Source organism: Pteronotus mesoamericanus, unplaced genomic scaffold, assembly GCF_021234165.1.
Source record: "Pteronotus mesoamericanus isolate MK-2021 breed Mesoamerican mustached bat unplaced genomic scaffold, CSHL_Meso_final scaffold_651, whole genome shotgun sequence".
Classification (NCBI taxonomy): Eukaryota; Metazoa; Chordata; class Mammalia; order Chiroptera; family Mormoopidae; genus Pteronotus; species Pteronotus mesoamericanus.
This window is the reverse complement of record NW_026555325.1, coordinates 13,235,210-13,504,986: the sequence shown is the minus strand read 5'-3', so window position 1 is coordinate 13,504,986 and position 269,777 is coordinate 13,235,210. Positions and strand designations below refer to the sequence as shown.

Sequence of the window (269,777 nt, the reverse complement as noted above, 5' to 3'; positions counted from 1 at the left end):
AAAAGCTTTCCATCCACCCACTCCCCCCACCCCCAACCTCATTGCTGTGAATTTCAAACCTGGTACCTGGCTGGCCAGGCCTGTCCCTCCCAGCCCGACCTCAGCCTTCCATGTTGGCCTCATCTCCTGCCTTCATACTTCCCTATACAGGGTGATCCTGCCCCACTGCAAATTTTTGTCCTTTGCACACATATTATGTGACTTCACATGTCCACTGCTAAGACTGGAGAGTATTGGGATGCCACCCTTCTCTTCCTCACCAGCCTTACCCCCACCATCAATTCCTATGTCTGCTTAAGACTCACTTAAAATATCACCTTTTTAATGAAGTCTTCAAAACTGACAGGGCCAGAATTAGCATCTCCTGTTCTCTGTACTCCAATAGCAAGCACTTTATTTATTCAACAACTATTAACCCGATGCCTATTATGCCACAATGTGTGGCACTAATCACAATGACTAAAACACATATTTATACTCCTGGAGCACACCATGGAAGAAACAAATATTAAATCAAGTCACACAAACAAATAATTGTAAACAGACATAAGTGTGATGAAATCACTACATATGTAAAAAGTAGCATGGTTTACTTTAAACATATGCCAACCATAGTTCTTACCATATTATGTTATAATACATTGATTTACTTGCCCAAATTTCTGTATCCCATCATATTATCTATATATCCCTGCTAGAACATAGTGCCTGGTTCATAGTAAGTGCTCAATAAATTTTTTTTTATTCCTCATCTGCGGACACTTTTTACTGATTTGAGAGAGAGAGAGAGAGAGAGAGAAACATCAACTGGTTTTCTCCTGACCAGAGATTAAACCCACAACTCAGGTACGTGTCCTGACCAGAAATCGAACCCACAATCTTTTGGTGCACAGGGCAACTCCAGCCAGCTGAGCCATACCTGCCAGGGCACTCAATAAAATTTTAAAAATAAATAAATAGGTGAATAAATGAATGGGTATTTGAAATGCACATAAAGCATTTTGTTTCATGTATTGACATGCTACTGTTGTACAAAATCTAAAACACTTTAGTGCTATGTTTTAAAAATTAATATCATTAGATCCTTATCATAACACTAATTTGGTTCTTCTGGCATAAATGATCTAATTTCTTCTTGCTTGATGTCACATTTAGGAAATATAGGTAATATACTATTTGTGGATATTCTATTGTTGCTAGGAGGAATTTATTGTTTTGTTATTAATTTTTTAAATTGTTATATATTAATTTAGAGGGGAACGGGGAGAGAGAGTGAAACATCAATTTGTTTTTCCACTTATCCATGCATTCATTGGTCGATTTCTGCATGTTCCCTGACCGGAGGTGGAACCTGCAACCTTAGCACATTGAGACCACACTCCAACCAACTGAGCTACTCAGCCAGGGCCAAATTTATTCTTTTTTAAAATAAATTTGATTTTTAATATATAAAAAACCAATGTTAAGACACAAAGCACAATCCATAAAAGACTACACAAAATGGACTTTATTAAAACTAAAAATGTTTGCTCTGCCAACAACACTGTTGAATCAATGAAAAGACAAACATAGACTGGGAGAAAATATTTGCAAATCATATATCTGACACAGGATTTGTAGCGTAGCCAATATATATTTTTAAAAAAACTCTCAAAACTCTACAATAAGAAAACAACCAAAATTTTTCAATGAACAAAAGATTTGAACATTCTACCAAAGAAGATATACAATTGGGGGGGAAAAAAGTTCATTATCGTTAGTAATTAATGAACTACCGATTAAACCACAATGATATTACTATACTTCTAATAAAATATCAAATGCTGTGAATGCAGAGCAATCAGAACTCTCACACATTGCTTGTGGGAAAGCAAAATGGATCGGCCACTCTAAATATAATTTCGTAGCTTCTATAAAGTTCAATATAAACTTAACCATATGACCTAATATTCCCACTCTTAGATATCTACTCAAGTAAAATAAAAGGCCTATGTTTACTCAAAAACCTGTTAAGTACATATAGCTATTTTATAGCTAAAATCTTGAAACAACCCAAAATCCCTTTACTGGGGAATAAATAAACAAACTGATTACATCCATAATATAAAATGTTACTCAAAGATAAAAGGAATGAACTGTTGATACAAACATTACATATTTCAATGAGTTATGCTAAGTGAAAGGAAACAGACTCAAAAGCTAAATGCATACACTAGTTAAAAACATTAGAGTAGCAAGATCAAAGAACGTAAGGTTTTTCATGATGCTAGAGCCACAGTTTGAGGTCTGGATGATGTATATTTACATGAAGCAATTATTTAAACCCTTGCTACTTCAAGTTTCCTGTCACACAGAGCTAAACTTCATCTTACCTAATATAATGAGTGCATGAATTAATCAATTAATGAAAATTCAATTAAATGTAGTCTTCATGAAGAAGAAACTGTAACTATTTTACTTGCTGACATATTATCAATGCCTCACATAATGCAGTAGACAGAGTGGGTACTCAATAAACAATAGTTAAATTTAAGAAACAGATAAGAATAAAGATAAAGTTGGGATTTTACAGAAATGTAACACAATTTTCCATTCAGATGAGTATTTTCCCCTTCGAAGTAGCTACTTTGGCATATTACATTTTTCATTCCAGTGATGCTGCTCCTACTTCAAAATATATTCGCTCTCCCTTTTTTGTTTATTAAAATATTGCCTTTTCTTTAAGTAAAATTGTTTCCCTTAAATAAATTATTCACTTTCTTTCTTTCTCTCGATGAGCAAACAATAAATTTAATGTCTTAACGTTTTACTCATTTTTCAATATCTCAAGTAGTATCTAATTTATCTTCTTTTCTTCTTTCACAAATATGAGAAGTTTATATAATAGGCACATGGCAAAAATAAAAATGCAGATTTTATGCAAAGCTTAAGAGATTTTGGCTCAAAAAACCATCATATTTCCAGATGTATCACTAAAAGTAATTTTCATTTATTGGACACTGATGGTTGACATTAAGCTCTTGAAATATCATTAAAATATTTCTGCTCTAACCAGTTTGCACAGTCAAGTGACTTTAAAAAAAAATCATTTACAGCTAAGCTGCTGTGATGGAATTTATTATAGGAACTCAATTTTCTCCACCAGTTTTTCTACTAGGAAACAGTAATCCTGATTTCTGGTCAAGACGGAGGTGTAGGTAGACACACTTCACTGCCTTACACAACCACAAAAATGAATTACAACTGAATCTCAAAAAAAAAAAAACCAACAGAAAAAAAACTACCCAGAACTGTCAGAAAATCAAAATGTATGAAGTCCAACAACTACAGATTTAAAGAAACCATATTTACCCTGGCTGGTGTGGCTCAGTGGATTGAGCACCAGCCTATGAACCAAAGGGTCGCTGGTGGGATTCCCAGTCAGGGCCACATGCCTGGGTCACAGGCCAGGTCCCCAGTTGGGGGCACATGAGAGGCATCCACACATTGATGTGTCTCTTCCTCTCTTTCTCCCTCACTTCCCCTCTCCCTAAAAATAAATAAAATCTTTAAAAAAAAAATAAAGAAGCCATATTCATCCAGACAGGTAGAAGGGGTGGAGAGGAAAGGAGATGCAAGTGATATGGAAAGGCAGCAGCAGTAGTGGAGTGGGCAGGGACAGCCCCACATTCACATGTGATTGATAAATATCAGGAGAGATATCTTGGAAGCAAATGATCCCAGCCCCAAGTCAGACCACACAGCCCAAGGTTCCAGCTACAGGAAGCTAAATCTTCATAACTTCTGGCTGTAAAAATCAGTGGGGGTTGGAGCAGCTGGAGAAACTGCTGGATTTTCAGGAAACTTTGTTTAAAGGGTCCAATGGTCTTAAAATGTATGTAAACCCACCTACTCTGGGATCCAACACCAGGGCAACAACTGGAAGGGTGCCTATAGCATACGGGAAATAGGTGAAGTGACTGGAAACAGGGCGACTGCCAGGTGAATCCCCAGAGGCCAGGCAGCAGCACAGTCTACTCTCTGAGCCCTCCCCGCAACACAAAGTGGCAAAGCAGGTCGCACCACCCTGGCAATAGCCTAAGGCTTCGACCCACACAATTTACAGGTACCTTTTATAGGGAGTCAAAGCAACTCTACCTACTACACAGAAACAAAAACAGGGAGGTTGCCAAAGTGAAGAGACAGATAAATATGGCCCAAATGAAAGAACAGAACAAAATCCCAGAAAAAGAACTAAACAAAAGTGAGAGAGCCAACCTATCAGATGCAGAGTTCAAAACACTGGTGATCAAGATGCTCAGAGAAGTCATTGAGCATGGCGACAACATAAAGGAAGAAAAGAAGGTTACACTAAGTAAAAAAGAGAAATCTACAGCGATCCAACAGTGAAGGGAAGGAAGCTGGGATTCAAATCAACAATTTGGACCGTAAGGAAGAGATAAACATTCAACTAGAGCAGAAAAAAAAAAAATTCAAAAAAAAATGAAGGTAGTATAAGAACATTCGGGGACATCTCCAAACGTGCCAACATCTGAATCATAGGAATGACAGAAGGAGAAGAAGAAGGACAAGAAATTGAAAACTTATTTGAAAAAATAATGAAAGAAAACTTCCCAAAATTGGCAAAGGAAATAGACATACAAGTCCAGGAAGCACAGAGAGTTCCAAATAAGTTGGACCCAAAGAGACCACACCAAGACACATCATAATTAGAATGCCAAAGGTAAAAGATAAAGAGACTCTTAAAAGCAGCAAAAGAAAAACAGAGAGTTACCTACAAAGGAGTACCCATAAGACTATCAACTGATTTCTCAAAAGAAACCTTGCAGACAAGAAGGGATGGACAAGGAGTATTCAAAGTGATAAAAACCAAAGACCTTCAACCTAGATTACTCTATCCAGCAAAGCTATCCTTTAGAATGGAAGGACAGATAAAGTGCTTCCCAAACAAGGTAAAGCTAAAGGAGTCCATCATCACCAAGCCATTATTATATGAAATGTTAAAGGGACTCTTTTAAGAAAAGAAGAAGATCAAAACTATGAACATTAAAAAGGCAATGAATTCACAACTATTAACTGAATCAAATAAAAAACTAAGCAAACAACCAGAACAGGAACAGAATCATAGGTATGGAGATCATATGGAGGGTTATTAATTGGGAGGGGAAAGGAAGGGAATGGTGGAAAAGGTGCAGGGATTAAAAAGCATAATTGGTAGGTACAAAATAGACAAGGGAATGTTAAGAATAGTATAGGAAATGGAGAAGCCAAAGAACTTATTTGCACAACCCGTGGACATAAACTAACGTGGGGGATTGCTGGAGAGAAGGGGGGTACCAGATGCAGAGGGGCAAAGGAGGAAAACTGGGACAACTGTAATAACATAATCAATAAAATGTACTTAAAAAAAAAGAAATAGTAATCCTCCCTCAGTCTTGTTAAGACATCAGTCAACTTTGTACCTTGTTTCTATAAGGGAGCATTTTTTGCATAAACTCAGATACCATCCTACATGGAACTGACACTGTAATTCTTCACATACGTAAGGCTCTCTCCTAATAACCATTTGATAATGAAAATACTGGAAGTCAAAGAAAGGAAGTCAAGGGAAATGGGCAGATATATGTAAGCTAAATAGGACATTGTAAAGAATAAATCCGAAAGTTTTAAATGTTTCATTACCTTCTATTACTGTACCTGATATCATCACATACCAGTTAAATTTTTGCCTCTGACCTAACTTCTGTACTCGGCCAAGAAAGAAGAAACAAGTAAGATTTTAGGATGTTGGAGTTCCATCATCTTAACTTCTTCCCTCATCCCCATGGCTGATTCCTATAATTCCACAATCAGAACAAATTTCTTTTGCCAGATTGCAAAGAGGGTTTATCTTGAATTGAATGCTAATCAGAACCATGGTAATGCTGCCTAGAACACTGCTGACAAGAATCATGAGGCCAATCTGATGGATCGATTAGCAAACTTTAGTGAGGGAGAGCAATTATAATTTTAAGTGTAGAGAGGCACAGATTGAGGTGGTTGTAGAACATCCATATAAGGTTAGCCAGTGGGTAGTTGGATATGCAGATCCAAAGCTCAATAGTTATATAAATGTTTAAGACTTAAGTATAAAAATGAAACTCTCACTACTTTTCACTTGTGCCCATAGCAGACATTATGAAAGATCATGTACTTGTTTCTTCTGAGCCTTAACTTGATCTCAGCACCCTTCCAAGTTCATCTATTCTCATAGCTCCCAAACAACTGGTAGTCTTTGGAAGAAAAGATGAAAAACAATTTCATCACAAACTGTGGGATTAACCCAGGTTTAGCACTCTGCAGTCTGGTACAACAGGACAGTAGCTAAGGAAGGTTTTATGCTAGCAAGGGTGTGACTGACTACGTTAGCTAGGTTGAGTAAAGAATAAAAAAGCAAGGATGGACTTCAAAATAAACCTATTTTTCCTAATCAATCCCAAGGATTAAAACAAACATAATTCCCTGTCCTCATGGTTACCAATTCTGGTATCAGGCATACTTTTCCCTCCTTATGTTAAGTATTACTGAGACTAAAAAACAAAACAAAACAACAACAACAACAACAACAAAAACCCCACAACCTAGCCTAGCTCTTTGCTCTCAGGAATATGTGCCCCTGGAAAATAAGACCATGAACCTATTAAACTGCTTGCATTTCAAGGCGAACCTCTCACCAAGTGAGCACTTCAAGTCTCTCACTTTACTGTGCCTTCCAAGAGTATTACGTCATAAACTCTGCCCATTCCAACCAGTCCCTGCTGTTCAAGACTTGCCTTGAAACCCAAGCCTTGGCTCTAAAAACCTCAGAAATACCTGTGGAAATAAGTGAAGGGAACGCAGATGAGAACAGGGGATATTTATTCAAAGCTTGCTATAGCAAGAGAGTCAGCCACCATCAGTTGCATTTGGCAGAGACTAAGCAAAGCACAGGCAAGAGCAATGATAAAGCTTTATAGTTAACCAAATAACAACTTAAAAAAGAAGGCTTCAGCTGTGCTCTAACTGGAAGTTGTCATGGAGAAGCTGGAGGTGGGTTAACTAGAAGCAGGACATCCTCTGTGACAGATTTGAGGAGCATCTTTGGCTCTCTCTGTCTGGTCCAGAGTTGTCGGGGACAGGGCACAATTAGAGGAGCTAGCAGTCATTGACCAGTCCTGACCATTCTGGGCCAATTGCTGCAGAGCTTGTGGTTTGGCTTCCTGGGTTGGTTGCTACAGAGATTGTGGGTTAGGATTCTAAATATGGTCTGGCCATTTGTATGTTCGATATCTCCTGACATTCCCTAATTTTCAAGTTTTGATTCTCTACTAAGATTCTCTCCAGAAGGTGTTGTTGGTATTGCTGTAGAGCTAATGAGTTTAGATTTGCTTGATATACAGGTTTTTCTAATGGTCTTTTGAAGAGTCAGCTGTGAATAGTCCATACCTAGTACTACATGCTGGATGTTGTCATAACTATCTGTCTTCCCCAGAAAAAGTTATTACTTTTTCCCAATAAGTAATAACATTCAACAAGGAAACATGATTCCCCAATAAGGTTGTACAATTCTTCAGCAATACATCTCTGCTCAGTGCCCTCTGTGCAGCATCTGGCTGTCCCATCTTGGGAGATCCTTGATTGTCACAGGCTCCTGGAGCCTAAATGCCAGGATCCCGGCAGCCAATCCTTCCTCTTCAGTGGAAGGCAAAAGTCACAGCCTTGCAATTCTAACATAAACGTGCCCCTTTATCAACATTCCCCATGCCTGACAGATTTGGCAAATGTAGAGGTGTTACACGATTGATACTGTAAAGGTACAGAGAATAACCAAATATGGAAGTATGAAAGTTCCCTGGAATTCTATGTTAAAAGAAGAGCAATGAATTTTGCTGATGGAACAAACTCATTCATTTACTAAATACCTGTTGAACAAAAAGTAATACTAGAGGTTGAAAGACAATGATGTACAAAACAAAGACATAGCCAATGCTGTGTCTCACTGAGCTTTCAATGTAGTGGGGGACAAAGTCATTAATCTAACAAGTAAATATGAAATATGAGAGTGTTAACAGAGGAAACTGGGAGGACACAGGAGGTACGCTTGTGGGATTAAACACCAAACTCATTTTATGGTATTGTATGCCCATGCAGAAGGTATTCATAAGAAGACATTGAAATATTCATCAAAGTATTAGTAGCGCTCTGCTTCTGGCTAAATAGGAAAAGGGAATGAATTTACCCCCCCCCCACACACACACACTGAAAACAACAAAAAGAAAAGGACAATAGCTATATGAAATGATGATTTTCAACATACTGAACATCAGACAGCAACGGGCAGTGATCCTTGAGGGACAGGAAACATTAACCACAACATATTGACTCTTTGCCAGGTTCCCCACTGTTGGAGATGGGAGTTAAAAATACAGAAAGAAGGAAGAGCAGAATGGACTCTGAGGTAATTAATACTACAAATTAGCATTTGTAGTATCGATATGAACTCATTTTTAAATTTATATATATGTATATAAAGTATATGTATATGGCTGTATGTTTGTTTTTCTATATAGATACAGGTACAGAGACTTTTTCCCTTTAGTTCTGTTCACTGAGAGGGCCTGGAAGCAATCACATCCAAACACAGTGGGCACACCTAGCACCAGATCTTGGTTTCTAAATTCCGTCCTGCACAAAAATGCCCAGAGCGCCTTAGAAAAATGGCTGGTTCCTGGGATGGAGCAAGGAAAGGTCAAGATGAGCCTGGAGCATCGTGTTGTGACAGAAAGTACAGAAAAGCTGAAAGAATAAAAGGGACATGTCAAAAGGACACAAGAGCAGCTTAAAGGGGCTGCCACTGGCCAAATTTGGGACAATTTTAACATTAAAATAAATAATAATAGCAGCAAAAGATGATGAGTTGAATAAAATAAGAATATATAATAAATAATATATAATGAGAATATTTATACATAAGTAATAAATAAAAATAAATAAGGAAGTTTTAGTTCAAGCCTCCAACTCTCCTGCCTTGAACCTGAGGAAGTAATTGAACTTCCCTGAACTTTAATTTCTTCCTCTATAAAATAGTGCTTAAAAAAAGTGCCTACGCCAAAGCGTGGTTTTAAGAATTAAATGAGATAATAGAGGTTAGAAGTGCTTTGGAAGCCAAACACCTAATTTGACCTTTATGTTATTCCCAGGACCTGTGTGCAAGAACAGTTTATGGCAGTGTGCTATGAACACTGAGCTGCGAGTTGCTACTAGAATATTTATTCACCATAGCCCTGGAGAGAGGGGCCCTACTGTGTGTGTCTGTGTCGGGGGAGGGGGGAACGGGAAGGAATTAGGAATGCCATGCTCCAAAAACAACAGTCATAATGGAGAAGTGAAGGTGGTGGCTCTGAAAGCTAAGAGTTAAAGCAAATTAAGAACATGCTCATTCAGTAATTAACATGCAAGTGTTGTTAACTGTGGCGAATTTATAATCCACATTTCCAACCTGCAGATCTCATTTCCAACCTACCTAATGGTACTTTAGGAGAGTAAGCTAAATCGTCCTAAATAGATAGCAGCTATGGGCCCTTTCCCTGCAAAGGCCAAACAAGGTAAATAGATGTGAAGTGTGTCATCTTCAAAGTAACAGCTTCTGTCACCTTTCTCTCCTTCCAATCAGTTTAGGATGACTTCTGCAGCTAACATCGTTTTCTTTTGATATTAAGAAACATAAAGAAAATGTACAAGCAAGATCTTTTTACTCACAACCCCTTTACTAACATTTATTTTAAAATTTAAAAAGAAGAAAGTAAAGGAGGAAAAACTACATAGAATCTTCACATTAAAATCCCCCAGTGGAAAAATTAACTATAGATATTTCTGTTCCCTGGAGGAATAATAGTAAGAGCTCCCTAGACTTTCTGTAGGGAGGGCTGGGCCACGCTGCAGGCTTTGGTGCTTGGTGTGCCCCTCAAAGGTGCACAGGTGGCCCCAGGGACTGGAAAATGCTCCTCAATGCCTGACGCTCCTAACTGGGGGGCAGGGAGCCTTCTCCCTCCCACGTTCTCTGATTCCTATATCCCAGCAATCCTCTTCTTGGCTTCACTGGCCAAAGTCACTCCTTCCCCATCTTGCTTCTTACTCTTCCATTCGAATGCAATAAACCTTCTACCTCAACTCCATGGAACTTCATAAGGTTCGATGAAATGAAGAAAATGTTATTTGCTACATTTTTGTGAGGATCTCCTGGGTATTGTTGCTACTCTGAGGAACATTCTGTGGAACGAAGGGGCGAGACCCTCTTTTCCAGGAAGTATGCCAGGAAGGGTTATGTGTGAGGCTTTCATAAGTAGGAGAGGGGGAAGAGCAGGGTTTATGAGATAAATAATAAAAGACTGGCCTTGTTATATCAGCTCTCCTTGTGCCACTTTCAAAATCTCTAAGAATCCCAGGTATGACAGGTTATCTCATCCTTGTGAACTTTGATGAACCAAGAAACTTAGTGCAAAGATTTTGGTTTGTGGGTTTCTACACTGCTTGATGATAGCCGGATGCATCTCTAGCTATCAATATGGGGTGGCTGTGGGGTTGTCCCTCTAGCCTTGTCACACCTAGAGCCTCCACAATGTGTGTATTTGTTGAGGGGAGCAGATATGGTTAGAGCCACTATATAACCAGTAACTCCCAGAAGAAAAACCGCAGGGCTTTACCCAGGCTGGTATGGCTCAGTGATTAGACACTGGCCTGCAAACCAAAAGGTTGCCAGTTTAATTCCTGGTCACACCTCTCCCTGGGCCGTGTGCTGGCAACTTGTTGATGTTTTTCTCCCTTTTCCCTTCTCTCTAAAATAAACAAAGTTTTTTGGTTTTGGTTTTGTTTTTTTTTAAATCACAGGGCTTTGATAGTTGTGTATAAAATTTCCTACTAAAGGATCAGGTAGCTCACAAGTGAATTCATATGGGAAGTTGAAAATTTCACTTAAGAAGTCCCTGATCCCACAGATGGAAGTACTGTAAAACTCGGCCTTTGAAATGACAGTGGCCCTATGGATGTCTTCTTTATCTCTCTCTTCAATACACTCTCTCCTTAAAGCCCTTAGGAGGAGGAGGTTCAGGTCATAAAATCCTTGTTGTACCCAGCATTGGAGGTCTTGACCTTCTGAAAGTAGCTCATTGAGGTTCTCTTTGATTCAGGCATTGAAGATACTTGCTAAACTATAATTCTCAAGAGGTTAAAAAATGATGTTGATATACAAACATAAAATGAATATGTCAAATATCTTATTTAACATACTAGTTAATAAGAAAGAAATAAGTTAGTAAAAGTAACCCAGAGAGCATTTGCAAAGTGGAAGTGGGAGTGTGTGTGTGTTCCTGTGCACAACATAATAAATATTACCGTAAGGTAGCTGGATATGAAACTGGTTCATAAACCATTAACTGTAAATTAAGGGTTATCTTTTTTCAATTTTTTATGTGTTTATTTTAGAGAGAGAGAAGAAAAGAAATAGAGAGAGAGAAACATCAATTTGTTATTTCACTTATGTATGCATTTTTTGGTTGATTCTTGTATGTGCCCTGATCAGGGATCAAACCCATAACTCTGATGCTCTAACCAACTGAGCTACCTGGCCAGAAATAATTTTTCCCTAGACAGAAATTATTCATATTTCTACCAGACAAAAATCCAGAAGTCATCATGAGACCTTTAATCAATAATAAACACTAAGTGCAGCCTAAGTACATTTCCTCACATAATCTTTGGGTGGCTTTATCCCCATGGGGCCCTGAAAGAATGCACTGCCAAAATTTTCCCCTTATTCTCAGTTTTAGGTAATTTTTGTGATTATTTCTTAGTGGAAGGAGGTGTGCAGCCATCCTGCAAATAGCGGGAAATGGGTGTCTGATGCAGTGCAGCCTTCCTACCAGAGAGTAGCAACTGGCTTCACCCAAGAAGTACTACAGCTCACAAAGGTGTGATTACCTTTTCTCAGAAATAGTACATCCTTAGAATCTGAATTTAGACCAAGTTTTACCTAAATCCAAGGAGCAGGTAGAAGCCAGGAAACGTGTAGTTGGTATGTTTTAAAAACTGTAATTTGGGAGGAATATACAGAAAAACAAACTGAAACTGTCTTTACTTCATCAATTTGCCTAAGTCCCCCAAAGGATTAAACTAATTATTTTTACAAACCCAAATGAAAACTCTAATGACCTCGAAATGAAGCAACTTAAAGAAAAGAAAGAAGATAATTCACATTCCAAAGGAGATACTTAAAGAATATTGAAGTGGCAAATGGAAAGATTGAAAGAACCATGCCAAGGCCTAGCAAAACCCAGAAACTAAACATAAATTCCTGGGAAAATGTCAGTTAACAATGCTATCTTAAAAGCTCTTCAGATAAATCATTGCACAGGCACCCAAGACTAGGTACAGCGGCCAGTGGAGGAAAGTAGCAGATATTAAGATATCCCAGGTTTTCCTATGAGATCGTCCATTCTATTTTCCTGAATAGATGAAAACCCTTTCACAGGGCCTTCTATTCCCCTCCCATTTCCCTTGCAATATATGCAAAAATGAATTGAAAATAGAGCAGGGCACACAGTGACAGCTTGTGTCTGCACCTCTTGGCATCAGCAGGGGCAGCCGGCAGGAGAGCTGGCACCTGGAATCATCTGAAGGCCTGCTCACTCACGTGTCCACTCAGTGGCTGCCCTCTGTGACCTCAGCTGGGTCTGCAACACCTGCACCTGAGGGGCTGCTTGGCTTCCTCACAGCATGGTGGCTGGCTATCAAGGTGAGTGTCCCAAGAGAGAGCCAGGTAGAAGCCCTTTGTGACCTATTGCCTTTTGTGACTTAGCTTCAGGAGTCATTGCAGCATCACTTTTGCCAAAATTTACTGCTTCAAGGCATGTTACTAGATTCCATTATTTGGTGAGGGAAGCGTCAAAGGATCTGAGAACATGTTTTAAAATCACAACAATGATGCCTTGTTATTAATTTTCTTTTCATTCACCATGCTGTTTCCTAACAATGAAAGTAGTCGTGAGACCTCAAGGTAAGCACTCATGTTTTTCAGTTTGGGGAAATTTGATTGATTTGAGATTTTCCCATACTCTATCTTTTATGTTATTTCTTATGGTATGCCTAATAGATTTTGGACCGCCTAAATCTGTCCCCTAATTTTCGTACCTCTTCTCCCCTATTTTCAATCTCTCATTTCAGAGCTATTTCTTGAACTTCATCTTCCAATTTTTTTATCATATTTTAAGATTTCTGCTAACTTATTTTTCATTTCTAAGAGCTCTTTTTAGTTCTGTCTTCTGATTTTATGGTAGCCTGTTCTTATCACACAAATACAGTATCTCTCATTTTTCTAAGGACATCTATTAATTTCAGTTTTGTTATTAAAAAATTCATTCATATACAAACTTAAAATAGTATCATAAACCCCCCTCCTGCCATCACCTCACTTCTTTGAAGCACTAAAAAGTAAGCAAAATCAAAAACTGGCATGCTGAAACAAGGGGTTCAGTGAAAAAAATCTATATTCTGAAGCTAAGATCTCAACCTTTCCGTACTCACACATCAGAAGCCTAGTGAGCATGTTGCCTCATATTGGTTTCCTCAGGCTTCCATAACAAAGCACCCAAAATTGGTTGGCTTAAAAAAACAGAAACTATTCTTTCACAGAAGGTAGAAATCCAAAATTAAGGTACGCTTCTGGAGGGCGCTGAAGAGGAATCTGTTCCATGTGTCTCTCCCAGCTCCCGGTGGTGGCCAGCAAACCTTGCTCTTCCTTGGCTTGTCGATGTCTGTCCAGTTTCTGCCTCCATCGTACCACGGCTTTCTCCTTGTCTGTCTTCTGTCTCCTCTGTTTTCTCTTCTTAGACAGGACACCAGTCACTGAATTAAGGCTCATCCTAATCCAGCATGGCCTCATTATAACTAATCACAAAGACCTTATTTCCCTGGTGTAGGGGACTGGATGGTGGACTTCACTGAATTCTCCCAAGCCCGTTCTTAGTCCAGCAGTCCTGGCCCCCTGCCTTTCAAGTTTTCCACTTTTAGAATCTAAATCTTTTGGCAAACATATTCAATTAGATCTTTTTCTATGACCACTCTCACACCATGAATATATTTCACCTTTGAGCATGTACTTGAAAAACAAACATTAAAGCACTTCCTAGCGTTCCACCCCCAACTCATACAAGTCTTTAAAATCTGCCAATCAGCTTTTAAGTCCATTTTACGGGGATTTAGGAATGTAGTAACTTCCTAGTTTGTATTTATAAGCCTAAGCTCGAACTTGAAAGGAAACCTAGAGGATAAAGATAACATTTCAATTACTTAGAAAATTACCTTTTTTGTTAAGTACCCTTCATTTTCTAACACAGGTACATGGACACATGTCTTATCATGGATTTCTGTCATGATGGTCTTTGCCGCTCCAGGCCAGGAATCCCATGTGTGTGCCTGAATCCGTGGTGGCAGCGGTGGCCTCACACAGATTCCACATCTCTCTCTCCATTTTATAATTAGTACCATTGGGGGGCCTTTCAGACATACCCAAGTTTCTACTATTGTTCTGTGAGTGAGTCCTGTGTCTATTGGGAAGCACTGGGTGGCTAAAGCGCTTCACTATATTTCTTCTGCAGATGTCACATCTTGTCACCAGCCACCTCCACCTGGTGAGAAGACCCTGCAGGCATTTGTTCCCTTTGAGCAAATGCCACTCGCCAAAGAGCCTTTCTGCAGGATAAAACATGTTTCTCACAAAGTTCATTTCTGATTCAGTGAGGGGGCATGAAGAACATTCTTCTCAGAGGTAAAAGAAATGATCTAAAGTATAAAGGATATAAAGTTTTGCATTTTTTCCCACTAACTGGCTTTTATCAAAGCACAGATTCTTATTGCTGAATCATTAACAACTGATGGTGTGCATTAGCTAATTTGCTGAAGTGAAAAGAAAAAAGGGAGAAATAATAAGTGTTTTGGTGACAGACACAGGAGCCTTTCCATGCGACAAAGTAAAAAAGCCTGGAGAAAGATGTAATTTTCTGTATTTCTGCACTCTCTGCCTGGGGCAGTGCAACCCCTGTCTTTGAACAAGGTCAGGTGCATTGTTCATGCCCACTGTTTGAAGAGCATTGAAAGATTCCTGGAGGGCGTGTATCCCCAGTAACAAATGGGTTTGTGGGGAAGGAAAGGGACCCCACACAGGCTGCCACTTTAACTCCCCAAAGTAGAGACCCTGCAGGCTCTTAACTAGCTGGGCTGGGTTAACACCTGTTGGGAGAAAGAATGCACTCCTCTCTGGTCACAGATAGCTGACTTCCTGATGGGCAGGGCCGGAGGCCCTTCTGTGGGGAGTGTCCCTCTCTCCACATCACTGAGAAATGGGCAGTAGACACATGTGCACTATTTTTCAAGTTGAAAGGTCAGTAGGCACTCACACTCAAAGCACATAACAGGAAAAGAAAAAAAGCCTGAAAATGTCCAATATGTACATATTTGTAAATTGTATATAGCTGTCCATTTTTATATTTCAACATTACATTTGGATATACACATATCTTATATATTTATATATAATTCCATTTGATGGTGGAATTAAGGAAATTTGAGATAAGTGGAGTAAATGAATCTAATAATTTATATTTATTGAGGCTTTCAGTGTTTGGCTACCAGAGAATGTGCCACTTGAGGAATTCTTCATTAATACGTCATGGTCCATGCTCTTAAGCAGTTAGCTGATTATCTTAGAGAACAGGACATATACACATAACATTTTCAGCAAATCAATAAATGCCAACTTGTATAATACCACAGTCTTGATAGAAGGAGGAAATTCTCAGGCTCTGTCAAGTGGAGGAATAATAGGAGTCAATCATGGTAGAGGATGTAGATCATACTCCTGAGACCTGGGGTTGCAAGAAATGTCATTTATTTATCATTTCAAATAAATTAATTCAGACTTTTATAATGATCAAAAGGCAGTAAGTTCACCTTTCTGCTCTGAATACATAGCAATGACAGATGAAATATTTAAAAGGCAGGAAGGGAGACAGAGAGAGGGAAGGAGAGCGAGATGGAGGGAGGGCGGGATGAAGGAAGGAAGGAACAAAAGAAGGAACGAAAACCAGGAAGACGCAACAAGGCTCTAGTACAAGATAAGAATCCCCATGGACCAAACACAAAAAGAAGACATAAATTGTGGGTTGTCTGGTGTCTGAAAATAGGCACCAGCGCCTGGGAGCTTGGTCCCTGTGGGACAAGGAGTTCTAAATGTGAATGAGCTCAGAGCAGAGACAGGCTTCCGGTTTGATGCCAGCAGCAGACAGGGCTCTCCCCTCTACTGGGACCATGGGCTTCAGGTGAAGCTGAGAATCCAGGCAGACAAAGGGAAAAGACTGTTAATTCACAGAACAGAGCCAACCGCCTACACTCTGTAAACAGGACTGCCATATCCCTCAATAGCCCCTAGGGGCACTACATCCACATCTGAATTGGAAAACTTGGCTCCGGTTTAAGAGGGGAAGGGCGAGAGTAGGTAGAGAGAACCGCCAAAACTGTGAGGGAGGGAAAGGTTTGGAGGGGATACTCGAAAAGAGCCTGGAAATCAAAATTCCAAAGCATAGGAAGGACTAATTTCAGGTAGGACAGCCAAGAAACAAAAGACTCAGAAGAATAATTCACTCCAAATGAAATTCATTTCGGAGAACAGTCTGAAAAGAGAAGCCAGCATAAATTTGATGAAGTTGTTCAAAGAGATACATGAAGACATGTATGATTAAAGAAGTAAGTTATGGAGCAGAAATGAAATGAAAATGAAACAAATTAAATCACTTCCTGAGTTCCCACCCTGCTAGAATAGCTGAGAATCCAGCCTCAGTCATAGCCAACTCCTTCACCTATTGAGGAAGCAACCAAAAATCTGTGAGGCTTCTATAACAATATAAGATGATATGTTTCATTAGTCCACCCTGGTCATTGCTAATACCCTCGGTTTCCAGGTCCTACATCCTTCCATGACGTCTTGGTTGCTTAAGTTCCAGGGGCAGGGGTCACACTGAAGGCTGAGAGCCTTCCTGTCTAAGGCTGAGCCTTCCTAGCTTGCGTCCTCTCGGAAGTCATGTCACTGAACAGCATGACAGTGAGGAGGACGTCGGTCCTGCGACTCCCAGAACAGTTCTATCACTTCCGTGTTTAAAATGCACAGGTTCTCAAACTCTACCCAGAAATTTAGATTCCCTAGATCTGAGTCAGGACTCAGAAATTAGTGTTTTAAAAAGCTTCCTTGGGATTCCTGTGCTGCAGACTCAATATTTGGTAAACTCTGATATTGTTTCCAGAGAGAACAATGTTTCCCGAGGTCACACAGCTCACTGTTGCTGAAATAAAACCCAATCCTTTCTTTTGCTTATTTAGTGTTTAAATCTTTCTTCTTCTTTTAGTTTCTTAGGTAGAAGCTGACATCATTGATTTGAGATCTTCTGTTCTAACGCAAGGGTTAAAGGTTACAAAAGTCCTCCCAACTACTGTTTTAATGGAATTCTAAAAATTCTAACATGTTGTGTTTTCATTTTAATTTGGGTCAAAACACTTTTGTAATTTCTCTTTGGAATTCTTCTTTGGCCCATTAACAATGCATAAGTGTGTTATTTATTTTCCAAATATTTGGAGATTGTCCAGATACCACCCTGTTATTGATTTTTATTTTAATTCTTTTGTGGTCATAGAAGACACTGTATGACTTGAATCCTTTTTAATTTATTGAGACTTGTTTTATAGCCCAGAATATGGTCTCTCCTGGCAACCATTCTGTGTGCCCTTGAGAAGAATATATATTTTTCTATAGATGGATGAAATGGTCTTTAAGTGTCAACCCTGACAAGTGGGTTTGTAGTGGCGGTAAAGTTTTCTTGCTCACTTTATCTGCGATTTTCTGCACACTTCATCTATTAGTTATTGAGAGAAGGGCGGTGAAATCTGCAACCATCATTGTGGGTTTGTCTATTTCTTCCTGTAGTCTCTCAGTTTTGGTTTCATATATTTTGAAGGGAGCTCTGTTATTAGGTGTATAAACGTTTAGGATTGATATATTCTCTTGTTGAAGTGACTCTTTTATCATTATGAAATGGATTTTCCTCTTTTCTGCCTCCTCTTGAATTATGTTTTGTGATCCCACTTTACCTCTTCTGTTCATTTATTTAGATACATCTCTTTGTTTCATTTTCAAAGAAATTCCTTTGGGATTTATAGTATACATCTTTATCTTATCAAAGTCTACCTTGAATTGATATAATACCATTTCACATTTAAGAACCTTAAAAAGAGCAGTTTTATTTTTCCCCTTCCAGGTTTTGTGTGCTTGTTCTTGTAGTTTGTACCGCTATCTGTATTTAGAACTCCACATGATATTATAATTTTTTGTTTAAGTAGTCATTTATTTAAAATATATAAGTAATTTAAAAATATTACATATTGACCCATGTAGTTACCAATGCTGGGGCTCATCATTCCTTTGTGTAATGCGTATTTATACTTAGTATCATTTTCCTTTTATCAAAGACTTCCTTTAATATTTTTTTGTACTGGAGCTGTACTGATAGTCTACAACTAAATGCTTTCTACCTTTCTATGTCTGGGTGGGAAAGCCTTTATTTTTGAAAGATATTTTTTATCATGTATAGAATTCTAGGTATGCAATTTTTCTTTTAGTACTTTAAGGATATTTCTCAACTGTCTTTTCACTTGCACTGTTTCCTATGGGAAATATGTTGTCATTCTTCTCCTTGTACTTCTGCCTGTAATGTGTCTTTATTCCTAAAGATTTTATCTTTATCATTGGTTTTTGAGCAGTTTGATTATATGCTTTAGTGTAGTTCTGTATCTGTTTCTTGTGATTCTGAGTTTTTGAGCTCTTTGCATCTGTGGCTTTATAATTTTTACACAATTTGAAATTTTTTCAGCTATTACTGTTTCAATATTTGTTCTGTCTCCTCCCCTGCCGTTTCAGGGACTACAACTTCACATTTATTAAACTGTTTGAAGTTTTTTCATAACCCACTGAAAGTCTCTTCATTACTCTTTTTCTCCTCCTGTATGTTTCATTTAGAATAGTTTCTATTCCTATGTCTTCAGGTTCATTAATCTTTTCTTCAATAATGTCCAATCAGACATTAGTTCCACCCACTGTATTTTTCACCTCAAACATTCTAGTTTTCATCTCTAGTAGTTCAATTTGCATCTTTTTCATATCTTTCATTTCTCTGCTAACAATTTTTAGTCTTTCCTCTAGCATTTTGAACATACGTATTATAATTATAATAATTGATTTAATGCCTTTTGCCCTTGTCTGTAAATTCTAAAATCTGTCTCAGATTGTTTTGATTAATTTTTTCTTCTTCTCTATTGCTCTTTGCATGCCTGGTAATTTTTGAATGGGTACCAGATATTGGAATTTCATTTTTCGGAGTGCTGGACATTTGGTTTTGTTTTTTTAATTCTTGAACTTCACTCTGGGGCACAATTAAGTTACCTAGGAACAGCTTGGTCCTTCCAGGTTTTGCTTTTAAGTTTTTATAGGTGAGACCAGAGTAGAGTTTAAGCTCAGGCTAACTTTTCCCATGACTAGGGCAACACCCTTCTGAATGCCTGATTCTCCATGAATTATGAGGTCTGACTACTGTGAATAGTTCCTGTTCCCAGCTCTTTGTTATTCTTACTGATTATCCCCTCTGGTTGGTTCTCTCCGCAGCCTCCAGTAGTTTTCTCTCATGCAGGCACTGATCAGTACTAAGCTGAATACTGGAAAGAAAAATTTTCAGATCTCTAGCTTACTCTCTGTGCTACTATTTCCTCCCAGTACGCTGGCCTCCCCTGACTCAACTCAGGGAGACTGCCAGGCTCTGCCAGGGTTCTCCCTCCCTGCACCACATCTGAGAACACTTTCTAGGAAATAAGCTGGGGCGATTGTAGGGTTGACCTCATTTGTATCCTCTCTCTCAGATATCACTGGCTTTAATTGTTTGATGTTCAATGTTTGAAAATGCCTGTTTCCTATCATTTATTTATGTATTCAGATGTTTCTGGTGGTGGGGGGGAGGCAAATCTGCTCCTTGTCATTCCATCTTGACCAGAAGCAGAGGTCTCTTCAAAATACATTTTTAAAGTAAAGAATGGAATTTATATAAACAAAGGCATCACAAAAGTATTGGCTTAATATCATGTAAATATGGAAAAATCATGAAAGTACCTTGGAAATGACTGAAGTTTAGAAAATAGTTGTCTACCACAAATAATTCACTACACAACAGAAGTAACAGAGGCCTGCCTTGGGCAGCAGGTGCAGTGAGGTTCACACAATGCCTCAGTGAAAGAAATAAAACAAAACTCAATTTTCCTGTGATGATGTCCAGTATTCTTGCCAATATTTTGCTGTTTCAAGCTACTTCAAACCTACCAATTAAAAAGGAGAAATTTCATATTCTTATAAAATACACCTGATCAAATAATAATGCCTTTGTATTTGAAGCCATAAAAAACAGTCACTGGTTTGATTTATTTGTATCAGTATTAAATTTTTTTAAAGCTTTTTATAGACACTTGAGGGACAAGATTGCTTACATTGTTTCCACTGAAATGAAATGTGTTTGTAGTTCATCTGGTTTTTATTAGAAGCAGGAGGACAAGTCAGTTGCCATGCGAAGCATACACATGATCATCAGTTCTTCATCTGGGGGGGTCCTTGAATCCATTAGGTACCATGTACAATCACTTTGTATCTTTAAGATTTCCAGGGGCCTGTGGAAATATGTGAGATATGGAGAAATAAATTGATTGGTTCCAAATATAAAAAAGATAATCACAAAATTAACACTAACATTTTTAAATCCTGGCCAGGTGACTAAATTGGTTAGAGTGTCATCATGTACACCAAAAAGGTTGTAGGTTCAATCCCCACAAGCCCCTATCAATATCTCTCTCTCCCCCCAACTCAAACTTTCTCTCCAGAAGCAATAAACATATCCTTGGGTGATGATTTTAAAAATAATAATAATAATAATAGTTTTTAAAATGCAACATGGGAACCTGTGACTACAATTCAACTCTCATATTTCTTCATGCCTTTGGTTAAATGTGGGTTGTCAGTTCATTTTAGTATGCTGGATATGATGGAAACTGAAAGCCCACAAGAGTGCTCAGGTGCACTAAGAGTCTTTGAAATGCCCCGTATTCAGTTACTGAGAATCCAAAATATTCAGTGTTGCTGGTCACCTCTGCTTAGAAATAGTGATGAATTCCACTAAATACACATTTAGTTAAGATTTTCTTTTTCCATTTTACCAAACGAGGCTGTGGCTTAGGTAACTCCTAATTGGCTTGCACTTTTGTTTGTTAAATTTGCTTTGCTTGTTAAGCCAGTTCTCAAACAAAATCAGAGGAATCTACATCACAGCAGAAGTAGGCCTTCCTACAGTGATCTTCTGTTGAAGACTCGTTAAGAGATCTGAATTACCCATGACTTCTGGATTGCAATAGCGTTTATATTTCCTAATTTTTCTAAATAAAATTCAATTTTCAACACTCCTTCCACAAGGCTGATGAGGAGTTTGATTATTGGGGCTCCATCTGCACTCTCAGATCTTACCAGTATCCCAAGCTTACATCATCCAAGAAAGTGAGAAGTTTCTTCCTTGTTTCACAGATCTTTAAGGATTAAAAAAAAACAGTACTGTTTATAGTCCCCTAAACTATCCTTTACATCCTCATTAAGCTCAGCTAAGGGAAATTTACTGGGGCCCCCAAGTCTACACTGCTTGGTTCCTAGTTCCACAGCACCGCCATTCCCATCTGAGGTTCTGCCATCTCTAGAATGTTGTATTGCTGCCATCCCACTCCTTCTCCCAGTTTCAAGAGAACTAACTACACCCCTTGGCCAGGCTTCCTTCTTCTATCCAGAGATGCAGTCCCCCATCTTGTTCTCTTTCAGACAAGGTAGCCCATTCCTTTGATGGACCCCTAGAGCAGTGTCTCTCGTAGTGAGATCCAAAAAACATGGGTGGTCCCTGGTAGCCCATCAAATACTCTGCATGTGCTCTAGCAGTTTCTGATGGAAAAAAAGCAACCAAGTGACTTTGTTCCCACCCAGTTCAAAAGTTGGAAATGTAAGATTAATTAAGACTTTTACAGAAATCTCATAGATCCTTTACAACAAACCCAAGCTTACTAAGAAGGCCCTGATCATAGACGACAAAGGAATGAGTTGAGACATAGTCTAAGAAATGACTAGTATAAGAGAGAGGTCCTTGGTGGTCTTGTTGGTAGCAGTGAGCATTAACCAGTGAGAACTCTTCCAGAGGTCTGGAAGATCTCCTGGAGCGATAGCACTCAGACTGTTATCTTTGTTTTCTTCAACTTCCTCAATAATAGAGTGCAAAACACTCTAGAGTGAAGAAGAATCTTTGTTACTCAAAAGGAAATGTTAACACACCTCTGGGCTTTGAGTGTGTGAGAGGAAGAGCCCAAGCTTTATGCCACTTAAAGTAGAAACACAGTTGATGGTGAAGGAAATCCTGTGCTAAAATCTACTCTTTTTAAAAGCTCCCCATCACTAGTCTTCATGAACATTGTTAGACATTTTAGGAAAACCAGAAACATTTTTTTAGGAGAAAAGAATGAGCTTAGTTAATGGGATAAAATCTATCTTGTAAAAACTTAAATTAGCACCTCTTTTCCCATGGTAAACCTACCCACTGTCACTCAAATTCAGCCTAACACATAGAAATATTAGTATACTCTTTTACTTCCAGACATCAAGGTAACTAATAGGATCTTAAATTAAGAATCATAAACTACTCTCAGAGCCATGCAATACAACCAAGAAAAAGATTTTTTTAAACATTGCATGAGCTGCCTCTTCAGTAGTTTCCTAACAAAGCCACACTGTAGTCAACTCTCTGTAACTGCTTTTGCTTTTTAATCTATACTATGCAATTAACACCTCATTCTACCCAACTCTGTTCTCTATAGTACTTGACTCTTCAGCACTTTATTTTGACAGTATAAAATATAGTTAATTATCACATTGTCTTCTCACTAATTGCTATTGGAGATTATTCTGTTTCCCCAAATAAATTTTAAACTACTTATGAACAAAATATTGAAACTCTTTGGCATACCATAAAAACTAAACTAGGCCTAAGTACCTTGTAACTACACAATTATATAATCAATAAGTAACTGACTATTAGGTTTAAACAACACAATAAAAAATAAACAAAACTGAGCTATTTTTCAGTCCCTTCCCCTCATGCAATTAGATATAGCCTCAGATGTCCTACACAATAGATTATGTATTTGTTATGAAATCTTTTCTTTTTTCTTTTAATAGTCTTTTTCAGAAAACATTGCTTAGGAAGGTACAATACCCAAGAAAGATGGTAACATCATTGAAGAGCAATGTTAAAATGGACTTCCTCATAGAAATGGAATGTTTTAGCTCTAGTTTGAGTTCTTAAATTGGACTGATTAGATTAAAAAGAATGTACTCATTTCTCAGGCCTGTCAGGAAGAATTAAATTTGGGGCAGGTGGGAGGCTGAAGATACAAAGAACATGGCCCAGGTCAAAGGTCTTCCCAAGAAAGAGGCATCGTCACTCTGCCTGACGAAACCTTAGTATCTGTCACGACCTTCAAAGCACAGAGTGCACCAGCGCATGCAGACCCCTGGTTCTATCTGCTCTGTGATTAGAGACAAGATCATTGAATGGCAGGCAGATGACTCTAGTCGTTGACTGAATCTGTCGGGCTCCCTTTTCATTGTCTTAGAATCCTTTTGTGAATAACCAGAATTCCCTTCCTTCCCCTCCTGTCTGGTTTGCATTACTGACAAATTCCACTTTTCCTCTCTTGAGAAAGACATTCTTCCTGGGCCCTGCTCATGTGGAAGAGCACATTCCATTTCAAGATGAGCTGGAATGCGGCTTTCATCATAAAACAACTGTAAGTGATTGAGATAAAGCACCCAATAAAGCAGCCAGAAGTAGAAAAAAGCAGAAAAAAATCTGTGCCTTCTTATGGAGCAATAGTCCCAATCCAGCAGCTGAGAAGGAAAATCTGGGACATGGTTTAAAGTTTTCATTAAAATGCAATAGGGCATCAGGAAGTCAGATTTGGATCAACAATGAGATATTTTTCTTACATATATCTAAGCAGCCTTGCTGTGAGCTTCAAAGTTTCTCTCTGACCAAATTCAGTGAAGTTGCTTTTTCCTCTCCTCTTTGATTGAACCTGGAGCTTTGGAAAGGACAGCAAAGTTAAGCCGAAATGAAATTGCCAAACTTATGGTTTTCAAGTAAATGAGATTTTCTCTAATGCTTACCAACTGTCACCAGGTCAGATGGATTTTTCTGCTTGAGGTCCTTTGATGCATTAATTTCTTTGCTCTTATGGTATTCCTCTGAAAGCAACCCCAGCAGCCATAAAAACACAAAAAGAAAATGCATAGCATAACTGGTGCACAAAAGACACTAAGGAATAAAAAGTGAGGAGAGGGCAGGAAGAAAGGTCGTTACCCAAGCTTGTGGCTTGCTTGGTTTTCAACTCATAGCTCAGGTCTACCAGGAAATGGCATGACGTGCCAGGTCTGAGTGGGCCGAACTAGAAATCCTGAGATATTGCTGCATATTCTCTTTTCTTGACTCATCTAGTGCAGTCATTAAAAAAATATATATATATATATATATATATGATATTTATAATATATAAAGCAGCTGAGAGTGAAGCTGACCTTACTGAGTTTGGGCCCCAACAGCAAGGCTCCCCCTCCCCACAGTAGCCGCCCACACAGCCTCCAAGCAGGGACAGGGTTAAAGGCATGGAAGTCATTACTCTAGAGCGGTTTAGTGATCCAGCAAGTGCTAACAAGAGGATTTAATTTCTCTGAATACAGAAACCCATCATCTAAGTTAGAGGGCAAAAAGACATTCTCTCTAATGAATGTAGTTATGTTTCTTATCCAATCTTATTTCTTGGGGTAAAAATCACTATCATTTTTTTAATGGACACCACAAGCCTTATCACTTACCATCTAACTGCCTTGTCTCTTTCCTTCAAAAACCATTTCAACAGATATTTATTGAATGCTCCTCATGTCTAAGGCACTGTCTAGTCATTTAGGGGGTATAAATAAGAGCAGCAGTAATAGTAATAATAATAATAATAGCAAACATATATAGAATCTACTAAGGGACACACACTGCTCTAATCTCTTTATGTATATTAATATGTATTAAGTCATTCAATTATCTAAACAGTACTCTAGGAAAGATATAATTATTATTTCCAACTTACAGATGTGGAAACTGAGGTACAGAGAGGTTAAGTAATTTGATCAAAGTCACATATCTATTAAGTGGCAGACCTGAAATTTGAACTCAGGCAGCCTGACTCCTGAATCTAAGCTTTTAGCATATTTGCTTTATGTGTGCTGCCTTTGGGGTTTATCAGTGTACTTCCATTCATCCTATTATCTACACTGCAAAAGAGAATTTTCTGCTTCTACAGATTTCAAAGTCCTTCACCCTTTTGGAACTTAATAAAAGACTGTGAACAATGAATATGTGAGAAATGCTAACAACTGCATTTTTTTCTTCCAAATCGTTCACTGAATACCACTTATTTGTTAGATATTTTATGTCACCAGTATCATTAATTAAAAATGAATCTTTCTATGTAGATTTTTAAAAATTAAGATTTTAATTTTTTAGAGTCACTTTTAAAACATGTTCTTTTTTCATTACTGATTTATTTTTTTAAAATCACTGCACTGGAGCAGTTTTAGGTTCCCAGCAAAATTGAGGGTTCAAATACAAAGATTTCTCATATATCCCATTTCCATATATGTTTAGCCTCTTGAGGAGATATTTTGAATCAGTGAAAAAACTGAGGATTAGAAGAATTAATTAATCTCTTCACAGACCTATACCTGATAAGGATTAGTTATGACCCACACCTATCTCATTGAAGGAGTTCAGTCTATGTTTCTAACACTTCCCCTATGTTGTCCATTTTGGTTGAGATTAGGAAGTGGTCAAAGTTGCTCATCAATGTCTATAATTAGTATTAGTAGTGCCACAGATCCCTTCCTCCAACTTCCTCCTGTTGTACTCTTAATGTTTCCAGAGGATCCTTACACCAGTGTATATATTTTGCAAAGCATATCTATAGCCTTTCACTCATTGACCATTAGTCATCTAAAGCCTGAAAAGTCAATGCAGAGCAAATGCTGCTCTCGCTATTTCCTATGTCATTAAATGATACAAGGTGGGTTAGGCACTTGTGCACTCCAAGCTCTGTGGTTCTCACTGCTTCATCCTGAACCCTGAGCTCTGGCCTACTTGGAAACAGCCAACTGTCTGAAACTTCTTTTATCTCTTCCATTCATCAAAATGCACCATGGAGCTTTGGTGACTTGACTGAAACCAACAGAAAATGGCAAAGGCAGGCCACACCAGAAGGCCTGAGCCAGTTATGAAGCTGGACAAGAATAATGAATCTACCTCAGTTAAGTTAGTTTTCACTTCTCTTTCCAACCAAACCAGCAAAAGGAAAAAGTGCAAATAACATACACAAGTATAAGAGCAGAGTGGGTGTTTCCTTCTGTGAAAACCAGTGGTCCAACTGGCATTAGGACTCTGTGGTATTGGCGGCCCAGGACCCCCAAGCTTGCAGACTTACTTACAGCAGTGCCCTGGGCCAGGCCAGCTATGTACGCACGGTTCCCCTTGTCACCATAACACCAGTCTTGCAGCACCAGTCTTACTTCTGAGTTCTATCACTGGGCCTGCAGCAGGCCTGGCCATGTCTAATAAAATCATGTCATATATGCAGAATTAAAAAATGTTATCCCTTCCAGATGTCAGTTACTGTCTTATCTGGTCTGGACGTAAAACTATTTGGGTAGACTGTGGAGTGAAACAACACCACTCACTAAAAAAATCTTTCGGATCTTCTGGACAGAAAGCCTCCTGCCACAGACATTCAGTGACTTTCTTAATTCTTCTAGAGTTCTTGAAGATGTTTAAAACAAATGTCCACTAATGTCTCCTTGACTTTGATGGAGCCCTGTAGACCCACATCAAAAACTTGAATCCTAGGTACTGTTAGGGCTCAGACATTACAGCCTCACTGGATGGATTAGACACCCTCAAAAAAGAAACAAGCTACAGAAAATGGATATTGAATCTTTGGAGAAAAATCACCTTGAGGGAAGAAGCTTGTCAAGAGTGGCCAACTGAGCAAGAGGGGCTGACACTTTGGTTCTGGGTGAGGGGCTAAGGTCCCCTCACATGCCCACCCAGATACAACCCATCTGGGCCCCAGAACGCCTGGGAGGTCTGTGAGGGAGAGGGATGGGGAATAGAGAGACCTTTGTCCTTGGAGGCCCCGCAGCTCTGGTATAGGGAGCCCTTCTGAAAGATCTGGCCAGGCAAAGCAGAAACTATTTCCCCCATGAATGGCAGGGAAGAGAAGCAATGGTGATTGGTGAGTTAGAGGAAGTTGGGAGCTGTGTGAAGAGGAACCTGCGGGCAGTGTGGGGGTCAGTGGTCTCTGTGGCAGGTGGGGCACAGTCAGTAGTATAGCCCCAGCTCCCAGGGGTGTTGTAGATACAATCCGTCCAAAAAAGAACCGGCAGAATATGGGCAGCAGCTAGGGCAATGCCCAGGGGGTGGCCAGGTGACAGCGGCAAGATGAAAGTGGTCAAAGCAGAAGTGGTGGGACTGCAAAGCAGCAAGCCGTGACCCTGGTCATCTGTGAGACAAATCCCAGCCTGGAGCTTCTGGAGGGGTGACTCCATCGTGGATCTTTAAACCCCAGAGAAGGAGTAAGGAGCAAACTGGGGACATTCATGTGACACTCGTACGCACACTTGGAGATTCTTTACTACTAAGGGAGAAAGGGTTACTGGAGGAAATCATGCATTTTGTTAGTTAGGCAGGCAGGGGCTTTGGAGCATGGAGATTTGAACTAGTACTACAAATGTGGCACATACAGTCATCACTGTGGGAAGCCTGGGACTTATATATGGAACACGTGAATCTTAGTCCAAATGAATGTACAATCTCCATTATTTGGAAAGAATAAGGTGATGTTTCAGTGGGTAGACCTTTGGGGGTTAGTTTAATTCATATTCGTCCATTTTTTAAGATTTGGCAAACATTTATTAAAGATCAGTTGTGTGTCAGACAGTAGGATGGGTTGAGAAAACAAAAAACTATATACAAATATATATGGCTGAGTCTCTGACCTCAATAATCTCACAGTTCAGTGGGGAGATGACCTATTAAATAATGGGTGTGATGATCAGCAGTCTCACAGGGGCTATGTGTGGGTAGGTACATGCAAAGGAAGGGCCTGGGGGAAGTTAAAAAAGGCAGCATAGTGAACATGATACACAGGTCAAAATAGGTGACAATGAGTTCATTCAAACTACAAATGGGAGGAGAGCCATTGGATCTGTAGGGGCAAATGGAGAATGCCCAGCCCAATCTCTAAGGTCCTTCTGTCTGCTCTGTAGCCTGGAAGTTTGACTTCTGTGGAATGTATCCCACCTAGTTCTCTACCTTTCTGTTTTGAATTGCTAATAGGAAGCCCCCACAGGACAGGAGGAGAGAGAACTGTTTGTTTCTCCAGCTCCCCCTCTCTGCCAAGCTAGGGTTCAGCAATAGCCGTGTTCCTCCAACCAAGGCTACAAAGCCACAAGAATTCCAGTGAGAGGAGGGAACAGGTAAGAAGGGGCAAGTTTTTCAGCTTCCTGCTGATTCTGGCCCCAGGGCAGTCAACTTCTTTTAGTGCCCACACCTCTATAAAAGAGTCCCTTGAACTGTCTTCTATGACCTTCCCCACTGGGACCCTACATGGTGTTGTATTCTAGGCATAGGGGATGGTGCATGCAAAGGAGATGTGAAATGACACAGCTCACATCAGGAAAGGCCCCTACTTCCAGTGGCCAGAGGAGGAGCCCAGGAGGCAGAGCCAGGAGTGGCAGCTGGGAGGCTGTCGGGGGGCCTCGTGCCCTGGGAGTCAGAGACCTATCCCGAAGGCGCTGATGATTCCACAGGGCCTCAGGTATGTGGCTTTCCTGCTGCTCTCCTCATAATTCCTCAGAATCCCATATTATTATGGCCTTCGATTAACGGCATTGCCCTCTGACTAAATTACAAGATAAAACTTTCAGATAACCCGGTTAAGAGGTAGCAGATCCCTCTATGTTCTGCTGAAAACCCCATGAATCACTCTTTGGATTGGAAACACGGGACGTAGTTGAAGGAAGTAATTTTTCCCTCTCAATGTGGAAAAATCCTTAAACAAATCATCTGCTGTTAGGTGATCCAGAACTGACTGTTCCCCTAGAATTAAACATAGCTGATACTCTTGACTTTATCTTTTCTTTAAACCACTGCTGAGTTAGCTGGGGAACACAAGCCAGGTAAGAGTGGTTGCAAGCCCAGAGAAAAACAGGTTTCAGTATGTTCCATATTCTTTCTCAAGCTGTTTCATGCTAGCTGTGACTAAAAGGAGAGAACAAAATCAAAAAGAAGACCGTTGTTATTGAACACGATACATTTAATATGATAAGATATCGTTGGTGGACTGATTACTCTAAAAGAGAGATACTTAACTTCTATGGCCAGCCCGGAATGAGATAGATATTGCAAATTGGCTGAGCCAACACTCAATCCCAACCCCTGTGGCCCTTCTCAAACTCTTTCATGGAGAGTAAGAAACTTAAGTTCACTTTACTCCCTTCCCTTGCCAAACGGGTATGTGATGAGATTCTGGCCAAAACAATGTGTATGGAAGTCTGCTAAGGGGATTCTGAGGAAGCTTTTGCATTTCTGATTAAAAAGGGAGAGTTGCCATGGGTGTCATCCCCTCTGCCTTCCTTCTTGACTGGAACATGGGAGGACTATCTGGAGTAGTGGCAGCTATCTTGTAAGCAGGAGGCAATAACTTTGAAGACAAAAAGGATACATAGAGCTTGGGTTCAAGACGGCATTAGTGAGCAATTGAAAGAACATGTCTGGATTTCTTGTTACATTAAATGCTGTTTAGTAGTTGAATAATCTGTTCTTACAGCTACATACATTCTTAACTGACACACAGGAATGCCAGAAAACCCACAGCCATTCCATACCTCTCATTTCTCTCTCATAATCATGCTTTTTAAAGATAATAGTATGTGCTCATATAATGAACCAGTATTTTTTCCTGGAATGACCTTGACATGTCTCTTTACAGAAATGAATGTTGCTATCTCAGCTGACACACATTTGGCAGTAAGTCCGCCATTCTTGTCCTGCTTAGATTTCATGGTCATCATTACAATCAGTTTTGAAAAGACCTTTCCCTCTCTAAGCCCTAGCCCCTCTGTCATATTCAATTACCCTTATGACTGAAAACACAGGGCTTAGTTGAAAGAAGTAATTTTTCCCTCTCAGTGTGGAAAATCTTTAAACAAATCATCTATTGCTAGATGAGAAACAAGGAAATCCAAACATTCCCCCCGCTCTTTTTCCTTGTGGGCACTGAAGCTGCTAAATATTGTAGACTGATTTCACACTAAATTTAAACTTGCAAATCTCAAATGAGCCCTCAGTCCTGCCCCCCAAAATCTAAACTGCATCTTCTTAGGGCTTACTTTTCTACTCTTGGAGATGACTTTTATGCTCTATTTTCTCTTCTGAAATTTCCTATTCAAACTTCTTTTTTCATTCTTATAATTTACTAAGAAACTAAAAACTATCAGATAGTAATTCCTTCCTGTCCCTGCAGCTGCTCATCTTCTCTAGGCTTAAATTGAGGAAAAAAAAAAGTTAAAATTGAAAAAAAAAAAAAAGCTATTGCTTTCATTAAAAGCATAGCCGTTTTTGCTCTAGCCTTGCTATCCAAAGGGGTCTTTGGACCAGCAGCACCAACATCACCTGGGAAACTGTTAGAAATGCAGACTCTCAAGCTCCACGCCAGATGTGCTGACTCAGAATCTGCCATTTAACAGGCTCCCCTGGGTTTTCATGTGCACTTGTACACTAATGTTTGAAAAGCAGTCCTCTTTATCCCTCTTTAGGAAGTCTGTTCCCTTTGTCCTTCTCATTCTCCTGAGTCATCATTTGCTTTTCCCCTATGATACAACAGGGAAGAGAGGTGCCTTCTTTATTCCCGAGCATAAATCCAGTACCTGACACAGTGCTGGAAAGAGTAGATCCATAATAAACAAGCTCACCCATCAAACGATCTCCATTCTCCCCCAAAAAAGAACTGCTTATCATTGTGTGTCACAACAATAACAACACTAGAAAATGCTTTTAAAACTGGAACAAGAAGTTGGAGAAAATGTCTTAACGGTTGCAAGAAATTTTGTTTCCCAAGAGGTAGAAGACTGCTTTGAATCTCTGGGGAAGGTGGTTTGATTTGGGAAAACTATCAGAAGGGGCCTCTTACTTTTTGACATTCCGAAAAGCAATTTCCATCCAAGGTTTCTTTCGGTAAACTCTGAAGTCATACTTGACCCAAAGGCAGATGTTTCAGTCTGGATACTAAGTGCCCCATGTGATCTGAACCACTGAGTATAATCGCAGCACAGTGATGCCTTTGCCAACTTTATTGCTCTCTCCTTTCTGTGGGTTAGGAAACAGCGCTGCATCACGCAGACTCCATATTGCACTTCGCCTGCTGTTGTCTCCTACCCTTTCAAAGGTGTGGTATGTTCTTTTGTATGTAAAAGCTAACTGAGGCGAGGAAAGCAGAGGCTGCCATAACCAAGCACTACCAGTCAGGCCCTTGCCTAAGAACTGATCTATTAACATATATCAGTTAATCTTTCCACCCGTGAGGTAAGTACTACTATCTTTGTCTCCATTTTACATTTGAAGAAAATAGAGGCTCATTGTGGTTGCTTTTGAAATGCGATACAGCTACATAGCAGCAGAGTCAGAATTCAAACTTAATTCTAGGCAGTGTTAAGGGGTGTGTCTGAACTGGGCACAGAATGGTATATATTAAGGAGTGACCCTCACCTCTTGCTGGGAAAAAGGCACTAGAGGAAGCAATTCCACAGGGGTGGCCTGGATTGGCGCCCTCCCACACAAGGTGTCACTACAGGCTGCAAGGGCCAATGTTGGGCAATACGTGCTGAGTCATTGTGCCACTGGGACCAGTGAGTAACACCATACTCTTGTGGGTGGGGCGGCCCTTTCCTATAAGGAGAAGGCATTTCCCCTGTCAAGTATCTGAGAAATAAATTGCTTTTGGAATAGGAAATAAGGTTTGGACAGGAGGGCCTTAGGCCAGATGAACTAAAAACTTCATCCCTTCCCTGGGCCTTGGCTCTAAGGGACGGACCCACCTGGAGAACTTGGAGTGGCCTGGCTCCTGCCTCTGTGGTCAGACTGAGAGCTAAGTAAGGAGCATCTGGGCCTGTGGACTGTGAGGACAGCTGATCTCAACACGGTTGCTAAGTTGTGCTCTGCTCCCAGTTGTAGTGTCCAGATCAAGAGAAGGCTCTTCTCTTAGGTTTGAGAAAGAATGCGAAAGGAAAGGGCAGCCCCCCACCTCACAAGGCCAGATTGGTTTTTGATGCTGGCCTGTGGGAGACAGAGTCCTGGGCTTTAAAGAAGGGTCAGAAGCAGTGGTGAGGCAGCATGACAAGGAACAAAGAATGCTGGGGACCTCTCTGAGGGACCTGTATCTGAGCACTGGTTAGACAGCACACTGAAGGACCCAGTATAACCAGGGACACTTTGAATTCTTGTCCCTCCCCTCTGTATGACAAGGATGTAGCCCCCTCTCATTTGTAACACCTTACTTAATACATGTGAAAGTATATTTCTAGCCATAGGCTAGTGAGACCTTTTCTTCTTTAAGGCGATATTTCTTGACTGGTATTTTCTATTTGTATTTTAGTCAAATCTTTCAGGAGCTGTGACAGAAAATCCAACTCAAATTAGCGTATGCAGAAATGGAAACTTACTGGCCCATGTACCTGAAAAGTACTGGCTAGAAGCTTGGGGTTCAGCCATGTCTTAAGGGCTCAGCGCGGCCCTCTCTATCTTCTGGCTTTGCTTCTCTCTATCCTGGCTTCATTCTTCGGTAGACTCTCCCATGTTGTGGCAAAGACAGTCCTTATCAGTCCTAGGTTGTACTCTCCTTATAGCTGGTAATCACAAAGAAAACATAAGAAAACTTGACTTTCCTGAAAGCTGTCACAAAAATTCTAGAGAGGACTGTGATTGTCTTGGCTTAGGTCATATGCTCATACCTGAACCAATCAGGATTCGGGCTAAAGGGATGGGGTATTGTGGCCAGAGCTGGGTACCAGAGGAAGTGAGACCATATGATAAGACAGCCCCATCATTAGGGGAAGGGCAGCTAGTTCCTGAAGGGAAAAGATGCCAAAATGGTAAAGACACAAAGAAAAAAATCTACATGTCGGTGATGATCTTGACATATAGTCTGGTGAACTCTTACCAAAAGTTTTCAATCAGGTACAGAACTGCTATCTCAGCAGTCAGTCTCTGGAATCACAGCTGGACTGTGGAATCCTTTTACAGATAAATATCTAAAATTAAGGAAGATTTCAGAGACCAGAAACTATCCAGTAGCAAGCATGTAAGTGTCTTCATTTTGGAATCCCTTAAAAAATAAAAAAGGGCATACAAATAAGGAGGGGCATACAGAGAATGAAAAAAAGATTTTACAATATAGTGCAACAAGCACTTTATTTTTGCAAACAAAGAACATAATGTGTGTTGAATTCCTTAAGGCTCATGGTAGCCAAGGGACTCTGCTAGCACATAATCACGTGACAGAAGGGGACTCACCATGGCTGTAGCTGAAGGTGTATAGTAGTTGCAACATTTCCATTCGTCATCTTTCCTCCACAACCCCCCTGTCGCTTCTCATCTATAGCATCTGCAGTGCTGGATTCTCCCTGGTCAGCCACTGTTAGCCGGCACAACATCCAGCCATGTGAAAAAGAGCAAAACATCAAATAGGTGAGGGGCAGCCATGGGGCTGTTTGAGTAACAGAAAGGAAAAAAGGAGAATAAAGGTCTCTCTCTCTCTCTCTCTCTCTCTCTCTCTCTCTCTCTCTCTCTCCCCCGCCCCCGGCCAGGCCCTCAGGGGACTAATCAGTTCCATAAGAAATCATCAAAACAACTATTTCATTGAAACTTAAACACCAGCTGTCATCGCTGTTATATCATTTCCTCGGCGCCACTCATCTTTTAACTTCAAGAGCGAGGACACTATATCACTTGGTCGTGAAAACAAAATACTAATAAATACCCCACCTTGCAGATTCATTTTAATCAGCCCTGTCTTGAAATAGCTGTTTACTCATTTCGCATAATATAATTAAATGTCCAAACACTATATTTAAGAAACATTGAAAGTATCACTTATCCTGATGGGAGCTGGGAAATTCCAAATTTAGAAAGTCTCCAGCCCCTGGTGTTGTGAAAATAAGATTCTCCGTAAGGGCGGCAAATTGGAATGGGAATTAGAAAGTACAATTCCCCTTCTACTAAATATTATGATACATGAAGAATACAAAAGAAAGGAGCTCAGGGAGGCTTAGAATCAGGTTCAACACTTCCGCCCTTTGTGAATCCAGCCTGCAAAAACTGAATTTGGTATTAGGTTTCAGAAGCTTCCAGTGGCAAGGTTTTGCAGGAAAAGAAAGAGAGGTGTGGTAAAGCAAGTTAATCATTTCTTTCACTTTCCAGACTACCCATTCCTTCTTTGTGATTTGATATCTCCCACCCCTTCCACCATCACGTAGGAAACCTTGGGGTTGTCCTTGATCTCTCCTTCTTCCCTAACATGTACATTTGGCGGTCTCCTGTCAGAAGATTCCTATCCATTCCACGTGGCCTTTAGCCTAGTGAGATTCATGTTATGTCACACCTTATCTGGCCTATGGCAAGGGTCTCTCAACAGTCTTTTTTTCTCCAATATTACTTTAATCCAGTCTTTGCTATTTATACCACCTAATTATCTTCTAAAATATTGTATGTTTCATTCTCTAATCCCGCCAATATAACTTAAACCCTTGTTGCTAGAATCCAAATTTTCAGGCCTATTCTTAATGCATTTTGAATGCTCCTCTACACTGTCTCAGTCAAATCCATCTATTTCTTCCCTAATAGAGTAGGTAATTAACCTATCACAGTGCTTGGTACATATAAGGATGAGAAATATTAGCTTAACCTACTTGGAATAAAATAAAGCTATTACACTCCTAGACCTAAGACCTTCCATCCACTTTGCCACTTGTCAAAATATGATCTCTCTTTTAGGAGGTCAAGTTCCACCTCCTTCATGAAACCTTTTATATCCCATTGTGGTAATTCTTTCTCTAAACTTACATAGCAATTGCCTGTCAAAAGCAACATCTAGTTCCCTCTCAAGGGAGAAGAAGCTGGGGTATTTATCCACCAACTGATGCTCTGGCATTTTGTCCTGCCCCATGCATGGGCTAATCATGTTTTCAGCCAGGGAAAACCCTCATACAGAAAGCAGCTGGTATTATTTAGTACAGATACTGCATCCAGCATAATTGCTGCAGTTGAGGCTACTACTTGAGTAAGTTTATGGTGTCCTCCATAATTTGCCATATTCTACCTGAATTTTTCAAGGACTACATTGGTAAATGAAATGCAGAAACCTGTGTGTGAAACACAGGGACTACTCTGGGTTTATGCTCTGTCTGAAATTCACCTACATAATCTTTGAAATCTTAATGGAGGTAGTAGGAATGAAAAACAAAGTTTCTTTCAACTGCCAAGAGTTGGAGACTTGGGTCCACTCTGCAGCAGTCTATTGTTTTGCTTTGGGAAAACCGCCCGAATTGACTATTGATTCATGCAAATGATAAATACCATTATTAAAAACAAGGGTTTTGAGAATCTTTGGCTATATGTTGCTAAACTGTTAAACAGTTACCTATGTCAGAAGCAGAGAACACTGAAGGTCTGTGAGGCTGGGACCTCAGAGTGTGAAGCAACAGTGGGAAAAGCCTGGATCCTGATCTCACTCAGGTGGAGTAATGGCGGTCGCCTCAGGCACAGGCTAGATAAGGCTTAATCTCGACTGCTGTTGTCCTACACTTGGTGTTAAGACCGAATAGCTCAGAGTTTGGGGGATATACTTGTGGGTTCTGATATCATTTTTCTGGTGAAGATAAAAAGGCAGGGTCAGGGTTCTCCCCTGGGGGGGGACACGTCATTTCTACCTTTCAGTCTTCCTGGGAAGAGTCAACTCCTAGGACAAGATAAAGACTAAAGAGGCAGGCTTTCAAAGAACTAATACTTTGAGAAGGAGATAAGCATGTACACAAATGGTTATTAAAATAAATAATTATAAGCAAGAACAGGAGAACTGGGTTGTCATTATTTTCATCGCAAGTTTAGCTGTCCAAACAGCTTTAGCCTGAAATCCTATGAACCAGTTTTATGAAAGGGAAACATACAACCAATATCAAAGACCCACACAACTAGAAAGAAATTATTTTATCCTGCAAAATAATCTCCAAGGTAATGAAAACTATACCGAAAGAAATGAGCTACGGTCTAGGATAAGGAAAGTGCAAAAGAGATCAAAACAAAAGCAGTGGTTATGTTGGGTTTACTCCTCCAAAAATTTTTGATGGAAAAGACCAACTCTAATTGATGTTCACATATTTATATTAATGCTGTAGGAGGCTTCCTGAGATGCTTAATAAATACCTAGGGTATTCTCTGTGTTTCCTATACTGGTTTATGCATTTAATGCATCAATGTAGTCCTTGAAAAATCCGGGTAAATCATAGCAAATTATGGAGGGCCATCATAAACTTAATCAAATAGTAGCCTCAGTCACAGCAACTATACTGCATGCAGTATCTTTACTAAATAATACCAGCTCCAGGCACTTGTTTGGAGGGAAAAGTCCATGGTTGGTGCTTCCTTAGTCATGAGCCCCTCTTTCTGCTCATGGGATCTGGTGCGGGCCTTCTTATGGCATTGGATTTCTGTAGCCCCATCATCAGAATGAAAACTTTTCTCTCCACACATTTTAGGGAACTTTAGTTGCAACATTTTTTGATTTGCTCTATTCTATATCCATTGACTTCGGAGGCAAATATACCTACTAAAGCTAGTTAGGAAACCAAGAGTTCATGCAGTGACACAATCACCCCCACCTGCAGAGCATATGTTTTAGGCCCAAAGGACACTTGTTATTCTACTGTCACTGGACAGACCCTAATTATTGTCAAGTCTGTTATAATAAAAAGCAAATATATGAGTCTTATGTTTATAGCACATAAAAAGATGCTAAACATTACACCTGGGGATTTGGTACCTTCTTTTCACAAATGTGTCCCTCTTTCCCTTTGTTCACAGTGCTGCCAAGTGTTATCCTTTAGTCTCAAGCTAATGGTTAATGCCTCCACTTCATCTACTCTCAGCAGCTGTGACCATCATCTAAATGAATCTATGAATTAAATTAATGTGCAATGAGTGTCTACAGTGTCCTGAACTATATTAAAAATGAGGAGTGATGGCCCCAAGGAATAAGTTCCTATTTTCTTTGAAGTTCAGAATCTGCGTAAGGAATAGATTAAAACCATCTAGTACATAGTTCATTTCCCAACTGCGAACTAGAAAAATGGACAACTCTACGAGTACTTCACCTTGGTTCTGGGATTTATTTTTGTACTACCCTCTACAGGTGTGAATGAAATTTTGGGAATTCATAAAACTTTAGTCAAAATAACTAAACCACAATGTGAAGCTCTGACTCTTCCAGGAAAGTCTTTGATTCCCTCTTGGCAGTTTGTGCCAGGCTGAAGAGGCCATCGCTGCAGGAGTCGGGGGCTCACAGAAAACAAAAGGCGTGCTCTGAAGGGATTCTGGAGAGACTGTAATGAAAGGCCTCTTTAGAAAGCCTTGGGGCGATTCAGGAAACCTATTGGCAAAGTTGAGGATCCCGAGGATAGCACCAAGGAAAGCCATCACCACCCTGAGGACTGACAGGAGGAGGGAGGGAACATGGAATTGAAGGCTGGATGAGCTGAAAGAATCAGTGGGAGTCCACTGGGGAGAAGCAACTGGAGGGATGCAGCCTCAAACAGAACAGAACAGCAGTGCTGATGCAGAGGGTGTGGGGGAAAAATGCACTCAATCTCTTTCCTCCTGCCCTTTGACCTCGTATAGCCTTACATAGGCCCAGTCCAACCATAAACCAGAGACCAATGGAGCCCAGATGATGTAGCCTGTAAGGTCAGAATAGAGGGAGGTGGAGAATGGATTTGGGGCAGGGCAAAAGGTGAATGGTCAACCCAGTCCCCATCTAGACCAAGACCAAATGCCAACCTCTATTGAATTGTCTTTTCTTGGTTTCAGATAGTATCTCCCAAAATCATTTCCAGATGAGGACTGTGTGTGTGTTTATAAGGGGGGAAGCTCTTGGTATAAATTCATTTGGGGAACACTGGATTAACACATTTAACGGGCTTCACTACTCCGGGAATTTTCAAAGCTGCAATCAGTTAAGATTCATAATTTTTTTTCAACAAATAATTGTTGAGAGCTCTGACGAGCCAGGCACTGGGCTGGGTGCTGGGGTACAGTGGTGAACAGGACAGACACCTACCCTTGTACTTGGAATCAGCGGAAAGCAGCAATAAACAGAAGACCAGTAAAATCAACTCATTACAAAGTGTTTATAATGAAGTTCTCAGATGAGGATAAAACATGAAGCATGTCCCAAACAAAAATTATTTAGCTTAGGAAGTTTTTGTTTCTGAAAATTTTTTAGGGAGGAAAGGGCTTTTTTAGAGAGACCACTCTATGTTTGTTTGTTTTTTAACTACTGGTTACAAAATCTTGGTTACAAAATTATGAAATTTACATAATTAAATACCTAATACCTAGTTTTGGATGACAGTTTTTCTTCCTGCTGGCCGTCCACAGTCAATCAAAGGGTAAATCATCAGATTTATGGAAAATGGATAATCGGAAGAAAACATGAAAAAGGAAAAGCAATATCTTAGTTGTCAAGGCCACTTAAATCAACTTAACATTTTTCTTGCAGGGTAGACTTTTTCTTGGAATCTCCCGTGTAAGGCAAGACAACATTGTTACTGAAATGGCCATGTGGCAGATGTGTACGAGGAAGATAAACATAGAAAGGCAAAGTCTACAGTAGTTTGACAAAGATGAGACAAAAAGAAGAAGTAACTTTCAGGGAGAATTTGTTCACAATGCACATTTACCTGACTGTTACATAAAGAGCTTTTTCTAAGAGTGTGTGGCCAGTTGTGATAGATGCTGCCTGGTGCCCCACCTTGATGCCCTTTGCTACACCGGTGCCTGCCACCCCGGTGCTATGAGTGTGGCCTGCTAAAAGCTCTCAGCTGCCCGTCTTACACCTCCCTAATCCCGTGCACCAAGGAGCAGTGGTTTACGCCACAGACATAGGCCCTGAGGCTCAACTTTACCAGAGGCCACATCTGGCTGACATTGCCCCCTTTGCTGCCTCCCTAATAAGTTTTTCCTAAGGAGCACTTTCATAGCTACGGTCCTGTCTTTATCGAGATTCCCAGGAAGCTGGGAATCAGAAAGGATTTAGAAGAAATCACACAACAAGTTAATGACAGAGCAGCAAAGACGACCTTAGCCTCTTTACTACTCTGCATTGGTCTTTCCATGTGCCCTATTGAGATTTAGCTACATTAGCTAATTTAATAGTTTTTCATTTTGATTTGTTTTCAAAAAGAATATATGGATAGAAAACCTTATTGATTTAACTCTTTCTGCAATCCACATCTATAAGAAGCTAAGCTATTTAGATGATCATTCACCACTATCTTACTAAAACAATTGATCCAAATTATGGACATAAATCTGTGAAGATAATTAAAAATGAAAGCTTCCAAGACCAGCACTCTAGTGAGCTCTTTAAAGAAACACAAAGGTTACCATTCTTAAAGAGCTTTTGCCGTGTGATGTTAACTGTTGTTAGAATAACATTGCATTGCACATTATGGCTTATAATTCACTGTCATAAATACTTTATTTATCTTCACAGTGACCTATGACCTGAGTAAAACAATGGGATCCCTGTCTTAAAAGTGAAGAAACTGAAGTTAAGAGCTATTAAGGGATTTCCTCAATGTCTAATGAGTTGCACAATGAAGATTTTAAGTTGCATAGTAAAGATTTGACAGAGAGTTGTGGGTTTTTCATTAGCAAATTTGGAGCCATTCTACTTTATTGCCTGTTTTATCCACTTTCTCATGTTTCATCATTTCTTACATTATTAGAGATTATGACATCATCTATGGTTTAGCCATCATCAAACTCTGTAGTGCTATTTGTATTTTAGAACATAAGACCTTCTAGAAATTCACAAAGTAACAAAATAAGCTGCATAACTAAATATTTACCCCAGTTTCTATGAAGTGGATGTGTCAAGAGTTTTATTTCTCTCCACTTGTTATAAATTTGACTTGTGGTCAGGTAAAATTAATGTCCATTGATTTCTCAGAAAAGTGTGCACATTCACTACACAGAGAGTTTAATTTTCAGAAAAACCAAACAATATATCATTATTGATTATGTATTGCCTTTCCTTAAGAGCTGTTCAGAATATGAATACTCTTCTAAATGGGTACTCAGACATAACATTTATTTAATTCATTTCCCAAAACCCAGCTGTCACCTATTCAACTACAGCTAAGTTTACTTTAAAATATCAATATATTTTTTCAGCCAAAAAAAGTCAAACAAGAAAAATTGCCCCAAGCACTAGCTTTTATACTTGGAGCAAATATATGGTTTCAGCTTAGTAGAAGAGAATAGAAATTATCTCTTCTCTGTGACTTAAAAGAACATACTCTCCATTTGCCTTATCTCCGTCAGTTTATGCAGTTAAAAAGTGACAATGGTATATTGATGAGCCAGAGAGAGAACACAGAGCTATTGAGGGGCTCAGGCATATCTTCGAAATTATCATTCCAAATGCCTTATGCATTTACTTCTAACTCTGGGCATGCATGAAGGAGCCAAGCAAATTCCATGTAATTGCCATACTCTAAGGGTTCACTCTAAGGGTTTCAGAGGGAAATTACTGATGACAATTATTTGCTAAACACAAATAGGAAACTCAAGTAACCCGAGGGTCACACTGAAACAGCTCTGGACTTAGGTTACAACTTCAAAATTAATGGGAAAGAGCAAGCAGTAAGGCCATTGGGGTGCACTGAACAGTCTCATCAAAATTAAAAGACCCACTTGCAGCCAAATGACATCACCCACCACTCGGGGAAGGAAGCAGGGTTTATTCATTCTAGCAAACTTCTAAACATCAGGTGGTTACGAGTTCTTGCCACACAGTGCTACACCTTTAAGAATGCAGGTAGGTCATCCTGATAAGCCAAGGTTGTGGGTTCAATTCCCTCTCAGGGCACCTACCTACAAGAAGCAAGCAGTGAATACATAAATGAGTAGAACAACAAATCGGTTTCTCTCTCTCTCTCATCCATCCTCTCTCACTCTCTTTCCCTACTTCTCACTCTCTTTCCCTACTTCTCTCTCTAAAATCAACAAATAAAAATTTTTAAAAAAGAAGGCAGGCAAGCTTCTGTCAGGATTGTTGATGAAAGTGATTGTCATGGGTAGTCATTTAAATTGCTTTTTAATACTCAATAATCACATTATCAGAGGATTTAAACACCATGCTATGCCTGGCATGAGGATTCAGGCAGCACACACATAAGTTATCAGTACACAGTTAGCTCTGATGGACATGAAGAACTCAACTCCTCAAGCTGCAAACAAATATAACTTGCAAGTTGATCAAGTCACTCGGAGTTGCAGATGTGTTAGATTCTCAGAAGGTACAACTCTCTTTGGAACATTATTATAATAACAAGATGAAGAAAGATTTGAAATAGAACATGAGACATGTGGAGCCCCAACTAACAAAACTTTACTGCTTTACTACCATGCAATGCTTTCAAGGAATGATTTTTTTAAATAATTTTATTTATTTTATTGTTCAAATACATTTGTCTCCACCTTCCCACCATCACTTTCCCCTGCCCCTTCCCCCACCTCCCTCCCTCAATTTTTCCCCACGTTAGCTTTGTCCATGGGTCCTTTATACATGTTTCTTGACTTGACCATTCCCTTCCCTTCCCTTTCCCCACCCACCCTCCCTTGATTCTGTTGGTTTCTTTTTTCTTTCAATGTTGCTGGTTATATTTTCCTTGCTTGTTTGTTTTGTTGGTTAGGTTCCGCTTACAGGTGAGATCATATGGTATTTGTCTTTCGCCCCCTGGCTTATTTCGCTTAGCATAATGCTCTCTAGTTCCATCCATGCTGTCCCAAAAGGTAGTAGTTCTTTCTTTCTTTCTGCTGCGTAGTATTCCATTGTGTAAATGTACCATAGTTTTTTGATCCACTCATTTACTGATGGGCATTTAGGGAGCTTCCAACACTTGGCTATTGTAAATTGTGCTGCTATGAACATTGGGGTGCCTAGGTTCTTTTGAATTGGGGTTTTGAGATTCTTAGGATATAATCTAAGCAGTGGAATCGCTGGGTCAAAAGGCAGTTCCATTTTTAGCTTCTTGAGGAAATTTCAAACTGTTTTCCATAGTGACTGTACCAATCTGCATCCCTACCAACAGTGTACTAGGGTTCCCTTTTCTCCACAGTCTCGCCAGCACTTGTTGTTTATTGATTGTTTATGAAGGCCATTCTGACTGGTGTGAAGTGGTATCTTATCGTGGTTTTAATTTGCATTTCTCTGATGGCTAGTGATGCTGAGCATCCTTTCATATGTCTCTTGGCCCTGCGTATCTCTTCCTTGGAGAAGTGTCTGTCCAGGTTCTTTGCCCATTTTTTAATTAGATTGTTTGTCTTCCTGGAGTGGAGTCGTGTGAGTTCTTTATATATTTTGGAGATCAAACCCTTCTCTGAGATATCACTGGCAAATATATTTTCTCATACGGTTGGTTCCCTTTTCATTTTGCTGATGTTTTCGTTAGCCATGCAGAAGCTTCTTATTTTGATGAAGTCCCACTTGTTTATTCTTACCTTTATGTCCTTTGCTTTAGAGGACATATCGGTGGAAATATTGCTGCGTGGGATATCTGAGAGTTTCCTGCCTATGTTCTCCTCTAGGACTTTTATGGTGTCTCACTTATATTTAAAGTCTTTTACCCATCTTGAGTTTATTTTTGTGTATGGTGTCAGCTGGTGATCAAATTTCAATTTTTTGCACGTAGCTGTCCAGCTTTCCCAACACCATTTGTTGAAGAGGCTATTTTTACTCTAATTTATGCTTCTGCCACCTTTGTCAAATATTAATTGACCATAGAAACATGGGTTTATTTCTGGGAGTTCTATTTTGTTCCACTGATCTATGGATTTGTTCTTGTGCCAGTACCAGACTGTTTTGATTACAGGGGCCTTGTTAATACCGGTATTATATGTCAATAAACATATGGTTTTATGTCCAGTATTATGATCCCTCCTGCTTTGGTTTTTTTTCCTCAAAATCACTGCAGCTATTTGGGATCATTTATGGTACCATATAAATTTTTGAAATGCCTGTTCTATGTCTGTGAAATACGTCATTGGTATTTCAATAGGAATTGCTTTTAATCTAGAAATTGCTTTGGGTAGTAAGGACATTTTGATGATTTTAATTCTTCCAATCCATGAACATGGTATACACATGCCCCCAACTGGGGACCTGGCCTGTGACCCAGGCATGTGCCCTGACTGGGAATCGAACCAGCAACCCTTTGGTTTGCAAGCCAGCGCTTAATCCACTGAGCCATGCCAGCCAGGGCTCAAGGAATGATTTAAGCCTATGGATGAACTGAGATCATTGTCATCGTCTGACTCTTTCATTACAGCTGGGTTTGGGTCACTGTACTGGCCGTGTCTTTCCCCAGAGATAGGTTTTCACACAAGCAAATAGGCAGCTCTCTCTGTGGCCTCCAAAAAACTCAACTTTAACTAACTACTCAAGCTTCCGATTGCATCTGCTAGGTTGTAATGGTGGCAGACCAGACATCGGGGCCCCTCTCCAGGGCCCACGGGGTTCTCATCAGAACCCAAGGCTGATGTAGCTAGCTGCAGCCATTTGACCATGACCAAGGCCACACATTCCCTCAGCTATTCTGGCTTAGAAGGAGCAATAGCAGCACCATAGAGAACTGTGACAAGAGATTTCATTTTCACTCTACTTTTCCACATGACACTTGAAAGGCATAACTGCTCTGAGAAGTCCAACAATGGGGAAACAGAGGCAGAGTTGAAGAATTATTTGCCCCAAATCAGACAACTGATAGAGTCAACTGTCCCAGATGCAGTGGCACATCCTTGTCAGCAGAAGTGTTTAGGATTCACATCCACAAAGATGCTCACTGTTCAATTCAAATGATTCTCAGCAAACACCTGAAAATAACATCCAACGTTTGCAAATCTATGAATTACCGGTGCTTTTCTTTGTTATGGCTTTCCACTTCATACTTTTCATTTATACATTATCAAATTGATTGCAAATACTTAGAGAATTAGGAATAACTGAAATATTTGAACTGGTAAAGTTTTCCATTCTCAAGCTTTAATGCTAGATCTATCTTCCCCATATAACTCAATTCAACTAATAGATATGACTAAGGTCCAAATACCCATACTATTGGCAGACCAGAAAAACAATTTTCTGATATAACAAAACACTTTATATTTTGTTCTCTGGTTATCAGACATTGTATTAATTTTTTGAAAAACTGAACAATTTAAAATGTAGTGGATCGTTAAACATGCCATGCAAGCCCTCTTGCTGCTGAGGTGGGGAGCAATTTTAAGGGACCACCACGGTCGGTGATGCCATGTACACATAAGACAGCACATGACATGCATTTTGGATACATTATCTGAAGCTCAGGGTCAGCAACTACCTCCTTAGACAGTAGGATAAGAAGCCTCTAACTCCTTCCAAAATCCTGTGTCTCTTTATATCAAAGCTTTAAAGAGTATACAAATTAAGCTAGATGCAGAGAGACACATTTAAAGAAAAGAAGTTGAGGATCTACCCTAATATTATGTAACCAGTCTTATTGTGAAGAAGCCTATCATATCCTTTTATAGTTAAAAAAGGAAATTACTCGCTTTAGAAAAGTTAAGTTAAATCATTTGTATTTGTCTTCATGTGTTCAATGACTAATAGATTTTTAAAAAATGAATGTCCTTTTTGTTTTCCAAAATGAATTTATCTATTTGAAATGTACTGCTTTATTTTCAATTACTCCAAGACCTGAGAGCAGTAATTATCCGAGCAGCAGGTCAAACAAAAACGTGGGTTACAGACTTTAAACTTTGACCCAAGTAGTAGTTGCCCTTCATGATGATTCATTTTATTTTTTTTCCCTCTCAAAGTCTAATCTTTCAACCTTTCCCAGACAACCCATAATTCGGCTCCTTTGCCCTCTCCAAAATTACCCAAGTGCTGTCTGCCTTCAAAGGAGATTTACTGTTCGAATGGCAGGAGCAGTGAAGGTCAGCTGAAAACTTCAGGTCTATCTGCCCGGGCACAGGGGATTCCTAAATAATTTCAGCAGTCCCTGAAACTAATGATTGGTTTCAGTAACCTGATGACAGACAAAACTACTACCTCATTACAGCGAGGAAGTTTGTTTCTTCACTGGGAAGAATCCACTTGCTGAGTTTCTGAATATGATGATAACTAACCTTGGGACAGAGTGAACATGACTGGCTCTGTGACCCCATTAACAAGCCAGTGAAAACAGCAAAGACGGCAGAGTCTGTGGGGTGACGGTCATTGTTGCCCTTTAAGTGCACACAGGCTTTGGTTCTCATTCCCCGTCTCTCACTTGCTTGTCTCAGGGGCATGCATTCGGTGCAGGTGCCTATGTTTCATCATTCATCATGAAACCTCTTCAGACTTCCTAACTTATCTTAAAAGGTTTATGAGATGATTTCAGTTACGTTCTTTTGAGGATTGGGCCTCAAACTAGGTTAATATCCATAAACTTTATGAGCTACAAATTGACTCTTATTGTTAAAATCAGCTCTTCATCACCTGAGAGGGGTTTATCTGTGGCTGCCCACTGCTTGCTACTTGCCTTGGGTCAGCCCCTCAGCTGTCAGAAGGAAGCGAGGTTGGGGGTGGGGGTGCGAGTGTGAATATACTAGAAGTTGGTATGTGTGCCTGTGACTCAATGTCCCTCCCTATGGAATTCCTAAGGCAGATACTGATGATCATTTCTTCAAAACCCACAAAGTCCATTTATGGTTAACCCTTTAGTATTTTCTAGCTCTTTTCCCTTACTAATTTAAATCCTAAAAATAAAACGTCACGGATATGACACCATAATTGTGGACAAATCCATAGGAATTTGACTACATAGTGGTCCTCTTAATCAGTTTTTAGTCTCAAGTGGACAATATAGAAAGAAGAACATACCAACAGTAAGGGGCAAATCTCTGGAATATCAAAAGTTGAGTTTCTAAGACTTGGCTTAATTTTGTATTTGGCATCATAAAGAGCATTATGCAAATAATAGAGAACTGGAATTTCTTCAAACCAGGATCATCTCCTTTTAGACTTCAATTTCGGGAATTAGGATCATTCAGAAAACACCAAATGAGCACCCCAAACACATGACTGATACATACATATTAAAGAGACTTGATCTTCCCTCTCAAGGAGCACACAATTGAACAATTTTTCAGAAAACTCTTTAAAAACCAGTCTCTTGCATTTGTTGATCCTCATTTGCCATTCTCAAAGGGTGATACTGGCTTTCTCCCTTGATCTATAAAAGGGCAAAATTCTCATCTTAGTATTAAAATGTCTTCAAAAAACTGTTTTCTTTTCAATCTCCACAGTCTTCACTTTTATATGCTTCTTCTTTATCTTTTCACAAACTTCCCATGGTCATTTAGTATTGTTCCTTTCTTTGTCTCAAGCTGAATTTATGAAGAAATTAAATGATACACTGTCAAATAGATATTTGGATTTTTTGCTTGTATTTGTCCGCATTTTAATGTAAAACTCATTCCATTTAACAACTAATAGTTTTATATCATTGTGTTGGTGGTAAGTCTATACCCACAACACACACAGAAGAAAAGTTATTTGTTTCCTAAATACTAGGTCATTACTTCACTAATTGCTATTCTTGTTTGGAGCTACTTATGCAGGCTTGAAGGACATAATAAATAAGTCCCCTTAAATAAGTTTCTGACTCATTTTACTTCCTTTATTCAAACTTGCTTTGACCCTTTTTCATTCTTCAGTTTGATTATTAATCACTCATTCTTGTTTTCCACCAAACTTAGATTAAATTTCTTAATAAAAATCTCCCAAATACTAAATCAGCATTTCCTATGCAGCAAGAGACACAATCATTCACATTGTGCCAAGGATTTGCCATCTATCCACAATAACATCTACCTCCAGAAACAAAGTCAGACATTACTTTTGTTGAATTTTATATTTTTGTTTTTGGCTTCCTCAGAAGCACTCGATTTATTGCCCCATTACTATGATTTGGTCTCTTCTTCATCTTTGTGTTATTGACCCCTCCATCTATTCCACTGATACAATTACTTTGCTTCAAAAATGGAAACAAATCTGCCCAAACCTGAGATGGAATTATAATTTATTCCTTTGGTTAACTTCTTTGATTAGTTTCTCACTTTTCTTTAAGAGTAGAGGATGACTTTATACACCATCTCTTTGTTCTTGTTTGTCTACTGGAGTCAACACCCTAGAGCAATTTCCTAAGAGTCAGGTAGCATTGGTGACACAAACATGTTTCCAGCCCCCAGTAAATTCTGCACTAGTTCTCTAAGGTTTAATCAAGATAACCTGTCTAGTACTTGGCTAAGCAAAGGAGCCTTTTCTGAAGTTTTTCAAAGACGGGAAATAGTATTTCCTATGTGCTTTCCCCGCAGCTGTCATTAATGCTACGTTACCTTATTTAAGTTTTGCAAACAGCTTCATGAATTACATATTGTCATCCCTATTTTGCAATAATAAACCAACCACCTCACAGGTGAAGTGAGTTTACCCAAATTATATAGGTGCTAAATGGCAGATGTTGAATTAGTGCCCAAGTCTGCCAGACTTTCACAGTAGTTATTTTGTCTACAATAGGCTATATTATTTTGTCTCTAAACAAATTCTATCCTTTCACAAAACAGAAGAATAAGATCAACCAACCCTTCTCTCTGTAAGCCAGAATAGTAAACAAAATTCTCATTCTGTGTTCATGGCCCACCATATATTATGCCCAAGAGAGTAGGGGCAAGCAAGTCATTCCAAGAATAATCATGATAATAAGACTTTATAACATCATTTTCTATCTTTAATTCCTAAAGTTTATTTAGACCTTTATCCAAACTATCCTTACAACTTATCATCACTAACTGGCTCCTGAATCTAGCTATAATGTATTAGCTTGTTCTTGAACATTGTTGACCCTGAGTATACGTAGCATGTTTGCTTCTATCAAATAGCCATCAACCATCTGAAGAAAAAAAAACATTTTAAAAATTTGGATGTATGACTCATCTAACATTAAAGAATTGAAGTGTATTTGAGAATATCTGGATCTTCAACTCCATGTCTCCATTTTCTCCCAGCTGTTTAGCATTGTGAATATAAATGCTGTCTGTCGCTATCTCATATTTGTTCTTCTGTCAAAGAATTCTTTGGTTTTGCCTCTTTCTGTCCATTCTCATAAATGTGATCCATGGATTTTCATTCTTTTGTTGCCCTAAAACCTTCCTAAATGCAGTCTCTCTGCCTCCAATTCATCTGACATACCATAATAGCCAGACTAATCTTTTAAAGCTTTGCTTTCATCCTTTTACCCCCTTGCACGAGCATTGCCAATAGTTCTGCCTATCTCATCAAATATAACATTCCTCAGTCTAACTGCAGAGGCTTCTAAAGTCAAGCCCTACCCCCATTTGTTTGTTCTTACTATTCCCCAACACATAGCCACCCTCTGATCAGGCCAGTGATTTCTCTCGGCTCTACATGCGCCTGTGCTGTGTGGCTTTAGTCCTATCTCTGCGCTATGGCTGTGTGGCAGCCCTGATCTGGAACCTGCTCCACATCCTACTCATGCTTCCTGAGTTGAAAATATTTCTAAAATGTGTTCCATATGTTTCTGCTTTCTTCTTAATTCCATAAACTGAGATAAATTCTACTCTAGGAACAAAGCACAGGGGGCTCTTGAGGAAGGATGTTGTACTTTCAATCTAATCCCTGGGTTTTCTGTTGCTGTTATTTTAAAAGTACAGTTTAAAGAGACTCTGACAAGAACTAAGAGTCTCAAGATTAATACTAAATTTATTTTAATCCGAGTCTTTATTTCCATACCTCCAAAACACCTTGCAAGCCCAGGAGGGAAGGGATTAATTCATCCTTTTAACGAGTACCTCTTGGGTGTCTGCTAGGTTCCAGGAATTTTTCTAGATGCTGAATAAACAGCAAGACACAAAATGGACAAAAATCTCCATTTTCACGGGGTTTATATTCTTGTTGGAGCTACATTCAGACAATAAACAAACAAAAAAATAAATTTTACATAAGATATTAAAAGGTGATAAGTACTGGGGGTATTATACTTCAAAATAAATAGTGAGGTGAAATCTCACTGATAAGGTGCCATTTGGTCAAACTCATGAAGGAAATGAGGGAGGGAACCACATGGAATTATGGATAAAGAGCATTCCAGGCAGAGGGAACAGCAGCTGTAAAGGCTTCAAGATGGAACCTCACCTGCCACCAGGGAACAGCAGTAGAGCAAGGGAGGCTGTTGATGACTAAGAGCAACAGGAAGCAGTAGGAGATAAGGCCAGAAGAGGTTTGGAGTATCCAAAGATCATTTTCAGGACCTTGGCTTTTCTCCTGTGAAAAGAGAAAGTCCTTGGAGTGTTTTGAGCAGAGGAATAATTTGACTTAAGTTTTCAAAAGTCCTTGAAACTCCAGCTGTTTGAAAGTAGACTCTATGGGACAAGGGTGGAAGCAGAGATCAGTACTGTTGTGATGGCAACTACAGAAGTGGTGTGTTCTGGATGTTTTGAAAGTAGACACACACTTTGGAAGTTACAAGGTGCAAGAGAGAGAACAGCCATGATAACTCCAAGATTTTTGGCCTGAATGATTAGAAGACTGGAATTATGATAAACTGACATGGGGAAGGCTACACATAGAACACGGGTGAAGGGGAAGAAGGCAGTTCATTTGGGCTTGAGATGTGTATTAGACATCCAAGTGGTAATGTCAAGTAAGGCATTTGGATGTCTGAGTCTGGAGCTCTGGAGAAAGATTCAGAAATGGTCCTTCACATTAAAAATCAATTTTCACAAGGGCACAAAAATAATTCAATAGAGAAATTAAAAATATTTTCAATAAGTGCTGCTGAAAGTTGTGATCTGTGTAGAAGAAAGTAAACCTGGATCCCTATTTCATACCAATACATTACTCTGAGATGGTCATACATCTAACTGTATAATTAAAACTAAAAACTTTCAGTAGACATGGGAGAATATCTGTACCACTGTGAAGTAGGCAAAGATTTCTTAGACTGGACATGCACATACAGAAACACTAACCGTGAAGTTGGTCATTTAAATTTGATCAAAAATTTAAAGTTCTGCTCCTAAAATAGCCATTAAGAAAATTTAAAACAAGTCTCAGAATAGACAAAATCTTTGCAATATACCTGATAAATGTCATGTGTTCAGAATATATAGTGATCTCTTATAAATCGGTAATAAGACTTCTTCCGAGGAAAAGATGGCGGAGGAGTGAAAGGGAGTCACACTGACCTCCTCCCAAAACCAAACTGGAATTGCAACTAAATAATGGAGTAATCACCTGGAAAGCAGTGGAGCGATAGTGGAAGAGGAGCCTTGGAGCCGTGGACAGTGGATTCGACTCTCACACATCCCAACGGGTGAGAATTGCGGTGGAGGCTCGAGAGGGTGGACTGGGTGCGCACGGGCACTGGCACCAGAGGGACATTGAAACAGCCAGTTAGCGTCCCCCCGAGAAGAATGGGGTCTGAATCATAAACAGGAACCCCTAAACTACAGCAGCTAAAGCCGAGAAAATACAGACAAAACGAAACCCCAAAAAGCTTAGGGGCGCTCTCTGCCAGAGACAGGTGGCTGGGGATGCAAAAAGACATTTAAAGGGCAAACGCAAAAGTTGCAGCGGCAGCCACCCTCCTTGATCGTTGGGTACAGGCGGCAGCAGGGTGGGCTGGTGTCTGGGAAAAGACTGGTGAGGAAAACTTTGTGAAGAGAACTGAGACTGCCGCCGGTGGAGCCCGGGTGATAATGCACTTCCCACTCTCCAGCTACCATCTCGCAATGATAACCCAATTTTTAAAATAGGTAAAAATCTTGAATAGTCCTTTCATGAAAGAGGACAAAAATAATCAATCAACATCTAAAAGCGTGCTCAACATCATCAGTCATCAAAAAGTGAAATTATAACACCTATGAGTTATTACTTCAAACCCACTAGAATGGCTAAAATGGAATTAAATTTGATAATATCAAATATTGGGAAGGATGTGCAATAACACAAACTCTCACACATTACTGTTCAGACATTAAGATGTTACAATCGGTATAGGAAATCACAAGGGCAATTTATTAAGTTAAACACACATCTGCCCTTGGATTCAGAAATTCCACTCTCAGGTATTTATGCAAAAGAAATAAAAATATATGTCCACAGAAAAGGCATGTATGAGAACATTTCTAGCAGTTTCATTAACAGTAGCCCAAATCTAGAAACAACCCAAATGTACACCAATATATGAATGGGTAAAACAATGGCGGTATAGTCATCTAATGAAATACTACTCAGCAATAAACAGGAACAAATTGACCCACACAACCACATGGATGTCTATCAGAAACATTTTGCTAATTGAGAAAAGCAATTCTGCCCACTCAAAGAACATACTATAAAATGATTCCATTTATAGGAATTGTAAAAATAGGCAAAACTAATCTATGCTGTGAGAAAACCAGAAGATGGCTTGCCTCTCCAGTGAGGTAAGGTTCACAGGCTATGACATGAAGGAATTAATTTCCTGAGGTGAGAGAAATGTTCTATATCTTGTTTTGGATGTTGGTTACATGCATGTATGTGTGTACATATCTGTCAAAATTCATCAAGCTCTTCACTTAAGAACTATGTTTTATGGAATGAAGACATTTATATTTTTTTTATTTTAAAATAGAACTATAAAACTAGCCATGAACAGTCACTTCCTCTTCCACATAAACAGATAGCTCACTGTTTTCTCAGCCCTATCACAAGATTGTCCTCAGAGCAATCAAAGAAGTATGCAAGCCGAGGGTGAGCCTCCCAAGCCACATTAGGTGCTGCTACTTGCTCTCAGGCCTTGCACTGATGGAGGAGAGGGGAGTGGAGAAAGGGGAAGAAATTCTAGAAAAGACAGAATTAGTTGTTATGCACTATGTCAAGGTGAATTATTGCTTCAAGAATTCCAGCTCTCCCACTTGTACGCAAGATTAAAATAACCTGGTTTAGGTAGTTATGCATTCTGTAGAGTACTCTTTACAAAATTTGCATGTTTCCATAAGTATTTTCCAAAGAGAAAAATACTCACTTGCCAAATAACTGGTTCAATTATTTGTGAGCTGGTTTAAATTTTAATTCCAGATTATGTCTTTTATATTTTGCACAGATCCTAAGCAGGGACTGAAATCTACTGTATAAAATGTAGCTGACAGAGCAGACAGGGCCCAAGTTTCCTCTGTGTTTCACTGTGACCCATTTCAGTTCAAGAAATTGTCTCTGAGTCTATGAATATGTTAATATTTATTTTTTATAACCTGAGCTTATTATGACTATCAATCACTTAATGAAGGTTTCAGAGGTTTTTGAGACCTTAAAAGACTTTTAACTTACATTAAATATTCCCAAATAACTTTGAGTGAGTTTTCAAGGATACTTTGTAGTGTTTTCTACTTCCCACCTTTTAGTCAAGCTAATCACAGTCATTTTTTGATGTGCTCATGCTCCTTTTAAGAGCCTCGAGGTTGCTTGTTGTAATTTGTTAAGGGCCAAGAAACTAGAAGCCTGGCTAATATTGCATAAATAAGTGTAAATTAAGTGCATATCCAATAATAATTGAAGCTAGTAAAAAAATGATGCAAAATGTATTAATGAAACACCATAGAAATGACAGGGAAAATGTATATATCAGATATTAGTATATTTTAAATAAATGGAAAAAAGGCAAATTTTCACCAAATGGATGAGTTAAAAGACTAAAAATTTGAGAAAAAATAAGAAAGTAGCCCTGCTTTATACCAAACACCAAAAGTACTTCCAATTTGATTAAATTTTTAAAGTACAAAAAGACATTCTAAAAACAATAGGAGAAATATATCTGACTATTAATATATTCTTGGCATAGAGGTATACTTTGTTTTTTAATCACAGTTTACATTCAATATTATTTTGTATTAGTTTCAGATGTATCACATAGTAGCCAGACAAGGGGGTATGCTTTTTATAATACTCAAGGAAGAAATAATAAAGAAAAGAATTGATTGATTTTACTACTTAAAGCTATAACAATTTTACATGTAAATAATGAATAAAATTATAAAGCAATCAACAGAAAAACAGCTGTACATTTATGACAACACAAGAATTGATAGGCTTAGTACGTAAAGAGTTCCTGCAAAGCAATTTAAAATTACACAAATGAAAAATGGACAAAAAACATGAAAAGCGATTTACAAAGAAAATGTGTCTGCCAAGAGTAAAATACTAGAGAAACTCCCCTAAATAAAGAGATACATAGGCATAGGCTTTATGACTGCCATTTGGGTAATTTTATTGTTTCCCCAGCCCCTATTCTTGGTTCTTGGTTAAATTTGCCACTTAAATGCACATGAATAGAGAAGAATTTTCAGTGGGCTTCCAGTAAGCCAAGACTTACAAGATAAGAAGCCTCAGCTAAGAATGCAGACTATGAACTGGGAGATAAAAGTTCTTTGGCTTTTCCAGTCTGGAATTTGTGGCTTTGTCTTTGTTGACAGAGTTGTCCTAAGTTCCTGAGGTAAGCAGCCACGGACCCCGAATGCTGGCTTCCGTGTCTGTGGTGCAGGGCACACAGGTACAGAGGCAGGCTGCTGGGCCATCCAAGAGGAGGGCCTGGCTACTGTAGAGTCGTGGCTACCTCATTTGGAATCCTGGCTCGTAGTTACAGTTTGAGTTCTTACCCTCTGAGTCTTATTCTCCCAACTGGGATAACTTGCCCAAATAAGGATAACAATAATACCTACCTTATTCAGTTACCATGAATATTTAATGAGATCATGCCTGTAAAGCACTCAGCATTGTCACTTATACTTAGGAACTACTAATAAATGTTGGCTATTATCTTTAATATGGGCCAAAAAATCCTTCTCTTCCTTCTGAATAAAAATATGCTAAGACATCACAGAATAATTTACTTGCCCTTTATGTGGGCATGCCTGTGGCACATTGGGAAAAGTGTAGTTTTTGACAGCAGATCTGACCCTAGTCCCAATTCTACCTGTATCATTAGAAGTCACATGACCCCTCTGGGCCTCAATTTCCCCATCTGTTACACAAAATAGTTGAACTACTAATTGCTATACCTCCTTCTGTCCCAACATTCTACCCTAAAGAAATATAAAACAGCAGATAAAGCAAGGTCTTTAAATATGGCTGTATCTACAGTGAGTAATAATAAGGGTCTCTGAGCTAACAGTATTTAAAACATAAAGGAGAGCATGTTTTAATTTTCTAAACTGCTGACATTATATCAATTTATTATAGCACTGATAATGTCACATCAGTCAAGAGCTCCAACTGGCAGTTAAGCATCTTTGATTAATTTTTAAAAAATTACTGAATGCAACCAACAAAGCATGAAGAGTTCTTTAGTGATGAAAAGTAAGAAACCCACTAGCCAGTGTGCTTAATATCAATACAAATATCCCAACCACCAGTAGTTTCATAGCAAAGCCAAAGTCAATGCTAGTTTATTCTATAGAACATGCAATAAGAGTAATAATGATACCCCCTACTTTGGGGGCATTTAGGAAGCCAAGAATTGTCCAAATCATTTTATGTGGATTACTTCTTCTAATCCTTACAACAACCTGTTTATGCCCATTTTAAAAATAAGAAAACTGAAACTTAAGAATGAGACCTATTGTTACCTACATAGATGGGTCTTCAGAATTGCAAAATTTCAAAAATAAAAGTGTCTACAGAAAATAGTTCGAAATCATTTTCAAATTAAACCCCTTCTTTTTTTTTTAGACAAAGCATTGACAAAGTGCAAGCTATACACATATAGTATCTTCTTCCTCTTAAGTCCAAATATTTCAGAGGCTGCAGCAGTTGGTGAAACACATAGGTACCACATGCTGGCATTTAAGAAAAATTAAGTGAATTACCCACTTAAGAATTATCACTGGAACATTTTTTAGTTTATTCTTGATGCCTGCTTCCTATTCAGTACACTTCAGGCCTTTCAATTCATATAATTATTGTGAAAGCACTAAAAAACATGAATTTTTGTATTAACCCAAGCAAAATGTAATTAAGGAAGTAAATATATAACAGGAAAATATATATATATACTATGGATTGTCAAGAAAATGTCTTTGCGATTATCTGCTATTAGGAAGTCTTTCATACATATTTCCTTCTTTTCTACTCACTCATTTCTTCACTCCATAATTATAGGGAACCTGTTTAATACACAAGAATTGGGCCCTGAATTGAGGCATATCATGCAAAACTGAAGATGCTTAGTCGATGTTGAAATCTATTACCACCATTATACTAGTCTCCTTCCAGAGGTGAACTTTGAGGTGTCCTTTGACTTTTAAGTATAGCTGTCAAAAGTGAGGTGAGAGAGCCCTGGCTGGTGTGGCTCAGTGGATTGAGTACCAGCCTATGAACCAAAAGGTTGCTGGTTCAACTCCCAGTCAGAGCACATACCTGGGTTTCAGGCCAGGTCCCCAACTGGGGGCATGTTAGAGGTAACAGATGGCTGTTCTTCTTGCACATCAATGTTTCTCTCTCTCTTTCTCTCTCCCTTCCCCTCTCTCTAAAAATAAATAAATAAAATATATATTTTTTAAGTGAAAAGAGAGAGAGAAAGAGCTAGCTCAACACTAGCCACATCCAGGGCTTTGACATTTGGCCAAAAAGTTCAAGGAGGATTTACAGATAAATCTTTCACAACTGGATGCCAGTTGTACATCTGAGCCTAACCCCCCCGCCCCCCACTATGGGTGTTTTCCTAATCTTCCCCAAATACGGAGGTCACTTTGAAAGTGCCTCAAACAAACTCTAAATTACCAGGATTACTTGCTGTTTCTTTGAAAACGACTTTCATGTGAAAATGCTTCAGAAACATAAAAGTTAATCACCCCCTATCATTACTTGCATCTAGCAGCAGAGCAAAGAGGAAATTAAATTCTTCTTCATTCTTTCCTACAAAATGAATTAGAACCTCATTCAATCTTCTCCACATTATATGTAGAAATAGAACATAACCCAATGCCACCCCCTCCCTCCTTTTCAAAAAGAAAAAGGTAAGACACAGACTGCTCTAAAACAAAGTTAGAGAGGAATTCCAGGGAGAGTGAAATGCCTACCAGAGGTATATGGTGAAAGTCTAGAAATATAAGTTCCTGGGAGGTTAGTTCTCTAACAAACAAAATGTACCTTTTTGACATCTTCGACATAAACCATCGAAAGCGTCATAAGTATATTACTGTACATATTTTATTGCCAGTGTTCAGCAAATCCTTTATGTTCATTTTTGATGAGGATGTCCAATCCCAAAACTTTTCCTCAATTTCAAACTTTTTCATAGTCTAGCTTGAGTGTAAAATGAAAATATTGTGTTCTTCTGACTCTAGGGAGCTCAACTTGAGCCCTATGAATAAAATATGACTCTGATTATTAAAATGTAATAAAAGCTAGTACTTTGAAACCTTAACCTAAACAAGCTTGCTTTCTGATCTTGAGGGCAAAATTTAGCTATTCTCTCAGCAGGGCCTCCTCAGCCCTGGGCCTCAGAGAAACCACTGAAACCTGCTCATCTGAAACATGCACAGCTAAACGCACAGTCAGAGCCGTTCCCACAGTAGGGATCTCCCCGGGGCTCTCGGGCGCTCTGTCATTTTCAGGCTCCTGGGTCTTCCTACAGTCACCCTCCTCTAGGAATGAATACTGCAAGCGGCAGGAGTCAGGCTCAGGCTGTATAGAGGTTAAATTTGTGCTTGAGTGTCCCTCAATTTGTCTTCCCAGAAGTCTCCTTGCAGGAGAACAGAACAATGTGACTTTTCAATCAGCTAATTCTTAAAAGGAAGTCTCAGCAAATGTTCATGAAGATCGGGCAGTGGAACTGAAAAGGCCCTCAGGTAAATAGCACGAAATCAACATAACGACGGCCAGGTCAAACTGTGCTCTTGGAATTTTTTTACCTGTGCAAAGGTGATCCATACACAGTGGATGGGAAATAGCCCTAAACTACTCTTCCCACCAGGATCCCCAGGAAGGGTGTTTAACACCAGAGAGTTAGCATAAGGCCTGTGTTTGTATGCTGGTGTGAAAAGGTGAATTTCAGCTCACACCGCAATATGGAAGTCACTTTTTCTGTTTAAGAGAGTGTAATTCAAGATTTCTCTCCTACTACCATAGCACAGACAGAAAAAGAATCCCCCAACCAGAGGAAAAGAAGCTATATTAAAGAAAAAGGAAGTAGTAGATAAATTAAAGATCAGGTAATATGTGACTAATGACAGATTTTATTTTGCTGTGAATTAATTTTATAGTTATAGTGAACTTCGGGCAATCATGTAAGGAGTGATAAATTCTTAGGAGAAAAAAGGACTAAAATTTAAGATCCCAAACATGCTAGTACCTAGAGGTATCACTATATCAAAATGGTAGGTTTTGATTCTACTGAACTCCTGATCTCTATGAGTTTTTACTCATAATCTAGAGCTAGTAGCAGAGGGAAAGGGTGACAGGCCTAAACAACCACGCACACATCCAGGGATACCTAAGTTTGGTCAGGGCTTTGGAGCAAAGAGCCAGCCTATGATCAACTCCTAATGTATGTTTTTGTTTCTTTTTTTAATTTATGCTTTTCTTGATATGGAACTCTGTTGAGTAAAATTCTGTTTGAGTGATTTGCTCAATAACTTGAATTCTTTAAAAAGAACTAATCATCAGATACAGTGGGGTCAGAGTGCTTTTTAGATGTCTAAGTTCTATGCTCAACTGAACTATTTGTCTCTTTTAACTGAATTTATTAGGGTGACATTGGGTCATAAAACCATACGGGTGTTGAGTGCACAACTTAACAAAACGTGATCTGCACAATGCATGGTGCACCCATTGCCTCAAGCAAAGTCTCTTTCCATTCCCATTTTATCCTCTTCGCCCACCACCACCTATACCCACCCCCTTTCTCTCTGGCTAGTATCACACTGTTGTCTGTGTCTATGTGAGATATATATAGTATCACATAGTATCATATATATCAAATAGTGCGTGTGCTTGTGTGTGTGCGCATGTGTGTATAAAATTTGTTTTAACCTCATGCTCTAGTAGGCAGGACGCCCTGGAAGAGCATTTCAATCTAACACCAAAGGTAAACTAATGGGTTGACCAAAAAATCTGTTTAGTTTTTTCTATAGTTTTTTCATTTTCACCAATAACTTTATTGATTTGGATATTTTGAGTTTTTCAGCTTTCTCCTGCATGGTATAATGTTGATTGTTCTCAGTGTCTCGACTTGATCACTATCAACTTCAACTGGTCTACCTGACTCTGGAGCATCGTCCAGGGAGAAATCTCCAGCATAAAACTTCACAAACGGCTTTTGACACATTTGATCAATTGCAGCACCTTCTCCATACACTGGAAAATTTTTATTTTTGCATTTCAGTTGTGTTTTACCTTTCTTGAAATAATAAAGCATAATAAGCCAAAAACATTGTGTACTCCCTTACATTTTCAATATTAAAGTGACTACACAGAATTTCACCAATTTTGATAAGTTTTGAAAAAATGCATGCTATTGACAGCTGTCTTAATACAATCTAACAAAAATGTTTTGAATGGAGTTAAAGACAACTAAGAGCTACTAGAGCCACCTTACAAAAAAAAAAAGTGAATGTTTTGGCTAACCTAATAATATCTAGGAATTATCAGAATTATTGGCTGAACTTTTCTCTTTTGTTTAGGCCAGGGTCAGGGAATGGCTGGTCTTCAGACCACACCTATTCTTGCTCTAGTTTCTTCCAGCCTTTGGAGTAAAAACATTTTGATCGGTGTAGCTGAAACCCAGACAATAATCCTTCTTTATTGGCTGTGTTGATAATCCCAGAAAAATAAGGTGATATCCAAAATGCTTGCGAGCCAGTTGGCATGGTGCTCTGGAGCAGAGAGCTGAAGATCTTTGGCTGTTGGCTGGTGAGGAGTTCAGTGCGGTTCCCAAAGATGGGGCTGAGGCTTCAGGGAGCAAGTGGCGGGGCACTGATGCCTCAGAGCTGACAACACTTGAATAGCTGTTATCACTATGCTAATTCATCCTGGCTGGTTGTAAGAAGTGAATGGATCATGGATTATATATAGGTTAGAGGGACTAGAGTTGTGAAAATTGAAGATGTGTACAAAGTTTTAAGTGCCCAGTATAATATACCTAACAATTGACCTCAACTAAGGCTCCCATCAAAATTCCTCTGTTTTTCTTTAACTCCCTTTCCCTCCTCTCTTAACCATCTCTCAATTTCTCATCACTTATCACCTACTCAATGCCTCGACTCTCTCAGTACCTCTTCCCTTTGCTCTGGAACTACCTTGCTCTCTCCTTGTGCTCTTTTCTTTCTCTTTCTGTTTCCCTTTCTCCTCCATTTCCCCTCTTATCACTTCTGTTCACCCTATAATGTCTTAGAAGTTTAATGTTGATTTTTTTTTTAGTGTTTTTCTGTAAGTCATTATGGCACACACTATGTAAGGGATATGTGTAAGAATATATATATACATGAAGACTTAAAAGAAAACAATAAGCCATATCTTCATTATGTGCAGAAGAAATTCATATCAAAATGACATATTAAAATGCCCCATAATGCCTTCCTTGGATGTATTGTCAGAAGGCACCCTGTTCTTGACCTTCCCAAGCCAACAAGCCAAGGTTTTTTTTCCATGAATTGCCTGGCTGCACTGTTCAGCCAAGGTCATGAGTTTGGCCATTGGGCTGCTCACTCCTCCTTTGTCTTCCATCTATGCTAGCTCCTCTAATCCCAGATTTTGCCAGCCGTGGACAAACCTGAAGACAAGTCATATCCTTTCCAACAGATAACAGACTAATCCATGAAGTTCTAGCCACAAGAGTTCAAGGGGCACTGCCAAAATAGCTGAAATCCTCCAAATAAAGCTGAAGGGGATTGTCAGTATCCCATACAGCACACTTGTCCCAAGACACCTTGCCCTCTTGGGCCTGTTTATCTTAGATTTATTCATTGCCCTTCCTACCCACTGCCCGCCCCCAACCTCTGCTATGTTTCCTGAGTTCCCAAGTCATGGCTTCTGGCTGGGTTCAGCCACTGGGAGACACTGGCTGGAGGAAAGGAGAAGCCAGCTTGTTACTCCCCTTTCTTTTCTGCTTAGACCATTCCGCCTACTACTTTTCTGCCTTGGACAGGACTATGGGTTGACCATATGTTTTCTAGTTAGGCTTTTAGCCTCTTCTACCTGCGAAACCAATTCCCTGAATTAAATTCCCTCTGTTTTAAATGCTCACAATGGTTTCCATTTTTCTGGTTTGATCTTGACTGATACATCTCCTTAGGAGCAGCCACCTTTCTAAAATATATAGCCCTTGTAAACATATATGTGCCCAATATAGAAGCACCTAAATATACAAAGGTGCTCCTGCCTGCCCCCTCTCCTTAACCCCCACTCCAGACCTATACATACATTTCAGCTACTACCTACACAAGTTTGCATCTTCCTTTTTACCATTCCAGTTAAATTCTTGTCACTGCAAGAGTTGCAACCTAATTTTCCTCCACTAGAGGAAAGACAATCTGGAGACTAGTAGGTAGGGATTCAGATCACAGAAGAATAGGAGAGACAACTCCCCCGTACCTAGCACCTGTTGCTAGCCCAGCCAAGTCATCGAAAACTGTTGGTGGAAACATAAAATGATGCAGCTGCAATGGAAAAGTATATGGTAGCTCCTCAAAAAAATAAAAATAGAATTAACCTATGATCCAATATGTCCATTTCTGGATATATACTCGCAAAAAATTGAAAGCAGGGTTTCAAAGAGATATTTGTACACCCATGTTCATAGCAGCATTATTCTCAATAGCTAAAAGGTAGAAGAAATGCAAGTGTCTAGCAATATATGAATATATAAGCAAAATGTAGTATACTATTTAGCCTTAAAAAGTAAAGAAATTCTGACATATGTTACAGTAGATGAACTCTGAGGACATTATTCTAAGTAAAATAATCAGTCACAAAAAGACAAATACTGTGTGATTCCACTTATGTGAAGCACCTAGAGTAGCCAAATTTATAAAAACAGAAAGTACAATGATGGTTGTCACAGGCTGAGGGAGGGGAGAATGGAGAGTTTTCTAATGGGTACAGTTTCAATTCTATATATGAAAAGAGTTTTGGAGATTGATTCTACCACAATGGGAATGGACCTATAACACTACATAACTCTACACTTAAAAATGATTAAGATGGCAAATATTAAGTGTATTTTGCCACAATTAAAAATCTTTTAAAAATTATTTTTTTAAAAAAGTGAAACTTACCATATACTTCAGAACCTATTTTACAGTCCTAAGAATGGATTAAGGAAGGCTGTATTCGAGTCATTTTACATCTTTATTTTCTCTACCACTTAAGTAATTAACTTATTGGTTTGGGATTTTGTTTATTTAGTTTGGAGGTATGTAATTGGCCAGAATTACTTAGGTAAATGTGGCTTTGGAAATGTGGTTTGTAAACACTGATTCGGCAACTGGGCTTATTGCTGTGTAGCAAATGCCAGTAGCTTTGCCCTCTGGTAAAAAGAAAGCTAGGTGGTGTGATGAGAGAAACATTAAACCTGGAGTCAGGAAAACCAGGTATGAATCTTTGTCCCATCACGGGTGACTTAAGGCCTGTCAAGCAATTTCTCTGAGCCTTACATTCTTCATCTGTAACATGGGGCAGATAGCACTCTCTACTCCCTATTTCCTTGTGTTATAATGCTCAAATAAGAAAAAATATGTAAATATATTTTATAAACTGTAAAGTAAGATACAAAAAGGTATTTGATGTAATTCCCATTTAAGATCCTTGGTTTATGTTTTCCTTTAGTTCTTTTTACATCACTTTTTCAAGTCAATCTGTAATTTATTAGTTCTGTTAACTTTAGCAACTTAGCCCACAATGAAGAATATAACAAACAATACCAACCTTGTGCAAATTAACTCCCAATCAACTCTATATTGGAATTAGCGGTTGCATACCACTTTATGTTTTGTTTTGTTCTTTCATTTAACACCATACACTTCATTCTCAGGTATTAACATGCTGTGTAAAATGCTCTGTTACTGCAAACCATTAACTTACTATAGTGTGTGCCAGCATTCCCAAATAGACCCTCATCTTAAAATATCACCCAATAAACAGAAGCCTTTAGAGATGGACCTATGTGTTAGATATGATCTTGCACAAAAGTTCCAAACTCTAATCTGATGAAACTGGGAACAGAGGCAGCATCAACCTTCTTGGCGGAGAGAATTCTGGGGCAATGCCCTAAGGAAGACAGAAATGATGAATGTGGTAAATGGCAGTCCTATGGGACAGAGTCCTAAATGCTGCCAACCTATTAACCAAGAAGCAAGACTAGATTTATCACAAGTGAAGCACCAAAACTGTAGAGCATGAAACTAAGAGCAGGGAGAAAATATACAAAACGGTTCATAATTTCAGTAGCAGCCTCTAAAACTTGGGTGTGAGTCTGATACAGCACCAACTGGCGCCACTTACTTAGCATTGGAAAGTACACTTAGCCTTTATAACTCTCCATTGTCCCATCTATAAGAAGAGGTGATAGTAATATCTAACCCATAGAGTTGTTTAGAAAATTAAATGAGATATACATATAAAGCACTTAGCATGTGCCCAAGACTCAGATACAAAATTAAATTTAGCAATAACTCTATATCTTAAACACTCACAGTGTTAATGCTAAGTAAACTCTTCAGAGTGCTCAAGACATACAAATCTAGTGGGAGTCAGGCACCCACAAGTAGGGGGTGCCCAATGCATCCTTTTTTAAGAATGTTAACTGTTCTTTAAAAGCAGCATTTTAGTTGCATTCAAACAGTCAGGAACAACACGGCACCCATACCTCCCACTCTAAACCCACTCTGCCTCTTGGGTGCAGGGAAAACTATGTACTTAAACCCTGAGAAAGAAGACATCTACTTAGAACTACTAAGAAGGGCTCTTGGTGCCTAACTAGGCTCAAATTAAAAAACAAAAACAAAAACAAACAAACAAACAAAACAGAGCCCAGCAGCCATTTCTACACAGGGACCTCTCATGCAAACCACCTCAGGGAGACGCCGGCTCTGAACAGCCTACCTCTGCAATGACCTGCCTGCCTCCCCTGGGTTTTTGTCACCTGAACCATCCCTTTTAAAGAAGTTCCCGGAATCTTATTTCAATCATCCAGTTGGCTTTCCCCATCCAGTTGGAGCTCCACAGATCTAACCAACCAGAGTGGCTCTATTCCGACCAATCAGGACAGTGCCTTTTGAACCAGTCAAACTGTGAGGACTTGTAGTCCTCATTAGCATGAGAACAGACCGATCAGGGACCAGGAGTGGGGACTTCTGTCTATAAGCCAGCTCCCCTCACTCTGAGAGCATAATTTCCCTTTCCACTGAAACAGTAAAGATGTCTTACGGGAGCAGAGTGGAACAGATCAGTGCAGGCTGGATGGGACTGGCACAGAATGGAGCGGACCAAGCGCAGTAGAGCAGACCAGTGCAGCACAAAGTAGACCATCAAGGAGCAGAGCAGAGCTGTGTGGCCAGAGATGCGTCTGGCCGCAGGGCCATCAGGCCCCAGGACGGCCTCACAGCTGCACAGTTTTCACAGCCATGATGTAGCACAATTGAACTGTTTGGCACTGAATAAAGTTTCCTTCTTAGCCACACCTCAAATTGGGAACTACTATTGGTGCTGAACTGGCAACAACGACCATCAGTTAACAGTCCTATTTCCAAAAGTCTGATTATCTAGCATGAATAGAGCAGTGTAGCAACCAACCCGACCTCAAGGCTCAGGTACTTGAAATTTATTCTTCATTAGATAGCAGTGTCTATTGGCAAATAAAAATACTAAAGTCCATTTCTAGACATAATAAATTCCAGACAAGTGGAAAATATTTCCAAAGCTGCTAATGAGAACCAGGTTATCCAAGTATAAAAGCAAATCTTATGGTCTTGGGAAAGGAAGTGGCTTGAAAGCAGAAAGAGATCAACAGAGCTCCTAAATTCTAAGGGTCGGAAATGGCACAACAGGCCGCAATACCCAGCAACTTCAAAACAAATGTTTTCATTTTAGTGTTGACCCAGGAGCAACAGGGTCCTTGCTTTATTTGGCAGAAAAGTTACTTTTCACAACATATAAACAAATATCAAAAGGTCTATGTGAAGATGGAGGCTTGTGTAACTCTCCAAAATCTGATATTTATAGGCCTAACCTATGCCCCAGCAACTCCACGCCTACAAATATACTCAACAGTCACCAATAAGCACACCAAAAACATGTATAAGATAACAATAGCAGCTTCATTCATAAGAGCCCTAAAGTGAAAACAACCCATATGTCTGTAATTGGAATGGATAAATTGTGATTATATTCATGTAAAAGAATAATAATCAGCAATGAAAATGCATAAACTACCATATCATGCAGCAATATGAATGAAACTCACAAATATAATTTAACTCAAGAAGTCAGACACCTATAAGTGGAACTTAATCAACAAAACAAACAAGCAAGAAAAATATAACCAGCAACATTAAAAGAAAAAACAAACTGAAAGTAACGAGAGGGAAGGAGGAAGGGGTTAATGGGGAAAAGGAGGGGAAGGGTCAAATCAAGGAACATGTATAAAGGAAGGACCCATGGACAAAGCCGAAGTGGAGAAGGACTGAGGGTGGGAGGTGGGGGTGGGTGGGGCAGGGGAAACTGGTGGCAGGAAAAGGGAGACCAATGTATTTGAACAATACAAAATATATAAATAAAAATAAAGAAGCCAGGTAGAAAAGAATATATGCCATATGATCGCTTTATCAAAATTTCAAAAACAGGCAAGCCTAATCTATGACATTGGAGGTTAGGAGAGCGCTCACCTTTGTGTGGGAGAAAGGGGACGGTAATTGGGAAAGCACCCCCTGAGGCTTCTGGGATGCCGGTCATATTCTATTTCTTGTCCTAGGAGGTAGTTACCTTTGTCCTAATTCATCAAAGTGTCACTTTGATTTGTGCATTTTTCTTTATGCATATTGTACTTAATTAAAAATGTATTAAAATGTTGAATGGAAACTGTAATAAAAATATAATAAAATGTATTTTAAAATATTTTTACTAAGTTGACTAATACAAAAATATGAAGAAATTGCCTTACTGGATCAGACTGATGGACAATTCCATCTACCTTTCTTATAAGGAAGCCAAGAGAGATGAGTTAGTGTTGCTAACTATGGTGTTATCATTATGTTAAACTTCCCTCTTTTATTCAAAAAACTCATTCTGAAGCTCTAATTTAATAATCCATTATTACCTTTTTAAAGTTACATTATTTTTACTTATTTGATTTAACAAGTTCCACATATTTATTACTGCTATGAAATATTTTTCCTCTGTGTATTAATCTTTTTTAAGCCTCAAGAGACAGGTACTCCACCCATCCTAGTAACCCAAAACTTAATACGTCTACTTTTATACACGTATTTCATTATTTTGTCAATGTGTTTAGTATATACTTTCCACATTCGTATTTCCAGACTCAAGAGTTCTGAGATTTTAGTCTTTGTTGTTAGAACCTCAGATTCGAAGTTTCTTTTTATTCACGTACGTCTGGCTTTCTGAGCATTTTAGTCGCCTTTTTTGGACCTAGTCTGCATTCATTGTGTCCTCCCTAAGGTTCCGATGTGCAGTGGGAAACGTAGGTGAGCTCTGACCTGCCTGAGCCTCGCTCCCTCTCGTGCCCAGCTTTCTGTGCTCCTGGGGCAGCTTTAAGGGCGGTAACTGGCAGCCTGGCTGGCTGGAATCACAGCTGTTAGCTCACCTCTCACATGCGCTCTTGAGAAATATATTATTTACATTTACCTCATTGAAATGATCTGTCTCCCTCAGTTTTGGACCACTCAAGACCCTTCCATTAGACTTCTAAAATGAATGGTACTAGAAATCCCTAAAGGTCCTTGGTTCTCTTTGCAGAGTCGACATCGATGTGTACTCTTGCCTTCAAAATAATTATAAACCATTTAAAAAATGCATGTGCCCAGCATCAACTCTAATGTGACCCTACATTTAGCTTTGCTGACCCAAAGAAATACATATATAATTCTTAGTTTATATTACCTGGCATGAGTCTGATTTCTTGTCCTTGACAATGTATTTCCCAAAGTCTATATTAATATATTTTTAAAGATTTTGACATGAAACCTACTCTACGACCTTTTGAAAATACATACACCTGACAGTTGACACTTAGGCAAATAATGACAACAATAATAACTAACATTGGGAGCTTACCAATTACTGAGGACCTTGCTAAGTGATTGCATGCTTTTATCTTTTTCAATCCTTTCCAATATCACAGGAGGTAAGAGCTATCACCATTCCAAGTTTAACAACTGGCTGAGGTCCCCTATCTCACCAATGGCAGGGCCTCGTGGTGAATTCTGGTGTGCTTGATGCTCTTCACATTAATACACCCCTTTAGCTTATTTAATTTTCTTAAGTAATAGAACTAGATACACCATGTTGTGTGAAATATTATGAGCCTTAATCATCCATATTAAAATTAAAGCACCAAAATTCATTTCAAAGCTATCAATATTAAGTTATTTTTGGATTAGGGATGCTCTTAAAGTATTTGGCCCCATTAGCATTGGCAATCAAGATTTGAATGTAAATAGTAACAATTTAAAGAAGTAGTTGAAAAAAATACTTGGCTCAAAGTTTCGGTACAAAGAAAAGAAGAGGAAAAAAAATCCACTTTTTTGTCTAACTTCACTGCTGCAGGATAATGTTGCATTTGAGGTATCTTTAGTAAACAAACATGCAGGCAGCAGTATTAGGTGTCTTTAATTATGTTTGTTACTTTATTTTTTCCTATTGTTCTCTATTGTCAAGTAAGAAGGTAATGGGATTAGTGTGCCAGCCACATGTTTAATGTCGATTGTTTAAACTGTACTTTAATTTTAAAGGACTACGATAAACGCCTAAATACTACTCCGCAGCTATCTCAAAGAAGCAGCACATAAACTTCCAGAGGAAAAAGTTGTGAAAAATAACACACAGAAACCTCATTTAAAATGAAGCTGGGGGGCTACAAGAGACAACTCACATACACACGTGTCACTCAGCACTCTACTGATGCCAGTAGGAAACGACAAAGTTTGCATCTCTAACAGGAAGTGATGCAACTGTACTACCTCAGCAGGAGGAAGAAAAGGTTCCTTTTTGCCCAGTAACAGCTCAGCCAATGGGAGACTGCCATAACTCAGCCAATGAGAAGTCACGACCGTTTGAACTTTCAATTTCTTCCAATGGACTCTTTGTTCGCAACAGCCCCTCCCAAGTTTATGAAAGTGCTCTTCTTTGTTTCTCTGGGCTTGCATGTCATTTGCCCCTAGACCACACATCTTGAATTGCAATAATTTTTTGTTCATGAATAAACCCATTTTGCTAAGAAATAGCTGGCTGTCTATTTGTTTAAAGTAAAAAAGTTGAGGGCCAAGGATTCATTGAGAACATGCTAATGTATGTAAATACATATAAGCAGGGTCCACTCAATTGGAAGCTTTGAACTTAACAGGTAAATAAGTTAGGGTCACAATCAAAATGTGCCTCTCCTTTAAAACAGGCCCAAATGAGGACAAGAGTATTTCAAATGGCTGAGTTCAAAATGAGCTGCAAGAAAAAGTCTGACAGTGAAGAACTGCTGGACAGAAGTGAACTGGCATGAATTTCATATTAAAAGAAATATTTTTATCCTCAACATCATTAGCTCTGTGTCTAAAGCAAGAACACTTGAAAATTAATTACACATCTATTCAAAAAGAAGATGAGCCAATACACACAGGCCCAGAAAAGGCTCATTAGCTGAGTGTGTTAATGCAAAAGCTCTGAGGTCGTGCAATACTCAGTGCAAACCTCAGTCACCTTTGGGAATTGGGCAATGAAGAAAGAAGGCTGATGGGACCTGAAAGAGATTTATTCACTGCAAGTATAAGCCAATTTTGCCAAGATTGAACTCTCTCCTCAGATAATGAAATACTCACCAGGAATAAGATTTTCCATGAAGAAAAAGAAAATAATAACTCCAGATCCCCGCACTGAGTCTGCCAACCCTGTCCTAACTGCAGTTGCAGAGAAGGAGGGAAGGAAGGAAGGAGGAAGGAAGAGAGGAGGGAAAGAAGGGAATGAGAGTTCTTTGTTCCTTGTCCAAAAGGCAGTATAATATTTATGGCAAGGTTAAAATGGTGGCATCTCAAATGTCACTGAACTATCATATTTTGTCCTTTACGCCTACTATGTTTTTCTTCATAATGCTTATTAATAGTGGAAATGAGCATCTATCATTCATATATTTGCCGGTTGTCATGAATATTCTCAACTGCAGGGTAAGCAGCTCCAGGCCGGCAGAGGCGTCATGTTACTGCAGCTGTCCCTCCAGCTCCTAACACGATGCCTGGAACGGTAGGCAAGTACAATATATTTGTGGGATGACAAATGAGTAAGTCGATTGATTAAATAATGAATTACTTAACTGGGGTATCATAATATTTTGCCTTTTCAAAATCTTATTATCTGGCTTCCCTTTACCCCTTCAGGCACCTTGACATGGAGGTGGGTGATGATAACATTACTCCCCAAGGCCTAGGCCCAAATGAGCATGTGCACTCGCATGCGTGAGCATGCACACGCACGCGCACACACACACACACACACATTTGCTTAGGCAAAGAAATTCAAGCTGAAAAGAAATACTCTGTCATATATATGACATTTATGTGTGCTAGAGGACACCGGAACAATTTCTATTTACTAAAACAATCTTTAAGTGGGTTTTTAGTTTGCTTTCCGTGAACATAGGTTAGTTTAATAATGAGTCATTACTCAATCAAAGCCACATGGAATTTCAGTCATTATTTCCTAAAGTGATTTCAAGTAAGTAAATGGAAATATATTCTTTTTTTCTATACATTTTTAAAGAATCAAAAAGCAGTTTTCAGAGCATCAATATTATTTGATATTCCTCAAATAATATCCTCCTCTGAAAGAGCACACAAGAAATGTCACCACTATAAAGAAAATGTTAATTCTGAACAAAGCAATTTTGGTGATATAAAAGTCAAATTGTTTAGTCCCCAGAGCTAGCTAGTGACAAACGGGCAGGGGTCATAGAGGTTCCCTTGTGGGAAGTGAGAACCTTTATCACTAGACATACTGCCATTTATTTCCACTGGTCCCAAGAGGGACCTATAGGAGGAGGTAAGAAAAAATTATTCCTTTTCAATTTCCACCCCTCTTCACTGAGCAGTAGACCATGATTCTTCTGTCTTCTACCATTACCTCGTAACCAAATGTAATTTCCAGAATTCCTAAAAAAAAGAATGGAGAAAAATAATACTAAATATAACTCATTACCCAAAATGATTCAATATCCTTTCCATGGAAAGACCTCATCCCTGTTTCTCCTTTCCTCCATACCTTTCCTTGCAAGTAACAGACTATCCCCCTAAGTGTCTTAAGTAAGAAAGACAAACCCTCACTTTTGCTGTTGGATCCAGAGGCACTGCAGTTCGAGAATCAGTTGGATCTGAATCTCAGATTCTCTCTTGGCTCTTATCCTCATAAGCATAAAATGGCTGCTTCAGCTCCAAGCATTATACTCACACTTTAGATTGCCAGAGGCAGAAACGAAGGTAGAACAGTGACATTCAAAAGAAGATCATATAATTTATCATTTGAACTAGATTTTTTTAAGAGAAAGAAGGAAATATTAGTAATTTTTTAAAATCCTCACCTGAGGACATTTTTTTCATTGCTTTTAGAGAAAGAGGAAGAGGGAGAGGAAGGGAGAGAGAGATCAGTGAGAGGGAGAAGCATCAGCTGGTTGCCTCCAGTATGCGCTCATTCCAGGGACCCCATGCACTGGTACCAGGGATAGTAGGCAGTCAGACTGGGGATCGTAGGTGCCCAGAGGATTGAACCTGCAACCTAAGTATGTGTCCTGACTGGGAATCAAATATGAAACTTTTCAGTTATGAGAGGACACTCCAACTAACTAAGTCACACCACCCAGGGCCAATATTAGTAATTTTACAGGAAAATACACATAAACCATCACTGTCTTAGGAAAACTGGGATATATGCTGGCTCTACTTAGTAGAGACAAAGGCATTTCTCAGAAGCCCTGGATGCTTGGAAGGGGCCTCTCCCCTTTCCTGAGCATGTTGCCACCCCTATAGGCTTCTGTTAGCAAGAAAGAAGGTGAGTTAGCTGTTGAGTAGGCAACATACTGTATCTGCCATAATTCTGGCCATCAATCCAATCTTAGACAATAAAACTGAACTTCTACATCAGGTCTTAGACATAGAGAGGGAGGCCTGCTTTCCTGAGAACAACGCTGCAGCAGAAGGTAGAGCTGTGATGGTGGTAACAATCCTTCCTCCAGACTTAAAACCTCACAAATCCCATTATTAGACACAAAAGTTTCTACTGTTTCATCGAGTTAGTATTCTCAAAGTGCATGGTGAAATGCCCTGTATTTGGCAGAAGCCTACACACGGTTTTTCAATAAGTGAACATTCCTTAGCCCAAAACATAGGCAGCCACATGGGGCCAGGATTCTCACTCCAGGAGACATATTTCAGCCTAAGTGTCAGGTTGAAAGTCTCAAAGTTGAAAATTTTAGAAAAAACACTTTGAGACCTTATTCTAGTTTCATTCTCCAGGTCATTACAATGAAGTACAGCCTCATACAATCTTTAACCATCCTATATTTAAAATCATTTCATGCACCTGAAACCCAAACACCACAAGGTCCTGAGGTTATTCAAAAGGTTGGCAAGTGATCAAACAGATACACAATTAAAATCTTTGTTATCCTTTTTCACAGCATCTGAAAACATAAAATCAACATTCTGTTTCAAGACTTTGTTTCATATGGTGGGAACACATAGATTACATGACTTCAAAACTGTAAAATTCAGGGGTCCAGGATGGCTATGAATGTGGCCCAACACAAAATCATAAATTTACTTAAAACATTATGAGATTTTTGTGTGTGTGATTATGTGTCGCAATGTATTTAATGTGTGGCCCAAGACAATTCTTCTTCTTCTTCCAGTGTGGCTTGGAGTAGGCAAAAGGTTGGACACCCCTAGAAAGTGCTGGGGGCGCTGACCTATTTCAAGTTCACAGCCAAAGGGGAAATACTGTCAGATTTTGACTTTCCTTTACATTTATACAGTATGATAGTTAAGGTCCAAAAACCGAGGCTCTGATATACAGTGTGAACACATACTTTGAAACCGTTCTTATATTTCCATTCTTAAATCTTCATTTCTATCTGCAATAATTGAAAATGAACAGGAGAGTTGAAAAGAAACATTTTTACATTCACCAAAGTCTGACGGCCGACTTAAGAGGCTGGGGCCTGGGTCTTGTGGAGACTGACATAGCATGTGTGTACTTTCACGTGCAGATGTTTGGGGCATGATGCTGTTCACTCAGAAAGAATTGGACTCATTCTCCACACCTCCAGGAACATCATTTCGAAAATGCCTGCAGACAGGAAATTAACCTATATGTCAACTGTTGGCCCTCTCAGCTTGTGAAATATTGAAAATCCCTAACTAAGTAGAAGATAATGGAAATTAGACAAGATTCATGAGTTTTAACATAATTATAATCTCATTATTTGAAAGTCATGGATTCTACTTTGTTTTTAGTATGTTAGAGAAACATGTCCCTTTCCATGAATATACAACATGTTGAAGAAACAGAGAGACCCAACTATATTTTAGACTTTGACTCTGGTGACTATTTACTAAGGAGGATTAGTGCTCTTATAAATGTCCTTTCCCAAATGACAGTGTAGAGACTCTAACCAATCTAGTCTATTTTAGCCAGATCTTTAGTATTTCATTATTATTTTAGTTTACTTTGAAATTGTCCCAAAACAACCAAAAAATCAACTTAAACATTGAGAAACATTCTGTTTCTCATGTAATGAAGATAAAGGCAGCACTGACTTTAATATAGATAGTCTTTATGGCTGACATTTTTCATGTAGCAACGAAGAAATTATGTCATAGGAAAAGATATTAATTAGGAAAGTGCTTTCCAGGAAAAGGTATTTTCTGGACTTACATCATTGCCAAGAGGTGGGGGAGGGAGGAAGCAGCTTTGTATCAATCAGATAAAAGGATTTTCATTTGGCACCTACTAAGTGAATTTGTTACAGTCTCCAGCTAAGGTCACAGATTGAACTCTAATGTCACCACGTCAAGTCCACCCTCCACCTTGGAAAACCTTGTCGATTTCCGTGCTTTGCGGTTCCTCATGCAAAGATCACATGTCAAATATGTCATCCCAGGAAAAGTACAGAAATGAATATGCAGTCATTGGATTCTATCCAAGAATATTAGAGGGTTGACAAACAGTCAAACATATTTGCAGGTAAAATCTTTCTTTTCTCCAGTTATCACCTCTAAAAGCCACAGATATATGTTTTATATGTGTGCTTTTAACATGCCCCATTTGTCTTAAACTAAAATTGTATATAGTGGGTCCTGGGATGACATTTTATTCAACTTCATTTCATTATAATTGATGAGGAAAAAAATAAATGGGCTCTGGGCTGGGCACTGTCTGCCTGGGGTTTGCCCATTTTCCCTGTCTGTGTGGGTTTTCTCTGGGGACTCCAATTTCCTTCCACAGCCCAAAGCCGTGCACGCGAGGCAGGCAGGAGTGTTTCAACTGTCCCTGTGTGAGCGAGTGTGGGTGTGAGAGGGTGCACACTGCAATGGAAGGGCGTCCTGTCCGGGGCGGGTCCCACCTGGCATCCTGAGCTGCTGGGATAGGCTTCAGCCACCTCACGACCCAGACTGGAAAATCATCTTTCTTGGGGTTCTTTTTGTTCTGTTTTGTTTTACAGTGTAAAATATGATGTTTAGAATTAGCCAGCTGGACTCAGTTTAGATGATCCTAATTTTGTTGGCAACGTCCAAAGCATCATAGTCAGGAACCAGTTGAACACAGGCTTTCTCCTCTCCATCAGGCCTGACCAGGGTGTTGACCTTGGTCGCATCAATGTCATAGAGCTCCTTCATGGCATGTTTGATCTGGTGCTTGTTGGCCTTGACATCCACAACGAACACAAGTTGTCTTCTATCTTCTTCACGGCTGACTCGGTAGCCAGGGGGAACTTCACGATGGCACAGCAATGAAGCTTGTGTCTCCTCAGGTGTTTTTCCCAGGATACTTAGGTGCCTTAAGGGGTTGGAATGTGTTTGGGCTCCTAGGAAGATCTTCTTTCATTGTGACTGTGGGCACCTTTCAGCGCTGTTTTCTTTGCCCTCAAAGCCTTTGCTTTGGCTTCAGCTCTGGGAGGGGCAGGGGCTTCCTTCTTCACTTTCGGTGTCATCTTCGTGAAAAAGCTATCTTACTAGTTTTTTATTAATCTTTCTTAAATGTACATAGAGCTCACATTTATTTAAATTTCCTATTAGAAGTGTTTTGGGTCTTTAGAAGTTTGGTGATGTCTTTGTGACCAGAAATATGCCTTAGAAATATAACTCTTCTTTGTATCAATTAGCCTATGGTAAAATTGGTGTCATTACACATTGTTTCTCTTCAAGTTGCAGTTTCCAAGACCTTATGGATGGCTAAGTGAGGACTTACTGTATTACTTGGCAAATGGGCATATGATTTTAGTTTGAGGACAGATTTCACCAGACAATGGGTGACTGGCCTCAAGCTTCCCGGGCAGCAGTTAGCTCAATGAGGTTCTCAGTAAAGGTAAGTCTAACCCAGGAAGGCACCTGTAGAAAAAGGGATTAGAAGATAAAACTATTTCAATAACAAGCTTTCTGTTCTCAAACTGACTCTGTAGTCTTCTATTAAAAAATGAAAATCCCTAAATAAGTGCAGCTGTTCTTAGTATATGAGTTTACCCTGTCCTCTTCTGAATATAAATCAAGCCTCTCCTATAGAATCAAAGACTAAACATAGATTGGGTTGCCTCGAGGAAGCAATACCAAAATTTAATTTAAGACCTCCACTGCCACGTCACCCTTGAAACTCACAGGTAATCAAAATAAAGCTTCTCTGGTATGTGACTCTTTTGTTCAAGAACTTTAGTTCCCCTTTCACTTCTGTATTACATAGTGACATGAAAAGATTGTAGATTTTAACAAATTCAATGGAAAAACATGACACATAGAAATAAGACTGTAAGGCAAGAGTACTTGTTCTTGATTGTAAAACTATGGATAGTATTTATATTTATATTCTTCAAATATTCCTAGAATTCTTTAATGAGTATATTATTTACAAAAAGAAAAATAAATGCATGGAAAATGAATAGTTGCAAAAATAATATTGTTGATATATTCTCTTTCTAAAATAAAGCTCCTAAGTTTTTCCAAATGCAAATTTTATGCAGTTCCCATCAGTAAGTTTATTTTCTATTCAGCTTCTTATTTCACTTTCTTCATTTCTTTAGAATTTCCAGATTTCTTTTAGGTCGGAAAAGGATGTCTCTTTGGTCCTCTTTAACAACTTTTAGACATTAGTTGAATACAAATAGAGCATATATACTGTGTTGTGTAACACATAAATATCTCCAAAGCATCTACGTATTTCTTTTTTACAGAGAAATGTCTCCAGGCTAGGAAATTATTTATCTATGCATTGTGTGCCACTGTAACTATGAGGGTTTAAGTGGAAAAATAATACTGGACCTATTCTCTTACCTGAAAGTTATATTTATTTATTATTCTTTCAAATGTCCCAAAAACTAATCAGCTGAAGCCCAAGAGTCCTGAATGATAAAGTGTGGAAGAGCTGTTCTAGATTTGGGAGATTCTGAGGGCAGGGTTATCAACTTTCTGCCTTTTGCAAAATACAACTTTAATAGTGTTCCAGTAGAATACTTGATTTTGAGGAAGGCTGCATACCAATGAGCCTGCCAGGCCAGTTAGCTACAAAATATAGTTGCAGGTAAATCATTTAACCATGCCCTCCAATGCTCTCCAAGAGCCCCTTTTAAATACAATTTCCACATTGAATTGAAATTATTCACATACACATCAAACCCTTCAGGCATGAGGGCTCCATGAGGGCAGAACACTTGCTTTTCCTTCCCACTCAGTCCCTCACAGAGTGCTTGGTACATAGTTGATATTTATTAAATATTCATTCCATGACTCACTTAACAATGTATTGATTGTTTTAACTGTTTGATGAATATAGCTTTAACAAGAAAATGCTTTTATAAGAAGGCTTTTTTGATAGACACAGGTTAACCACAACATGATACTTCAATATCTCCCTTTGCCAAAATCTGCTTCCCCCATTTCCTTTCACAGGCATTGATCCTAATCAATAGCACGTACCCCCAAAGTCTGTTTCAGCATCTGCTTCCAGAGAATCTAACCCATGATCGCCTGGAATAAAATATAAGACAGAACAAACCTCAAGGCAAAACACCTTTTGGGGGTTTTTAAAAATATTTTATTTATTTATTTTTAGAGAGAGGGGAAAGGAAGGAGAAAGAGAGAGAGAGAAACATTAATGTGCAAGAGAAACATCAATTGTTTGCCTCTCACACGCCCCGACAGGGGGCCCAGCCTGCAACCTAGGCACATGCCCTGACTGGGCATTGAACCAGCAACATTTCAGTCTGCAGGTTGCTGCTAAATCCACTGAGCCACACCAGCCAGGGCTCAAGGCAAAACACTTCAATGGCCCCTGTGCAAATGTTTCATCCTCATGTTCTTGTTACCCAAACAGGTCCCTTCCATCAATATACCTTCTTCAATGCTCTTCATTCCTTTTATGTTGCTTTAGTGTCTTCCTAGCATTATCTCTCCTGCATTGTTTGCTTGCTCACTGTCTCCTGTAGTAGAAGATAAATCCCATAAAGCAAAGACTTTGACTTGTTCATTACTGTGTGCCCAGCATCTAAGAGCACTGCTGAGTATAGTAGGCACTCAATAAACATTTATTGAGTAAATAAGCTATTGCTAGATTTATTATCTTAGAAGCATAAAGGGGAAACCTAGAAACCAGGTTATAGATATTGAAATTTTAATAAGAGTTTCTTTCTAGGGTTAAATTTTTTTTAAATTATTGAATGTACCAAATAGTGTCAACAGCTATAACAACAGATTCCGTTGTTATAACTATAAACCTTTGTGAAATCATGGAAATAATTACTAATTTATAAATCCTGAATGAATGCAAATCTGAGGCAGACCTTAGAGGGCTGTCATCCACATTCTCCTTCCTGTTGTAAGTTGGGTTGGTTTCCATGTAACCTTTTTCTGTATTTTGTTCTGTTTCATTTTTAGAGAAAACGGTTTCAAGGGTATTTATTTCAGGATGATCTCATCTCTCATGAGATAGAGGGGGAATAAAGAGTGACTGGGAAGAGAAGGGAAGAACATTAGTCTATGTGGACTCAGCCTACACATTAATTCAGTATAAAAGTATATATTTAAGAGTATGTCTTGAATGACTCTTAAGATCTGAGCATAATGCTAAATTCCTTATCTCATATAGAGTGTATGCTAGTGGGGAAGACAAATATTAGGCAGGTAAACAGATAAGCAAAATATGTAATGATAGCTTGTGAAAAACACTTTTAAGAAAAAAAAATAGTGTACTGTCTATGATAAAGAGTAAAGGAGCAAGGCGGGATCAGTGTTAAGACAGGATGATCACCTTCCCTGAGGAGGTGCCGTATAGGCTGAGACCTGAAGCACAGGAAGAAACGACTCATGCAGTGATCTGCTGGAAAGAGGGAAAAGGCAGAGGGAAAAGAATGAGCAAAGATCATGAAGCAGGAATGGACGTGGTGGTTTGAGCAGTACTGGGACTAGCGTGAGGCACTCACCAAGGTTGCAAAATTCAAGGGGTGAGGGAGTGCAGAAAATTGTAGTGATCAAGATAAATAATATTTTAATGCAAGAAAGACAAAGGGGTTAAGCAAGGGAAATAAAGAAAGACTCATGGACACAGACAACAGTATGGTGATTTCCAGAAGGAACAGGGATTGGGGGGAGGTAGGGGAGGATAAAAGGGAATAAATGGTGATGGAAGGAGACTTGACTTGGGGTGGTGAACACACAATACAATATACAGATGATGTGTTGTAGAATAGTACCCCTGAAACCTATATAATTTTATTAACCAATGTCATCCCAATAAATTCAATAAAAATATAAATTTAAAATTCAAACTAAAAACAGAAAACCTGTGATAAACAAAATATCAATATTTTCTATAAGGATAGATTTGGTATCACTGACTTTTCTTTTGTCTCAAAATCCAATATAGCTGGTACTGATCCTATTTTTAAATTTTTCATGTTTTGTATGCCATTCACCTCACCAGTCCCAGCTCTGAGAGTGTGAAACAGAAGCAAAAGAGTGTGATTGGAGTATAGTGAGTGAGAGGATGATGATAGGAGAGGGAAGCAGGAGCTAAGTCCTTCAGGCTATTGTAGGAGAGATTTTATTCCTGGGCCATGGGAAGGCATTGAGGAGATTTAAGCAATGGTGCATCCGGCTTCTGTTGGTACTTTAAAAAGATCATTCACACTGTGGGTACAAGAGCAGAAGCAGGGTGAGGAGGGAGGAGCTTAGGTAGGGGTTGCCCTAGATACATGCAGTGGAAATATATTTTGGAGATAGAAACAAGGCTTACTGATATAATAGAATGGAGAGAATGAGCGAAAGGAAGCGATCACAATCCTCCTCATTTCTGATTTGGGCTGAGTGGAAGGTGGTTGTCAGGTACTGAGGCAGAAAAGACTGAAGAAGGAACAAATTGGAAGAAAGGGTATAAATCTAGAATTTTTATTGGTTTGTTTGTATTTCAAATGCCATTGAGCCAAATACTATATCAAGTAGACATCTGGAAATACGAGTTTAGATTTGAGAGGAGAAATCTGAAGTACAGGTAGAAATTTGAGATACAGCATCTCAGAGATGACTTTCAAGACTCTGCAAATGGTCGAACCATTTAGAGGAAAGTTTAGAACAGTGCTTTGCACTCTTAACTGCTCATTAGAGTTGCTATTCTATCAGTTCACATTTCACCTCTGATACTTCACACTTTTTCCTCATATTTTCTATTTCATACTTCTCACTTCACGCTATCTCCCACATGCGAATATAAAACTTTTGAACAGTATAATTCTATTTGCCTGTTTCATCCTTTGTGCCATTGCTGTCCCATCTTTTACTTCTACATTCATCATAAATTCTACCTCAAAATGTTATCATTTTTGCTTTGAAGAATTAAATGTCTTTCAAGAAAATTAGATGGGAAAAAACATATTTGTTTATATTTACACATTTATCATTTTTGTGCTTCTCATTCCTTTCTATAGATCCAAGTTTTCATATGGTTTCATCTGTCTTCAATCTGAAGCACTTAACTTCTTTTATGGTACAATTTTCTGGCTACTTACTCTTTCAGCTTTCATTGATCCAAAAAATGCCTTTATTCCACCCACAATTTTTTTGTAAAAATTTTATTTATGTATTTTTAGAGAGAGGTGAAGGGAGAGAGAAAAAGAGAGAGAAACATCAATGTGTGGTTGCCTCTTGCACATGCCCCACCAGAGGCCTGGCCTGCAACCCAGACATAAGTACTGACTGGGAATAGAACCAGCGACCCTTTGGTTCACAGGCCAGCACTCAATCCTCTGAGCCGCAGCAGCCAGGGCTCCACTCACAATTTTTAAAAATATATTCACTAGATGCCCTGGCTGGGTGGTTCAATTAGTTGGAGTGTCATCCCGTACACCAAAATGTTGTGTGGGTTTGATCCCCCATTGGGGCATGTGTGGGCGGCAACCGGTCAATGTCTGTCTCTCTCTCCCCCTTTCTCTCTCTCCCCCTTCCTCTCTCTCTAAAGTTAATAAATATATAGCCTCCAGTGATGATTAAATATATATATTCACCAGATACAGAATACAGAGTTAAAGAGTTAGATTTTTTTCCTCTCACTTTCGGCACTTTCAAGATTGTCTTTTGGTTTCCACTGTTTTTGATAGAGTTCAGCCATCATTCATATCATCATTCTTCTCTGTAATCTCACATTTTTCTCTGACTGTTTTCAAGATTATCCCTTTATCTTTGGATTTCAGCAGTGTGAGCATGTTGTACCTAGGTTTGGTTTTCTTTGTATTTATCTGCTTGAGGATCACGGAGTTTTATGAATACTTACATTGATATTTCTCATCAAATTTGAAAAATTTAAATGAGTATGTCTTTGAAGGTTTTTCTCCCACCTGCTCTCTTTTCTTTCTTGGAATCCAATTACACATATAGTATACTATTTGATAATTTCTATAGGTCTCCCAAGCCTTTGTTCATTTTTTTCAATCTGTTTCCTCTGTTCTCTAGATCGAACACTTTTTATTGATCTGTATTCAATTTCATGGACTCTCTATTCTGCCACCTTCAATCTGCTATTAAGCAGACCCAGTGAATTTTCATCTCACTTATTGTACTTTTTAGTTATAGATTTTCGTATAGTGTAGGAGAGATGGAAGGTACAGAAGAGAAGGGAAATGAGATCTAGTAAAAAAAAAATATATGGGGAGATTTACATCTAAGGATTCCATAGTGAAAGTAAGGAAAAAGAGAAGACAGTGCAGCTGAAGATCGACCTTTAGATTTTCATGCATGAGGAGATTTCAGAAGCCTGTTCAATAGTTTCTGATTTCTCAGTGAAATATGATGTATGTTGTCAACTGGAAAGTAAGGAGGAGGCTTAAAATGATAATTAATTGTTATCTTCAAATATCTTCTTTATTAAGGAAATGAACAGGGTTTGTTATGCGAAGATTGTTTTCATGATTTTCTCACAGTGTTGGACTACATAGATAGATTCATTGGAAGTTTTACAGACAGGTGTGAGAGACGTAGAGTGTGGCAAAGGGCTTATGTGCACAAATACCAAGTGTGGGGACAAACTAAAAATGCATAAATAATGAAATGAAGACCCAAAGAACTGACCACTTGTAAGACAGTGTTGAAATCAATGAAGCGAAGGTCATAGAGTTTGAGGGTAGTGAGGGAAGAAGCACCAATAAGCCTGTGTAGGATTGGGAGTGATCAAAGGATGGTATGTTTAAAACTGAGGATTTAAATTTGGTAGTTTCTAGTGAAGAAACATGAAGGCTATGAATATGAGGAGTTTGTAGTTGAGGAGCTCAAGGAACTGACATACTAGGGTGTCAAATGGACAACAGGGCTTGGGGAGATAATAAATCCTATAATTCAAAAGGTAAAAATAAATAAATAAGTAAAGCTGTAGAATTAAAATAAAATAAAATTTAATTTAAGCAAAAAACAAACAAACAAACAAACAAACTGGATACAGAAGAAGGACTTTGGAAGAAGAAGAGAAATTCAACGTACCAAGCAGCGTGCAGCAAGGAGTCCAGGTGGTGATGGATACTTGGGAAAGCAAGAGTGACTTTTGGAAGGACATGAAATAAATATGGATAAATCTTGATGGAACAAGTTCTGAAGGTCCCTTAGAGGGTGAGAACTTAGTTCTAGAGTTATGGACCTGAATGTTTAGCTCTTTACAGCTCACAAACACTTTGGCAGCAAAATGATTTGTGAAAACTATGAACAATTCCTCTGAAGGTCTCTAATATAAGCTTGAGTAGGCTGATGATAAACTCTACCAAGTGGCAATATCTACTCTGCCAAAAGATTATTTTTTAACCTCATATCATATATCTAGGTTTGAAGTTCTCCAGGTATGCCTAAACCAGGTCAACATCATAACTTTCATACATGCACAGATGAAGATTGTCTTCAATTTATAGGAGAAATTAGTCTTGACTACTTTTATCCACCAGTAAGCATTTGAGTTTGTTCAGGAGCAAAGCAGCAGCAGGTACCAAAGGCCCTTTTGCAATGCGATTATCACACTCAAATGTGATCCACAAACATAGTATGCCAGAGATATTTTCATATATTTGAGTCCTATTTTTCTCATTATAGTAAAGATTTACAACAGAAGGTAATGTGCTTCCTCTTTTACTTGTTCTCTTCCTTCTGTGTCTCTGCCTTTCCTTCTGTCTGTTTTCCACCTTTCTTTCCATCTTTTTCTTTATTTAGTCTCCAAAGGGGTTATTTCAGTTTATATGTCTCTATCCTTATTTATGACCACGTGTTCATCCTTGCCCTTAAATCCCCAGCTCTCTCATCATCTTAGAACTTTGCTGGGCAAAGGGAAAACTATTCATGCAGAAGGATCAGCAAAAATTAGCGTTGGGTAGGTGTTGACTGAAACTTCCATCTTTTTCAGTGCATCTTGAGAGATATATAAATCTGTGAGAAGCTGGTGGTTTAGCTTTAAAACAATGTCATTTCCCTGGGGCAGGACAAGAATGTCAGGTTTGGGATTGAAAAGAAAAAGACTACATCTGATATCGAGAGCTGGGATATAGAGGTGGAGGAGGAAGGGTCATTCTTGATGCAGTATGTAGCCCAAACTTCCTCAGATCCATATCCCTGCCATGTTACCAAACAAATGCCCAGGAGAATGTAGGTATGGTAGTTCCGCCTTATCTGCAGGGGACACATTACAGACCCCCAGTGGATGCTTGAAACTATGAATAGTACCAAACCCCATACACATACTATGTTGTTTCCCATAGATACATATCTGTAATAAAGTTTAACTTATAAATTAGGCACGGTAAAAGATTAACAATAATAACAAATAATAAAATAGAACAATTATAACACTATACTGTGATAAAAGTTATGTAAATATACTTTCTCTCTCTCTCTCTCTCATAATCTGTCTGATAGCTGAGAAGGCTAATAAGCGAGTCATGGGCAAGGAGCATGTGCAGCACAGAGGTGCTGGACAGAGGGAGGATTCACATCCCAAGCAGGACAGAGTGCGACAGTGAGTGAGTTCATCACAGAACTTAGAATGTTACGGAATTTAAAGCGTATAAATTTTTACTTCTGGAGTTTTCCATTTAGTATTTTTGGATTGTGGTTGACCACAGGTAACTGAAACTAATGAAAAGCAAAACCTCAGATAAGGAAGCACTACTGTACTCAAACCTTTCAGAGCTCAGTTTTGGGGAGGCGTGGCTTGACTTTCAATGAGCAAAACAACGAAGTATAAAGACATTTCTTCTCTAACCCAGGACCACCGATACGATCAGTAGCCCTACAGCACCAGCACTCTCTTTGTTAGTGAGCGTACCTCACTGCAGCCTGCTGGGTGCTGGACCTCCGTGCTGGCCAGTCCCATGGCTCTGCAGAGCTTCCAGCAGTGGCTGGCCTGGGCCTGGGGGGTCTGGTCATCAGTCTTTCAACAGCACAAAGGCAGCAACAACCACCCCCCAAATAAGAGAACTGTTGGTAGATTGCACATGTTTCCTAGATTTCTGTCAATAGAACATTATTAAATTAGGGCTATATTCTGGGGAAGAGAGAATAGTGCTGGAAATCTTGGAGAAATCCCAGGAAAGACAGAGAGAAAGAGAGAGGGGAGATTGATATTGTCTGTGATAGATGGAATGAGACTCTGTGGAATATTCACAGTTAATGTGAATATTAAAAGTAATGAGTTGCTCTTCTATGCCGTGGGCTGAAGTCGTCACTGTCCACCCCGTAGGCCCTGGCCAGCCCAGAGTCACATGCAGACAATTCATTGCTACACCCAACAAAGCTTCGAGCACCTCTCTGGAAGGAGCTGGATCATGTTCAGTCAGTGTGTAGTGCAGCCCAGAAGGGCGAGGTGCTCATACCCAGGAGCTAGTGGGTCAATGCCTCAGCTTCCTCACTCCTTGAGGAGACAGTTCCAAATTGTGAGTCGCACGGTCTCTTACAAAGTCCAAGGGGGATGAAGCCCCAGTTGCCCATAATGGTAACCTGCTCATTCATCTTATCAGTGGCTTTGCTCCTTTCCTGTGCTGCCTCCCTACTCTCTCATTGTGTTTCCTGGAGCTCTCTCTGAGAGGGAGGGAGGGAGGGAGGGAGAGAAGGAGGGAGAGAGAGAAGGAGGGAGGAGAGAGGGGGGATTGAGGGAGGGATGGAAGGGTGCAGGAAGAATGAGAGGATGACTTGCACCTAAATCCTTGTTCCAGGGTCCGATTTTGGGAAAACTAAATTAAAGCAAGTGTAAACTGTGTAGAGGGACATATCTCTTTGCACATCTGGCCCTGTACTAGTCTCAGCTCTTTGGGGAAAGGAAATTTGTTTGTCTTTCTAGACCCTTCCATATCCTGATACTTTTCAGGTTCTTAACTGCAGGGTCCAGTGAAGTAAGCCCTGCTTGAATGTGGTTGGTAAATTATAAGGGTGTAATAATTTACAGCTTTAACTTGAACATCTCACCTAAAATGTCATATGGTGTGCTTGAGTGTGATATTGTTATGTTACAGAATTACATGCTTATGATTTTGTAATAAAAATGAGGGGCGTTATTTGAGTCAGACTCTTTATTTGCTGAATAAATGAATTAGGTACCTGAAAATGTCCATTTAGGTTATCATACTTTTCTTCTTATAAGCAACATCCTCAGTTTATTGGGTAAAAGCAATCTGTTGGCAACTATTGTAACCAATGAAGAGTGGTATCTTTCTAAAAAATTTGTCCACTTCACTTTTATCACAATGAGAAACAAAGATGACCTCACAGCATAGGCCTACCAAGGGTGAGGTCTACCCACCACACTCACACACACACACACACACACATACACATGTACATGGTTTCTCCCATTGCTATACAAAGGCAACACCAACACCACATATACCATGAAGGGATACCACACGGCTAAAGCAAAATGCTTTTTCATTCCATTTAAAACATGCAGCAAAGTCCATCAGGCTGCTCAAACACACTTACAGAGAGTGTTAAGCACTATACCATCTAACAGTAATACCAGCCCTCTTAATTGATTGGCTGCTGTCGGAGTGGAGGAATATCTGAGACTCAGTCTTAAAAGACAATAAATAGCTCCTAACAAAATGTCCTTCCTCCTCCCCTAAGTTTTGCATCTTCCTATCTCTTTCTACCAGTCCCTCAAACTAACTACATCTTTAATAGGTCAAAGAATGGTCCAATATCAGCATATTCTTGGTTTTCAAGTCTTCATGAACATTACTTTTTATATAATTATTTCTGAGGTCAATGGACTATAATGCACCATTAGAGTTGGGGGTGGGGAATCTTGAATGAAGTAGCCATTCCTATGCAGCCATCCTTAGAAGAGGAAGCTTCTGGGACAGGAACAGAAGCCTGGGAGACATACTATAAACCTAAAGGGGGAAGAAACACCTTCCTTTCTCTATGCCTCCTCAGATAATTAAAGCTTTACGTGCTCGTTGGAGTTCTGGCGATCGGAGACGGCATAGGCCAGGTAAGAAAGAAATGGCGGCAATGGGAGCCGGGTGGGAACAGCTTCTGGCCCAGGGAGGCAGGCCAGGGGTCTGTCGGGGCCCCGCACGGTGGCCCCGTGCAGCCATTTCCAGGATCAGTGGGTCAGGAAGTCTGTGTTGTATTTCCTCTCCAAGGTCACATAAGCTTCCATGAAGTTTTGTTCAAACTTGGCAATAGGGAGGGTTGGGGAAAGCAGTGATGCAGGGGAGGCCACACCCTGCCCATTAAGCACCGAGTGTGGTTAAGAAGAACAAGCAGTAGGGAAGCAAAAAAGAGTTTGTCTTTGTAGGTAGGGGAAAGAGAGCAGAAGGATTTAGAAAATGAGTTGCTACAGAAAACAGCACTTTGGGGAAGATTTTAGAAATAACTAGAATCACTCTTTCATTGCTGGTCCCCAAGCTCCCCAAAGTGGGTGTGCTGAGCATTTCATAGTTACATCTTGGTTCCATCTATTTGTTCTACATGGTCATGTGGGCATCATTGTACCCAAGAGAATCCCTATGTCGCAGGCCAGCTAGAAGGACTGCTCCCTCTCTTGAGTATCCATTGTAAGTATTGTCCAGACACTTATGTCCAAACTATTTGACAGAAAAAAACAAATATCATTTATTGATTATGGTGCTTGTTCACGGCAACGACCAAGATTAATGATTGTTCATTTAACTAGCATGATCTGTTTAAACTAATATTAGGGCCCAGGAGCAAATATTAAAGAATTTGAATTTTCAAACATCTACTTGAATTTCTTTGACTTGGCACTGAACACGTAATTCATCAGTCTGTGAATCCTTGACTGTGATTTAGACATCAGCTTCTTGGTCTTTGCCTCTTCAATGTAAATCTGTTAGGGTTAATCAATGGGTGTTAAATTCTAATTCCCCACCTCAATTTACAGGGCCCACTTCTCTGTACCAACCAAAACAAAACCTACATGTAGATTATTGAAATGCATTGAGATTTGAATATTGCATGAGACTGTTTATAAAATGCTGATCTGGGAGTACTTTTCTATAAAAGCTCTTATACACTGATAGTCCAAATCTCTTAACCTTCAGGGAGCAGGAGAGACAGCCCTTTGGCCAGCCTTTGGCCTAATTCAGTTGAGTCTCAGAGATGATATTATTTATGGAAGTGTAAGCAGTTAGTTGGATGAATGCCCAGGGGCTTGGCATCGCAGGTACTTAAATAAATCAAATGATCCAGAAAACTGGAATTATGAGAGACCTTCACTTGAACTGCTACCCCTCCCATACCCACTGTCAAATGCAAAGGGCAGGGAGGACCCCCATCGGTTACAAGGGGAGGAGGACCAGAATAAGGAGGGGAGAAAGCCAGCCAGGCATGCCCAGTTTTTAGTGACATGGAGACCTTGTAATGTCATGTTGGGGATAGAAATAGACCATGCCCCTAGAAGTAAGAAATGCTGCTTACATTGCTTCTGATGCAAACTTGGCTTCTAGAAGCCAGGCTGTTCCTCAAGACTTTACACTTAAGCTTCACTGAAGCATAGAGGCAAGAATGTACATTTTAATCAGGTATTGGTTTTTATTATTTTATCATTTTACTAAATACTGTTATCCTTATGGTTTGTTTTTTTTAAAATATGATTATATTTCAGTGTCAGACATTTCTCAGAAATTTTCCCCAGGAATATTAAGTTCTCCTTGAGCATAAAAAAGAAATGCAACACCACCATCGAAAACTTAAGGATAAAGACAAAAAGGACTAATTGAATATTGATCAAAGAAAGTTGTCTTGTTTATTCCTTACTTCAATATTCTTTCTTAAAGCACACCTTATCAGTCTGGTCTCTATTCTGTTAGACCTACCTCCCAGCAAGATTAGCAAGAAATTGGAAATGTTACAGTAAGATATTTAGATGGTAAGTTTCTAAAAGTGGAGTCATATCTGTCCCCTGATTTAGTATGGCTACTTGGAGAGACTGATGAATGTTATAGCAATTATCACAACAGCAACACCAGCAAACATGCAGTGAGTTACAGCTCAAATGCATTCAAGATGGACTTCACCTCCATGAGATTTAATTAAATGCTCTGCACATAAATAATCTCACTTGTCCTAATTTCCCCGTCCCAGTCAGAGTAACCCTGGACTTGCAGCCTCTTGCTCTGTGGCCAGGTGTTGATTTGAAAACTAAGAGCAACTAATAAAACAGTTAGATCCAAAGGAAAAACAAGCATTCTGGGCTGTCACCTCTGCTGCCTTCTTTGTGTCTCTGTGGATTTTATCCTTGTATAAACATAACCCTCATTGTCCAGAACACTGGAACAAAAATCTTTCCCACACCACTTGTCTTCAAAATTTTAAGCCATTGAAAATGTGATAGCTGGCAAGACATGATCTTGTTAATTGAAATTCAAATGCTGATGGAATAAATTTGACATTGGGGAAGGCTGGGATGTGGAAGAGAAGAGAGACCAAGAGAGACAATGTCCATATATTGTCACGGCTTTAAAAAGACCCTCAAAGGTGTGTCCTCACATATTACTTGGGGCACCAACCAGTCAGAGCACCTAGCCCAGCCATCAGCACTTATAAGGGGGACTGCCCGGCCCAGCTGCCTTACAGAAGGAAACACCAGGCAGCCATGCTCCCTCACCCATGAGCCACACTCCGGCTCCCACTATTGGACCACAGTTTCCTGGACCGGGGTGGGGGAACTACCCTGTCAGCTGGACATGGGACTGCGTGGGAGCCTAGTGTGGAAGTGACTTCCCAAACAGGAAAGCACTGAGCAACTTAGATTGTGCCATAGATGTAAATGAAGAAAAGTCAAGAGGTGGAAAAGGGACAAAGCCAGAGTCCCAAAGTATTCCACTGTCAGTAAGGAGAGGCTACAGGACTGAGCGGGTCAGGAAGACAGTTCTCAGGAAAAGGGATAAAATGAAAAGAGACCAAAAGGAAGTATAATTGGAAAGTCACATTAAAGGCATTATAGTGGAGAGAAGATCCAAACTCTTCTGGTTTCCAAGGGTCTTGAATCCCAGTGGGCCTTTAATTCCAGCCTCAGAGAGAACTGACCACATCAGGTTCTCTTCTGTCCAAAGGCCTGCTTCCTACATTGACTTGTAGCTGAGATATTTGCTTATTTAGAAAAACAAATGTGAAAACTAAGGCGCAGATGAGCTAGGCTAATGTTCTTCTGGTGGGCATATTAAAGTCTCCTTATGTGACAAGCATCAAGGGCAGTGTAGGAACATTCAAGATGAATTTACTTTTAACTGTCAAGTGCAGTGGAACTGTTACCATCAGCATCTTGAGATGCAGGCAAAAAAAAAAAAAAAAGGATAATTAAACCCAGCCTTTCAAATAAGCATGGCTGCAAAGGTTATAAAACACTGCAGTGTTGCCAAACTTGATGAGATCAATTTCCATCTGGTTGCAGCAAAGATTGCTGAAACCAACAAAATGAAAAGCATTAATAATTGGTATTAATAGCTTATATGAGTTAATTTGCTTATTTGCCTAAAAGAAAATTAGCTAAACAATGCATTAAATAGAAGCCCTGCACATTACATAATATAGAGCATATACTTAGTATTGTTTTAAAAAATGAGGCATATTTGACGTTTGAAGACAACTAACCAGTTAATGAAAACAAAATGAGAATCCCTCTGTTTGTCAATAAAATGAAGTCAATTTGATGGGTGCAGAAGGGGCATCTTAATGACTTCAAAGGCACTGAAATATAAAGGGTAGCACATAAAATATATCTAACTGACTTAAAATGAAATGGGGATAATATAAGTTCATATTTTTTGCAGCACTTGCTGACTACCAGTACTTAGGAGTCATTACTTGATTTTTCTGCAATGATTAGGAGGTGGACAGAGGATAAATAATATGCACAAATGAGACAGCAAATGCCAGTGAGATTAAGGACCTTGTGAAAAGTATTTCATGGTTCATTTTAACAGATATTTATTGTTGGGCAAAGCCACAACTCGCCTGCCGTTGGCCGCATTGCAGGAATCAACACTGGGCATAGTGGGAGGTGATGCAGACAGAGTTGAGGACCTCCTGTGCCAGTTGTTTGGTTTTTTTTTAATTTATAGTTGTATCTCTTTTGCCACATGCCCAGGATACATTCAGTTCTTCAAGGGCTAAGTTATACACTTTGAGGACGGTTAGGCTCCAGGCCTCTTTCTTTATTTTTCAATCCTTCTTGCCTATTCATTTTTATTAAGGATTCCACCAGAGGTTGGTTTCTAACTGCTCCTTGCAAAGGATGAATACATCAAAAGTTGGCTACAATTTCAGAGTCTTAGAAATTTATCATAAAAGTCAGGCAGGAGTTTAGTACAGGGAGCTAAACCAGGGGCAGAAAGAATCAGATTCTGCAAAGCCATCTCCTACTGGTGTCCTATAAATAATTCACCTTCACACCTATTGACCCCTCAAGGTTATTCACCCATTCTCTATCCAAGAGAACCAGAAGAGTCAAAGCCATCCTCATTCCATAACCTGGGCCTGAGTGCATTTAGGATGTCATGGCATTCCAAACCCTGGCTGCAACGGCCAAAGCTCCTCAAGGGTAACCTGGAAGGCCTGCCTGGACCCTGAATTTAATGTAGTGCCGTCAAATCCAGCAGAGATTCCAAGAGAGCAGTCCCTACACAGCCCCTCCACACGTGTGGTTTTCCTACTTGTCTGTGCAAACCTCAGATTATGCATCCCTTCCAGGCACAGCCGGCTCTTCTGAGGAAAAGAATTAAATACTCATTAAGATTCTGCACATTCACCCTGAGAACTAGCTGCACCCCACATACTTCAGGGCAGTCCATGCATTGTTAGCACAAACACTTATCCATGTCTGACAAGGGACTTCAAACCACTTCAGGTAATTGCATTTCCAGAGCAGCAGTTGATATAGAAATGGAAAAGATTTGGCTTTGCCTCTTGCCTTACTCAGAAAGTAGATAAGATCTATCTAGCATTCTTGCTTTTTTTCTTTTTTGGGAATCAAAGTTTTGCCTCAAACTACTTAACTGTTTTCTTCCTAACCATAAACTCCATGATTTTGGCTTGTTTCTTTGCTTGCAATATGTACTTCATTATCATTACCTTAGTAAATCATGGATTATCTCTCCACTTAATTAAACTCACTTTCCACTTTAAAATATTGCATTAAAAAAGAAAAATACAGATGTCATGTAGAATTATTTCACTAATCTATTATGTACCAGTCAAATAATTACTCCCCACCCCCAGGTAGTTAAAGGTGAGACATTTTTATGAATATAATCAAAATCTCCCTCTTGTCTTTCTTCAAATTCCAGAATTTTTAAGGTCAGGTAAGTATAAAAGAGCCAGATTCTGAATAGTGCTGAGAATAGTGCTAACATCTTCTAAGGTCAATGTTAGACATTTGGATTTCTGATTAGTTACAAGAAAAGACCAACCAAAAGAAATGTAGGTTTACCTAAGTTAGACAAAATACTGTGTTATTCCTTTATTTTACACTTCAACTTAGTTATAGCTTCATTTTCCTTTGTTGGATGAGCTGTTGAAGAACTTTCCTTTAGAATCTATCCACATCTCTAACCAAAAGTCATCTTCAGTCCATTAATGAATTTTAGCATAAATTCATTAGTTAAAATGAGGATAAATACTTAATAGTTAGAATCCATCTCTGATTCAAGATTAATTTCATAATAAATGTAAAAATATTTAGAAATAACAAATAACTGACTACTTCCAATAATTCTTCAGGGGGTAGATGGAAAGAGAGCAAACAACAAGAAAACAGTCTCAGAAAACACTGCCTTCTTGATTGGTTTATAGCAGAGTCCCAAGGAGTATGGGCTCTTTGGGTCTTGAGGAGAATGCTGTGAGTGGGATTAAAATCAGTGCAAGATACTGAATAGGTCAACAAATATAAGAACAACAATAATTTTTTTAAAGAATTTGAAGCTGCCCCCTTTTTAAGGCAGTTTCTCAAATTTCTGCCTCACCTAAGGACAATGGAAACAGGTCTGTGCAGGAGGGAGCTCAAGATATTGGAGAAATGAGTTTTGCTGAAGGATTCAAGGTCCCTGTACTCAGCACACATCCATCAAGTACCTAGGATATACCACTAATTCTAGGAGTCAGTGTCTCCCCCACCACATGTTCTGCAGCCTTTCCCTTCATGTTTCTCTGCATTTGCAAACTGGCATTGGCTAAACAAAGTGTGTTCTGTGGGGCCCAGATGCCCATGGAAGAAAAGCTGCTCTTGTGGAATAGACGGGAAGTGCTGCACACTCTTGACTCCTTGTGGATTTACAATGCACATTAATCAAAAGAGAGCATGGTGGAGGGATTTCAGGCAGCAAGGGAGAAGATCTGCTTCTCGCTAGCTGCGTGGTTAACCGGGCAAGTTTGTGTACCTCCTGAGGGCCCAGCACACTTATCTCCAATGAGAGCATTTTCTCAGCTACCTTAACTGCCCCTCAATGCAGCTTCAGATGGTGCGAAACTGGAGTAGACATTCCTGGCTGCCCACCCGCATCAGTTTCTTCCTCCTTTTTAATTCCTATTTTGTTCAGATATCTAGCTGCTGTCATGCACCACACATGCCTGAGGGGACGCTGAGCTCTCTTTAGCTGCATTATACTGAGGGTGACCATATCTTGCTTGCGATTTGCTGGGATCCTGGGTAAAGAAGACCTTTTTCTCTTCCTGGTGAGTGACCAGTAGTACCTACCCCCCTGCCACCCCCAGCCCTGGCCTGCTGCCCTGGACACTGGGTGGGCGGGATGAAACAGCGGCAGCCATCTCCTCATCAGAGGCATGGGGGAGGTGAGAGCCAAAAGATAGTGGAGATCGGAGCTAAAACCACAGGATTAAGTTCACCCTAGAACCTACTCTCCCTCTGAACTTCCAGTTCTGTGAGGCAATACACATATTAACACCAATTTGATTGGGGCTCTCTGTCACTTGCAGTTGAAGTGATCCTGAATAGATACCGCAGTCTATATAAAAGGTCCCTTCCCTCCAGACCCTCAACAACTTTATCAGAATATGTCTCCAGAAACTACTCCGTGTTGCTTATTCTCTTTTGAAGAGTATTTCTAGCCTCTGCAACCCCTGTGTAGGGGCTCACCTTGCCTTTGCTTTGCTTCTTACAGCCTCATTCATCCATGACTCCCAGGGAGTCCAGTTGGTCGTCAGAACCCTGCTCATCCTGCTTGCCTGGAAGAGCCCCACCCCCACCCCCACTGACCAGGTTTCCTGAAGTTCCCATATGTCCTAGGCTTCCCAAGATCGTTCCCAACATGGCAGCTCTTCCAGGCCAGTGTCCTCCAGGCACTCCCAGCCTCTTAGCTGGGACCAGTTTTCACTGATCCAAAAAGCGCATGGGCAGAGGTTTAGGAATCATCGTTCTCTCAGTTTAAGTATCTCCAGCCTTACACTGAGGCCCTGCATTATTGTTTCTAAATGATGCGCAAAGACTACCAGTATCAGAATGACCAGTATCATGATCAGATGCTTGTTAAAAATGCAGATTTGGGATCAGATTGCAAAAGCCCTGTTTTTCACAGCCCAGTCATGGTTATCTCCTATTCTGGATTACTCTGAAGATGGCTCAGAGGCCAAGGCAGTGAGGAAGGGGCTGGGAAAGAGACAGGATTATGAAGGCGAAGGGAAAAGTAGACAGTATGACAGTACAATTTCAGGTGCACAGTAGTGGCACTACACCTAAAGCAGATGCAAATTATAACAGCCATTTCTTTTTCAGTTTCTATAACTTTCACCTTTGGGCACCTACAACTGGCCTTTGTCTTCTGTCATAGTTTGTACCCAAGCATATCTGGCACCATGATGGAAACTCCACAAATAAAGGGTCCAGGTAAAAAATAAAACCAAAATCCAAAGGTCAGAGCAAAGTTTATATAAACCTACCTGTTACAAAAATTTTGCCTAAGAGTTAGTAATTTCACAAACGTGAAGACTATTTCCCTGATTCCACACCTCACCTTCAGGTGTCTATGCCGGTTAACACTGATCATTTCAGGTTTTGCAGGGCTTTATAAATTCTTTCCCAGTGACAAATAGAAATGGACTCATCCCCTTTCCTCTTGTTATGAAATATGTTTTACACAGTGACTGACATGACGGAATGAAGATTATATGGAAAATAATGTCTGTAATTTCTGACGGCTAACTTCACTGAGATGGGTTTAGAAGAGTTTAGATACAGCTAGGGAAAAATGTTCTCAGTACCATTTCTTTCTTCCTTCCTCCCTTCCTTCCTTCCTTCCTTCCTTCCTTTCTTTCTTTCTTTCTTTCTAGAACATAATTGATGGCTAGGAATTCCAAGTTTATTCTAGAATGCAGGTCTATTCAAAATGGACCCTTGACAGACCATTCCCTCAGACCTTCCTCATGTTCATAACTAATTCCTTGTATCTCTTACAAGTTTACATTCTCCTCTTGCACTGCACCCACTCCCCAATTCTCATTGGACATTTTGACAATAAAATGCTTTTTATTTCTTGTTCACTAGAGGCAAATTAAATTAGTCTGAGGCCTCTCGTACTTGGCCATTCCAGGACCCTATGCAATAGACTAAAAAAAGTCCATGTAATAGACTCTAATGATCGGATTTATTTTTTGTATTCTAGTCTTTAAATTACATCTGGAGACACTACATAGAGTCAACTTATAATGCATAGGATGTTCCTATTAAAACTCAAAGGTCAAGTGTTAGAGACTGGGCCTTCTGGTCACCAACATTATGCTCATCTCTTATTCTCTAGTTCAGTGGCTCCGAAAGTGGCTGTGTATCAGAAGCAATTGTAGAATTTCTTAAAAATATAGATTTCCTGACACAACTCAGACAGCAAATCTAACTTTCTGGTGTTGCATTTTCTTTTCTTTTTCCTTTCTTTCTTTCTTTCTCTTCTTCTCCTCCTTTTCTTTCTACAAGCTCCATGAGTGATCTCATGCGGCCAGCAGGGACCCATTTACTAAAAGTATCTGGGAAGCATTTCTCTGGTCCAGTGGTTCTGGAGTTTGTATGGGCATCAGAAGCACCTGGAGGTGTTATTAAAATACAGGTTGAACCCCTAGAGTTTCTGATCAGTATGTCTGAAATGGAGAATTTGCATTTCTAACAAGTGTCTAGGTAACGCCGATCCTGTTGGTCGGGGACCACATTTTGAGAAGCACGTCCTGTAACACAGGTTACCTGTGAACATGCTTATTATTCATTAGCATTACAATCATGTGGCCAAGGATTGGGCTTCAGAGGAAGGAATAACCCTTTCACATCAAGGGTAACATGCCTGTATGAATATCACAGTCAGCTGAGAGCTTTTTAAAATTTCTTTATTTGATATTCAATTATCAGGGTTAGGCCTGCACTGCATCCCAGATCTACTGATCAACATCTCCAGGATACCCTGGGAATTTTACTATTCTAAAGTTATCCAGAAGATTCTGGTTTATTACAAAAAATTTGAAAATATTGCCTTAGATGAGCCAGACTTGAGTTCACAAAGAACAAATTTTAAAAAATTATTTGCTGTTTCTCTAAAATGCATATTTAATGGATCATTCCATATCTTTATTTGGGAATCCGGCACTCCCACTTACTGGGCTGTCCTTGCCAGGAGTTTGTTTCCTCTGTGTGTTCCCTCTTTTGCTCAACATAGCCCTGCTTTAAATGCTTATGGAGTGAAATCCATGCAAACATGATGTGTGAGGGTGAAGAGAAAATTAAGATGTTTCCTTAGAAAAGAAAAAACACACGCACAAAAAGAAAAATTCATTTATCTAGAGAGCAGAAACAAAAACAGAAAGAAATGCCTGCTAATGGTTTTTTTACCAGACCATTCATCAATTACACAGTCAAAAGAAACCCTGAGGAATAAAAAGACAGCAAAAATGGTATTAAAATGTTCCAAGTGAAGCCACATATAATTAATTTCAAACAAGCATAACTATGAAAACTCAAACACTTTAAGGTGCTGAGTGAAGAGTGGGATGAATGTATATCAGGCTTCAAAACCGATGCTTCCAGGTGACTCTATGGTTCAACCAGAGACAGGGAGATAATGATGTCTGCCCCCTCCCTGTGTTATTGGAAGCTAAAGAGCCTTCAGTTGAGACACTCCCAATGCATCAAAGACAAGAAAAAACGAACAGACAGTCCAGAGCCTGACAAGAGCACATAACTGCTAAGAGACTGAATCAAATGAGTGGAACAAACAAAACAGAAGAAAAATTCACTGATGCAGAAAACGAAGAAAATAAGCAAAGTGATGTGGCAAACACTTGCACAGGCTGTGACTACCGTCAGCACCATGGCCCTGCAAAACCAGCAGCTTCCTTCCAATGCAGGTTTACCATTTCGGAGGTTAGAGGTCAGTACTTTTACTGTAAAGGACAAGGCCATAAATCTTAGACTTTGTGGTCCATCCATTCTCTGCTGCATCTATCTACTCATGCTTCTGTTGTTGCATGAAAGCAGCCATAGACAATATGTAAATGAAAAGACAGGGCTGTGTTCCAATAAAACTTTATTCACAAAAATAGGTTGTTTCTATGGACTAGATGTTGTCCCCCGACTCTAATTCATACATTGAAGCCTAAATTCCTAATGTGATGGTATTTGCATTTGTGAACTTCGAGAGATCATTAGATCATGAAGGTAGAGCCTTCACGAATGGGAATGAAGGAAATGGGGCTCTCTCCCTGCTCTCTGCCTTGTAAGAATGCAAACTGTTCTGCAAACCAGGATGAGGGCGCTCATCAGATGCCAGTCTGTCAGCACCTTGATACTGGACTTCCCAGCACCCAGAACTGTGAGGATTCCAAGTTTTTGTTTCAGCCACTCAATAGTATATTTGACACAGCAGTCTAGCAGACTAAGAACAGTGAGACATGTTTGGCCCATGGGCCATAATTTGCCAACCCCCATCACAGGCGAGTGCGCGTAGCAAGGAGACCATCATTAACGGGTTCTGTGGAGCGCTCGGTGTCCTAATGGTGGATGCTCAACTGAAAAACAAAGACTCCATTAACTCATCACTATCCATACAGGGTGCAGAGTTTAAAGATCACCCCAAAGTGTAAAGGCAGGAAATCAGGATTCTAGGAATAAAAAGAAGGTGCTCATTTGAAATTCTGAGACAGGTATAAAAGGGAAAGAAAAAGAGACGAGGGGACAAAATATTTTAGGATGTTTTTCCAAAGGTTCTCTTGGTGGCCCTGCCATTCAGACAGAAGTTGACTGTGCAGGGAAGAGGGACCATCTCGCCAGGTACTCTGACTTGAATCTATTACTCCTGAGCGCACATCATGTGATGAGACATCATCCTTCTTGATCAGGGACATTTTCTGACCATCTCAATTCACTAATTTTGAATTTACGAACCTAAGAAGTGTACTTCCCAAAAGAGAAAATAAATAGTAAGTCACTTGGGTATGAAATTTTACACTGTAAGCCAGAAAATATCAGCCAAGGTGCATGGAAAACAACTTCAATGAACTCCTTTATGACACTAGTAAAAGTGTTTCCTCTGAGATCTTCACGCAAGTCAAGAAATACACAAGCATGCATTTTACACTGTATAATTTAAAAGCTTTATTCCCCTCCCCCCACACACAATTAGCAAATGAGTTTCATAGTAGTTCAACCGGAAGTTTTCCTCCTTTACTTGCCTTTCCCATTACTACACATTGTCAGGGAAATTGCTTACTCATTGGGGCAAGGTTTAGATTTCCTAGACACTCCAAGCTAATCACAGAATAAGAGGATCTGAGCCAGCAGCCTCTAAAGGAGTCAGGGAGGTCAAGGAGCCCTTTCAGCTAAAGGCCTGGTCGAGCAGGGACAAGACAGGCTACCACAACCCGTCCATTGTAGATGCCAGCAGGATCCTCCCGCAAAAGTGACAAAATGCAGCCTTTTTGACCAGGAGGCCTGGAAGCCAGATAATGCCCTCAGCCCGGGCCACATTCCCTTCCTCAATCCCACGGCCTCATGCAAGAGCATTTTAGATAAGCAAACAACAGCACTCCTCACCAATTGCAAGATTTGTCTTTGCTCAAAAGTTCACTGTTTACACAGTTTTTAGTTTGTGCTTCAGAATGCTGGTCTCTGCCTCTCCTAGGAATAACGGCATCACATCAATGGAAGCATGAAGACCCAGGCAAGCGCTGGCAGGTAGAGTGTGTGGGCGCTGCTCCCAGACGTTCTCTGAGCGTGCATTACAGCGAAGACCGCGTTTGTGTGGTTGGTGGGTAATTCCACATTGCAGATCATTCCTTCACAGCAAGACCTACACTCCTGTTACAAAATGAAGAGGAGAGGGAAATGAGCAAATGAAGAATAGGAGAAAAGGGAAGGGTGAAACAAAAAAAGGAAAGGCTTCTTGAGCTCTGTCTGAAGATAGGCAGAATTAGGTTGGTTATTCAGTCTATGAGTCACCCAGGCCCTTGGGTAGTATTCCCTCTACTGACCTGAAAATAAGGATCACCTGGAGAATCTTTCCAGGTGTGATCTTTTTAACTGTGATCTATCTGTATCAACCCAAGCACAAGCAAGGGAAATAAGAGGAAAAAATACTCAATAATACTGTTTGATTGGGTCAATAAATCTTCTAAAGGCTTGTAAGGAAAAACACTGAAATAAAAATGAAAGCTAGGAACATCTCGGATTGGTCATTGACTTTCTTTCTCTCTATTGTCTGTACCAACGCCTGATTACTATCATTACAACAGCAATGGCTTGCTAATTATGGCTGTTGAGTGGTGAAAAATGCTTGTTCACACATAGCATGAAGTGTTCTCAGGGGAAGCCATCTCCTGTCATAATACCTGGTAAAAATGCCTTGACCTGATACTCCTAGCCATTCATAGAGGCTTCCAGGATGGATAGGTAAGATAAAGGCAGTGACTCTTAAATATCTTTTATCAGTGGTTTTCAACCCAGGCTGCACATCAGTGACTCCTTGGGGAACAGCAAAAGAAATCCTGATGCCCGGGACCCCAACCTGAAGATCTCTTTCTATTGGCTGGGGAAGCCCCCAAACCACCAGCAACATGGCTTATAAAAGCTCCTCAGGAGATTCGCCTGTGCAGCCAGGGCTAGAAGCCACTGGCATCAGAACCATTTTCTGTACCTCTAGGCTAAATTAGATTCTAAAACCTCATGAAATTAACACGCTTTCAAGTAATTTTTTCTCAAACATTTCAGGATTCCAGACATATAAAAGAGTAAAATGCTCATTTAGAATGATAAAATGAGAAAATTGAAGAGATCTATTGATCTAAAATGTATCTATAGCTCATCATATGAAACTGAGGTTAATCTTTCAGACTCACTTCCTCATCTAAGCAGAGGTAGTGGGTGAGACAAGGTCTCCTTAGTAAAAGCTGCCACCGTTTTCCTCTTTCCACCGACCAGGTTCCCTGTGCAGTGTTCTTGCTGATTTCTGGCCAGACACAAAATAAGTGAGCTGAGCTTTGTAGCACTTGTCATTACCTCATGGAGGGTTTATTCTTGGGCTTCCGGGACTGACTTCAGACAATTCACTCAAAGTCCAAGGTCTGGGGTCTAGCTCTGGAGTCTAGGAACTATATTTCAATTTTTGGTAAATTTGTGGAAGAACAGAAAGTCTGAAACTTCTCTTTGGTCTCCATTGCATCACTGTAAAGAAGTCTTTCCTTACAGAATAAATATATTCAACATATTATTTATCCTTCCTGCCTCTCCATAACATATGACTATCACTAACAAGAAGCCTTAGAACATTAACTTTACACACACACACACACACACACACACACACACACACACACACACACTCACACACACGCTCCTTACTGTATGTTCAGAATCTCGGCTGTGGTGGCAGCCAACAAAATGACATTCACTTCTGGAGGCACACTTTTTGGTGATTGATGTACTTCTTCCATGACTGGTAAAGTGATGCACTGTCAAACAGTATTGTGTATCTAGGCAGGAGGAGAAGAAAAAGCAACTTCATTTTTTGCATTGTAATAGAGAAACTCTCAACAATCATTTCAGAAATGATTAAAATTCAGGATGATCCTTAGGTATGTAGGCCAGAAATACAGTGGCAGAGAACTCAACAGTTTCTAGGTGGTATTTTTGAAAAGGCATTAGTTTATGAAGCACGTATGTATTATAAAAATGAATATAGCCCTGATTGGTTTGCTCAGTTGGTCAGAGCATCTTCTCGTACACAAAAAGGTGGCAGGTTCAATCCCCAGTTGGAGCACGCATGGGAGGCAACTGATCGACGTTTCTCTCTCACATCGATATTTCTCTCTCTCTTTCTCTCTCTCTCCCTTCCTTTTTCTCTAAAATCAGTGTGTGTGTGTGTGTGTGTGTATATATATATATATATATATATATGTGTGTGTGTGTGTGTATACACACACATATATATATATATTTTCTTGGGTAAGGACGAAAAAAAGAAAAGAAATGAATAAAAATGGGCACCTAACCTTTGTGTCAGCTAAAGCTGAGAAAAAATTGGACAAGCGTCTCAACAAAAATACAGGTTTGCCCATTTCACACAAAAGTGTTAGTGTCCCTGCCTGTCTCATCACCCTCTGAAGCACATGTTCCATAACTCTAAACTAAAATGAAAAAGCTGTTAATTTAAAATGCAGTGGGTCATAACATGCTTTGTAGCATTACTCAACATTTGTTTCTTGAACATTAATAGGCCATGTGGAATGAAAAGCAGATGCTTCAAAGTACACATCAAGACCACCTTCCTTATTCAAAGTACTTCTATTTCTCTCCTCTTCTTCAATTGACTCTTTCTTTCCCTGCCCCCTTCCCCCTCTTTATAGCTAACACTTTTATCTTTTTATTGTTGTTCAATTACTATATAGCTAACACTTTTCTACATGGAGTGGCTAGCTTTAATTTTATGACTCACATTTTATTACTTAGGGTTCTTTAAAGAAAGTGATTTCATTCAATATCCCAGAACATTCTGCTTTAGTTCTGTAACTCTTCTATAGTTATGTCAGGGCAATAAAATGCTTTTTAGTTAATTGAGAAGGAACTACAGGAGCAATGTCATAGAATGGAGAAAAAATTTGACTAAAGTTGAGAATACTTGACATGAAATTGCCTTTGTCATAAGCAAGCAAGCCACATTAGATCCTTTGTGGTCATTTTCTTTTTATTTATTTTTACTATTATTTTAAACAATTTATTGAGGTATTATTGGTTCATCACATTATATAAATTTCAGGTGCACAAGATTATAACTCAATGTCTGTGTACTCTACTGCACACCCACCACCAAAAGTCTAGTTTCTTTCCATTATCATATATTTGACTCCTTTCCCAATTTGTCCTCACCTCTTTCTCCTCTAGTAACCACCCGTCTGTTGTATCTATTACTTTTTCTTTGTTTTGTTTTGTTAGCTCCTTTGTTACTTGTTGGTTTTACATTTCATATATGAATGAAATCATGTTTTTTTGTCCTTTTCCACCTGATTCATTTCACTTAGTACAATACCATCAAGATCCATCTAGGTTGTTGCAAATGGCAATATTTCATCTTCTTTACGGCTGAGTAGTTTTCCATTGTATATTTGTACCATACTTCTTTCCATCAGTGGACACCTAGTTGCTTCCATAGCTTGGCTATTGTAATAATGCCATAATGAACATAGGGTTACATATATCTTTAAGAGTTAGCATTTTCATATTCTTCAGGTGAATATCTAGAAGAGGATTACTGGATCATATGATAACTCTATTCTTAATTTTCTGAGGAGCCTCCATACTGTTTTCCATAGTGGCTGTACCAGTTTACATTCCTCCAAGCAGTGACTGAGGGTTCCTTTTTCTCCACAGCCTCTCCAACTTGTGATTTCTTGTCTTACTGCTAATAGCCATTCTGACAGGTGTGAGGTGGTATCTCATTGTGATTTAGATTTTCATTTCCCTAATAGCTAGTGAAGTTGAGTATCTTTTCATTTATCTTCTGGCCATTTTTGTGTTTTCTTGAGAAAAGAGTCTATTCAGATCCTCTGCCCATTTTTAAATCAGATTGGTTTTTGTTGTTGTTGTTGTGTTGTATGAGTTCTTTATATATTTTGGATATTGACCCCTTGCAGGAAGTATCATGAACGACTATCTTCTCCCACTTGGTTTATTGCCTCTTTGCTTTGTTGATGGTTTCCTTTGTTGTGCAGAAGCTTTTTAATTTGATATAGTCCCATTTTTTTTTATTTTTGCTTCTGTTTTCCTTGCCTTTGGAATTAAATTTGGAAAAAATGCCACTGAGCCCAATGTCTAGAAGCTTAATTTTTCTTCTATGTATTTTATTGTTTCATGTCTTGCATTCAAGTCTTTACTTTGTTTTGAGTTAATTTTTGTGTATGTTGTAATATGGGGTCCAGTTTTCCCAGTATCATTTATTGAAAAAGACTTTCCTTCCTCCAATATGTATCCTTGTTTCCTTTGTTGTAAACTATTAGCCCACCTATATGTGGGTTTATGTTGGGACTTTCAATTTTGTTCCATTGGTCTATATGTCTCGGTTTTGGGGGAGTTTTTTTGGTTTTTGTTTTTCGTCAATACTACACTATTTTGATTACTATAGCTTTCTAGTATAGTTTGAAATCAGGTAATGTTATACCTCTGGCTTTGTTCTTTTTCCTCGGAATTGCTTTGGCTACTCAGAGTCTTTTGTAGCTCCATACAAAAGTGAGGATTTTTTTTGTTCCATTTCTGTGGAAATGCCATTGGGATTTTGATAGGCATTGCATTGAATATGTGGATTGCTTTGGGTTCATTTCCTTTTTAGTAAAATTATCATAATAAGTGCTTTAGCATTTTGATAGGGCTGTCGTAAGCTTTAACTGATAATAACAATAGTAAATACATACGGAGTGGGTACCACCTGCCAAGTACTCTTCTAACATGTAATTTACTCACTCAATCCTTATAATAAGTCTTGAGATAAGTCATATTAATATCCTCATGTTAGAGATTTTTGAAAAACTGAAGCACAGTTTCCTGTCCACAGTCACATAGGTACAAAGTGGTGGGAGGCAGGATTCTAACGTAGGCAGTTTTCCAAGGTTTGTGCTCTTAAGCAGACACTATCCGGACTCTTAGTGTACTTAATGTTAAACTAGACGGTGCTGTAACACGCTCTACAATAGTAGCGGCATTCTGGATTCACAAGGAAAGGGAACCACCAAATATTTTGGAAAAGCATTTCAACTTACTCCAGACAATGACAAACTAATAGCTAGTAGCTGCATGGGCTCATACACAATGTCACATGTGCGAAAGTAGCCCTATAAAGTCAGAATAAAACCCAAGGTAAATACAATAAGAAATGTCATTCTTGTCATATCCTGTTACACAGAGAACTTCTTTTAACAACACCAACAAACCATGGAAGGAAAGTTAAAAGGTAAAAAGGAAACCTGAGATGACAACGAACAATAGCTGCAGGCCTGCTGGCCTCAAGAAATGGTTGACTATCATTTCCCTAAATAATGACAAACTGAAAACTAAGAAATTATACCCTCAGTTGGAATTCCAGGTGGTTAGTGTCCTGGGGGCCCGACTGGTGTACAGTCAAGAATGTACAGGCATGCGTGCTGGAGGGGGCCGTCCCACGCCACTCCCAGGCTTTCCCAGTGGAAGAGCTGACTGTCTTCACCCTCCAATCCCTGACGTCTTCTCAGTGGTGGAAAGTGGAAGCTTACCCCTTTTGCTCACATGTTTCAACAGATGAAATTCTAAAACCCACAAATACTCACATACATGATCCCACTGAAAATGGCTTTGATTAATTAAATTGGAGCATTATGCACAGACCTAGTAGGAACTTTTTCAGTACAATTCACATTTTCCATGAAGTTGAGGCACAAGATAGACATCAATGCCCCATTTCACTACTGTTCCAACCCATACTGCCCAGTGTTCAGGAGAATTTCAAGCAAATAGTTAAAGAATAATACCACCCTTGGAAATGCAGTTGTAAAGAGAAGCATCAGCCATCCTCAAAAACTCTGTAATTATTAAGAAAAATTTCTGTAAAAAATGGGAAAACAAGTCCTCCAATGAATACACTCACGTGTGCACACGCATTCATTCACAAGCACACATGCCATTTAAGTCAATTGCTCTATAGAAATGGAAAATAAAAACCCACAGGAAAAAATATTTTGGTACTTAATTACTCTTGAACAGAAATAAGGAAAAATACTGTCTGAGTAGATATCACAACCACTTGTGCTCATTTATGGCATGAGATTCTCAAGCCCAGTGCAGGTCTTCAGGGTATACTGCTTGGCTCCACACGCTGGCCTTGTCTGGAAGAGTAGACACTATCTAACTGCTCTTTGTAGCATGATACAGAAATTTCCAAAAGATTGAAGGCAGTAGTAAACCAAAACTAGTAATCCCTAACTCTGGAAGAGTTTTTGTTTTTCTTGGCCTTTTATGCCTGAAAACCTAAAAAACAGTATTTCTAAAATCGGAATCATCTGATCCATATGGCTGAAAGTAGCTTCACAATCCCAAATCACCCATCATCACACCCTGTCTGCCTTGCCTCCATGTTTGTGTACATTAAATCATTCAGCCTCTCTCCCCCTCCACTCCTACCAGCCTAGTCCAAGCCACCACCCTCTCTGCCTAAAGATGAAAGATCCTACTTGATATCCCGTTCTGCTCTTGTCCCCAACCATTCCTTCTCCACACAGCAGCCAGAGCAGTATTTTAGAACACAACTAGTACCTTATATTCCATAGTTTAAAACCCCTCTACAGCCTTCCCATCACATTTACATAAAAGGAAAAGGTCCTGTGTGCTCCGGTCCTTAGCTTCAAGAGACTTTTTCTCCATCTCCCACTAAGCCTCACTGGGCAGCCTTCTCCCTATTTACTGAAGAGGCCAAATCTTGCCTCATGTAGCCTTTGCATTTGCTGTTCCCTCTTATTAGCATGCTATTCCCCCAGATCGCCATGTAGCAGGCTTGTTTGGGTCCTTCCAGTCTTCTTTCAAATGCACATTCTTCAGGGAAGATTTCCCTGACTACCTAACCAAAGGTATCCATTCATTCTTTCAAGAAATATTTACTGTGTGCCAAATATGGGCCAAGCACTGGATATCAGTGAACTGAACAAACTAAAAATATACTCAAATGTCTGTCAGATGAATGAAAGAGTTTCCTAAGCATCAATACAGCTCAAGAGTACAAAACACTTCCCTTAGTTTAGCCAGTAAGTATGACTTTTGAAACTTGAGGTATCATCATTTCTGAAATTCTTGGAATGCCTTAGTCAACATGGGGTCTATTTTTTCTCCCAGAAATACTATTTAATAGATCCTTCCTCAGGGAAGACAAAACTACAAACTGAGGCTACACCATCAGTTTCCAAGTGTTCCCAGAGTAGTCAGATGTCAGGACAGTCTCTTAAAAGCAATCTCTGATTTCTAGAGAATGTCATCAGCCTGTTGGTTTGTCAAGAGACACCTAAATGAGGAGTGATCCCAAAGGAGTCTTCCAAACTCAGCGCACTTACTTTGTGGACACCATTTGTCTTCTGCCCATCGATTGCAGTTATAATTATCCCCTGCATTTTCACAGGTAAAACACTTGAAGCTGTTTGGAAATGGTGTCGCTTTAAAATAAAAGATGCACAGTGAAAAGACAAAACTTTTTAACATCAAATATGGCATAAATTAGCAACTTTCATTAGGTCAAACAAAATTTACAAGCCATTGCCCTTAAAATTTCTGTTTCTAAGGGGCTAGACTTAACTGCCAGACTTTGGGACAATTTATTTATTCCCTTTTCTTTAAATACTTCATCTACGAATACTTTCCACAGAGTAAAGAAATCATTCCACAAGCCACTTTGAAATATTTATGGTATTGTTCTATTATAATTTATGACCTAGGGATAAATGGGGGTTGAGGGGATGGGTAAGGGTGGAGGTGGCAGCATTGCAACCAAAAATGTGATATCGTATTGTCCCTGAGAGGAACTGGAGTCAGATTAAGCTGAGCTTGAACTCTAACCTTCCCACTAATCAGTTGTACGATTTTTAACTTCGAAGAAATAATAATATGTATAATAATAGTAACAATGAAGATCCCCATGACTTGCAGAGATACAGTGAAGATTAAGCAGGCGTTTGCAAGAAAAAATATCTAGTAGAGTCCCTGGGATATCAAATCATTCTGGTTTCCATCCACATGTGCTACCATTACAACTACATTTAACCTCAACCAAAAAATCTCAGTTGATATATGTCAACTATCACAATAGACCTCAACTTGGAATGTAACATTTAACATAAGGATGACAGTATTTCTCAGGTCCTTATGCTCAGGCCAGGGAGGAATTAGGAGCTTTTGGCAGTCTGGTTTGAGAGCAACTAGAATGTTCTTTTTTTTTTTTTTTTTTTTTTGTCTCTATGCTTTTTTCCCTACCTTTTATCTTCTTATTTTAATGGGTAAAAAATAAAAAAAAATACAGTAAGTTTGACATTCTTCTATGGGCCAGTGTATAAAGCTCAGGGTAAAACTTTCAATTCTTTCATTTTTAAAAAAATGAAACAAAGACGAAGTGAACCCCAATCCATCCTAGTAACCTGACCACACGTCGAGATGATAACTAGGAAGCAGTGGGTATTGTGGGGACAGGGGAGGGTAAATATCAGTGCATAATGCAAGCGCAAAATACCAAAAGTCAGAGTTCAGAGAACACGAAATTAAGCATTCCGAATGCATTTCAGTTTTGCCTATGCATAAAAGTGAATTAGGCAGGTAAAAAAAGAAAACTAATGAGATCCATTTTCACCTATTAAATCAGTATGGTTTTTAAAATACTAATACTTAGGGTAAAAAAGTGAAAGTGTTGAGAAGTACAAATTGCTAATTATAAAAAGTCACAGGGATATAAAGTAGAGCGCACAGAATATAGTTAGTAATATCATAACAACTGTGTATGTTGTCAGATGGGTACTAGGCTTATTGGAGGGTCACTTCATAACTTATATAAATGTCTAATCATTATGTTGTACCCCTGAAACCGATATAATATTGTAATTGAAAAAACAGTTTTATTTAATTGAAAAAATAGTTTTAATCTAAAAAATACTAATACTTAATGCTGGTGGATAAATAAAGTATTAATCGGTACAACTTTTTGATTTAATAAGGCCATTAGTCAAATAAAAAGAGAAATTCATCTACAAAGTTTTTAATGAGGCATTAACATTTAGCTTGCTTGTGACTGTGTGCATGTGTGTGTGTATGTGTACATATGTGGGTAATAATTGGGAAACTGGTTACATAAACTATAGACCAGCCATACGACTTTTAAAAATTTGACTGTAAAAGGCATTAAAATACTTTCCGAGACATGGAACATCATTTAAAATATAGGATAATGGCAGAAAAACTGGTGCAAAATCAAATTTGTGCGATCTCAGTACATCACATGTTTGCGTGCACATACACAGAAAAAACAGTGGAAGGAAATATTTCCAAATGTAAAGAAGAGCTCGCTCTGAATCTTGGGGTTATGAATAAATTTTCTTTTCTTCAATACATTTCCTGTCTCTTTGGAATTTTCTATAATGAGCAAACATTATTGTTTTTCTCTTTTTAAAAGATTTTTTAAAATTATTTTTGAGTTATTGTTGACATACACTATTATATTCTTTTCAGATGTACAACATAGTGATTACACACTATTTAACTTATGAAATGATCACCCTGATAGCCTCATACCCATCTGACATCATATATAGTTATTAGAATATTATTGACTATAATCCCTGTGCTGTGTTTTACATCCCTGTGACTATTTTTATTTAAAACTGGCAATTTGTACTTCTTAAAAATATGTATTTTTCTTTTTCAGTTAGTTTACTTCCAATATTATTTTGTATTGGTTTCAGGTGTACAGCATAATGGTTTGATAATCATATACTTTACAAAGTGTTCCCCCAATATTTCACCTGGCACCATACATAGCTATTACAACATTACTGACTATATTCCCTATGCTGTACTTTACATTCCAGGACTGTTTTGTAACTACCAATTTGTACTTCTAAATTCCTTCACCTCTTTTACCCAGTCCCCCAACGCCCCTCACCTTTGACAACCACTAGTCCACTTTCTGCATCCATGAGTGTTCCAATTATGTGTGCTCTGTCATTTAAAATACATATTTTAATTAAAATAAATCTTTTTCACTTTTTTAAAATGTTTGTTCTCATGATAAAATTGTATTAGTCTTAAAAAGTTTGAAATTTTTCAATAATGTATCTTTTATGAAAACTGTGTGCTTACCACTAAACTATCAGTATACAATCATTACCGATTTAGAAGTGTATAAAACATGATAGTTCAAGGTGTGTGTGGTATACATGTGTATACGTGTGTATGTGACACAAATGCAGATACGGACAAGCGCACCCACATACTCACTGAATGTCCTAAATAATAAGTACAAAGTGAAGAACAATAATGATACAGACTCCATTTAATGGAACAGTATAAAGACTGTGGTTCCCCAAACCGGCTGTGTATCAATAGTATCAGAAGGGCTTTTTTTAAAAGAAAGGGGGGGAGGAGAAAAACATAATTTGTATCCCACCATCCTGACTCAGAATCTCTGGGGAAGGGACCCAGGAATGTGTCATTTTAAAAGTATTTATCATAATTCTGACATTCTTCCAGGTGTGGGAACCAGAGGTATTCGCACTTCTACCAATTTTTATCTATACCAACCTCAAGTTTTACCTGCCTGAAGAGAGAGAAAGGAGGGGAGATGATATATGTACACAAGCACATATATACACATATATGTATATGAAATATATAAATATATTATCCTATAAATAATGCACACTATTTATTTTTAAATTTCTAGTGGGAAAGTTGAGTGTTTACAGCCTTTGCGACCTGCGCACAATATTAATGAAAATCCAGGTGTATTTGCTTCCAAATTTTATACTTGCTAGTCTGTTTTCAAAACTGTTAATGGCCATTGAAAGAATATATCATTGATGCAGAAACTTCCTACAGCCAATATACTTTTCCAATGAAGAGATGAACAAAGAACACTGAATTGCCTCTGCTAAGACATTCTCAGGGACGGTATTCAAAAGATTATTTTAAACAAGAACCCTTTTGAGACTTCAGCAGGAAGCCAAATCATTTTTAAAAAATGGAGAGAATTTCGGAGGTAGTGAAGATTTTCTATCTTATTCTAGGTATAAACCAAGTTTTCCAGAAAAGGCAGAGTTACTATAGGTGGAAACAGGGTCTTCAAACGCTCACTCTGATCCCACAGTCATGAACTACGATGGTGGTAACCACTACTTACGGTCAAGAGGAGGCCTCACGTTATAGAAGTTGATGTTCTTGGCCAATACTCGGTTTTCTGAGAAGATAAAGATCTGGACAACTGCTACCGCCAGAGCATGACCGCGGGGCAGCATCCTGACCCTGGGTATGGGACAGTCCAAAACCTCTATGTCTATAATGAAAAAAGAGACTGGTTGAGTTTATTTGCATTTTACATGTGAGTAGGAGTATGTTTTGCTTCTCTTTGGAAAGCTTGATTATTCAAATATATTCGACCATCTATTTGTTCTATAGGGCCAGCGCCTGTGTGTGAACTGTATTCTTTCTGATTAGATGAAAGTTAAGCAAGTACTGCCTTCTGCTGGCCAGGCCCCTGAGTGGTCTTTTGGGTTCCAGGAGAACAAGTGGAGGACTGGCCTGGCTGCGTTCCGCCCCGACCCCCAGTCCATCACTGATCCAGGCTGGCCCACTCCCTGCTGAATCACCTCATCGCTTAACAACCACGGTTCGGAGGCTAGTTCAGCTGAAGTTACCGAACCACCTATCTGTCAATTCCATTTCTTGAATAGACTCTTACTTATGTTCGATAAATTTTGCAACTCTTTCAAAACCTGGAAGAAACAATAAAAGTTGCAGCAGCATTAGGAAGGGCAATGGGTAAAAGGGCAATGAGGCTGAGAAATAAAAACCTGCTCAAAGCCCCGAGTAACATATAGTATTTCTTAAGGTCAACAGAGTCTCCCCTCTAGAAGCACACATGACAGTAAGGCAATCTCCAGGACTGATGCTCAGAACCTGGATTAGCACCACTGACAGGCTCTCTCTGGCAAGGGGGAGGTGTGAGCAGCAGGAAACACATGTAACTTGGAGTCCAAAGACTTTGGTTCAGGTGCTGGCTCTGCTATTTATTAGCCACCTGACCTCGGGCAAGCTCTTTAAACCTATTAGCCTCAATTTCCTCATCTGTAAAGTGGCTTAATAACATCACCCTGCCCTGCCCACAAGCTTGGGGAATTGTGAACATCAAACACAGGCTCAGGCAGAATCACAGAGGACCATGTGTGTAAAAGCACTTGTAATACCAGTTCTGTGAAAATGCTGGAATCTTAGAGCTCATGACATTGGCTGAACTCATTTTCTTCCTGCTGAATCAACTGGTTTCAGTGGGTTTAGGGAGTTTTTCAAAGAAAAACCATGATCTCCACATACATGAGCACAATCCTTCACATGGATATTTTGTTTCAAACCAGCATAATAATGCGTGGGTTCTAGAGTTTTCTTCCCCCTCCCGAGTTGTGAGTATAATCAGTTTTGCATACATGGCTAAAAATGCAAACTCATGTACATGGAAGTGATTGTTGGATAAAGTGTAGTTATGTCATCGTTTCATTCCAAGTCACTAAGGAAGTACTCGGGGAAGATAATCTGGTAAGTTTCACAAAACAGTAGTGCTAAACTCTAGACTTTTAGTTCAGTATAGAATTGGACATGATGACAGATAAATATATACATAATTCTACCCTGGTACATTTTAGAAACTAAAATTGACCTTTCACAGTTATCAGATTTCTAAATCCTGTTCCTATGCTCTTTCCAAAGAAACACACGTTTAACAAACTTTCATATCTTACAGACAAGCAGTTACACTGATACAAATTCTTTTTCTCCTACTCACTTCTCTGAGTTGCACCGTTCTCTATGCATTATGAATCTGTGGCCAAGTAATGGATGCCCTTTCTTTGAACAAGTGAAGACCCTTTGAGTTGGGGGTCGGACTAATCCCTTCTTCGCAAACTTCAAAATGACCGTGTTCCAGAAGCAATCCAACGTGTTCTTATAATATAGAGATGATGCCTAACAGCATAAATTTCATATCATCTACATTCAAGTCTAAGCAATTATGGGACCTGGGACAAGTTGCTTAAAGCTCTCCAGGCCTCAGCTTCCCCATCTGTAGAAGAGGCATAAGGACAGCACCTACCTCCGTGCAGAAGTGAGGACTAAGTGACACCATGAGGAAAAAGCCCTCAGCCAACTGCTGCACACGTGGTTAAAGCTGCATTTATTGAGCACTTTCTATGAGGCAGTAAAGAGCACTGGCTCAAAGACCTGCTTCCAAGCCTACTCTCTATGCAGCCTCGTGAAAATTCCTTCATCTCCCTGCACCACAATTTCTGCATCTATAGAAAGGATCTAATAATAATACCTACCTCATAGGGTTGTAGGATTTAAATTAGTTAATACGTGTAAGGCACTTGAACGAATTAGTTATTAGTTCACAAATCAGAACCCCTGGTTTTCCTCGTGGAATCTCAGTGTGAGACAAAAGCCCATTCATCCAGCATGCCATTGTTGACACCTCATGCCTAACAGACATTTTTTATTACTGGATCCCCAACGAGGTCTTTGCTCTCATGCAGTTTGCATTTTAGGGGAGAAGACAGAAAATATATGGAAAAATATATAATTTTAGACAGTCATAAATTCTACAAAGGAAACACAATAAGGAGATGTGTTAATGACTAGAAGGAGCTATCTTAGGTGTATAGTGAGCTCAGTATGTCTCTGCTAGGTGACATTTGAACAGGTGAAAGTAATGACGAGAAGTACCTGTCTAAGCAAAGAATCAAGGGAAAGGAACCCAGGTCCTGAGATGGGGTGCCTCGTTGAGGGGAATTCAGAAAGCAGCCAGTGTGACTGGAGCGGACAAAGGGACAACGGGGGACAGACAAGGTCAGAGTGTGCTGGGGCCGGGAAGAAACTGTTTAACCTTAGATTGTCTAGTTTTGACAAATACTAGGAATGCTTTGTCTCTGTAGTGTAACTGGTAACAAACGCCTAGCCCTAGTTCTAGTTCCTGGAAATGATAGTGAATACAGGGGAACACAGATTCAGATAAACCACAAAATTCCTCTCGATGAAAAAGTGAAAGGATGATAGACAACTTAAAAACAACTAAATGAACAATGAAGCCAAGGGGTAGCGTTGTTTTTTGGTTTCCCCATTCCTCAAAACTGGAGGGAATGGATCAGTATAACATCGCACAGCCGAGGAAAGCGAGGTTTAGGAGCCACATGTGCGAAGGTCCTAGCGCACGGCCTGGAACATAGCAGCCCCTCAAAACATTTCCACATGGTTCACTCTAGCCTCCCACACATGAAAATGAGTGAACAGTAAACCAAAAGACTGTATAGACTTCATTTCCATTTTTAACTAAAGCAGCACAGCCTCATTCTATCTGAATTCTCTAAAACGGCAAAGGTTTTACCTGTCAAATAAGGAAAGCACTAAATAAAAATGTCCCTTTTTCCAGAGCATGCTTTATAGTCTGTGACCACTTCCTGCTTTCCCGCCAAGCACCTGTATCTGTCTCTATCTCTTTTGCAGTGCCTAAGTTTGTATTAACATGACTGTCTTATTTTCACAACCAAAAGACATTAGGATCATGAAAAAGCAAATGACTATAGCATTTGAACACTGTTTTACATTTAGAATCATTTCACGAAGACTGAATTAAAAATTATCTGCTGAGAGTGCTGAGTAGGCTCTCGTTGCAGTCTTTTTGCAGAACAAGGTTACAACAGGGCTCCAGAAGGGAAAAAAAAAAGTCTTTAACGCAAGTTAAACTAAAGCATTTTGGCCTTTGTCCTGGACCATCATAGAAAGCAGAGATCTTCACACAGGGCCAAGGTGACCTATGAGCTCCTTAAGGTTATTTGTAAAATTTTGTGTCTGTACATATTTTCTTTCCGGGTTAGGTATCTCAAAGGAATCTGAAACCCACATAATGGTTAAGAATAGCTGCTTGCTGTTTCAGAATGCTGCCCTTGTGATTAGGCTTCCTGTAACTTGGAAGTCTGCATATTTTGACACTAAGTTCTACACTACGCATACATGAGGTATCTGGTCCCCACTCCTCAAACTCAGGCCGTCCCTCCGCAGGCAGGGCTCATTACTGTCGTGCTCCTTTCCCAGGTAGGAGGCCTGGTCTCCTGTTTATTTCATGAGTCCTCTCTTTGGAAAGTATATTAATTCTTGTTCTGGAATGCAGTGGGCCTTTTTGCCAGGAGAGGGGAGGGATTTCTGCAAGGCACATTGGTAGAGGTATACCAGGGGTGGGCATCTCTCAGCCCCTCTAGGGAATGGCGAGTAGCCAGATTTGTAAATTTAGGAAACCCTACCTGAGACTTTGGCCCACTACTGCTTGGAATAAAGGGCCTATATGGCATTTGGCCAAGAAACATAACTATTTCCCTGGTCGGAGCCATGGTAACCACCTCATCCTCTACGTGGCATTTCACACCTCCATGGAAAATGTGGAAAGTTGGCAGGGCCTTGGGAAGCGGTGCATCCTTGACATCATAAAACAGACCTACATCGTTTTTGGGTTTTTTGCTTAATGAGTTTGCTTTCCTTAATCACAATTATTGTACATACACAGAAATTGATACTCAATAAATACTTTTCAGGAAGAACCAACATCATTAGTTACAACCCATAAGGAGTACCTTTTTTACCAAGTATTGGGTAGAAAGGTTATAGGCAGTGAGGAGCTGGCAAGGTGTCCAAGATGAGAAAGAAATTATGGACTCAGCAGAGTTGAAAAAGAAGAGACCAAACAGAGGTAGTAAACAGTGGCATTTCTTGCACATTGCTAAAATGAGTCAGCAGGCACAAGGCCAACTCCCACGGCCAATAAAACAAATGAAATAGGTAATTTAAAGGCAGCAGCTCTACTAAGTCCAGCATAGCTATCGACACTTGCATTCCCACCTTCCTGCAAGCATCATTTATGTCACAGTAAGAGACTTTAATGAGAAACTTTAGTAGGCCTGGTTTTCCTTGTAAAGAGAATAGAAGGCAAAGAGGAAATTTAAAATGAGTGCTGAAATTTCACTCAGAAGGAGTGGAGTAGATGAAAACACTTCTCTCAAAAGGAGAAATGTTCCAGAAAACTTTACCATCCACCACAAAGATGGGTCTACTTGTTTCTGGCTATTAGGAGAGGTGGGCCACTGGAGATACTCTGCTTCCCATTGAATTCAGGGAGTGTGTTCAGGAGACTTAGGTTGAGGCTGTCCTAGCTCCCTTAGTGATTCACAGGCAGCAGAGGTCTCAGTTGCTAACCTGGCCTGGGCCGTGAGAGCCCAGCTCCCAAAGCTTCGGCTTCTACCTCCTCTGCTAGGTTCTCTCTCCATTTCTGGTACATGAAGAATTCTTTTCCCCCCTAAGTTTAAATACAAATTTCTTTAATTTTAAAAATATTTAATCTAGCATTTCTATGTGTCTGAAGAAAAATACAAGAAAAATTTGGCTTAAGCTCAACCCATCATTTTCATCTGAAAACACAAAATTTCCGGAGGACCATGTATTTGCATAACAAAATTCAGTAGGGAAAATAAAATCATGATGGAACCCCTCCTTAGCACTTACCCAGATCTTGCAAGTGGCATGATTATAAATCATGCATATAGGTACCAAGCTAAGCACTTTGCATACAATAGTGTATAATAGAAACTCAGTCCCTATGCTCTCATCCTTTATTGGAGCCAAAAAGTCAATGTGAGCCACTGGTGAGATGTGACTGCCAAGAGGTAATACAATCATCTTTGAGGGGAGGAAAAACAACAGGCCCAGAATAAAATTCCAGTTCTACATTTACTAATCAGGTGATAACGAAGTTGAGAAGTAGTGTCCCCATTTGCCAGTTAGAAAAGTGAGATGTAGAGCTGCGTAAGTAAATTTTCTAAATTGTTGCATGGATTGAGCGCAACTACATACATAAAGCACATTTTACTTAGATGGCATTCAAGAAATGCTAAGTGTCTGCTCCCCCTGCCCTTCCCTCCCTGCCTGCTTCTTCAAACATCATTAGCAGGAGAATAAAGATCAGATCAAGGGGCATAACTGCCCAACTCCATTTCATACTAACTGGACAAAATCTGGTAAACAGTGTTGAATTCCAAGCACTTATGTCTGAAGAGGATTTAGATATTCTCTCTATTGCAACCATCTGGGAAATGGGAATGGGCGCCCTGCCAAGGTTGCTTTCCCTTGTACTATTCTATGACTTACATGAAAGGATAACAATTAAGTATTCCAGTTATTCCATAAAAAGTGATAAATATAATACAGTATCCCTGTAATATTTCAGATTCCTGCTATATTGTTTTAAAGAATATAAACTTAAAAATTTTCTACCAACCACAGGATCAAAACCTCACAGAAATGAGTATCTAATTTCTAAACATATAGCTGTATATCTTGCAGTTCTAAAAATAGATATTTTTCCTATGTGCAACCTAACAAAAGATAATGTCTAAAACAGTGCTAATATTAAAATCATTCCATTATGCAAATTGATTTTTAATGTAGTCATAAATTAATACAGGGCCCATAAGTGTATAATTTGTGTGGAGAAATAGTCTAATCAATTTTAAAATATTTTTTAATGTGATTCAAATTTAAGAAAAAGCTAAAAGACACATCCAAAGTAATATCCTTCCAGCTGTATTTTTGTCAAAGATATGATTTAACATCTTTTTTTCCTTGAGAAGGCTTTCATAACACCAAAGAACTAACATGGCAAGAACTCCACGTGAACAAGAATAGAAAGCTTAGATGTTTAGGAATTGGAAATGGGACTCTTTTTTTTTTCTTTTTAAAGAAAAACTGGACTCCTCTTAAAAAGAATCAAGATTGGCTTGTGAGGTTTTATTGAACTACTGGGATAAATGGTAGGAACCTTATAAAAAATATATTAATGGATGAAATTTGAGAGTATCTTTCAGATAGGTAGAATAATTTTTACCATGTTTACTCCATAAATGATTTTTAGGAGGCTTATGTCAACTCACTTATGCATTAAGGCTCTCAAAATATGGGGTGAAAATCACACAGGACAAGGGCAGAATAAAGTTCCCAGCCCCCATTATGAATGGCGTTCCTCTGCTGTGTGTGACCCTTCACTCTCTACTTCCTAGCAACCAAAGGAGATACACATGGGACACATATTCTCATTATTTAATAAAAGGAAACTCTTCTGTCACTTAATTCTCAAATTAATGAGCTGGATGTGTTATCATCCAGGGAGCACCAAAGAGCTCATGGACAATGCCTGAAATCCATTTTGAAGAACTCCAGGTGCATCCTTCACTTGGCTACTTCTTTAAAAAAGCCAACAGCATAATTGCAAAAAGTAATTTAATTGTAAAAGTAATTTAATGGAGATATTTCGGCTGTCAGGCAGGCAAATGAGAGGCATTATTTCCTTCTCCGTGGGAGAGGGGTGTTTTTAAATTTGATAGGAAGATATAATAACTGGACAGAAGTTCTGCAGGAGAGCCACTGCAAACAGGTATTTGATGCTGCACAGTTTTAAAGCGAATGGCAACAGAGGCTGGGCACAGAAGACAGCGTTTTTATGTCCCACATTCCTGCCTGCTTTATTGAACTCATTTCTTTTAATAACCAATCAAAGCTCTCATAATAGAAATCTAGGCTGAAGTGTCCAACAGCTGGCTAAGAACCCATTATTTGAATAGTTGTTGAGTGGAAGAGTGTATCATCCCAGCATGCATTCTCTAGTACACAGCACACAGACACAAATGAGAAAAGTTAGCTTTCAGGGTCAGTAAGTATATAGGTAACAGCTAGCACTTTTGACTTCATTGAGTCTCAACACACAGAAAAATGAGCATAAAAACAAAGTGGGTATACAGACATGTTTCTCTCTGTATATAAATTTTTTTTGAAGCTTTTATTTATTTACTTTTAAAAAGAGGGAAAGGGAGGGAGAAAAAGAGGGAAAGAAGCATCCACTGATCAGTTGTCTCTCACACATTTTCAATTGGGGACGTGGCCCAGAAGCAGGGACCTGGCCCACAACCCAAGCATGTGCCCTGACTGGGAACTGAACTGGCGACCTTTTGGTTCACAGGCCGGCACTCAATTCACTGAGCCACAGCAGCCAGGGCTCTCTGGATATATTCTAATATGACAGACTGTTTGAACCAATGGAGAAATCTTAAGCAACATGTTCATTTGGATACGTATCTGCATATATACACACATGTATTTTATTGAATGAATTGCTCAAGCACTATGTACCAGGTAGTGATTTATCCCTAGAACTCTGTTTTAGAGGCCATATTATCAATCATGTCAGCTGCTTTTAGCATGCACACGGTTTTCTTTGAATTGGAAGAGCTTAACGATGCAAAATTGTTACTATGCATTTATCCTGTCGTCTTTCTTCTATCCTACGGTTTTCTATCACTGACCATAGTTTATAGAGCCTCCACTGGTTCAACGTTATTCTTGATTCTGAATCTAAAATGTATTACACCATAAAGAACAAGTTCGTGGGTATCATTCTGAAAGAGGAAGGCACTTAAAAACCAACCATAAACTGCATGCTATGGCAAAAGTATAGTGTGCTGACTTTTGCATAGTCACAAAATCCAGAAGAGATTATTCAAAGAACTCTCTGGAATCTGACAAGCTTATTAAAGCCATCCTAACAAAAAAATTCTGCAATCTGCAATAACAAAGTTACAGCATGTCACTTGCTGTATAAATTGTCACTATTACCTCTTGGAGCAGAAGGAAATGTACATACACAGAGAGATATATGTGCATAATTTCATATTCCCAGAGGAAACTGAAAAATTATGTGTTTAATTGCAACATGAAAAAAGACACTTAAGCAATGGTTCACAATCCTACCAAGTTAAAGTCAAGTGTAAATGCTGCCTGGTACAACAGGGGAAGAATGGCCTTTGTGGATACCCAAGTCTGGGTGTGAATTCTGACTCTCTCACTTATTAGATCTACTACTCTGCCATTCCCTCTATTACTCTGAGACTCAGTTTCCCTAAATTTAAGACTGAAATTCAATATACATATTTTCAGCTCTCAAATTTTATGATTATCTGAGTATATATGAGAGAAGGATATAAAATTCCTCTGAAGACCAATTTTAGGAAAACTACTCTAGAATATACGTGAGAACAATATTTAGGCTTCATTAAAGCATTCTCTTTTATTTGCTTTCTGATAAATCTATATTCTTTGTCTAGAGTCATAAATATTACACAGTTGTTCTTATAAAGTTGGCTTTAAAAAGCAGCAGGCTCTGTGCTCCCGCATGAGTCATTACGGGTACTTCCCACGCTTCTTCGAAGGCCCAGTTCTACTATCACTCATTCGTTAACCCTTTCTGTGTCGACTCCAGCCCATGGCTTAGTCTCTACCCTGAAAAAAACTTAAGGTTTGTTTGGGGACATAAGACTTCCCTTCCTTGCTTAGCATTGAGTTGAGCACAGGAAATTTCAGTCCTTGCTTGGAGATGACCTGAAAGTTTTTTTTTTTTTAATTTGTAAATTTTTATTGATGGGGGGGGGGGGGGACTTGCTGTTCCACTTACTTAAGCGTTCATTGTTTGCTTCTTGTATGTGCCCTGACTTGAGACCAAACCCGCTACCTTGGCATATTAGGACTAGGTTTTAACCAACTGAGCTGCCCAGCCAGGGCCAAGCTGAATGTCTTCAAAGACCTCACACACATGCAGGCATTACCAAGAAAGAATAAATTTAGGAAAAGTTTTTCCATCTTTCTTACTAACAGAACTTCCATTTTGATTGTGCATTTAGACTCTAGGTTAACTATATGGAGATTGTGAAAACTCAATTTTTAGCAACTTAAGGTCCGCCCAACGATGGCCTAACACTTTCACGTGTTGTTCAACATACACTAAGTTGGGCCTTAAATATCCTACAACCACGTGATCTTCCCAAACTCTCCTAATAAGGCAAATGGGAAGCGAATCCTACAAGGGTTCACCTTTTGCCCCTCAAGCTTCACTGTCTATCCCTCTTCACCCTGCTCTATGCCCGGGGAAGCCACTGCTTCTGGTGTGGTTTGGTCAATGGCAGGAACTGGCAGACTAGATGGTGGGAAGAGAGTGAGCCGGGTATTTATCCCTCTGACTCACTCTCTGCCGAACTGCCATCCCTTCCCTCAGCTCCCCAGCTCCCGTCTCCTGCAGTCTGCTAACCATTTTCTCTCCCCTTGACCTTTAGGACTATAGGATAAAAATGGCTCTCTTCTGTTGCTAGCTCTGGAGTCTGGTACTAACTTATTGGTTTCCCTGAATCTAGCCCAAACCATTGTCGACAGCCCTTGACTAATTCTCTAAAATAGCATCAGTCTGGATGTGCCATGTGGTTCCTGCCAGGATCCTAACTGAGCCTTGACTCCAGTGAAAAAGAGGTATCAGGAAAAGAGCCGCTCTGGACCGAAGCATCATGCCTTGTTACAGCAGGCTATGCCTATCACAGGAACAGCTCTCGTGAATAAGCTGTACCTCTTTGCTAGGAAAGTGTAAGAGCAAGTGTCCCTTCTAGGTTTACAGGAAACCAACAATTGGATTTATGCCTCAAACCAATAAGGGTAAGAATGAAAGCCTTAGACACAAAATGACTATATTAACCAGAAGATAAATCTAGCTAAAGAATATTTTACAAGCAAATGAAAAAGCACAAGCCCACCAAAATTCAGCTTCTTCTGCTTCTATCACTAAAAACATCATTAAGTAAGGAGAGAGAGAGAGAGAGAGAGATTCTGGAATTTTAAGAAAAGAGCTGAGAACAAAAGAACGATATTGTTATGAACATAGCGCTGAAACTTTAGAATAGTCAAGGCTGTCCCTCTGACTGCATTAGAGTGCCTATAAATACCCACACATAGATATAAGTTTATTTCATTATAACACATTCACTGAAAAATGAATTATTATTAACCGCTAATATGGAATATCATGAATATGGAACCCCATATGAACGCAATAGTGCTTTGCCCTATAACCTCCTTCCTAAATTCTTGCATTTCATGAAACAACACTAGATTTTTATGCGACACTTCTGGGCTGCCCTCTACTTATCCTCTGGTTTTCTCTCATCTTCGCCAGTCCCAAACCTTCTTATTGGGATAATGTTCCTAAAAGCCTCATTTGCCCAGAGAAGCCCTTGACTTCACCTTCTAAGGTTACTTGGACCCATCTTTCTTAATCAATTTTCTTTCCTCCTCCTCCCCTTCCAATTCTCTGCTACCCTCACTCAAGGACACTTGAAGGGGGGGGGGGGGAATAAGCTCAGCTTGAAATGTACATTGAGATCTCATCCATATTCTGTACCAATTTCCAGACCATAAAATTCCTTATTGGCAGAGAAAGTGTTCTGTGATAATGCCTAAAATAGTCCTTTTTACCTTGTGCTTAAAGTAAAACACACCTTGAATGTACTTTTTTAAAACTATGGCATGCAACAGAAGTCAAAGAGGTTAAAAGAAGGATTCTTCTCCTTTCTATTTCTTTTTGTTAATGGACACAAACTTTCTCTTCATTGACATCACCTAAGAGAAAGAAGACTGGCTTAGGGATTTGGAACGTAAGGGACTAAGGCAGCACCCACGACCCTACCTATCATGCAGGGCAAGCCAGGATGTGGAGCTCAATGTAATTGACACCCAGCTCACATCTCTGATGGCAAAGATGACTTCTGACCCACACAGTTGCAATTCTGGGATACCACCTTCCACTTCAGCAGCGAGGAGTGCCTGCACTTTAAGGCACGCCGCTCCTCGCTAACCCCTGATACCAATTGCACAGCATAGAGACTCAGTAAATAATTGGTGAATAAGTGCTTGCACAGGGTTGACTTCACCCCTTCATTTGGTCTGCAAAGCCCATTCCCCTGACTCTGCGGTAGAACAATCTCTCTTTACCCTTCAGTGCCTGGATATGGGCAGCAGGCGGTTACCACACTCACGGCCGTGCAGCCTCAAACGATCCCACGCACTACACCACATGACTCATCGTCAAAGAACTTTCCCACCTGAAACTAATGAATCTTCCCCCCCATCCCCGTGAGGTAAGTGCAGGGTGCTCACTGCAGGTTGTAAGGAGGAAATTGGGGATGAGGAGGTTACAGGCTGTGCCAAAGGTTATTAAGGGTGTCTGCCGGGGAATGAGGTCATGATGCAGTCATCCGGGCGCAGCCCTGCCACCCACTCCGCAATCCAGGCCTTTCTCCCATGCCCTGACCACCTTACCATCCTCTGGTCTTTTGTGGAGGTGTCGACCGAGGCCAGCAGATGTGTGCATTTCGAAGGGAAAAAAGCATTATGATTTGCCCCTGCTAAATACTTTAGATGTCTTTCCCACAATAATTCATATTAGAAGTCATCTCTCTCAGATTTTTTTCCAGTAAAGATATCTAGTTATGTAGATTTAGTATTGTCTTCTGGAAAGAGGGCTGAGAATAATGCGTATTCACCCGTCTTCCTGGGAAACACATGGTGAGGTTCGCTCTAACATCTTCACAGACACAGGCAAGCGCATAGGCTGCCTCGAAGTTCGTGGTTGCTGCCTGCCCAGGCCTGGGAACTGCCCAGAGCAGAATGATGCTCAGCCTACTCGACACACTTCACACCTTCCACCTCCTGTCTGTGGATTCCCATGGCAGGCACAGAGCAAGTATCACAACCTTCTCTACAGTTGGTCTGTCTGACTTTGCCAAACAGAACTAGGACTGGCCATTTCCCAAGGAAAAGCAAACTTCACCCACCACAACTATGTCATTTTTCCTTTGCCAGTTCCTCTTCCTCCCCGTCTCGCCTAGATTAGGACCTACCCCAGGGTTCAGGCTTTAGTGTTATTACTGTTTACTTTCCTAAAGTGTGTGTATTACTGTTACTTTCCTTAGAAACCACATTTGCTTTTACACTTTCAGCTCCCATTCCTTGTTGATTTCTAAATCACCAGGCCTATCTCTGACCTAAGGAGGCTGGGTTATAAACTCTAGTTTTCTGCCATTTTCATAGAGTAGGAGTTGGAGTGGATGACTTACTATCCCATTTGGGGAATGACTAGTCCTGATAGACACTAAAGCATTCCCTAATACTCCAATAATTAAAACAGTATAATATTAGCATATGAATAGGCAAATGGAACTGAATAAAACGTACAGAAATACTCAAATGCACGTGGCAACTTATCATATGATAAAGGTAGCTTCTCAAACCAGTAAAGTGAGAATACACTTTAAAAAGTTAAGTTGGGACAGCTGGGTGGCCAGGAAAAAAATAAAATTGGACAAATAGCTCGTACTGTAGACACACAAAAAACAAAGCCATAAAAGCTGCAGGAGAAAAAATATGAACATAGAATGACATTAGATAATCTTAAGGAATTCTTGGTGTAATAATGACATAGAAGTTATGTTCTAAACAGTTCCTACATATTATTGCTATATATTGACGTACTTAAAAAGAAAATGCTATGATGTCTGGGTTTGCTTTAAACAGTCTCAAAAATGGATGGAAGAATAAGTAAAACAAGACTGGCAACATACTCCTCATTATTAAAGCTGAATGATGGGTAGTTGGGGTTTATTATACTATTTTCTCTAATTTGTGTATGCTTAAAATTTTTCATAATAAAAAGATTTCTAAAGAGTACCAATAGAAAATTTAAGTGACTTCCTTGGAGTAGGGAAAGGCCTTTCTAAATAGGATTCAAAACACAGGAAGTTTTAAATTAAATTTAGATAAATTCAATTACATTGACAAACAGTAACTTTCTGTATGATAAAAAAACAAAAAAACAAAAAAAACCCATAAGCAAAGTTGAAAACAAATAACAACCTGAGAAAATATGTTCAATTTATGGCACAGACAAAACAGTGGATAATCTCACTAATATGGAAAGAGTCAATAGACTTCAATAAAGAGATTATTGGCAACCCAACAGAAAAATTAGCAGAGAACATCAATAGGCATTTAATAGAAAAATAAATAAAATGGCCTTTAAGTATCATGAGGAAAGTTGAGCATCTTCCCAAATATGAGAAATGTAGATTAAAATATACTTTATAGCCCTGGCTGGTGTGCCTCAGTGGACTGAGCGGTGGCCTGCGAACCAAAAGGCCTGTTCAATTCCCACTCAGGGCATATGCCTGGAGTGCATGCCAGGTCCCCAGTAGGGGTGCATGAGAGGCAACCAAACACTGATGTTTCTCTCCTTCTTTTTCTCCCTCCATTCCCTCTAAAAATAAATAAAATTTTAAAAAATAAAACAAGAAAGCAAATGATTGGAAACAACCCAAATGGTCATCAAAAAGAGAATATATGTATGCCTATATACATATATGTGCATACATACACATTACATATAAACACACACAAATGGAAATATGATTCAGTCATTAAAAATGAGGTTGCTCTTGATATGCTGCTGTGAAAACGTTCTATGATATAAATATTATATATGAATGGAGATAGATTTAGAAATATGAAGATTATGCCATTTTTGTGTTATAGAGGGAATGACATAAAAAATACTGTATGTATTTGATACTTATATATGCATAAATATATAATATATAGGAAACATATGAAAATGATGACCTGTATGTGGAAAGATAGGTGTGAAACATATAGTATAAGGGCACAGACGGGGAAGGAAGCTTCTTAGACTATACCTCATTTCATCGTTTTCATTTTTGGTCCATAAAATGCATGACTTTTTTAAAAAATTAAATTAAAACAAGGCATTCAATTAGCTCTATAGTTTATCATTAATTGACCTACTCTATAGTTAAAGCTCAATAGTTCCTTCTAATGGACTAGGGACTTGGAAAAGCCAAAGAGCAGATGATAAACAATGGCATTATTATTTTTTTGGACTACAATTTTTTTTTAATTTATAAATCATGTTAATTCTATTACGGTTGTCTCAATTTTTCCCCCTTTACCCCCTCCACCCATCACACCCCCCCCCCCACAGTCAATTCCCACTCTGTTGTCCATGTCCATGGGTCATTCATACATGTTCTTTGTCTAGTCCCTTCCTCTTCTTTCCACCAACAATGGCATTATTATTTGTCTTCGAAATGCATCATTTGATGGTAGGTATGAGGGCAGCAGACAATTCACTATCCTAATAACATTTTGCAAATTCTGTTGGTAAAGTTCCCCAAGATCTTCATAAGAACATATCACAGTTTTCCGCAAAAAGAGCAGATTAAGAATGCAGGTAAGGAAGATAAACAGCCAGGAAGCACTGCCTTCCTGCAGAGCAGAAGTGTTATATCCATTCAAATATACTATAATTGTTAACTATTAGCACCACCTCTCAAATACTCTAGACCAAGGGTGTCCAAACTTTTGGTGCCTCTGGGCCACACTGGAAGAAGAAGAGTTGTTTTGGACCACACATTAAATACATGGTGATGTGTAATCACAAAAAAATCTCACAATGTTTTAAGTAAATTTACACTTTTGTGTTGGGCCACATTCATAGCCATCCTGAGCCGCATGCAGCTCACAGGCCGCAGGTTGGACGCCCCTGCTAGGCCGTTAGGTGCTAAGTTTTTCATCCACAATGTCTGATTCTAAACTTGCCTCCACTCCAGGCCCCAGATTCCATCTTTAGGATTTATCTAAATTGTATGTAGATATCAATTACCCACTTTTAAGATTTAAAATGCATCATTGCCATGAAAAGTGTCTGGCCCACATGAAATAACTAAATTATTACATTAACGTGATATGTTTAACTTTGACAAGTGCAAAAAAATAGTTTTCATGAATTCATTAGCCACATTATTTTATTGGTCCTAAATAAATAATTTCTGTTAGGTTCTTTGAAATATGAGAAATAGCTCAACATCTCCTGTGACTCCATTTGAGGTTCTGGCATCCCAAATTTCAGGCTTCCAAGTGAACAAGAGGCAGCAGCCTGGAAAGTCTTTCCCTTAACCACTCACATGAAGCCTTCATCTGTAGAAAGGGGCTGTAACCCACTCCCATGGGAAATGATGCAATGGTTCCTTGTGCGCATACAGTAAGGGGGTAATTCCTGCTCGTTAGCTGAGTGAACAAGCTAAACATTTTTGCAGACTGGGCTATTTCTCAGCATTTCAGTTTCCTTACATATAGAATCAAGCATTAAAAGTAGGGGTCAACATTGAGAAAATTACTTAACCTTCCTGTGCCTCAGTTTCCTCACTGTAAAGACAGAATAATAAAACAGCCTCCTCCAGTGAGTGAGTCAATATGTCTCAAGCACTTAGAATAACATCAGAAAGACTGCATGAACTCAAGAAATATTAGCTTCCTGGATGTAACACCTTAGAGGTAGGTTTCAAAGTCTCCCTTGGGAGCCTGCCTTCCAGGGCTACCTCCTGAGAAGCTACAGAACATCCTGTCACCATTTTCCTTAGACTAATTAGCTGTGGTAGTGATGGAAACTATTTGCTTTCATAACTTTTATTTTACTTGTGTTGAATGATTTACATAATCCTGTAGCTAGGAGGTCCCAGACCTGCATTCCTTTCCTTGGAAAATTTGTTCGTCTTCCTCTAAAGGCAGTATTTTGTTCATCACGTTGTGTCTGAGAAATGACTCCAGGCTAGGGTTAGGCAGAGAACGTCAATCCCTTTCTCCGCCCTGTGTGCCAGGGCCTGGAACGCCGGGAAGCAGAGGAAGACACTGTACCCAGCTGAGGGCAGAACCAACCAGCCCATAGTTTGACAAGAGCACTTAGAAGAGACCCCGGGCGGGGCCCATTGACAAATGTTAGAAAGCGATGCAGTTAGAATCTGGCACCTGGAACCTCTGAGCCTCTACTTTCTGTCACAAGGGGGATATTAAACTGTCATAATCTGGAAATAAATGGCAGAAAACAGTGCTTATAATCAATAGTTTAAATGTGTGCTTGTCCGTCTCCTCCAGCAGGGGTTCCCAGCCCCCTGAACACAGACAAGTAAGGTCCATGGCCTGTTAGGAGCTGGGTCACACAGCAGAAGGTAAGTGAATGAATGGTCGCTGTTGACAAAAAGGTTGGGGACCTAGGCCTACAGTGTCTCCTCTTAACACTATGCAAACAGGAGAGCAAACAAACTGGGAATGCTGCTCCCAGAAGAGGCCACACAGAATGTTACAAAATGCTCCCCAAATCATATGATCTTACGGAAGCAAGTGGAATCAAACTCAGTGTGCCTGATGGGAAATAAGAGGACAAACATTCTCCTGGATACTAATTTGAAAAATATACCTTTGCCACACTCAAAATGTCCATCCAGTATCTCTTTCCCTATTCCTTACCTCATTTAAAATGAACATTTTTAATTTTTCATAAACATTATCCAACTTATACACTCTAAATGGACTAAACACATCCACTGATTCAGTTATTCAATCAGTATTTATGGAGCATCCATTATGCCCTGGGCATTTCTTTGTTCACTGCAGGAGCTCCCTAAAACATAGTTCCTGCTCTTGGACATCTGACTTTCCAATGATTTGCTAATGATTTTCTACATGTGCCCTCATGCAGAATAACCTTTTTTAAGTTAACATTTCTTGAGAGCTTATGGGTGTCAGGCACCTGGAAGCAATAATTCATTTAATTCTCACCACACACCTGTGAAGTGGGTACTATTATTATCCCCACTATACAGATGAGGAATTAAGGTTTAAAGAAAGGATAAGTAACTTACCCAAGGCTACAAAGCTAGTAAGTCATGCACAGAATTTAAATTCAGGTCCAGTTCCAAACACCTCCGTCTTCCTCCCTACACTATCCTGCTTTCAAAACTCCTTAAATATAGTTGGCTATGACGGCTATATTTTGTTTATAATAGTCTCCTCTGAATTTTTTTTTTTTTTTTTTTTTGGTTTGCTTCGATTCTCATCTTCTTCTGTTGATGGCTTTCTAGCATCTAGAAAATGATCATTTAAAAACAATTGTATCAAGTCATGGGACCATGGCAGAGCAGGCTAAGAAATGACAGCTATTTGTACATAAATATTTAAATATAAGCACTCCACTCCACTCTCCACTTGGTGCATTATTCAAATTCTGGGCTTACACAAAAAGGTTTCCGGAACTTACCAGCTGCTTCCTTTTGTGCTCTCAATGATTCTCACCCAAACGAGACTCAGAGGACCCATCTTCCAAATCAGCCTCCTTATATTTACACCTGGTCACTGATGTCATTTGCCTTCTTTCCTGCCATCTCACTAGAGAAGAGAATCAATTGGAATTCTCTCTCTCACTGCTTCCTTTCCTTTCCCCAACTTGCTTTTGGCCCCCCAAAACTCCTGAAGCCAAAACCATAGTTCAGTGAAGTGAGTGTGATTAAGCAAATTAAGAACCGGCTCAGGGAGCCACTCTAATTGCTCTAATCAGGGATATTTCCCCCGCTCTGCTTGTGGGAGGCCTGGCCGGCCTGGCACACCGGCTCCCTGTCCCTGGTGGTGTGTCAGCAGATGGCAATCACTGCTGCTCTGTTTGCAGGTTAATGTGAGATTGTTCAAGTCTGGGGCTCCAAACCCTAACGATTCTTCTTGATTTCTTTCCTCGGTCCACGGAAAACCCCTTGTCTTTCGTCCCTGAGTGCCCCAGAAGCCCATGCCACCACTCAGACCAGGACATCAGATTCTTCAACAGGAAGAAGAATGTGTGAGAGGGAGAGAGGGGTCTGTCTACCTGCCTGTGATATGCAGGCTCCCTGAAGGCAGCTATAGTCTTTCTTCTCTGGGCTTGGCACAGAGCAGGGGTCCAAATGTTTGCTGAATGCATACCGTGGAATGAAGAAAGGAGGTGTGAAAGTAAAGTCGCGTTTTCTTTTCAGGAGCGTTTTATGGAGCAATGGATTTATTTAATAAGAAGGAAGAAAATATTTGCATAGGGAATGTGCATATCACATATTATACTTGAGGATGCTGAAAAGACTGGCTAGTACTTAAGCACATATTTTACCATTAACTCAAAATAGTTAAAGGCTGCAAGTGTATATGAGGAGAAGGAAAGAAATCGAGGTTGAAGTACAGTAGAAAAGCATGAAACTGGTATTAAATCAGGAGCTTCTACCAGGAAAAAAGCAGGAACAGCAGCAACAATTGATGTTCTAACAAGCTTAATTTGGTTATAAAATCCTTCAAGGAAAATTCCAGAACCTCAAGAATTTAATGCCTTAATGAGGCCTCCTAGGTGTTTGTATATTAAAATATGGCCACCCCTGCTCAGGCTTTGGTTAACTTTCCACACCTTTTGGCAACGGCAGCTCGTGAAGCAGGGCTGAGAGGGCTGTCACAAGAGCGCCTTTGGGTCTGGGCTCACTGGGGCTGGCAGCACAGATCCAAGGAAACCTGGCCACGAGCTGCAGCTGCGGCGTCACCCACAGTGCGGTCCGTGTACTTGGCTTCCTCTGTGCGGGGCGTTATGCTGAGCATTGGGTTAGAAGTGTCATGTTTTGGCCTCATCAATCCAACTTTATCTCTGGGGTTTTTCTTAGCTGAGGAAGTATTAATCAAATAAACTTTTTAAATGGAAAATGCACATATTGTTTATTCATTTAGCAAGCATTCTTAAACATCTGCTGAGCACTATATGAGAAACTAGAAATAAAAACCTTCATAAGACATGGTCCATGCCCTAAAGTGATTTGAATTCACCGATGAAGGCAGTCCATGTACCATGGCACACGTGTGGCCATTGGTGTGGGGGCAATGGATTACAGAGCATTACTAACTCTACCTACTACATTTCCTTTTCTAAAAATTCTAGTGATCCCTATAGCTAGCAGTATGTAATAAGGCACAGCATTGATGCTGAAACCATGCAGGGAGGCTCCCAGAAATAAGCAAATCTGCAAAGAATAAATCTATACATATTTAATTTGGCCAAGTGGAGGAAATATCTCAAAAAAAAGGTTTTTTCCTTTAAAAAAAAAAAAGGAAACATGCTGTCTAAGCCTTTCCCCAGATAGCACCAGAATAAATTAATGGTTGGAACCAGTGCTCAGATTTGCAACACTGATCAGCTATCACCTTGAGGCTCTGTTTCCGTATCGCAAACCAGTACTTTGAGGACTTGCACCAAACTCCATGGCTTCTCTGTCCCCAATTCTTTATTCAGAAATTTCACCCTTTCCACAAAGTTCCATTCTTCCAGAAGTATAAGATATAACAGATTTGTCCAGCTTCAGGGAGGAGGGAGGGAATCAAGTTTACTGATTACCAGTTTAGCCATCCAAAATTAAATCTTCAGCATGTGTACCCAGCAAGCCCCTGCACCTTAATGAGAGTTTATCACAACGTGTTTACCTGATTTTTCTGAAGGCATTCTAATTATCTAAAAAAAAAAAAAAAAGGTATAGTTCCCTGTGATCCAAAATGAAATAATTTTCACCTAGATGAAGTATTTGCCATTCACATAGTGAAGCGCTAAGAGCATTCGCTCTTAAAATGAACATAACTTAATACAAGAACTTATATTCCAGGAGCGCATTTGACTAGGAAAAAGTTGGATGCAAAGTCATGTGGACTGTTAAAATATGTCATCTCCTGAAGCCAGCAAAGGGCTCCTTTGCTGTTTTAGATGGAAGCAGCCTCCTCAGTGAAGTTCTGGTTGTCTGGGCAGCATCCTCATTCACCAGGACTTTCTCCCTGTTCACTGAGAACATCCACACGGTGTTTAAAAGGCTATCCTGAGGCCTGACTGCCAAGCTCATTACAACTAGTCCTAGAACTGAGTTGTACCTTGAGTTAATTTTCAAGAGACTATCTCACTCAACTTATGTACTCTGCTTTCAAGGTCTTCCATTTAAATCCTTAGAACTTCAATCTTGCTTTGGGAGAATGCCAGAATTTCAAGTATCCTTCTTAACTAAATGCCCTCTACTGCCAGCACACCAAAAACAGCAGGTTCTTGGAAAATATCAGAGATCAAAATCCTACTCAACAGATCTATACGAAGCACCTACTAAGGTCGGCCCTGTGAAAACCACTGTGGAGTTCTACTGGAGTTGTATTTTAAATATAAAAAAAATCTTCAACCTAAAGACCTGGTTAGACTAGGTATAACGCATGAGATGAGTGCAGGGCAGGGCGTACAGGGCGGAGTGTGATTCATAATTAAAACAAGTGCTATAGGGCACAATAAGTGACAATAATAGCTCATAATAGTGCCTTATTATTTAGGAACAAAGCCTGAAAAATAAAGAGTGCTTAAATTAGATAAAGTGCATTCACATACAATACCTCTTTTGATTCTTTTAGCCACACAGCGAGGGAGACAAGAGAGATGTAACATTTTTAATCCCATTTTAATAATAATTACAGATGAGGAAACTGTGATCGATAGAAATAAGGGGGCCTAGCCAAGGGCACCTTGCAATTAGGTGGCAGAATTCCAGGTTAGTAGACCTTGCATTGTATCCCTGTTCAACATCACACTGCCTCCTTGCTAAGTACCAGGAGAGGGAGAAGAGGGAGCATGAAAGGACTTGGAGGGTGAGCTATGAAGGATGTAGGGTCTCCAAGGGGGAAAGGACAATAGAGAGATGAGCAAAGAGCATGACCACAGGCTCAGATGCAGAGACTTGGGAGAGAATGACCTACTGAAAAGGGGCATCTTTTAGGAGGAAGCTGGAAACGGGAACTGATAGGAAAAGTAAATCATCATGGAACTTTCAGCAAGTCCGAGTCTGGAGTTGGGTTTTGGTCTTTCAAACAATGAGGCTGTTTGTAGAAGAAGGCTGTCGTGACCAATACAGAGATTAAGAAAATTGATACTGTGTTCGCATAGTAGAGGGGTTAGAGAGGTGGGAAGTTGGGGGGTGGGGCAAAGAGTCTTGGTTTTTGAAATCCAGGAGGGATGGCGGTGGGCCTGGCATAGTTCTGAGATGTGGAAGTGGGTACACTTTACAGGGTTCATCACCCACATTCATTTGCACATCACTGAGCAACAGCAAAGCTAAAAACACTTTGGTTACAAGGAACAGTGCGTATATCAAAAGTAGGATGATTGGCGCTTATAGTTTAGGATGGATTAAGCCATTTTAGGCTGCTTGACTTAAAACTGTTAAGATGTGCTGTCTCCAGAATTCAGGATTGACAAAGGTAATATCACCTCCATTTTCAGGCCTTGGTTTAGTATGCCAGCCCATCGTCAGGCCAGACTAAAGGTGACCCCAAGGTCTGCTGGAGTTCCAACAGATGGAGGGGGTTTGAGTGGGGTCAGGGGCACTCTGGGGTCCTCGCCCACACCTATATGGAAAGAGGTCTAATTTTGTAAAATTGCTTTTATTAAAATATTTTTAGAAAATTGCAATTGAATAAAGAGTTCCATAGTTTCAAACAGCTAAAAAGCCACCAATCATGTCCCATCTCAGGCACTGACAGGAGGAATCAAGACAGAGCAGTGCGGTGCCTGGTTCAAGGTCACAGAGAGGTGAGGTCACTTCAGGGGCATTTTTGACTGCCTTAAATTGGGAACTGAACAAGCTTTTGCACAGAAAAAAGAAAGGACAAAATGAAAAGGCAACCTATGGAATGAGAGATATAAGTTGCAAATCAGTATCTAATAAGAAGTTAATATCCAGAATATAGAAGGCGCTCATACAACTCAATAGCAAAAAAAAAAAAAAAAAATCTGATTAAAAAATGGGCAGACTTGGCAGCTCAGATGATCGGAGCATCGTCCTGTGCACCGAAATGCTGCGGGTTCGATCCATGGTCAGGGCACATACCTAGGTTGTGGATTCAACCCCCAATTGTGGCATGTATGTGAGACAACTGATCAATATTTCTCTCTCACTTCGATGTCTCTCTCCTTCCCTCTCTCTCTAAAAATCAATAAACATCCTCAGATAAGGAGAAAAAAAAATATGTGCAAAGGACTTGACTATGTATTTTTCCAAAGAAGATATACAAATGGCCAACAGGTACATGAAAAGGTACTCAACATCACTCATCACCAGGGAAATGCAAATCAAAACCACAATGAGATACCACCTTACACCTTCAGAACGGCTGTCATCAAAAAGAGAGAAGATCGGTGTTGGCAAGGATGTAGAGAAAAGGAAACCTTTTCACAATATTGTTTGGAATGTAAATTAGTGCGATCACTATGGAAAACAATATAGAGGTTCCTCAAAAAATCAACAGTAGCCCTGACTGGTGTGACTCAGTGGATTGGGCATCATCTTGAGAACTAAAAAGCTGCCAGTTCGATTTCAGGGCACGTGCCAGGGTTGCGGGCCAGGTCCCCAGTTGGGGGCATGCATGAGGCAATCAGTCAATGTTTCTTTCACACATTGATGCTTCTCCCCCTCTGTGTCTTCCTCCCTTTCTCCTCTCTAAAAAATAAATAAATAAAATCTTTTTTTTTTTTTTAGTTTAAAAAAATTAACAATAGAATTCCCATATGATCCAGTAATTTTACTTCTGGGTACAAATTTTAAGGAAATGAAATCATTATCTCCAAGAGATATCTGTACTCCTGTATTCACTGCAGCATTATTCACAATAGCCAAGATATGGAAACAACCAGTTGAATGAATTTAAAAAATGTTATATATATATTTTTTCTTAGTATATGTGTGTAGAATATTACTCAGCTGTAAAAAAGAAATCCTGCCATTTGAGACAACATGAATGGGTCTTGAGGGCACTATGCTAAGTGAAATAAGCCAGACAGAAAGACAAATACAGTATGATCTCATGTACATGTGGACTCTAAAAAAGTCAAAATAACAGAACCAGAGGACAGAGCAGAGCTTGCCACGGGCTGGGAGTGGGGAAATGGGGAGATGCTGGTCAAACTTTTGTTTATAAGATAAATACGTTCTGGGGATCTGATAGATAGCATAATGACTCTAGTTAATAATAATACTGTGTTATACACTTGAAATTCACCAAAAGAGCAAATTTCAAGTGTTCTAACCACAAGATAAAGGAAACCATGTAAAGTGATGGAAGTGTTCAAACAACATTGTGGTAACTATTTCACAATGTTTACATATATCATCACATTGTACACCTTAACACAATTTTATTTATTTTGTTGGTCAATTTTTCTTAAATAAAGCTGGAGGTGGAGGTGGGATGGGGAACTTGGGCAATGGGAACTCAGAAAACAAAACTCATTTAATGCCCTTTAAGCTCCCAGCCTGGGACTCCCTCCAGGCCCTTCCCTGTGCCTGGAGCAGAGCCAGCCTGACGCCCTCAGCAGGTCCGCGCAGGCAGCAAGGACCCAGACGGGGATGAAGTCCTTGGGCGCGCGAGCCCGCACGCCCACTCACACATGCACGCTGCCTGGCCGTGTCTCAGAGCAGCAGGGTGCACACCCAGAGCTTGCTGCAGGGTTAAGCGTTCTGCTAACAAATAAAACTTACAGTTCTTCTATTAGTACTTCTAATAAGAAAAGGTTCTAGTTAATACTTTTCTCCAACTCATTCATGCTTCAACACCTATCTCTTTCTCCCTCACTTTAGTCTCCTTCTGGAGGCTAAGACGAAGTTTCCCCGTCCCCCTAACCCCCATCAAAAGAGAAACCTTAAAAGGACGCCAAACACACCACCACCACCAACAAAAAAACCGCCTTCAGAAAGGGATGCCTTGGGGAAGATAAAGAGGTGCTGCAGGTTTAGAATTCTCACTGTTAGCGAAGAGTTATGATCCAGAAGCAGAGAATCATTAAATCTGCTGGTTTCACTTGTATAACAGCATATAATATGTACCTGTTCCTGCACTGCACGCTGAATCAGGAAGTTTGGTGAGGGGGGGAAGCCCAGCAGAGCCCCTAGTAAATCTGTCTTTTTGTATTCCAATCATAAAAAAGTCTTCCCCTCACTTTTTCACACAAGGTCTACCATCACCTGAACCCATGTTTATCGAACAAAGTGTCTTTCTCAAAGCAAGAGCATTTCTCTTCTTTGACAGCAAAACTGATTAAATCTTCCCAGAGAAAAGTTAGGCAGACCAGATCCCACTTTCCTGCCAGTAACAAGGGGACAGGCTTTCCAATTCTATTGTTTCCTTTTCTCTTCTAATAGCTAAGAAAAAATTTAAAAAGTGGTACAATTCTGTAAAAATAGTTCTACTGAAGGTATAGTTGTCTTCATTTTAACTGAGGTTGAAAGATTTCTTACCAGTTTTGGGATTTATCTAATCTAACAGTCAAAACTCTTGAACTAGCCATGTTACTGGGTGTAAATTGAGGGAAACTGGAGTGAATACCGATGACACGCAAACCAACAGATAAGCCTTCCCTGGCCTGACTTAATGTGAACGTTTCAGGACAGAGAATTCTGAGAAAATTGTGACTTCGCATCAGCAACATTAGTGGCAAGAGGCATTTCCAAAAAGAGGCTGTAAGTTACAAATGAATAGCAGCTTCTGTCAACTGATTAACTCCACCATATTTACAATGCCCAGTTTTAAAAACAACAGATCAAGATGACCTTCCCAGCACTCAACAGCACCGCAAACAGTAGTTTATCCCAGTTAGAAATCTAGGGATTGGGCAGGGAGGTACTATCACTGGCATATGTGCTGATCTGAGCAATACAGCCTGTTTTTGTTAATCACCCCTGCCAGAAATATAAACTATCCTTATAATAAGTTACACAGTTCTCTGCGCTTCATGAGCAATTCACCAACACAAAAGCTCCAGATTTTACAATAGTTATCAGCACTGTCAGCTAGCTGCTGAGAGTTACTGACATTAATTTGAGGTAAAATATCTCATGTTGCCTTTGAAAGTCATCTGCATGATTGCAGTGCTTTCTAATCGCTGTCGAAGACCCATAATTACGCCAGGAGAAATTGAGGCTCTCTGATCCCTGGTCTGGTAACTAGATGCACAAGCCTCCCTTTAGATTCTTCTGGAACAACAGCCCACAAGCATCACTGTGGGAAAAGAAAGCAGGCCTCCCAGCCTGTGCTCTCTAGACAGCCATTCATCAGTGATTCTGAAATCACTGGGTTCAGCTGGAACCTTCTTTCCTTGCCCCTAAACTTGGTTATTTACAAAGTGGCTAATGAAGAAACAATAAGTAATCTCCCGACCACTCTAATAGACAAGAATGAAAACTGAATAGAAGTACACTTCTATTCTTGAGCTGGATAAGAAAAGTAATTTCCCACCAAGCTCTGTTGGGGCTAACTTTCCTCCCAGCCGCGGAGGTGTAAAATGTGCTTTGCGCAGATTGGCCTGACCTTTGACAGATTTATTGACAAGACCTACTGGTTAGAGTGTGTGCGGGGATACACCATTTGTTAAGAAAGAGAAGAATTTTTACCACCAGGTTTAGAATTCTCACTATTACCAAAGAATTATGACCTGGAAGCAGAGAACCATGAAACGCACTGGTTTACTTGTTCAACAGCATATAATGTACCTACCCCTGCATTGCCAGCCGAGTCAGGGCCTCATAAAACAGATGTTTGGCTTTGAATACATGGCTATAATGTATTAGTAGCAGGAGGAAGTTATTAAAGATATTCCTCAAGTTTCAGGGAAAACCATATCAAAAGCAAGATGAGTTCGCTGCCAGTGTCTGCCTGAAGTTGTCAGGCTGCTCTGTGGACTGGGCACAGCTTCAGTCACTTTTGTTGGTCAGGTGCTCAAAGCCAGGGCATACAGGTAGCACTGCTTAGTCTCCTTTGGGAGGAGGGGGAGAGGGTAAAAGGAAGGACAACTGACTCTGAGTTAATTTTGCATTGACTTCTAGATCATAATGGTGAAAAAACGCTGTCTTCGTTATAATATTTTACAACTTCAATAAAGCTCTGATATTATTGGATAGCAATAAAGGATAAAACAATGAACAATTGTCTGCATGCGGCAGTCTATATAAAAAGGCTGTGACTGGAAGTCTAATTGCTTCTCAGCCTGAGTATTTAAATCTCCAGCCCCTAATGGAACACAAGTTATCATCAGGGTTGCGGGGAACCTGAATTTAACTGGAGTCAAAGAAACCTTGCTCAGATCCTGAACTTTGGCTCTGATCACCACTGCTAGCAACTGATTGACCTGAGCAAGTTGCTTAGCTTCTTAGCGTCTCAGTTGCCTCATCTATAAATCAGGACCATAAAATTTAAATTTCAGGGCTGTGGGGAGAAGTAAATGATAAGAAACAGTGAAAATTATGTGAATTAACTATAAAGTATATTTCACAATGCCTAGCCTATAGTAAGTGCTCAATAAATGTTAGTTTCCTTCTAGTTTTTTTCACTTTCTTTTTTTAAGTATATTTTATTGATTATGCTATTAAAGTTGCCCCAGTTTTCCCCCCTTCACCCTCCTCTGCCCAGTACCCCCTTCCCTCCAGCAATCCCCTCCACTTAGTTCATGTCCATGGGTCTAGCATTTAAGTTCTTTGGTTTCTCCCTTTCTTACACTATTCTTAACTTCCCCCTGTCTATTTTGTTCCTGCCAATTATGTTTCTTAATCCCTGTACCTTTTCCACTATCCTCCCTTTTCCCCCTCCAAGCTGATAACCCTCCAAATCATCTCCATGTGTATGATTCTGTTCCTGTCCTGTTTGCTTAGTATGTTTTTGTATTTTAGATTCAGCTGTTGAGAGTTGTGAGTTTGTTGTCATTTTATTGTTCATAGTTCTGATCTTTTTCTTAAATAAGTCCCTTTAACATTTCATATAATAATGTCTTGGTGATGATGAACTCCTTTAGCTTTACCTTGCTGGGAAGCACTTTATCTGCCCTTCCATTCTAGATAATAGCTTTGCTGGATAGAGTAATCCAGCAAAGTTATCTTTGCTTTTTGTAGATTGTAGGTCCTTGCTTTTCATCACTTTAAATACTTCTTGCCAGTCCCTTCTTATCTGCAAAGTTTCTTTTGAGAAGTCATCTAATAGTTTTATAGGAACTCCTTTGTAGGTAATTCTCTGCTTTTCTCTTATAGCTTTTAAGATTCTCTCCTTATCTTTTATCTTTGGCATTTTAATTATGATGTGTCTTGGTGTGGTCCTCTTTGGGTCCAACTTATTTGGGAATTTCCGTGCTTTCTGAATTTGTATGTCTACTTCCTTTGCCAAATTAGGGAAGTTTTCTGTCATTACTTTTTCAAATAAGTTTTCAATTTCTTGCTCTTCCTCTTCTCCTGGCACCCCTAGGATTCGGATGTTGGCATTTTGAAGATGTCCCAGAGTCTTCTTATACTATCCTCTTTTTTAAAAATTCTTATTTCTTCATTGTGTTCTGGTTGAATGTTTATTGCTTCCTTATGTTCCAAATTGTTGATTTGAATCCTGGTTTCCTTCCCTTCACTGTTGGTTCCCTGTGGATTTTTCTTTACTTAGTGTAGGCTTCATTTTTTTCCCTTATGTTTTCACCATAGTCAATGGGTGCTCTGAGCATCCTTATCATCAGTGTTTTGAACTCTGTATCTGATAAGTTGACTATCACACTTTTGCTTAGTTCTTTTTCTGGGGTTTTGTTCTATTCTTTCATTTGGGGTATATTTCTTTGTCTCATTTTGGCAGCCTCCCTGTGTTTGTTTCTGTGTATGAGGTAGAGTTGCTTTGACTCCCTGTCTTAGTATACCCGTCTGGATGAATGTGGCTTCTTTAAATGCTTGGCTGTCAGACTTCCATACAGTTCCATTTTCTGGCAGTTCTGGGTGTCTTTTGTTTTGAAGTTAGTTGTGATTCCTCTTGTGGTTGTGTGAGGAGGCAAAGCATGCCTACCTACACCTCCATCTTGACTGGAAGTCCTTTTTTTTCACTTTCAATTGTGGTAAAGAAACTCTTGGAAGGAGACAGGACCAAGTAATATGAAAATCTGACACCAGTTGAGCTTCCTTGCTGCTCAGGAGGCAGATTTAGCTGAACCATTATCAGTCCTATAAACAAGCCTTGTGTACCACCTGCTGAAGGTGCTGGTTGCAGGAAGGTATAATAAAATGCCTAGCAGGTGTGAGATTTGTTCACAGAATATTAACCATCTACCCCAGCACCTTGCAGATCCCACAGCAGCACTGTCTACTGGTGACTCACAAGAAGTCCTCCCTCTAAGCCAAAAAGCAATGCCTAAGCTGTTTCTTTGGCTTTAGTCATTTACATCCATTTTGTATATAAAAAGAATAGTACTCGCTCCCAAAGAAGGTGACAGGAAATAAGAGACAGGAGGAAATGGCCAGGTAGAAGAACAGCTAAGGTACCCAATTGTAACAAACCTCTCTTTCCTGCCAGGACACTAAAAACAGAATCCCAGCCAGCTGGTGAGTTACTCCCTTAGCCAATTTGATGGCTACATATTTGATGGGAAGGGAGGTCCAACTGTTGGAAAACAAAAACTTTTCCCACCAAATGGGGAGTGGTTGGAAATGCATTTGAAGAAAACTGCCATTGTGGTGTTCCAGGTTTATCCTCTCCAGGTTGTGCCAATCAAACTGCCTCGGCTCACAGGCTTGTGGGCCATTTCTCCAACCACCATGGTGCCGGTTCCACCTGCACTCTAAAACGCTGGGCTGTACATTTGGTTCCTCATCTCCCCACACGCTATAACTGACACACCATTTTTCATGCTCTAGAAAATGCAAACGCAGCTGAACTGACGCACTTCAAATCCTCCTGAGCAATTCAACTAAAAGATGAAAGCAGATGAGTCATTTCAAAGGATGGTTGGATGTCTTAGGGCATGGGGATGGAGGGAGAGTGTGTGGGGAAGGTCCCTTTTCAGGAGAGTCATTATCGGTTTAAAGCACAGGCGCTACCTTAATTTTAAAGTTTGCAGATATGCATCCTATATGACTGCATGTGGCACCTTCAGAGTAATAATACCACTGCCTTCTGAAGACTCTAGAGGGTGGCTGTCATACGAGGGTATAGGTACCTACCAGGCAGGTCCTGTCAACTGCCTGTAGTCACCTAATTAGCCTGAATGCCCCACCAAAGCCAAAAACAGAACATAGTTTGAAAGTGACTCAAATGGTTAGAAAAAATGTCAGTACCGTTGACCCTTGAACAAAATGGACTTCAATGGCACAGGACCCTTTACATGTGGATTTAAAAAAAAATACTATAAATGTATTTTCTCTTTTTTATGATTTTCTTAATAGCATTTTCTTTTCTCTACCATACTTTATTGTAAGAATACAGTATATAATACATATACAAAATACGTGCTCATCAAATGTTTGTTATTGGTAAGGCTTCTAGTCAACAATAGGCTATTGTTAGTAAAGATTTGGGGAAGTCAAAGTTATACATGGATTTTCAAATGCACAAGGATCAGCTTCCATAAGCCCTGAGATGTTCAAGGGTCAAGTGCAGTTAACATGACCAAGTGCAAGCCGCAGGTCTAGGAGTCACGAGGTCACGGTAGCAGGCAGAGGGGCCTAGACAGGCTGGGTTGGAGTTCAGGTATAGGCTACTTATCCACAGAGGCGTTATTCCATTCTTCCATCCTTTCTAAAACTAATCATCAACTTCTTATTCAGCAAGGCCCAGCTTAAACTCTACTTGTCCATGATTTCTCCACCAGGCAGCTGTCTGATCTCTTAGACAAACTTTTACTAGGTATTATTTATTACACTGTTTTTATAAAATTCCATCTTTATTATACAAGTAATATAATTACACACACATACATGCATGTTATCAACAGAGTGCTACAATTATATATCTCTTTCTTTCACTAGACTATAAACTTTTGAAGGCAGGAAACGCATCCCATATATTAAGTACCATACTTAACACTGAAGATTCACAAATAAACATCTCTTTAAAGTTTAATAAATGTAGGTGCAGATTAGTAAGCAATTAGTTTGTGAGCAAGTAAAAAAGAAATGATTTGTAAGGTCTAAGATGGGTAAAATGAGGTAAACTATCGCTAAACCTCTCCTTCCTTTGTGGCATGGTTACCAGGCTATTAAATCAGTAGAATTCCATGTATGGCCTGGATTTGGGCAAAGCAATACATGAAAGTTTTGATTGTTGTTGGAATGATGGCAAATTATGAGCTATCAAATCATGTTTTTTTAATAGATGAGCCTCAACACTAAACAGTCTAGTAGCATGCTGCACAACTCTGTCTTTATGCCTTTTAACATCTTTATCAACTACTTGAATGAAGATAAGAAGGTTTCCTATAAAACCTACTGAGGGCACCAAGTCAGGAAAGACAACTACTATGTTTTATAATAGAATCAAGACTTGTAAAAAGACTTGGCAAATTACAATATTGAGCTGAATTTGACACAATTCTAAAGTTATGCATTCAAATTATCAAGGGTATAGGCACAGAATAACCAAAACCTTGCTAGAGAGAAATTAGTTTATATGCATTTGTTAGTAATTAAAAGCACTATGTCATATATATATTTGGGTATTCGTGTGCATATGTGTGTGTACATATTCCTCTTCACAAGTCTGATCACCTTTGGAATTTAACATTTACTTTTAATTAGGAGCCTTGTAGAACCATATACCCAGGATGATGAAGTCTAAAAACTCTGCCTTAATTGCAATATTTGAGAGCGCTACACCTGTGTGCCCAGAGAAATGAAAACTTTGATGGGAAAAGGGGGAAACTGAGAGTTAATCTTCAGCTGATAACTTTTCAGCTACTCAGAGAGGAGAAAGTTACCTTAGAAGGTAACGTCAAGAAAGCTACAGGAGATTTACCTGGGGTCCAGTTTCAAAATGCCCAACAAGGGAATGGGCTGCCTGAGAGCAATGAGCACCTCGCAATGGAATTACTCAAGTAGAAAATAGATAAGCAACCACCAATGTGGATGTGTTGCATGGATTTCTGCACTTGGAGATCAGGGTCCTTAAAGGACCATGCAGCCCCCTTCAATCCTATGGTCTTCATTGGAGCTGATGGTCGTGGGACCAGAGGGGCAGGAGATAAGACATCTCAAGTCATTCAGTTGCACCACTGAACTTGACACAATCATGTTCTGCATCAACTCAGACTTGAAATCATCTACCTGGAAAGAGTCTGCCCTTACAAACCCACATGTGGCTGAGTAGCTTTTGTGGCACATGATGACTAGCCTGAGTGAGGGCCCTGCTGTTGACACCTTAATGAAAATACACATAGAAAATGAGGCTGAAATAAGCAAAAGGGGCAAAGAGTATGGAAAAATGGGCCCGTGAGCTGCAAAGCAGGGAGCTTGGGTTGAAGACATATAACTCAGAATCTAGAGGTGTAATCGCAATGCTGTGGGCTCTCACACAGATCATTGGTTTTTACTGCAGATCCTGGGAATAAAACCGCAGAGCAAATTTCAGTGTGGAGTACGGCACAACCACTTCTTCTTCACCCCAATGGCTCCAGTGTTCTCACAGCTCTAAAGAGTGGAGGCAGCATTGAAAAAAGTATTTTCTCTTATTCGAAGCCTTTCCCTCTGATCTGTGTGTTACTGCAAAAGTGGAATTTCTCGAGTCCCCCTTTCCCTATGCCCCTGTCACCCAACAACAACAACAACAAAAACAACAAAAACAGGCTGTGGATATAGGACCAAAAATATCAAACTAAAAAAAGCCTTCTTGTAAGAAATGAGAAAAACAGAATTTCTATCCTTGAGTTACAAAAGCTGAAAGGAAAGAGGAATTTCATAGACCCAGAAAGTGATTAAATGAAGAGAAAGACCTCAAGTCTACCCAACAAGTGATAAAATATTTTATTTGTTTTTTGGTGGGTGAAAGAAAATAAATCATTAAAATGACTTTCAGAATGCCTCAAAGATAGGGGCATTAAGTGGGTCTTGGCTATAAATGTTGTAGAGAATAATAAAAGAGTTGGTTTTGTTTCCTTAGCATTTGTCTGGGTTGAGCCTTCCTATTTCAACACAGGAATCACATCCGCCACAGAGGACACATTATTGCCTTTCCACGCAGGTCCTGCCCAAGAGTCCCGGAGCAGCTCTCTCACCCATCCCAGGATTCCACTTAACACGGACCCTACAGACCTGCCATCAAACCACCGGGGCTTCAGGATCACAGTTCATTTTATTTTCTTGGTTAATAATTATTTCATATTTACCTGCTTATAAATAGGTTTTATGTGTGTATGTTTTGTTCTTATTTTTCTTAGTCCTCAGAATTCAACATGAAGAGAGCAAGGCTCCTGCCCCAAGGAAGCCAGTCTATGGGCTACAGGGCCCTGGATTAATGCTGGTGTTGTTTAATGATGTATTTCAAGGGCCTGAAGATTGAAGTAAGGTGACAGACTAGCTGTTATAAAAGCAACTGTTGATTTTATTTAAACCCAGGAAGGATTAGCTAAGAATTTGTAAAAGTGGTAGGATTTTCAACTAACCTGCAAATTTGCATCCAGCATTTTGCTTTGAATATTTTATTTTTATTTTCTGGATGCCACGCTCTCCCATGAACATGTGGTGGCTCAACTAAATCTCAAAAGACAGCTCCCTTTCAAAACTAAGTTTCTCTAGATCTATAACACATACATATATAAAAGCTTGGAAATAAATTGAATTCTGGAATGAACTGGAACAGAACACACGTGCTAATCAATATTGCTCTCTACAACTGCTCATACACTCAGTCTTATATTTGTCCTCCAAATCATATACAATAGGAGCCAAGAAGAATATTCAGAACAGTGACATGATAGGGGACAGGTAGGATTTGTAAATGGAAGCAACTCCAGCTACCTTTCCATAGCACTTGTCTATGATGGCACATGTCTTCTTAAGTGCCAAGGCTCTCTCAGCACCATCACAAGGACAAGTCTTAAAGGGGCTTTAAGATCCCCACTGAATACTCAGTGGTCAGCCTGCAGCACTAACTAAGATGGTCCAGGCAAGACGTATCCCAAAATCACCATTCATTTTCATAGCCATTACTTTGCCCTTTAGATCAACACCAGGCAGGCTGGAGGGTCTGGTTACTTATACAGTCATTCTACATTGACCATTAAGACAAGCCACTTTTGACCACGCTGGACAATATAATTTCCCAAGTGCGCTGTGGCTCCATGTCCAAGCCCTGTTTTTGTAATTCCTATTACTAAGCAGGAACCTTGGCCCTAGAGTCCACTGCCTGGAGACTCTAATTCAGCTGAAACCAATATGAGCCAGCCTGGATGACTCAGGGGGAACGGAAATGATGGGGTGAGTGATCGTTCTCTTGAAGTCACTAGTTGGGTAAAAGCAGTTGTTCATTACCTGATGGGACAAGTTTCTCAGGCTGGCCTAGAACAAAACAATAAATCAATGTCACTCTCCTCCCTAACATCTTAAAAGTCTATATTTAAAATCTTCATTTCAGCTCATAAGTCAAGGAAAACTACCCACAGAACTATGCATTTGGCCTCTGGTAATAATAGGGATCAGTGAGGTAGGGGAGAGACGTCTGAGAGGACATTTCAGGGGAAAGAAATCCTGTAAGAACACTACCTGGTTGTCTGCTCTGGGTCACTGCCTCAGTTATTTAAGGAATCCATAAAACAACGAGCACAATGACTTATTCTAATAGGGTAAGCACATATGTTAGTGAGAGAAAGTTGAAAGACTTGAAAATTGAAAACCTTTCCCTTTCAGAGTCATAACCAATCTCAGGAGCAAATCCACAAATGCATTAGGGACTCTCATTTCCTAATTAATCTGAATCTCTGTTATTTTCCATATTGCATTACTCTGATTTACCCTCTTGGGGAAGAGATGTTAAAATACTATTTCCTTGCAGTTAGTAGCCAAATAAGTTTTAAAGAGCTAATTCACAGTACAGTGGATATGTACAATACTGCATCATCATCGTCAAATTTGCTAAGAGACTAGATCTTAGCTATTCCCACTACGAAATGATAATAATGTAATGTGAGAGAGATGCGAACACTAAAATGTGAACCATATTACAATATGTAAATGTATCAAATCAAATTTATACAATGTTATATATCAAATATATTTCAATAAAAAATTTTAAAATAATGTTAATTACAGTAGTAATTAGAGTAGTAGTAGTGAATGTAGTGCTACTAAAATATAGAAAATAAACTGATTTAATAGATGGCAAGTGACTCCATTATTATTTTCCTCATATTAGAGTTCTGTTGGGTGATAGCTAAATAGGTTTATGCCATGTGTGATTTTGGCAACAATATGACAGTATATATTGCTGAGGCTCTGGAGTAAACTTAAGTAAAAAGGCTTGCCCACACACCTGATCAAAGCATACCTGAGGTTTAAATGCAAAAGAGAAGTTAGACCCCTACAAGCAGAGTATATGCTGCAGATGACATTGTCCAAACACATTCACCGTCCATTTGGTGTTGCCCCAAACACCAAATAAGATTAGTAAACACAAATCTAACATCTCAGATTTAACCATCGTTGTCTTTTCTATCCTAGCAGAGACCCACGTTTTGAGAAAGGGGGAAACACAGCTACTAAGGAGACGGGACTCCATGTTCACAGGTGAAGCATGACAAGTGATCGTGGTGAGAACAGCAGGATCATGCATAGGCGTGTCATGTTTAGACACAGAGGAAGCTTTCATCTCTACTCCAGGAAGACTTCCTGAAGAAGAAATTTTGAGAGCTGCCAAAGGTGAAATTGGAAATGCTGTGCTTTCGCTGGATTGCTGAAAACAGCCTTTCAAGAAAGAGCCACTGAGGACTACATGGAAGTTGCTGAAGTGCCTGTTGCTGGGGGCTGGAAGGTGACGACCGAACGTGCAGATGGGTAAATGTGAATTCTAACCATTTAAAATGCCTTCTCCAGCTCAGCCTTCCTTGCTGAAAGCCAACCTAAAGCAAGGTTATTTTTTTAAACTCCCTTCTGTGTTCATTGTTAAACAATCATCTTCACTGCTTAAAAAGGAAGGGCTTACACAAACTTTTCAGGTATTGTCTTCCTATAATATTGGTCATAAAATCAACAAGAATGGGGAACAATCAACCCAGCAGCCATCGGGTGGGTCCAAACCGCAGTGAATTCAAGGAAATACCAAGTCTGAATGGTCCTCTCTGGGGGACGAATAAAGCTCCCCTTCAGGGGGCACGAGAACTTCGTGTGCACGCCAGGACCCTGTGGTGAGCCAGTTTCCTAAGTGCACTAAGTCACCCAGCTCACCCCTGAGCAAGAGGCGCAGCCACCTCTCTCCTCTCTTCCCTCCTCTCTCACAGACTCATGCCCTTCTCCTGGGCACCGCCAGTGCCCCAAACAGGCAGTGTTAGCCAAAGCCAAAGGCTAACCAATGTGGATGTCTGCAAATCAAAGGTGCGGGTTTGGGCAGTCATGGCTAACCAAGCAGGAGGGAGGAAAAGGGTATGGCCAGCTGGCCAGATCCATCAAAAGAAGTAATTATGTTTATGGGGGAAAGAACAGCCCCAAAGGTCTGGGGAGACAAAGGAAACTTCCTGCCTGTGTTCTGTCCTTTAATTTTGTGCTAACGGCAGGCTGAGCGATTCAGTGCAGCTCTCTGCACTGTTTGGAGACTCTCTGCTGCAGAGGCCTGCCTGTCTGGCTTTCACGGCTATGGCAGGGGATAAACTGTCCCACCTGGTTTGAATGAGAAAAGGAAGCAATCATCCCAGAAGAAGAAAGTACTTCATATAGGTAGGACAGGATTATAAACTCTTCAAGATTAGCTGAAGTAAAAGAGACGAAGGGAAACAGAGTTCCCGCTAATATAAGAAAAACTTCCCAGGGATTTCTTGCTTGGCAATCAAAAAACCTGCCCTTGCCCTGACCACTGTGATTCAGTTTGTTGGGTGTTGTCCTACAAAGTGAAAAGTCGTGGGTTCAGTCCCCGGTCAAGGCACACACCTGGGTTGTGGGTTCAGTCCCCGGTCAGGGCATGTACGAGAGGAACCAATTGATGTTTCTCTCTCACATCGATGTTTCTCTCACTCTCTGTCTCCCTTCCTTCCTCTCTAAAAACAAATAAAATCTTTAAAAAAAACACAAAAACAAAAGAAAAGTAAGAGAGGGAGGGAAGGAGGAAAGGAGTGGAGGAAGAGAAGGAGGGAGAGAGGGGAGGGAGGGAGGGAGAGAGGGGATGAGAGGAGGGAGGGAGGGAGGAAGGAGTCAATCTGGCCTTCAGGGGAGTTGCTGGTGTGGGGAGGTGAGAGGTGACGGGAGGGACGGGGCAGGTGGCAGCATGGGTCTCCCTAACCCCACGTTCTGTCCTCTCTGGTGGGGCTGTTCATGACCAGACTGCCTCGCCTCCTGCTCAGATTCTAGCTGGAGATCACATTAGGGTGAACATGTAGGTTCTTACAGATAGAGAAGTTGTGACAAAAACCTCCCAGCAGCGCAACAGACATTGAGTCAATATAGGAGAAAGAGGCTGTCAGAAGAGGGAGGCTAGCTGGCTAGTTGTGAAGAGACAGCTATGGGATTTGATGGAGAAGAGATGCTAGGTGGCTAGAATGACTGGCCCTAAGGTGTGGTTTCTCCTCCATTCTAGTGCAAAGTCCTGAATCCAATAAATGCTTCACAGCCTTCAAACTGAGGAAGAGGCTAAGGGTCCATTACTATGTCACTGGTGCCGGGGATCACTCCATCCATGGCTGTGAGGGGGACCTTCTAAATGTCGGTAAAATGTCACTTTCCTTACATAAACCACCCGGTACTGCCTGGAGAATGGGCTGTATAAAGAAGGCTATTAACCCACATGTAAACAAAAAGCTAAATAACCACAACATTTCCTTTGGAGTTGAGTCTTGCTGATTACCCGAAGCTAAGAACAAGAGAGGCTATCTGGAAGGCTAGAGAGCACTTAATTAAATATTCTCATTCTTCAAACACCCAGCAAAAGAGAAGAGTAACACCATGACAATGGCCATGACCACCACCAGGGCCAGACACGCCCACGCATTTACATCCAGGAACATCACTCTCTGTGGCGTGGGAGAACAAGTGTCTTTATTCTCTCCAATTAGGGTGTCCTACAATGTGACCAGGCCCATTCTGGCCGCGTAGGGGTACCCAAAAAGGCTTAGTGTCCCTCTCCAAACAGCCAATCCCCCTGCCTCTCACAAACTACATAGTCCAAAGAGAACTCTCCTAAGGGCCAGGAAGAATCAGTTTCCATTCACTTGAGAGGCTTTGAGGTTAGTGCACAGACCCTGGTGCCAGTCTGCCCCGGGGGGGGGGGGAAGTCTCAGATCTGCCACTTAGTATCTTTGTGACCATGGGGGAAGTTACAGTTTTGTCACCTATAAAATGAGGATAAAAATAATACCTACTCATAAGATTTAGTAATGACCAAATGCATTGTGATATGTAAAGAACTTAAAACAGTGTTTGGCATATACTAAGAATAATATTAATATTTTTAGTTATTATTACTATCTTTATTATTATATTCTGGAGTACATGACAGAAGACGTCTCTTCCAGAACTTCTCACAGATGGGTTTGACAACACCTTCTCTACTCCAGAATAGCTTAAAGGCAAAATAAAGTAATTTTAAAATACAGTAATTTCAGATTGTTTCATATCCAAGTTAAGAGCCTATGATAAATTTTAAATGGCCATAAATTCTTGGCAGCTATTGCATTAACAGGTGAAGGCTGTTTTCAAACCCCTCCCCTGTGGGCTGGCCCTATGACATTCTTTGACCAATAGAACGTACAGTTTCCGCTCTTGCCTTCTTGCTGGGCAGCTCTGTCCTGTGAAGGAGCCTGAGCTAGCCTATTGGAGGACGAAAGCAAATGGCAGAGACCGGTTATCCCAGCTGAGGTCTCCTAGATGGCAGCATGAGTGATCCTAGGGCAGACTGGCAGAGCCCAGCCCAAATTGCTGACCCGCAGAATCCTGAGCAAATAAAATGGTTGTTGCTTTAAGAAACTAAGTTTGGGATGGTTTATTATTATGCAACAAGAGGTGACTGCTACAGAGCCCTAAACAAATGAGGCTTTTTTATCAACCACCACCCCCTGCCATGAAACCAGGCCCCTTGTCTCTTTGCCAACAGGCTTACCAACCACCACATGGTGCTTCCAAACTCCCATCTCACCCACCCAGTGGCCACCCAGGGAGGCTGCCACTGTCGGCAAATTAACTTGGCAAAAGCTAAAACTAATCAATGATCAAATCTGGAGGGATGGAGGCCGACGTTCTGCTCCAAGGTAGGTACCAAATTAGCTCTTTGCAGAGGGGGTGGTGTGGGAACACACGATGTTGTTCCTTTTAGTCTGTGATGACGATGGGGCCAGAAATGGCAAGATGTGGCCTCCTTGGAAGTAGCTTTGTACTATGGGTCTTCATTATGGCCCAGTGAAGTGCATAGATACCTTCAAGGTGTGAGCAAAGCAATTCAAGGTCAGCATCACCAGGTGAGAGTCAGGGGGAGCCAGGCAGAACCAACCCTGGAGCCCAGATACATGGCTCCAAGAATGCAGGAGGCGCCAAACGCCTTCATTTTTTTCTGCTGTTTACGGCAAGAAAATGATACATTGTAAGCTTTGGTTTTTCTGTGACCTAAGCGAAAACCCCACACCACACACAGTACAGTGGGAAAAAATACCAAGTTCCATAGATCAGTATTCTTTCATCTGTAATATGTGGGAAGAACTGGTAATCATCTTGGTAGAAAAATCACTCTGAAATATGTTATAAGAGATTTTGGAGGCTTAAAATCCCTGTCTATTATAAACAAAGTCACCACATCTAAGGGGAACGATCTTATTAATTCGATAAGTTGGATCAGCCATAGTGCTACAGGTTCTTAGACCCAAATCAGTAGTCTGTCGTGCACACATACTTGTTTGCTCATCTCCTACTTGTTGACATGTACTTTGTACTGTCTACCCTGGGAGTGTGGGCATAAGGAGAAAGTTGGGGGAGTGCACTGAAGTGGGGATGGCAAGAATTACAGAAAAGCAGCTCAGACACTTCACCTTTGGAGAGTTTATAGGCCCGGTCATCATGAAACACCAAATTCCCCGCTTGAAGCAACCCACAGTAACGCAGCTGAGCCCCACCAAAATTCCAGCATCAGCAGCAACGGATCAGGTTCTAAATCAAGAGAGTTCATAAAATTCCTGATTTCATGGAATTACAGAGCCAACGAGAGGTAAGTGGTCCACAGACAAAAATGCAAAACTGAAATAATTTACCCAAAGTTTGCAGCTGGTTTCCGTGCAGAGCCACCTCTGGGTCTCCCGGGCTCCAGGCCAGGAGGACTCCTGCCGAACCCACAGAGACCCTGCTCAAGATACAAGGTGTTTACAATGTGAGGGACTTAGACGCCCCATAATTCCAACCCAACTGTCAACAGACAGAAACTGGTGCTCCAGGCAGTGAGCAGAAGCTCTGCACCTGCTGGAGGGGAGCACCTCAAGGATACAACTTCTTGTGGAATAAAAGTAAGAGCCCTCTAACCATATACAGCATCCATTAAAATAGGCCTATGAAAGTAAAGGCACAAGAAAATACTTGTTACGTTTAAAATTCAAAACTTAAATATATAGAAACTATATATTAAATAAATATATAGTGAACAAACTATACACAAAGGGAAAGGCAATAGCTAAACACACTAATATGTTCATGACTTACAGAGCAAGCATCTTTTGAGACTGGGTGATTTTTAATCTTCATTATTTCTCCATGTTCTCTATAAGCCAAATACTCTTTCACAATGTTGAACTGCTTATATATCGTATGATGTTTTGACTACATCAGGGCAGGAGAGACAAAATGTCGATGGGTAGGTGGTCAGAGGGCAAAGGGCATGTTAGCAGGGCCAAAGGTGAACATCGAGTGGAATGCCAGCCATAAACACCCACACGCAGGTCGAAGCTGCAGCGAGGTCGCCCTCACTGAGCTGTTAGTCACTCCCCTGTCCTGCCCCTTCCCAGCGTGCCTGTCTCACTTCCAGCAACTTACCTAATCTCTTTAAATCTTACTTCCTCAACTGTAAAAGGTGGATATTAATAGGACCTTCCTCACAAGGATGCTGTGCAGATTAAGAAAGAATAATACAAATAAAATGCATAGTCTAATGCCTGGCAGAAATAGGAGCCAATAAAAATGTTAGATGTTGTGATGGTGGTGACAAAGACGATTAATATTATGTTATTATTTTTTATTACCATTGTTGTCATCGTTATTATGACTATCATGATAATGATGATGGTGTTCCTGACACTGTGTTTAATTCTATAACTAAAAAGGCATTAAGTTTCCTTGCTTTGGAAGATCACCTAACCCTCTCCCTATGTCCCATTGCTGGAATGTCACTTCCCTGATCTCCATATACTACAGGTTTATTAATAGCAGACTCTTAAATTGAAGTTACAGCTGGCACATCACCCACTATTCCCTAAGGGGTAACAATGATGACATACATATTCCTACTTGTTTTCTTGGACCTAATTAGAGTAATACCATAGCATCCTTTAAAAAAAAAAAAAAAAGGCAAGGAGGAAAGCATCTTAGTAGACATCTACAGAACAGTGCTTTGCACTTGAAACACATAATTAGCACTAACAAACACGGGTGCTAATAATTCAGCCTGCTCTTTAGACAAGAAACAGGAAGGTAAATACTGTCCAGGCCCCATCAGCTCACAATCTCACACAGCTTCCTTCGGAGGCTGCCTCCTTCACCCATCAGATGCAAGGTGGGAGGTCTGCTTGCAAGGCAGAGCCTCTGGGCTGGGAGCAGAGAGCCCACACCAGGGAGATTACTCAGCAGACCAGGCTAAGGTCCCTGAAGCATCAAAAAGGCATCCCTGCCCTGGCAAGGTGGCTCAGCTGGTTGGAGCGTCATCTCCTACACCAAAAGGCTACGGGTTCCAGGTTCCATCTTTGGTAGGGACACGCATGGGAGGTAACAAATTGATGTTTCTCTCTCTCTCTCTCTCTCTCTCTCTCTCTCTCTCTCTCTCTCTGTGTGTGTGTGTGTGTGTGTGTGTGTGTGTGTGTGTGTCTGTCTCCCACTTCCTCTCTCTCTAAATTCAGTAAACACATCCTCGGGTAAGAATCAAACCAAAAAAAAAAAAGGTTATTCCTTGGTCTTAGCAGCCTGACCTCAGAAAAGCAGATCTCAGTTTGGTTTTTCAGAGGGAATAATGGAGATGCCTTACAACTGAACCTGGTCAGCCTGTGTGTTAAGCACTGCACCTAAACCAAAAGAGCAAAATGAAGTCAAAAGCAGTCATCAGTAAAACACAACTTTAAATGTGCCCACAACGATGCTGTTGCCTCTTCCCTGTTAGAGCAACACTCTCAACCTATTTTGGATCTGGAAATATTTTCTAATCCTTAACATTTAAATGTCCTAAAATTACAAGTGCTCAATAATCAGTGCATACACTTACTAAGCAGAGTTAGCAATGCGGTTCACTTCACATACTCCCACTTTTGAGCATCACTTCCCACTCCCCAGATATTCTTACCCCCGTAACGGAGACCATGACTCTAGAAGGTTCTATTTTAATTGACCATATTAGTGTATTATGTGGGAAGCAGAGAAGTCTTTGATCCATTGGTTACTCCCTGAACATGAGGACTCCCTCCTTGTGTTCACCAGAAATAGAATTAAAGCCAAAACCAGGCTTTGAAATTCCAGAACTGCAGTGAGCAGTGAAGGGTTAGAATGGGGTAGAAAACCTGGCACATTACCAAGGAGATGGGCTAAAGACAGAGTCCTAGGATACTCAAGAGTGCACATGGCTCCCTGACAACCCACTCCCAAGCTTCCAAACGAAACGCCAAAGGTTGTCTGCAATCGCTCCCATTCTTACCTTGAGAGAGAGCGTGGATGTCAGACTCCGCTCCAGCAGTGAAGGGGTCTGTGCCCAAAGGAAGCTACCACCAGCCTACCAAAGGTAAAAAGAGAAGGTAAGAGCCACTGCTGACAGCGAGATACATTCCTGAACAACTGGAATGTTTTCTCATAAAAGGCAGGTCTCCAGATGTTTGAAGACCTTACAGAGTAGAACAGCAGCAATATAACCAATTGAACAGTATCAAATGTGTGAAATCCCTGGAATCAAGTCAGAGTGAGCTAATGTTTTATTAACACACACCTGGGCCCCGTCTAATTGGGAATGGTAATGATTGGTGAAATCATGTATCTCATCACGCCCCTCCACAAAAATGGCTGTTTAGCAAGCAGCTGGCAGAACTTCGCATAACACTGACATATACCAGGGTATGTTGGCAGGTCAGCACATTCACACATTCAACACATTCGCACACAATGCAGACTCTGTGCCATTTAACCAACCCTGCTTTGGATGGCAGCCCTACCAGCTGATGAAATAATGACAACATGAGACTTGAACCTAGATGAGGAGGTGAAAGGGAATTGGAAACTTTTTCTGCGTGCACTCAAATAAGCAAATGCAAAAGACACTCAACAATTATGCCCAGTTTTTAATAAGTATTTATATCCTTATTAGTGATGGTTAATTTTATGTGTTTAATTAACTTGGCTGGGCTAAAATACTCAGTTTGGTCAAACACACCCAGATATTGCTGTAAAGATATTTTTAGATGTGATTAACATTTACATTAGTACACTTTGAGTAAAGCAGATTACCCACTATAATGTGGGTGGGCCTCATCAAATCAGTTGAGGCCTTAAGAGTAAAGACTGAGCCCAGGTCAGTTGGCTCTGTTGGTTGGAACATCGTCCCATTTCCCAAAAGTTTGCCAGTTTGATCCCTGATCAGGGCACATACCTAGGTTGCAGATTCAATCTCTGGCAGATATGGGAGGCAACGGATGGATGTTTCTCTCTCACATTGATGTACCTCTCTTGCTCTCTCTCTTTTTTTCTCTCTCTCTCCCCTCTTCCTCTCTCTCAAATCAATTTTTTTAAAAAAAGAGTAAAAACTGAGTCTCCAGACTGCTAGCTTTCCCTGCAATTTTTGAGACTGGGATGGAACCCACAACCCAGATGTGTACCCTGACCGAGAATTGAACCTCCAAACTTTTGGCCACGGGAAGACGTTCCAACCAACTGAGCCACCATGGCTGGGGCCTGTCCTGCAACTTTCACATCTACCAGCCTCCACACTCAGGAGAGTCAATTCCTTAGAATAAACATCTTTCTCTCTCTCCATATGAGGTATATATGTATATGTGGATACAAGGGAAGACCAAAACTACTCGCAGAATTTATTTATTAAAAATTGTGTATTTACTCTTACATGTTTAAACTTCAGTCACTTTCAAAGTACTCTGAATTTGATGCAATACACCTACTGAGACATTTTTCCCACTGCTCAAAACAGTTTTTGAACTGATCAATTTTGATGCCTTTTAGTGCTTCTCTCCTTGGCTGCCATATAAAAGTCCAGCTATTGTTAGTGTATCAAGAATGGTTTGTGTGACACTGATGTAACCTGGCAGCCAAGGAGAGTGGACTGGAATGTGCATACATGAACAATGATGACATCACTGTACTAGTCAGTGGGAGTGGGAGATTGTATATTGTGTGGCCATTGCATTCAAAATGACTGAGCAAACAAAGCAACGAATCTGCATCAAATTTTGCATTCAGCTTGAACATTCTTCTGTGGAAACTATTTGGATGATTCAGAAGGCCACAACCATGGGCAACTGGTGTTTGGCCGCTTCATCACAACACGCTCACCCATGCATTACGTCTTGTGCAGAGTTTTTGGCAGGACATCAAGTCAAGCAGGGGACTCAGTCCCCCTACAGCCCAGATTTGGCACCTTGTGACTTCTGGCTTTTCCAAAAACTAAAATCACCTTTAAAAGGGAAAAGATTTCAGACCACCAATGAGATTCAGGAAATTACGATGGGACAGCTGATGGTGATTGGGAGAACTGTGTGAGATTCCCAAGGTGCCTGCTTTGAAGGAGACTGACGCATCATGACCTATGTACAATGTTTCTTGTATCTTCTTCAATAAATGTCTCTATTTTTCATATTACATGGCTGGATACATTCTAGACAGGCATATATATGTATGTATATGTATGTATATACATATATCTATATGGGCATAAGAGTATGAGGAAACGTTAGTGCTCAGAAATGTATGTTACAAAGTACTAAACTATTTACTTGGTATGGTTCGTAAATTGGGTCCTGAGCATCCCAATGGCCAAAGCAAAGAAGAAAACAGACACAAGATAATTAAATTGACTTTAAAATAAAATACAATGTACATACTTCTCAAGAGTGTTAGCTTTTTCTTGCCATTGAGAAATTTCCCCTAACTCCTTGGGTAAACTCCTAAAGTATCCTTTATCATCCACATTGGGAGGTCAGGGATGGGAATAATAATGAATAGTGCCTCTAAGTGTATATAATAGGAAGTCTCCTATAAAGCTTCCTATTGTTTCCTTCAGTGCGAGGTAAGAGGCCAAGCACTATTCACTGAAGTGCCTCAGCAAGGCCAGAATGATGCCCAAGCACACAGCAACTGGATCTTCTGGCTTGACTCAGGGATAAAAAAGAGAATTTCTGGAAGAATTAATGAGGTCCATAACCTAAGAGATATTTCCCAGAAATAATTATCGTTTCTCCCAACAGAAAGCTGGGTGGGAATCAGCTACACCTCTCTGAGACTGGTCTCTGGCAACAGCCCGGAATGAAGGTTTTTTTTGTTCCTGATGAGGGACAGATCCACAGGACTGCCCCCAGACGGGCTATAAGCTCAGGTGTAAGTGTATAGTTTTGCATTTGTAGAAGTCATATAGCTTCCTGCATTGGAATCAATTTTTTAAAACTTCTTTATGGCAAAATATACATAACACAAAATTCTCCATTTAACATTTTTTCTTCATTTTTATTATTGGCACTATTACATTTAACATTTTAAGTGTATAGTTAAGTGGCATTAAGTATATGCACAGTGTTATGCAACTATCGCCACTATCCATTTCCAGAACTTTTTCATCATCTCAAACAGAATCTTTGTTCCCATTAAACAGTAAGTCCCCATTACCCTCTTCCCTAGACCCTGATAACCACTGCTCTACTTTCAGTTTCTGTGGCACCTCAAATAAATGAAATCATAATATAATTTGTCCTTTTCAGTCCATATCTCACTAGGCATAATGTTTTCGAGGTCCATCCATGTTGGATCACGTATCAGAATTCCATTCCTTTTTATGCCTGAATAATATTCCATGGCAGGTATATGCCACATTTTGTTTATCCTGGAATCCATTTTTATATAATTAATTCAACCAGTAATTATATATTTATAATATGAAAAGTTTGATTATTTTTTTAATAACTTTATTCAAAGAACCATGTGTAAGAGTCAGAAGAGGCATGCCACAATGAACCAATTAATTGTATAAATCCTAGTTTCAGAATCAGCAGCAGCAGCAAGAAAAAGTCTATTAAATGATTTTTCTTCCCTTAGGATTAGGTAAATCTCCCCTACGATCTTAATTAATGTTCTTCATATTTAAAACTGAAGTGAGATAAGAATATCCCTACTCTGTGAAACTCTTCTCGTCACAATGCCTAAAGCTTAAGTGCCACTCTTGACCTCTGACCCAGTGTTAGCAAGCTTCTTCCAAACAGCTGATGTCAAGAAGTCAGAGAAACTGCCCTGCTCTGAAGCACTGCTTTCTATCCCAGCAGATAACATACCCAAATGAAATCAACCAGAAAAGCAAGTCTCCCTCTAACCGGCTTGCCATCCCTGAGCTTTTCCTTTCTGGAGCATATAAATAAGGTAACCAGCCCTCTGAGTGGAATCATGGGTCTTAAAACAAGCAACTCCTCCCCGCTGAGACAACTGAATGGTTGAAAGAGAAAGCGAGACTGCACTCCACTCTGGTTTTCATCTGCAGAGTATGTAAAAGAGCCCATGGCACAAAGGGGAGATGCCACTGCACACCTGGAGTCACCAAACGGGCCCAGGATGAGTCATCAAAAGACGTCCCCAGGAAGTTGATGAAAAACAATCATTTCTGCACACGGGCAGGGGAACTGCAAGCAAAACCAAGAGCCACAGAGAATGCAGGCCACTTCATTAAGCTTGAACTTTTCAGCTGGGAGGATACTGCTGTCACCTCAGATTGTTAGCAAGTGGATGAGTCAAAGTTCATCACTAGTTTGGTGTTCAGTCAGCCAGTAACATGTCATCTAAACATCAAAAGCTGCTTTAGAAAATTAGAGAGAATTTAGACTTGAGCTCCTTCTGGAGGTTTTTAAAGGCTATCAAGAACAAGAATTTTTAGCAGATAAAAACAAAATGAACAGTGTTAAGACTGTTCTATTTAGAATATAAGTAAGGAATCCATTGCCTCTAAAACAAGACACATTTCCATGGGTTGTATTGGGTTGGCCAAAAAGTTCATTTGGTTTTTTCCATAAGATGGCTCTAGTAACACTTGGTTGTCTTTAACATCACTTGAAACAATTTTGTTTAATTGTATTGTGACAGCTTTCATATCAATAAGCATTTTTTTTAAGTATCAAAATTGGTGATTTTTTGTGTAGCCTTTGTAATATTGAAGATGGAAGATAATATGCAACATTTTTGGCGTATTGTGCTTTAGTGTTTCAAGAGAGGTAAAAACGCAACTGAAACACAAGAAAAGATTTGTGCAGTGTATGGAGAAGGTGCTGTGTGATCTAATGCATCAAAAGTGGTTTGTACATTTCCTGCTGGAGATTTCTCACTGCATGATGCTCCATGGTCAGGTAGACCAGTTGAAGTTGATGGTGATCAAACTGAGACATTAATTGAGAACAATTAATGTTCTACCATGTGGCCGACATACTCAAATATCCACTGCCCCAAGGGCCCCGACTTTCATTTTGTAAGAACTTTTTCCGCCTTTCCCAAATGCTCTGTGCTAACTAGCAGTCACCCTGCAAACAGCGTCATTGGGAGACTGTTCACAGAAATTGTGTCCTCATTTCTCATGCCTCAATGCCCAGAGCTGGCTCAGATGCCTTAACCAACTTTAGTCCCCTCTCTTCCTAAAAAGAAAAGTAAGAGTAATGTGCCAAAGTGCCCCGCACATTCCTGAAGCAAGTCTGGAACAAGAGATTATCGGGACAAAAGGACTCTCAGGAGCTTCAAGACTTGAGCCACAAGTAATTACTTTCTCTTTCACTAGACAAGTTTAAACATGAGAGCTGTCTGATGTCCTTTGGTAGTGCTGAGAGCCACAAACACCGTAGTGTAATTTCCATGCCCTCTATTGATCATGTTTGGCTGATAGCGCATTGGTTGTTAGGTCTGGCTCCAGATGCTATAGCTTGAAGGGGACTACACTGGCCTCAGAGGGGGACCATAACAAGATAGGCTGTTGGAAGTAAGTCACAAGTGACAGTGGTAGCATAAGGGGTCACCTAGCCTGTCCTAGTGTCCCAGTTCCATTAGTCCATTAGTCTCCTCAAGCTCTTCAGTCTTGATCATGTCACCTCCCCAAAGACAACACAAACTTGGCACAAATTTGCCTAGAAGTATCCAGTGACGAATGTGAAATCTCCTCTTAATAGAGGCAATGCCCTCAAACACTCTTGGGGTTAGCAAACAAGGCAACGGGGGCCTCTAGTCTTCAGTGACGGGCTGGGGTTGTTGTGCAGGGCACATGCCAGCAGCAGGGACCGCTAACTCTCAAGCTAACATGCATGTCTGCCAAGTCCCAGCCCATGGAAGAAAAAAAAGAGAACAGGCTGATGCAATTAGCCAGGTGAATGGGAACTTGTGAAACCATTTAGCTAACACAGTACTTGAATTTATTCAGTTCCCATTACTGGAGGGTTATTGTGCTTCCACCCCCTGCTGATTTGGGGGGCTGCACAGCATTTCCTAGCAAATTCCAGAGCTCTGTGGTTAAAAAAGCATACATCACACATCAAGCCAAGGGCAATTTGGCTTTAGAAATCAAGGGACACACCCTGGGGAGTGACTTTGTCCCAGAATCTGAAACTCAGTGATGAATTCTGAAAAATTTCAAGTATCCAATTAATAAAATAATAAACTAAGATTCCATATCCAATTCAATCTCCCTTACACCTCTTAACAACTGATTACATATTAGTCTTGCTAATGTTTTTATTTCTATTATTTAGTTGTGAGCACCTCAAGAGTCCATGTGGAATCTTATTCTTATATCCCCTTCCATGTCTAGCAGAGCATAGAACACAAAATAGAAACTCACTTAAGGCTTGATCATTTATTGCTTCTTGCTTTTGAAATATTTTTCCCTGTAGGGAAGCAAATCCAATCTACCTGCCTCACTTAATCAACAGGGCACCTCCTTCCTCACCCTGGCCCCCATCCCCTCCCCAAAGTGACATCAGCAACAGTGCCTTCATCATGAATGTCCATGGTGAGTCCAGTGGGTCTACAAAGAAGCAAAGTTACAAATGGAGTTTCAAGGTTGGTAAATTCTTGTCCTGTACTTTAAAATATGAGCATATCTGTATGTTTTCTAGACTGCAACCACAAATCACCACAGATTTAGTGGCTTAAAACAATAGTTTATTCTTTCACAGTTTTGAGGGTACAAAAGTTCAAAATCAAGATGTCAGACGGGTTGATGACTTCTGTAGGCTCTGAGCGACAATCTGTCCCTTGCCTGTCTCCTCCTAGTTTCTGGTGCCTCCTAGTGTTTTGGCTTGTAGCTACATAGCTCCAGGCTTGGCCTCTGTCTTCGCATGCTCTTCCCTGTGTCTCTGTGTCAAATCTGTCTCCTTCGGCTTATAGTGACTCTAGTATCAGAACTACGGCCCACCTTAAATCCAAGATAAGCTCATCTTGAGATCCTGAACTTAATTACATCTGCAAAGACCCTATTTTCAAATCAGGTCACATTCACAGGTACTGGAAGTTGACTTAGATATATCTAGTTTGGGGAACACCATTCGATCCACTACAGTATCCAAAACAAGAACACATCATCTTTACCACAAAGCTCTCTCTTTTTCCCAATGCTCTTCTTCATATTAATAGACTCATTTCCCAGGCTGAACCCTTCAGGTTGTCTTCAAGGGCTCTTGCCCCCTTGCATCCCAATTCCAATCAGCTCCATAATCCACAGTAATGAAGTTGGTTCAATCCTACTCAGCTGAACTGCTTATGCCTGTCTCCTCTCTTCCATGCCTGCTGCCTGGCCACCCTGGCTCCAGCCTGGATTTCTGTCTTGGATTAGGCCATGACTTCTTCTCAATTGTTCTCCCAGCCTTCTTTTCTGACCATACCACTTGTTGCTGTCTTAAACAGAGCCCAGTCATGCCACAATCAGGTTCACAAACTTTCAGTGGCCTCTAAGCAAATGAATCCCAATTTCTTACAGTCTAGCACCTGGATCTCCTAGAATGAGTCCCAAACCTCTTTCCCAGATTTATTCTCCACTGCTCCTCTCCATTTGGTTCAGGCTTTGGTCAAAGTAAATCACTGACTATTCTTAAATACCTCTTCAAAAGCCTTTAAGACTTTGAGGTCTCTCTGCCTGGTACTCATTGATTAATTCAACAAGCTTTTACCTTGACTCTGTCTCCTTGTCAATATCTCATACAGAATAGCTCTACTCAAAAGACAACTCATCCATAAGTCTTTGTCCAGTTTATCAACCACATTGTATTCCTCCTTCTTTTAAAATGTAATAGTCTAAAAGAGAGAGCATTCTTTTTTAAAAAAATTTTTTCTTTTTTTTTTCATTGTTCCTTGACTTGACCCTTCCCTTTCTAAAAAAATTTTTTATTGATTGACTTTAAGAGAGAGGAAGGGAGGAAGAGAGAGAGAAACATAAATTTTTATTGTTCCATTTTTTCATGTATTCATTGGTTAATTCTTGTATGTGCCCTGAATGGGGATCAAACCCACAACCTTGGCAAACTGAGATGACATACTAACCAAATGAGCTACCTGGCCAGGGCTGGATATGGCATTCTTTTTCTCTCTTCCCATAACAGACTTAAGCACTTATCATCAACCTCATGACAGAACCTGGATGGAATTCTGCTTTACTCATGTACACCTTCCTATAATCTAGCACAGTGCCTGGCATATAACATGTGCTTAGAAATACCTGGTCGACAAAATATACAATATATAAAGTAAGTGAATAATATAGTCCTTGCCTGCGCACAGCTTACATCTGGGGATGGGGAGGATGGAATAAGCACAAAAGTGAATAGAACGACCCATATCATAATAGTGTAAGCATCATAAGAGAAGTATAAGTGGAATTCTATGGTAAGCACAGAAGAGGAAGATTTTGAAAGGGGTGAAAGTTTCCTAGAGAAGGTAAAACTTAAGATAGATCTTGAGGGATAAACAATATTTTGATGAGCAAAATGTGGGAAGTCAGAGAAGAGAATAAAATACAGAAGAAACAGCATCTGCAAAAGATACAGAGCCAAGTGAAGGCAAATGGCATTTCCCAGGTACCAGGAAGAGCAGAATTTCCTGGCCACTGACTGAGAGAATGGCGAGCAATGGGAGGCCAGGCTGGAGAGGTAGGTCAGCATCCCGTGTGCTGTGCCAGCGAGTGTAAAACTGACTCTGTAGGAGACAGGGGCCATGGAAGGCTTTCAAACAGGTGGGATGGTCACATTTGCACTTTCAGATGATTAGCTCCATAGCACCACAGAACCTAAACCTGGGCATGTGCCAGAATCCTCTGGAGAGCGTCAAACGTGCTTAATACGGAGAAAAGCACAAATCACAATATGACCATTCTCCATTCACAATGAAATCACGTTGTTGATGTTTTGTCTTTTGGCTTTAGAATGTTTAAGAGAAATAAATTCTCCTCCTTGACCTCCCCTTTCTTCCCTTTCCCAGAAATAAACACATGCTTTTGGTGAGTATCCTTCTCATCCATGTTTATACAGAGAAGGAAATATATAAGCATATGTATGCATCCATAACAACTCAATGGCATTACTATTTTTGTGTTAAAATTATATAAATGATACATGTAGTAAATATTGTTGTAAATTTGCTTTACTCACTGTGAAGCAACTTTAAAAGCGCAGATTTCTCCATCCCACCCAGATCTCATTAATCACAATCACTGAGTAGAGGTATTTAGAAATATGCACTTTTTAAAAATCCCATTTCCTTTTGATGCAACTGGACCTACATCTGGGAGTCGCTGGTGTAGAAGATGAACTGAAGAGAAGATAAAGCAGAGGCAGGAAGAGCAGTAAGAACGTTTTGTGATAATTCAAGCGAGAGGTGATGAAGCCCTGAGTGAGGGTAGCAGTAAGGAAATTAAGATGGGGGACAGATTCTGAGGCCCTGTAAGGATAAAAGCAATAGGACTTTGTAACTAATTAGATTCTGGGGTGAGAAAAAGCAGTAGCTAAAAAAAAAAATGGCCCTCAGGATGTTAACTTGAGTGAATCAAGGGACAGTGACACCATTAGCAAAAATGGAAAGCACAGGAGGAAGAACAGGCTATGAGAGAGAAGGCTGATTTGATTTTAGACACGTGAGTGTGAGGTTCAGCAGGACCTCTGCGTAAGTATCCCCACCGGGCATTTATAGGTACTGGACTAGATCAAGGGAGAAGGTCAGGGCACACAATACAGATCCAGGATTCCCGCTGAAAGGGAGCAACTGTGCACGTGGAAATGAGTATGTTTGTTTCAGAAAAGAGACAAGAGGGCCTACCTAGGGCAGGTCCCTGAGGGATGTACATATGCAGGAAAGAGCAAATGAAAAGGAGCAAGCTCTGGAAGCCCCGGGAAAGATCGGGGTCAGGAAGCCACAGTGAGGGACCAGAGTGTAACACTGACAAGGACCAGAAGACATGATTAAACCGGAGGATCAGGGACCTTTCAGAGAATATCAGCCACCATGGAGAAAGAAGCCTGAGGGTGACATCAGTTAAAAATCCCAGGAGCAGCAACATTGAGCTCCTCTTCCATGTTGAAACGTGAGGTCAAAAAGAACGGTTACAAAATAGTCACAGGGCTGTAAAGTACAGCATAGAGAATGTGGTCAATACTATTGGAATAACTACATATGGTGTCAGGTGGGCACTAGACTTACGGGGGTCCACTTAGTAAGTTATGCAAATGCCTAACCACTCTGCTGTACACTGGACACTAATATAGTGTTGAATGTCAACTGTAATTGAAAAAAAAATTTTAAGAATGGGTGAAAGATAATTATTTCAGGATTTAGAAAAGGAGAGTTGAATGCATAAAATGTGAGAAAGGAACCACCGGTAGAAAAACTGTGAAAAGATGAGAAAATAAAAATAGGTCAATTAAGGTCCTGAAGAAATAAGAGGGGATTGGATCAGGAAATAGGAAGACTTCCTGTGGAAAATGGCAGACCAGCACCACGATCCTGCCCCCCCTCCCTGAATTCCTACTGCTAAGTACTGCTAAGACTATTAAACAGTTCCAGGACTATCATATACTAAAACTATTCAACATTTCTCTACTAAGATAAAGAGGACTAGAAGGAGATAACTGCAGAGGAAAGATCTGGGAAAACGTAAAGCAGAAAGACAAACGGTCACTTAGCTTATGATATTCTTGCCTTACCAACAGCTGGCAAAGTAGCATCCCGACAAGAAGCAAATTAATTTGTTCTGTAGAACCCTTGCAGGGCTGAGCACCTGAGGGCGCCAGGACACCAGAGGGCAGGGGTGGGTCTTGAAAAGCAGAGAGATTACTTACAAGCAGACAGAGCAATTTAGACCCACGGCCTCTCCTCAACCCTGTGTAAGAAGGCATCTAACCCTAGAGAACACTAGGGCTTTGTCCTTTGAAAAAATTTAACCAGATGATTCTCTGGATTCAAAAGCATCAGGCACAGTGGAACACTGGGATGAAGTGTAAGACTGAACACTGGTGGACTAGCAACGATCTGCATCCCGAACTGCCTGACCCCACAGCAGCAACATCCAGCTACAGAACCACCTAACGTCTCCCTCCCCCATTGTCCTTGGCACCTGCCTCACCCTTCCCTCCCCTGGGAGACTGGACAATCCTCTAGAAAAACCAAGTGTCCCAGAGAAATGCCCGTGTATACTCACTAGCTACCACCTACAGGAAAGCCCCACCTATTCACACTGAACTTACAGCCGAGGATCGCCAAGGATCAGATATTTGAAGAGAGCCTTCCACACAAGACAGTGGCGCAAACTCAACAGATAAATCCAAGGCACTCAGAGACAGAAAGGAACCTGAAGATTTCACAGCAATCGAGAGAGCCCAGATTTTAAAAATTATTTTATTTTTTTAATAAAATAGTTATTTTAAAAATGACATACATGCACAAAATAACCTGTGTTGTGGACTTGTCCTGAAAAATCTAAAGATCTGGCAATTCCACACTCATACGGTAACCACATGCCCGGAGCCAGAGTGAGAGTGCGAGGAAGAGACGGGCCAGGAGTGAGCGAGTCTTCTGAGAAGAGGGGTCAGAGCTATTACCGGATTCACAAACGGGTCCGTGACCCAAAAAGAGGTTAAGAGCCCTGAAACAGCCTGTCTCTCTTCCTTTCCCAACAGTTTATCACCCTCTAAGTGGTTTGCCCTCTGCTCCTCCCACATCTGTAGTTTGGCCAAGATCCACATTCCACTCCTTTAATCTCTTTGCCGCCACTTCCTCCGGCCCTTAATCACCTTTACGACTCTTTTCCAAATTCCACCAATTTGTCCAAATGCAACTGTGAATTTCTCTGGGAAGATGTAACGCACTTGAGAATTACTCAGCGAAAGTTCACCTAAAAGCTTCTGGAAGGAATACTCAAGACTTGACATGTTAAATCAACATCTCACATGCAGCTGCCCAGTTTAGAAAGGAGAAACGCAGAGCGCTCCAGGGAATGTGAGGAGCTGGAGCCTCGCGTATAGACACACCCCCTCGTGCTCCTTGGGCATCGAAACTATACAGACCAATGGGTCAAGAGAGGTCTGCTCTTGCAGCCATCTGAAATATCCTGGAGAAAGGAGGAAGAATCTAAGCTACCCACGGCTCAGAACACATGACTAACTACCATCTCTGACTTGATTAGAAAAAAACAAAAATACACACACACACATATTGGTTCTATGCATAAATTTGTAATCAGCCAAGCCTGCTCTGCCCAACCCCAAGGCTTCTGAAAGTCACACTAAAGCATCAGACAATTTGCTCTGACTGGAGGTAATCACAATACATGAATAAATTCTGGCCAAATCAGAATAAATTTAAATTCTTCTCAGAGCTCTTCAAGAGAGAGAAAAGGCTGCCCTTCAGAGATACCTTCTCCTGGGCTAATAAAATGGATTATTCTGTTTATCACAAGCCAAAGGTAATTCAGTAGGTGAACTGATAAAAGTGCTTTCTGAAACTGCTTCACTGTAGGGTTTCTTCTTTGGAAGCTGTTTTGTTTAGAATTTGCAGAGTTTTGGGCCACACAACTCTCCCAAGCTCCCAGAAGCAGAGGAGGAGTAAACTGGGGCGTTGGGCTCAAACAGAATTTGAGTCAATGCCCTGGGGGTAACACTGAGAACCTGGGATGAGCATCCTCCTGAGAAGAGTCCTGGCCCAGGACAGCAGGGGGAAGCCCTTCACCTGACCATCTTCCAGCATTGCCATCTGTGGGATGGGACCTCAGCCTGTATTCCAGATGCAGTTCTAGAACTTTCCATGTGGGCAACTCGAGGTTCTTGCTCTACCTGAGAACGTTGCCAGGAAATCTTAAGAGATAATAGTTTAGAGAAAGCTCTGCAGCATTTGAGAAACATTCCTAGCCAACAGGTGAGTATGAGGGTCCCCATGATTGCCAGCCTCAAAGTCTCTATTTTTGTCACTTCAGGGATTTCTCTGGAGTTGCTCTTTTTTCGCAAACCCGTGGGGTTGTTAACATTTGGGGTTTCACAGGAATGGCTCCAAGAGCCACAGTTCTGGCCTGACAGTCTGAGGTTGAGAGCGTCTTCAATATCTGGGGTCCTCTTGCCTAGGCCTTCCAAGCTACCTCTACTATAACAATTCTCTACTTAAATTCCTCCAAAAACTTTCCATTGCACCTCAGAAAAAAGGTGAAACTCCTTTAACACAGCCCAGCCTGGCCTAGCCCCATGTCCCTACCTCCTCTCCCTTGCTCCCTATCAACTCAGGTCACACTGGCCTTCTCAGACATTTACATCTGCAATGCCTACCACACAGCCTGTGGACATGGAGGTCCCAACCTAGAAAGGTCTCCCCTCACTCCCTCTTGTGCTTAACTCTTACCTGCCCTTTCTATTTCAGTTCAGAGCCACTCTGCCTGGAAAGCCTTCTCTAGCCTGTCTCACTAAGTTAACTGCGTCTAATCAAGGCTCGTGGGGAGGTCTGCTTTCCCTTCTCCTAGGAGCGCTGAACATAGCTGCAGTTCTACGTTTGCTAGTCTGACTATGTGACTAGTATCGGTCTCCCACACTGGATTTTAAGCTCTGTGAGAGAGAGACCATGCCTGTGTTTGCTCACCCATTGTACCATCACTGGCATGGACTAGAGGCTTAATCCACATCAGATGGATGCAAAGACACAGGAAGAACAAACAATCTCAGTAGTCCTGTCTCCTCCCCTACCCTATTCTCTCGCGTTTTCACCTTGGCTCTTCTGTTTCTTCTGCTGAGAAGGTCCTCCGAAGCATGGGCCCTAGCTTCCTGAGCAGTCCTGAAGGGCTCAGGTGCCAACCAGGAGTGAGGCAGAGGTGGCAGCTGCTGGGATACAGCTTCACCAAGGTGAAGGAGATGAGAGGGAGGCCAGGAGATAAATCCTCCCTCTTCTCTCTCCTAGGAACTGTTTCAGGGGGTGGCCCCCAGCTCTCCTGGGAAAGTGCCGAGCCAAGGGAGGAAGCTGCCCTGAGACAGGCGTGGTCCTTCAGCGCTTGGGAACTGTGGCAGCCAGCTCAGTAAAGTGGCGGGCGGGTCTTCCCTCATCCCACTTCTTTCTCGTCCTCACCCTTCTGGGCCTGCCTGTTCCAAATGGACTGTTGACACCTTAATCCTTCTCTCAGACCCTGAAGTCTTGAGCATCCAGGTTGATGTCTTGTGATGTCTCCAAAAGAGAGAAACTTCACCTACAGCCCAAGCACTGAGAACTTCAAGCGAAGCTTCTCACTAAATGTCGAAGGAGTGAACAAGGCTATTGTGATCTTGGCCTGAACTTAAGGGAATGCACAATCCCTCCACTTAATTCTGAGCTGGCCGAACCCCACCATCAGCGGTGCTGATTTTAGTTTTGAGACACCCACTTTAAAACCATATTTCTCAAAGTTTTTGAATGATGAACTTCTTAGAGAACCCGCTGAAAGCCCTGAACCCTCCTCCCAGACAGACGCGCCTGCGCATCCATGTGCCCTGACCTGAGGCCATCTCAGAACCCTGGAGCCTAGCCTCTGATTTCATGTTCGGATACCCTGCTTTAGAGAGACAGGCACTTGGAGGCACACACTAAATGGACAGTAACGGGAGAGCAACTGGAGACACATATTCTAAGAAACAGGTAAAGGAAAGACTAACTCTTAAAGGAGAAAAAAATCAAGGATGGAGGAGACGAAGGCTGGTGTATTTGAAGCCTCCTCAAGTGGAAGAGGAATTAGATGTCTGTTCCTGTAGTACCTCCTCTCTTGTGGGTGGCGACTGCGATTTCCCTGGGCAGGTCTGGCTGTCCCGCCTCTGTGTTCCGGGAGCCCCACGAGTGTGCTGCGATTCAAACCCACGGAACAGTAGGCTTTCCCTCCAGAAGGCCAGATAGGAGCTCCAGTATTGCTTAACATGTCAAAAAAAAAAAAAGAAAGAAAGAGAGAGAGAGAGAGAGAAAGCTGAGAGACCCCACCCCTATCCCTCCGTGCTTTGTAAAAATTGTCCTCAGCGCATGGGCCACACTAAAACTGGTGCTGGCCTGGTTTGGACCAGGAGCCACAGTTTGCCATCCCGCACAGGAGACTGTAGCCACGGGTCAGTCCATCTCTACCCTCCCAGGCTACGAGCTCAAGTCACACCTGACTTCACCCTGGGGTCCCAGCTGTACCACAGTGCTGGGTACACAGTCAAAGTGTAATACACGCATGGATGAATCCTGCTCACCTTCCAGGCCTGGGCTCAGGAGACACCTCCCCAAAGACCTCCTTCCCCTCCCAGTCTGAGCTGATTTTGCCTCACCCGGCAGTGCCCATTTACTGCTCTTTGGCACCCAGGTATGCTGTGTACTGGGGGTGGTCCCCAGCCCACGTGACTTCACACCAGCAGCTTACACAGAAAACCAGAGAATTCATTCTTGCCCGTTTTCAGGTTGGTTTTCTTCCTTATGTGCAAACACCATTCACCAGGGATCTCCATAAGCTAGCCTTTTAAAAGTCTTATCAAAATGGGGGATGGCTCCAAGGAACCTGTTAAATAGTCTTGTGCAGCTGTTCACATCTTAGCATTTTAAGTACTTTTCATTGCACTTGAGAAAACGATTAAACTCTGTGGGTGTTATTTACTGCATCTTGTGATTATTCCTTTTTTATGCTCCTCCAAAGACAGACAAATGGATGGAGATATCTGAGTTTACAAACTACCAAGTCTGAAACAACTTTCTGTTACCCACAGTTGATTTTCCTCGCCATTACTTTGGCCTGAGGATGGGGTGATTTGAGAAGACAGCATTTTGAAATTTCAGAAGTCAGATTTCTAAGATCATCAAATGGCAAAGTCATAACTTGGTGATGTAGATGTGGTTTTCCCTTGTTTCCTTAGCACAGGAAGACCAAGAGAACCACCATTTCCCATGAATGTCTTTGCAGGATCACAGACTCATCGGCATTTATATTCCTCAAAACAAGTAGGAGTCAAAATTTACACTGAGCTGGTGGCTCAGTGGTTTGGCGCGCTGTCTCATACACCAAAAGGTTGCGGGTTCGATTCCCTGTCAGGGCACATATCAGAGGCCTAGTCAAGGTTTCTCTCCCACATCAATGTTTCTCTCTCTCTTTCTCCCTCTCTCTCTCTGAAATCAATAAACATAGCTTTAAATTTTTTTTAAATTTACATACCAATAGTCAAGAGGTTTGGTAGAAAAACAATGGGAATTAAAATGTTAAATCTCCTTGTCTCATATAGGGAAAAGCTACCAATTGTACTTTGCTGGAAAATAAATTAAAAATGATTATTTAAAAAGGTAGTCTATAAATTTAATGCAGCATCCTATGGGATCCTAGGACAAATAAAGAACCATAGGTAAAAATTAAGGAAATCTGAATATGGGCTTAGCTAATACTACCATATCATTGGCTCACTAATCGTGACAAACGTTCCATACTGATACAAAATGTTAACAATGGAAACTGGCCATGGGGGGTATGGAAACCCTCTCTACTATCTTTTCAGCTTTAAAAAAAAAATTTAGAACTAAAGTGAAAAGTTTATTAACTTTTTAAAATAGATGTAGTTCCTAAAGAATTTTATTAAGATATGTACCTTATAATTAGGTGGGGAAGAAAAAGATAAATATTTCAAAATTTTAGTCAGTCCAAGAGAATGCAGTAAATAAGAAAAGTGTCCTTTGAGCAAAGGGATTGGTAATCATAGTATACAGCAAACTGAAAAATTGCCAAATTAAGGATTAAGTTTTAAGGATACAGTATCTCTTGTTTCCCTAATTAAATACTGGGCTCCTGCCTTTCAACTCCCTTCTCTTAAATTTTCTCACTCATATCCCAGGCAGCTTATCAGTGACCCATGAGTCAATCAACCAATTTAAGAAACATTAACTGAGCCCAAGGATAAGAACCTCAGTAAGTGCTATGGGACCACGTTCCCAGAAAAAGCAAGGGTCTTCCTCAGCGGTGTCTCTTCAGATTTCACACAGGACCTGCAGACTATGGGTGCTTAATACACATTTGTAGGCATTGTCTGAGCAAGGAATGGAGAGATTGTCTGGGCACTGCCCTGGCTATGAACTCACCTGGGGAGCTCTTAACAAAAACTAATCTCAGAGCCACTGCAACAAAGATTCTAATTTAATTGGTCTTGGGTGGGAGCCAAAACATCAGTATCTTTTTTTAAAAGCTCCCCAGGAGGCTCTAACATGCAGCAGGGTTGCATATGGAGGGTGAGTCTATAAGGTGAACTGGAGCAGACCATGCCTGAATGTTAGGAAATCAATTCACTATAACAACAGTACAGGCGTGGGAATTTCAAACTATTACCATTTCCTCTCCCTCCAGCAGTGGCTAATCTTGTCTCCAGCAGCTGAAATGTGTAGCGTAGTCTGCTTTGAAGAGTCAAGAACGTAAGGAGGGAAGAGTGGAATCATGTAACCACCATGGTCTATTAGATGGTCGATAAGAAAATATTCATTATGAATTCAGAGATCACTTTTAGTCCTTAAAGAGAAAGGATGTATTCCAGGGAGAAGTATAAAAAAAAACGTCGACCCTCTCTCAACCATTTATAGAACAACTAGACGGAATGTCAGCAAGAATATATAAGAATATAAAAGGACAACACCATCAACCAGCAGAACCTAATAGACATTTACAGAACACACCCCAAAATAGCAGAATACATATTCTTTCCAACTGCTCATGGAGCACAGACCATGAGAGACCATATCGTGGGCTATAAAACAACCTCCACAAATTTACAAGAATTTATATCAACCAGAGTATATTCTCCAACCACAATGAATCAAACTAGAAATCAATAACAGAAAGATAACAGGAAATTCTCCAAACACTTGGAAATGAAACAACAGACTTCTAAATAATCTATGGGTCAAAGACAAAGTCTTAAAGGAAATTTAAAACTATATTTAACTGAATGAAAATGAAAATACTATATATCAAAATATATATTGTAGAACACAGATAAAGCAGTGCTGAGTGAAATTTATAGCACTAAATGCAAACATTAGAGAAAAAGAAATGTCTCAAATCAATAATCTAAGCTCCCAACTCAAGACTTTAGAAAAAGAAGAGTAATATAAACTCAAAGCAAGCAGAAGGAAGGGAATAATAAAACTAAGAGCAGAAACCACACAAAGACCCATCGGAGAACATCCTGCGACCACAGAGGCAGGGGTTGGAGTGATGAGCTGCAAACCAAGGACACCAAAGATTGCCAGCAACCCACCGGAAGCTAAGACACAAGGAAGGACTCCCTGCAGGTTTCAGAGGGCGCGTACAGAACTGTGAGACGATAAATTACTATTGTGAGCCACCCCGCTGATGGTGCTTTATTACAACAGCCCTAGAAAACACAATCGGCTTCCAGTTGGGTAGGGGGGGCGGGCAGGGAATAAGAAAAAACCTGATTAATCCAACAGAAGGCAGATATTGTTTTTCCAAATAGCAAAAGAAAAAGGTTTTATGTAACAAATACAAAATAACATAGCAGAAATACATTCAAGTGTACCAATAATTCAAAACTATAGACATATAAAACCCTACTCCCAATAAATAGAACTTACATCTTTTTTAAGCTCACGGAACATTTATAAAATGATCAGTGCCCAGGTTTCCAAGAAATCTCAACAAATTTCAAAGAATCACAGTCATACAGACAACATTCCTTGACAAAAGTAAGATATTGTTCATCTCTGACTTCAACTTTACTCTAGGAAAAATGCGTATTTAACCACAATGACACTGTATTTCTTACTTACACTGCAAACACAAGGAACACTGACACACGCTGTTGTTAAGATGTAGAAGAAAAGCCTTGGCCAGAGCAGGAGTGTAAAGGGATATAATTTGGTAATATCTATCTAAAGTTAAAACACATGTTCCCCTTTAACCACCAATCCATTGCTAGGAATTTTTCCTATGGATACACTTATGAATGTGCAAAAAGAAAAAGAGGATTTTCATCACAGTAATGATTGTTATAGCAAAAGATCCAAAAATCTTAATGTCTCTCAAGGTGAAAATGACCGAATTGTCTCTCAGGTAACTGAGTATTATTAACAAGAATGAGGCAACACCGTATTTACTGATGTGGAAGAGTGCCAAGATCTGCAAGATGTGAAACAATGTGTACTTGTATAATCATAATTACACAATCGTTAATTTTTTTCTCTAGAGTAGAGGTATTTACATTCTAGAAACATACCAAGAACCTGCTAACAGATATTTACTGATGAGAAGTACTGAGACAGGGCAGACTGACTTTCACTAAATATCTTTTTTGTAATATATCTGCATTTTTACTATGTTCATGTATTATTACTACTCAAATATTAAGTAGGCAAGCCCTAGCTGGTGTGGCTCAGTGGATTGAGCACCAGCCTGTGAACCAAGGGGCCCCGGTTTGATTCCCAGTGCAGGGCACGTGCTTGGGTTGCAGGCCAAGTCTCCAGCAGGGGGCGCACGAGATATAACCACACATAGCTGTTTCTCTCCCTCTCTTGCTCCGTGACTTCTCCTCTCTAAAAAATAAATAAAAACTTAAAAATAAAATTGTGAATACTGTCTTTTAAAATAATAATAATAATTAGGCAAAAGCCTCGTTTTATTTATTCATTTAAAATACAGCATCAAAAATAAAATGAAGTCTCTAGTGACAAGCCTAGTAAACTGCAGAAATTGCAAATTCCTTTGCACATTCCCTTTAAATTCTTTTACTGATAAACCATCAGGGCTAACGTGCCTGTGCAATTAAACCAGCAAACACGTTCAACAAGGTTTTCAAGAAGTTCACCATCTGACTGGCACATGTAAATGTTCTCAGTCAAAAACTGCAGAGCGGAAACACTACAAACACATGGGAGACTGCTTCCTTCTATGGCAAGCCAACTTGATGAATCCTGGCTACCTCTCTGCTCGCTCTTCCCTCCTTATTCCCAAAGAGACACACCAAACACATTTTGGCCCAGCCTCAGGAACTTGGCACGTGCCACGTTTGTTTCCTAGAATGCTCCTACCCCCCACTACCCCAGCATCCTTCCTATATGCCCGCCACCAGGCGGTCACATGGCTTACTCTCTGGATTCACTTTAGCACACAGGAGGCACTAAATAAATGTTTGTCACTGAAATTAAATAAAATTTGCATATGGAAAATCATCAGCATAATTTTCCTTTATGTTTTGGTCAAATTCCATCTAATGTTAAAATTATTTTACTAAACTGCAGTTTTTTTTCTCTTCTTTTATGCCCAACCAATGATCAAAGATAGGGCAAATGAAGAAAAGTTCTCTCTGGAGAAAGAGCAGACTCAAGAATGGAGAAAGAATTGTATCATGATGCTGTATTTTGTTAAAATTCACAAGGCTAGCATGTTACAGATTCAGAGTCAGCATTTATTTTCTTGGTCATCCAATCGTAAGAGTTAGGGAAAACCTTCTTTTCAGACAGTATGAGCAATAAAAACCCAATGTGTTCTAAAAGCAAGGATAAGTTTAAAGAAGTTACTTAATCTAAGCCAGTGATTTTCAATGGGTGTGCCACAAGAATTTTTAAAACATGCAATACTTGACTATTTAGTCAGGGACACTGACATCTTTTCCCTTAGATTGTCAAATTAAAAAAAAAAATGACAACAGCCAACACAACAATACCCATCCATTGTGAATGTCCTGCCTCAAACCATAAATATATGTCAATAATAAAGTTGCAGCTCATTGGTCACATCACATAGCAAGTTTGTGCCTGACTGGTTAATTTCTAATACCACAAATCCTTTTATACAAGTATAGGCATCTGATTTTTTTTAAAAAGTGATTTTGGAGCACAAAGAGTTGGTATTACTACTATTTTTTTTCTTTTGTAAATCAACCAAAATTATGCCTATTTTTTGTCAGATTGACTATATATATATATATATATATATATATATATATATATATATATATATATTTCTGGGTCTGCTGCAAACTTTAGAAACTCTGTCATGTGCGCCATGAGATGAGGAATGTTGAAAATCGCTGATCGAAGCATATGGGAGGGACGCTGGCCCTCCAGGCCCAGCAGGTGGGAGTCAGGCCTAGCTAAGCCCCTGAGGGTCAGGGGTTCGGCTGCCACCTCCTGGAGGGACAGCCACAGTCCCCGTCAAATGCAGCTCTCTCTTAGGCTTCTCCCTCTCGCTGTCTCTAGGCCTCACTTATCAGAGAAATGGCACTAACCTGTATCATAGGGTCATAAGGACAGAAAGAAGTCTCTCCACCGGTCACCCCCACTTTGGTTCCTTAAGGGAGCCCCAAACCCTGCGAAGCCTCGAATCACAAGCTCACCTACCATCCTAGCCTCCGCAGCTCTGACCCAAAGGGAAGGTGGTGTTTGTCCTACGGCACCGCGCCAAAGGCTCCACTGTCTTCCCACCAATTATAAAACAACCTGTCCAATTCCTGCCACATCCACCTGGCTCCCTGGGGGCAGGTTATATATGTTTGTGAATTAGCACACAGCCTAGGATCAGCCCACTAAACTGTTTCTGGAATCCAATTCCAGTGACAAAAATAACCACCTACTATTAAGACAAAATATGTATATTTGTACACATACAGTGTGTGTGTGTGTATACACATACATATATATGCATATAAATAAACATATATACCCACTCCACTCCCCACCCATGGGTTTTTCCAGTCTCTAGTCAGGAAGTTCTTCGTGTTGTCTAACCTAACTCTTCCTTGAATCAATATGACTTATATTTCTCCTGTTTTCACTGGAAAAAGGAGAAGAGTCATAAATACTGTCCATCTTATATATCTTCAAATACTTAAGGGCCCCTCTCTGACCTTCTCTACTCCAGAATAAATAAGCTCTCTTCTGCAAGTCCATGGCAGTCATCCAATGTATTTCACTGTCCTTTTAGTCTTGAAATACTGTGAGTTTGAATCAGAGATAAAAAATAGTTCAATTGCTGAAAGTTCTGCTCCTCTAATATTTAAACCTGCCCAATTATTATACCTCTTTGCTTGTTATATTTTAAACAGAGCAAAGAATGAAAAAACAATTGCTTTTTCGAGCCTCTGCCACCACTGACCCTGGGTTACCTTGGCAGAGCATGCTTACAGCATTTACCTGAGATTATTAAGTGCTCCAATGACATTATTACAAGAGGGGGCAGGAACAGTGTCAACCTAATGAGGCGGCAGATTATATCTGCTGGTCTCCATCTGAAAATTGGGGCAGGCTAGGCTGTGTGCCAGTCAAGTCACCAAAGGCCCTTCACCCTGGGACAACAGCAGCCTTTGTCTACACCTGAGAGGAAAATGAGCCGCGTCCTTTCTAGTGCTAATAAGTTTAGTGGAGCTGGGTTATGTTCCATGGGAAAGGCTGGGCTCTCCCCTTCTAGGGCAAGCATCCAAAGCAAGGGGCCAGAAACCTTCCTTCCCGAGCTGGAGCTCATACTACCCTGCTGAAGGCGCACACCGTGCCCTTGAGCTCAGAACCGCCAGCGCTCTTCACGGTGCTTGACGTGGAATAGGGGCTCCGTGTATGTTCACAGAAAAAATGAATGAATGAGTTAATAAAGATTTACATTTGTTTATAAACCTCCTGGCAACCAAAACAAAAAGAGAAATATACTGGTCTACACAGTTTTCATGTCTGAATAAGAGAGAAGAAAACACTACTTCAGAAGATACAGTACTGCTGTTATTGTTTTGGAGAATGCTGAGCACATGCTTCTGTGAGTTTTTAAAATCCTCTGTTGAAAACGCACGCAGAAGGCCAGCAATAAGTCAGTGATCTTTACGGTATTTATGAGGTGAAAAGATTTGTTGTTCACCTGTGAGTTTTTACATCCACACATGCTTATAGGGCAAATATCAAGATTAGCAGCTTCTTCTGTGCATCCTTAACAGCCAACACGAACACACTGTGGAGTCTGTTATGTTCGCACTGGGTACTGGGCCTGGAACAAGAGACCACGTGTTCCCATGGCAGCTCATTCCCACAGTGGTTAAAATGTGATGTAGAAATGCAGCCATGGTTTCACAGCAAGTGGTCAGATCCCACTTGCTAATGATATGTAACTAATTCAAGAGTTAGCTTTTTCTTCCCTGGGTACATAGTTAGCAATGACAAGAGAGAGTTCATATATTCAAACGGGAGTGCAGACAGTAGCAAAGAGAACATAACTTGGGTTTTTAAAAATAATTTAATTGAATAATATCCCATACTCTCTAAGCCTAGGAAGGAAGAAGCCATACTATGATGTCCTTGCTTCTAAGCAGGATAACAAAAATTAGAAAAAGTAATACGCCTTGCAAATTTTGGAACTTAATGATACTTTAAAGAATGAAGAGCCTGAAAACTCCAAAGTCAGCCGGGTTGCAATGAAACAATAACCTCCCCCGCTTCTAGAGGTACTGTCAATGACAGGTGCGCCAAAGCACCGCAGAAAGGTCGTATCAAAATCTAAAATATGTGCTCCTTTCTCCCAGCAATTCCACTTCCAGGAATCTATCATAAGGACCTATTGGTAGAATATGTAAGTATCATTTATGAAAGAAAAGTGAAAATCTAAATGTCGATTAACAGAGAGTTGATCAAATTAAACATGGTGTGTTTCAAGAATTAAAATGATTATTTCACTCTTGCATGCACAAATAGTTATTGAGCATCTGCTATGCTGAGCTTGGTTCCAGGTGCTTGAGTTACATTACAAAAAGTATACAGAAAAATTCCTGGTTTTCCTGAGTCTACATTTTAGATGTAACATTTTAAAATGAATTGTTAATGGGAAACACCAAAATGGCTACATATTTTTGAAATACAGACATACATATATCTATAAGATGTATATTTTGTATACACAGATAATGCCAAATGTGCATTTAAACAAAGCCCTCACATGCAAATGGGAAGCCACTGGAGCATTTTTTTAAATAAAAAATAACATCGGCCTGAGCTTTGGAACACACTTAAGTGGATTATATACTAGCTTTGTTATACACACTAACTTCATGATCTCAATAATGTAAATACTTAACTTCGTCAATCCAGTTTCCCCTTTTTTTTGACTAACAGCATTACCATAAGCATTCAAAGGAAAAGAAAAATATCCAAAATTCCTTACAAGGGGCCTGGAGAACAGTAGATGCTCAATAAACATCTGTTTCCTGCCCTTTCTCCTTAAACTGACACAGGATTCTCCACTCCACTAGTGGTTAAGCCTTTCTCTACTAATTGAGTATCTAACTTAAAAGAAAATACATCATTTAAAAACATGTAACAATAATAATCTTTATTATTGTTGTTAGACCAAAGGACTTTTAATTGTCCTGCGTTTCTCAGCCCACACGCACACAGCAAAAACTGGTCAACCTTCTTTCCTTCAACAACTACATCTTTGTACTTCATGGCATTTGTTCCCTCTACATGGAAGAAGCTGGTCAAAATGATTTTATATCTATTGGCTTACTCTCACCTGTATTCTTAAATCCACATTAGTTTCCATAAATAATTCTTTTCTCATAAAGCCTTTACAAGTCAGCAAAGGGAAAGTTTCTGCAGAATTTGGAGGGCCCACGCCCTGCTCGGGCATGCTGGAATCTTATATTGACTGCAACATCCTCACAATTTGTTTTCTGTGAGATGTTTTCCCTTAATTTACACACTTCACTTAATGCCTCAGCCTGCAAGCACAATAAAATCTTTCAGTACAATATCTATTAGATAGTTACAGTCATGAAAATAAAATCCAGTGGCATAAAATGCACTGTCTCGTGGACCCATTGCCATCTGGGAGAGTGATGTTCATGTAGAGAATCTGCTAATGAAGAAGCTAATGAAGACCCAGATTGTCCAGGTGCTGGAGTTGCCTCCAGCTGCAAGGCACTATGAAAAGCCACTTTCTTTCATTTAGTCCAGGGTGAGAGTAGCTTATTAGGTACTGAAAATAACATTTCTTCAAACTTACTGTTTTTATATTTCATCAGATACTTTCAAGAACTTAACACCAAGAAAAAAAATGGATCTTTTAAAGTAATGTTTAATCTTATATGCACATGAGAACTGTGTAATCAAATATATTTTTCTTTTTTGCTTTGTTTACCAGAAAATTCAGAATCAGATATAAATCTTAAATTCATTCATTCATTCATTCATTCATTCATCTATTTAATAAACATACATGGAGCCCCTGTCACATGTCAGGTACCATGCAAAGTGCTGGTAAGTCAGAGCTCAAAGACACAGTCAGCTTTCCAGAAAGCCATGGGCAGATACTGAATTTACAAGTGGCAATTACTATGACTGAGGTACACAAAATACACACAGGATATTCTGAGTGCTTGGAAGAAGAGTATCTGATTCATCCTGGGCAGAGGAAGGGGGGTGATGGGAGATAGCAGGAAGAATTAAGGATTCCCTAAAAATAGTATGGTCTCAGTTGTGGTTCTTGGTAAATTATCTCTCATTTGATTTCTGATGTTTCTGATTCTTTCTGTAAAAATATTTCAAACTTTCATTGAAAAAAGGGAAAATACCTACTTATTTATTTATATACATATACATACATATTTAAATATACACACAAAATTCACTAAATATCCTTTTAACCTAAAGGAACCCTCAAAACTTACAAAAGAGTTTACAATGGGTATTACAAAGGATCCTGAGAAAATAATCAGACATAACCAGAAGTGATCTGCTTTGAAGAGTTGATACTTGCCATGAATATTTTCCGTGCCTCCAAAATAAATGCGGTGTAAAAATAGAAAGGTATCCTCTTATTAATTTAGCATGATCTTAACCTTGTCTGTTTTACTACTGTTCATTCCAGCGTGCCAAGCCCGAAGATCTTGATCCGGTAGCTCTGGTTGATAGGGACTGACAACACAGATTAACAACATGGTTTCTTGATGGATCCTGGCTTACTTCCAGGTTTGGCTAATGCAAAGCCACTGCATTCCTTTGCCTCCTCCTATACCCACGTCCCTCCACCACATCACACAGTGGGAGAGAATGGGGTTGCTGGCCTCATTTCAAGTTATATCGTTGATTCGAATCTATCCCCAAGCAAACCTGCTTTTATTTCAGAAGAACATTCTCTAGTTATTTAAAAGCAGAGGCAGTAAAAAAAAAAAAAAAAAAAAAAATCTACATTTATGTAGCATTCCCATCCCCAAAGGAATAGTTTTATATGCCTACAAATACCTTAGAAGCAGTAATGAGTTTTGGGGGTTGGAGTCTTTTCTGTGGCTTCCTTAAAAAATCAGAATTCCATGCAGTAGAAATATAACGAATTTGACACTTAATAACAACTGTTATAATAAAGGATATTATATGCATAATTCTCATTTAACAGTAACTACTTTGAAAGTCTATGGTAAAAATAATAATATCCAGCTTATAAATCAGATAAAAAGGAAAGTAAGCTGTGTCTTCAGGGAAGAGTTGCAGGGAGCGGGAGAATCCACCCTCACATTCCTTCTGTGGAGGCCCCGCGTTCCACCTCCCACCGACATCCGAAGGCTCTTCCCTCCCTCCCTCCCTCCCTCCAGCATCTGCCCAACGGTCTTCCCTGATGACACTTCTTCAAAATGGGCCCCCAGCTTTCCCTAGCCCCCTTCTCTGCTTGCTTGCTTTTCTTTTGTTCTCTGGTTCTTTGGTCCTTTCATCTTTCCTTCCTTCCTTTTTTCCTTCCTTCCTTTTTTCCTTCCTTCCTTCCATTGTTTCTTGTCACTACAGAAATGTATTTGTTCATTTGTTTTCCTTCTTCCTTCAATAGAACGTACATTCCAGAGCGATGTTTTGTTCATTAGTGTACCTCCAACAACTGCACCAAGTAGGCATTCCATAAATATATGTTGGATTAATGACTTTCTTATTTTACTCATTTAGCTCACTCACGTCCCATGCATGTATCTCCATGTTGAAACCAAGGCACGATGAAGGTAGAAATGATGTTTTCCAACCTCCTCTTCCTATTCTCAGAAAGAGCAGCACCCTGCAAAAAAACGCTGAAGGTGACCGGAGCACACGCCCAGAAGCTCTGTTCACCCTTCAGCTTTACATCTACAACTACACCGAAGAGCCCAACAACTGTGTGTATTTTGACTTAGTTGTTCTGACACTCTTGAAATCTGCCTACTCTGCATAGTTCCCCAAAAACATTCCCTGAGAGTTTCTCAAAGGGAGGAGAAACCAAGCAGAATGTCTAGTCATGACCTTGAAATAAAACAGGTTTATACTGGCTATATTGACTTGCTTTCTAGGATCCAAAGTTAAAAGTCAGGGTAGCAGAGAGGTAGGAAGGCCAGGGACTACCAACGTTACTGTGCCTTCATGAACCTCCCTCATTAAAATGACCACACAGCCCCAGTTTACCAACCTACTTTGCATTTCAGGATCTCTGTAATCAAAAACATTAACCTTCCAGAGTATGAGTCTGTAAGACTCTTTAAGTCTTATTAAATTTAGCTAAAGAGGAAGCAACCCAGGTGTGCAAACACTTGAGAGGCTGTGAGTCACTTCAATCACAGGGTATCTAGAACCCAGTAAAACAAGAACTATAAAATATAACTAAAATACGCAATAAAGTGTCTGATTCATAATTGCTCTTGGTTCTGTCACTACCAGGGGAACATAGCCTAGCAAAAAACTTTTAAGAATGAACAAATCAAATAAAAGCATCTGGCCACAGAAGCTAAGGGATTTTCAGCAAACCTTAATTCCAAGACTCAGAATTCTGTCTTCACGTTTTGCAACCGGAGCGCTCTACAAAACTGCCTGCCAAGGAGCAATGAGGCGGAGCCCCAGCAAATCTTCCCCCGAGCTACTGAGAGTACAAGGCGGACTGGGGCAAGGTCAAGTGCTGTTAACACGCACTGCACATCTGTAAGGTAGAAATAAGTTGTCTTTGTCTTTAGCAGTAACTCTCCTCACTAAGTAGTTCTAAAAGAGTTTTGAGGCTTTTCTCCTTGGTATGTAGCTGCCAATGACTTCATTTCTATGTCTAGGAAAAAGGAAAAAAAAAGAAGAAGAAGCTGCCAAAAGGCAGGGCTTTTCCCAGCACCCACTGGAGCTGCCACGGACAGAAAAATTCAAGCTGCATCTGACCCCTTTTCTGGAGAAAAAAACATGTGGAATCATGATCTACTGGTTATTAACATATGTGCCTTTTCTAGGTCCCCTTCCTCTTGCCCTTATGGAAATCAACTCACGATACCTAGAGGGTATGTCCATTTCCACAGCAGCCTTTGAAGGTTAGGCAGCCTGGTTTCCACCTAGAATCCTGCTGTTTGCTGCACACAAGAAATTGGGTTCATCGGAGGAAAAGACGTGTTTCCAAGACTGTAAAAAGATGAACTGCATTCTAGGTATGCCTCTTCTTTTGATATTATGAGTCAAACTCTTGTCTGCCCTGTTTTATTTTATTCTATACAACACAGCTTTGACTTGCCTTTGGTTTCATTTCTAGAAAAGGCAGCATTAGCATAGGGAAAGAACCCATGATACACAGCTTTGTTCAGCCACTTACTGTATAGCTTTGGGCACATCACTTCCTCTCTCTCGGTCTGGGTTTCCCCATCTATGAAGCACAGAGATGAAACAAAAATGGTATCTGTCTACTCTAAGCGTCTCTGGTTCTGTGGATTTTCCTGAGACATCTCTCTCTTTGAAAGAAGTATGTTCATCACCAATTCTTTCCAGTCTCTCAACCTGTTTTTCAGTCCTTATTCATCCTCTCATTTATCCCTAAAGGCTGTGCTGACCAGATGCCCTTTGACCCCTGCTGGAGAATTTTCTGTGTGCCTCTTCGAATCATGTAAGAGACAGACCTCAGATTCAGGAGTTTCCAGCTCCCTGCTCGCCCAGAGCCCTCACAACTTTCTCACCCTTTCATCATCAACCGGGCAGGGGAGAAGCGGCCCTGACTGGCCACACAGGCCAATACACCGCGTTTCTTTGGGGAGCGCGGGGCAGATGGGCCCTTTCTCTCTCTCGGCTTATAAACTCTCATGCAGGAGGAGGCTTGCAGCCCTGAAGGAATTAGTGGCCTGTATCACCTTCCCAAAGAGCTTCTCTTTTTCCTCTCTCCCTTTTCTTTATCTTTCTCGTACTTTCTCGCTCTCCCTTTTTTTTCCTCCTTTCTCATCTTTTCCGTTGGCCCTGTCAGCACACTGAGGGGGTTATTTAGACCCACTGGTGACCCATCAGAAAGTAAAATAAAATACGAAACTGCTGCTTATCTTCAGTGAACAGAACCACCAGATTAGGACCGAGAGCTATTTGAAGCACATCCATGTTGACAGCAGTAAGAAAGCTCTAACATAAAACCATGCGAGATGAAATGAATTCACAATCACAAAATAAGATCAATAGCTACCTTTATCTTGAAACATTCTAAAATACAGATTTGTGTCAAATGTTCTTTCATAAAAAGTCGATGTGATTAGGGGACGATAAGGAAACCACAGTATTTAACCAATGTACAAGCAGCACAATTCCCGAGACTAATGAAACTCCAGATCACAACTGTTTCATACATTTTTGCTAAGCACGAGTAGTTCGTGTGGTGAGGATTTGTAGTTCAATCAAAACATCTTCTCCACAGCCACTTGTGAACATAATACACTCAGCGTCCATGTGATTAACAAAAGCAGTCTAGTCCAGGAGGGTTGCCAACAGCAGGCAGAAATGTGACAGATCTAAACAAATGAACATGGAAAGGTATCATTATGACGGATGCTGTAGACATTTGGGATAAAAGGCTTTTAAAGTAAGTATGAGGTTTTAGGCAGGGGACAAGTCTTAAAGAGGTCTCTGGCTCAGTAGCCTTTCCCAGGCACAAACCAAGTACAAGAAAGGCCCAGACCTCAGACAGTGTCATCCTATCCCCAGGTAGAGAGATCTGGTGGGATTAGAGGAAACAGATACAAATTTCCAGAGGCAGCAGGAATAAGGCCAACGCTCCCCGCCCCCTTCATGAAGAATCACTTCATCTGGCCCTGCCATAACTCAGTGGACCCAGGCCTACTTCCCTCTAGAGGAGAACATTGGATTTTTGAACAAGCACCTTGTAAAACAGAATTTTCCAGGTACCTAAGATGGGTGGCTAATTTTTGTCCATCCTGGATTAATCACTCCATGGATGTGTACCTAAATAAAGGCTCGTTATAAAATGGCTACAGAATGTGAGCCAAACTGCTCTGATGTCCAAATTAAAATAGTTGACTTTTCTCCCTTCTCTGTCCCTTCAAAAGGTATTTAAAGGTATTTAAAGTTTTTTTTCTGGAACAATACAAATGCAGTACCTCTGGAAATTTTCCATTTGTATAGCAGAGGCTAGAGGACAGATCAAGAGAGTGGCACAATCTATGTCCTCAGCAAGAGTTTCAGAGGTGGAACAAAAGACCTGGCTGTGTCTTGGGTAAACCCAAAGCCAGGCAAAGGCAAGGCTCATCTTAAGGTGTGGAGTAAGAAGAGTTGTTGTTCGGAGTCCTGGCCCAGCAGGCCTCTCAAGGGCAAAGAAGGAAGGGGGGATACCGTCGCTATACTTGAGCACAAGGCCAACAGTACCCGGGGTCCTGAACTAAAAGTCAGGGCTGGGGATGAAGCAGATGCAGAGGTCTAGAGAAGCAAGAAGAAACAAAAAAAATCCACTTTTTCACACATCTACACACACACACACACACACACACACACACACATGAAACAGTATTGAGAAGGACTGGGACCATGGCAAGAGAAAGAGTGAGACAAGGTCGGTGTCCAGCCTTTCGTGCTGGGTACCCCATCTGTGTGCCCCTCCCCCTCCTTCCCAGACACCCTAGCCCCACGAGCAGGTCCTGAGCAGATATTCATTCTACAGTCAATATTTATAGACCTCCTACCTTGCACCAGGCATTGGGTTAGAAATGAAGGATGCAGAGATGAATTCTACAGGTCCCCTGCTCTGATGATACAAAGCCCCATCAAGAAAACTGGATAAAGTCCACCACAAGTCATGTCTACTTGATCATGAGCACCCCTAGCTGTGGATGCCTCCCCCATCACAGGAAAAGCCACGTGACTCTACAAAGCACTTAGCAGTCCCCACCCCTTTCCTCAACAGGTAACTCCCACCTCCCAGCAGACATACATGCTATTATGCCATTGGAGCTGCAGTGTCTTGACTGAAAGATTATCTCCAGTTAAAAACCAGGAGGAGGAAATCCATGAAGCTTATTAGTAATTTATACGTCTGTATGAAGGAGTTAATTATATCCCTCCCAAGGAAAAGATTTTTACATAGAGACTTTGAAGACCAGTTACCTAAGAGTAACACAGAGTAGAAAATAGATGCCGAGGGCAGCCTGGGCTGGGCACTTGTCCTAATTTCTCCAGGCCACACTCCCAAGACACACCCTGCTTGCTGTATTTCATATATTCTCAAGCTTGGACAATCACTCATGCTCTACGTAATCTCACATGCTGTAACTCTTAGATACTTTTTTCTTCTCTCATGAGGATCTTAGAGATGAATTTTTCAGGAACCTTGCTAAACATACAGATTTTGACTCTTACCCTGCATGTCCGCATCACATAACCAGGACAGGATCTCCTTCTGTGTGAAAGGCATCTCCCATATGCGGAGTTTTAGGAAGCATGCAATGGACCCCAAAATCCCTTACACCCTTTGCTGTTCACACACTCAGCATTATGTTTAAACCCATCAGGAATTATTCATCATTTCCCATCAGAAAAGAGTTGGGATTTCCCAGGTGAGTTTTCCCTTCCTTTCATTTGTGAAGTTGAGGCAGGTGACCTACATAAATTTCATCAGATTATCTACTGGTGTACAATCAAGGGGATGAGAACAGTAGGCAAGATTAAAAATAGAAGAGTCTCTCAAGAAAAAATAAAAGGCAAGATGACACGTTCTTCAGGAACATGTCCGTAAACACCTGGGCCAGGAACAGATTCATAACTTACAATACATCCTGTTGCTACTTTATTGATGCAAACAGCTCTGTAATTATCCTAAGAGGTCCTAAGAGGTTCTGACTTGTTTTGAACGGTTATTTTTGAAAAGAGAAAATTTAGGAAATGTTTCATGTACAAAGACCCTCTTACCACTATTCATTGGGAGCTCTGAGTACCATACACGCTGCTTTCAATAGTCTCCATCCAGATAAGGCAACAACACTAAAGGCTGCCTTGATTAACACCCATTGAAACCCAGTTCTATCTCTGCTCTCCATCCTTGTGAGACTCTCGCATGTAATTACAGCAGCTGCTCATCAGTAATGGGAAAGATGTGGTACCGATGATCAGGAATGGGACAAGGAATCTGTTTTCAGAAAATATCCCTGAAGTCCATGATTTGGATCTATAGCTTAAACCAAAAGACTTGCCAGTCTAACTAAGACTGTCCTATCAGGAGATTTCAAATGCTAATACATCCCTAAATGCCATGCTCAGATCTCTGTTACACCACCTGGAAAAACATAATTCGGTTCCAGAGAAGTTTATCACATGGTAGTTGTGATAAACTTAAAAAAGAACACTAAGACACAAACCTGGCTGTCTAGGTGCAAATGATAGCAATATCACATCCAAGTATAAAGAGGTACTTGAATAATGGGGTTTTTTTCTTTTACGTTAAGAAATCAGTTAAATGACAAACAGTTGAAAATATATCTTTTAAAGGAATTAAGCGCCCAAATAAGGGGTCGACTTTTTTCATTTAAAAATGTCATTTGCCTAAGCTGTACTGTATTTTCAGGACATCTCTGTCCAGTGATCTCATGGTAATCAATATAAAAGACCATGAGATAGTTTGTGAAATGTTGGGTGATTAGGGGACCATTATAACCCATAAACCAAAAAATAGCTCCAGGGCTCAGACATTAGCTGTAGCTAACTTGTGCCTGAGAAGAGACAGGACTAGGGAATCAGTATCAGCCAAATTTTATGCTTCTAGCCCATATTCTGAGAGGCCTTCTTGCTACAATACAACAGCATCCTGGATAAATAGAACAAACAACTTTATAAAGCATTTCTGAGCACCAAAAAGGAAGGAAAAAAACATTCCAAAGGAATGTACATACGAAGAGAGAGAGGAAGGAGGAGCAGAGGGGGAAAGGAAGGAGGAAGAGAAGAAAGAAATGTAGGATAAAATCAAAAGGATCAGTGGCTGCCATATACACAAGTCAGGGTTGCCTGGCAGCAGATGCTGCCCAGGCCTCCAGAATCGGCTCCCTTGCATAATGAGATAGGTGAACCTGAGACTTGTGTGATAAGCTGAGAACCTTGAAGGTCGCTAATACAGTCGTAGGTCAGCTCTTCCCCAAACTCAGGCCACAGAATTGCAAATCTTCTCTGGAGAAAAGCTACCAATGAAATCCCTTAATATTTGCTATAAATTAAATTTAGTCAAGTATATAAACTCCAAAACAATTCCTCAAACACAAGGAAATGAAGTAGCATAAATCAGAGTTGCCGGAAACAGTAAACAACAGAATTACAACCTCAATTATCAAATATTTAGCATTCTCAGAGTCCAACACAAATACACCCCTTTTTTATTACAAAATCATAAGCACGCAATTCTGTAACATTACAATATCACATTCAAGCACATCATATGACATTTTATGTGAAATGTTCAAATTAAAACTCTAAATTATTACGCCCATATTATTACCCTACATACCACACTCAAGCAGGCCTTATTTCTGCCAGACCCTGTATAATACTACATATGAAATATTTCACATAATAAAATATTTAAAAGATTAAGAAATAAAAAGAGACTTTTAAATAATAACTAGAAAGATTTACAAATTAGCCTAAGAGAATTTTTAGAAAAAAACAGTATAAAAATCATTGAGAATAAAAATCCAATGGATAGGTTAAACCACAGATTTACACAGTGGAAGATAGAATCGCTCACCCGATAATAGTTCTGACAAAAAGTGATCAGAAAGCAGCAGAGACAAAAAGACAAAAATATTAAAAGTATATTGAGAATAAGAAGGTTGAATGAAAGTCCTAGGAGGGATTGAGACTGGAGGAGAGGCAGTTTCAAGACATAACGGCCAAAGCTTTTCTAGAACTAAAGAATGACACCAATCCAAAGATGCAGAAAACATACTACATACTAAGCAGAACAAATAAAAAGTATTCCACATCTAGATACACTGATGAGATCTTGCACAATAGCCAAGGCGATGGCAATGTTATAAGTGCAGCCACAAAACAGATCAACAGTTAGACTGACAACAGCGACAAGTGAAGTCAGAAGACAGACGTTATCTTCAAAATGCAAGGAGGACCTCTTAACTAGAACACCCAGCAAAATTATTTTTGAAGAATGAGTATAAAATAAATACATTCTCTTATAACCAAAAATGAAGAGAGTTTACTATCAACAGAACTGCACTGAAGAAATGTCTAAAAGATGTAATTTAGGGAGAAAGAAAATAAACCCAAAGGAATATCTGACGTGCAAGAAATGGTGAGTGAAAATGTTCATAAACATATAAGTAACTGTTTTTTTATAGGTATTTTAAACTGTTTCTGTAAGATAATAATAAAACTAAAGTATACCTTGTGCTGGCAAAAGGTCAGAACTAAGTATTAGACAACAATAGCATATAATTTAAGAGAGGGTAAAAATAGAATCATGATATGATCCAGCAATTCCACTTCTGGATATTTATCCAAAGGAAACAAAAACACTAACTTGAAAAGGTATTTGCCCTCCAATGTTATTGCAACATTATTTACAATAGTCAAAAAAAACCAAAAGCAACATATGTGTCCATCAATGGACAAATGGATAAAGAAAATGTGTGTATGTATGTGTGTATATGTATGTATGCACACATACACACACAATGGAATATTATTCAGCCATAAAAAGAGGAAAATCTTGCCATTTGCGACGTGAATGGATATGGAGAACATCATTCTAAGTGACGTAAGTCAGACAGAGAAAGACAAATAAATACTATCTAATCTCACTTATATGTGGGATCTAAAAATCCAACCAACCAAAAAAAATCCACCACCACCACCAAACTCATAGATAGAGAGAACAGACCGGTAATTGCCAGAGGTGGGGGGCGGCAGCTGGGTAAAAGAAGTACATGGATCAAAAAGTACAAACTTCCAGTTATACAACAAATAACTCAGGGGATGTCACGTACCGCTTTGTGACTACAGCTAATGCAATGCTGTACTCTCTGTTTTAAAGTTGCTAGGAGAGTAAATCTTCAAAGTTCTCATCTCAAGGGAAAATATGTAACTATGTGTGGTGATGGATGTTAACAAGACTTACTACGGTGACCATTTCACACTATATATATACAGATATCAAATCATTATGTTGTATACCTGAAACGAATATAATGTTACATGTCAAATACATCGCAAGAGAAAAGAAAGCGAGAGGCTGGTGAGAGTTCAGGCTCTCCAAGGTGCCCTGTGGGTGAGACTAGTGGTAAGGATGCTGATTCACTCCACTCCCAGGGGGAGAGAACTGTCATCCTGGCCCTAGTCTGCCTGCCCAGCATCAGACCCACCGGAGACCGGCCCCTCCCCTCTGAAATCCAGGCAAGAGGCAGGGCAGGTAGAGAGATTAGCAAATTTGATGCTTCCTGACAGAAATAGATTCCTACCTGGGTTCCCTGATCCCTGGAGGCAGAGTGGCTTCCCCATGGGAGGAGGAGCTCTGAGCAAAGCAAAGCTCTGGAGGAGGAAAGGCAGCCAAACTTCTGGCTGTGTCTGGAAAGCCACCTACTCCTCCTGGCTCGCAGGCCAGGCATGGCTTCATTTGTGAAGGGCTTTGCTGGGGCTGGGCATTGTTTGACTTTAGCAAACAGGCTCGGGGAGTGGCAATTTGTGAAGTCACTGCACGGACTGGCAGGTGAGAACGCATTTGAGTTCCCGGGCTTTGACAACTGAGAGGTCCGGGGTGGAGGAGAAGTGATGTGAAATGTTTCTGTTTGACTGGGGAAGCCCAATTCCCTCCTGGAATTTTTCTGTTAGAGGCGGTCTGACCTCATCAACTCATATCAACTTTCTTCTTAGAAAAGTAAAAATCACATCCAAGACCTTCTTGCTTCCTCAAAGGCTTCCTTTCAACCTACTTACTGAGTCTAGGTCTTCTTGGTTATTGGGGTTGGCCACCAGGACAATTACCCAGAGACGCTTCCTGTGTACCTTTGTTCATCACCGTTCATAATAACTTGGGCAATGGGGTTGGTACGGGGAGAAGGAGGTGGGACGAGAGCCAGGAGGGGCAGCACAGCATTGCAAAGGAGTCCTAACTTGCAGAATGCACGCTCCTTTTTACATAATCCTAAAGCAAACACTTGAAAGGTCAATTGGCGAAGGAGAAACTGCATGACACATTTCAGCACCAGTGACAAATTAGTTATGAACTATTTATTATTTGGATTCTCTCTCCCTCTGATGGACTCCACTAGAAGAATTAGTCAGCAGTGGCAATAGTTGCTAATTGCCCTGCTCCTACAATTTTAGAAGCATTACACTGGTTCCATTCTCCAGAGTTGCTAAGGACAAAAGGTGTTGCCTAGTTGAGAATAACGGGCTGCTCCAGCGTGCATACCTGTCCACAGTATCATATGATCCTTCAGTTATATAATGTGTTTTATAACCCCTGCCTGAAGAACAGACCCATGCATTTAATACCAGACACACCATTACTTGGTTTTCCCACATACATGTAACTACCTTGAGTGTTGATATGAATTATCTGCTACAGGCACAGAAAAGACAATACCCAAAGGAAAAACTGTCGCTGAGCATTACAAGGTAGTTTGTCACAGCCCCAAAGGGGACTGTCTATTGGTATCTCCCAAGGACTGCTGCATTCAAAAATCCGCATCACTGGAGGGGCAGCACAGTGAAGAATTAAAAGGAAGAAACAATCTTTAATATTTTAAAGCAATGAAGTCAATACATCAGAAACATCAGTCAGCAAATACTTACAAGATATCATTATGCTCCTTCGTTCTGGTAGAAATAGGTAGAACCACCCTTGAATTCCATGGGAAAGAGTCCCGAAAAGAATGGAACAAATAACCTAGTGGGATCCTGTTGGCTAATTCCATGAATATTTCCTAAATATGTGCTACTAAATCACCCAAAACCTCACAAATTCTTGGGATGAAAATTCATAAAGTCTTTTTAGAACTAAAAGAGATTTAAAAAATTCTGTCTCTTCTTCCCTCCCATCTTCCCTTAATCAGTTCACAGAGGCTGATATTATCAGTCTGGTGTTCGTAACTCCACTCTACATTAAAAAAATGTATACAGATTTTTTTAAGAAAAGTGTTTCCTCCAAAACCCCAGTGTTACCATTATTGTTTTCAATGTGTTCCTAGAAAACAACCAATTTAAAACCAGGTATAACATCCTTAGATGTACTGTCCTTAATCTATACAAATGGAAGCACATGTATAAATAAATACATCCCAAACTATAAATCGCCTAGCATTTGAATTAATAACATTAATATAACAAGGTAGATAATGTTCTGCTAAAACCACACTGCGGCCCAGATGAGGAGCTATGGGGTCGCTGATCGCTGCGGCATAGGTCCTTCGAGATCGTCACTGGCCTCCGTGTTCTCTGCCATGGCTGGGTTCTCCCACCAGCTTCCCTTGCTGCAACTTCTCTGAAGCTGCCTTCATCAGCCTGCCCGTGGGCATCTGGTCTTTAAATGTAAAGAGCGCTGAGGCACCAAATTAATTCTATCCTGATTTTTCATAACCACCCTCCACGTTTCCACTGGATTCACTTGACACTAACTTGAACACAAAACTAAATGCAGGTGCAGACACAGAAATCATGTTGCAGCGCTCAGTTATAAGGCAGTTATCCGATGATCCAGGCAGTTAGCCCATGTCATTCAAATGACTGCAACATTTTAAAATTCCTATAGAAGACTCACAAACCCCCAACATCCACAAATGCTCAGGGGGACCTTAGCCCCTAATGTGAGAAACTGCTCCGTGGAATGCTGCCTGCGACCAGGTTCTTACAGATAGTCTGCCCCTTGAAGCTAGAAAAACCCTTGGATCAAAACCTTGAGGGGTGAGTTTAAAAGCTGGAAGGGAAGTTGCTCACTGAACAACGAGCATAAGGCATAAAATCAGAGTTCACATATAACTGCAAAGACTGCCAAGAGGCAGACGCAGCGCCCAGCAGACACACTTTGTTCTGTCAGTGCTGAGAGCTCTTTCTGAGTTCCCTGCTCTCTCATTGTGACCTAGTTTTCATAATAAAGGCTATGCAATACGGAAGGAAGGCCTTTCTCAGAGACTGCAGTCCAGTTGTGAAATGCGATCCAAACATGAAATTCTACAAAATAGGACTGTACTTGCCCTTGAAACAAACTTCTCATCATCATGGTGCCAGTCTTTTGTCATTTGCATCCCCACCTCTGCCAGCCCAAGATCAACCGTCTGTCTGCCTTGCTCTGTGCTCTGGGAGGGTGACTCCCATAGACCATATCACCCAGGTTGGTAGTTCAGCCGACTTCTGGTTGGGTCTGACCGACAGAAGCTGAGCAAGAGGCTAAAGGGAGGCAAGTGAGGGAGGTCGGGGTGTTCCGTCCCCCTCCTCACATGCTTCAGTTCAACATCCCTGGTGCAGCTGGATCCCCCTGCAGACCCCAGCCCAGTGGGCACTGCTTCCTCCGCTGCAGTTCTAAGTGCTCACAAAACAGTTTCCTTCCCTTGACCCTTCAGAACAGGGCTGGCCATGAGCCCTCAGAAACACTGCTTTCTTCTCTCATCCCCTCAGCCCAGCGCTGGCCATGGCTTTTCACTCTTGTAACGCCTTGTTTGTTCTCTCACCCTGCACACACTCCTGCGAGTAGTCCTTACCCGAGTTCTCTTCCTTTGAAGAAGCGGAACCGTTGCTGATGCAGCACCCAAACTGTTCAGGAAAATCAGTACAATGTGAACTCCTACGTGCAGATTAGACACAAAAATTAACAATATGAAAAAGAAGAAAAATCACCACCTATCAGGGAAGCAAATCCATGAAGATAATCACATAAACAACAAAGGTAGCCCTGACCCTCTCAGTCCACTGGTGAAAAATTCAGCTTAAAAAAAAATCCCTTAGTAAATAAAAGCGCTATATTTATGAAGATGTTTATTACGTTATCAGCTATAGCAGAGGAAATTTTGGAAACAACAGAGATACCCAAGAGTAAGGAAAAAATTAAATTGTAACACATGAACTCAGTGGACTTTGGTGCTACCATGAAATATTAGTGAGATCTTATAGCAGCAAAAATTAAATATTTAATTATAATAACAGTAAATGAAGTAGATATTTGGGCAGACATGTAAATATATGTTAGAATTTTAATTATGTAAAGATAAACATGCATGCACCTAAACAGTAGATAAAATTTCACCAAACTGAATCCTACGTTGGAGGACTCAAATTCTAAGAATGATACATTTCTTTTCTAAAATATTTTAAAAAAAAACAAATGGCATAATATCCAGAGACTACGTGGCTACAGCTAGTGATAGGAGAGGTGCATTCTGGGAGATGAAGGCTCCTCCAGACCATTCTGTGCCCTCCAATCAACAGGCTGCCCTCAGCATGACATTTAGCTTCAGTCTCCATTTCTTCCCTCTGCAGTAGGTTGAGAACCGTCCCACTCACAAGAATGTAAAGTTAATGAAACCAAATAGGATTGCAAAGTACTTTTTTGCTTTTGTATACCTGCCTCATTGTATATACTGACTGTATATGCTGACTCTGGCTGGGACAATTTAAAACAAAAGCATTTTCTTAGATAAATTTTGTGGCGCAGTGCTTGTAAGCTCTTTTTCAGAGACTGAGCACTTTCATTAGAAAGCAGTAAGATGAACGTCGTCATTTGGGGGCCTTCATTGAAGGTTTTAAAATATGTTTCATGCTCCTCCTTAAAGAGATCCTATCTAGCAGAGTGATAACAGATTGATGGCCATGACCTTCTTCACATTCTTCTAACTCCTTTTAAAATGAAATCAAGGCTCCTGCTGCGGGAGCCTGTGGGCCGGGTGCCAAGGCGCTGCAACGTGGGCTACATATCATCTCACGGCCATCATCTCAGTTCACTGTTAATGTGTTAATGCCGCCAACAATCATGTCGAGAAAGGGGGGAAATCCAAGGGGAAAAAATGCTTTCCCATCCCCAAGGCTTATTTTCTGTAAACCGTGGTTGTGAGAAAGACAATGTCTTTGCATTGAAGACAAGTATGACACTGTATCGACGCTACAACAAAATGCTTTTATAGACATAAAGCTCTTTGTGCTTTAATTTTAAACTGATGATTTGATATCTTCCTAAATTATACATTTTAGCAGAGTTTCCTAATCTAAAACATGCACTGGTCTAGAATGCATATTAACTTAAAATATCGCCATCCCTATTTCATAGCTGAGCGGGTGATCATTTTCTTTAATTACACATTAATTCCAATGTATTACCTGGATAGGCACTTTATGTTTTAACAGGGTAAGGATTAATGAGCAGGTGTTCTGCTATAATCTGACTGAAGGAGAAATACAGGGATTATACATGATTCATTTAATTAGTTCTCTGAGCTGAATGATATTAATCACACTGCCACCTTACATTTATAAAGCACTTTTCATTTTCAAAGTGCTTTTGTATCTGGGATTACATTTTCCTGGATCTTTTACTTTTGACAGATCCTTCCAGATAACACACAACGCTATATTTTTCAACTTTCTGATACCCAAACATTTTACATACACATGTTTTATATCAATTGGATGCAGTCAGAGGTGGCAGAATAGCCATGGCCTCGAATCCACAACTTGAGTCCAAGTCTCAGCTCAGCCACTTACTGCAAGACCTTGGACAAATTACTATGAACATCAGTTTTGTTATATTTTAAATGGGGATAACATCATCTCCCATCAATGGCTATGGAAGACCTAAATCAGATGTAACTTATGAAAAGGATCTGTTATATATCTGGCACATAGCAGGAACTCAATAAAGAGAAGTTACTGCTATTATTGGCAGCTATTTTACTCTGTCTTAAACATTTCTTCCCCTGCCTGATTTATTTTATTCAAAATATTTGGATTCAGAATGGTATAGAGGAAGGAGAAAATCAAGAATAACAAAGTTAGCCCCAGAAAGTAAACCAGAGGTATGACATTGAGCAAAGAGTCTGCAAAAACTCATCCATCTCTGCCCTACGTGAGCAGCGTGTAAGGGCTGTAGTGCTTTGGATAAACCCCAGGCCCATCAGCTGGGGTTCCTGTATTCTCAGTTTAAAAGTATACCAATCCAAGAACACACCTCAAACAAATAACGCTCTTTAGTTATTGGGGCAGCCAGCCTCCACCACGGCCCTTGATGATCCCCCTCCTGGTAGCCAGACCATTGGCCAGCCCCTCCCCTGTCCCAACAGACACACTGAAGCAGGGCTGGTCTATAATGCAACCAAAAGAATTATGTGGAGATGACGTGTGACTTCTGAAGCTAAGCCATAAGAGACACTGGAGTGTCTGCCTTGGCCCCTTGGAGCATTTGCTCTGGGGAATGCCAAGCCCCATGTCATGAGGACACTCAAGCGGTCCCCTGAAGAGGCCTATATGAAGAGGAACCAACTCGCCCCCATGTGAGCCACCATAGACATAAATCTTCCAGCTTAAGACAGGCCGTCAGACGACTGCAGCCCTGGCCAGTACCTGATGACAACTTCATGAGAAACCCTGGTCCTTCCAACCCCAGCCAGGCCACTTCTCAACTCCTGACCGACAGAAACCATGAGAGATAATAAATAATGATGGGAGCTTTCAGCAACTCTATTTTGGAGCGCTTTGTCACATAGCAATTGACTGTTATTACAGTACCATAGGAATCTGGTAAGAATACGGATGGGAATCACATGGCCCGTTATCGTATAGCTGCATCACCCAAAGGAATGTGCTTGAGAGACCATGAGGGAGGGGAATAACACGGCGCTGCTGGGCAGGGAGAAAGTGGAGTTACTATAGGGCCACTTTCATATTTTAAGCACTATCCCATCACACATTAACTGATCCCTCCAAACCCCCTCCCACAACTAGTTCCTAAAGCCTTTAAAAATGATATATTTGATTATATAAAAATGTAAGATGTCTATAAAGTAAAAATCTAACAACAAATGAGGAGAATTATCAGCCATATAGGATAGACAAAGTGTTAATACCCTCTCTGCAAAAGAAAATGTATAAATTAAAAAGAGATCATTCAATAGTAAAATACAGAGCAGATGTGACTGAGAGAGTCAAATAAAAGAGGTGCAAACAAAGAAGAGGCTGCGGCCAAGGAGACCAAGGAGTGGCCACAAGGGCAAGAGGAAAACTAGAAGATTCTGACGTCCAGGAAGCCAATAATCGAAAAGGGCTTCAAGAAATAAGGAGTGATAAAATGTGCCAAGCCCTGCTTGTACGGTGAAGTAAGATGAGAACTGAAGATTCTCTACTAGATTTTGCTGCATGGAATGACTGGCAGCAGCTACAGCATCGCATTTCCTATGGGCAATACATGTTTGTTGAGTGACCATTCGATGCTACATACAGTACTTCTCGAACTTAGCTCCTTTTGTGGTGATTCTGCCAGTATGTTGTGACTGCCAGTACAGTTTGTTCTTTCGGGTTACCTTCAAAAGGGCATTATAGATTCTTGGGAGTTCAGGAATGGAAAAAAAGTCAAAATAACCCGGTTTAAATCCATTAGGTGTCAAGAAATGGCACACTAGTAAATAAGCGGTAAATATTAGGAGGGATCTGGGAGACTTCTGACTATTAATCACGATAACAATTTTATGACTTCTTTACACCTAGAGCAATCTGGAGAGGGTAAATTATGCTGATGAAACAAACGACACTTCCATCTTGGTGATCTGATTCAGTGTAAGGCTATTTCTTGCTGATTCAAAGCCCGCAGGGGGCACCTCTCCCAGATAACTATTTTTCCACGCGTTGTCTCAGCATTCCCGACACCTCTAAATGTAGAAACACATTTTCACAGTCACAACAGCAAGGGAAGAGAACTCTAATGGGTTGCATTCCAGCAATTACATAATTTGGCCAGAGTGACTCACAGTCAACTACAGGCAGAAGGCATCACATGACCTGCCCAGTTGGAAGGGAAGACAGGGAATCTTCCCATGACGATGAACCAGGTATTGGTGAGCATTGCAAGTCTCTGCCACAATCAGGTCCCATTTTTCAAAGGATCTGACCCCTTGTCATCCATTTGACCATAAAAACATCCCAAAAAGCAAGTAGAGAAGTTAAAATATTCATTTACAGAAGTGTAAATTGAGGCAAAAAAGTTTAAACAAGTTATCTAATTAGTGGTAATATCTAATTTAAATCATTGTAAGAACTCACTCCCAACTCTATGAGCTATTTTCTTTTCCCCCAAGTCCATGCTGCTATTAACTTAGGAAAATTTCTTTAGGATCACTGATATTCGTGGTCATTGTGGTGTATATAAAATATTCCACAGAATAGAATACTGCATGATTCTCTAAGTATGTTATACAAAAGAAGACCCTTTGAAATGGCTAGGATCAGTCCTTTCAGATGTATTTCTGTCAATAACTGGCTGATGCCTAAAATGAAAGCCAAAAGGGCTTAAAATGGAAGGCTTCGGTTTTCCTCTTAACACTTGAGATTCCTTTCTCTGCATCTGTCACTAAAGATTAGCCCACAGAATAGCACGTGTGAACCTTCTCCATATTAAAGGTGAACTTGAAGTTTCAACATTTCCTACTGTTCTAATTTGCAGACTGCTGACAGCCCAGCTTAATGAAGACCAGTCTTTATGACTTCTGTGTTAAGCCTTAAGGTACAATTTCCTTCTCTCAGATATGCAGGATCTTGATATGGTTTTAGGAAAGTAGGGAAAAGCTGTACTGAGGTTTTTCTTTATCAGTACTTAATTTAATTTAGTTGCAAAGAATGCTAATTTTTTTTCAAAAAGAAATATATATATCAAACCTTGAATACTTAGATCAAAATGAAATATCACTTGGCACTGAGATAAAAGCATTACTTACAATGATAAGACTTCTCTCCGAAGGTTGTGTATTCAGAAAGAACTGAAAGAGCAATTAGCTGTAAGCTCTTATTTTTAGTTTCAATCCCTAAATTCCATACAGTAATCCTTAATTTAGAAGTTGGTATATGAGCACAGTACTAAGTAAAAGCCTCAAATGGCATCAGGTCAACCCCTTGAACCTCTTTTAACTGTTCTGTCCACAGCTTTCCTTCCCTTTGCTATATTGGACTTCCAAGTGGAAAGAGAAAGGAATGAAATTTCCAACGTTGAGATAAATGGCACATACCCACCAACTACTATTCCATCTTGGCACTGGACAAGGATTTTTTTTGTCCAAAACTCTAGACTTTCTCAATACCTTATGAAGCAAAGGCAACTCACATAGTGAAGATAACTTGGTTTCCTGAAAAAGTAACTATGCAGTTTACTTCAGGAAGCCACCTAAACTCACTTTTATTCCTCACCAGAAAAAGTCCTACCTGGAGAGTGTGAAAAAGGCTCCCAGGTGTGTGTTATAATGTAAGAACATAAGGAGACATGGATTTTATTCCCAGATCAATCAATTACTAGCTATTCCCATATCTATTTAAAAAATTAGAGAATATGATAGACCCAAATGGAATAATACAAATGAAAGCACTTCATATCTGAATAGAGCCTTATGGTTTGCAACATATTTTACTTAATATTGCTCTCCCTGGCCTATGTTAAGAACCCATACTGCCCAACTAGCAAGGACAAAAAAGTTCATTGTAGAGTCTATCTTCCCATCCCAAATGTTATTTTTCTTTCTTAATTCCATCATAGAATTTAAATCTGGTAGTTGACCTTAATATCCTTTTAATCTCATTGACCCATTAAACTAGATCCTATTTCTCCATCCTACTATACAAATCTTTGTGGAAAACCATCCAAGAGTGTTACTGAGTCCTGTGATAGCTTTTAAGGGTTCTACATCCCTTAAGTAAAGGAATCACACAGTATATCCTCCAAATTGAGACACTTCTGGAAGGGAAAGGGGACTCTTTAAGTAGTAACACCCGGAAAACAGTTAAACTGGAACTGTCCTTACAAGCCTCACAGGTAGGCCTCAGATTCGGTGGGAGATTCAAGCGTTGAAGGCTATGTATAAATGAAATCACATTTTCATTCATCTGTTTTACTGATGCATTAAACTTTATCCAGCAGATTTTTCAGATGACAGGTACCATCCAAGTTTTCTACTACACACCCTCTTCTCCTGTTCAACAAAATAGTCAGTGACCTGAGCAGAAGAACACATATCATCTGAAGTTTCTGTTTAAAGGAACTCAGTTTATTTGTTGGCTGGTTGGTTTTAAAAACACAGAAACTATACCAAGTGGAAAGTGACCTAGAACCCAAACACTGCTAATATTTTAGCAACTACAGTTCCAGTCTGTTTTCAAGGTTTTTAACTTTTAATTACAATGGTAATGTATAAATATGTATGAATATTTTCTCCCCTTGAAACATAGAAAATTATAAGAAATACTACTAATGGCCCGAGAACCTATTAATTTCCAGGCACTCTACATTATTCCAGATTCCAAAGTTCATTCCATATTACTCTTAATATTTTATGTATTTTCTTTTTGTCTTTTCTTTGCATAGTTTTTTGTTTGTTTACCCTAATCACACTATGTATACCATCGTCTAAGTTTATGTGTATTTTCACATATTAATATAAACCTTGTAAGGACTGCTTCCCAATAAGGGCAATTCAAGTTTGATGGGGAAAGAAAAAAAATCTTCCCTGAGCTCCTTTATATCCAAGTCCACTCAATCTCTTCTTCAGAGGTAACCACAGGGAACCGTTCTTTGTCTCCTTTAAGACATCTAAGCATCCCAGGCAGATGCGTCTGATTACACTCTATTCCTGTGCTCCCCTCTACACCACGATTCCAAAGACCACCCCTGCTCACTGACATGCTGCCTCTCCTGCATTCTCTCCTGAGCTCACTCCAATCACACTGTCGTCATTCCTACCACTTTGGTGAGACTGCACTTGTCCAAGTCCTCCGCATCATCGGCGAATTCCAAAGTCAATTAATTCTAAGGCCTCACTTTCCTCAACTTTAAGAGCAATTGACATTGTATCACATCTTCTTCCTTGAAACAGTTTCTTCTCCTGGTTCCTGGCTGTTGCTCTCTGAATACCATCCTGCCTCTTTGGTCACTCCTTGTTGGTCTCCTTTGATGGCACTTCCCCATCTCCTGACCTCTAAATGTTGGGCAGTTCCAGTCCTCAGCCTTCTTTCAGTCTCTAGCTATACTTACTCCCCAGGTGACCTCATGCAGGACTACGCTGTAAATGCCCACTGTATACTGATGACTCTTGACCCAGGCTGCAGTTCGGACTTCTCCCGCGCACTCCGGCTGGTTGGTACACCTTACAGGGACCCTTTAACTCAACAGGTCAAAAGTGAACGCTTAAGTCTCCTCTCCAGTTTTCTCTACATCAGTAAAAAGCAACTTTGTTTTTCTTGTTGGGGTGAGGAGAGGGAGGGGGCTAACAAAATAACAATAAAATCTTCTGAATTTCATTCTCCCTCCCTCACTCCATCCTTGTCATCATCATAAAAGGAAAAAAAAATGATAAATTGGATTTCATCAAAATTAAAACTTCAGTTCTTTGAAAGACGCTGTTAAAATAAAAAGATAAGCCACAGAAGGGGGAAAATATTTGCAAAGCACATATCTGATAAAGGACTTGCATCCAGAATACATAAGAATGCTAAAAAATAATGAGATAATAGTCCAATTTTTAAACTGACTAGGTACCTCATCAAAGAACATATACAAATGGTAAATAGCAATAAAAAATGTTCAACATCACTACTCAGTTAGGAAAAGCTAATTAAAGCCACAATGAGATAAAATGGCTTATATACCAAGTGTTGACAAGGGTGTGGAGAAACTGAAACTCATATACTGGTCCTGGGGACCTAAAATGGTATAGCTTTTTGGAAAGCAGTGTGATGGTTTATTAGTTACACATACAACTACCTTATGATCCAGCCACTGCACTCCTAGGTACTTACCCAAGAGGAAAGAAAACGTACATCCATACAGACACTTGTAAACAAATGTTCATAGCAGCTTAACTTGTAATAGCCCAAAACTACTGACAACCCTAATATCCATCTGGAGGTGAACGGATACTCAGATGGGGCATAACCGCACCAGGGAATGTTATTCAGCAGTAAATGGAATACATTAATGATTCACACAACTCATATGAATCTCTAATTATGCTGAGTAAAAGAAGCAAGATGCAAATGAGTACATGCTACACTCTTAACATAAAACTCTAGCAAATGCAAACCGATCTAGAGTGACAGAAGGCATTTTCCCGCCTGGAGAAGAGCGGGCACAGAGAGTGGTGGGAGATGGGGATCATCCCTGGGGGCACAAGGAAACATTTGGGGGGGATGAGCGTGTTCATTATCTTGATTATGGTGATAGTTCCACAGATACACAATGTCAAACTTAACAAATTGTATACTTTAAATATGTGAAGTTTACAGTGCATCAATTATATGTCAAAAAAGCTATTTTTTAAAAAGAAGCTGAGGTTGCCTATTTGAGGTTGCCCTCTTGCCAACCTAAATTTTGGCCTCACTGCAAAAATTTTCTTGAAGAACATTTAGGAACAGACTGACATTGTTAAGTTTAATGCTCTGTGAAATAGTCTAAACTAATTGTTTCAAAGGCCTGTGGCAGCAGTTTTCTGAGATTATATCAGAGGACACTTTTTGTCTTTACGTAAACAGAAACTAATGTTGCCACCAGATACCAAACAATACTTTTCTTGCAGGAGTCTCAACCATATTCATAACAACAGGTAAATGTGGTATTTCACCTCACAATGTCTGAGAACAATGTCCTTAGTTCCCCATGTCATAGTCTGTTATTTTACATGGTGGCCTCTGCGGGGAATTCTCCAGGGGGACAGCAGGTTTGAATTGGTGGTAGACTGCGTGTGCGTGTGTGTGCGTGTGTGTGTGTGTAAGTACGCGCACTCACTTGTGTGTGAGAAAGACCGAGGGAGATAATGAAAGGAGAGAGACACAGAGGAAAATATGAAGTGAGACCTTGAGTTCTGGCTTTAGTCCAGCCATTTCTTCCCTACAGAAAAAAAAAAGTGGGGTCAACTGCTTGACTTCTAAATAGCTCCAGTCTCTCCTACATCTTCTAGTCTCACCCTCAGGAACAGAGAGAGTCCACAGTTTCTCAGCTTCCATTTATGGAACAAGTACACACAAACATGGGAACATACGCATAACCATGTACACGTGAACCCAAGTCCCTCCAACAACAGTGCAAATGTTTCTTTGTATTCTCTTCTCAACAGATGTTATCAAAAACCAGAATTACTGTGACACAGGCTTCTCTTCCTCAAATAATGTCATAATTCCATCTTACATTTGGTCCCTATACACTAAATCAGTGTGTTCTAAATGCAGCCTGAGCCAGTGACGACTTGGATTTGACTAAAACAATGAAGAAATCAGCTCATCTCCTTTATAGTTATATTTTAAATGTTACTTCACTTCTTTGAACAGAAAATCAGCATCTCTTGGCAAAGGCAGAAGATAATTCCAAACATAAATACAATGAACACTAAAGATGTCAGTAAAAGCATGCAAGCATTCCCTGCAGAAACCCCTGGGTCTAAGTCCAGCTCTCTCTCTGGGGCTGATGTGACTAACAAAGGACCTCTAGTACTTGCTGATATCTCTTTTAACAAACTGATACTTTCTTCTTGACTAATGAGTAGGACTGAAAGAGAGCTGAAAGGGAATAACTTCTTCGACGTGTTGGCATGTGCGTCCTGAGCTCACCTCGTGCACAGTAGCCCCCGCCCTCCGGAATCGGAGAGCCCGTCTCCTGAGCCAGGAGGCCAACGTGGACTCGGAGTTCACAAAATAGTATGACCTACCCCGAAGACTTGGGAGACGTACCAGGGCCCCTCCTAGCCCACGTGGCACCTTTGTGAAAATTAGGAAAAGGGGCCCACTCTGGGCAGATGAGCGCTGTGTGCGTAGGGCTTGGTGAGAGGACAGCACCCATACGAGCTTTGAAAAAGGCCTCCCTTTCTCCAGGCTAACGCGGCCTTCTGCCAGACAGGCCACAGGTTGGATTTTGGCCCCACTCGCCCCTCTGGCTTGGTGCCCTCATGCAGTGAACAAAAGGCACAAGTATACTTGAAGGTTTGCCAAGCATTACCTAAGCCTCAGCATTTCCACTGGTTATTACCAAATTCATAATTCAGTGGCTGACTTTCTAGGGCCCTCCATGGTATCCCCCCCATCCCGATTCCTTTTAATTTCTAGCCTTTGGACCACGCAGAGGCTCAGGAGCACTTCCATGGGGAAATACGCTGGAGAAAAAGGAAGCACTGACAGCTCCCCTGCGGGTTCCAGGTTTCCTCGGGTGCGGGCTCAGCACTGCTGGCCCGGCCCCGCCCTGCCCCAGCTGAGGCTGGCTCTGGGGGAGAAGCACCCTTTCCAGCGGCCTGCTCCTTTTCAGTCCTGTTGACGTTTAACGGCTGAGTAATCCGTGGGGTTGAGAGGTACGCCTCCTTTGCAAAAGCCACACACTAAAGGACATCAAGTCAAGGGAACTTATTGAAAGCAGCAGAACCGAGGAGAAGAGGCTCTAAGCAAATGGGTTCTAACGGAAGACCCAGCTCTGCCTGCAAGGTCAGAACTCTGACAAGGGTTGCTTCAAGCAACCAAGGCTGATCAAAAATGCTGCGCAGAGCTGGGTGCCAGGAAGGGCCTGGGTTTGTATTTGCACAGACAGGAAGCAGATTTCATTTGTTTTACTATTTATACATCGAATTCTGGGTAACTCACAGCCCAGTGTACATGGCAATCTTGAAAGGAGAATTCTCAAATGTTAGTGAGTTCAAAGATGGGTTCATTTTGGCTTTTCCAATAGCTTACATAAAGCCACCATTTTAAAAAGTCCATATAAATAAGACAGGTTTTGTTCATAAAACCCGTAGGAGAGGGTAGTGGGGAGGAACTAAACTTTCCAAGGAGAAGATGTTTTGGCCAGTTGCCTCTCTTTGAAAATAAGCCTTTCAAAGGTCCTCTAGTCCACTACAAGGACCCAGTGGTGACAGGACAGGAGGACGTAGGGGCAACCCACCCCTCTGGAATACAATTTTCTAGAGAAAAGTGGAGAGCATAATCTACCTAAACCCGAAGGGGAAAACTGGCATCAGCTAACGTGTCAACGCCACGTGACCAGCAATGACTGGTTGAGCACTGAGTTGAGAAGCATTCTGGGGTCACACCTGGGCTCAAAGGAAAAGGGGCTATAACTTGATAATGACTTTAAAATACAGGCTGATCCAGGTCAGATGATCACATACTCCGCCACTCCCTGTCCCTCCCCAGCAGTCCTCAATAATCAATCTTTTCCTAACAGGAAATAAGTTTGAATAAATGGTTCTCCTTAGAACAAAAGTGTGAAATGTCTTAGAATGAACATCATAATGACAAACTGCTCATTCAGAACAGCCCTGAAACAATGGAGGGACCACTGCTGCTGAGAATAGCACTGTGTCACCAGCATGAGTCTCAGGAATGACTTCCAGCCGAAGCCCCTGGCCACCTACTCATTAAATATGACGCTGCCGTGGCAACAGGCTTACAGGTGGTCTAATCTGAGGCTGGGCAACTGGGCATGGTCTAACCTTGAGGGCTGGCTCTCCTTTCCATCTTTGGGAAATAAGGTTTTAAGAGTCCCTCGGTTTAAGATTTGTATTCCTGAAGATCAGCCACCATAAACGGAGGCATTCAATCCTGAACTAGGCATTGCTCCTGGTCACAGAGCTTCGGAGAGCTCACAGGAGCCTGGGAGGGGGCTGGCTCCATCCCGGTCCCAGGACTCACTTCATTATTCGGAGAGACAGTATTCAAAAGCCTTAGAGTTCTGCTGAGTTCCAAGCTTGGCAGGATCTAGCAACGTGGCTTGCCTCCTGCTGGCACTCCCGTGGTCCTGCCGTGAGAAAGTCAGATGGCTCAGAAACCCACTCCGGTCTCTGAAGAAACAGGAGTAAAAGAAGAGCTTCTGTCCCTCTTCTGAAGGGCTTTAGCTCCCTCTCTAGCCCTGCGGACCACAACAGCAAAGCTTTCTTAGAGATTTCACTCAAGTATAGGCAGCCCACCTTCAAAAGCTCAGCTCGTAACCAGCTGTGTATGGGGGACATTAACGGTCACTGGACATCAGGAAGCAATTTACCGGTGCAATTGTTTCGGCAGCCGGTCAGGAATTCAGGAGGCATGCAAAGCCACTGATCAGTATTGTAGTGAGAGTTCGATATGCGGCAAAAGCATTTGGAAGCCTTGTGAAAGTGCAAGAAGGGGCAGTGCACCAAAGTCCCGTCATCTCCCATTTGCCTAACTTTCTACTGTTAAAGCAGCACGCGACATACCTGTCTGTACCTGCATCCATCGAAGTGCCAAAGTACTCATATAGTAGATACGCTTCACCTACAGATGCAAACGGCAACGACCAAACCCATTTTTAAATCTCCGTGGTCATGGCCTACACAACTCACACAGGACAGACAGGTTTTGAACACATGGATCCAAATCAGTTTGAGAACATACAAGGCAAGGTAGCCTCAGAAAGTTTAGGTGTAGGAATTCACAACAAACTCAAAATGCACCCACACTGGCACCACTCACAAAGGAAGTCATGCAGGGGCGCACCGGGGCCAGGTCCCCTAACTCCCGGGATTTCCGTCGCTGCACGCTACCTCCCACAGAAAGCAGACAAAAGGAAAGTTATAACAGAGAAGCAATTATGTACAATTTTTCTTTTCAAGATCTTTAAAAGACATTATACTCCCTTCTATTTTGTCATTAAATAAATCTTGTGTCTGGACATTAAAAATCGTGTGGGGCACATGATGAAATGGCGAAATAGCCCAAAACTGCTGATGTTTCGATTCAAACGCACTTGTATTTCTCACTGACAGGGCAGCAGCCATTAACTTTTCCCAAAGTCAGTAAAGCAACCTAATTTATTTAAAAGGCTTGTTTTATTGCCTACTCTAACTTGTATAAATCTCTGATGGTATCTAATTCAAAAACTCTGCTTCCTCCTTTTGCAATTATTCCCAGTTACACGGATGCTACCTTCTCAAGGAGAAGGGACAAGGAAGAGGTGGCTGCCCTGGGAACACAGGCTCGGCATGGCCGGCTGAAACTGCGGGGTCTGGCGCTCCCCTGAGGAGGTGAGGCAACCTGGGTTGCCACTGTAGCAAATAACAACACAGGAGGCTCAGTTCAACTTGAATTTCAGATAACAACAAGTAATGTTTTATTCATTGCTTATCTGAAATCCAAGTGTAACTGGGTGTCTCGTATTTTTGCTGGCAACCCTCTTGCCCGCCACAGTGACTTCCTGGGTAGGGTTTGCACAGGAGACTCTTTCCTAACATCCTGTTGAGACTGAGACTTTTGCAGATTTAAAGGTGAAGAACAGTGCCTACATCTATACCATGTTCTTGACGCCTTCATATGTTAAGGACTTTTGAAGTGGCTTTGCCCTGCTCTGCTAGTGGGAGAGGCTCCCTCCAGGGGATGGGGGGAAGGAGGTGGGAGCAGAAGAACAGGGATGCCCGGTGCCACCAGAGCAGCGTGCCCGCAAGCCGCCCAGGCTCCACTTCCATAGTAATGCATGGCTCACGTGGCATTTTATACATGATGATCATAATTATTATTTTGATGTGTTGCCGTTGTTGAGCACCTGTTTACTAATTGTCAGAAACTAAAATTGGCAGCATGTTTGGCTGGCTCCCACCGAGGATGGAGATCTGGCTCAAAAATACTCCTATGAAAATAACTAGAGTTTTGAAGGTTCTAGTACCACTTAAAAAATAATAATTTTTGCTTCAGATCAGAAGAAAGCCACTGATCTTTCCTTCTTTGTGTTCAGTTCTAAACATTCCATTCACTCTCTTCTCTTGATGGAAACTTACCCACCTCAACTAATGAATCCCCCAGTCAGCAGGAACTTGCCATCTTTTCTCACCTGCAGAAAGTAAGTTTAGGAAAATAAACAACTTATGAAGAAAAAAATCAACCACCCAGAGATGGCTGAGAGGTTTAATTATTGCCTGGAAAGCAACACTCTTTCACAGCATCTTTAAGACTAATTTTCATAATTACTTACTGATTGAAACTGGGACTTGCAACAGGGTAAACTCATTTCCATATTAATATTAAGTAATGATTAACGCAGCTCAGAACCCAAGTTCAGGATATGAAAGCATGGACGAAATGGAAGTAAAGAAATTTAACCCATAGGGGTAAATTTGCTACTTGTCTCTCAAATGATTTTCCATTCATTAACCGGCATACAATAAACTTACTTACATTTGTTCCCTGATAACTCATCGAAACAAATTCTGGCAGTTACCAAGGGACCCTAACAAACACAAGACCACCTCAGATTTGACTCCCTACCTCCCATTTTTCTCTCCCTGTCCTCCCTCCTTAGCTGGTCCTTGTTTTTGCATATTCATTCTCTTCTCTCATTCCCTCCCCGTCTCGTCCGTCTCTCTCCCTCTCCCTCTCCCCCTCCCTGGGCCCCTGCCCCCCACGCCCTCTGTTGACCACTTCTGCACCCCCTTGCTGTCACACTGGCCTCTCTCCCTTCCACTTCCCTGATATCTCCCGCTCTGTCTTGTGCGCTCTCACACAGCCTCATTCACTTCTTTGCTCTCAGTTCCTCTCTCCCACCTGACAGAATCTGACAGCTTCAACACCAGAGAGCAATAATTAACGAGATTACCTAAGAGTAAATAATTTTTATTGTTCAACCCAAGTGCATGCAAATCACTAGGCACTGCTGTGCTTAAACAAACTCCCGCTGGAGGTGGGGGAGCCCAGCTAGACACACACTAATTTTCACCTTGAGAATAAAACGTCTTCAGCTGGGAGCACAGTATCACTGGGACAGCATACCGTCCTTTTAAAAAGGGAAATGTCCTTCAACTTTTGTCTTTATTTTAGTGCATCAGCTATGGTATCCATGCCATAATCTTTTAAAGCAAAATTCCTGAACATTAAAAGTCACACAAGCCAGAGTAATGATATAAGAGAGTAGTAATTTTTGGAGCTGCTACTTGATACTTGCCCATCCTCCTTATAAGTCCTCTGACAAGTGACTAAGCAATGCCAAGCAAACAAGCAACAAACAATATGGTGGTGTTTTGAAACCCCTTGTTACAACTAGCAAGTTAGTTGTTACCTACTGACAAGGACCAGACATAAAAACAGGAATTGCAAATCGCACTTACATTCTTATTGTCTATAAATGTTGTTTTGTTTTAGATAATTTAAGCTTAAAGTAAAATCTAATTTTCATATTCTTCTTTACAAAAAAGAATCCATCTGAGAGTTAATGAATGCTATCAAGAATTCCAGTCTTACAGGAAGTGCATAATTACTCTCCTGGCTCTAATAGGGCACCATATCCAGAACTTAATCCCCAAGTGGTTAACCCCAGGGTAACAGTCTCCTAACTATTCATTTCCACCTGCCTGGTGTTCAATGGCACCTTTCAGACAAGCCTTTGAATATTTGGTTCAGCAAACTTAATTATGATCTTCTCATGCAAAATATGTCTCCAAAATTATATCATGTCCCTGGAACTCGAGAAGTGAAGATACAAGGCTTTATTCAATTTTTCTTATGTATGGGAGCCAGAGTCCAAACATTCCTATGTCAAAAGTTCATTCGCATTTATTTAGTGAAATTGCAGCTGGTATTCAAATCCTTGCTTAAGCATTTAAAAAGGAAGAAAAAATTTTGTAATCGATCTACTATTTATTATGTCTATTCATTCACACCCAGGGACCCAAAATAATTAAATCAGTACCAAAAAAATGAGTAGATAATTATTTTCTTATTTTCTGGATAAAATCTCATTCATTATACATGTTTATTTTACCCATTTATTGCTCCACCATCTATATCAACTCCACAATATCAAAGGTTACAGCAGAAACCAAAAAAGTCGAGAAAACTCCTTTTCCATTATAATGAGAGAGACAAGATGATGTAAGAGTTTCAAAGTGATTGAAAAGAATCACAGATGAAAGAGAAATTCATCACCAAACTAGTGAAGCTGAGAGTGTGAGAAAACAACTTAAAGTGACCATGATAAATCAGGAGAAAAAATTATTCACAGACATGAGATGAAGAAGTAACACAAAATGCTGATTCCTAATATATGCAAGAAATGTAAAAGAATATTCTTGGGAAAAGAGGAAGTCACAAATTGTAAAAGTCATAGTTAATGAAGAAAATGTAATTTAGAACATGCTCATGGAAAGAGAAAAAAGACACCCAGTCTAAGAAATGAACAGTGAACCATATATAACTCAAAATGTCAAATCCAAGGGAAAATATCTGCACTGGATCTGTTAGGAGAAGGCCCATGAGCACTTAGAGAAAGAGTAGAAATTGTCAGGGATTGTCCCTGAACAGACAATAGACTGCCCCTTACTTCCTTTTTGAATACTGCTCCCAGTCTTACTCTTGGAAATGTTAATAAAGTATCTCAACATTCTATCCTGATATCTCATTAGACCAGGGCCCCAGGCCTCAGCACCAACAGACTTCCTTCCCCTTTGCTGTGTTCATCCGGCTGCCTACCTGTTTGAGCTGCCTGCCTCTGGACCAATCTAAGTTGCATATGGACCCATACAGGTTCCATCAGACATCCGTTGGAATCTTTGAGTCAGCTTCTAGGACCATGCCTCACATCCTTGATTTCTTTGATCTCTGCCAAAACGTAAATTCCTGTCTTTGCATCCCCAAATCCTCTTCCCTATCTTTGTTCTCCTTGGCAGCCATCATTCGCTGTTCCCTGCCTCTCAAAGTTTTCCACTGTACCTCTGGCAACTTTGTTTCCAGGTAAAACAATCCTTCGCATCCACGAAGCTCTTCTCAGAATACTGTTTCCACCTTCTGACTTAAATTGAAATCAGGTGTCTCTTAGAGCTACTGCTTCTTCCCCTGCTGATGCCAACTACCCTCTCTTCCCAATCCTAAACTACAGTGGTGTATTCATGAGGCCATGACTGACAGAATCCCAGAACCCCAAGAGCGCAATTGTATTAGGAGATAAAACACTGTAGTTTTCTCCCACATAAGAAATATCTAGAGGTGAGCTTCACAAAGTCAGGAAGAAATGAGGTTATTTCTTATCTAACTGCCCGATCACCCAGAGCAGTAGCTTTTGCCTCATAGTACAAGAGGTCTGTCATTTCACAGGCAAGCACAAGCCTATTCAAGTTAGAAGCAAGAAGGCTCTTTTCCCTCCAAGGAAGCTTTGTGTCAGTTAGAAACACTACTTCCGTTTACATTCTATTGATCAGAACTTGGTCATATGGCCACACCTAGTTGCATGATAGGCTGGGAAATGTAGTCTTTCTCTGAGTGGCCATGTGCTCACATAAAAGCCATGATTATGTTGTCAAGGAAGAATAGATATAAGACATCAGCTTACAATCTTTCCTTGGGATATAAATCTTTAACTCCTGGGCCACTTATGGAACTGTATGCCTGTCCTGGTTTAGAGAAATTGCCTAGTCACTTCCACATTCTCAGTGACACCTGGTTCATGGTCTTCATGCCATCCCAAGTCCTCCTGTATCATCTGAGACGTCGATAGCCTATTCAGCACCCTACCATCACAATTATTTGACTTCCTCAATGCCCTGCTACCTCCGTGCCTTTTCTCCAGCCCTGCTACCCCTTCTCCCATCCACATACTAGATCTAATGGTCATCTCTGACGTCTTAAACTCAACCCTTCACCTCACGAATGTCAGCTTCCTACCCTCCCAGCTCTCCTCCTTTCCCTATTCTGTCAAACATTAAACCTGCTAGTCCCCTGAGAGCTGCATTTTTTCCAAGCTGCCCAACTTTCTCTATCTCCCTCAATCAATCTCTCTCTTCCTCTCCCTCCCTCCTCACCTTCTTCCCCACCAACCTTTCCTCCTTTCCCTCCCTTCACCAATCGGGACACCACAGTAGTGCACAGGAACGATCGCCCCACCTTCCCCGCAAACCTCTGTCCTGAATCAATGATTTCCAAAGCAATGACCCTCAAAATTGGCTTAAAATTGTTACAGTTTTAAAATGTCTTTTTGTACCATTTTCCCCTCTACTAGATTTCAGCCTCTGCCTTAGCTGTATTTTAGTTGCAGAAATGACACAGTATGTGATTCACAGGAGTCACCTTGTAAATGTTAGTTGGTGCATGGGTAGAATGATAGACAGATAAATGACTTAATGACATTAAGAATATATACTGAATCTATAGTAAACTTAGATTTGTAGCTACTTAAAGAAACAAAGAATGTCAATTATGATGAATATAAGCCCAAGGGAAGCTCATGAAAGGCAGAGCACAAAACTTTATCCTCAGACTTGTCCCGTTCAACATGAATGAGGATATAGTTGGCATGATTATTAAAAATACCAAAGACCTGAAACCAAAAGTGTAAAATAAATATGGTATGCCAGAAACAAGATCCAAATGCTCTGAATAGGCTAGAATCAGTCAATCTATTGATTACAGATACATAGATATAGTTATAGATTCTAGATATAGATACAGATATATAGATATAGATACAGTTTGTTTAAAAAAGGACAAATGTAAATTTCTTCATTTCATTTAGGCTTTTTACTTAGATCCAAAACCCCAACTTCACAGAAGGCAGAGAGCCAATAGAATAGACAAAATTGTACAAATGAAAAAATATATAAGGCTTTATTTTATTGTAGAGCTTGGTTTGAATAAGGAGCTCTCCCAAAGCTAATGCTACTTCATCCTGCCTTATAGACATAAGGCATCAAGTACTGAATCCTGATTTACTCTGTGCAATCACACTCCAAGCGCTGTGTTTAATGTAGGGCACACAGATATTCTCAGAATAATTTGGAGTAACCAAAGCATTCAAACAAAAGTAACCTCACAAAACTCAAGAGAAAGATCTATGTCTTAATCAATGTTTCTGTTTCTGCGCTTACCACACTGATGTTGCTCAGTGCTACGGTTTCACAGCCTCAGGGTTTCAAAATGATCAATGCCTGTCATATAACAGGCACTTAGTAAAGATTGGTTAAATAATTAAATGAATAAAGACAAACTTTTATTGCTTTGTATCAAGTTTTAAAGATTTAATACCCCTTCATCTGCTTTATGTAACCAATGCCATTGGGTCCCCTGCCTAACTTATCTCCCCAGTGGTGTGAGATTAGTTTTATTTTTAACAAATAGGGTATTCTTTCAAATTATGGAAAAGATTTTGCCCTGGCTGGGTAGCCAGTTGGTTACAGCATCGTGCTGATACACCAAGGTTGCGGGTTCCACCCCGTCAGAGCACACACAAAAAGCAAGCAATGAATGCAGAAATAAATGGAACAACAAATCGATGTTTCTCTCTCTCTCTCTCTCTCTCTCTCTCATTCTTGCTCTCGCTCTCACTCTCTCCTCCTCCTTCCTCTCTCTCAAGTCAATAAACTTTTTTAAATAAGTAAAAGGTTTTTACAGTATTTCCATTTATGCTTTATATGTAGAATTTTGTGAAGTCTGCTTAATATGAACAGTCCTGATCGAAGAAGCTAGGGGTTCTGACAATATGAATAAAGATCATTTCCACTCTTAACATGCTGTGAATACTCCTGGCTTGAGTCAAAAGAAAACAAGTCTAAAATGAAAAGGATTCATATAGGAAGACTGATTTATTCATATTATGTAAGCACATGTTGAATTTATTTTGCTTGTAAATTATTATAATCTGCTGGTCAGCTGGAAATTATACCTGAACAATTCTAGGAAAATAAGTCCATTTCCTAAAAAGCTTATCTAATTCATGTGAGTCTATGTTATGTTTATGCCTTAAGCTAGATTTATGCCCTTCAAAGGGTGAATTCATATATCTTTGAAATATAAAGTCTTTTATCAGGATATCACCTGTTATCATTAATCCAACACCTTGTGATGACACAAAGTCCTCACCACATGGAACAACGGGGATGTAGTCAGGGAGAACCACACGATCCCCTGACCCCTCTAAGGTACCAACCAATGCAGAGCCACGGACCTGGGGCTCCCAGAACAGGCCGTCTCCATCCCCATCACACGCTGCCAGGTGCTCGCTGCAGAGGACGACAGCGAGGTCGGCTGGGAGCCGGGAGGAGCAGGCCGGGCACCACAGCTCTGACAAACACACACAGCGACCGCAGCCGCGGCGTTCTCAACGCTCCCCCGCCCACCCAGCCTCTGCGCCAGTGTGCTGTTTTCATTTTTTAAATGGATTTACTTTATATTGATCCACTTAAATGTCTTTAAATACATATTTTAAAACTCTCACAAGTGACTGGATGGGCAAGACGACAGAGCAACAATGAAAACTAACCGAAGAACACAGGAGTTTTAATTAGACAGCATGAGTCCGTAATTTACTTCCTCTACTTATTTAAAACAATGCTTTCCTTAAATTTTCTAGCACATCTATTAAAGCATAATGTATCCAAACCATAAATATGTAGAGTGTGGATGATCACTTAGGAAAAAACATTAACATCAGATTTAAATATTTTAATTATTTTACGGAATCATGTGATAACATTTAATATAAAAATGGAAGATAGCATTACTGGACCAGAGATTAGCTGTAAGTTAGACTGGAGGACTGGCAAGCGCATGTCACTGATCTTCCCTGCACAGATACATTTAACCCAGCGCTTCCCGTGGTATCCAGACACAGCCTCGCCAACCCAGCTTGGGATCAGCCCCTCTCAATCTCAAATAAAATATATTAACCAACCCAAGTTGGATTCATAACGCATTTATATACAACTGAAGGTGCACCAATTGCCTAGAATGTTCTCTATCCACATGTGCTATGCTACATGCCAATAACTATCTCAATATTAAAAAATAACATTCATAGAATCTTGAACATGCTCACAAAGGTACTTAGGAGAGGCACTACACTACATGCTTTGTATGCGTTCTATCTCTTGATCCTCACTGTGTTAGGTACTATTATTGCCATTTTAAGGGGAGGACACTGAGTTTTGGGGGGTTAAATAGCTCCTCTAAAGTCACTGAGGAGGTATGTGGAAGATCTGTTGAGTTCTCATTTCTAAAACTGTGCTGTTAGCCACTACTTTATACTATCTTCCCTGTTCTTCTCAAAGGCTCACACAGTCTATTTGATACAACTACTTGCCTTCAATGGAAGAATTTCATACTCTTTGTCCTGGTGTTTTGACCCTGACAAAATTAGTGAGTACTGTGAAAATCCCACAACACTTTGTTTAACCATTACACATGGTCCTAACACTGAACACCAAACATTCAATTTAAATCTTATAATATTATTATATGTACCATCCCAAATGGAATGCTGTCTAGAACTCCCGCACCTAGCAGATAAACTTTTAAGAGGATGTCGGTGTGACAGAGCTGTACCGAGCAATTTGTGTTCTCGGGCTGTTAAAAGTGGAATGGGGTCCACCACCAAGGAGCAGGAAGGATGGCTGTGTGTCTGGGATTTGCTCCTAGACATGAGAACTTTCAAGTAACCAATGGTCCAAAAAGAAATAATTATCAAACCAAAAAGGCAGCACTCACATAATTAAAATTTGAAACCAAAAGATCAACTTTATACAAAAGAACACTTATTACATTGACGGATCTGTTCCTATTTTACTCTCCCTGCTAAGATAACGACATTCTTGGACGTTATCCTGGACGTTCAGTGTAGCCTACACTGAACACGGACCACAAGTAATTAGAAAAATATCCCCAAATAACCTTGGTCTTAAGCATTTCAAAGAAAACCTCTGAAAGATATATGATTAGTCTATTTTCTACCTGTCTTCAAAGGTTCTAGAAGTTACCCACTGTCACAGGGAAGCAAGAACCCGGGAGACACCAGATACCCACAGAAATGTAACAGTTCCCAAGGCAGAGTGTGGGAGCTGTGAGGGCAAGAAGACAGAATCCCCGGGCTAATGAAAGTCAAATGTGGAGGGCAGATGAAAGGGAACAGAAACCAAAGCATTAAATTATTTACCTACAAACAGTGATTTATGACAAGTGAGGTGACAGTCACCACCTCACAGTGGTGCAGAATTGCTAGTCCTGACAACAGTGCAGTAGTTCTCAAATTGTTTGCCTGAGAACTTCCCGGTGCATGTGTTTAAATGCCGATTCCTAGGTCCTGTTTCCAAAACCGCTGATCCAGTAGCTATGGGATAATGCCCACGGATGAGCATCTTTAAAAGCACTACATGTGATTCAGATGCAACTGGCACTAGACTGAGAGGCTACTGAATTTCCCTTGGGCATCAGGCCCCAATTCTAACAGCTGCCACCGGGAAACTGTAAGGAACTCTCAGTGGGTGAGCCAGACCCTGGCGAGCCTCTCCACGGGTATGCGGACCGACACAACGATCCACAGCCTGTTTGTGAGAGATGTGCCTCATAGCTACTAAAGAACAGTATATATCATAACTGATTTCCCCTTTCCTTATGCACCTAAAAATCAAACATAGAGGAACAGGTGCAGAAGAAAAGGAGACCGTCAATTAAGTACCTTTTCTGACTAAACTCAGCTATTAGAGATGACACCTTAACCATACTCATGTTCTTATTTCTGGTATTCTTTTGCTGGATGAAAGAAGAATAAATTGCACAGCAGAGCAGCATTTAGGAAGCTTGCTTTTAAGAGATTGAGTTACAAATATATTAATAATGTTTAATATTGAAGTCAAATACTAGGATGTATTTCTATACCTCCTGTTATGAGATATAAAATTCATATACATATTCATTCATATGTTGAAGTCTGAATCCCCAGTACCTCAGAAGGTGACTATATTTGGACATAGGGCCTGTAAAGATATAATTAAGCTAAAATGAGGTTTTTAGGGTAAGCCTTGATCCAGTATGAGTGGTGTCCTTGTAAGAGGAAACTTGGACACAGAGAAGATGATGTGGAGACAGAGAGAAGGAAGACATCTATGAGCCAAGGAGAGAGGCCTCAGAGAAAAACAACCTTCTTGACACCTTGATCTTGGACATCTAGCCTCCAGAACTGTGAGAAAATAAGTTTCTGCTGCTTAGTCCACCCAACCGTAGAACTTCGTTATGGCAACCTTGGCAAAGTAATACAGGTTCCCATATAAAAAGCAAGGCAATCCTATTTCGTCCGCCACCTTCCTTAGCGTACCTCGTCCTAGTTCTGACAGGAGGCCAGCCTTGTCCAGAGATGACGTTCTGGACTCAGGCTGAGAAAAAGGAAGGAGAGAGCAAAGCACCGGATTTTAAACTTACCAATGTGTGATGCCTTAAAACTCATGGAGCCCCCAGAACTTATTTTCTGTGGCTCCTGTTCCCCTCCTGGGTCTGCACGCACAGAGTGGGGACAGGAGGCAAAGAAAAAGGTGATATTCACAAACCCGAAACCATCTCCCTTGGTTCTCTCAGGGAGAGAAACTGATGAGACATTTCCATTTTCTAGATGTAGGCTCCTTTGGTTCTATTATTATTAAATGTATGCACATATGGGTAGGCTGTTTCACCCTGGGGAAGTGTTTTTATCTGCATTGGGGCGGGGAACATATTCTGGAAACATTTATTTTGGAAGAAAAAAATCGGCTGCCTTCCAGCGTGGTCCAAACCCTTCACTTACGGTGCATCCAAGCATGGCAAAGACGCACGCCCTCTGCCAGAGAGCAGCTTACTGGCCCTGTCTTGGATTTTGATGGAACTGTTTTTAATGGACTTTCTCCTGCTGCTTGCGTTAACCCAGAGGCACTGGTAGCCTAACTTCCTTTTTCAGATAATTCCAGTCCGTGCTGATTAGCCTTCTGAACAGGCCTACTTCCTAACCTCTCCCCATACTCCTTCCTCATTCTTCTTCCATGTTAGTGACAGAAACATTAGGGAAAGGACCATGATTCAAATCAGAAAAAGAACTTAAGAAAAGTTACCTTAATATAAAAGCTACTAGATGAGTTCCTTCCTCTCTTCTTTAGCAATACTCAACATCAAATCTCTTCTTAGGTTCTACAATTTTATAACTGTCTCAAACAAAGCAGGTTCTTAAAGAGAATAACTTCCCCCCCCACACACAGCCCACCCTGACTAGTGTGGCTTTGTTAGTTAGGTGTCATCTCACAAAGCAAAGGGTAGCCGCAGGGCACATGCCTAGGTAAAATCCCTCCCAAGTCGGGGGTAGATGAGAAGCAACCAATCAAAGTTTCTCTCCCTCTCTTTCTCCTCTCTTTATAAATAAATAGATAAATAAACAAATAATTTTGAAGACTTTAATATTTATTTTTAGAGTGAGGGAAGGGAGGGAGAAAGAGAGGGAGAGAAACAGCAATGTGAGAAACATTCATTGATTGATTGCCTCTCACACGCCACCAACTGAGGACCTGGCCCACAACCCAGACCTGTGCCTTGACTGGGAATCTAACGGGTGACCTTTTGGTTTGCAGGACAACACCCTACTCACTGAGCTACACCTGTCAGGGCTAAATAAAAAAATTTTTAAAACAAAAAAAAAGAGAATAAACCCCCTAACAGATATACCCTCATTACTGGAACGTCCTAAATATTTCTGAACATAAACAGTTAAAGCTGGTTGCCTATAGTTAAGAAACTACTTTAAATAGCTCTACTCTTTATAATATTGATTATACAAGAGAATGTGTCAATTAAAAAACTCAACGTCCTCATGTCCTTCAACATGGACATCTAGAGTATCAAAAAGAGTAATGGCTGTAACTGTTTATAATGTATTAAATAAATAAAAACCCATGAATCTACAGTGATAGTCAGAAAATGGGTGAGAAAGATTCTCTACAGAGAAATGCCTGCAACTCAACCCAAAAGCAATCAAAAAATTATAAAATTTCCATTTTGCAACTTCAGTCTAATAGCTGATTTTCAAGGAGGGGCCAAAGGAAACAAAAAACTTAGTTGAAAAGTTGTCGGGAAACAGGATACATGCACTTTGCCAGAAATCACTCCACAAATTCTCACTAACTACAAAGGAAAAATGTACTTTTAGGGCGGAAAGATCTGGCAGTCTTCAGCTCTGTATCAGTAATACTGAGTCAGCAGGATATTATGCAACATCAAATTCGCAGTATCACCTATGAAGTTGTTTGGGCAAAATGTTTCCTAGGGGCCCTGGCCCAGGTGGTTGGAGCATTGCCCTGGGCACCAAAAGGTTGCAGGTTTGACCCCCAGGCAGGGCACATACCTAGGGTGTGGGTTCAGTCTCTCATCGGCAACCAATCAATGTTTCTCTCTCATATTTATATTTTCTCTCTCTCACGATTGCTGCCTTCTCTCTCTAAAAAAAATCAATAAACATATCCTCAGATAAGGATTGTTTTAAAAAGACCAATAAAAAATGTCTTCTATGGTCTTAATGTTTGTGTTCCCCCAAAATTCATATGTCAAAATCCTAACCCCCAAGGTATTAGGTATTAGGAGGTGGGGCCTTTTCAGTGGTGATTAGGTCATGAGGGTGAAGCCCTCATAAACGCCTTATAAGAAACTCCACAGGGCTCCCTAGCCCCTCTGTCATGTGAGACTACAAGGAGGAGTCTGCAACCCAGGAAAGGGCCTTCACACAACCATTTTGGCACCCTGACCTCTGACCTGAGCCTCCAGAACTGTGAGAAATAAATTTCAGTTTTTTATAAAACATTCAGTCTATGGTACTTTGTTATATGGCAACCTAAATGGACCAAGGCAATATTCAACCTGAATCTTTTCATACTTCTAAACCTAACTTCCAGTTTACAGGATATGTACAACAAAAGAGAATAAGCGAATGACACATAAGGAAACAACCAGGAAACCCAGAATGTGAGACATTCTGCAAGTCAACTAGCCCAGACTCTGCAGATAAAGATAAGTTAAACTAACAAGACAAAATAACGAAATGCAATATGTGAACCTTGATTAGATCTATGTTGGGGGGAAAAAAAAAGACTTTTTTAAAAATAAGCAGGGAAATTCAAAAATACTGGATATTAGATAATAAAATAATCATTGTTGATTTTCTTAGGTGTAATATTATAGTAATAAAGGGAAAACGTCCTTATTCTTAGCAGATGCATTCTGAAGTATTTAAGGGTGAAATGCTCTTAAGTCTGAAACAAGAGAAAGAGGGAGAGAGAGAAAGGTAATAGTGAGGCAGGAGATAGGAGAGGGGAAACTCTGGAGGCGCCCCAGGACTAAGGCAAAAGACATCGATACTGAAGAGAAGCCATGTTTCTAAGACCAGTTCCACAGGAAGAGGAAACTCTACAGATGTCCCAGGGCTAAAAGGACATCAATCCAGGACAGAAGCCCTGCTCTAAGACCAGTTGTCTCTGCTCTCTGGAAAAGCACTGAATCACAGTGAATCATGATTGCGCCTGTGCAGAAGATGCGACATGACCCCTGCTTCATTATAATAATAAATTAGCATGGCAGGCCCTCCTGCCCTGGTGGCCCATCAAGGAAAACCATGGGAGACCACATGTGCAGTAGCTTAAAAGTAATATAACTACTTGCACATGCACAATAAAAGCCTGCCAAAACTAGTCAGGAAACATCCAACCTATAAGAACAAAATCCTGCTAGCCACTGAGGGTCAATCTCTTCTTGGAGTTGGCCCGCTCCCATGTTCTGTGGAGTGTACTATCGCTTAATAAATCTGCTCTCTCTCTCCTTCTGATATAAACTCTCTGTGTTTGGTTCAATTCTTTGTTCACAGTCTCTAAGGCCTGGTTACCTGTGCCAACCTGTGATAAAAGTAGATAGAGCAAAATGCTAATTGTTTGCTGGTGCAGTGTGCTGGTATGCTGTGCATAACGTTCCGTCCTTTTGTAACAACTTCCCTGCCGTCGTGCCCTACTGTCCCACTTTATTCCCAATCAAGGGTACTTGTCCAGTGTCCCCAAGCTCTGGCCTGGAGACCCAACTTTCTTCACCAGCTTCATTATCTGCAGCGGCAACAGCTGTTCCGGGTGGCATTGGGCTTCCTTTAGGAAGACATACCCAGGAGCACCCAGGGAGGCAGAGAAAGCTGTTCCACGCCCTGAATTCCTTATTTCCTATAGGCAATGAGGTGGAAAGGGAGGCCTGAATTACGACGGTTCCCAGACAGGTTCAGCTGACGAGGCTTTTGGCTGCCCAACTACATGGTAATTATTAACCATGCAATGGAGCCCAGCCATACTAGGCCCTCTGCCAGCACAAGGAAAATCCCACATATTTTCAAGAACACCGACAACCTCAGTCTATGAGCACTTACTATGTGCCTGAGACCCTTCTAAGTGCTTTGCATGTATTGTAATTTATGGATTTCCAGATGCGGTCAACCTTGATCACATTAAGTACCACACTAAAGTACTGATTGAAACACTCGTTGTAACTAAAGGCTAACATGTAATTTGGAATATTATTCACATTCAGGCTAAGTCATCACTGCTCGAAAAAATGGGAATTGGTATGGGGGAGGGGAGAGGTTAGCTGTTTCTCTCTGAAAACCATTGATGCAAAAACTTCAAATTCTTGCATGTCTAGGCATCCAAAACCATTTATCATGAGAAAGAATGTATCACAATCAAAATCACAGCTTGCTGCCAGCCATCTACTGTGGCAATCAAAGCAAGAGAAGCAAAGATATATTACCTTTACCCAGAAGTTCCTCCTGGGCCACACTAATCGCCACTGCCATTGCTCACAGCTCTTTTCACACACTAGTGTGAGAAGAGTCAAAGGGCTAGAGCAGATGTTTCCCTCTTCAAAGTTACTGCAGACAGTTATGAAGGGGGGAAATTAAGCTTCAAATATCCTGTGGGGATAGAATAAAGGGGAAAGGGGCCTTCAAACATCAAGAAAGATTGGCAGACATTCGAATCTTGGAGAACAACAGCTGAATTACATGAACAAGTACCAAAAAGAAATGTGGCAAACCATTCAGCAAGTGACTCCTATTTAACTACATAGGAACTACACAGGAGAAAGTATTTTTAATAATAAAATAGAAAGGCTACACTGGAATATCATCCAGCAATTGTAATTTAAGGGGCGACAGACAATGTCATGCTAAAATATGACTGTAGGAGTTCAAGATATGCCACCCCAAAACATTTGGTATACTGATTATTTTAGGCTATAGGCACTTGAAAAACAACAGCCAATTCAGGGAGAGGCTGTCTCTGAATTCCCCTCGCTGCTTAAAGACAGATCCTCCCAAAGGAACTCAATCGTCATAAATCCCTGCCCCACTGGTTTCATCAACCAGGGAAGGTTGACTCATTACAACATAGACTAGAAGTCAACATCACACCCAAACAAACTTTGTCACAAACTATCTTATTTCCCATCTCTTCTTCAAGGATCCGTCATCTTTTCTAAAAATCATTTGTTTTCCTCTAAGAGGCCTCCATTCCTCCTTCCCTTTCCCTATTGAGATGGTATTTATGCCTGAATTCTAAACCACCCAAGGGAGTTACACATTCTCCCTAGGTCACGTATTAACATATACATAAAGTACACATAAGTAACTTGTTTGTTTTTCTCTTGGTAAACTGTCTTTTTTTGCAGAGGTCTTCACCAAGAACTCTGAAAGGTAAGGAAAAATGATTTTTCCTCCTATGGACTGGATGAACATGACCGTAGGCAACAACATAGATAAAATCTCATATAATGTTAACCAAAATAAGCTAGACATGAAAAAGTGCCTTTGACTATATAAAGTTTATTTGCTTACTAACTTTTTAATTTAAAAAAGTTTTAAATATATTTAAAATGTATATGAAATTCAAACAAGGCAAAAATAATGCTGTTAGGATTCAGAATAATGGTCACTTTTGAAGAGAGGCAGTAACTAGGAGGAGGCACAATGGGCAGGGATTGTCTGCTGCTGGTAAGGTTCTATTTCTTCCTTTTTTTTTTTTTAATCCTCACCCAAGATATGTTTATTGATATTAGAGAGAAAGAAAGAGGGAAAGAGAAAGAAACACTGATATGAAAGGGAAACATTGATCAGTTGCCTCCCGTATGTGCCCCAACTGGAGATCAAAACTGCAACATAGACATCTGCCCTGACGGGGGATCAAACCCACAACCTTTAGGTATAAGGGACGATGCTCCAACCAACTGAGCCACCTGGCTAGATCAAGGTTCTATTTCTGGATGTGGGCGCTGGTTACACAGGTATGTTCGGTGTATAAAAATTCACTGAACTGTACTCTTCCATGTGCACCTTTCTACATGCATGTAATACTTCCATAAAAGTTGAAAGTAAGTTAATACTCCTATACCAAGAGATCTCTGACTTCTACATTTGAAACCACTTCAGAAATGATGGTGTTATCTATAAAATCAGACACTAAGAAAAGTAAAGGCTGGAGGCAATTAGGAGCAAACATCTAAGTCTATATGTAAAGTGAAATTAGACACAGTCCTGCAATAGCATACAAATAACTCTGCAGGCATTAGTAAGAATTGCTGGGGGAAGTAATTACAAAGGCCTTTGATCTCCTATTATGTCTTCTATCTGGGATCTCAAAGAGGCGAGGAAACAAATGAGGCCCAGTAGTGCTCTGACAGGGGCACCTGTGTCTTCATCTGTTTCCAGCACTAGGACCCGATCCTGCCCCTTTGCATGGAAAAGGATCTAGGTGTTATAATGTCCTGAAATTAACAAAAGAGTTAAATCAAGACGCCAGGTAAGTTAACTTTTTTCTGGTCTTTGTAAGCAGGATGCCAGCCAGGGAACAAATCAACCTGTCCCAGGTTGGCATTTTGCCTCATATATTGGATTCTTAAAAAGGAAGAAAAAAGAAAGAAAGAAAGAACACAGACTGCTATGTCAGATCACCCAATTCTATTTGACCATTGTGCCTACTGTTATGAGTTGAATTGTGTCCCCCAAAATTCACAAGTTGAAGTCCTGACCCCCAGCACCTCAGAATGTGACCTTACTTTGCAACGGCATCATTGTAGATGCAATTAGTAAAGAGGAGGTCATTCTGGAGTAGGGTGCGCCCCTAAGCCAACATGACTGGTGTCCCCAAAAAAGGGAAGATTTGCACACCCACAGGAAGAACACCCTGTGAAGACTGGAGTTACGCTGCCACAGGCCCGGAAGTGCCGGCAGCTGGGAGAGAGGCCAGGAACGGATCCTTCCTTGGGGCCTTCAAAGGGAGCAGGACCTGCCTCCAGAACTGAGGAAATGTACTTCCGTAGTTTAAGCCACTTAGTTTGTGTTACTTGGTTGTGGCAGCCTTAGCAAACTACTGTCGTACCTCTACATAGCCCAGGTCTGGCAAGGCTGGCTAACGAGGCAGTTTATCTTGGAGATGAAACAGATACAGAAAAATAAAGCTGACTGCTTTCAGTCACAAAGCAGGGGACGCAGAGAAAGATGGAAATTCAGGAATCAATAAAACACGTGCTGCAAAAGTTTGGGAGACAGAAAAGCAAGAAAAGAATAGAGATCCGTCCCTTCCCTGGAATTAGCAACACTCAGTTTAGCACCTCCGTCTGGGAAGGCTCCTCTGACAGCTCTGTCTGAAGAGAAGGGCGGCTGCGGTGCGCCCCCCAAAGCCAACTCCAGCCCACCTTCCCCCTCCACTCATAACTCGCACTGCAGGAGTGAATTACTCCTCAAAGGCCTGATCTGCTAAAAAGAATGTACTTGCTGAAAATAAGGCGAGAAAAAAAGAGAATATGAATACAAATGGCATTTTAATAAGTAATAAGACTTCAAGGGAGACTAGTAGTTCAGAATCACTTCTGAACTTTAATATAGAACGAATGTACATCGTCTCCAAAAAATGTGAGTCCAGCAAAAACCTAGCACAATGATATCTATTTCAAATGCAGCCACAGAAAATAAAAACGAACCTCTAAAAGCAATCAGCACTAGGATGGACTTCTCAAATTGATCTCTGGTATGTGCCCACTATGGCTGAAGTTCAGACGATGGCAAACATCAGTAATATCTATATTATGTTTAATATTAGCTGGAAAAATATGACTAGAGTTCAATTTTATGCAATAGAAATCTACTCACTAAGAAATATTAATTGAGCATCCAGTACGTGCTAATTACCAGTCCATACACTGAAAGTCAGACCCAGCAGTGAACAAAGTAGAAGTAGCCCTGCCCTCACGGGGCTCAGGGTGGAGCTCACAAACTACAGTTTAGAGGTGAATCTGTAGTTTGAATCTGTAGTTTTAGAGGAAAAGAAATCTTAAAAATTTCTTTTTTCTCTTCTGAGTTTGAAAGTTAGCTGAGCTTCCATGATAGTCATTGAAATTAGTACCAGAGGCTGAGCTTTGGGCACTTCAGAAATACCTTGTAAGGGAGGGCAAGCTGTTCCCCTTCATGAGTACACCAGCCTCAGAAAGCAAACCCATGTATAGTCTGAGAAAGCCAAAGTCACTGATTTCATCCCCAAAGGACCTGGTGACTTCAAGACACTGTCCTTATCACCCTGGCTGGCAACTCCACATTTCAAATCATTGGATTACAGAAAGGAATTGTGCCCTCCAACACAATCAGACGCGATACGGACAAAGCATTTTATGAACAGAGAGGGACAAAAAGGCCAATTCAAATGAACATCCAGTTACCCTCAGCCCTCTGTCCCCAGGTGGTGGCACTTTCCCAGGGGTGTGAGGTGAGGGCAGCATTCCCTCCACCTCCACATACGGGCTTCCTGCGGTCCTTCAAGGACCCTCCTCTGGCCTGGCACTGTGGCACCGTGAGGTGATATTTTTAGGTCAGCCTTCCAGGCAAACTAATAATGTTGACTGAATTCTCCGATTTTCATTCCTATTGAAGGCCGAGCAGTTAAGAAACAGCCCTTTAACAAAGCCTGCCCTTCACGAAGCAGGTGTTTGCTTCAAGGAGCAACACTCGGCTTTAGCCCAAAGCTACAGCACCAGCACTCGATGCCATTCCAACTCGCCTCCTTTCTCAATGACATCAGCTCACTTTCAGCCAAATGACAAACTGAAAGTTAAATGCCAGCATGATTCACTTCAGTTTTTACATTATTAAATTCACATTTTATCCACTAAAAAAGATGCCCAGCACTTGGAGGACAGGGTCACATGCAGTGTGCTAATCATGAGGTGTCACAGGTGAGCTCAAAACTGGACCAAATATAATACAGCAGGAGATCGTGTGGATGTGCTGGGCTCACTGACTTTAAAGACAAAGGTACAAAAAAAAGAGAAGCCAAAAACCTTAAAAGCCATTCCCTTCAAATCACTTCAAATCACTTTAAAGAGCTAGCGGCCCCAGGACAATCCTAGGGAAATTTTTTAAGACTGCAGTCACCACCTCTGACCACATGTCACATTGTCTTTAAGAAAAATCAAAATGCATACAAATACAATGGTTTCCGAATACAAGGAGAACATATTTTTTAGTTAATCTATTATGTCCAGACAGTTATTTAAGCCATTCCAGAAACCAAAAGCCCACCTCCTAGCCGATGGAAAGCTATTAAGTTTCACTTCTCTCACACTCCAAAAACCCCCAGTTGGATTTTTTTGCCTTATATTTTCAGGTTTTTTGGCCTGATGTTTTCAAAGTTGCAAGGGACTTCCTGGGGATTAAAAATAAGCCGTCAGGGTGTTCTGTGGCATTTAACAAGACACTGGTCACTGAGTTCTCCATGGCCATCCATTCCGGCCAGCTAGCAGTCTGGCTATAGCCGGAGGCACAGGCTGTCATCTTCACAAATTACAAACGCCTCAAATACAAAGCGGGGGATGGGCTGGACCTACAAACTAGGCGTGTCCTAGGTTAGGAATGTTTTCACTTCCCCCCATGGAAGAGTTTCTTCCTCTACTCTTCTCTGTACATAACCAAACCCAGCCCCAGCACACCTTAACCTTGACACTATACTGCTCAGGAATTTACAAAAATGCCTTGAACACCTCAGTTTAAAACATTCACAATTACAGACTCACCCTAACTGTCTACTGATAGTCAACAGACGAATGGATAATGATGTGATATATAAACACACACATACACACACATAATGGAATATTACTCAGCCATAAAAAAGAATAAAATCTTGTCATTTGTAACAATATGGATGCACCCCAGAGGGTATTATGATAAGTAAAGTCTGATAGAGAAAAACAAATACCATATGATATCACTTAATATGAAGACTCTAAAAACCAAAATAAATGAACAAACAGAAACAAAGTTATAGATACGGAAATCAAACAGATGGTTGCAAGATGAGAGGCACATTGAGAGGAAGTGTTTAAAAGGTAAAGGGATTAAGAAATACAAATTGCCAGTTATAAAAATAACCATGAGGATATAAAGTACAGCATTGGGAACATAATCAATAATGTTGTAATAACTGTGTACAGTGTCAGATGGGTGCTAGACTTCTTGAGTAAAAGAGCACCTCATTTAGCTTTAGCAACAAAACAGAACCCTCAGAATAATGTGAGGAGCATAGCTTTAATTCCAAGGCCATTTCAGGTTACTCTGCAACCAATGCTGTGAAAATAATACACCGCAGTGTCTTCTCAAACTTCCATGTGCCTCCCAATCACCGGTGAATACGTGAAATGCTGATTCGGACGCAGGAGGTCTGGGGGAGTGGGGACCTGGGACTCCGCATTCTAACAGGCTCCTACTAGTGCCACTTCTGCTGCTAGTCTAAGGACAGCAGCATCTAAGAATTTTGTAATCACTAGATTTATTTTCAAACTACAGCTACAAATGATTGGATCGGTTTGTTTTATTAAATACAAGGCCGTTAAAGAGAGAAAAGATATCTTGTTTTTCCATATTATTAACACTGATTGAGCAATTATATTGAGTATTAATAAAATATATCAGAAACGGGTAACAGGAGCTGCCTTGAGGAAGGAAATGACCAGCTGGAGGAGGGAAGGGAGGATTTTCACTCTCTCTTGCAGATTTTAAATGTTGAAAGAAATCAGTGAATTACCTATTCAGAAAATAAATTGTGTTTTAAAATTTTAAAGCATTTCATAGGATGTTCTGGAAGCTCAATAAATGTTAATTCAAATTAATCCATTTCCCAAGAAAGTAAGTCATAGGACTTACTTTATTACCTTAAATAAGTTAGCACTTTTCTTCAGAAAGGAAGTATCTCTTAGTTTAACCACCTTCTAGGATCATGCCAATATCATATGTCATAACAACATTTTTCAACACGATTGCTCTGTTCTGGCACTGGAAATGCCCAACCACACTCCTTGATTCTTGGAAGATTCAAAAAAAACCTTCTATGTGCACCCCTAATAAGTCATGTTCCTCCTGCCAGGAACAGGAGAAAACTGCAGAGAACTTTCTATTATTTCAAACTCAATAAATTTGAGGATTGGGCCTATTTGCACTCTCATTCCTATTAACAGCATTCAAACTGGTGTTTTAGATCTACATATATAGAAGTAGCTGCAACTGAAAACAGAAACCAAAGGAGGAATTGGTTGAGAATCTGCGTGTACGTGTGTGCACGGTGTGCATGGCTGTGTCATCACTTAAGGGGCGCTACAGCTGACCCTCCTCATCTTCACCCATATCGGCCCAGCCCCACCTGGACCCTCACGGGGCCTCCATAGCAGACACATTCTTCTTTACATAACTCGGTCATGACTTGGCTATAAGACTCTGAAAGGACAAGGTGCATTTGCAACTTCTGAATTGACGGTCACATATGAACCTTGGAACAGCTTGTTCTGGTTCTGCCTTGTATAAAGTCACCACAGAGCAGAGTAGCTCGTTCTGCTAAGGTTTCCTTCCCCACATGTCTCACTCTGCCCTCCCCCACTCACGCTGCTGGTGCCCTGGCCAGCATGGGGCAGCTCTCCATGCCCCAACCCTAGGTCCCCATCTCTCCTTCTCCAGCATAGGCTGTCCTATAACTGAGTCGATCAGTTGCATAGGCTAAAGGATCAGAGACAGAAACCCAAGCCAGAGGGAATCCGCGCAGCTCAGCCCTGCCTGGAGGAGTTCTGGCAACAGCCCAGCACGGGTGTCTAAAGTAGCACAGTCAGCAGTGCCTAACTCTAGCCCCCGTGTCTGTTATCCCGGGAGATACGGCGGTGGTAGGAAGATACCCAAATACACCAGGGTGAGGAAAAGGAGGCCTGGCAGCTCCGTTCATCTTCCGAGCTCTCTCTTCAGTGCAGAATCCCAAACAGCTACAGACACTGCCCCAAACCAGCACTGACTCCCAGTAACACAAGGTGGGCTTGGCAGGGAGCTCGGCAAGAACCAGGCAGACCCAAGGGCCCAGCCAAGAGGGCTGCGGGCCCAGCAGGAGCGTCAATGCCAAACAGGAAATTGAAGACACTCAGAATTACAGGCCAAGAAAATATTGCGAAGGTTGAGGCAAGGGTGTCATTAGGCTCACACCTGTGCTCTCACCCAGGGCCTGAGCTGTATCACGAGTTTCCTACCTGCCGGGTGATGGGTGTGAAGCTGCCAAGGTGCCTTTGCCCACGCTAGAAATGGATCGAGATCGGAGAGCTACTGAGCTGGGGCTGCCCGTGAAAACCAAGAGGTGCTGCAGCTGCTCAGGGCTGGAGGACGCAGTCAGAGCTGCCCATGCGCCACTCCACTCACTCAAAAACTCCCGACAGCCCGTCCTCTGTCACCACCAGCACCACCGCCACTACCACCACCATCAAAACCAGCTGGGCATGCATTGCCTCTAAAGACATCACCTGCAACCATCCTCCTCCCTGCTCACTATTCTCCACATTCTCTGGTCTTTTCTATGTTCCTTCAACTAACCAGGTACGTTGCCACCTCAGGGCCTTTGCACTTGCCATTCCTTCTGCCTAGAAGGCTCTTCCCATAAGTACCTCCACAGCTCTTTCTCTCTCCTCCTTCACTCTTCACTCAAATGTCTGTTAGCCTTCCGTGACCAACCTACTTAAAATGACAAATCCTCTCCTCTACCACCTCAGCACTTTTTCCTGTATTTATTTTTCTTCAAATCACTTATCACACTGACAGTCTGCATGTTCTACTTATATATTTGTTTATTGTCTTCTTCACCAGAAGCCCATGTGCTGAGAGTCTAGGAAGGATGAGACAACCTTCCAGGGAGAAAGAAAGGATATTACAGTCAAAAACAATAAATGCCCATTAGGTCCTTTTCTTTCTTCCTATTACACAGCCATTGGCTTCCTGATCTTTAAAATCTAGAGGGGGAGTCCTCCTCCTTAGTTTTCCTTTATGTCTTTCTTTTTTGAAAGAAAGAAAAAGAAAGAAAGAAAGAAAGAAAGAAAGAAAGAAAGAAAGAAAGAAAGAAAGAAAGAAAGAAAGAAAGAAAGATTTTATTTATTTAATTTTAAAGAGATGGGAACAGAACCAGCGTTTGCTTTGCTGGACAATGCCCAACCAACTGAGCCACACTGGTCAGGGCTCCATTATGTATCTTTACTTCCCTGGTCTCCCCTCTCTCCACACTCCCACAGCATTGTCTACTCTACGCAGACTTTACACTAACCCATAGCACCTGCCTCACTGGGCTCCTGGGAGGATTAAATGAGTCAGTTCCTGCTTAGAAAAGCACTAGGACAGTGCTTAGTTCTGCTAAGTATTGCTAAATTGTAGCCATTATTATTATTTAGTATGTGTATCTTGTATCTTATATACTGATTAAAATCTTATTTCTACAGCTAAATTACTAGCAAATTGAGGGCGAGGAGTTTATCCTATATTTTGGAATCCCCCAGAGTACTTAAACAGGTTTTTAATAATTATTTGTCAAGTGATTGAAACAAAGGATTTTTATTTTAAAGATTCATTTGAAACCCCTTAGAGCCTCTGTTTAAACAGTGATTCCAATCCTCACCTCTTCCAGAACTGACCTGGTGTGCAAATACAGCAAATCCCTGAAAATGACATTTATTATAGGAACTTTGCGATAACATGAATAGCAGAGCCAAGATACTACATAAAAAAGATCAAACAAATATTGACTCAAAAGAATTTTCCCCAAGGCAACTGTTATAGCCTTATCTTGAATAGAATGTTTGCACAGGTAATTAAATATTGCCGTGGACTCAGCAAAATCCCAGGCAGACCCTGCCAAACCTAGTTTCGCATTCCCACCATCTTATCACTATGTAAAAATCCCTCTCCTCGCACCCCTTACCTATCACTGCAGCTCATGCCAAGTGTGGTATTAAATGATAAGTAAGTCACACACCTTTTAGCCATGGACAAAAGAAAATGGAATCTCAGTGCCAAAGATTGCATTTACCTGTTACCTATCCCAGAGCAAATATGCTGTCTTTACCCTCCCAAAAATCAATCAGGCTACCTGTTGACTTTTTGGAAATGTATGAAATAGCAGAACTGTGCAGAGAGAGAAAGACACATTTACTGGTTTCACAGAACATGCCTGTCTCAACCAAATATTAACCAGAGTTTACTTCCTGTGATTTCCGACTGTGAGGCCTGCCAGGACCCAGGAAACTCAAAATTCACCTCAAACTCACAGACCGTTCTTTGGTCAGGGAGCAGGCTAATTGATAGCTTTCACTGGGTCATCTAAAATGTGGAGGTCAGTGATGACAGGTAGAAGCCAAACAAGAGTCATCCACAACCTTTCTTCCTTCCCTCCCGTTGTTATTTATCGAGTACTATATGATGACAGATTATTTATATGATGGTCCAGACACTATTCTAGACACTGGGAATACGAGAGGAAATAATCCCTACCATGTCTTCAGGAAGGCTGCAGTTCAGTGACAGAAATACTAATAAGTTAAATAAGAAAAATTTATACTGTTAGATAGTAAATGCTAAGGAGGAGAGAAAAACAAAAAGCAAAAAACAAAATAGGAAAGCAGACTATGAAATGTCACAGGGCCAAAGAGAGGGACTGAAATTACAGGTGGGCGGCCAAGAACATCAGCGAGGACTCACATCTGAGTCTCAAGGGAGTGGGAGCCAGCCTTGCAGATAAATGGTAAAGAGCATTCCGAGCAGGGAAGACTTCTGTGCAAATGTCCAAGTGGACATCTGTCTTCTGTGGCAGAGCACGGCTGGCATGTTGGGAAACATCGAGGACACCAACGGGGCTGGAACCTAATGTTCACAGGGAGAGAGGCAAGAAATAAGGTCCGAGAGCCCCAGGAAGCAAGACCACACAGAACTTTCCTTCAAAACCGTAAGCCTTTTTATCAAGCACAGAAAGACCACATATTTACTAAATTTTCATCTACTCAAAAGTCTCCAGTGGTTACTTTTCCAAAAATGTATGTCTCCATATTTCAAGCAAACAACCTGCCCTTTACCAAAAAAAAAAAAAAGTTATGCAGCAAGCCAACATATCTGCCTAGGGAAAAACCCTAAGCTCCTATTAGTAAAAATGAAAACGGCGTGTGGTTTTGAGTGTAAGCTCCCATATGTGGGGCTGGGACCAGATAACACAAAAGAGAACACAGGGCAGCACCATGGGCACCTGGACATGCAACGATGCTACAAAAAAACATCGTGCTGGTTAAAAAGAATAATGTGGAACTGCGGGAGTCTGGAGCATTGAAATTTATCACAGGCACATTTTTTCCAACATGTAATGCTTTAAAGTCTTTAGCAAATTTAAAAGTCAAGCTGGCTAATCCAGACCGCACCTGTGTCCTGCCCAACCAGCTTCTCAGCATGAATAAGATGTTATCAGCCAAGGTCTAAGACACAACAGGGTTTGGGGTGGTACCTGAAGATCTGCTACCTACCAATGCAGTTCAATCCTGGTCACCCCAGACTCATGCATCACAAAAACAGTTTTCTAATTAACAAATACTCAAAACAGATTCTAAACAACTTACTGTAGTGACTCCACTGTTCTTAAGAACACACAGTCTGTGTCGCCAAGTCGACAAGTATGGACTACAGGGAATACCCTGAAGCCTGTGTAACAAAAAAAACAGCTATTATTATTAATGGCCAAGTAGTCACAGTCTTACACCATCAGGTTCTACTGGGGCCACGCCCACCTCCCCACCCACAAAAAATGTTGCCGGATCATTTTGTGGCTCTCCTGGTTTGGAAGTTACCAGAAAAAAATCTAAAAGAAGTCAATGGGCTAAAGGGATTCACACGTGAAGAAGTTTGAGGGAAGTGCCTAGAACTTCAGAAGGGTATGGAGTTGAGGAGTAAAAGTGAGTTTTCAGAAGAGATGATCCAGAACAGTGTGAGGAGGCCGGAGAGAAGGGAGAGAATTTTTAGGGACCTCATTTCAAATTTTTAGAAATGTACCGATACACGGAATCCCTCTTAATGGTCTCTAAATGAGGCAAGTAAAGTTTGAAGCTTTGAAAATAGTCATCATTACTTTAGATTCTGAACTGTGTTCTTCTGACTGGAAAATTGCATCAATTTCTCTTGAAACAACTGGAAGTGGAGTCTAGCCCATGGACATAGAAATGCACGGAATTCCTCATTTGACATGACACAGTCTGCGTTATCAAGGGCAATGAAATATTCCGGAACAAAGCCTGGCAAAATGTTGCAGACAAATCACAACCAGCTATTCTTAAACATCAAGCCAGTTCAATGGATGTTAAAAATCACATGTGGAAGCAGAGACTCGAATCAAGATTCATTCTGTCTTGCATTTTTCCAGTCTAAGCAAAGAGCTCAAGAAACAAAAAACAGCTTCCTTGCAGTGGTGTTCCCCAACCATCTAGAAGTTTCTAAGCAACTGACCAAAGAAAATAAGGACTTCCTCTAGTGATTGTCAATCTAACCAGTCCCTCCCTTTCCCCTCCAGAAGACAATCAATCTGTCAAATTAAAAGGAGGGTGGCCATGCATCCTTCAAAAGTAAAGGCTTTTCTCCCCTTCAGGAAGTTTCTGGCCAAAGACGATTAATATAAAATATAGAACATGTCCCACCAGTGAGTAGTCAATTTTTCAGTTGCACAAAGAAGTTAATAAATTCCTAATTCTGACTATAAAATAACTATCTGAGGCATTAATAATTACACCAGGAATCTTTTTAAATTACAAAAAATAATAGAGAAACAGAAATTATAGGCAGCATAAAAACAAAAAACAAAGATTATCAGAGGATCCTCTCCAACCAAAGGACAGAAGCAAAGATGATAAAGTCCCACTTTATTACACTACATAAAACCCCAAACCTAAATATATAGGATGGTTTCCAGTCTCTGTTCTGTGCTTTTTCTCATGTTATTGATTTTCTACACAGATCATATATAATTTCTACAAATCAGGAAAAACAAATTTTTTAAAAAATCATGCACAGGGAAAAAAACAGGGAGAAAATGTACCTTTAAAATGTTACCAATATATGTACTTGAAGGGTAGATTGCTTTTTTAATTTTTCTATATTTTCTGAAGCTTTCATAATGATAATATAGTAATTTATACTAATAACTTCTAAAAGATAGTTAAATTATTAAAATGTCAAAGGACTGAAATTTTTTGTTAAGGGTCATAAATGTATAAGTACAAAATATGATCAGGAAGAAGCATTCACCACTGATCAAGGTCCGTTTAGCAGTTAAAGGAGTCACATGTTACATGCCAGTACTTCTCAAACTTGAGCATGCACAAGGACCGCTTGGACAGTGTGTGGGAACACAGGTGACGGAGCTGGCTCCCAAGCTCTCAGGGGGCACTGGGGCTGCCAAGCAATGGCCCCCCAGTTTTAGTAGCTGGGTTTGATGCAGCAGAAAGTGAGCAGCATCCAGTCTGTGTTCTTTTAGGAAGCCATATCAAGTTCATTCTAGACTGAGCAGACAGGGAAGTGAACTCACAATTCCACCCTCTTTCAAAGTTCTAAAGCAGGGACACTGATCCACCTCTCCCTAGCCTACCCTTAGTGATTAAAGATTTACTCACATCCTTGAAAGGGACTCGGTAAAATGACGATCGTCATGGTTCCAGGACCTAATGAGTTTGTTAAAGCAACCCAAGAGAACCAGCCTTTGTCTCCAACTTGGCAGACTGCTCCTGGACTCACTAGAATTGTCCATAAACATATTGAATCTCCTGGCGGTAGTTTTCAGAGACCACATTTTTTGCTACAATGATTGTGTTAGATGCCTAAGAATAGGAGACAGTCCATGAATTCAGTATCTATCAGTCATAAGGAGACAAAAAAAAGATGAGCTGACCAAGCACTTACCAGGTGACTCTGAGAACCTCGGCGTGCGGGGAATGAGAGTGAACCACTTACAAGTCAAAACAGTTTCCGCCCTTTCACTCTCAACCTCACTGTCCCAGCCACCTCGGGGTCATCAGGAGCTAAAGATGAAAACCACAATCAGACACCCCATAAAACCTCAGTAAAATACTGCAACACCTAAGAAATCACTCAGGCCACACCCAATGGCCGCGCCCTCGACAGCCCATCAGAACGCTACAGGTGCCCGTGTGTTTCCTAAGGAAGACGGTGCCTGGCTGGGAGGCCTCCAAGTCTGTGCAGTGAGAACCCTCGTTGCCCATTCAGGAGAGCACAGAATTCCCACCAGCCTCCAGGACACCAAACACCACAACTGCCATTTATCCCCAGTGCTGCCATTCCTGCCCGCAGTGAACTAATTACATGCAGTGGGAATTTCAGAGCTGCCAGGGCTCATGTTTATCTGCTGTTAACTTGTGTGACCTCAAAGATGTTTCTCTAGTGCCTTTATTTCCTCTGCCATAAAAGCAAGATAAGAGAATGACATGCGTGACAAAGTGCCCTAACATAATGCTACAGTCATCTCTATCCAGAGATGCTTGCAGAAATGATAATTAGCATGTCTCTTTTACAAGGCCTTTAAAGAAAACTGATGACATGTTGTGAAAGGCATGGGATCTCAAATGGTTTCTCCTCTTTTGCTAAAACAGGTTTCAGTGGCAAATGCCACCTATAAAATTGTTGATAAAAAACAGTATCAGATATGCTTCTTTCTAAATCATTCGGTTTCTATCAGTGGGATGTATTTTTCCACTGCCACACCCCTAACAACAGACCCTGGTATGAGAGATCACTTTATTACATTTCCATAACTTTAATCTCCAGCACTGAAAACTTACGCAAAATGGGGCTGTACTTCCTTACCAATGAAATATTTTGCAACCACTGAAAACCATGTTTTAGAAGACTAGTTAGTAACATAGTCTGGACATGTGAGAAAAACTGGCTATAAAACACTCTACACACAAAACAACAGTATAATCTGATTTTGTATATCTGTGTGGGCACAGAAAAATATTCGACAAATGGAAGCTATTATATTTTACATCTATCTTTTAGGGTCTCAGCCCTTATACATCTGAGTAAGCTACATATTGAAGTTATAACCCATATTAATAATTTGCATCACAAGTTAATGCAAATTTTCCCAGTCTCTTGTCCCTTCATTTGTATAGAAGTTTTAAATTTTAATATATTTAAATCTGTTCATTTTTTTCCTTCACTGGTTGCTTCTCTTGTTTTAAAGCCATAAATATTCTTGTTTCTATGCAGACCTAATAGTTTCTGCTAGTTTTTCTGTAATTTAATTTGCAATATTCAATTCTTTGGAGTTTATTTTTGGAATATGGTATGTTTGGTGGAGTCCAAACTGATATTATATCCAAACAATTTGTTTAAAAATCTATTAAATAATTCTTCTACATTGCCTTATTTTGAAAACTTTAGCACCTTTGTGTTGTATGTAGTTAGGAAACCATTCTAATTCACTTTTTCAATATAAAGTACAAGAACCCCAAAGTAAAACCCAAATATACATTATAGTTTTGTAAGAAATCTCAGTAAGAGATTATGAAACAAATCAAACAATCATCATCAAGCCATGTCATCTTCCGTGGGGCACCAGGCAGCTCAGCGATAATTCCTGTTTAAAATCAGTCTTCCTAGTCAGTAGAAGGCTTTGAGAAAGTAATTGTAGGGTGTATAAGTATATGGTAGCTGAGTCACCAATTACTATTTGAATTCTCTGCCTATTTGATGGGGAGGGGCTACGTCTTGGGTGGCAATATTATTCTAACCCTGACTCACCTGGAAATAACACTACTTGACCTGAAAAATCTAAAAGAAATTGAAGAATTCATTGTTTGATTAAATCAAGATTTAAAACCATCATTTTTACTCTATTGACTTTTTTCCTCCAGATATATTAGAAATCTACCACATACAATATGTACTATACAAATGTGCATTTGTTTGTGGTTTTTTTTTCAGTTTCTAATGTCTACATCTTGCCATTCCCATTAATATTTAGGCTCCTGAAAAAGCAAAGTTTGTGTTTCTCAATGGGAAAAGGCAGGCAGGAAGGGAGGAAGGAAAACAAAGAAGGAAGAAAAGGAATTGAAGGGAAGGGAAGAGAAGTGGGAAGGACCTATCTGCAATCCTCACAGCTACCTCTTTGCTAAGCCTTGCCCACAGCGAACACCTAAAGGCTGCCAATGGAACCACTCTTTTAGTATTTCAGCCATAAATGGTGCTTAAGAAAAAAGAAAAAGAACATATATCACTGAAAGCTTTCATCTGACTTAATCCTCCCTACTAAGTAGTATGGACAGGTTTCTGCAATCAGCTCACCCTGAAGCACAAGATGTGATGATCTTTCTCTGCATTTGCATAGCTACCACTCAATATTATCCAGCCCTATTTTTTGACTCAACAAAATAGAATTGCACCATTAGGATTTCAGCATGTCTACTCTTGCAGTGAGTATTTTGAATTGTGCCTCTTAGAAGCAACCACATTAAGGGAAAAAAAAATTCTAACTTCTGAGGTATATACTTGGCTTGGTTTTAGAACCTGAGCTTTTCTGGGTTCATTTCCCTGTTGCTTTCCTTGCAGGGAGGGCAGAGCAAGGGAGCTTCCTCTGGAGCAAGGCAGCCAACAGAGGCTTCAGCCTTGCAATCCCCTCCAAAAATAAATGAACTAGAGAGAGCACTATCGTCAGCAATGCTACAATTTACTGAGCAGCTTACAAACATATGCTTTACTTGCTATTTCCAGTGCTGTTTTTGTTACCAAAAAATTCTAGAATGTATTCCCTCCCCATCTCTAAAACAATTGCTCGATTTAATATTACACTTAATTATTAAGTGTAATTTTAGAGCTCTTGCTTAATTTTTAATCTAACAAAGAACAAGCATGTTAAAAATTTGATATTTAATTTCATAATATCCTATGTTCATATATGAAAGAGAAAAGCCTAACTTACAAGAATGCCCACCCTGCCCCTGCTCTCTCCCTTCTGTTGTAGAAGAATGGATACGTTTGTCCTGCAGCAGGAGGAGCCGGGGTGGAGAAGAGAGATTATCTTACATGCTGGCAAAGTGATCAGAGTTGACTCCTCCCATCACTGTCCCCATCCTACTCCCAAGCCCAGGGGAGTCTGGGAGGAGAGAGCAGAGTTACATACTAATAAATACTAACCAGGGTTTCTCTCCCTCCCCTCTCCCAGTGTTTGCCTAGGGGTGTCCATGGGACAGCCGGGCACGCCTCACAGGAGGTTCCCAGAGAGTAGAAAGCAAATGCCAGGGGCCCAGAAAGAATGCAGTTCCACTGCACCGGGAGACACGTATCCAAAAACACATGTAAACAAACGCATACCTTATTCTTGGATTTAAACAGTAAGCCTTATCATAATAGTTCACACCTGCTACAAACCATGTTCAGAAAGTCAGTGCAGCCTGGTGAGCCCGAAAGGGGCTACAGAGTTCTGCTGCGGGGACTGCTCTGCTCCTCGCCAATCTTTCCCACGAGCAGAACTGGAGGGGACTACTCCATTTCATCGCACAGAGTCTAAATTCAAACCCACACCAACGCATTTTCCCCTAAAATGTGCAGTTCCCCCCCCCCCCCAAAGACTCCGAGAAGCAGGAGAAAGGCATTTGCAAGGTCTAAACATCAACATTGGGACCAATGCAGAAAGGTCACCGATTGAAGGCAGATGCCTGGGGTTTTTAGGCTTGCCCATGCCAAATGCTGACTCTGCCCCCCATGGAAGCTTTCTCATAGAAGTAACAAAGCCGCACTTACAGAACACACTGGTGTAGCCTGTGACACCTCACATTTTTGGTTGCCATCCTTCACCCCTGCCTGTGTTCATGCACCTCACCAAGGGACTTGGAAGCTCCTCCCACTAATGGGGATCTCTGTATTCCCCTGCCCCTTGATTCCAGGCTTGCCTGTGACTGGCTTTGGCTGGAGGAAGGTCAGGCCTTAAGAAGCCTTGCAGGTTTCCTCTTACTCCTTCCAGCTCTGCCATTGCCTTTGGAAGAACTGCCCCAGCGTAAATCCAAACTGCATGCCCAGCCAGGGCACAGCTTGAAGCACACCTGCTCAGTCAAGTCCAGTCTAGATCAGCCAAGCCCCAGCCAACCCACAACTGCAAGAGCCATAATAAATCATTGTTCTAAGCAGGCAATTTTCAACCGGTGTGCTACAAGAACTTTTAAAACATGCAATACCTGGCTATTTATTCAGGGACACTGATATCTTTTTCCCTTAGATTGTTAAATTTTTAAAAATGCCAACAGCCAACACAACAACAGCTGTCCGGTGTGAATTAATCAAAATTATACCTATTTTTTTGTCAGACTGGCAAAAAGTATAATATATTTTTTGGTGTGCCGAAGAATTTTAGTAATTAGTTTTTGTGTGCATGAGATGAAAAGTTGAAAATCGCTGTTCTAAGCTATATTTCAGAGTGTTTTCTACATGACATTATTATGGCAATAGCTAACTGATATATAGTCCAGGAAGACTGCTCATGGAAAATATGGTATTTCCCATCCCCTAAAAAGGAAAACTAAATTTTAATAAGTGCTTACTATGGAGTTATTTTTGTAAGAGTCTTAGGTAAATTTATTTATTTATTCCTCACAAGAACCCCAGAACACAGGTAGGATTTTTATTCCTGTTTTAAAGATGAGGCAACCTGCCCTGGCTGGTGTGGCTGAGTGGACTGAGTGCCAGCCTGCGAACCAAAGGGTTGCCAGTTCAATTCCCAGTACAGGGCACATACCTGGGTTGTGGGCCAGGTCCCCAGTAGGGGGCGCATGACAGGCAACCACACATCAATGTTTCTCTCACTCTTTCTCCTTCCCTTCTCCTCTCTAAAAATAAATAAATAAAATCTTTAAAAAAATTAAATGAGGCAACCCAGTTAAGTAAGTTGCCGACAGCTGTAATATGGTAAAGGCAGGATTCAAGGCAGGCGGCAGGATTCAAGCCTTAGTCACCTGGAGCCAGAGCCCTTGATTGTAACTTCGATGCTAAACAGGCTTGCAAACCTTCTGCACAATCTGCCTAAAATTCTTTAGTGGGTTCCCATTCCTTCAGGGTAGAATCCAAACTGATAAGCCCATTAGTAAAGTATTCAAGGCCCTTCATAGTCCCATCCCTGTCCAGACTTCTGTTCCTTCCTCCTCACCTCTCCCTCACGGTCTGCTCCAAATATTCTGAGCTCCTACACTTTTCCAAACCCACCAAAGCCCTTGCACCTTGAACCCAATGATCCCTCTCTGCAGAACGCCCACCGCCTCCACTCTGGGTCACATCTAGGTCATCCTCTAGGACACAGGCCCTGGGGTGCCTCCTGCAAGAGGTACATCCTGTCCCAGCAAAGTGCACAGGGCTGCTCATCCTGCGTGCTCCCTGCTCCCAGCACCTTCCCCAAAGAGCACTGAGCACTCTGGGCTATTACCATCTGCTTAGCTTTTTCCTGAGCCCAGCCACCTGCCCCTTGAGGGCAAGGGCCTGAGCCGTATTCATCTTTGTCAGCCCGGTGATTAACAAGGTGTCTGGTCTCGTCGTGGGAACGCAATAAAAGTCTGCTAAATTAAAAAGTGGGTGAAAGGAACAATGACATGATGGAGAAGTGGATATGGAGACAGGCGGTTTAAATATTCATTTTAAAATAGCAAGTCTTCATTTCTAATAAACATTAATTAAATTGTTCAACACCCCTGAGTCTCCAGCTACATATTCTTCAATTAAAATAGTTCTTTCATGATGGTTTCCTCTGCTAAACCTTCCCTCGCAGGCTTCTGTGCTCACCAGAGCACCTTGGGACGAGTAACAAAGGCACTGTAGTTGCTTGCAACAGAAGGGAAATTGAAGGTCTGCTCCCTAAGTGTTCACTCCTGACAACACAAAAGTAGGTGTACTAAGATTTCAAAAGAGATGGAGGAAAGTCTATGACAGAGGAAAGCAAATTATTAAGGAGTAAAAGAAAAAGAGTCCCAAGACAGGGCACAGAGAGGTGATAATTCGACAGCAGGGAGAAAGGCTAGTTTAATATGAAATAGCAAGTGACTCCTGGGAGAGGCCCAGCTCTCAGAATCCCGACTTGCAGGTGATAAGTGGTTATTAGGGCCTCAACCTCTGATTCACACTGCAAAGATACAGGGCTCCACGACCTGACAGCAGCTGTTGAGTGCTGACGAGGGCCAAGAGATGGGACTGCAGCCGCCCCCAGGATCACATGCTCCCGGGCCACGTGAAATGGCCAAGTCCTAATCTCAGAGCCAAGAGACACGCCATCTAGCAAGAGTGGAATGTTCCTGGAGTCGGAGGCTGAAATCTTATAAATGCAGCTCTTTTCCCTACTGCAGCTTCAAGTTCATGAACAAGTGAGTGCTCAGGCAACGTGTACCCCCTGGTGTTGCCTGAGGAAGAGGAGAGAGGCTGGAATAATGGGTGTTCCTTGATCCCTCTCACATTCAGCATGGGCTGGGCGTCAGCATTATAGACAACTGGCAGGTAAGAACCAGAGATCTTTGATACCTGGCCTTCTAGGAGTTTTCAAACACCTTCTAGCAACTGCTTCGTCTACACAACAGCTTGCAGAAGCATAAATACAGGCGAGGAAATGGAGGTTGCTTCCTTTGGGAGGTAGGGACCACTTCTGAGCTGGCTTAATGGAGGCTTGAGAGTTTGGTTGGAAGATCAGATTCAGTCCAAACCTGTATTTAGCAGTATGGAAAGCACAGATTGGAGAGATCAGGTGACTTGTCCAAGGTCACAGGGCTTGAAGACAGAAGGACCAAGAACAGGACTCAGGTTCCTGACTGTCAGTGCAAATGCTCTTTCCTCTATGTGGTGGCACCTGCTTTTCTTTTCTTTTCTTTTTTTTTTTAATTATTGATTTTAGAGAGAGAGGGAAACAGAGAAAGACAGAAACATCGATGTGAGAAACATCCTTCCTTTGCCTCCCATATGCACCCCAACCGGGATCGAACCCTCAGCCTAGGTATGTGTCCTGACCAGGGATCGAAACCACTTCCTTTTGGTGCACAAACAACACTGCAACCAACTGAGCCACCCAGCCAGGGTACGACCCCTTTTTCTAGGAAGGCCTTCCACACCCTCACCCCCCTCTCCTTTCCCCATTAGCAAGTCCCAGCGCCACGGCTAGGGCTTGGAGAGAGGTAAAGAGTAACTCAGCGACAATTTTGTTTACAAATGCATTTATCACACATAATAGGGAAAGCTCTGCTACAAACACCAATGCATCTCCTCCACTCCCCACCCCAGCTGACCCCCAACATGGGCAAGCCATCAGAAGCTGTCCAATAACCTAGACCTTTCTCAGGATCCCCTCCCGACCCCCTTCCCTTTTCTGTCGCATTCTTAGCAGCACTGAATCAAAGGACTGCCTGCAATGCTGTGATTCTTTAGTTTGCTGGGCTCGTCCCCACACAGTATTTGTGTTTGGTTTTAAAATGCTGTTTGCACCACTTTTTAATTTCATTTTAGAAGTCTGCAAGGAGAGAAGCTAACATTAAATCATAGGGACTAGAGAGGACTTTACAAACCGCTTACAAGGCACAAATAGAGTAGTTATTTTCCTATTTCCCTTTTGATTGAATTGGCTGCTGTATCATATGCAGTAAACAGTATAAACCAGAAAGCAGTTCTGCCTCCTTATCTCACTCCTCACATAATCAAAAGAAAAAATGCAGTGTAATAAAAAAAGAGAAAAGGAAACTAGAACTTCATATTTGTTTGAAAGTTAATTAAACTTGAAAGGTTTGTGGGGACAATTCATTTTCTTTTGTAACCCAAGGCCATAAGGCTCCTATTCCATTTACCAGTGAAATGATTAAAAAAATAACCTGTTATTTTAATCATAATAATAAATAACATATAATGAAGCCAGAATCAATGGTTTCTTTTTAAAGAGCAAAGTAAAATGGAAACACATGTACCACACAATTCTGAATTGACTTATAAAAAAAATACTCTGTAAACTTATTTAAGATGTGTACCAATTTAATTGTGTTTGTCAATACCACTTTCATTCTTTTCTGGAAAGATGACTTTACAGTAAGTACACAGATATGACTTTATATGCATCCTAATTAACCCTCTGAACTGACAAGATTAAAATGGAACGCGTACGCACTTTACAAAGTTGAATGCACAATAAAACAGAACAGGAGGCCTTCCACAAGCTTCCTGGGTAACTCAGATGTGGAGTCCGATAACATCCAGTCCTTGTCAATTCCACGTCAAAAAGCACCTACCAGCAGGACAATGCTGGGCAGCCTTCACAGACGAGACGAAGCAGGAATTCTTCAGGAGTCCCACTGAAGATGAACATGGAGATGGTGTTATGTTACCCTAACCAGACACAACAAATGGAGCCAGGAAGTGAGCTAACCATGGACTGCCTCCCTATGGAAAAGGCTCTGTGTGTGTGTGTGTGTGTGTGTGTGTGTGTGTATGATAGAGACAAAAAGGGGGGGGAGACATCTCAGAAAAAGAAGAGTTGCTGATGAGATTCAACAGGAATTGTTGCAAAAGGTAAGAGGTTCCTCCTGTCAAAGAATGTGAGGTTAGATAAAGGATTTCCAAGCATCCAGTCCTAAAATTCTTTGATTCCATGGGGCAGAAAGTGCATGTTCCAGTAGCAAACTGAGACCCAAAACCTCCAAGGGTAAAGCCCACATCTGGCACTAGTTTCCTTCTGTTGGGTTACCCTTCGATGGGAACCACTTGCCAAAACATTAAACTTCCTATTTCCTGTCCGTCTCCCCAAGACTTCTCAGGAGCTCCCTGAGGTCATGGCTTGTGTTGAGTCTTTGCGATTCCAGCACAGTACCTGAAACATATAGTGGGCAACCAAAAGTGAGGAAAGACAGGGTAGAAAAACTAGTAGGGAAAATTGAAGTTTTATTTTTAAATAATGAATGGTTATGTCTTAGAAAATGTTAGTCAAACTTCTTAGCACCTACATGTCACATGAATAGACTCTTCAACTAAAATACTTCTTTTCTAGAAACTATGATGCCACACCTTCCAATGCACAGGACAAAGGGAGTTTTTAGTGCTTAATTGTCCCTTCCCTGGAAGGCACCAGTAAGAAACTCCTCAGATTCTTAGGGTATAAAAACAGTCGTCAAAAGTAAAATAAATTATACTGGTCATCTCATTAATCAGGAATGTCAGCGAGGAACAAGACAAGGAAGTTTGATCTCACCACTTCTATTCAACATTGCACTGTCAAAGCAATTAGCCAAGAAAAAAAAATAAAAGGCACCCATATTGGAAAGAAAGAAGTAAAAACTATCTCCATGTGAAGATGACATGATCATTATATAGAAAATCCTACTGAATTCACTAAAACAAACAAACAAACAAAAAAAAACAAACTACTGAAGTTAACCAAATTCAGAAAGGTTTCAGGATACATGATCAAAACACTAGACTCTATTATAGTTCTAAGCACTACCAACAAATCCAAAAATGAAATTAAGAGAATTTTATTTATACTACAATAGAAAGAATACAATGCTTAGTAATAAATTTAACTTTAAAAAATTAACTTTAAACTTTTTAAAAAGATTTTATTTATTTATTTTTAGAGAGAGGGGAAGGGAGGGAGAAAGAGGGAGACATACAACAATCGGTTGCTCCTCTCACACCCCTAACCAGAACCCTGCCTGCAACCCAGGTATGTGCCCAGACAGGGAATTGAACCAGCAACTCTTGGGTTCGCGGGCCAATGCTCAAGCCACACCAGCCAGGGCTAAACTTTTTTTTAATTAAAAGAAGACTCGAACACTGAAAATTTACCAAACATCACTGAAAAAAATTAAAGAAGACCTAAATAACTGGAGAAACATCTCTCAAATTAATAATCCTCAAACTGATCCACAGACTCAATGCAATCCCTATCAAAACCCAAGCTGGCTTTTTTTGCAGAAATTAACAAACTAATCCTAAAATTTGTATGGAAATATATGGGACCCAGAATAGCCAAAACAATCTTGAAAAAGAACAAAGCTGGAAGACTTACACTTTTCAATTTCAAAACTACTACAAAACAACAATAATCAAAATTGTTTAGTCTGACATAAGGATAGACATAAACCAACAAATAAAACTGAGAATACAAAAATAAACTATATATTAATGGTCAACTGATTTTTAACAAGGGTGCTGTGAAAATCAACAGGAGAAAGAATACTCTTTTCAAAAAAATGGTACTAGTATAACTGGATAGCTAAATGCAAAAGAATAAATTTGGATCCCTAAATCATACCATATATAAAAATTAACTCAAAACAGATCCAATATCTAAATGAAAGAGCTAAACCTGTAGGTGGAACCTGACGTGGAGTTGACAAGGACCGGATGTTATCGGACTCCACATCTGAGTTACCCAGGAAGCTTGTGGAAGGCCTCCTGTTCTGTTTTATTGTGCATTCAACTTTGTAAAGCGCATGCACATTCCATTTTAATGGAACTCTTAGGAAAACCACAGGTATAAACTTTTGTGACCTTAGATTAGGCAATGTTTTCTTAGACATGACACCAAAAGCACAAGTGAAAAAAAATAGAATAATAAGATGTTATCAAAAATAAAACTTTTGTGTTTCAAAGAATACTATCAAGGGAGTGAAAAGATAACCTTTAAAATAAGAGGAAGTATTTGTAAATCGTGTATCTGATAAGGGCCTAGTATGCAGAATACATAAAGAACTCCTACAACTCCATAATAAAAAGATAAATAACCCAATTTTAAAATGGGCAAATAATTTGAATAGACATTTCTCAAAAGAAGATATACAAATGGCCAATATAGGAATGAAAGATGCTCAACATCATTAGTTTTTAGGAAAATGCAAGTCAAAACCACAAAGGGAAACTATGTCCAACACACACAGACGCCTAGAAGCAAAAGACGGACAATGAGAAGTGTTGGTGAGGACAGGGAGTAACAGCAACCTCAGGCCTACTGGTGGGAATGCAACGTGGCACAGCTACTTTGGAAACAGTTTGGCAATTCCTCAGAAAGTTAAACGGTCACCATGTGATCCAGCAATTGCATTCCTATGTATGTACCCAAGAGAACTAAAATATGCCCACAAAAAAAAAACTTAACGTGAATATTCATAGAAGCATTATTCGTCACAGCCAAAAAGTGAAAGTGACCCAAATCTCCAACAAGACGAATGAAAGGACTGACAGAATACGGTACCTTAAGAAAATAAAATATTTTTCAGCCATGAAAAGGAATGAAGTACTGGCTTATGCTATACCTTGAAACCATTACGAACCTTAAATTTTGAAACTATTGTGCAAAATGAAAGAAGCTAGACATGAAAGGCTGCATGTTGAATAATCCCATTTACATGAAATGTCCAGAATAGGCAAATCCACAGAGATCAGTAAGTAGATCAGTGGTTGCCAGGGGCTGAGGGAAGGCGGGAATGGAAAGTCATGGCTAATTAGTACAAAATATTTTTGTGGAACCATGAAAACATTCCGGATTTAGGTAGTGATGATAGTTGCTTGACTTTGGGAGCATACTAAAAACCACTGAATTATAAACTTTAATAGAGTAATTCTTATGGCATGTATGTTTATCTCAATTTTAAAATAACAAAATAATGGTGAGGTACCTTCATCTACTGCTGGTGAAATGCTCACTGGTAGAACTTCTTGGAAAAAAGGATTGGAAATGGGTATCAAATTTGACCTGATCATTCAAATTCCAAGAATTTATCCTCCATAAATAATTACAAATGTCACAACGTTAGCTATAAAGATTACCCACAATGTTGTTTATAAGATCAAAATATTGAAAATACCCTGAAGGCATGACAGAGATTTTGTAAATTATGGCACATTCATTGCATGGAAAATGCTTCATCAGCTGTTAAAATTATGTTTATGATATATTGTTAACCAGAAAAAAAGGAAATGAAATACAATATGTGATATGATCGATCATGTTTGTTTTTCTGTATATATGCATGTATGCCTCCATATCATAGAAATAACAGAACTAGACTGTCTAACGCCATAGCCATTAGCCACATGTGTATATTTAAATTTAAATTAATGAGAGTAAATAAAAATTTAAAGATTCAGTTCCTCAGTTACACTAGCCCCATTTCAAATGCTAAACAAAAAAGGACAGTGAGCACTGCAGTGAACAGCACAGAACATTTGAGTCACCACAGAAAGTTCTACTGAAATGAGCTGATACAGAAGAATATGCACCAAGTGGACTTATAGGTGCTTTTGATTTTCTTCTCTTTGTTTATGTTTATTTTCCCCTTTTTCTATAATACATATAAATGTTTATAATAAAAGAATATTTTTATTTCTGTTAAAGATTCGAAGTAAACTGAAACAAGGAAGAAGGGATCTTGGAAACCACTCCCTGGGGGCAGGTTTCACCACCACTGCGAATGGAGTGGATCCTTTGGTCTCGGCAGCCTGGAGCCTCGCCTGCTGAGAACACACCTCTGCACCCACTGCACTGGGGCGGTGAGGCAACAGGCGCACCCACGAGCTCCCACTGTTCTCACCCAAAGTTCAGCAGTTTTTCAAGAATAATGCTTCTCAGCTTGTTGTATGCCTGTGGTGGATTACGAAAGTGATAAAATGACTGTCTCTGTTCATTTTGTCCAGATTTATAGTTGCTTTCTGGGCAGAGGATTTGCAGCCTCCTCACTTGGCCACAGCCAGGAGTCTTGCCTCCTAATATAGATTTTAAAAAACAGTAATTATCCTGGTACTGCAGGAAGCTTGGGGAAGAAGCTCTCTCAAGCTCTAGGTGGTAAAATAGATTAGTTCAAGTTTTCTGGAGGACAACATGGAAATATAGATCTAGAGCCTTAAAAATACTATAACACTTTACTCAATTGCATCACTTCTAGAAAGACTATTCTAAGGAAATAATTGTGGATGTGCTTCAGAGATTTAGCTACAAGCATATACATGACAGAGTTGTTTATGATAGCAAAAAGCTGAATTCAAGCTAAAAGGCCAATATATAATCTCGTGATGAAATAGTATACCAGCCACTAAAGATAATGTGCAGGAATATTTAATGACATGGAAAATGTTTATAAAGATTAAATTTTAAAAAGTTTTAATACAATGCAAAAGAGTATTATTTCACTTTGGTAAAATACATACATATACTCACACACATATCTATGCTTAGAAGAAAGGAGACTAATTAAAATGTAAACAGTGACTATCTCTAATGGGAAAATATTTGATTGGAGAGGCACAATCTATTATTTTCACATTTGCTATAATGAACATGTGTCCTGGTGGTAATTAGAAAAAATAAAAGTTATTATTTTTAAAAGAATTAAATCATATGATATAAAACAGGAAATCCTTGTGCTTAGAACTTGAAATAAAATTACCCTTCAGTTGAGTATTTTACATTTGGCTCTGGGCTTCCTGTCTGCCAGGGCATAAAGAGAAATATAAAGAATTACATATGTCTCCCAGGAGATCAAAGGCCATCCTGGCACTAGATTCTAAGAGCAAAGTGTAATAGATGTTTCTCAGTAAGACTAATACCCACCCTGCAGTGCGCATAGCCCTCATCTTCGTCCCAACTATTCTTGTAGTTTCTGAAGAACTCTGGTCCTCATACCTTGCTAATGGACAAATAACACACTCAGGGCGCCTATTTTTTCATAAAGCACTTTCACCCCTATTTTCTACCAAAATCATCCCAAAATAAATGAGATGTTTTCAATAAGACACCAATGATGTTTTTATGCAATAATTTGGTGGTGTCACTGGCTCACTGTGAACAAGAACACTCAGATTGTTTCTTAATAATGTATGTTTGTTAGTAATGCAAAGGTAGAAGAATCAGATCAATGGCTACGAGCAGCTGCTCTAAAACTTGACGGAAATCAAAGAGGCAGAGCCAGAGTTACCAGCCATGAAAAGGCCCCAGAAGCTGAATCACTATGACAAGAAGTAGCCTCCAGAATAGCCCACAAACCACATCTGTCAGAGTCAGAGACTCTGAAGGCTGAGATGTGTGTGTGTGTTGGAGGGGGAGGGGGCGCGGGGGTTGAGAGTGGTAAGAGCAGTTGAGCCTATTACCTTCTGTGGATATCTAACCTGCTACAGAAAAGTTTAAACTAGATTTCCCTCTGTATCTGACCTACATTTTCTCTCAGATACTATGGCTCCAAGTCACTCCTAGAGATAGAAGAACTTGGAATTTCAGAGAACTTCAGAAACTACTAAAATAGCTTTCTTCTCCTTCCAAATCTTCCCCACCTTCAAATACCTTCCACTCCATGTCTCATGCTAACCTTCAAAGTCAAAATCAAATCTTTCTTGACTACCTCTGTGCCTTTTCTTTCATCTGTGACCTCTAAGAACACATGCCCACTACACAACTCATTGACATTCATCTTGCACATCATGTGTCCACAAACACGCTGTAGGCTGTGAAATACTGGGCATCTCACACAGAACCTGCCCGTGTCTCAAGCATGAGCACTAAGGTGACAAGAACATCTAGATTACCCTGTTTGGCCACTGCCCAAAGTAAACACAGGGCTCTCAAGCTCTCGTATGGGTAAGTTATAGGTAAGATTGGTAGCACAACTGCTAACAAAGCAACGATGCTAAAAGGCCGAAGTTTCTTGACTGGGAATACCATTATCTAAGATTAATTCAACAAATTAATTTCTGTACTGTTCACTATGAAGAAAAAGAAGGAAATATTCTTCTTGACATCTAAGGAGATCACAGTATGTTGGAAGACAAAGATGCATATGTACCTAATTAGGATAACATGTTATTAATGTAAACAAAATGTGGGACACAAAAATTACCCTCAAAAGCCATCAACAATTGTTCCTCAAGAGATAGCTTCAAGTTACATCCCATGGAATTTGGGCCAGTGGTTAGAAATGGTGTCTAAGAAAAGACAAGGAACCCTGGTTGGTGTGGCTCAGTGGTTTGGGTGCTGGCCTCCAAACGAAAGGGTTGTTGGTTGGGTTCCAGTCAGGGCACATACCTGGGTTGTGGGTTGGGTCCCCGGTGTGGGCGTGAGTAAGCGGCAACCACACGTTAATATTTTTAAAAAGTAAATCAATAAAAATAAAAAAATAAAGTAAAATAAAAAAAGACAAGGACCCCTCCCTTCTTCTACTCTGAACGGATCTGCCGCCTTGCAGAGCCCTGGACCCGGGATGAGGCCATTCCTGTGCGGAGGACTGAAGTTCCTCTAGTGCCTGACACTGGCCAGAGTGGTGAGGAAGCTGGAGCAGCTGAAGGAGCCGGCACTACAGGAGGCACAAGACAACTCCGAGGTACCAGAGGAGCTGTCTTGAAACCTTTTCTAGTGGAATATGGGGTGGAGAAGCATTTTTCATACTGAAGGAGCAACCCTTTGGTGGGTCATGAAATCAATTTAGGACAAGACTTACAACAAGTGCTGTTTCATAAAATGTTTGTTATGGGTATGACTATGTGTGTATGTTCGCACATGCGTGCACACACATGTGCACTGGGTCGCACAAACGGATTTCTTTCCAAAGAGTTTGCAAGGCTGTGAATTAGACAAATTTCTTGGTAGATTATAGAAGGACACTTTTCTATTCCTGAGAAGAAAAACATCTCAAACAAGTAAATCTCACAATGGGGTGTATTATTTTGAACAACTAGAGAGTTTCCAGCATCTGAAAGACAGCAAGCAGTGCCAAAACCATAGTTTGTCATGAAGTATATTCACAGAAGTCATAGAAAGTTAAATGGAAAGAACTCTAAGTTTCCTCCCCATTCTACAAGACTATCAGTCAACCGCAGGTAATTAACTACCACTGAAAGTAAAACTAGAAGGGAAACAATTCCACAGTCACAAGGGTGAATACATACAGCCTCAAATTTTATTTGGTCATTTATGTTGGAATGGCACCCCTGTGAAAGAAAAAGGTGTAAGTGATACTTAGACCGAGGTTCTCAACCAAGATGTGCATCCGAATCACCTGGGGAGCTTTTAAAAGATACCGATGCCTGGATCCCAACGTATATCAAGCAAAACATGGGAGCCCAGGACTTTTATTTTGTTTAATGTTCCCTAGGTAAGAGTTGAGAATCACTGATTTATACATATAAAACATATAAATAAAATTGTACAAAGCATACAGGGAAAGAAAACAGCACCAGGATTTTACAAGAAGATCGTAAAAAGAAAGAGCTACAGAACATCAAATCAAGGCTTTTAAATTCTTCTCAGGGCTGAAAAGCATCACAAATAAACAGCCAGATAAACTGCAAGTTCATAACTTTCTTGAATTCATTAGACAGCTGAGGTCACAGGGGAGAAAACTAGCCCAAAATCTAAGAGAACCAGTCACCTGCAGGAAGAAACAAGACATAAGCACTTGTTTACCTGAGGCAAAGGTACCTGGACACTGGCTAACAAGCATCAAGTAACAAATAATGGAGTGCTTCTGGGAGAGTTGAAAGAGCATGAGATAGATCACGCAAAGGCACAGTGTAAAAGGAAAACCTAAGGATGACACTGAAACAGATACTGAAAAAAACCACTCAGCAAACCAGCCCCAACTCTGAACTGTAGATATTGTAACTCCAGAGGAATCTGAAGTCTCTGGTGCACTGAGGATAACCACAGCAACAAACTTCAAATCTAGTTCAACTCCTAACTACATTGATCACTAAAGGCCTAATGAAACAGAAAAGCTTACCCATTTCCAGGCATAAAAACTATCTAAGTTTCTAATGTTCTACACAAAATGTTCAATTCTCAACAAAACATTTACAAGGCATACAAAAAAAATCAAGAAAAAACTACACTGCCAAAAAACATAACAATTAACAGAAACAGACTCAGATATAACTCAGATGTTGAACTATCAGACACAAAAAATTAAAATAAACATAATTAATTGTAAAAGACCCTTAGAAAAGGTAAACAACATAGAAGGTTAAAAGTATAAATTTAACAGAGAATGAGAAACTATAAGAATAAATTGAAAATGTTTGAAAGGTTAAACACAGTAATAGAAATTAAGAATGCTTCCAACAGATATTCCTCAATAGACTTGACACAGCCAAGGAAAGAATCAGTGAAATTACCCAAACTAGGTCAGTAGAAATTACCCAAACTAAAACAAGAAGGAATAAAAGGATGAACAAAATAAACAAATTCAAAATGTGTCCAAGGGCTGTGGAATGATACCAAAAATTCTAATCTAGGTATAATCAAAATTGCAGGATAAAAGAAAGAAAGTGTGGCAGAAGAAATATATGAAGAAATAACTGCTGAGGATGTTCCAGAATTAATGACAGATACCAAACCACAGATTCAAGCTGAAGAATACCAAGCAAGCAGGTCAAATACCAAGCATGTATGTGTGTGTGTGTGTGTGTACACACAAAGGCATATCATATTCAAATAGTTGAAAACCAAAGAGAAAGAGAAAATATTGAAAACAGTAAGAGAAAAATGAAACAGTCAATAAAAAGGAACAAAGATAAGAATTACAGAAGGCAGGCAAATAAGAAGACAATGAAACAACACCTTTAAAGTGCTAGAAGAAAAAAACTGCCAACCCAGATTTCTATATCCACTGAAAATATCTTCCAAAAAAAGTAGGAGAAATAAGGACTGTCATAGATGAACAAAAACTGAAAGCATTCATTGACAGGAGATCCACACTATGAGAAATGCCAAATGACGTTATTTAAGCAAAGTACAATGCCAGACAGAAACTTGGATCTGCTCAAAGACAAGAAGTGCTTGAAATAGAATAAATGAAAGTCAAACAAAATTAACCTTTTTTTGTTTTTAATTGATATAAAAGACAGCTGATTGTTTAAAGTAAGAGTCAGCAAACTATGACCTTCAAGCCAAATCCAGCCCAAAGTCTGCTTTAGTATGATCTATGAGCTAAGAATGGCTTTATGTTTTTAAAAAGAAAAATACACAACAGAGACCCTATGTGGCTCAAAGCCTAAACTATTTACTTTCTGGCCCTTTACAGAAAAATTTTGCTAACCCAGTCTAAAGCAAAAATAGTAGCAAGGTTTTGTTTACAGTATATGTAAAAAAAAAAATGATAATGATAGCACAAAGGATGTAAAAGAAGAATTGGGAACTTACTGCTGAAGGTCCTTTACACTATACATGAAACAGTAATTTACCTGAAAATAAACTCTGGTGTATGTATGTATATATCTATATATCACTAAAAATGTTAAAGAAGCATAAATAAGAAGTCCATAGAGAAGATAAAAGGGAATCATAAAAAATGCTCAATAACTAGGACAAAAAAGCAAGAACAAAAGAACAAATGGAGCAAACAGAAGACAGCTTGGCAAAATGATAGATTTTAATAGAAAGATTTTAATAGATAGATTTCATAGTAAGTGTGAACCATCAACACAGTGATTAAAGACAGATATTATCAGATTGGTTAAAATATTAAGACCCAGCTATATGAGGTCCACAAGAAACTCACCTTAAAAATACAGACATAGATTGGTTAAAAGAAAAAGAGCAGATAAAGGTATAGGACGCAAACACTAACTGAAAGAAAGCCAGAGTACCTATACTATAAACACTCAAAGTAGACTCCAGAGTAAGGAATATTAACAGGGATACAGAGGATATTGTACAATAAAAATGGGATCCATTCTCCCTTTCTTAGGACATAACCCTAAATATACATTCACTTAAGAACAGATGGTTAAAATGTGAAACAAAAATAAAAGTGACAAACAGAAAAAACAATCTGTAATTTTAGCTGGAGACTCTAGCATCCCTGTGTTCCCTTGATAAAAACAAGTAGAAAATAAGTATGGACACAGAAGATCTGAACAATTCTATCCAGCAACTTGACCTAACATCTCTGAACATTCTACCCAACAGTAGCAGAATACACATTCTTTTCAGAATTTTTACCAAGATAGACCAAATTCTGGGCCATAAAACAAATGTGAACAAATCTTAAAGAACAGAAAGTAGGCAAATTATATTATGAGATAATAATAGGATTAAACTAGAAATCAGTAAGAGAAAGACTTCCAGGAAACTACTAAATATGGAAAAATTATATGACATATTTTAAAATAACACATGGGTCAAGTTGAAGTCTCAATGAAAACATTTAAGTATTTTAATTCTAAATGAAAAAGAAAATACACATATCAAAATTGTGAAATGCAGCTAAAGCAGTGGTTAAACGGAAATTTATAGCATTAAATGCTTATTTTGAAACAAGAGAAATCTCAGATGAGTAGCATAAGCTTACCCTTTAACACTGGAAAATAAATTGAACCCAAAGCAAAAATGAGGAAGAAAATAACAAAAAACAAAAATCAATTAAGTTAAAAATAAAGAAAATTAAGAAAAATAATAATTAAGAAAAATAAAAGATGATATTAATAAAACCAAAATCTGGATCTTTGAAAAGATCAATAAAATTGATAAACTTCTAGACAGAGTAAGAAAAAGACTGAAGACACAATTTACCAATTGCAAGAATGAAATGGGGAACATCACTGTAGACTCCCCAGGCATTAAATGGATAATATAACACTACAACAAACAAGCCTATATCCATCAATTTGACAACTTAGTAAATCAATCCCTTGAAAGCTATAAACTATCAGAACATATCAAGAAAAAAATAAGTAACCTGCATTGTAGAAAACCTATATCTATTAAAGAAATTAAATATGTAGTTAAAAACCTTCCATCAAAAAAAACTCTAGGTCCAAATGGTTTCATTAATTAATTCCACCAAATACTGAAAAAAGAAAAAATACCAAATCTATATATTCTCTTCCAAAAATTCGTCACAACACAGTGAAGTTATCCCAGGAATACAAGTCTGGTTCAACATTTGAAAATCAATCAGTGTAATTCACCATATTAAATATGAAGAAAAATCACATGATCCTGTCAATAGATGGAGAAAAAGCACTCAACAAAATTCAAAATCCATTCATAATAAAAACTCAGTAAACTAGGAATACAATGGCATCTACAAAAAAACCTCAGCCATCATCATAATTAATAGTGAAAGATTGTTCCCCACCATGATAAAAAAACAAGGCAAGATATTCTCTCTCACCACTCCTATTCATCATTGTACTGGAAATCTTAGTCAGTGCAATAAGACAAGAAAATAATAAAAGGCATCCAGATTGGAAAGGAAGAAATAAAGTTGTCTGTGTTTACAGAGGACATCATTGTCTGTGTAGGAAATCTCAAAGAATCTACAAATAAACCTCCTAGAACAAGTCAGTGACTTTATCAAGGTAACAGAATACAATGTCAATATAGAAAAATCAATTGTATATCTATACATGCTAGCAACAATAGCAATCCCTCAAAAATGAAATACTTAAGTATAAATATAACAAACCATGTGCAAAACTTCTATCATAAAAACTACCATACTGACAGAAAAATAAGGAAAAAAACCTGAAATAAATGGAGAGGTAAGATATATCGTGTTCATGAATGGAAAGACTCATTGTAAAGATGTCTATTTTCCCTAAATTGATTTATATTCAATACAATCCCTCTAAAAGCCCCAGAGGGAATTTTTATATATATTGGCATGCTGATTCTACAATTTATACTGAAAGGCAAAGGAACTAGAAGAGCCATAACAATTCTGAAAAAGAATAAAGTCGGAGGACTTATACTATCAACTTTCAAAACTTATTATAAAGTCACAGTAATCAAGACAGTGTAGTGTTGGCACAAAGTAGGCATATAGATCAAGGGAAGAGAATTGAAAGTCTAGAAATAAACACATTTATGGCCAATTGACTTTCAACAAAAGTGTCCATACAGTTCAAATAGGGAAAGGATAGTCTTTTAAACAAATGGTGCTGGAACAATTTAACTTCCACATGCCAAAAAAATTTCCTTGACTGATACTTCACTCCTTATATAAAAATTAGCCCAAAATGAGCAATAGACTTAAGTATAAAACATAAAACTATGAAACTTCTAGAAGAAAACAGAAAATTTTCAAGACTTTTAGTCAGGCCAAGAATTCTTAACTAAAACAACAAAAGTCTGATCCATAAAAATATTGATAAATTGGTTTATCAAAGTTTTAAAAATTCTTCCCTGAGAAAAATACTGATACAAGAATAAAAAGATAAGACAGACCAGGAGATATTATTTGTAAATCACATTTTCAACAAAGAATATATATCTAGATTATGTAAAGAATGCTCAAAACTTGACAGTAAGAAAAAAACAACCCAATAAAAATCAAATAGATCATCAAAATTACCTCTGCATAACACTTCTATGCTGTAAATTTTTATTTGAATATGTATATTTTTCCAGTCAGTTAGAGATCCCAACTGCTCACCAATTTTCATTTGTACCACATTTTTGACACCAAAATTGGGCTTTTAATCTCTGTTAACCTTTGATGCACTTTACACTGATTCTTTTAAAAAACTATTAGTTTTCTTTGAACTCAGGAATAAAATTTCATGTAAGTCCTTAATAAAGAGACTAGTTCTCTATCAAATAAAATTGGCTCTATAAATAACAACAAAAAAAATTGCAACTTTCTGATTCATCAAACTTATTTCCTCACCTTTTATATAATGAACCTGAGCATGAGTCATCACATTTTTAATCGCCACCCTGCTCCCTCCCTCCCCTGCTACCGAAACTGAACACTTGTGGAACATAATGATGAAAGAAATGACCCTTACTTTCCCTTTACTCATATTTCTTCACTTATATCTCATCACCTGGTACCATGTTTTGTAAGTCATTGTAAATCATGTTTGGGAACATTGTGAAGTATAGCAAATACATTCAGCATGACAGAAATCCTTTAAGATTAAGTTATTCAATATGTAAATATGTAACCCTCTTCTTCCAAGTGAACATGTGCATTCTGTTGTGTATTGTTCTGTTTTTTGTTTGATTTTTGCCCAATACCATACCTGGTCATACTATATTTCTCTGCTGGCAACCAGAGAGATAATAAATCTGGAAGATTTTCTATGCCCTGCATGTTTCTTCTCTTAATCTTTTTTTTTTTTCATTACAGTACTTCTCATCACCTGACATAAGAAAGAAAAAAATAGTAAATGTCTCCTTCCTGTAAATTGTAAGTTCTATGAGAACAGAGACTGTGTCTTTCCTGTGTATTCGTTTATACCAGCACCCAGAACAGTGTCTGGTACATAGTAGAAGCTCAATAAATATTTATGGAATGAATAATTAGCTAATGTTCCTCTCTACTTCATTCTCTCACATTCTTCCAGAGATCCTGGCCAGCCTATGGCAGTACTACTGAAGGAAACAACAGAATACGGTGCCTTCCACTCTCTCCCTTCTGCCAGGATTCGTGACCAGGTCTTTGTGTCAATTTATGCACTAACTAGATATTAAGGATGGAGGATCATGAGAAGTAGCATCCGTGGTTATCCAATCTAACTCCAAATGTTCACCGGTGACCACCATATCAAATGGAAACAAAAAGAAGCACTCACCTTATACTTCAAATGAAAACAGGCTAAATGCCTTCAAAGCAATAGACAGGCTGGTTTCCTACTAAACACAGCTATCGAGTATTCACTCACTGGACTTATGGTCCATGGAATTGTTTTCTAGTCCAGGATCTACCACTAACTGCATCTTCACCAAGTCCCCGCCCGTTAGTTTAAAGACAGGTAACAAAACTGAATTGAAAACATGATCCCAGGCAGCAGGAGGAGAGTGAAGCGGAGGTACTGGGGAAGGCCGGGAAGTGGAGGGCACAGCAGAAAGGTTACCTGTGAAACCTCTTCAAACTATACATGGCCCACCAATGAAGTCCTCCACCCTAACCCACCCCTTGTGAATTACCACCACAGACTGAGTCTCTTTTGCTGTTACTAATGGGAGTATGAAAAACTCAGAGAAACTTTTCTAGGTTTTGAGTGTAAGTTCTTTGAGAAGTCGAACCAAGGTGTATGCCTGTTAGTGATATCCAGAGTGGTGTCTAACATAGAGCACTCCTGTCTCTATCTGGCTCTCCAGCCTCAGCTCCTTCCCTCTCATCAGCCACACCATAAGCAGGGCCCAGCAGAACTAGGGCCTGCTGGAGTGCGGTTGGTAGAGTAATAATATTTAATTTGAACATCTCACCTAAAATATCATAAGGTGTTCTTGGTGTGATATTGTAACGTTACAGAATTACATCCTCATGATTTTGTAATAAAATATTCTGTAGTAAAAAAAAAAAGGAGTATTATTTGTGCCAGACCCTGTACTTCTATTGTGCTGAACTTCTCCTGTTTGCCCACATAGGCCATGCCTTTCGTCTCTGTCACCACCTGTGGGAGACACGGGTGACTGCCTACCTAACAGCCCGAAAGGCAGTCTCGCTTTCTTCCTTGCTAAGAGAATTTCGATTTTGTTCAGATAGAGAGCATTGATGTGCTCAGGGAAAGTGAGCCCCGCCCCCAGCTCCCGAAGACTGCATGGCCAAAACATTCATAGCCACCCTCTTCTCCTTTGCCAGTGACTGGTTTAGGGTGGGCATGTGATTATTCTGGCCAATGGCACTTGGCCATGGCACATGGAACTTCTAGGAAATTTTGTCCTTTGTTATCAAGAGGAACACAGAGTAGCGAACCCTGTCTCTTCCTTTCTGCTTTGGGTGTTATCAAGCGGAGGCATAACGAAACTCTGGTTACCCTGTTACAGGGCAGAGAAAACAAAAAGAACCTTCGAGGGGCCAACCTAGCACTGGAACTACTTTGAACTGCCCACCTCCAGACTCTTTACACAAGATAGTAAAGTAACCTAAATAATGCTAATTACAACAGAAAGTGCCCTAAATGATACACTACCCCAAGTCCCTCCAACTTCTCCCACAGCAACCCCACTCATCTCTAATATTAAGGTCAACTGCAGTTTCCTTGGAAAGTCTTCACTATGTTCCCAGTGAAACAGCCCCAGATGTTGCCTTTCCAGCTAGACTGTGAGCTCAAAAGCAAGCATCTTCACCCTTGGCAGTAGCCATAGCCCTTGTTGGGCATTAATTAAATGTTTAATGAATGAATGAACAACAAAACAATGAATGAAAGGATGAATATGCAAGATGCCTTCATGCCTTGGATAAAGATTTGATGACTCACAGACAGAACAAGGCATCCAGGCTATGTAAACTCTGATGTAGACATTTTCAGGTGGTGGTCAGCAAAGGCAGAGATAGTGCGATGGCCTTGTCCTATTTTTATCTGCCCAGAATGCAGCCTTCTCCTTGGGAACTGCCACTCCCCACCCAATCCCTAGCAGCTGGGGTGGCACCATCACAGTAACTAAACTGATCTCTCCAGGCACTGGTGGCACCTGGGTAAAGTATCCACTTCTATGATGGAAAACTACTCCCTAGCCACTGAGATGGCTTGGCCCTGCGTGGGTCTAATATATCAATAAGATTTGCTATGATGATGGAGAAGGTAGAAGCCCCACCCCACCCCACCCTCTCTCTGAAGGAGCAGATAAGCCTGAAGCTGCCAGTGATATCTATCACTCCACAGTAAGAACCAGTCAACAGAGAGCAAAGAGCCAGGATGTACTGTATTTTGCTGTGTATAATGCACACTCATTGCCCAAAGTTTTGAGGGAAAAATAGGGATGCACATTATACATGGGTATAATGACTCCACACTATGGGTATAATTATGAGTATAATAATCCCATGTATAATGAGCACAAATGTGGTGTGCATCGTACACGGCAAAATATGGGTATACGAGAAAGACGGTGCCCTACAATGCCTGAAGCTAAAACCCTCAGCCTTTTCCTTTATGGGACCCACCCACTTCTATATTGCATAGGGCAATTTCCATGTGAAGAAAATTCAACCGAAAGGAAGAAGTGTGACAAAGGTAATAATGAGAGCAGGCTGATAACACCCCTTCTATCTGCAGGGTCTGGGCACCAGCTCCCCTCCCCGCCCCCATCTCGGCCTCTAGAATGGTGTCAAGAAGTCAGGTAGCCCAGAGGAGGCCTAGCTATGAACAAGTCAGAGTGGTAAAAAACAAAGAATTAATTAAATTAAAAATAAAAAAATTTTAAAAATTAAAAAGACTCCCCCCTCCAAAAAAAAACAACACACCACCCCTAGGCTCCCTTCCAAAAGAGTCTCCTGGATCTCCCTTCTGTTTAGAAATGTGTGGAGACTTCTGGAAGGCATAACGTGTTACATTAACACCTAAAAAAAAAAATGGAGAGAACTTTTTACCAAGCACTGTGCTATGTACTTTATGAACATCCTATAACTTAAGGCTGTTCTAATGATGATAATATCCATTTTACCTTTGAGGAAACTGAGGATCAGCGAAGTTAAATACCTTGCTCAAGGTAACAGCTAGTAACTAGTTAAACGCCATTCTCCACTTCTTCCACTTGATCAGGCCCCGGGAGAGGGAGAGCGCCCCGCCACCTCCACCTCTCACAATGCCCCAGGGCACGGAGACCTGCAGTCTTACCACCTAAGGCCCAAGGAGTCAGAGTAGCTTCGCACAGTTAGCTTTTCGGAAGCCCCAAGTAACCCATGTGTAGGTCGGTTATTCAACACCAACACCAAAAGTAAAGAGCCTGGCAGAGGGAGCAGCAGCACCGACACGGGCCCCTGGCAAGCGCCGCAGACGGAGAGGCTGGAGCTCCCCTGGCTCCGAAGTCGGCCTGAAACCCCCGCACCAGCTCCGCGCTCGTCTCAGCAGTCCGGCCCCCTAGCCTCTTCTGTCCCCGCCAGCACCGCGGAAACAGTGCTTCCGCGGACCCCGGCCACTTCGAGACACGCAGACCCTGCCGTGCGCGCGGCCCCCGCTCCTGCCCGCTCCAGATGTATGCAGCTGTTCGCCCTAAGCCAGCAACCGGACCTCGACCTCTCTGCCGTCTTGCGGCCCCCGCGCGCCTCGTTCCCCTCCGCGCGCCGGACCAAGGTACCCCGGCAATGCCCGCTTCAGCTGTTCGGCCCCGCAGGGCCCCGGAGCGGGTTCCGCAGTGTCCCAGCTGACCACGGTGCCCGACCCGCTGCGCCTGCCCGGCTCACCTGCGCCTCCCGCGCCAGCCGGGCCCTCGGCGCACTCGCCCGGCTCCCGGCCTCGGCTCGGAGCGCGCCCGCAGGGGGCTGGCTTTGGCTGCGGCCGCGCTGGGCGGGGTGGGTGGGGCGGGGCGCGTCTCCTCCCCGCCCTTATCCACCTGGGGCACCCGGAGAGGGCCGAGGCCGGACAGGTGAACCCCTTCTGCCAGTGAGCAGCCCCGGGCTCCAGCTCCTCTGGGAAACCTCAAGGATCCTCCGCGGGGCGGAAGAGAGGCCCGGGCGACCTCGCTCTAAGTGACACCTGGTACCCTTAGAGCTTGGGAGATGGCGGGGAGTCAGGGCCCGGCCTGTTCTCACCCCGCCTAGCCCGCTTATGAAATGGAACGCAGAGAGAGTGAACTGGACCCAACTGGGCTCGAAGAGGGGAAGGCCAACCTCTTTCTATAGTAACCAAGACCCTCAGGGTGAAAATGATTGAGCCAAGGGCACAGGTAAGTTAGTTCAGAACTGGGAGAACTCAAAAGGCCTTTTCCAATCATTCCACCCTACCCCATTCCCATGTCACCCACCCCTGAAACGATCCCCCCTCTCTTTTTTTAGTAATGGCATTAGGCTATGTAAATATAAACGAACATTTCTGATCGTAATATCCTCCCCAACCCCAGACTGTAAGCCCCAGATGGGACAGGAACCTTACCTGTCCACTGCTGAATCACCAGAACCTTGAACAAACCCAGGACAGAGCAGGTGTTCATTTAATACCTAATAAACAAACAAGATGTGGCCCAGCCTTATTCTGGTCATTCACATCAAGCTGGAGTGACTCACTCCCACGTTAGCAACCATAGGGGGGCTTCTAGGCCACCTATCCTTCTTACTTCCCCGCCCACCACCAGCCAAGCAAGCTGGGGGAGGTCTACATTTCCAGGGTAACTTTGTATCCTGTCAAGCAAATCTTTAACTTCCAAAGATGTCACAGGGAAGGAAACTCTGAAATATAATGCAGTCTTGCTAGGCTTGCGCTGTGGAAACACTGTGGCAACTGACCCAGAACTGCCACAGCTGGTGGTCTGAAGTGCTGGTGGGACCTGTAGCTGGGAAATCTTGATGGGGACAGAACTTCCGCACAAATGGGGCTTGGGTTTGTTCCTCTGCTGTAATCTCTGACCTGTGGTCTTTGCAGTCCTCTCAGAGGTCAAATGTGACCCAAGACACTTGCATTTACTGAGTCCCTAACAGTGTCAAAAACAAAGACATGTAAAAATAAGATACAAAGAGTGTGGTATTTTGTGTGTGTGTTCCACTGAACAAGTGAAAGGGCTTCACACACATACACACACGAGGTGATGTGTGATGCGGCTACTGTCATGACTCACTAAAGAAATCCATTTCAAGAATAGTATGGGGAATGCTGTATAACTTTAAAGTTAAGATGGACAACATTCTCCTTGTAACTATTTCAGTACTCCTTTACGACTGCATGTATTATGGCCTCAAAGGCCCTAACTGGAGACTGCCAAGGTGAGGTCAGGGTCAAGGGGCCTGTTCCTTCCCTTCCCCCAACAATATGCTCAATGTCTCAGGCCCGGACCCCCTCATTCCCCTTCATCAGTGAGTCCTGCGTGCATGGGTGTTTAAGGTCTGGCGCTGCCAGGCTGGGCACATCACACTGGCCAAAGGCAACCTGGAAAAAAGTTGCAGTGGACGCCCCACCCAGGCGTGTCCTACTCCAGCTCTCCTCCATCTGCGGCAAGTGTGGAGGCCGGTGTCCAGGGTGGGGCTGTGGTAGGGCCTGCCCGTCAGAACTGCCACTTGCACCGGCAGGTGGGGCAGAGCACGGGAGCTCCTTTGGGTCTCAGCCACGTGAAAAGGGCCCAGCCCTGTTGGGCGTTGGTTTCAATCAGTGGAGCATGAGATCCCCCATGATTTAGGATCCTCCTGCTGAGTGTGATCTTGGCCGGGCCATCCTGGTAAGTGATGCTACCCAGACAGACTGGCCTGGGAATCATCAGGAAGGCACGAAGTTCTGCCCTGGCACCCACTAGGGCTCCTTCTCTCTCCCTCCCTCTCTCTAACTCCCCCCTTCCCCCACCTTCATCAGTACTTCCTGAATATCCTTGGGTGTGTTCTTCAGTTATGCATTTTCCACTTGGGAAATGTTCAGGCATAAAAACAGGCAAGATATCTGCTTGAAGGTCTTTACCAGAAAGGGGTATCAAATATGAAGGCCTGGTACCATTGTGAGCGTCAGTGAAACCATGCAGGTGAAGTGCTTGAACACAGCGCCAGCCCATAGCACCTGCTCGGTAAACAGTGCTCTTGCCGTCATTAACGTGGTTCTGACTGGAAGCGCCAAGAGAGTCAGCTGATGTCTGATAGACATTAAAGTGCTGAAAATAGGGACAAAATCATTGCTTGACTCTTAGGAATCTAGTATGAATTAAACCTTGCAAATAACTGTGTTACTGTTCTCTGCTGGTCCCTAAGAAAATATTTGAACTAGAAAATCTTCAGTTCCTTGTCTATCTCTAGTTCTCTGATAATATCAGGAAAAGAGAAGTTATCCAAAGACGAGATAATCCAAAACATTTCTAAGCCTCAGGAAATACTTCCCTTCCTAATTTTTTCTACATTCACTTAGATCTCAATGTGTACATTAATACAGTATTTCATTTTCTGAGCATACCTTTTAATGAAGCAACACATATAAAGTTCCTAGGGTTATTCCTGGCATATAATAACTATTCAACTAATTATAACTAATATGAGAGAGATGTAGGGAAATGGCCCTGAATATTAACGAGAGCCGTGACTTCAGGTAGGCAAATCTGATACTCGTGTGATTAGGTTACCCAAAACTTTGAGTTCACTGGCTATGGAATCAAACTATTTGGACTCAAATCCATCTACCACTTAAAAGGTATATTAATATCTCTATGCCCCACTATCCTCATCTATAAAACGAAAACAATACTAGTATGTTTGGAAAGCTGAGAGACACAAACAGAATAACCCTCAGTGAGCAGCTATTTTATGACAGTCATGATTCTAAATTCTTAGGTTCTCTTTTGAGGGCAGGAATTCTTCATCAAGGGCCAGAGGCCCTGAGACTGGATTCAGCATTCCATGTATGCATGTGTTTTTCCTAAAGAGAGCATCCACACCTGTCCTCAGGCTCACAAAGAGGCCTGGGTCTCAAACATAATTAAAACTCACTGCCTTCCAGACTCAGCCAAGGGTTTTCAGCTGGAAGACTTAGAAATCATGCAGACCACTGTTCCCAGACATCTCGGGGGAGGGGAGGAAGATCAGCTGGGAAGCTTGCGCCAGACACGTACCTCTGCTCCTGAGAATTCGGATTCAGGGAGCGGGAGGTTTTTGCAAAAGCACTCCAGATGCCACTTGCCTCCAGGCAGCCTAGAAACTGATCTCATCCAACCTTCTTATTTCTCAGGTGAAGAAACAGGCCCCAGGGACTGGCTCAGTCAGAAACAGCTTCCATCCCACACCTGCAAGGAGCCTCCCTCCCCTCTAAGTGAGGCCCTCATCCCACCCAAACAAAGGGAGATAAATGTTTTTCCCTCCACTGCCCAAGTTCACATGAGGAGCTCTCTAAAACTAAAACCAGGCTTTTTAAAAAGGAAAATAAAATGTGCAGGCATCTCCGTGTTAGCCCTTTAAATCTCAAAGAAGCCTAGGCTTTTCTTGCCAGGACTACTGATACCTCACTCCAGCGCCCACCTCCCCCCCAACCCCCGCTTTGCTATTTGAACAGCTGAGGCTATTCAGCTAACACTTTCAAGTGACATCGTTAAAAAAAAAAGGTAGAGGTTTTGTTCTACTTCCTAAAGCCACAGGCGAATGAGACACTGAACAGGGTACTTCATTCAGTCTGATGCCATTCAGTTGTGTGAGGCCCACGGTGGGAAACACCCCGTTCCTGGGAGATCTCAGCCAGAACTGAGTGTAGAGCAAGACCAGGGCAGGCAGCGGCTGCAGCGACGGTGGCTATCAAAGCTCTGTTTTCAGGGATGCCCAGAAGTGTCAGCGCAAGCATTCCCAGACAAAATCCAGAATCCTCCCTTTTTGACCGCTGAAATTCCCTCTATGCTGACCACCGGCAGCCAAGGAGTATGCGTTTTGGGATTTTGATGCTCACCAGTCACAGAGTCCTGATGTGACGAAAAGTTGAAATAACACAATATGTGTTGGGCATACTTCTCATATACCAGGCCAGCAAGCAAAGTGCTGCACTTTCATTGTCCTGAAAAGAGGAATATAAAAAGGTGCAGGCGGCTCCCTCAGGCTTGTGCTCAGCCCTGCAGTTGGGCAGCAAATCAGCTTTTCCAGATGTATCCGTCAGCAGCATCCTTCCCACTCTTGAGGACTGTGGATCAGTGTGAGTTGGCTCGCTGTCTAACACGCCTGCGGGGATGTGCTTGCCCCCATTCACTCGGTTTTCAGAGCAAGCACTGAAGCATGGGCCACATTTTGTGGGGCTGCTTACAAAATCACTGGCTACAAAAATGTCCAAATGGCTTTGTTGTTATATTTCTAACCCCAGGAAAGAAGTCCCTGATTCTTCCAAATTTACTTCTTACTTTTGAAAGCAACACAAACATACTTATCATCTTTTTAATTTGCTAGTTCATGGAGGAACTGAAATATGAGTGTGGAGAAAAAAAAAATTGTGTATAAAATCAGAGTTTAATTACCATCAACACACCAAGCAAAATTTGCCTCAGAACCTTTGCACTTGCTGTTTCCTTCTGCTTAGAACTGTCTCCAGATCTTTGCCTGGCTGGTTCCTTCTATCATTCAAAGAGGCCTTTCCCAACCACTAGGTTGAAAGTAGACCCAAGACTCTTGCTGTCTCAGCATCCAGTTTTGTCTTCATAGCATTTTAATGTACTGGGTCATTTTAGAAAGTGATGTTTACTGGCTTATAACTTGCCCGTAAGAAAATAAAGGCTTTTTGTCTTGTTTACCACTTCTCTCTAGCTCTGAAAGAAGCAATGCCGAATACAAAATAGGTGCTCAAATATTTGTGGAAAGAATAAATGAATGCTAATATTTTGCAGAAAGCCTTGAGTTCCTCACATGAAGATTTCAGCTGCAGAAGTTAGATAACTTTTTGAGGCACTAGACTAACACAGGGAGGGGCGGGAACTACTAGAACTCCAGTCTATAAACTGCGAACATCCACTCTTGAGCACCAGGTCCCTTACACATAGTGCACACACAACAAAGGACTGTGGGAAAACATTTCCACCCAAATAATAACAAGCAATGCTTGACCTAATGTCGAGAGACTTCCATCACTATCCCAGGGGCTGTGGCTCATCTTGAGGTTTGCAGGCCAAGGATTGGTGCAGCAGAATGAACCCTGACTCAAATAAGGTGCTCTGGGCTGGGTCTCTCCATGTGACCTGCGGAGAGTCACTGAACATCACCAGGTGGATCCAGATGATTCCCTCTGTCCCTTGTACCTTTCTCAGCTACTCCAAGTATTGGTGATATACACTTTATTTCTTCAAGGTCTCCCTCATTTCCTGGCTCAATATAGTAAAGTGAAAGCCACTTTAAAAGGCACTATTTATTTACAATATCTCGTAGAGAAAACTGGAAATGGTGACATTTGAAATGGGCAAGTATAGGGCTGTAATATCAATAGAAGGAACCTGAATTCTAGAGCCAAAACAACCATGTGACCTTGGACAAGTTACTTTGCCTCTCTGGAGTTTGTTTTTCCTCCTGGGTTTAAGGTCTGAAAGGAGACGAGTACAAAGCAGAAGACACGGTCATAGTCATCTGGTGTTTACAAGCAGCCGGCCGGTGTGCAGAGGACAGCCCCAGCCTGCTCTGCGCCGCGAGGACCTGCGTCCCGTGCGCGTGCCAGGAGGGGACACTTTCTGGCAGGGGGAGCAGACAGCTTGCGACCAGATGCTGGCACAAGCCGAGCGTGCTTTTGTGTACCAGCTGGACCAAGGGATTCTGTGAGCACATCTAATCTCACTGCGGGAACTTAGGCTCCTACACGGTTGCGGCTGGGGGCCGGCTCGGCAGCAGCCGTGGGTGCTGGGAAACCTACCGGACCTGACTCACCATCCAGCGTCAGGACGCTCAGGGCAGGCCACCTTGCAGGAGCCCTGGATATGAATGGCCACCAGGCACACAGTGTGGACACTGGCCTGAAGCCCTACTCAGTGTAGTTATTGGATGGGTAGAGCATGTTCTCTCCTCATGAAATAGCCTAAGAAAGCTTGTCCCCAAAAGGAAAGAGGGTGGAAAACTGGGGAAAGAAGAACCCTAAACCTTGAGCTGCATAAAATTTGACCTCGTGGACAGAGACAGACAATTCTGCCTCGCCACTTCTTCCTATTCTCCTACTCAAAGTAAAAGTGTGGGCAGGTGAAGGCACACCTACGGTCCAACGCGAAAATACCTTCTCCTAGGAAGTTTTCGCTAACACAGTCCCTTACACTTGAGTAGAACCTTTATAAAATTCATGCCTACTGTTTCTCGTCTGAGCCTCACAACAAACTGTGGCGAGTGAAAGGCAGTGAACTCAAAATCTCCCTAATTCAGATACGGTCACTGAAGACACTGTGCCGTTAAATAACTTGCCCAGCCTTCCACGCACAGCCAGTCAATGGGAATTACTGCCCAACCCAGGTTCCAATTGCAGCGTTCTTTCCATTTTGGAATTCTGGTTGAAAAAGTGGCCACATCCTAAGGCTGACAAGCTCAGGTGAGGTCTGAATGGTGGGCTGTACAAACTCAGAGGCCTAAAGTGACCCCACGGGATGGCCTGAAATTAAAACTTTCCAACTAAAAGTGAGTCATGGCGGCGGCCGTGTCCTAGGCTAGCATCTTCCCTGACAGAGGGCAGTCCTCACCGTAACTCAGCCCGTCTGCTGCCCTTTTTGCATCTGCAATAACATACCCTCGGAATGGCAGAGCCATCCCCCTCTTCCGGACCCCCCAGGGCACAGTCTCCCACCAGAGCCGGAGACCCCGGAACCCCTCATTGTTATCTGTTCCCCCGCATACCACCTCCATGTGCTGTAAATGTTCATTAACTCTCCTGTACCCACCATTGTAAAAGAAGTACATGCCTGTCCAGTTGTTCAGGTAATGTCTTCCACCGTGAGCCTGATGTATGACATAAGTGATAAAACTGCCATTTTGGGGAAAATGTTCTCAATCTGTTGAGATTTTGCTTCCTGGCAACTGTCCTCCTTTTGGCTCAAATAAACCCATACAACTTCTCTACAGGATCGGACATTTCTTACATCAACAGACTTACAGAATGTTTCCAACTTATGTTCGATTTCAGGATGGTTTGAAAGCAACAGGCATTGATCTTCCCCTGGCCGGTGACGTGGGAGGCGTCCTCTGTCCTGATGCTGGGCAGTGGCAGCGAGCAGCAGCTCCCAGCCAGGCACAGGGTCAGCAGGGTAAACACCTGATACTCTCCAGGGTACTGTTCCTGAGCACGTTTAAGTCAGATGCAGCAGGCGTGCAACTGTATTTTCAGCTTAGGATGTGTTGGGACATAAGCCCCTAGTAAAAAAGTTGGTGTACGCTCAGCAATGTCATTGCATGGTAGTCAGTGCTCCGGGGGTATTTTGCTGTTGCCTCCATGTCCCAGAAGGGGCTTTGCAGGGTAGCAAGGATGCCTGGGCTGGGGGCGTTGGGGTCTGCTGGCTCTGCTTGGCTCTGCTTAGCATCCTTTGGCCTAGAGAAGTCTGCCATCCACCTGTCCGTCTCAATCCTGCAGCATCAACAGCCTCCTCAGACAGGAGAGGTGCAGGGGTCTGGTAAAGCGGGGGCTCCTAGGAGAGCCCCACTTGCATTGTTTCCACCCATTTCTGTAGTTGGACTTGCATATGCAGGTGTGGTATGATTGGCATGTTTACTTGTTCTAAACCTAAAGCACTAAAATGAGATCCTATTAATCACCACGACAGGGCGGGAGGTAAGGTAGGGGGCAGCTATTATCAGCAGGGCTGAGATGTGGCAAGAGAACCCTGCTTTATTTTTAGCTTAAGAAGCAGGAAAGCCTTGCCTGGTGTGGCTCAGGGGATTGAGCACCAGCCTGTGAGCAGAAAGGTTGCAGGTTCAATTCCCAGTCAGGGCACATGCCTGGGTTTCAGGCCAGGTCCCCAGTTAGGGTCTTGCAAGGGACTGCTGACCAATGTTCCTCTCCCTCTCCTTCTCTCTCCCTTCCCCTCTTCTTGAAAATTAAAAGACAATGACGATGAAGAAGCGGGGCAGGGAGGGAGCATAGATTACGTACATAAAAATGCAACCAGAGGTAGTTAATGTCCTAAAGAGAAAAAAGGTAACATGGAAAATAAGTTAAATTCTTACTACACAGTTAGAAGAGATTGCCTCACTTTGAAGTGCCTGCTACTTATGAAAGAGATTCTGACAACGGGGCTGCTGCACTCCGCCCTCTTCCAGAAGCCCTTCCTCACCGAGGCTTCTCTTTTACTACTTGGTGATTCTCTCCTAGATCCATCTGAAGGCTTAAAGTGACTCAATGATATCTTAGGTTACTATGAAAGGAACACAGAAAAGTTGTGAATCTGGAACACTTTGTTATCAATTCTTTACAAGAGGATTTTTTTTTTGAGGCTTGTACACACACACACACACACACACACTGCATTATTCTGAGAGGCGGCGTTACTAGCTGCTGAAGCACAAACCTTGGGACCAGACCACCTGGGTTTCCATCTTTGCTCCTCCTCTTCCTCCTCGCTGTGAGACTTTGAGCAAGTTACTTAACGTCTCTGTGCCTGTTTGCTCCTGGGTAAAGTGGAGATGAGGGTACCTACCTCATGGTGTTATTAGGAGGATTAGATGGATTAATACATGTAAAGCACTTAAAACAGTGTCTGGCACACAGCCAGAAGTCTCTCGCATTACACTTTCTGAGCATTAGAGGTTCTGGTGGTGTTACATGTCATGCAAAACAAGTGTGCCAATTGCTCTAATTTCATTTACACCCTCTGAATCAGAGTGAAATGCGATTGTAGGTAATTTTTAAAAGCTTTACTATGAAAATCGGGGCAAGGTTTGGAGGGTGCTGAACAGGGCGGAGCTCCCAAACAGAAGCTCTGGGCTGAACTGCACATCTTCTCTTACTTTGAGCCCAACTAACTACACAGAAATTGGTGTTTTCTTTGCAAATTGTATAAAGAACCACCAAATGCCAAAGGGAAAGTAAAAATCCCATGGCTCAGGGTGCCTTTTGTCAAATGAGCCCACATTTTCGTCTGATGTGTCACCCGAGAGGTTCCTCCTACTTCTGTTATTTTGTTATGTACATAAGACAAATCACAAGATGTAACCTGTCACAACTGCTAGAATTAAACCTGCCATTACACACGTCACCGGTAATTGCCTTTGCAGATTATAGCTTCAGTTCCACATTCTCCCACAGATGCCCCAGTCCTGCACTTCCAAGGCGGGGCCCGAACGCCATTCAGGGCCCAACGGGGCAGGAGAAACACTCGCGGGAACCCCAGGGACAGTGAGAGCCCTGCTGCCCTGAGACCTGTGGGGTAATTTCCCATCGAGATTGAAATTTGCTTTATAATTGGATCCTTTCAGAGGAGGCCTGCCTTTCCATTTTAAATAAATAGGCTTCAGCCTAAAAATTCATCCACCCCATTCGTAGTGTTACTACATAAGTCACCTTTAACAATCTGATACCTGGAAAAAGCCTCTTCCAAGTTCTTTGGGAAATAACTATTTCAATAAAGATGGATAAGACATCATAAAAGCACATCATGTGCAGTACCCTCAACTCCACTTACAAAATGTTAATTTGGCATCCATCCTTCCCATTTTTAATTGATTAAAGCAGTTTACTGTCTGGCTGTCGGGCACCATTAACCAAACCAAGAACAAGAGTGACGGTGTTTCATACACACGAGGCCGTGAGTGGCCGAGGATTCTGAGACCCAAGGAAGGGAAGTCTCCTTGTTCGGAGGGCAGATACAAATAATCCTGTGTCCTGCCATTTGCTAGTCTCCAAAGGCTTCCAGTGTCCTGTCACAAGATCTCAGAACCGCACATTAATACTTGTAATCAGTAGGTTAAATGAGAATACAAATACCCCAACCCTTCCCAAAAGATGCCAGTAACCTTTCAACATATACAGAGCTCCAGTGGATGAGTTGAAGAATGACAGTGTTCTATTTATTAGAATAAGTGCCCTTCTTGGGCCAGAAGAAACTCAGCTAATACATTGGGGTATCTACTGAGCTTTAACTCAATCCTACTTTTTAAAAAGTTAGTGCGTTTATTTACATCAGTCTCTACCTTTTGAATGCTCAAGGAACAAATTCCAGGGGTTTTTTTGTTTTCCAATGAAGAACATTAAACACAGATATTCAGGCTAAGCAAAGGACAAAAAGGTCCAGGCTGACTTCAGTCATGCTTTGCATTGAGCTCCAGCTCAATGAAATGAATTCCTTTGCGGTCAGAACATAGCTCATACTAACACTGGCATCGGGGCCTTCAACGAGAGTGCTTTTAGGATGACCCAAGCAAGAAAAACAGACCAGCCAAAGTTTAAGTCAAGTTTATTTTCCACTTTGAGTATTTTTCAAATTATACAACATGCAGTCTGCCAGAGTATCCATACATCTTCATTTTAGAACCTAGAAGAAACCAGAATTTTCCATGGGCCAGAGGAGGGTTACTTCCAGATCTTTTGTTACATGTACTATATTACAGCATCATTACTTGACATAAACTGCCATTCTCCCCTTCAAACCACCAAAACAAGTTTGCCCACCATTTTTTAAATGAAAGCTACTGTACAGATACATAGAGCCCAGAGAACACACATCTGCAGCACACACTACATACTTTACAAACTAGACATGGGTAATTCTACAGAATGCCCGACTCCCCTTACATCTGCACACAATGGCGAGTATTGAAAACTGATAAACAATTTGGAAATGTGTAAGCAGACTTCATGGAGCAGCGCTTCCTTGGCGATGGACCTGGCCCTGGTGTTCAAACGTCGTAAAAGTCTAAATTGTAGTGTTAAGTGAAGCCATTGTACACTATGATGCTTCCTTCAACTTGCTCAAGGAATGCGGGGTGAGACAATGGAGTGAATGAAGTGGAATCCTCCCCCCGCCCCTGCCAAGGAAAAACCTCCCCAACATGTCACCTGGCCAGAGTCCGCCTGTCTTCTGCACTGTGCACGGGAATGCGCTTCCCCTGACTGTTACTTTTATTTGCTTTCAGTTATTCCCACAGGAAATGAGAGCTAGTAATTCCTCTGAATCCTGGAGATGGCTTGGTCTGGCCTTGGACAGGAGTATCAGTTCCTTATGTGAATTTAGGGCTTCAAAATACACTAGCTGCTACATTCTAGACAGACAATTTTATTTCTCCATTTATCCCAACACTCTATGAATTCTAATTTCTTAATGATATGCTACTATTTCCTTTCAAAGTCTTAATCTACACTTAATGTTCTCCTCACTACCTGCCATTCAACAAAAGCAAACTGTACAGTATTTGAAGAGAAAATGCATTTATACAGAAGTCTCTGGTAATTGACCAAAACACATTTGGCATCAATATATTTCAGTCTCCAACCATAAATCTTGCTATCCCAAATAGCATTCCTCTAATTTAACCATCCACTCACTATCTTTCAGTTAGAGATCATCTTATAAACCATCCAATATTCCCTTATAGAATCAGAGAGTAAACATTCAAGAAGTAGTATGAAATATACAATTATTTAGAGGAGAAAAGTGCATGCACAGACACGGGCGCACGCGCACGCACACACAGACACACACACACACATCCCCACCCCCCAGCAAAAAGCAGCATACAATCCAAATATAACCACAGGCTTAGCCATTCAGACGTGTGGGTTTTTACATTTAGAGGCCAAGTACAAAGGAGAAATGGTCTAAAAAAATAAAAATTACAAAAATGAGGCTTCTTAAAAAAGTGGCCTACAGAGTATATGATCTCAATATTAGCTATTACACAAAGTAATGCTTAGGGATCCAT

At 40.6% G+C, this 269,777-nt stretch overlaps 2 protein-coding genes across 7 annotated transcripts; both read right to left on the bottom strand.

Annotated features, from left to right (window-relative positions):
- Positions 1 to 73,715: 73,715 nt before the first annotated feature.
- Positions 73,716 to 74,164, bottom strand: LOC129061792 (60S ribosomal protein L23a-like). Its single transcript, XM_054562555.1, has 2 exons — positions 74,074 to 74,164; positions 73,716 to 73,945 (listed from the first exon to the last, which is right to left on the bottom strand). The coding sequence occupies exons 1-2, from the start codon at positions 74,162 to 74,164 to the stop codon at positions 73,716 to 73,718; spliced, it is 321 nt and encodes a 106-aa protein (XP_054418530.1).
- Positions 74,165 to 96,727: 22,563 nt separating this feature from the next.
- Positions 96,728 to 257,784, bottom strand: LYPD6B (LY6/PLAUR domain containing 6B). Of its 6 annotated transcripts, none has more exons than XM_054562592.1 (7): positions 257,721 to 257,784; positions 231,538 to 231,656; positions 151,093 to 151,167; positions 108,563 to 108,715; positions 104,739 to 104,837; positions 99,019 to 99,149; positions 96,728 to 97,479 (listed from the first exon to the last, which is right to left on the bottom strand). In XM_054562592.1, exons 4-7 carry the CDS (start codon positions 108,675 to 108,677, stop codon positions 97,315 to 97,317), a joined length of 510 nt encoding a protein of 169 aa, XP_054418567.1. In that variant the 5' UTR covers positions 108,678 to 108,715; positions 151,093 to 151,167; positions 231,538 to 231,656; positions 257,721 to 257,784; the 3' UTR covers positions 96,728 to 97,314. The 6 variants fall into 6 exon arrangements, with proteins under 6 accessions (XP_054418567.1, XP_054418566.1, XP_054418568.1 ...); XM_054562591.1 differs by lacking the exon at positions 257,721 to 257,784 and adding an exon at positions 257,548 to 257,699; XM_054562593.1 differs by lacking the exon at positions 257,721 to 257,784 and adding an exon at positions 257,615 to 257,699.
- Between the last annotated feature and the right edge of the window lie 11,993 nt (positions 257,785 to 269,777).

What these genes read in the sequence shown, in the direction of transcription:
- LOC129061792 (XM_054562555.1), bottom strand. Translation starts at nt 74,164, where the DNA reads ATGACACCGAAAGTGAAGAAGGAAGCCCCTGCCCCTCCCAGAGCTGAA. An exon ending in AAAGAAAACAGCGCTGAAAG is followed by an intron (nt 73,946 to 74,073) that starts GTGCCCACAGTC and finishes GCCATCGTGAAG; the next exon opens with TTCCCCCTGGCTACCGAGTC.
- LYPD6B (XM_054562592.1), bottom strand. Translation starts at nt 108,677, where the DNA reads ATGCTGCCCCGCGGTCATGCTCTGGCGGTAGCAGTTGTCCAGATCTTT. An exon ending in AGACAAATGGTGTCCACAAA is followed by an intron (nt 99,150 to 104,738) that starts GTAAGTGCGCTG and finishes CCTCCTGCCTAG; the next exon opens with ATACACAATACTGTTTGACA. An exon ending in GCCGAGATTCTGAACATACA is followed by an intron (nt 97,480 to 99,018) that starts GTAAGGAGCGTG and finishes ATTTTGTAACAG; the next exon opens with GAGTGTAGGTCTTGCTGTGA.